The following is a 283,855-nucleotide window of genomic DNA, read 5'->3' as shown; positions in this document are numbered from 1 at the left end:
TCTGTGAGGCCTGATTGGATCAAGAAGGATCATCCACATCGTCTCCACACGAGGTTTCTTTATCAGTGACTCTTCCTGCATGGTTTTGTAAAACATTTCACACAGCAGGTCATGAAAATTAAATCAACAAGTTAGTCAAGTTCATTCAATGATAAATAAATACTCCCTAAAAGTGGCCTTTGGTTTAAATTTTCAAATATTTTTGTCCCACTCAATTAAGTTTATTGTTTGCTTCAATAAGAATTCCTTCCTTCACCCGGACTCCCTTGGTGCTATTGATGTTTATTCCATGTTAAACAGGAAATTGCATGGTATTACTCTGGGATATTTACAGATCTCATTATGCTTCACTGGTTCTGCCATATACGACAGAGCTGAGAATGAGAGGACCAATAAACTGCTTAGAACAGTAATAAAACTGAAGTAATTATCTTTGAGTCCAGAAGCCACCTCAATCCACATGTGAGGTCAAATCAGTTCTGTCGTTAAAAATAGTTACTACCAGCTAAGAGACATTTCCCAACTTAAGCAAAATCTGTCTTTCCATGATATGGAAAAAGTAAAACTTCATTACATCATAATGGGATTGTTGTAATTCCATTTAGGCCGTTCCCAGTCTTCATTAACTGCAGTTGGTCCAAAATGCAGCTGCAAGGATGATGACAGCTACCAAAAAGCGTGCGCACATCACCCCAGGCCTAGCCTCGCTTCATTGGATCCATGTTCATTTGAGGGCCTTGCTGATTACATTGAAGGCTCTAAAGGTCACATCTTATCTGACAGGCCTTATTCACTGGAACTCAGCTCATAGGTCTCTTAGCTCTGTCTACAAATCTCTCTTGTATGTCCCACAGTCTCGACTAAAACAAAAAGGTGACAGAGCCTTTGCAGTTGCTGCTCGATGATTGTGGAACCAGCTGCCATCAGACATTAGATGTGCTTCTTCCATCTCTGTTTTTAAATTTATGCTGAAGACACATTTTTATTCATTGGCTTTTTATGCCCGCTTATCTTTTAATTGGTTGTCATGTCTAAAACTCTGTATTTTGTTCCTTCTTGTTTATTGTTGTCATTTGTATATTTCCCTTTGTGTTTTTTACATTCTACTTTATATTTTAATGTTCTTTTGCACAGACCTTTTGTCAGCTTAAGCTGTGTTTAAATGGGCTCAAAAAATAAACTAGACTTGACTTGACTTTACAAGTGGAGAGAGACATGTATGTTTCATTGGTGCCTGATATTCATTTCTCACTTATAATCTCAATTTTGTCACCAACCATCAAGGGTATCTTGAGTACAACCAGTCTAATCAATGGTGAAAGCTAATGTCCCAGTACCCTGCCTACAAAGAAAGCATAAATCACATGTCAAAATTTAAGTCTGTCTCAATTACTCATGCCCCCATCCCTCTTTCTCTGCCTCTGTTTTCCAAAAAAAGTCAGAAAAGACACATTCTTCACGGACACAAAGGGGCGATTCTGTGCAGCCGCCAGGCTTGAGTCATAGATGGAGCCCTGGGGGGTCAGCTGCTGTGTGAAGCGCCAGGCCTGTTGTGATCAGAGTGGAACAAACATAGAAATGAAACCCTTAGACACTGTTGCTGTTAAAAATTGGTCAATAGTTAACACATAAAGTCGAATTTAAATTTAGATGTCTGTTAATCCTGTGCTGAAAACTTTTGCATGTAGGGAAGCCTTCAAAAACCTTTCTCCAGCACTTTGTCTAAGAAGTACGTGTAATAATCACACAGATATGAATAAAAAGAGAAACTTGCTTATTCCACATAGTGCAGCAGTGATGGTTATCAGGTCCACATCGTTCCAGTTGCCTTAAAGCGTTCCAGTTGCCTTAAAGCTGCGGGTCAAAGAAAATTGCTGCTGGACCAAGACTGTCCTCCGCTAAGTGTTACACAGTGCACTTAAGGAATTCTGCACAGCCTGTTTCTTTGTTACTGAACTGTCACTGTATCACACATTGCAGCATGAGCAAACTGTGGGGTCCGGTGCCGCTGTCAATGGCTCCTCTGTGCCACTGTCACCTCAGAGACAACAGGAATGCTCATCCACTGCAGCCCTCCCTCCCTCTTCAGACCAAGGCTTGGACAGACTGTCTGAGGAAGAGGCAAAGAGCAAATGACAACCAGTGAGGCAAAGAGAGGGAGAACAAACAAATGGAACAAAAACAGAGTGTGCAAGATGAAGAAGTAAAAGAGGGACAGACAGAAAGAGATAATAATAATAATAATCCTTATTTGTAGAGCACTTTTCAAAAACAAGTTACAAAGTGCTTTAACAAGTGTAAAGAATAATACAAAAAAAAAGATAAGAGCATGAAAATTTAATATAAAATTAGTAAAATACAATAAAATAAAAGGGATAAAATAAAGTCAAATAAGATCGGGAAAAGCTCTCCTATAAAAGTATGTTTTAAGAAGGGACTTAAAAGAGTTCACTGACTCAGCCGACCTGATTTCCTCGGGCAGGCTGTTCCAGAGCCTCGGGGCCCTGACAGCAAACGCTCTGTCCCCTTTAGTTTTCAGTCGAGACTCTGGAACAGACAACAGACCTCTGCCCGAGGATCTCAAGGTACGTGCTGGTGCGTATGGGACTAAAAGGTCAGAAATATAACAAGGCGAGAGGCCATGAAGAGCTTTAAAAGTGATCAATAGAATTTTAAAGTCAATTCTAAAACATACTGGGAGCCAGTGTAATGAAGCTAAAATAGGAGTAATGTGGTCATATTTCTTTGTTCTGGTTAAAAGCCTGGCAGCTGAGTTCTGGACAGTCTGGAGTCGATCAATAGATTTTTGGGTTAAACAGGTGAAAAGGCTGTTGCAATAATCCAGGCGTGATGAGATGAAGGCGTGTAAAATGGTCTCGGTGTCCTTAAAAGTTAACATAGATCGAATTTTAGCTATATTTCTAAGTTGATAAAAACATGATTGAACAAGCTTTGTGGTGTGCTGCTCGAAATTTAAATTACTATCAAACCAAACACCAAGGTTCTTTGCCACAGGCTTAATGTGATTTACTAGGGAACCAGCAGATGGCAGTATTTGATTTGCCATCTGCTGGGACCCGATGACCAGGATTTCTGTTTTGTCTGAGTTCAGCTGGAGGAAATTATTTGACATCCATTTTTTAACTTCACAAAGGCAGTTGTTAAGTGAACTCAGCATTCCAGGGTCTGTGGATCTGACGGGCAAGTATATTTGTGTGTCATCAGCATAAATATGAAAAGAAATGCCATGTTTATGGATAATATGTCCAAGGGGAAGCAGATACAAGGAAAACAAAATGGGTCCTAAGACCGACCCCTGAGGCACACCATATTTAACTGGACAGAATGAAGAGACATAGTTGTTTACAGACACGCAAAACTTCCTATTTGACAGGTAGGATGAAAACCATTCTAGAGCAGTACCAGAGATCCCCACCCAGTGCCTCAGTCTGTCTAACATGATGTTGTGATCAATGGTGTCAAAAGCAGCGCTAAGGTCCAGGAGTACCAGGACTGAGCACATGCCTTCATCAGCAGACATTAAAAGGTCATTGGTGACTTTAAGCAGGGCAGTCTCAGTGCTGTGGTACTTCCTGAAACCAGACTGAAACTTTTCAAATATTTTGTTATTTTCCAGCACAGTGAGCAGCTGTTTGGACACAATTCTTTCTAGAATCTTTGCAATAAAAGGCAGTTTTGAAATTGGTCTAAAATTTTGTGGGAGGGAGGGATCTAAACCAGGTTTCTTTAAAAGTGGGTTCACGCAAGCTGTTTTAAAATAATCAGGGACACAACCAGTAGATAGGGAGCTGTTGAAAACAGAGATCAAATGGGGCCCAACAGAATCTATTACTTTTAGTAAAAATTTTGTAGGTATTATATCAAGTGGGCTGGAGGACACTCTCATTTGTGATATGTTTTTAAAAGCTCAGACAAGTCGATGGGATAAAACTGGTTAAAACTCTGTTGTTGCTGGTGAGGAACCTCTGAGTAAGAGGCCGCGGGGGTAATAGAGGCTCTGATTGACACCACCTTATTGGTAAAATAAGATAAAAACAATTCACAGTCATCATTACTTCCAGCTGAGGCACAAGGAGGGGTTGGGTTTACCAGCTGATCCACAGTCTTAAACAGAAACCTGGGATTGTGTTTATGTGTAGTAATGAGTTCAGAAAAATAGTGTGTTCTCGCATCCTTAACCATGTTATTGTAGTTAATTAATAAATCCTTCAGACTGAGGTAATGGACTTGGAGACTGGATTTTTTCCATCTGCGCTCTGCTTTCCTGCATTCCCTTTTTAGGCTGCGAATGCTGTCATTTATCCAGGGTTGTTTACTAGCTTTAGACGTAGGCCTAACCTTTAGAGGAGCAGTAATATTTAGTGACGACAAGCAGATATGATTGAAGTGATCGACCAGATTGTTGGTGTTGGAATCAGACAGGTGTTGGCTTTGGCTCTGAAAGACTGCGCAAAACTTTGAAACACTTTGTTCATTAAAGATGCGACAACACACGGAGCTTGGTGAGGCGGCATGAGTAACAGGCGAATCGCAGCTAAAAACAATACATCTGTGGTCAGATATGGTCATGTCCACTAATTCCACAGAGGAAATGCTGACACCCAGGGTAAAAACCAAGTCCAGTGTATGACCACGGTTATGTGTTTGCCCTTTGACATGTTGTTTGAAGTTAAAAGAAGTGGCCATATTTAAAAAGTCAGTTGCATTAACATTGTTGGGGTCATCAACATGAATATTAAAATCACCACAAAGAACAATTCTGTCATAATTTAAAACCAGAGTAGATAAAAATTCAGGAAGTTCTGATAAAAATCCTCCAGGCGGTTTTGGGGGGCGATAAATTATAACAAATATGATAGGTTGCAGCCCTCCAACTTTAAGAGTGAGAACTTCAAAGGAGCTAAATTCATCACAGCGTACTTGATGACATTTAAAATTTTCCTATACACGCTCACTAGCCCACCACCACGACCACTGACCCTCGGTTGACTAAAGCAATCATATTGAGGCGGACACAGTTCAGCTAGCTGGCTATAGTCATTCATTTGCAACCAGGATTCAGTTAAAAACATAAAATCTAGATTTGCAGACAAGATAAAATCATTTAAGATAAAAGTCTTACTTGAAAGTGATCTCACATTGAAGAGAGCCATTTTAAATGAGTTTGTTCTGGGTGCTGGAGTTGGTGCAGTTGTCCTAATCCTTAAGAGATTACTAATATTTCTGTGTGGGATGTGCACATTTCGGTTTACTGGTCTATGCGTGATGATGACAGGAATAGAAGTCTGTGGCTGGGAGCAGACGGCTTTACATGCCAGCAGGTGGAGACAGTTGTTTGTGGCAGTGAGGCAGAGATCTGTTCAGTGAGCGGTGGTGTGTCCAGGTGTGCTGCATGAATGATGAGTCATTCACGTAAGTCACGTGTGGACCGCACCATATGCTGTATGTGCGCAGCTAACATTTCTGAGCCCCGTTTGTTTGGGTGAAGTCCGTCTGTCTTAAAAAGAGACATTCTTTGCCAGAAAATATTAAAATTATCCACATAAAACACACGGTGAGCCCTGCAGGCGGACTGGAGCCAGTCGTGGAGGCCAAGGAGTCTACTGAAGCGGCCAGCACCGCGACCGACTGTGGGAATGGGACCAGAGATAAAAACGGACTTTCCGCACTGCTTTAAAAAGTTAAGAAGACGGTTAAAATCTAATTTTGTCAGCTCAGACTGCCGAAGAGCTGTGTCATTTGTTCCGACATGGACTATCACTCTTGTGATGGAGGACGGGAGCGACGGCATCAGGTCCTGGAGTTTTTTTAAAATGTCAGCCGTGGTGGCACCGGGGAAGCAGCGAGTGGTAGCGTTAAAGAAACGGATGTTTCTGGTTATGGAGTCACCAATTATTAGTGTGGTTGGGGAGAAAAGAGGACGAGGAGATGCCGGTTGTGGGATCCAGAGCAGGACTGAGCAGAATCTGCTTCAACACTGCGTGCGGACTGAGGATGGAGTGTGTGAGCTGCCGAGTGTTGTGTTGGAGTAGCAGTAACAGACCTGAGAGAAGGGCTACCCGACGGTGCAGGGTAGAGACGGCCTCCGGAGCGTCTGAGCACAGCCTCCTTCAGGATCCTACGTCGGGAAGCGGAGGTTTTTGACCGGGATGACGGCCGCCGATCAGGCCCAGCGGCAGACCGGCGGCCCAGTGCAGGAGATGTAGCCGGTGAAGGAGATGCAACAGTGTCGGCAGGCACTGTGCGCCGAAAGAGATCCGTATCAGGGAGACTCGAAGCCGCAGGTGCATCCGCTGGATGGACCGGAGTGTCGTTAGACAAGGCTGCATAGCGGTTGGAGAGGCCGATGTCCGGAGGAGAGGCAGCCCCATCCGAGCCTCTCTTGCAGCCACGGACCACCACTTCAGCCCAGGTTGACTGATGCTTCGGAGTCGAGCAGGATGAAAGCCTGGGAAGGCTAGAGGGGTCCCAAAACACGGTGTCCTGGATGTTAGCGGTTGTGCTAAGAGAAACAATCTGTTTGGCTTGTACTGAAGCTACATCCATAAAGCCAGTCAGCAGGGAATCTTTCTCTTTGAGTTCCTCTGAAAGTCGTCGGATGTCTTCCATAAGGTCAGCAATCTTCTTGTTCGCTTTCTTAAGGAGTGTGCAGTCCTTATGGGGTAGAGTTATCTCGGCTAGCATAGTCACCGGAGCTTTGTTGCGATCAGTAGCGTTGATCGCGTTTTTACGGTCATCTATCTTAAAATCCATGTCGGATGACTAAAATCCTTAACCCACGTAAAACTTAAATAAAGTTAAGTTAAATAAAAGGATTGATTACGTCAGCAATTACGTCAGAGATCTTGTGACAAGATGAGATTACGTCAGCAATTACGTCAGAGATCTTGTGACAAGATGATGCAAGTGCAATGCAAGATTGCAAGTCATAACCAAAATTGGTGTCAAAATGAAACAAAGATGATAAAGCACAAGATAAAAACACAAGGAGGAAATAGTTACCATACTCTATTTCTTGTCTCTAAGTTTATAAAGTAATCTCCCCACACATGGTTGAGATAATGCAGTCAGCACAGCTCAACTAATTTTGCAGGCCTTTGTGATATGTACACAACTACAGATCCTTCAGTGTATAAAATGAAATTATGTCATCAATAGTATTTTTGTACAGCTTACCGCATACTAAGAGTTGCCAGGGCCTGATGCAAAGTCTATATTTTCTTTCTGCACAAGCAACTACCTTGCCAGTTTATTCAGAGGATCCTCACCTAACTACGCTTCCTGTAGTGCGTGGGGAGATGTGAGTGCATAATATCATATCTCCTTTGCATCCTCTGTCTACATTAACCGGCACCATCTCTCAGCTGCAATACAGAGACCACAAACAGGAGGCTTGTTTATTCAGGGGAGGCCCAGAGACAGAGGGCGACTTGACATTTCCTGTCCACATGCCAAGAAAAAGACACATTCTTCTGCCAGGCACCCCATATTTCCTGTCTGCCTTCAAACTGTAACTGAAAGACACATTTCACACCACACCCTCCACCCGGTCCCGTCCCACACTCAAGAGTTACCCAGCAGCCTTAGAAGAGCAGGAGGAGGTGACAAGTTACTCTCCAAAATGATAGACAGTATATATCCACTTTTATTTATCCACGTTTATTTATAAAGCAAGGGTTTTGGTTAGATTATATGCCTCTAAAATGTACATCATTTGAATTATCACACAAACACAAAGTCACTTTTTCTTTTTGTGTTTAATGCTCAGAAGGCCACACCTGCTACTAAATAATTCTTAGTAGGACCTATAATCATCACACTAATTTGCACAATACTTTTTGGCTTGACGCACGTCCCTCTACTTGTTTTTACCTTTACGTCACTTCCTGGTTTCATTTCCAAGGAAAACCCATTATTAAGTATTGATCTTGCATTGCTCTAGATCAAACAATACGAGTCAGCTTTCCCACTGATTTAATACTTGATCAAATCCAGTTAGAGTGTGGGTAGTGTGGGAGACAGCACAAACATAGGATTACAAGCAGTTAAAAAACAGCAAGGAAGAAACTCTGTGTCATTGTGTTTTGCTGTACCAGACTGGTCAGGTTTCTTTTGAAAGGCTGGTGACTAACCTGCTCTCCTCCAGGGCAGTCTTCCAACACAGTGCTGTCTCTCCTGCAGGTTTACATGGTGAGAAGCTATTTGTTGCTCTTGATTGCAGTGAAGCGCCAAAGTGACTCGCAGTGTTATTGAGTCATATTATCTTTAAGTCTCTGACATAGCTCTGGAACAATTTAACGAAGTTTGCAATATTCCTGATGGATTGCTTACAGGACACAGCTTTTGAGTGGGCAATCATCGGCTGAAAGCGCCATCTAGTGCTTAAAGATTATACTGTATAGACATTATATGCAGATCGCTGTAGACTAAAACTATACTGTGATGTGCTGATAAGTGGGACTTTTTTCGTTCTTCTTGTGCGTCGATTGGCTGGTTGTGGTTGACCGAGGGTGGAGGAGCTGAGTTACGCTAAGGTGTGCGTAGGAGGACCTTTGCGCTCCGCTGCTGTCCAGTCAGGTGGCGCCCACACACTCTGACCACATTGATCGGTTTTACTCCAGACTCGTATCTCGACCTGAATGGGATGTAAAGGACTTGATTGCAGTGCGCTTTACTCGGCCTTATTTTCAAAACAGATTCAAGCAGCTTCAAGACATGAGCGGTAAGCCAACATTTACGCTTTGCAACAGTTAGGGCGTTGCTTACTCTTTTTATTTATGTTCACATTCGTCTGAAAGTGCCAGACACCGTACAACTACGCTTTAAATATAGCCTCTTATAACCTATTACTGGTTCACCAAAGAGTACCTTATCATTGGTTATCAGGGTCTCAGGTCCGGGTTCCGGTTTGTGTCAATAAAATTAAATATAACCTACCGCTCTCTCTGCAGCACTTATAGCAAAATAGGCAAAGCCTATGGCCTATATGATTGATCAGTATTTTTTGTAAATATAAAACATTCAGTGACGATGTTTGAAAAAGTGAAAACAACTAATGATGAACGTTACCTTATTATAATTATTATTATTATTATTATTATTATTATTATAAATTCTCATTTCATTTGACACGTTTCACCAAAATCTCTTTTCTCAAATCAGTAAAAGTAACAATATAAACTTCTGGCAGTTTTGCAAAACTATTAGTGTATTTCGATCATGTCAAATGAAAAATATGCATACAAAATGTAGTAAACATGGCATTTTAGAGATAAAAGATTAACCAAAGAAGCAAGAAGTAAACAATGTGGTGATATCTCTACATCTTCTACAACAGTCTTCTTGCTGGTATATATTATCCTGTCAGTAGATAACACCTGTAGTGTTTCTTCAGTTTTCATTTTCGGAAAAAAAAAGAGCTCATGGTAACATTCCATACAAAATATTATTACCAAGTTTTGTGTTTTCTACTATACTTTGAGGATAAGGAGGTGGAGTTGTGGTAATCACATGAGGACAATGTCTCAATAGAGTGTTGATGGGTAATGACAGAGATTCCAGACCTGCCTCAGCCTGCCCCTTTGCTAAGATCAGATGCACAGAGCAGCAGGCACATCTCTCCTGTTATGAGTAAATAGCTGGGTAAATACAGATATACTTAGGGAAAGTACTTTTAGAGTTATTCTCATTGTCGATTAATCTGTAGGTTGGCTTCTAGAATTGAGATAAAAGTGTCTTTAAAAAAGACAAATGGCCGTCACAAGTTATCAGAGCCTAGAGTGGATTCTTTGTATTTCTTTCTTAGGCTCAGCAGATTTTTAAATAAAATTATAAAATGAAATGAATGCTTTACAGAATGCTGTGACATGAGAAAGAAACTGGTGACCAACGAACAGAAATGAGACATGGGATTTGGCCTTAGACCAACACAGCTTTTGGGGGCTTGTGTTACAGTGTGCCTAGTTCAGCAATTTCTCACTGGATGTGGACGGCTTGTAAAAGCTTTCTACTCACAGAATCAACCATTCTCTTATTATTACTATTACATGTGCGTACAATTTGCATTAATATGTGTCCGGTTTTTATTCACTTTCTCTCCTTGTCCCCTCTCACAGTGTGAAGTGAATGGGGCTGAGAAAGCTTTTGTCTGTAGTCCCCTGTTGTGTTTTTAAGTTTGCAATATGAGTCACACTAGTATTTTCATTCCTGTGCTCTGAGACACTGACCCAGAAAGTGCCCTTCCAACTTAAGTTTACGACCCTCATAACAGCAGGCCCTTTGCGCTACAGAAATTAGACAGTATATAAAACCACTTCTGCTGTTATCTAACATGATGTATGAAATATAAGCTCTCTGTCATTGATGCAGACATTTCAAGGTGTCCTCTTATGTGATATTTGACGGATTTGTGATATTTAATGGATTTAACACCATATCTGCTGTCCATGGGGCAACTGGCTTGAAGTAAAATGTTAATCTCTCAGACTTTCTCTTTTGTAGGGAGTAAATCCCCCTCAGCATTCCTTGGAAGATTTCCAGTAAGGAGCTCCATCTCATTCTTTCACTATGCAGCAAAATCCTTTTATTCATTCTTAAAAATGCATAAAAATGTCATGCATAATGAGGCTGATATTATAGGAATCAAAAACTATTTCACAAAGGTGGCTCACATGTTTGCTTCTGATGTCTTATCTTTGCGATGAAAAGCAGACAGACTGTGAATGTTTAGAAATCATAGTAGTAACAAACTATAATGACCCACGTTTGATGGCTGAGAGTTGCAGAGATACAGATAAGCCTAGTCAGACAAAAACAAATACCGGTGGAATTCTCAATGGGCAAAAATATTTTGTCTAGGACTGGACATTAGCAATGTCTGTAAATCTGCCCCTCAGGGTTGAAGAGTGACGGAGAAAAGACACAGTCCAAAATATCTGTTTTTATTTGTCTCTGTCAGTGCACAGTCCTTTTTACAGTACTCAAACTTCCTGAACTGCTTGTAAATGTAATTTTTGGTCTCTTGCAGGTGTCACAGTTAGGGCAGAGGAGGCAGACATAGCTCAGGAGGAGGTGCAATCTACTCCCCAGTGGTCAGAGGAGCGCTGTGAGGAGCTTTGGGATCGCGTGGAGGGGGTAAGGCACAAGCTCACACGCATCCTCCACCCGGCCAAACTCACTCCGTATCTGCGCCAGTGCAAGGTCATCGATGAACAGGATGAAGATGAGGTGCTCAACTCCACACAGTACCCACTGCGCATCAGCAAGGCCGGTGAGAGGAGGACAATTTCATTTGAAAACATCAGTAAATCAACATAGTGACATCAGCCATCTAAATAAATATTATACGCTCTTTTAAACACATTTTCAATGATGAAACTGCAGTATTAAGATTAACTTTAATAAATGGCTTGTGGTAGACTGAGCGGCATTAGTCCAGTCCATGAGGGCTTGGCTTTGGAATCGGAGGGCTGCTGGTTCGAGTCTACCACGGACCATTGCTGAATACCCTAATTGCTCTCCGGGCTGTCCTAGTTAGGATGGTTAAATACAAAGAACAACAAATTTCCCCTCTGGGATCAATAAAGGCATCAGTTAATAGCTAATTTGGCATACTTTCAATGTTGCCAACTTGCTAAAATGTAACGTGATGTGTATTATTAGAAAATCAAACTGTGAAGGCAAACCATAAACAAACATGGTACAAAAAAAGGGAAATTCTTCAATGACATATTTGTTTTCTGGCATTTTTGCCTTCATGACACAAATAATAGGAAACATGGGGGACAGACAGACATACAAGATGGTCTTTAACTGATGCAAATGCTGTATAGAAGCCATGAAAGTAATCTACAATATTATGAGATCTTTGTGAAAATGGGTAGCAGTAATGTAAAGAACAACATTATGTGTGAGGAAGTTGTAGCTTCCCTGCTGTTTCTATGCTGGATTCACTTAAATAGTAACTTGTAATAGCTGCAGGTGATCAATCAGAACCCCACAGGTATCTATATAAATTGTGAATGATTGTGCGGCAGGTTGTCAGACTGGAGCAGCAGGTAGGTAAAAATAAATGTTCCTGTGAGAAAAAATTAGGCAGGAACTCAAGAGGGAGTAAAGTGAAAGAAAACAGCAAATAAAGGGGAGTGTAAGGCAGACAGAGAGGGAAGTGTGAGGGGTGAAAAAACATAAAGATGAAGGGGAAGATGGGATGACATAAGCACCCAGTTCATATAATTTAATTACCAGTGAGTTAGCTCATCCTGGGGCCAGTTATTGATCATGGTTATCTTTGAAATACCTACAGTATGTAACTACAGGGGTAAATGACACTCACATCAAAGATGTAGCATTTTTGTCGTCACACTGTTTCAGCTGTGATAGTTTGCAGTGATCAAAATGCTGAGATGAGCTTGCTTGTTTTGTTCTAACATTGTCCATGTTAAAGACATTGTGATAAATTCCACGTTGTTGTAGTTTTTAAGACTACTTTTTCCCCCCTTTTGTTGAACAGGTCGTTTGCTGGACATCCTGCGTGGCCAGGGCCCGCGAGGACTTCAAGCCTTCATGGAATCACTGGAGTTTTACCACCCAGAGCAGTACACACAGCTGACTGGAGAACAGCCCACTCAGCGATGCTCCCTCATACTGGGTAAGCAGGGATTTCACCTCATGTCGGGGATAGCAGAAGTGTGGACTGTCTTTCTGTCGAGATTATTAACTATTTCAATGACTACGTGCATTTGATTTGATTAGAAACATTTTTAGATTTCTACTTTAAATTTTTTCACAAATATTTCAGTTTTAAGTCTTAAGACTTGAATCTGACTTAGGCAACTGGTGTTGGGCACCTACAGGGGAGGTTGTGTAAAAAGGTTGTTTTTATTGGCACATAATAAACACACTAAGAGGTAAGACATTTATAGCTCACTAAGGTTGAATGTTACATGGCAAACAAACAGGCCTGAGATACAAGCACGTAAAAAGTGTTCAATGTTATCTAGTAAATAAGTACTCTTTGCAGAACTGAGCACACACTTCTTTGTTATTATTATGCTTAGGAATATCGATAGGCAGGTTAAACAAGCAGAATAGGAGGTTTCACACTAAAGATGCGCTAAAGAAGATCAAAAGATGTAGAGTCAGTGTGGAAAGAAAGAAAGAAAGAAAGAAAGAAAGCTGTAAATCAAAAGAACAGTTGGTTTCTCTTGGTAGATGACCTCTGCTTTCAGTATACCCAGATATTTATGAATGTGACAAGTGCATGCCTCACACATTAAAATTAGTCTCTCTGACTTGCATTACAGATTACTCTCTCCAAACATTAACCAGTAGCCCCCATGACCTATAACCTCCCCCTGTCTTTACTCCCCAGATGAGGAAGGTCCAGAGGGTTTGACCCAGTTCCTGCTTCTGGAGGTGCGCAAACTGAGGGAGCAGGTTCGAAACAGCCGTTTGTGTGAGCGACGCCTGTCTCAGCGCTGCCGGATGGCGGAAGAGGAACGCAGCCGTGCTGAACGTAAAGCTCAGGAGTTATGTCACGACAGAGTGCAACTAGAGAGGTTTGTCTCACTTTGGTAATTAGCTTAGTTTGTTTCCCTAAGTTTGTATAGAGGGCTTCACTTTCTTCGGGCAAAGATCGCCTGCAATTAATAGAATTAAAACTACTATGAATCCATGATCAACAAACTTTAATGTCACAGAAAACACATTGTTTACCATGTTTTTCACAAAACTAGATCAACAAGAAAAAATAAGAGAATGTGTACACTGGATGATTTGTGATCTCAAGGCTGCGTCAGGACTGGGAGTCGGCTAGTCGAGAGCTGAGCAAGCTGAAGGATAGGCACCTGGAACAGGCTGTGAAGTACTCCAGGGCCCTGGAGGAACAACGCAAGGCCTCCATCCGTGAGAGAGAACTACTGGGGCAGGTAGGTTACTTGAGAAGAGCATAAAAACAGAGACTGTACACTTTCCATTCCATTATGTTTTTATATTAAGTTTCAACTTATTTTACATTTAGATTTAAAGTGCATGTTTGTTAACCACAACCAGGTTTTAAACTCATTGAACTTACAGATATTAATACCAAGGACTTGTCTAACCTAACCACAGTCTTTCACTGAGAAACTCAGCTGAAGCATTCAGAGGCTTCTCAGTGGTAAGAGTGAAATGAAAGGATGAGTCATTCCCTTTCTACCACCACATTCCTTAGCTGGTCATGATTCAAAAAGCAGCTGTATACTTGCTGCAGAAATGGTGAATTTGCTAATAATTGTGATCTTCTTGTCACAAGTCCCCCAACTTATTCCCACCGTTCCCTGTTGCTTTACACTAAACAAGGGTCTGTTTGCCAGAGAGACAGTTTGTTGCAAAACCATGTCATATGCAGAGACATGGAGAGATTTTTTAAAAGTTTTTGGAAGACTTAGAATTTCACCCAAGGCAGTTCAAGTAAAAGTATTTCAGCTGGCACAAATCTGCAACTGAAATGAGCGGTCCTAACCAACTGCGTAGATTAGGACGCAGTTTGTGTGCTGTCACAACATGTCGGCCATACCACTGACAAATGAACCACTTGGTTGTGAATACCTGGAAATGTTTGTGGTGATGATATCAATAACCTCTACCTCTATAGTCTTGTTACCTTATGTGCAGTGTGCCTGCTAATAGAGGAATGTAGTAGGTATTGTAAGTGTGCTTGGTTTGCCCTCAACTATATGTTTGTACCACGTATGCTACATAATAGTCCTGTACTTATAGGTTATTGTTAATTGTTAAAAGCTTATGTGTCATTAATCTTATATTAAATTGTTATCCTTAAAGCCCATTAGCCATGCCATTGCATTTTAAACAGCTGTTTTACAATAGCATGACAAAAATAAATGCTTACATTTCAAAATTTCAGGGTATGTCTGCTTTGCTTGTTCTCCATACAGGTAGAGGAACTACGGTCCAGGTTGACAGAGGAAGAGAAACAAACAATGGATACTTCAGGGCCTACTATGCCAGCCAAATGTGTGCTCTCTGATGAAATCAATGGTTCTTCACCTGCTTTACCAGAAAAGCCACTGCACAGTATTGAGGTTCGGAAACATGAGAATACAGGAACTCAGATGAGCGACACAGTTCCTGCCACTGGAGTTATAGTATGTTTTTAAACCTACAATGTTTATCATCCGAAACACCTTTATAACTGTCTCATTTTGTGTCAGAATCAGCCACTGTACTTTTTTGATTAGTTTTAAAGTGATGTCTCTAAAGGTGCAGTGTTTTATGCTCTAAAAATGTTCTTTCTGATGTTACCCGAGGCTCTGATGGATATCCTGCAGCAGGACCGCAAGGAGTCTGCAGAGCAAAGGCAGGAGCTCTGTGATATCATTACCAGAATACAGGCAGAGCTACAGAGCACTGAGGAGCACAGGGACAAGGTGAACAGTTGATGTTAAAGATTACATTTCTGACTTTAATCAGTTGTTGAATTGTTGATTCACTGCCAAAGCCAGTGTTTCATTTCTTCTCTGCCTTTGAATAGAGGTTGTAATGATAAACTGTGTTTGTAGTTGGAGTCCCAGTGCAAGCAGCTGCAGTTGAAGGTGGGAACTCTCCAGCTGGACTGGGAGACTGAGCAGAAGAGGAGTGTGTCCTATTTCAACCAGATCATGGAACTGGAAAAGGAAAGAGACCAGGTCAGTGTGAATGGAGGGTCTGAATCTGAGGATGGATTAGTACCCCCTGGGGACCACTAAAGCCTAGTTCACACTGGTTCACACTAATTCACACTAGGCTTTAGCCCGATTTGCTGCTTGTGATCCGGAGTCAATCAGCGGTTGATCGGCGATCGCCAGTCGCTATGTGTGAACTACTCAACGACGCATCACAAAGGCTTCCCGACACATTTCTGACACATCGCCGACGTCTGCCAGATATCTAGCATGCCAAATGTCTGTTGGAGTCGGCAGACTCAACATCCACATCCAGCCAATGAGAGCAGGCAGCTGGCAGAACAGGCAGCTACTTTTTCACCACAAAACACTTTTTACTCACCTCCTCCAGCTCTCTTTGTAGCTCAGACAATCCCTGCTACCTGCGTGTACTAATCCATTCTTTCACTCATATTATTTGTCTTTATAATTGCTATCTTTATAATAACAAACAACAGCTGTTTTGTCTTTAGGTGTGCGTCATTTCACGTGTGTTTTCTTGACAAAACGTGGTTTGGAGACCTGCGTCGGGTGACAGAGCCGCTGTCAGCTCGCATAGTGTGTGTCCCCCTGTCACCGATCAGTCATGTAGTGTGAACGCCACAATGACTTCAAGATTCCCGTCACAAGAGGGCAAGTTGTGTAGTGTGAACGGCACGGCCATTGTCCGACGCTGTAGTCTGCACAAGCCTTAAGTACTGAAGCTCAGTTGTAGTTGCAGTGTGTAGCCTGGTGCATGTTTAATTTCCCCCATATTTGCATTAGCATATACTATGGAAACGTCTTTCTTCATCTTTTTATCAGGCTCTACATAGTCGAGACAGCCTGCAGTTGGAGTACACTGACTGTCTGCTGGATAAGAACCGTCTGCGTAAATGCATTGCTGAGCTGCAGGCCAACATAGAGCAGCAACAGAGGGAGCTGGAGAGAGAGAGGGAGAGGAGCCGGGAGCAAATGGAGCAGAGCAGCCCGTGTCCACACTGTGTGAGTTGACACAGGAGCACAGCAAGTTAGGAGTACAGTACCCTCTTTTCAATGCAACCACAAGCCCTATTATACATATATTGTTCCCTGTGTCTGCACCCCAGTCCCACCTGTCCCTGTGCAGTGAGGACCAGTGCTACGGCCCCTGCTGTTCCATCGGCCTGGACTTGAGACCCCAGGCCAATAGCACCCGTCTGCTGCTACGAAAGGTCGGGGTTACCATTTATCTCCCTGGTTACCATACCTATTATTTTACTCATATTCAAAACAGCAGTCAAAACACCATCACCATAGTCTTGAATTAAATCAGTTTCACTGCTCCTTGTCGTGGGAATGTGTTGCTGCTGTCAGTCACATGAGTTTCTGTTCATGTGGTGTAACTACCTCCACTGCTTCTTTGTGTACTGTAAGGGATAATTTCCAAGGGACGTAACTGTGGGACTGCAACAACATGTTTCCTCCCGTTTTTTCTTGTTTTCTTGTGTTGTTATTACACTATGCCAGGAACGCACATTTCAGACTTCAAAGTAAATTTCTTCAGCTACAGTAGGGCATTATTATTGCCATGTGTATGAGATATTATAATAGATTCTTATGCAACTCTTAGCGTGTTAGAACTTGCACAATACTTCTCACTAGCTGTAAGGTCATACTCTATTTACCATTTTTTTTGTGTGCCACAGATGAGAGGCCAAACCAATGAAAACTCAGAGGGTAAGTTGTGTGCACCAACACCTGGAAGATGCTTCTCTGGTTTCGCACAGGCAAATGTAGTAGTTGTATTTAAGGACTTCATTTATTTAAATATTCTTTCTGCTCCTTCACAGATTCTCGTTCCAACTCAGAGGAGAATCTCTTTTCATCAGTGAGTATCACAACTCTGCTCATTAACAAGCACAGGAACGAAAGAAAAAAACAGAGAAAGAATGAAAGAGTCACAGAATCTTTATCTCTGTACCCTCAGACAGAAGACAATGAAAAGGAAATAAATCGGCTTTCCACGTTTCCCTTTCCTCCCTGTATGAACTCCATCAGCCGACGATTCAACACAGAGTGAGTTTATCAGCCCCACATAACCCTGCCAATTTATATTTTCAGCCTGTTGTAACTAATTTCTTCACCTCCATTCAATTAACATCCCTTTTTCCTGCTCTGAAAAGGTTCGACTTGGAATCCGGCGGCAGTGATGAGAATGATAACATTTCAGGTATATTTGAGTCTGTCAAGTTTTGCATGAACAACTGTCACAGTCTTCTTTGTTAGTGAGGACCAGCCTTGTCCTCATTATCAGTCATTCAGAATAAAAGTAAATGAACTTCTAAATGATTGTCTGTATTTTTCATTTGGCATCAAAGTACAATAAAACAAAACCAGAGAAGCTTGCTTTCCATGCAGTATATTATGAGCTTAAGTTTTGAGTCTCTCTGGTGTTTTCAGGTGAGCAGAGTGAACCTTCTTTGTGTGGTTCCTGGACCTCCCTACACTCTCATCTCTTCCCTCCTGACCTGGTCAACCTGCCTGCATGCTCTCCACACACACCCAATCCCAGTGTTCACAGGTACAGCTTCACAGTTTTCATGCAACTAAAGGTACTGCAGTATCAAACAATTTAAGGGATTTAATTTACAAAGGTATGGTTTGAATATTGCCCCCTGGACCTTTTACAGCTGTTACACAAGTGCATCATCAGTTTCAAAGCCTCCATATATAACAAATATAATTTTAAGCAATTTAATAGAAAGTGATTAACAGTTCATTAAATGTTTATAACACTTTTGAAAGGGTTATTGTATTATATACAAATTGATGTGAATATACGTTGAAAGAAATTCTTAGAGCACAGAACAAACAGAAAAGTTAAGCTTTTGATTATATAAAGTCTTGTAGTTGTACTGCTCTTTGCCAGATCTGACACATCTGCCTGATGTGTGTGTCACACCATCCTTATCTTATTGCTGCCCATCCTTTTCATCTCTCAGGACACCCCCCATCTCCCCATCTTCAAGTCCCCCCATCTCACCCAAGTACAGAAGAGCCAGTCTAGCTGACGACATTAGGATAGTCGGTGGAAACAGCACAGGGATCTTTGTCAGCTACGTGAGAGCTGGTTCCCTAGCCGAACAATGCGGACTGAAGGAGGGGAGTGAGCTGCTGGAGGTGTGTGTCTGTATGGTGAATAAATTATGTGATATCATCTATTTTTGTTTTTTCATTTTTAGACAAATACACATTACACCTTTGGCTGTAATGTGTGAAAAATGTTTTGCAAGCTCCTTTATTTGCAAAAAGTGTAAATGAAATGAAACATAAGAAATAGAAAAACAATGACCCTAAGAATGTGCGGCTGGAGCATTAACGTGCAGTTTTCTCGTCATGTTATCCAGCTTGACCGGGTTCTGTTTGGTGGGGGCAGTGTGCTGCTGGGTCAGTGCACTGCTGAGGTAGCCCACTTTTCTCTGCAGTGGTGGACTGAGCCATCAACACTCAAACACCAGAGCAACCCAGAGGGTGAGTCCATTTTCTCAGAGATTTAAAAAATATTTTTATTAAGCATTAAGTCTTGAAACTACTCCCCATCACACATGTAAACTTGTGTTCACTCGTGTCTCAGAAAGGTGAGACTGAGCTGTCCCTTCTTTTCTCCCCTGTCCTCAGCATACGCCAAGCTGTGCGCACAGATGTCATTGCCTACTTTTGTGGGTGCCGACTCCTTCTATGTGCGTGTCAATCTCAACATGGAGCCTCATGGTGACCCGCTGTCTTTGCGTGTGTCCTGCGATGACATTATACATGTCACAGACACGAGGTACAATGGAAAATACAATTGGCGCTGTTCACTGGTGGACCCACGCACAGCCAAGCCCCTGCAGGCAGGAGCCATGCCAAACTACAACAGGTACGACAATTAGACATTTGACAGCTAGGCTATGTTGTTTTAGATTGGATTCTAATTCTGGCCAATGAGGATTTTTTTTACAGTAGCTCTGAAAGACAAACATTAACCTGATTTGAACAATAGTAGCATGTTAAAAGTAAGTCCTAAGCGCCATATTTTATTTATGCAGAATTAGGAGTGTAAATAACCTGGACTGTACCATTTTCCATCTCAGGGCACAACAGTTGTTACTTGTAAGGCTACAAAAAATGGCCCTGGAGCAAAAGGACCTTAAGAAGAAAGTGGTAAGTCTGCTCATATTGAAATGAACAGCAGGCTAAATTTCAGTCACTGTGCTTAACTAAACTGTGGCAGAACTGGTAACCACAGTTACAGTTACAGCTTTTAGATTATGTAACTATTGTTTCATTCCCCCCATTTCCCTAAATGTAGTTTTTGAAAAAAGCATATGGACGTCTACGATTGGTGAAGGCAGCGGACCCCGTTTGCCGTGGGATTGGTTCCACAAAGCAGGTCCTTTACACACTGAGCAAACGTAAGATCTAGCCATAGTATTCCCTAGGAACACCAAATCTGTATAGTATCAGTTTTCTGTGTGCGTACCTTCATGTGTGCCTGTACCCTCAGGTCACGAGGAGCACTTGATCCCGTACAGTGTAGTGCAGCCGGTGCAGGTTCAGACTAAGCGGCCGGTCATCTTCTCCCCCCGTCTTCTCTCCCGTGGTCTCATAGAGAGGCTGCTGCAACCTGTGGACTCTGGGTTGAAGTTCAACACCTGCCCACCAGGTATGTCCACAGCCCACACACTTATTCACACACACGATGCTCCAAATACTGAAACTCAGCGAACAAAAGGGTGATTCTTCATTTGACCATCACATAACACACCCTCTGTTTCCTGTGGTTTGCAGAGCCCATCCAGGCCTCAGAGAGACGAGACAAGAGAGTTTTCTTGTTGGATTCCTGTAGTCCAGACCAGGCTCTGGGCATACGACTGCAGTCAATACAGGATGTCATCAGCCAGGTAATGAAAAAAAAAAAAAACAGATAACCTTATTGTTTTTCCTCTGCCAGACAAACACATAGTCACACAATTTGATTTCTGAACTGCGCCACATTTTGTTCAGTACTTGTAACCATTTCAAGGCACAAACATCCTTTAAGAAAAAGTAAGGAGGATGTTTGTGGATGAAATCAATAACCAGTCATAGTTATTAGCTATATCACCTGTTCATTTTAATGAAAGAGATGTTCACGGTAATTAGAATGAATGTATACTGTCACACATTATCTGTCTCAGGACAAGCACTGTCTGCTGGAGCTGGGGCTGCCCAGTGTTGAGGGTTTATTAAGACAGGGCATTTACCCTATCATCATCCATATCCGCCCCAAGAACAAAAAGCACAAGAAGCTGAGGTAAGTGTGCATTTGTTTGCTTTGCAAGTACAGTAAATTAAGGGCTACAGTAAGTATACATCAGATTGCAGCAGTACTTCATTCAGGCTCATCCACCATGCACTTCACACCATTCAGGTAGTAGGGTAAATAAGCATTTAACCTAATATTCAGGCAGTTTGGTATGTTAGCCTACAGATATAGCAAAAAGTCTTCTTTTGAAAGAACCCAACATTTTTTCCCTGACTTGTTGCATCTGACCTTCATACACGTGAAACAGGAAGTTCTTTCCACGGTGTGGAGAGGATAGCATAATGGAGGAGGTGTGTCAAGCCGAGGAGCTGCAGCTGGAAACACTGCCCCTGCTCTACTACACCCTGGAGCCCAGCACCTGGAGCTGCACCAATGAACTGCTGGCAGCCATACGCAATGCCATCCACAGCCAGCAGAGAGCAGTAGCATGGGTTGAACTGGACAGGCTTCAGTAGAGATGTAGAATTTGAGAATAAAGAATCCGGCAGCTGCCTGCAGGCACCAAACCACAGCCAGGTTTCTATGGTGGAGTAGCATTTAGTCTTAGGTCATCCTACTATTCTAAGTGAGTGGACCAAGATCAACTTTGGACCTACTGGGAATCACAAAGGAGGCCAAATTAGGCCTATGTAACAGGAATATTATTATTCTCATTTATATAGCCAAGCTGGACTGGCTACAATGACAGAATAGTAAAATATTGTTTAAACTAAAACAGATCAGACGCACATAAGGAAGGTACATGTCAGTATCCCTCCTATAACTGTTTTTATCAATAGGAATTATACTATGTTAGTTTTTGTTCTCATTCAGACAGCTTACTTACATTTTATTATTTAACTGTACTTTCAAAATTATGCTCAAGGCATCAGTGCCCAATTTTTAATGCATTTGAGTCAGTGGTCATTCAGTTATGTTGTGAGTGGAAAGTTGAGCTGTGAGGACACAGGACGAAAGGGTACAAATCTGCTTATCCACATTTTATATTTGCAGTAAAGACTGCATCATTTTTATTCACACTACGTTGTACAACAGAAGCTGTAGTTCACTATGACTAAATGGTGATGTTTTTTTTACTGCAAATTCTTTTTTTCTTCTGTAACCAGTTTAAAAAATAAATTCATACAAAAACAACTGATTTCTTCTTCACTTTTGTGCTCAAATACGCGAAATACTTGATATAATGGTTGTTTTATTTGTTGTTAGACATCAGTGAACTAGATTCAATAGGGAAACTGAACTAATAGCCTAACCTCAAACACAAATACAATATAGACAAAGTAATGGAAAAGAAAAACTTATTTTACATTCATTAGGTAGAACTGCTCAACTAGACTAGACTGTTTTATTAATTCCAACAAAAAAACATTCTATGTGTTTTCATTAAAGGAAGAAAAAAATCAAGTGTTTCTCTGTCAAAACTACCTGAAAGTGTTAACATTATTCCTCTTCACAGGAAGAAGATTCAGCACCCTGATAAATCTTGTAATAAATCAATCAATTAAATAAATACATCAGTTTTTGGACAATCAGAAAACATTATGCCATTGACTGATTCCTGAGCCATGTTTTTCGTGTTTACTGGTTTACACCCCGCGTGTGTGACGTCATATTTCCAGTGATAAGACGCCCTCTGGTGGACTGTGTCAGTACTCGCGCTGCTCCTCCTCCCCTCTCTGATCAACAACCAGCCTGGTGATATCATATGCTGGCTGAACCACCATACAGAAGCAAAATGGCCGATAGTAAACTAACCGATAATACAGCGTCTGACAGTCATCAAGGGGTTATGCATGTTTTGTTTACAGCTTGAGAACTACAGCCGCTCAAAAAGGATATTCGCCTTTTCTCAATTTTTTCTACGATTAACATTTCGCCTTTCGGTGATGTCATTTCTTATTCAATTTAGCCTTGAAAGCCTCGAAGAACTAGCTCGCTAGGCTAGCTACCGTGCTAGCCTGCTAGCGGTAGGTCTGCAAGAATTTTTGCACAGAAGCACTTTATGTCCTATGTGATTCCCGAGGTGAGTAACGTTATTCAACACCAACATCATGCGGTTTGGTGGTTTCATAATGTATGTGGTGGTTACCTACGTTAGTTATTTGCGCCTTTACACAGCCAACAACATTTGGGTTTCTCAGTTTTGTTTTGCGTTGCAATGGTGAAGAAACGTCAGTGAAGTTCGTCGTTTTATTTGGCCCTGTCGACCTTTAGTACTGCTGAACCAGCTCGCTCGCAGTGGTTCACTGACTTGTTTCGTAGTGTATTTGTGTCCACTGAAAAAATAAGAATTAAAAGTATATTTTGTAAATGGAATACACGGTTAAATAAGGGACACGTCGTTGGCTGATATGACGTGCCTGTTGTCTGCAGTTAACTGCGTGGAGGTTAATGTCGTCGCGCGGAGCTACAGAGGCACTTTGCTCTCGGACAGCCGACCGCCGCGAGCCCCCAGCTGCTCCGGTCACGGCGTAACGTTAGTGCTCACCAGGTGCTTGTAAGTCGACTAGCATTAGCTAGCTGCTCATCCGAGTGAAGCTTTTCTAGTGGTCCCTAGTAGCTGCACAGCTAAGTTATTTCTTACTGGCCTGATATTTACACGAACTCCAGGTTGTTTGCTGCAGACATCTGCCTTGTAGGGGTTCTCATACACTAAATAAACTGCTTGATTAAGGTAATGTCAGATGGTACATTTATAATAGAATACTGTGAAGGGTTAAAGCCATAAGTTGCCCAATTAGCTGACATTAGCGCTGTGTGACGTGCTAATTATGTGCAGCTTAGGTAACAGAAACAGTGGGACCAGTCGTATTTAACGGTGCAGCTCTCTGGTATGTGAGATCTCTTTACTTTACCACATATAACCGGTTTCCTCCAGCCCCTGTTTTGCTTTCCCCAAAATGGGGCTCACGTGACTATGGTATGAGTTGTGTATTGGCATATTGCATAGTTTTACTTTGGGTCGTGTGAGGCCAACGAGAATTTGTCGTTCCTAACAGCTGACAGATCCCTTCATTTACTCTCATAAAAGATAGTATCCTGTGGATCATGCTGCCATCACAGTGTCTACTATAATGCAAACAAACTTGACTTTTCCAGCAATGTTTTCCAGAAACTGGTTAATGAATTATGCAACGAGAAGCTAGGCTACCAAGAGCTGTTGTCAAGCTGTCTGCCCCTGGTTAACATTACAGTCCTTACAACATTGACTGTGTAGGAGAATACTTGGCAGGGAACTGATGAAATGCAATTTAATAATTTTGTGTCACAGTTTAACTTTGTGTGTGTGAAATGGGTGTAAATTATTATGTTTTTGTGAGCATTAAATAACTTTGTATGGCTTGAGGTGTAACACAAATAATTGAATGTGAACATTTCTTTTCACAGACAGGAGAATCAGGAAAGGGAACAATAGTTCATGGAAGACAAGAAAAAAAAGAAAGAAGATAAAAAGAAAAGGGAAATTTCTCAGAAGGTAAGAAGTGTCACTTAATATTCATTGCTGACTTTGCCTGCATATTATGCAGAGAATTTGTGTGATATTCCTGCTTCCATAACATTAATACTTACAGATTTTGTGGAATTGGAACTGAAACATCTCAAAATTAATTAGCAATTTAAATTTTTTTATTAGGTAACTAATAATCTGTGAATGATTTTGTCATGTTTAGAAATTGTAAAATTAATATCCAGTATCACATTTTTTTATTTTCGCTTGAACAGTGCATTGCTAGTATATTTTTACATTGTCTACATGGACATATGTAGGTATTGAAAGCAAAACAACATTTTTGTGGTTCTTTGAAAAAAACCTCTTCTGCTTTATAATTAACTTACTTATACTTTCTATTTTAGGTGCCAGAACAGAAAATCAAAGGTACATTTTCTTTACTTTTTGTCATCACACTCCTCTTCCTTTTATTAGTCACTGTCCCATATGTTAATGTCAGTGTTATGACTTCAATGTCTTGTTGTTGAATATGCTGTTATCAGCAATACCATGTTCTTATATTAACTTTAATCTATTGTGAGGGCCAAGTGAATTAATGCATAGGTTAATGCACATGAATGCTCACAGTTTAGACACTAGACAAACCTTAAGTCACGCGCAGCCAAACAACATACCCACACTGTCTTTCTCCCTTGATCATATTAAAGTCTACCAGTGATTAACAACCCTCATTAAATTTATATGTGTATTTCAGTGCCAGATTCAGCCAAGCCCTCCTGTTCCCAGCCGCTCGCCACCCCAGGCTCAGTGTCCCCCAGCCCTGGCCCTGTTGCCCCCTCATCCCCCAGTCCTGGTGCAGCCGGGGTTTCTGCACAAGTTCCTCCTGGTGGCGGGAACAATGCAAAGCAGCGGATTGCTGTGGCCAACGGACAGCCCTCCTCCTCCCCCTCTGGCAGCCAGACCTCCCAACAGCAGCGATACATGTCCAGAGAGGTTCCACCAAGATTTCGCTGCCAGCAGGACCATAAAGTGCTACTGAAGAGGGGCCAGCCACCGCTGTCCTCCATGCTGCTGGGGGGTGGAGGAGGGGAAGGGGGTGCGGGAGGTAGTGGCTGGGTAGCCACCCCATCTCCTTCCTCACAGGGTGCAGATAACCCCAATGCAAACACAGCTGGAGGCACAGGTGGGTTGATGTCTCAGAACAAAAAAGATGATCAAGTTTGATATGTAGTCCACTGAGTACCACATGTCACCAGTAGTGATCTTCTACTGGTGACTATCCAGGATTTAGCTTTTATTTATAAGCACAACTGTGCACCTTTATGGTTTATCAATTTTACATCAGCGAACAATCCATCAGTTAACATAATAATATAAAAATCATTAAAATTGTATTTGTGAAGTTGTATTATGACATGAATGATACCCATTCACTGTACTGATGACTAGTAATCTGTAGTAATGGGACGACCAATTAATACGTTCAGCAAGGCATTAGTTAGTATTTTTAATTCTTAAATTGTCAATTAAATGAATGGTCTCAATTCTGTCCACCTAGATTCCAACCTGGGTTCATCCTCTGCTTCACCCCCCAACTCCAACTCATCCTCATTATGTGTCGCTGCTCTGTCGTCTTCTACTACTACTTCAACTTATGCAAATTCCACATGGGGGGCAGGCTCTGGCAGTCCGTCCTCTTCTCAGGGCTGCGGGAAGGTGATTGTGGATGGGACTGACCTGGGTGATTGGCCTAGCATCCTAGGTGGGGCCAAATTGAGTTCTGACGGGGCTGGAGGAGGGGTGCAGGAGCAAGATTGCCCCGGTAACAACAACAACAGTAGTGCCTCATGGAGTGAGAAAAACATCCAGCAGAAGGGAGGAGCAGTAGGAGGAGGAGGAAGAGGAGGAGCAGGGAACATGGACAATCCTTCCTCACCTCGTTCTTCTCCTCTTTCCTCCTCTTCCTCGCTTAATGAATGTGTTCAGTCAAGTGGTGGCGTGTGGGGCTCTTCCACCTCCTCTCAGGTGGAGGCAGGGCTAGGATCAGCAGCATTTTACAATTCCAAAGTCTCCCAACTTCTTCCCGGGCCTCAGGAGAGCCCTGTGAGTGGCAGCAGTAGTGTCCCTGGTGCCAATTTCAACCCCAACGTGAACCCCTCTGCCTGGCCTGCCCTGGTGCAGGGTGGGACATCAACTTCGGCTAGCGACGGCCTTCCACTACACCCGTCCATTACTTCAGCTTCCTCGTTCTCTGCCAGCACCACCCTCATCACCACTCACACTCTTTCATCTGTGAATCAAACTGGTCTCCATCAGCAGCACACTGAGACAGCTGTGGGAGCCAGGAGTGGAGAACAGCAGCAGCACTTAGGAAACCAAGGGCCAGAGTTGGGTTCAAGCGGGGGAGCATGTGGACCAAATCAAGAAGGTGGCGATGAGAGGGACTGTGGGGTTGCTAGTGTTGAAGGAGAAGGGAGTGGCAATCTTTCTGGCTCTTCGTCTTCCTCCTCTGCTGCCTCGTCTTCTTGGAGATCCATGCCTCCAGTGTCCTCTGACCACAGTGCAGGTGCCTCACAGGCAGATGGATGGGGTGCAGGAGGGACTGGAGCTCAGGGGGAGGAAGGTAATGTGTGGGGCTTTGGTAGCCAGGGTGACAAGGCAGGGTGGGGCACGGGAAGTGATGGTGGCTCAAATACCCCAGTGGTATCTCAGGGAGCGTGGGATGGAGGCAGTTCAGAAGCAGAGTGGGGTGTTACAGTGGGAGGTGTAAGTTCGAGAAACTTAGCAATAGGAGGTGGACGAGGAGGCGATGGGAGCAGCAACAGCAGCAGTAGTGAAGGCAGTGTAGGTGTTGGTGTCAGTGTTTTGCAGGACTCTGCCTCACCAAAGTTTGCAACTATGACAAAAGCTTGGGACAATCAGAAAGGGATGGAAAGTGGGGACGTGGCAGTTGGGGAGTGGGGTGGAGGAGAAGGGCAGGGTGGAGGCACTGGAGGTGGAGGACCCTCATCTTCTAGCGGAGGAGGATCCATAGCAGGAAGTGGTGGAGGAGGGAGTGATAGCGGACAAAAGCAAGAGCCAGCCTCTTCTGTACAACACTCTCCCCAACAGACCTCCAATGCTGAAGTGGCCTTACTCAGCATGCTCAATCGATCTGACCTGGACCCCAGGGTTCTGTGTAATACTGGCTGGGGACAGACCCAGATTCGACAGAATGTGGCCTGGGACCTGGACACCACAACAAGAGCAGGAAACAGAAATGAAAAAAGTTCTTCATCTTCATCTGCATTCTCATCAGCAACCGTGAACACTACCACTACTCGCGGTCCTGGGTACCCGTCTAACACCAGTTCAGTAATTAATGATCCCTCGGCTGGCAGTCATACGACTAGCCTGAACTCTGGCCCTGCTACAGTGAGGGATGGCTGGGATGGTGGTGCTACACGGTCACCCTGTGGTCATCACATGCCCGGTAGCACTACAAGGAAGCCAGGAACGCCAGAAGAAAATATGGAGGGCAACCAGGGGAAGGCAGCTGGAGGCTGGGGTGATCCCCCACATGAAAACAAGGGCAAAGGATGGGGGACTGAAGAACAACAATGGGGGGATCGCAGAGGTGGAGGAGGGAAGTGGAGAGACTTTGGAGAACAGGGTAGTGGGTGGGCAGATGCTCCAGAGGATAAAGGGACAGGTGGGTGGAAGGGGACTGAAAGAGGGGAGGCAGGGAGTTGGAGAGGACAGTGTGGTGGGGGAGGAGACTGGGGACAGAGAGACTCTACACCTGGAGGTGGGTGTGGAGATGGGCGAAGCAGAGGTGGAAACAAATCTGATGAGGGATCTTCCTGGGGTAATTTGGACGAAGGGGGATGTCCGCGAGGAGGATGGGGAGATGGGGGTGGAGGCAAATCTCACCAGGACTGGGGGAGTGCTAAGCCCCACACAACAGCACAGATACCAAACAGCCAAGTGGCACCAATGAAAGCCCCAAATCAACAGCAGCACCAATCACAGGGCCAGCAGCACCAAGGAGGTCTCACGCAAGGAGGGTGGAATAGCCGTTCCAGCATTGGAGGTGGAGGTCCACCTTCTAAGAATCAGAACCAAAGTTCGGGCTGGACCTCCGGCCCGATCCCCCAAATATCTGGGGGTGGGGGTGACTCCCTGGAGTCCAGTGGCTGGGAAGAACCCTCCCCTCAGTCCATCAGTCGCAAAATGGAAATCGATGATGGCACTTCAGCCTGGGGAGACCCAAATCGCTACAGCAGCAAGAATGTGAATTTATGGGACAAAAACAGTGCTACGCCCGGCCAAAGCCATGGTCAGCAGGCCCCACCACCACCACCCCCCATGCAGCAACAACCACCTAGAAGGCAGCAGGGGATGCAGCACAGCAGAGACACAAATCCTGGCAATGCTGCAGTTGGTAAGCAGAAGCTGTACCATTAAAAATAACTATGCATTTGGAAAAGTGGATTGAGTATCAGTATTTGCATCAGCATTTGAAGTGTTCTTAAAGTATTGCAATATTTCTGTACTTTAGTAGTTTAAATGAATGGTAGCAATGTCGCAATTAGTTTTTTCCGTCCTTGTTTCCAAATATCAGGAACAGCTGCCGCAGGAGACCACAATATTTTATATGGTCAACCTCATTGACACCTCTTTGACTTTAACGACTTTTGTCATCAGAATTATACAACTTATTATTTCTCTTTGTCATATTCTAAAGGGTAGTGTTCAATTTCATCAATCTCCAGGTCCAGATATGTGGGGGGGAGGTGCACAATCTGTGGATAATGGTACGGCTGCTTGGGGTCAGGTGTCTGAGGCAGCAACAGGTTGGGGTGATTCAGATGAACCTGGCAAAACTACTGGCTGGGGAAACCCTTCACCCAACCCTGGCAAACCTGGTAAGAATAGACGTTAGGCTCAATACCAGCAACAGTACGCATCTCTGTTTGAATGGGGTTCAAACCACAAGGTTCAAACAGATGAATTATAAGGAAATTATGCCAATATTATAATAACCATCTGGTTTGATTTCGTTGCAGTCACCAAGTCCATGGAAAGCTGGGCTGGTAAGGGAGAGAGTTCTGTCGCAGCCTCCCGTAACCCCAGCTGGGACGAGGAAGATGATGGTGGCGGAGGGGTCTGGAACAGCACTGGCTCCCAGGGAAGCAGCTCCTCGTTCAACTCTGGAGGCTGGGGTCAAACTCATGGAGGAAAGAGAGGCAACATCAAGGTAGGGAAAAGGAGTTTGAAGGACACATCAACAAGTTAATGTAGCCTCTCTTGGTTCTCTGTATTAAGACAAAACAGTTCTCCTTTTATTAAGTAACTTTCCTCAATATTTACAATAGTTAGCACTACTTCGCTCCCTTTTTTTCACTGAGAGTAATGGTTGAATTTCTTTCTTAAAGAGTGGAGGAGGTGACAGCTGGATGAACCCAGTGTCACGCCAGTTTTCAAACATGGGTCTTCTGGTAAGATGTTAATCCACTAAAAAATAATCGCCTTTTCTAGCTATTGGGAACAGCAGTTGTAATGTGTTAGAGATTGCTGTTTTTTTCTAAAGATACTCAATCAAAAATATGTTAATCAAATTGTGAAGGATGGATAATCAGTGAGGCTTTTGTTACTGTCCCATTAACAAGGTTTCTAAATTACTGTGTTTTTTTGTTAGGGTGATGACCCAAGTGTTGACAAAAAGATGGAAGGAGACAAGAGAGGAATGACTGACTATAATGGAGAGATGCGGAGGGGAGGAAGAGGTGGAGGATACCGCATGCCTAGTTCCAAAGACATGGGTTCTGTTGACATGGGGCCTTACGGTGAAAAGGTGTGAGTCTGTTTATTGGGCTAACTAGCATTAAGTTACTTGACAGAGCTGGCATTTTGTAGTATTTCAACATTTATATCAACAATATCAGCTGCAGTAACTTGAGGACATAAGTAGGGATGGGGATCGAGACGGTTCCAAAATTTCTCAAAACCCAAAAATCAATAAGGTTCGAGCTTATCGATACTGCTATCAAGACTTGCAGGTCCTATGATGTAACGTTAAATCTCGAGTGTCAAATCTAAATTAATTTGAAACGCAATGGATAAGAAAATCATCAGGGTGCATTCTCTGCCTGCTGTCATCTCCTACATACACACACAGCGGCGGCAGCAGAGTGAGAGGCAGCGCCGTCGCGGAGGAATACAGTGAGGGTTAAGTTAGCTCCAAACTACTGGAACGTTAGTTGATGTAGTACGTGCGATAAAACCTTCGCAAATAAAAAGACAATACTTTATCAATACTCCTGTTTGTAAGGTAATGTTAAACATGTAGAATCGGTTAATTTTAATCATCTCTGTCCTCAGTATCTCATTCTGTGTATTTTATACAAGCACAGCTAACGCTAGCTTGACATTAGCTAAATGTCAAAAACAAGCTAAATAAAAAGCTGTCTGTCTGGAGTACAGACTGGTCTGTAGTCTTAAAAACTCAGCTGCTGGCTGAGACAAACCAGCCGCTCCTCCTTCTACCTGGTAACGTTAACTGCAGCCAGCGAGAGAAGAAGGACTGATACAGACTGATGTTGTTCTTTCTAAACGTCTCTCACTACTTGTGATGTCAGATAAAGTTATTGAGTTACTTTGCTGTTGTAAGCATTAATGTTGCTGCTCTAGAAACAACATTTAGCTGTATTTAAAATATTAAATTAAAAACAACCAGGCAGTTAATATGTACACTTCAATGTATGTTTATTTATCGCAAGTGATATGTCATCTCAATATATAACGTTATCGCACATTGAATATTTTCCTCACACCGTGCAGGCCTAACATTACCTCATGTTGGCATGTTGGGTCTGGTCTTACCAAATAACCATCACTAAATAATAGTAAAGTATAAATAGTGGTATCGATTTGGAGTCACACTCAAAATCCAGGCCGATCCAACTTTGATGTAATGTCCTTAAAACAAGTCAAAATGAGGCTCAGTAGTGTGTGTGGCCTCCACGTGCCTGTATGACCTCCCTACAACGCCTGGGCATGCTCCTGATGAGGTGGCGGATGGTCTCCTGAGGGATCTCCTCCCAGACCTGGACTAAAGCATCAGCCAACTCCTGGACAGTCTGTGGTGCATGGAGCGAGACATGATGTCCCAGATGTGCTCTATTGGATTCAGGTCTGGGGAACGAGCGGGCCAGTCCATAGCATCAATGCCTTCCTCTTGCAGGAACTGCTGACACACTCCAGCCACATGAGGTCTAGCATTGTCTTGCATTAGGAGGAACCCAGGGCCAACCGCACCAGCATATGGTTTCACGAGGGGTCTGAGGATCTCATCTCGGTACCTAATGGCAGTCAGGCTACCTCTGGCGAGCACATGGAGGGCTGTGCGGCCCCCCAAAGAAATGCCGCCCTACACCATTACTGACCCACCGCCAAACCGGTCATGCTGGAGGATGTTGCAGGCAGCAGAACGTTCTCCACGGCGTCTCCAGACTCTGTCACGTCTGTCGGGCCCTCATACCACCCTCATGAAGTCTGTTTTTGTTGTGAGCAGACACATGCACATTTGTGGCCTGCTGGAGGTCATTTTGCAGGGGCTCTGGCAGTGCTCCTCCTGCTCCTCCTTGCACAAAGGCGGGGGTAGCGGTCCTGCTGCTGGGTTGTTGCCCTCCTACAGCCTCCTCCACGTCTCCTGATGTACTGGCCTGTCTCCTGGTAGCGCCTCCATGCTCTGGACACTACGCTGACAGACACAGCAAACCTTCTTGCCACAGCTCGCATTGATGTGCCATCCTGGATGAGCTGCACTACCTGAGCCACTTGTGTGGGTTGTAGACTCCGTCTCATGCTACCACTAGAGTGAAAGCACCGCCAGCATTCAAAAGTGACCAACACATCAGCCAGGAAGCATAGGAACTGAGAAGTGGTCTGTGGTCACCACCTGCAGAACCACTCCTTTATTGGGGGTGTCTTGCTAATTGCCTATAATTTCCGCCTGTTGTCTATTCCATTTGCACAACAGCATGTGAAATTGATTGTCAATCAGTGTTGCTTCCTAAGTGGACAGTTTGATTTCAGAGGAGTGTGATTGACTTGGAGTTACATTGTGTTGTTTAAGTGTTCCCTTTATTTTTTTGAGCAATGTATTTTCATCTGTTTTACTAAAGTTTACACAAATCAGCTTTAGGATGCAGACAGCAGCTGTTGATCGCAAGTGTCTGTGCTACACTGCCTACACTACCAACGTTATCAATCACTCAGTTTATTCTCCAACTTTGTTCCCTTCTGGCCTTTTTGAAATATGTTGTATTGATACAATGGTCGAGTTATCACAAAAAGAGTTTACTTTTAAAGTCTCAAAATCTATTTATAGTAAATGTAAGTTAAAGGTGGGCTGTGTGGTTTTTAGTGGCTTCTAGTAGTAAGGTTTCAGATTGCAACCAACAGCATACGCTTTACATATTTGTGACTGAAAATAAGTTACAACTATGTCAGGTAGTTATCAGCTGGTCGGCGTTTGCAGGCAAGCTAACGTTATCTAGTTTGAACCAACTAAAACACAAAATCACACTGTTTCACATGTTTTGCAGTAATGTTGCGCACATAAACATCACAGCCTGTGTAGGACAATGGATTTTCGCAGGAAATCCGACAAGTCCTCCACATAGAAAACAGTAGGCCTAAACAGGCTGTTATAGGCAACTGAGAAAGGTGGTGAATGCCTCAATTTTTAGGTGAGGTTACAACCTGGTCACGTATAGGCAATAAAATGTTATAAATATGTTTAAATTCCTATTAAAAACTCCACAATTCCCCTTTTAAAGGTGTGAGGCTGACTTAACCGGTTACAGCTCAAAGTGGCGCAGCAGTCTTAAATTATGTTGAAAAGGTCTTGAAAAAGATCTTAAAAGGTACTGAATATCACTTCTGGATTCCTGTGTATATACCCTGTTATTGTATGGTTTTCATTGTACTCCAGATGGGGGGCCATGGAGCGTTTGTTGGCAGTGGCGGAGGAATGCCTCAGCCTCGAGGGATGCACCAGCCAGGCATGCATCCAATGAACCCCTCCCAAGGGTTACGTGCTCAAGTGCCTCATCAGTTCCTGTCTGCTCAGGTTTGTTATCTTCTGTCTCTTATATTGTATGTTACCATGGATTTTATATTTAGGAGAGACTTAGTGACTCCTGAGTCCTGACAATGTTGACACAAACAGGTTTTGGTTGGTTCTGTGATTTTAAGTACTAACTAAATAATGCCCATAATGCTGGTCGTAAATACTTGGGTGCAAAGTGATATGCGGTAAACATAGTGATTAACAAAATGTGTATGGGCCCTGCTAGTTGTTGAGCGTAATTATTCATTGCCTGATTGTCTTGTGGTCTGGCAATAAATAATACAGCAGTGGCTCTTAGGCTAGAGGGTAGCTTTTAAGAGGTGATGTGCAAGAACCTTTGAAATTGTTAACTGTGAATTTAAATTTAAAAATTTGTTTAGTCATTTATACATTTGGAATGAACAGAGCTTGATGAAAGGAGTGTCTTTGTTTCTCATATTACTCCATCAAGTGTCTGTATTAACAGCCATATATAAAGAAATTCCTGTGACATGCAGGTGCCGGGTCCTATGCTGAAGCAGATGCCCTCTCCTGGTGGCAGTGTGGGTGGAGTGGTTGGAGGAGTAGGTGGCGTAGGAGGCGTCAGTGGCGTTGGAAGTGTCGGAGGGGTTGGTGGTGTTGGTGGAGGAGTGTTCTCTCCTCAGATTTCCCCACAGCAGCTAGCAATGCTCAGCAACATTTACCCACACATGCAGCAGTTCCATCTGGTACGTGATTAAATGTTGGATTGTTGATTGATAAATTGATTTCATGGTGAAATAAATATTTCATTATCTGTTTTTAAACAGTTGTCTGTATTGGAATATCTTTAAATATATGGTGAATTGTAAGAAACCCACCCCCATAATACCGTAAACAGTGTCTAAATATGAGGACTAGCCTATGTATTCCTTATTTATCTTCATTCTCTGACCATTTCTGCACACCATCCCACAGGCTTGTCAACTCCTGCTACAACAGCAGCAGCAACAGCAGCAGCAGCTTCTCCAGAACCAGAGGAAGTTCCCTCAGCCTCAGCCTCTGAGACAGCAGCCAGACCCACAGCAAGTGAGCATGATCATTTTCTATATCATACCATGCAATGTCCTCAGCACTTCAACCATTATTATTGTATTTCTGTGCAGCAAAAACACTCTGTCACACTACTGTTTTATTGCAAAGATTCTAGAAAGAATTGTGTCCAAACAGCTGCTCACTGTACTGGAAAATAACAAAATATTTGAAAAGTTTCAGTCTGGTTTTAGGAAGTACCACAGCACTGAGACTGCCCTGCTTAAAGTCACCAATGACCTTTTAATGTCTGCTGATGAAGGCATGTGCTCAGTCCTGGTACTCCTGGACCTTAGCGCTGCTTTTGACACCATTGATCACAACATCATGTTAGACAGACTGAGACACTGGGTGGGGATCTCTGGTATTGCCCTAGAATGGTTTTTCATCCTACCTGTCAAATAGGAAGTTTTGCGTGTCTGTAAACAACTATGTCTCCTCGTTCTGTCCAGTTAAAATATGGTGTGCCTCAGGGGTCGGTCTTAGGACCCATTTTGTTTTCCTTGTATCTGCTTCCCCTTGGACATATTATCCATAAACATGGCATTTCTTTTCATATTTATGCTGATGACACACAAATATACTTGCCCGTCAGATCCACAGACCCTGGAATGCTGAGTTCACTTAACAACTGCCTTTGTGAAGTTAAAAAATGGACATCAAATAATTTCCTCCAGCTGAACTCAGACAAAACAGAAATCCTGGTCATCGGGTCCCAGCAGATGGCAGGTCCCTAGTAAATCACATTAAGTCTGTGGCAAAGAACCTTGGTGTCTGGTTTGATAGTAATTTAAACTTCGAGCAGTACACCACAAAGCTTGTTCAATCATGTTTTTATCAACTTAGAAATATAGCAAAAATTCGATCTATGTTAACTTTTAAGGACATCGAGACCATTTTACACGCCTTCATCTCATCACACCTGGATTATTGCAACAGCCTTTTCACCTGTTTAACCCAAAAATCTGTTGATCGACTCCAGACTGTCCAGAACTCAGCTGCCAGGCTTTTAACCAGAACAAAGAAATATGACCACATTACTCCTATTTTAGCTTCATTACACTGGCTCCCAGTATGTTTTAGAACTGACTTTAAAATTCTATTGATCACTTTTAAAGCTCTTCATGGCCTCTCGCCTTGTTATATTTCAGACCTTTTAGTCCCATACACACCAGCACGTACCTTGAGATCCTCGGTCAGAGGTCTGTTGTCTGTTCCAGAGTCTCGACTGAAAACTAAAGGGGACAGAGCGTTTGCTGTCAGGGCCCCGAGGCTCTGGAACAGCCTGCCCGAGGAAATCAGGTCGGCTGAGTCAGTGAACTCTTTTAAGTCCCTTCTTAAAACATACTTTTATAGGAGAGCCTTTCCCGATCTTATTTGACTTTATTTTATCCCTTTTATTTTATTGTATTTTACTAATTTTATATTTATCTGTATTTTAGTCTTTTCAATGTTTTCATGCTTTTATCTTGTATTGTTTTTGTATTATTGTCTCTTGGGTATTATTGTCTTTACACTTGTTAAAGCACTTTGTAACTTGTTTTTGAAAAGTGCTCTACAAATAAAGATTATTATTATTATTATTACTGACAATACTAAATTGAAAGAAGTCAGAACTCTTTGTTGTTGTTTTTTTAACTTGCATTAATACGTTTATTTAGTTGAGATCTACACACACCATATTAAGACGTTATGATCTGATTATTTAACCCCTCTGGTACTTCTCTAATGTGACTGCAATTTACCCGTCACTCAAGTAAACTACAACTTGTTAGACTCTAAATGTTGGTAAATGGGGGGTAATTCACAGATACAAATTGTGAATTATTCTGATAATGATTTATTTTCCTGACTCTTGTCCTTCTCAGCTGGCAAGGATTATGGCTATTCTGCAGCAGCAGAGACAGCATCAGCAGGGTGGAGTTGGAGGTGCAGCAGCAGGAGGAGGGAGTTCCAAACTGTCCCCCTCTCACCTGGGAGGAGGCCTATCCAAACAGCCCATGGTAGACTCCCTTCCACATCCTGGAATGGGGGGGGCCTTATCAGACCTTCATGCCAAAACGCAAGGGATGTACTCGGGTAAGTCCAACAGGCAAAATGTGTGTGGGTTAGAATCCCTTGGTTAGATGTGATGCAGTCAGCTGTTAAGGTATACGTTTTAAAGTTTTATGTTTACTTTTATTGGTGTTTGTTTAGATGCTAAAATAGCACTGTAGAATCTGTTCTTGGTGTTCATGAAGTCTGCAAATCAACAGAGACTGACTGTATGAAATGTGCCCTAGAGTAATACAGGGTTACTATACAGTATGGGAAAAGTAGTAAAGTAGGAACCCTGGTAAAGGCCTACTGCCCCGCCCATCGGCAATATTAAGAGTCTCAGTATATTGTTGCTAGTCTGTCTCGGTGAGCCAATAAGAATCATCCAGATATAGATAGATGGATATAGATATAATTTGTGTAAACAAGGACACATTTCCTTTGTAGACATTGTTGCTATAACAATGGTCCTCCATTTTTAACAGTCCCTAGCCTTTAGTACTTGTGCAATCTCAGTGATACTGAACGCAAACTTTGGGGAAAAAATACACTTACCAGCTAAAGGCTATGTTTAACTGAACATTAGTATAATATAATGTGCCCATGAATGTTTGTATTTTTCCGCTCGTTAGGGCTTGCCCCTGGTCTTAATTTCCAACAAATGGAAATTCACACAGCTGCTACCCCCGAATCAATATGCCTCCTTCGAATACCATGCTGTCTTTGTGTCCGCTCCGGTAAAGGTCTCTGTGATTGTCATATACCGTCCACCAGGACAAATGGGTAGCTTTTTGGAGGAGCTAGACACACTGCTGTCTTCAATCCCAGAGCATGACTGTCCCCTACTTGTCCTCGGTGACATGAACATTCACTTAGACAATTCAAACTCAGCAGACTTCCTGTCTCTGATTCAGTCCTTTGATCTAACACGGGTTCTCAGCCCCCCGACCCACAAAGCTGGCAAGGCGCTTGACCTCGTTCTTGTCCGAAACTGTGCCACAGAGTGCCTAACAGTCACACCTCTACATGTGTCTGACCACTATTTTATTCAGTTCACGGTATGCCTACAGGAAAAGCCCATTCTTCCAACACCATTGGTTTTACACCGCCCCAACCTGTCTCCCACTCACTTTGCCTCAGTGGTAGCTTCCGCTCTACCTTCCCTCAACACATTTTCCTCACTTGAGGTCAATGATGCCACACAATCTCTGTGCTCTACACTAAGCTCGTGCCTGGATAGCCTGTGTCCTCTATCCTCCAAGCCTGCTCGCCCAAACCAGCCCCACCCGTGGCTAACTGATACCATCCGTGGGCTCCATACTGATCTCAGAGCGACCGAAAGAAAATGGCGAAAAACCAAAGACCCCACCGACCTTAAGGGCTACCAATTGCTCCTATCCTCCTTCTCAACAAGCACTAGTGCTGCCAAAACTGTGTTCTATGACAAAATAAGCAGTGCCACTGACTCAAGGAAATTATTTTCCACTTTTAAAGCGCTACTAAATCCTCCTCCACCACCACCACCACCCACAAACTTGTCTGCTGATAACTTTGCTGCCTTCTTCACAGGCAAAGTGGAGGCTACAACTAGCCAATTCTCTGAAACATTCAAAACTCAACCATTGTAGCAGTCCTACTACATCTTTTTCTCTGCCCTCCAAGGGCCGGGGTTCTTCACTCTCCTCATTTACTCCTCTTACAGAGAGCGAAGTATCAGAACTCTTGACCCGTAGCCGTCCAACTACATGCCCACTGGACCTGATTTTCTACGAATCTCCTCCAAGCCATTTCTCCTACCGTGGCCCTGACAATCACTCATGTGATGAATACATCTCTGGCTTCAGGAACCTTCCCGACCACTTTCAAAAGGGCCCGGGTTACACCCTTTCTCAAAAAGCCCTCACTCAACCCATCTCAAGTTGAGAACTATCAACCAGTGTCTCTTCTACCATTTCTTGCCAAAGCTATTGAACGGGCAGTATTCAAACAGGTCTCAGAATTCCTCTCAGGGAATGACCTCCTAGATCCATACCAGTCTGGTTTTAAGAGTGCCCACTCTACTGAAACGGCTCTTCTGTCTGTAACAGAAGCCCTAAGGTCAGCTAAAGCTGCAGCCCAATCCTCTGTTCTTATCCTGCTTGACCTATCAGCTGCCTTTGACACAGTCATCCATAGGATCCTGCGATCCGCTCTCTCAGCGATGGGCATCTAGAGTAAAGCACTCCTGTGGTTCAAATCCTACCTCTCTGGGTGTTCCTACAATGTTTTGTGGCAAGGACAATTATCCTCCTCCCACTGCCTCTCCACAGGGGTGCCCCAAGGCTCAGTGCTTGGGCCCCTTCTCAATTTACACCACCTCACTGGGGCCGATCATTCGCTTGCACGGCTTCTCTTACCACTGCTACGCAGACGACACGCAACTCTACCTATCCTTCCCACCAGGCAATCCCACTGTCTCGGCGCGGATCACGGACTGTCTCTCGGACATATCTGCATGGATGAAGGCTTGCCACCTTCAACTAAACCTCTCTGAGACTGAACTCTTGGTCATTCCAGCCAAGCAATCTATCCACCATAACATCAAACAAGACTCCTCATCCTTCACTCCAGCCAAGGTGGTGAGAAACTTGGGTGTCATGACTGATGACCAGCTGTCCTTTTCAGACCATGTTGCTACTGTCTCTCGGTCATGCCGCTTTGCTCTATACAACATAAGGAAAATCAGGCCCTACCTCACTCAGTACGCCACCCAGCTTCTGGTACAGGCCATGATTATCTCTCGCATCGACTATTGCAATGCCCTCCTAGCAGGTCTCCCAGCTTGTGCGGTGAAACCCTTACAAATGGTTCAGAATGCAGCAGCGCGTCTGGTTTTTGATCAGCCTAAAAGGAACCATGTCACTCTATTACTCAGTGACCTCCACTGGCTCCCCGTGGCGTCCAGAATCAAATTCAAGTCACTAATGCTTGCATACAGAGTGATTACTGGGTCTGCACCCATCTACCTAAACTCCATAATACAAACTTACGTTCCTTCTCGGCCGCTACGCTCCTCCAACGAATGCCGCCTGGCTCTGCCATCCCTTCACACAAAGCAATCCCAGTCCCGGCTATTCTCATCTGTGACACCACGATGGTGGAACGAGCTACCACACGCCATCAGAGCAGGGGCGTCCCTCTCTAACCTCAAGAAGCTCTTGAAAACTCATCTCTTCCGAGAACACTTCCTCTTATAACACCTCTAACTCCTAACCTCTAACATGCATTTCCTGTGCTCTTCTTCTTCTATCCCCTACAATGATCTTGTATTGATTGCACTTTTTGTTAACTCTTACTTCCTTCCCTAGGTATCTACCCCATTGATGTGATATGTACTGTGATAAATACTAGTATTTATTGCTGCTCTTACTAGTATGTATTGTCAGTTGTAGATCTGTAGTTGATGCTCTGTTGATGCTTGTATGTTGTTCCTCAAATGTAAGTCGCTTTGGATAAAAGTGTCTGCCAAATGAGTAAATGTAATGGTGGTAACCTGTCAGGACTGGAGCTCAGTCCCATGATGGGAGGGATGAAGGACACAGGAGGACAGCAGTCCCGCTTCAAATGGATGATGGAGGGACACTCCCCAGCTCCATCTCCCCCTGACACAACACTTCACAAGAATGGTAGGTTAACAGATGGCTCGTAACATGATTTTTTTGCACAGGCAAAATTCAAACTTTAGGATGGCTGTTAATTGCATTGGTAATCGCCTTCATTCACAATGTATCTAAATGAACACTGCAAATCAAAGTGATTTGGAACATATTCATATAAATCTGTTTGACTTTATTTCTCTTTTGTGTGCTGTTCCCAAGGCCCTTTACCCAGTGCTATAAAAGTGAGAGGAGGATCCCCTTACTCCCAGTATGAAATGCTTGGCGGTGATGGTTTGGGGATTCCCCACCAAGGCTCTGCAGACAACTGGCACCGGACCCCTGGGAGTAAAATGGGGCACAAACCTGCCACATCCAGCTGGCCTCCAGGTGAGCGTGTCTTTTTCTGCTACAGAGACAGAGTAGTCAGTAGAAAACAGTGGACAGGTGTCAGCGTTTTTGCATGCATACTGACTGAATACTTCCATATCTCAGAAATGTGCTGTTTTCATTTAAGTACCTAACCTAAAGCTAATCCCATTAATTTGCTCCTACTTTTATAGCCATTCACTATGTACAAATGTTATGTTAAAGATAAGAGGAGCCTTAAGTTGCCTTCAGATGATAAGAAATGTGCTCTTCGCGCAGAGCACAGTGCAGACACTTGCAGAGGCAAAGTGCAGCGCAGGTATACACCAATAACTTTTATGTAAAGCCAATATTGGACTTACATAAGTTTGTAAATTATATGCCTATTCACAAACCTGGTATCCCCCACTGACTAACATTTCCCCGTGCATTACTTTTCCGGGTTGAGATCATCGTCTGAAACAGTATGAGTTTTTCTTCCATCAATGTCTATCTCTTCTGCTTGCATGTGCTGTTTTGTCTATGTACAGCTGTAATCTCATTGGTTGCACTTTGAAAAGTCAGCAGGTCAAACTGAGGTCAAAGTTGAAATAATATGAACTTTTAGCCTAGTACTCGGTGGCAGCTTCGAGTAGTGTGCAACGCCAAGAGAATTGCTTCTACCATTGGTTGCCACAGCTCTTCTCATAGGAAAATAATGGCACAGCCAGCACAGAGAGGTTTTACTGCTGATCATGTGTGGGCAACTTTTAGGTACTCCATCCCAAATCCAATAAACAAATCCACAACAACACAGCTATTTTTGCATTCTTTTGGTGTTTGACAATGAAAAGTAACAATGAGAATATAGCCTATCATTTCAGTTAATTAATTTTGTTTTCTCTGATGGCAGAGTTCCAGCCTGGTGTGCCCTGGAAGGGAATCCAGAGTAGTGGAGACCCAGATTCTGACCCCTACATGACCCCTGGTAGTGTTCTTGGCTCCCCAGGACCCCCAAGCCTCAATGACTCTGACCACCAGTTACTGCGAGACAACATAGGTATATGATTGAATGTGTCAAATATTTTGATGAGCATAGTTGTTGGTATTAGAATTGGTCAAGCACTCAAAAATCACAAGAATAATTTGGCCCCAAATAAAAGCAAAGAATCGATTACAGGGGCTTACTATTGTAATGGCATTAGTAATTTTTGACTGGAAAGAGTATGAAGCTGAGAGACTGAATGAAATATATATTTTTTTAAATATTACCATCTATAGATATTACTATCTAATCTATTGTGGCTTAAGGTTGTTAATAGAGCATGTTACTTTGAAAGCTATTTCCTTTTGAGGATTTCGGCTGAGCAATAAATCATTAACCGTTATCACTCATAACATGGTGGACATTTTAATGGTGACTAATGAGACACTGTTGTCTTAATTATTACTACTATCCAGTGTGGTGGCCATCATCATCAACTGATTTAACACAGGGAGAAATAAGGCTGAACTTTTTAATAGCATATTGTTTTCTTTTTGCTTTGTTTAGAAAAAATTTGTTTTACTCTGACTGATGGCTCCATGTTTAACACACATGCACAAAGTGAGGTGTGTAGCATTGTCAACGTTTTTTTTCTTTTCTAAATCATGTAAAATAAGTTTTGGAAGAACTTGAAAACATGCTCCAGTGCCATTTATTGATAGAAAGTCTAAGGGCGATGGTTTAACAAACAGTGTTCCTCACAGGCTGTCTGCAGTCCAGCTTGGTTATGGTTGCCTTATCTTGTTTATCACAGGATGTGTTGCTTTCAGGTAACCTTTTAATGTTTCATAGGGCCAAACCCCTCCCTCAACACCTCGCTGCCTTCACCTGGTGCCTGGCCCTATAGTGCCTCAGACAGCCCCCTCAGCAATGCACACAGTACAGGTATATGTTTTGGTTTGTTAAATTTTGATATAGTCTTTACTTCTTTTTGCGTATACATTTCTGAATCTCCATCTTATTAATAAATTTTTCTGTTCAATGTATTTGTTTCTGTTACTATAATGTGTTTGCAGTGTATTTTACTGGTGTAAAGTTATGCCTTTTCTACAAAGACGGCAAAGGAGCTAGCTGTGTGTTTCTGAGGTCTGTTTGTCAAAACTCATTTTCCCCACATTCCTATTTCCTCTACAGGAAAGTACTCTGAGTACAAGCCCAGTTGGCCCCCAGAGCCCATCGGACAAAACAAGTTGTGGAAGACCAATCGCAACAGCTCACAGCTGCCACGCCCTCCTCCTGGCTTAACTAATCAGAAGCAGGCCTCGCCCTCCCCATGGGGAAGCGGAGGCCCACGGTTGGCCCGGAGCTGGGGAGGGGGCGGGATGAATCAAGAGTCAAGATTTGGGCCAGGTGCTGTTTACAGGGAAAATACTTGTGTTTAAATGTCAAAACCATTTGTCAACCTATAATTCAACTGTATACCATATAGAGGAAGATCTTATTGTGGCTTTTTTACAGAGATACTGTCACTCAGGTCTACAGTACAGTATCATAAAACATTGCGTAAAAGTTGTCTTTATGTAAATAAGGAAATCTTCAGCATAATCTTTGTATTTGTCATCAACTATGACATCCCTTCTAATTTTATTTGTCGTCTATTCTGTCATCTCTTCTCTCTGTTTCTATTTTTATCTTTCTGGGTTTTTTTTGTTTTTTGTTTTTAATAGGTTCAGCTTGGAGCGATGGTGTTGCCTCCAGAGGAAGCTGCTGGTTGCTGCTGAGTAACCTGACCCCTCAGGTAAAGACTGGGAAAAAGGGGGAGGATCAGGTTGAGGGAGATGGAAACTCTTAAAAAGTAAAATTATAAACAAAATGGACAATTATCAGGGAGTTTGTAGAAAAAGTGAATATTAACAGTGTCACCTGTTTGTTTATAAACTGAGAGAGTGCAGAAGGGTGAAGAGAACATAACAGGAGCATGTTGTGCAAGCAGTGTAGAGTTAAATTCTTCTTGCAGCATAATTTATCATGGCTATAAAGTAATACATCTGCCCAGATAGATTGGTCAGGGTTTAAATTTGAAAGCATTAATCGCTGTGCTCATTCATGTGTATTCCCCTTTAGCGTGTCTTATGCAAATTAGACTGAATGATGCGTGACCCAGATGTAATTGGATTGTGAAGTTGGATGAGCCATTTAATCAATTAGGGTTTGCACAAATGACACTCATATGACACTGCTCAGGGATGAGCATAGGATTGGAAATGTTTAATTATGTCTAGACAAATTTTTATTATACTATAATAGTTTTTCAACAATCATTTTGGCCTTACTCAGTGCTTGTATCTTACTCAAATTGCGACATAATTACAGAATGACAATGCCACAGTGTATAGTCTCACGACATTACTTATTAATAAATAGTTATTCATACACATAACCATGTAGATTCCCTGAACCTTCTCTGTCCCTATTATTGGTGACTCAAGATTGCAGACAATTAACTGCAGCTATGTTACATAACACACAGTCTTTTACACTTAACCTTTCTTCTTCTCTCCCTGCAGATTGATGGCTCCACTCTGAGGACTATCTGCATGCAGCATGGTCCCCTGCTGACCTTCCACCTCGGCCTCACCCAGGGCAGTGCTCTGATTCGCTACAGCAGCCGGCAGGAAGCAGCCAAGGCCCAGGGTGCACTGCACATGTAGGTTAACCTGTAACTTAAAATAACTCACACAAACATTGACTGTGTTCCTGTTGATCTAAAGAGCCTTTGTCTTGTAACTCCCTGTCAGGTGTGTTCTGGGCAACACCACAATTCTGGCAGAGTTTGTGAGTGAGGAAGAAGTTGCTCGCTATTTTGCACATTCCCAGGCTGGAGGGGCAGAGGGGGTCAGCTCAGGAGGGGCATCGGCCGGTGGGACGCAGGGTTCATCTGGAACAGGCACAACTGTGGCCAGCAGTGGAGGTAGCTCCCCAGGGAATGAGCGGGCAGCAGCAGGCACAACTTCAGGTGGAAACGGAAATGGTGGCGGAGGAGGAGAAAGTGGGGCAGCGGTTCTAGGTAGTGCAAGGTCTTCTGGCTCTGCCTGGCAGAGTCTCGATGGTACAGGCAGTTCTTCAGAAACGTCTTCAGCCCAAGGACCCGGGCTGGGGATATTTTCCCAGTGGAGCACCAACGGGGCAGGGGAGGGAGGGGGTGTTGGGGGAGTAGAGTCTGGGAGGGCTGGGCTCTGGGGGGGCATGACTGCGGGATACCCCAGCAGCAGCCTGTGGGGGGCACCACAAATGGAGGAAAGGCACCAAATGGACAGCCCTGCCGCATTGTTGCCTGGTGACCTGCTGGGGGGAGGATCTGATTCCATCTGATGAGCCACCTCCAATTTGTAAGTGTAGGTTTGGACACACTGATACAGCATACACTGGGATACAAATGTACTTACTATAGCACACACACAAACACATTTACATGGTATGCATATTAATGTGCACACACATCAAGCAGAAATGTGAGACATGCTTACACACATTCTCGTGGCCAGACTTAAGCTATTATATAAACAAATGCAGGGACTGTTAGATGTGTATACAGCCTTTTTTCCCACAGATGAAGATTTCAACTGCTTAGACTTGAAACCTGAAAAAGAATGAAAAGTCATTTGGTCTGAGACTTGACTGGATTGCAATGTGCTTAGTAAATAGTGGACTTTTCAACAGATTTACATACACATGCGCACACACCAAATACAGACAAGCCTTCAGACAGATGGGCACTGTAAACAGCATTACCTTCATCGTATAAGAGAACTTAAAACTACTACATGATGTGAGGTTAAAGTGCAGTTTGTATTCATGTCCCCTTAAAAGCGGAGACCGAATCCAAACCCATGCAAACAGCTCTGATTGAAAACAGAACTGTATCTTACTGTGTATGTTAAGTTTTTGTTTTGTTTTTTCAGTTTGTATGTATGGTTTTAATTTTTGAACAGTGAAAATATTGAAAAATGTCATTGTTCTGTTTTCAAAATGCTGACCTCCTACTGTTGTATCTCACGCACTCTTTCTCTGTTATTCTCTCTTGAACATGTTTGTTACTGTTGCAGTGATAAATGTTAAATTGCTGGCAGTTTGAGGCTATGTTGCATTTTTCCACGTGTCGATACTGTGTGCAGTATCATAGACACTATATGGACATGAGTATGAGTGAGACTGAGACCAAGTAAGTGGATTAAACCACCACAGTTGTTGTGCGTGTGTGTGAATGTGAGGATAGTGTGTGTGTGTGTGCGTGTGCATGTTACTGCCTGTCATAATGTGGGCAAGGCTGCTTACTATACAGAAGGTCTATACAAAAATGTTTTGAGTGCATTCAGTATACTGCTGACTGTGTGTTAAGAAATATTGGCACTAATGCTTTTTTTTCTTTCATTTGAAGTTGTTTGTTTGTTTTTTTTTTAGCAGAATTGTCTTTTTTATTGTCCGACCTGCAATAATAAAAAAGAACATTTTATTGACACAAAGAGCTGAAGGCATATGCGTTGAGAAAATGGACATGCCAAATCTTATCAAACTGTGTGGAGTGAGTGGGTGGGAGGGGTGGGACGGGTTGTTTACAGATGCAGAGTAAGAGTTACCGTGCATTTTTAATGTTCTGTTGTTGTGTATTCGTTTTAAATTAAGACAGGCTTTAACACTCCTGTTCAGTGTTTTCGTTAAGAGATTTTACAAAGGAAAAATTTATTTAAACAAATGAGAACAAGATTAATAAAGATGAAAGTATTGGCTTCTAAATGTGTCCTTGTGGTCATTTTTTTTGTGTGTGAATTCAATGATTCTGGATGCTGAAGAGATTTTTTATGTTGTCTTCTGTTTAACAAATCCTAGTTTGAAACTGCCCCTAATGCTATAATGCATATGTGACGACTAAGAACTGCATATTATGTTGACAATGAAAACCATGCTTTGTGCATATACAAGAATGACTAAGAAATTACATGAAGGAGAAGGCAGTAGGCTGTTCACAGACAAGGCTGCAGAAAAACAAGCCAGCATGTCCATCTGTCACCCTCTCATTACATCCACAAACCAATCCTATTTAACACCCACGTCATCCTACAGTAAGCCACTGCTTACTGCATGAAGTTATTTACCTTTGTTGATGAAATCATGGGGTTTCATTGTGTTAAGTTGATATAATATTGCCAATAAAATGTTATTACAGACCATACATTTTTTCCCCATATATTCAAATGTGGTTTAGGAGGGTTTTTTTTTACATTTTGGGACATGACTACTCTCAAATGTGCTGAAAACCAGGCTGCACTCACTGTATTTAGCTACACCAGAAACTCTTTGGCCTCGAATTGTCACATGGTGCACAGATGCAGGTGTTTACAGCCATGGAAAGATTTTTTTTTCATGCTTTCCAGGAAATCTTCATCTGGGAGATGCTTAGTATGTATCAATTGATAAATAATCTTATTTATAACACCACATCTAAACTTATGATAATTGTTATGATTAATTACAGATATTATAACAGGATGTTATGCACAATGTTCTTGGTGTAGCCAATACGTGTATGTATATAAATAACTATATATTGATTTATTTTATATGTTTATATAATGATTAGCCTACACTTGAGTATGTGTTGTGTGTGTAGCATGAAGGAACTACAAATTGTGTTTCGTTATGCAGCCTTGTGCTGTATAATGACAAATAAATAACCATGTACCTTGGATATGAAACATGAGTAACAGAAAGAAACGGGATAATTAATGAATGGTCATATTTATGCGTGGAAGGAGCGTGACGTTTTCCTTTAATGACTGACAAACACACAGAATGACATCATCGACGTTGGGAACGTGAACGGGCGCGTTGTTAAGTAACGTGAGGGGGAGACAGACTGGAGCTCGTACAGCTGGAGCGTCTTAGGGACTATCAACACGGAGTGTAACCGACGACAGAGCTAAGAGCTGGGGGTATGAGATCCGCAAGAATCCGCTCCCATCCTCCTCTGCCCAGGCCCCTGTCCGACTGACAACCATCGGATCAGAATCTCCACTGAACCAGCTCTCGGACGAACCTAATATCGGGTGAGTGGTGGGTCGGGGAAACAGAGAAACCAAGGGGGAAAAGGGACCTGATTCGGCCGAATCGGAGTCTCGTATTCACGGCTTACAGGAGAGGGGGAGGGGGCGAATTGTAGGGATTGCTATCTACACAGGCTAGTCCAGTAAATAGATGGGTGCGGTTATAAGTATGATACAAAATGCGTCTAAGTGTGATTTAATTTATTTTAATGTCGAAAAGAATCATGGTGCAGAAACGCTACGTATCGCGGCTTGGTTATCGTATTTCCACTAGCTTAAGGTTACTCTAAGCAGCTAACGGCGAACTGACGCTAACGCTTCGGTTGGTGTTTAGCGACACTTAAAGCGCCTGTAAAGTATACAAACGGAGCTTTTAAAACATCATAGCTGTTAGCGGATTTTATTAAATGTAATAAGTTCTAGCAGATATTTAGACCTTGTCGCGTGAATCACAACACACTTGCTTCTCATCAAATTGCAAACAGGAAAGACCAACGTAGCCTCACACATGTCATCATTGCCGTAAAAAAAATATTAAACTGTTTTTATTTTGCAAGTTTTGGTTGTGTTGTGCAAGCATTTAGTGTCGAGTCTGTAACACAGGAGCTGATTGTGGAGTGACAGCTGAGAGGCGTAGCAGTACTCTGTTTTTCATGTGATTGTGAAATCCTCTGGCTTTGGGTCTCTGACACTTGTTTTCTCTCCCGAAGAGGACTTAATTTGTGTCGGGCACATTTTACACGAGTGGGTCTGACTGATTACTTATAAAAGAAATACAACTTGGGATTTATGTAATTTACGGTGATGTATAAATGGTTTAATCACAATATACCACCTCCTCAGGACATCCTAACACCACAACTAAGAAGACTCACCCCTAACCAGCAGATATGCACTGTAGCATTTTAACTAATCCACTGTCCTGTAGACCCTTACTACCATAATAGCACATGGTGTGATAGTCTAATTCCACTTCCTGCACATTAACCAAGGCCATGCAGGTCGTCCCATTTGTGCCATGTTTTCATTATGTATGTCTTTGCAATTCCAAGTTGCCTCTTGCAAAACCTTTCAGAATGAACACGTGAGGATATATGCAAATGAAAACCACATGGACACTGCGATTTGAAATTGCATATCACTGTTCCTGTACCAAGCAATTAATCAGTGGCACTTACTGTGTAGCCTTGTGATTGATGTTGCTCCGCTTTTTTATTAACCCAAATCCATCTGGCTTCATCACATGCTACATCTTACAGGAACAGCTGAAAACATTAACTGTTACAGTTTGTTTTCACTTGAAAAGAGGACAGTGCAAGGCAAGTTGTTTTGAATTCTTTTAACAAGGCTCAGATGATCCAAAATGAAAGTATGTCAGCCATTATCACAGTTTTGTTTTGTTTAAGAAAAGAGGTGGGGTTTACGGACCTTTTTTTTTTTTTTTGTATTTTTAAAAAATCCCACTGCTTACAATCAAGCAAAGTAACGTCTGGGATAATTTATGTTGTGATAAAGGAGGTTCTGGATCAAATGCAGAGGACCAGTCCTGAAGAATTGATGACTACCTACTTGAGTTGGCGTGCCCACAATGCTTTGTTTTGCAACTTCTCTGAGTTGTCATGAGACTATCTCATGTGGGGATGTGGATTGAAGCAGATGTTGGTAAAGACGATAGGGGCTGTTTTATATATTGCCTTTTTGAAATGTCAATAGGGAACATGACTAGAAGTGTTATCGGAAGGTGCAGCAATGCTACATTTGTAACGAGGGTCCGCTGTTGCTATAAAGGGCGCAGTTTGTTTACATGGTGTTCCCAAATTGGTGGTAAGGAAGCAAATCTCTTTGATAAATGCTCTACGCTGATATATTCTCTGCAGCACTTTGCTCTCTGAAGTTCATTGTACAGAATTGTCTGATGGCCTTGACACAGATAAAGCCAGCCAGCTCTCCCTTGGCAGTGCTAGTACAGAACAGTGGAGCGCTTAGTCTTGCTTTTGCAGTGGCTGCACAATGTGGTGTGGTAGAGAGAGAGAACTAAATAAATAAATTATGGTCCTGCTCCAGCATCACGTGCAGTTCAGTGCAGTTCCTGTTCCAAGTGGCAACTAGCATTTCTGTGTAGCCCTTATTTTGCTGTATTTCTTTCTTCTCCCGTCCCTGCTTTTGCTGATCTCACTGCAACCACTTCCCCCTCTCACCTACCCTAATCGGGTGTCTCTGGAGGTCAGACAGCTGTTTGCTGATCAGCTGGCCTTGAGCTGGCAACATTCTCACACAAACAGGTGGACAGTCCGTTGCTTTGAGGATTGATGGATCATGATGTGAGCGGCTGACTGATCTTGAAGATACCTTATCTCATTCTACCAAGTCTAGGATATAGTCCTCTGTTATATTCAGTTGAGTTGTACAGTAGCTCATCCTATAATGTTTCAGAGTTAGTGGTGAGGGAAAAGAGGTGCAGCCCAGATTGGCTAGCATGGTGTAATGTGTCCTTTGCTTTCTTATAATCTGTAATTTATAATCTCTCATCTGTTTTTTGTCTGTTGGTGATAGTAACAACTCGCAACCATGGAGCTGAGAGTGGGGAACAAGTACCGGCTCGGGCGAAAAATAGGGAGTGGTTCCTTTGGCGACATTTACCTTGGTAAGTGTAAATGCACACTTGTCTTTTTTTTAATTTTTATTTCTTTTGCATGCTGTTCCCAACTTTCCATGTGTCTCCTCTGTTGAGGTTCTTTCCACATTAGTTTCTGGACAGTCTCTCTTTTCATACCGTATCATTAATCCCCCCCCAACCAGGCACGGAACCTGATTTTCCGTCATATTCATCCATCATTGGCATGGTACTGGTGCAACTTCCATGGCCCTTACAGCTGTGGTTGTGTTTTTGTGTGTCCCCTCAGGTGCCAACATTGCCACCAGTGAGGAGGTAGCCATCAAGCTGGAATGTGTGAAGACCAAACACCCACAGTTGCACATTGAAAGCAAGTTCTACAAGATGATGCAAGGAGGAGGTAAGAACAGAATACAGCTTTTGACACGCATGGCAAGCGCTTTCAAGCATTCTTTCTAACAGTTTTTGGCAATATTACAGATGCGAATACCCTACTGAGCCTGCTGGAAAAATGTACAATTTATTTTAAACAATAAGAATCTGACTGAATGACAGTCTGTTTAATCTGTTCAAATTGTTGTGATCTAAATCCATGTTAGGTGAACCTTTCTCAAATGAGTAAAAACATTTTCAAGAAATTGTCAATTTTTCTAGCTTTAGAAAAAAATGGGGTTTGATGCAAAATGTGTTACTAAACAATATAAATTGAAGGTGTGCCACTAATAACAGGTTGAACAAACTTGTTCTGAAACAAATGCTGAATATGTATTTTTGTATTCTAGTGGGTATTCCATCAATAAAGTGGTGTGGTGCAGAGGGAGACTACAACGTGATGGTAATGGAGCTGCTTGGTCCCAGTCTGGAGGACCTTTTCAACTTTTGCTCCCGAAAGTTCAGCCTGAAGACTGTCCTGCTTTTGGCAGACCAGATGGTATGAAACAAACCCTCCCATGTTAAGTCAGAAGCATTAGAATTAGGACAGTGTCACTATCTTCTCGGTTAATATCCCACTATGTGAAACAGTTCTGTTTATGCGTAGAATACAGATGTAATATGTATGATCCCACTAGGTCACCTGCATGACCTATTTATTTTATTTGTTGTTTATTTGCTCGCACTATATGTCAACTTTGCACATGATTCCCCTAAGACAGTGTTTCTCAATGGGGGTGGTAACGCCCCTCAGGGGGCATTCAGAGGACAACAAGGGGTGCTGGAAGCAATATTTTGGAAAGGGGCCCTGAGCTGCTTTTGGGGGGCGTTTTTTGAGGTGAAAGTTTTAACAATTAGAGTTTAAACTTTACAACTACTTGCAAAAAACTGGTCTGCAACATTAAAACCGGCCAGTTTACTTGACTGCAACTGGACGAGATGGTGTGTATCGTAACTCTTCTTCTCTTCAGTGTTTGTCAGCTGCTTGAGGAGCAGCTCTGTGCTGAGAAGTTTCTGAGAGGAGCATTTACTGAATTAAATGTAATTACTATTCACATGGCTATTTTGTTTCTGGGAATGTCATAAAATTGTTTGTCATTCACTTATGTGCCTTTTTTCATGTTTTTAACAATAATCAGTATTCAGGGCAAATGGCAAACAGTAAGGGTCCTTGAGAACCACTGACCTAAGGCCTCTTTAAAGACTGTAGATGTTGTGCTCTCTACTATTGATGTGCACCCAGTATATTTTGTAAGTCCGGCCTCTTCTAGACTGCTGGCCTAGATATTTCATCGCTTTTCATGCATCGATCTATCCAGCGCAACTCAACTCACCTTTTGTTCTAACTGCAACCAAGTTGCTGTGCTAGTCCTCTATATCGGTGTTTGACTCTCCACTTATAGCCTGAGGTCATGACCTTCCTGTGTCATGTCTTCATATGTCCTGTTGTTCTCCTTTTTGCCTTAGTTTGCACAAGGTATTGATGTATTGAGTGCAGCTACTACTGCTTAGTGACTAAAATTTTATTAGAAAACTAAACAAGGAAAGTTGTGGCTATGTATTCATGTCACCACGACATGCCCCAGTTTATCCTTTCTGTGTATATTGTGGTGTTTGCTGCAGAACCTGACAATTTCACCACTCTTTGTCTCACCTATCTTTTAGATAAGTCGCATTGAGTACATCCACTCCAAGAATTTCATCCATCGGGATGTCAAGCCTGACAACTTCCTGATGGGGCTTGGGAAGAAGGGCAACCTGGTGTACATCATTGACTTTGGACTGGCCAAGAAGTACCGTGATGCCCGCACACACCAGCACATCCCTTACAGGGAGAACAAGAACCTGACTGGCACAGCGCGCTACGCCTCTATTAACACACATCTTGGTATTGGTAAGTGACACTTGGAGCATATACACAAGCCAAATATGCTTACTTTTTTATGATGGTGTATGTTGGGTGTTGTGATCTGGCGCTAGTCTAGTTGCACGTTAACCACAACATTGAATTAAATCCCCTTAAAAACAGTACTGCCGTTGGTACTTGACCTTGTTATTCACACACATAATGTCAGGCAGTTCAGTTAAAGGCCCAAGCGATGAAGCTTTCTAGAAAGCCTATGCTAGAGTTGTTTGTTTACATTCTGTGGATTACTGCCATGGCGGAGGTGTATGGATAATTCTGAGTAAAGATTTGATAACTTCCTTTTAAACACCTTGTTAAATGTGATAAATCACAGTTGGCTTGAGTTTGGATCTCCCTCACATGACATTCCTCCAGGTTAGGGATGAACAACAGTTGTCAGTGGAATCTTTATTTATTTTAATCTGTGACCTCCCTTTTTGCCATCCTTCCATGTCTTGTCAGAATGCAGTAAGGGGCTCTGAATATTTAAGTGGATTTTAAGTTTGGGGTTCTTACTGTTTGTTTTTCAGCCGGGAAGCTGCCAATTCTGGGTCTATATCCATAAACTGGTGATCCTCATTGACGTCCCCTATGCCCTCCCCTCCACCGTTTCATTTTGGACGTGGCTCCTCTTTGCATACTCTGCTGTTTATACACACCCTATCAGATCATACGGAGGATGTGGGGGGGGGGGGAAGGAAATGCCATCTGGGATGCAAAAGAACCCTGTTGTGGCGTTGTCATTTTAGTGTAATGCTCTCGAAGACATTCTGCAGATAATTTTTTTTTATGGCTAACACCTCATTTCAGTGCTGTGTACTAGCTCAACAGTTGGAGCCCTAAAGGTTGTTTTGTTTAGATATCATTGACTTTTTGTTAGATATCCACTGGAAGACTGTAGTATTTAACCTAACACTGTACTTATAGTTAAGTACATTTTTAGGAGTTGATGTTGTAACTGTTTAAGTTCCACATTCAAAGCATCCTTTATCTACCAGTAATGGCAGTAAGCATTCCACTGAATCGCGCTGACTGTCCAGGAAGTGATTTTGTTTGCTTTGAATAAACAAGAACCACACTTTCAGGAGTTTCTGATTAACAGGCTACACAAGTTTCTCAGTAAGAAGTGCCACATGATTATTTTGTTGGGGTTATCAGGTCAGGGAAATTGTTCTAGGGGTTGGCCGTAGTGCAGTGGAAACAAAAAAATGCAAAAATGACCTCACACTGTACATACAGGTATCGGTAACCCACAGAGACGGAGTAAAATAGATGAGTCATACATGACACAATGAGTTACCGCCATCTTTCTTTCTGTGTAAAATAATAATAATAATAATAGTAAAATAAAATAGTTTGGCCATGTTGTGACATAATCTCTGACACGGAGATGTTGCACTTGGCCTGGGTAAATGAGTCTTTGTCGTAGCACCAAGCGGACATCCCTCAGTTTTCTCACTCTTGTATGTGCACGCGTGCTTTCTGTCCATAGAACAGTCCAGACGTGATGACCTCGAGTCTCTTGGCTATGTCCTCATGTACTTCAACCTGGGCTCCCTCCCCTGGCAGGGCCTCAAGGCTGCTACCAAGAGACAGAAGTATGAAAGAATCAGTGAGAAGAAAATGTCGACACCCATCGAGGTTCTTTGTAAAGGATACCCTTGTAAGTGACGTTTCTGTGTTGCCTCTGTGCGTTACGTTGAAATTATCTGCCTCAGCAGTACTGGGTTTCTCAGTATAGAATTTAACACTAGTCAAGTGTTTTTTCTTTTATTTATACAGCCCAATATCACAAATTTTTCCCAAGGGGCTTTATAATATGTACAGCATATAACACTCTCTGTCCTTAGAAGCTCAATTTGGATGAGGAATAACTTTCCAAGAAAAACAATGCAGATGTTTCTAATCACTATAATCAAAGCTTCAGTGTTTTGTTTTGTTGGGTATATTCTGAGTTTCTCCTCATTTCTTTTTTGCTTGTTTTTTATTCTCCTACAGCTGAGTTCTCCACATACCTGAACTTTTGCCGTTCACTCCGTTTTGATGACAAGCCGGACTACTCTTACCTACGACAGCTCTTCAGGAATCTTTTCCACCGTCAGGGTTTCTCCTATGATTATGTCTTTGATTGGAACATGCTCAAATTTGTAAGTTTACTTAAGTTTCTTTTAACTGAAGTACTTTTTGTATGTGTTTGTTTTGGTGCCTAGCTGCTGCTTAACTATTATCGTAGTGCTCAAAAATCTGTCATCCAAACGCCTTAAAAAATGATGGAGCTAATTTAAAGCTGTATTTGTTGATAGATAAGCTTTAATGTGGCTGATCTCCTCTGTCAGGGTGCCAGTCGGACAGCCGAGGATGGGGATCGCGAGAGGAGGACGGGAGAGGAGAGGGATGAGCGGATTGGAGGAGCCCCCAGGGGGTCTGCATCGCGGGGCCTCCCCCCAGGTCCCAACCCTGTAGCTGCCAACAGAGTCAGGAACGGGCCAGAGCAGGCCATCTCTAACCCTGCCTCACGGGTCCAGCAGTCTGGTGAGTGTAACATGATACTATGCTGACACCTCAATACTTTTCTCTTAAATATCTGCATGGGGTCAGTTCTTAATTTCATACATAATTTCAGGGAACACGTCTCCTCGTGCAATTTCTCGTGCAGAGAGGGAGAGGAAGGTGAGCATGCGGCTCCACCGTGGGGCTCCTGCCAACGTATCCTCCTCTGACCTCACAGCCCGTCACGACCAGTCCAGAATTTCCACATCACAGGTGAGAAAACGTATAAATCCCACTCGCAGCTTCTTTGGTCTGCCACGCATGACACACACTGACTCAACTGTCGCTGGGGCTGTACATAACGATTATTGTTCAAATTGATTAATCTAAAGACAGTTTGTGTATTCTAAAGGAGAAAAAAAGTAGCCTATTACTCAATTGATATAGCAATTTATCCAAAATAAATCAAAAACGTCTTAATAAATCAGTATTTTTAAAAAACATTGTTGTGAGCTAGCTAAGCAATTTATCATGTAATTTACTTAGAACTTACAGTAGGTATGTCTCTCTGTGTGTGATTGTTGTTTTGTCTTTCTAGTTGTAGTTAGCTAGCATAGTTATTGCAGAAAGTTAGCTAACAGAGGGTCTTCATTTTATTTTTTAAGTTTCCTCCTCTTGGTTTAGTGTGCTGTTAACTTTCATTATGGCATTTGTGCGTGCGGTGTTGGAGGACAGATGACAGAAAACGCGTTGCACTTTCACCTGCCACCGTCTTTATATACAGTCTACAACATGCATTTTACTGCCGATTTACCAATGCATCGGCGGAGGCAATGGTATCAGAAGTCTTAACATACAGTTCAACAGAGTAATAGAACCGCTGATACACTCACATTAGTTTCTATCATGGGTAAGTAATAGCTACTCCTGCCAGACAGTGAAGTGTACTAAACTTTACAGTGTAATGATGTTAACACAGCATATTGTTAGTGAACACTCCAGCCGGTCAGTTTTTGGTTGTCATGGTAAGTGATTACGTCTATTAACCACACCCCCATTCTATGTTTGAGAAAGAACATTAACCAAAAACGGCAGTTAAAACTGGCTGGAGGGGGGCTTTAAATGACATGGATTTATTTCAGTAATGAGTAATATGTTGTACAATAATCACAAGCTGTTTTCTCTCAATACGTGGCGTTATATAAACAGAAAATATGAAACAACCGAACGTTAGATGACATCATGTAACTTTACGCTACCATGACTGTAGCGAGGTAGAACATGAAGGCGATGAAGAAATACTTGCTGATAATGTGCCATGCTTGTGTGGAGACAAAAGGCAAACACTTGCGGTGCTGCTGTCTAGACAAAGTGCTCCAGGATACTTTAGCTTCACGTGTTCATGCTGCTTCACGTATTTGTGGACAGCAGTTTTGCTCCAGTGAGGCTATTCCCAATTCCACAGAGCTCACAGCAGTCTTGTATCTTAGGCTTGTCCGGGGGAATCCCTGCTCACACCGGATGCAGTGAAGCTTCGATGCACGTTATTCGAATTGCCGTATTTTCGTAATCGATTATGTCGATGAATCGCCCCAGCCCTAGTAATGGCTAAAGTGTTCAGATCGACCAAATGTGGTGTTTAAAGATGTGAATTTTGAGCCACAATTTTATTTTTATTTTTTCCTTCAATTAAATCCAAATCGATACCACACCAAAAATGTTAGGCCTAAGAAAGGACCCTAGAATTAAGTCAGCTGTTGGTTTGACATGGTATGAAAAGTGTGTAATACAAGCTTAACACATGCAGTATATGTTGCATGGCTTTTGCATGCTATACATTGCGGTACATAGGTATCGTTAAAGAAATGTTCTTTTTGTTGTTTGAACTCTAGCACATGGCTTTTGAAAACAGAATTGACTCATCAACTTTAAACCAGGATAACATTGTTGTAAAACAATCTGTAATAGTCATGTACTAAAGGGTCATTATCATTTACTAAAGGTGAGCGAGAGCTAGGCCGCTAATTCCTCCCCTGAGTCTTTATTCTGTTTCTTTTTCAGGTCAGCGTGCCATTCGAGCATATGGGGAAGTAGAATTCTTTGGCTCTGCATGCTCATGAAACTGACAGGTGAGGTCTAATTTCACTTGTTTATTCACATGCTGACTGCAGAAATACACCACTCAACAACACACGGCCCCCTCTAATGACTTTGACTCCATTTGTTGTTGCAGGGCTGCAAAGTATATTCATCGCTCCGGTTTATTTTCCTTTTTATTTTTACCTTGTCTTATGAAAAAATGATTGCCAGTAGACACGTGGATCTTTGGAAAAGGACAGGAAATCTTTAAAGCATCCAGAGAACTACATGACCGTATCCAACATGCACTCTGAAATGAACCCTTTTTGCTGAACCGTGGACTACCACCACAATACAAAAAGCAAATGAATGACAGTCCTACACCATTGTTACTGCTACACCATTGTTAGTCCACGGCTGCTCATACCTGCTCCACTCCTCAAAACATTCCCTCAGGACCATCTGTCTGGCAAATGTGAAGAACTGTTGGCATCAACGGAGCAAAAAGGTATTGGGGACACGAGCATGTTTCTAGTCAAAGGTCAACTTTGTGATTGATATAGGCTTAATAAAGATTTGTGTTTTTTTTTTTTAACACCACAAACAACTTCCCAGTGAATGTCGCCTCTTTTGATCTTAAATTGGAGCTAGTTATGAGTTTCCTTCCTTTGCTTTTTTTGAGAGAAATAACAGCTGAAAGATGACAATGGGGAGAGGTAGGTGAGAGGGTAGCGGACAAAAGGAAAAGTGACTTTGAAAAGGACAAGTAAGTGATGTTTTTAGCTGTTGTGGAGTAATGTTTCTGGTGAAGTAGCAGTTGGTGCTTGCTTGCCCTTCATCCATGTTGTGGTGATTTGCTCTCCCTCAAAACTCGGCCACCAAAACCTTCTCCCCCCCCCCCCATTATTTTGCCTGTTTTGACTTGCGTGTTTTTGTTGTTAGTGGGTAAGGTGAAGAATGACCATAGATCTTGCAAAGATGCAGTCAAGTCTTGAGGGAAGCTCCTCAGGAAATTCTCAGTGTATTTGACCAGAGACCATAGCTGCCCGTTTTGGCTAACAAATAGTGGCTGCAATTTTTATGATAGTTCTTAATGTTACCTTTTTTTTCTTTTTCTTTTTTTTAAATTCTTTTCCTATTGGAGGTCATAGGGGAGTGGGCAGGCTCTGTAAGGGGTGACTCTTTAGGGGATGGGACATCCAACAATGTTTTTTGTTGTGTGTGTGTGGTGTTTTTTTTTTTTTTTTTTTTTTTTTTTTAAATGTTTACTTCACTGTAAATATATTTTTTTATTTCCATGTAAAGCCAAAATGTGGTTATTTGTTTTAAGATGTAAAGTAGAAAAATGCATACTAATGACATAAATTGGGGCTGGGTTCAGAATTTTAGGTATATAAAGTACTAAATTGTGGGATGGGCTACTGTTACTTTGCCAGCTGGGTCATCCGACATTTTGTGTGTGCACGAGAGTGTGTTGGAGAGATGCAGTGACTCCCTGCTAAGAAGAATTTTGTCTTTTAGATTGTTTTTGATCTGTTCTCTATATGTTAAACTATTTTTGTGTCTGAAATAACTTTGTCCTCTTTATTTTGTTTCATTTCATCTTCCTGTAATTTATTAGAAGTAGGTTGTTTTTCCTGTTTTCTTCTTGCCTGTCTTTTTATGATTCAAAGGTTGTCCACCTTTATATAATAGGGCTTTCAATATTCCTTCTGCAAAAATGATATGGTAATAGTTTGATGTCACCTTTCGATTTTAACCTCCAGCAACCTTGATGATGTCATTAAAAAGAAAACAACTGATGCAATTGCAGGGATGTGTAAATAGCAGTGTACTGTGTGTAATTACCTTTGTACAGGCCACCATGACCCAGTGGCATTGTGACTGTTGGGTTGGGGATTTCACTTTATGTATTGTGTACTGATAACTTGTACAGTTCTTTAACACACTTTATTTACAACAGTATTTGTGTATATTTTATGAAGTAATAAAAATGAATAACGTTGCTCACACGTGTTTTGGTGATCTTTCTTTCTCATCGGTGCTTTACTCGTGCGTGTAGACGTTTTTAAAGTGGTGGTTTTGTCCAGCGTAGCCTGAACAGAGATGCATTATTGTTTCCAATGGCAAAGACTCGGAGAAGTAAAAGCTTGAATGCGCATGCGCACAGAGCGGAGTTTTTTCCTGGCAGCTGTTGTCGGTACAGTGATCAGTCGATAGTGATGTGGGTGAAATAACGGTGTCTAGTTCATCAGCTTTGGACGGGAAATGGCAAGATGAACCCTGTTGTTTTTCATAGACCTATTAATATTGTAATATAGTGTGTCGCTTCTTAAAAGTGTGTTAACGTTATATTTCTTTGCTTTGTTTTGACTTTACGAGGAGAAGCAAGCTAGCTGGCTAGCTTGCTGTTAGCAGCACTAGGCGTAGTTAATCAACGACACTTGGCAGTTTTATTTTAAAAAAGAGGCACTTTTCCGGTGTTTAAACAATGATGCAGGGATTAGATACGTGGCTGGCTGTCGTTTGAATGTTAGCGCTTGACCAGTTAACTTTTTTGTACTCCAAAAGGTTTACAGTGGACTCGAGATGAGCTAAATTGATGATTCTGTTCAACCCAGCGCAGATCAAACAACTGCAGAGGGAGGTAAGTGAAGCTGTAGGATGGAGTCATTAGCACCGAACAGCTACCATGTTTTCAGTTTAGTGTCTGTATATTAACTCACAGGCGGTTAAATACACAATCAAAACCAGTAGTGCTGAGGTAAATATTGCTCCCGCTGGATCTTCATTCAGTGTGATTTCACCCTTTCTCTAAAATGCGACACGGATATGTGCAGACTGTTGGGAAGGCTGGAAGCTGGAAAACCTGCTCTCGTTCCTTGTGGGATTTGTACGCAGAACAATAAAAATGAGTTGTGGTCACTGCTAAGTAGCCCTGTGGTCTTCAGTGCCTCTGATTGAACACAGCCTCAATGGACGGGGATGCTTTATCACACAGTATGTTTCAGGCAGCTCTCCCAGCCTCAGGAGTTAAGATGAGCTGTCACAAAGACTTGATTCGATTCAGGTCAAAGTACAATGCATGTTTTGAAACCAACCAACGGGTGCAGTCAGCAGGATTGATGGGTTGCCTCTCTTTCTTGTCTATGGCCCACTGGGATACATTAGCTTTGTTGGTGGTGGTGAAAGCGTACGCTTGTGATCGTCGCCACTACTTGAACATAGAGCAGACCCTGTATCTCTATTCATTGTTCTCAGATGACGTCTAGACTTTTTAAATTATTTTTAATATGACAATCTGCTTGGACTGATGCATCCAGTCATGGGTTGTAAATTTGTATTAAACATTCTCAGACTCGTTAAGCAGTAACAGATACCGTGATAAATAAACTATCAATATTACATCACATCTGGACACTGACATTCAGTTGTTAAATTCTCTACTTGATATTGAACACATTGAAATGCAGTTTGGAACTGGAACAGTCTGCACAGTCAAAAATGATTGTGCTAGAAACAATTGCTTTGTACTAAATAAGACGAAATAATCAATGATAAAGACTGATATATTAATATTTTGTCTAGTGTTTAGTGTCTAGTTTTTTTTAGTCCAGGCTTGCAGAAAGTTGAATTTTGTGCTCTGTCCTTAATTGATTTCCTTGCAGTTCCTTTGCACGAGTAGTTAAACATTTGGTGTGTGTGACACACTGATGTGCTCCTCATTACTGCATTGCCACAAGATGATTGAGGCTTTGGCAGCATGAGTCATCCATGACTACGTTGAACACCTATATTTAGCTGGTGCACAGAGGTGGGTTTGAAAGCCATTGTGAAAGGAGTTTTCACTGTGAGTGATTAGATTATCATCTTCCTGGAATCCACACTGTGACTCTGACGTAGTTGGAGCGATGACAGCACTCGGATATCTGCAACAATTTAATAATGAGGGTGGTGACACATGGAGCATCTTTCTGGATGCTTTTGATGATGCGAGCTCTGCAAGTGCAAACTTGTCCAAATCAGTGTTGCATAATTATGTGACACACCATTTCCCAATGGATTAGATATCTGATATATTCTGCTGATGTGGCACAAATGCAGCACAAGCACCAGGGTTCATACGGTCCAAACCTTATGAAGGCAGTTCAGCGGGTTTTGGACCATGCCGTGCTGCAAGTTGGCTTTGTTTTTTGGCTGTGACTGTTCAGAAAAAGTGAAGCACAAATCTGATACTTAAAGCCACTCAACAATGGGGAGGGAAATGTATCCAACTCAGTAGCTCACATCTTTCCCAGCTACAGCTCCGGTGATATAATAGCTATATATATAAAGGTTTTATAAAACAAACATTTGTGGAGTAGAAACTGACACCTTTATCCATTTTAGGGAGAATGCATTTGGAAGAGGTTTCATTGTAAGTCTTACTGTATTTCTGTTTTATGTCAAGAATATATCTTTATTGCAGCATCTACCTGAGGTCACAAGCCTCAGTCTGTTCAATCTAAATTTTGATGCTGCATTGTGGAAAGGTGTTTCATTACTTTGAAGAAACATGTTTGTGTTTAGCGCCATTTCCACTGCACTACAGAGAAAAAGATGAGGAGAAATTGGGTCAGCGGCCCTCAGCTCACTGCTGTCACACTGATTCGCTGCGTTTGAATGATTCAGGCTCTGTCCCCCAACCCCATGTGTTGGCGTGTGTGTGTTTTTGCTCTCTTTATCAGCCTGTCCTCACCCACCTACCATATGCTCTTTTCATTCTCTCTCTTATGATCGTGCTCCTTCTGTCTATCCACACAATCTTTTTTGCACAGTAGATCTGTGGAATGTCCTACTTTGCTCTGCTCTGCACTCTCATCCGGTTTCTCATTCCAACATCAGCAGATGTTTGCTTGAGATTTAGGTCTTAGGCTGTGTGGGCCTGTTATGATGCATTTACACATTATGGTATTACGGTAAAATCTGAAACTTGAGGTCGCGCAGCCGAGTCTTGAAGAACATAATACTAAGCTACTACTTAGTTAAAATGTCTTGGCTAAATTAGTTTGTATTACCTAAAGAGTGTCTTCGTTGTCTATACCCTTTCTTCATACAGATGAGTCAACTTTGGCGACGAGACTTAACTTCGTCAGAGAGGTTGGGGAATGACTCTCCTGTCGGCTTTGCCCCAGGGCCCCCAGCCAGTGTGGCCCCACAAGGATCCAACTCCTCCTGGACACCAGAAACCCCAGTGGTCACACCAGACGAGCCAACTTTCCTCATGACCTCTACTGCCCAAACTATATCGGGTTTTTTTGTTTGGACAGCTCTTCTGATCACATGTCACCAGGTAAGGGGAGCCTAACATTTGGAGGTTTTAGGTGATCTGGTGGTCAAACTAAACTTTTAACAGTTTTTGTCTCCACACTAGTTATTTTATTTTGGGGTGGCAGTAGCTCAGTCCGTAAGGATTAGGCTGGGAACCGGAGGGTTGCCGGTTTGAATCCAGCTCAGACGCTGTGGAGCGTGGACTGGTAGCTGGAGAGGTGCCAGTTCACTTCCTGGGCACTGCCGAAGGAGGCCTTGAGCAAGCTCCTGAACCCCCAACTGCTCGGGGACTCACTCACTCTGACATCTCTCTGTGTGTTGCTATGGGTTGCATGTGTGTGTCTTTCAGACCTGTGTGTATACTAACATAATAACAGAGTGAAAACATTGAGATAAATAAAGTATATCTTAAATCTTATCCAACAACGGCTATGTGCACTAGATAAGTACCGGGATGATCTAGGAGGTTAAGTTGGAAAAATACATTTAGTTGTTTTGCTGGAGCAGCATGCAGTGGGACACACTGTTGCCAGTGCTGTGGTGTTATTATGGTCTTAAATAGACTGCACTATTAGTCTAAGCGTGGCCTATGTATTGTAAAGCAAGACACAATCTGCTTACTCAATGTATGTGGTTCTGAAAAAGCGCAGCAGCTTAATATGATACTGTAAATACTAGATGTCTGCATCTGTTTTCTTGTCGTTGCGCAAAGGGTTCACCTCTGGGAGTACTGGGTTAAATCTAAATCTCGCTCATGACCTTTTAAATCTACCGACTGCTCTCTGTCTTTTTCTCTAACCTTCAAGTATGAAAGGTAGGTTTGTTGAGCACAAATAGCTCCTTTTCAGTGCAAGCAAAAAACAAAAAACGGTAGACACATTCAAACCCAGGAGCATTTTCAATGAGCCCCTTTTAATCAAAGGCTCTATATGTGCATGTTCACACACCAAACACATGCATGCATTTAGAAAGCATCACATCCTGTGGGAAGAAGGCTTCTTCCAAATACAGGCCGATTTTTGTACGTAGGTTGTCCACCCCACTTGTTGCACATTGGCTAAACACTGAGCACATAAACATATTTATGTTTAATACACATTGATTGTTTGTGGGAATATAAAGAAAGGAAAAAAAGCAGTTTATTATGGTTTTTGGCTTTTCCGCTCTCCTGTATTGAGTTATATCTTTTTTGGGCATGTAACAGGTTTACAAAGTGAAAAAGTCCAAAGTCCACCCCAAAGGGAGTTCCCTGCCTGAAAACAGCTCGTTTATAGTCCAGCCTTTACTTCCCTTTCTTGTGACGTCACAATGAAAATACGTGTCATAATGCTCGCTGAGCGACTAGTCCGACACGCCCTCAAAAACACCAGTGGAAAAACACTGAGCTGCCGCACACACCTCTCCTCTCCCTTCCAAACACTAGCTACCCTCCAAGCAGTCAATGGACATAATAATAATAATAATAATAATAATAATAATGATGATAATGATAATAACTAGAACTGCAAGCAGTTGTAAGCGGGGTCCAAGCCTCCCGGCGCAAGCCACCCCCCTCGCCCTGCGGAGGATGCGCGAGTAGGTCCGGGCGCTCTGCCGTCGTGCCGCATAAGGTCCCCACGTTTGGTTTTGATGGGCCATTTCAAATGGAGGCAAAACGTCCTGCCTTTGAAAATGCCATAGGAATGTATGGGATTTAGTGAGAGATTTGAGCTTCGCTTTTAGCGCCACCTTTTGGCCGAATTGCACCAAAATTGTCATGTGTGATCAGGGCCCCATGGGGAAGAATTGCCCCAAATTTGGATTGAGCAGCCATCCACGTCCAGTGTCCACGTCCTTTCTGAATCAAAGTTGTTTACCGGCTTTTCGCTGACCCGCCTTTCTCTGCTTCTGATTGGCTATTACCGGCCTTACGCTGACATGCCCTTCTCTGCTTCTGATTGGCTAGTAGTCCTTAACTAGGAACTGCGCATGTGCAACTCCCAACATAGATCATTTAGAGACAAGATGTATCACTCCATTGCTAAAAAGACACACAGGGTGAAAAGAGGAGCTGCAGCAATGTGCAGTATGACAAAAAATATGGTGTTTTTTGAAAATTAAACCATGTAAACCTGTTCTGGTACAACCCCTAAATAAGATTTTAAACCTGAAAATGAGCATAATACCACCTTTTTAATCTGTTTCTTATGAATGACAAAATCTGAATTGATTACACTGTTTTTAGGGACACCTAACTCCAGAGTAAGTAGTACTTCTTACTGAAGATCTGCCTAAGCCTTCCTCCTAAGATTGCTGCAGGCATTAAGCATTAAAAACAAATTACATTCTATTTAATTCAACAGGGCTTTTTTGGCATGGGAAACAGATGTTTACATTGCAATTATACATAAACAGAACAATTGAAGGACTACCTTTTAAAGGCTTGCATAGTTTTTATGTTTTGTTTTGTTCTATCATTGCCTTTATCTGATGGCCGACTAAAAGGGATGAAAGGAAATGAGGGGAGAGAAAGATAAGGAAAGACATGCTGTCCCTCCTGGCTGGAGGCGAACCTGGGATGTTGCAATTCACGGTCAGCACCCCAACCCCAAGGCTGCCAGGGAGCTCTCATGTGCCAAGTTTGAATGACTGAGGTTGATTATTCCTCCTGAAACACACTCAACATGTGACAATTACCTCATGTAGCTGAGCCAAAGTGGAAGCATGGCGAGACCTCACTCTGTGCTGCTCTAACTGCTGCTCCGCTGTAGCCTATATTAGGATGTACATTAGGTTTATAAAGTGACACTCTTTAGGTCTGTTTTAACAGTTCAGAAAGTGTTCATAATCTCTGGAGAACAGAGGTGTTTGTTGTTAGTGGTGCAGATAAGTGCAGTTCAGTGCTGTTTGTGTCAGTTGAACAGCCCTCATGGTGCAGTGAAGTATTTAGTAAGCATCCCTTACATGTAACTGAGATCTATTGTACCTTGAGGCTTATGTTAATGGTCTGTCCTCCATTGTTTGCTGCTGCTCTTCACACACAGGGTTAAAGAAGAGCCCTCTGTCACTCTGGCAACAGGTGCTCCTGATTGACTACGACGTGCAGGGGATGGGCGCGTGCGTGCGTTTGTGTGTGTGTGTGCGCGTGCAGAGGAGGGTCATCTAGCAACAAGCCCTGTGCACGGTCTCGCTTGGTATGATGCCCCCCCCCCCCCCCCCCACTGTTTGTTATTGTACCAAAGGTGTGTTTACAGGTCATGAAAGGTGATAGGTGGAACGTTGTGTAAGTGGACAGGAGTCAGATGGAGCAGACAGAATTGGTGGTGACAAAGACCCGCCCGTTTCTTCCTGCCTTCTGCTGCTCTCAATAGGAGTGATAAAAGCCAAGTATCAGTTACCCTAAACAACCCCATGAGTCAGTGCACGCACACAACACAGACATGCAGATCTCCAGTATACGACTTACTTCTGACCTGTACAGATGGAATAGAGTCCGATGAAAACACACACACAGGTTTCACAAGGCAGCATTTATTTTCTGCTGACCCATTTATCTACCACATTCTTAGCTGTTGTGTCACAAGGGGAATCTGATGAATATATAATCTAATGAATATCCCCTCACTGTGTCTTATCTTGTTTTTTTATGTGCTGAAGATGTGTGGTTTGTCAAACATGTAAAAAGAAAAAAATGGTGTAAAGGCTTTGTATGCACAAGACCTAATTCTGGGTCATTTTGCACATTTCACATAATAAATATATATATATATATATATATATAATATCCTCACACAGTATCTCACAAAAGTGAGTACACCCCTCACATTTTTGAAAATATATGATTATATCTTTTCATGTGACAACACTGAAGAAATGACGCTTTGCTACAATGTAAAGTAGTGAGTATACAGCTTGTATAACTGCTGTCCCCTCAAAATCACACAGCCATTAATGTCTAAACTGCTGCAACAAAAGTGAGAACACCCCTAAGTGAAAATGTCCAAATTGGCCATTTTACATTGTAGCAAAGTGTCATTTCTTCAGTGTTGTCACATGAAAAGATATAATCAAATATTTTCAATAATGTGAGGGGTGTACTCACTTTTGTGAGATAATGTATACAGTATATTAACTACATGTTTTTACGCGTCTTTGTGTAAATACAAATGTTCTCATGTGTATGTGCACCTATACCAAGGTTCCAGTGTATTTTATTGTCCATTTCTCCCTTAATTGATTATTTATGCAGTATTTCTAGCATGAGCAGCTCTATTGCGAAGCCAATGATTCAATATGATGCCATCAAAAAAAAGTGTTCCAGCATCTCCCCTGGCAACTTATGGAAAGTTAAAGTTAAAACCTTTTTTTGTATTGCTGATTCCAAAAATATGGCTGTACTCCTAAAGAACATGTATTCAGTCACCATCCACATGGACATATAATTATTATCAGCTGGGACAGTGTATGATGTCTGATGACATCAGATGTCAGATGTGCCTGAGTTTCAGGCTCTGGGAGTGACTCATCTGTGCACCAAAGATAACAGGAATAATATAATTCTGCCCTAGAATAGATACTTGCTTTTGACTAGCTAAAACATACAAATCCAGGCACTTTTTTACTCACTGCAAATTCTTGGTTAGATAATGATGTATTTCATGGGGATATTGTTCAAAGTATGATCTTAAATTATCACTTTATCTATTTGACGGATCCTTTTTTCTCCAACTCTTTTCTTTCTCTTCTTTTTAGATCTACATGCACCTACGTTACTACAGCTCTCCAAATGAGCAGAGGCACATAGTTAGGATCCTCTTCATAGTCCCCATCTATGCCTTCGACTCCTGGCTCAGCCTTCTTTTCTTCACCAACGAGGAGTATTATGTGTACTTTGACACAGTCAGAGACTGCTATGAAGGTGAGTGGATGAAACACAGTGCAATGAAGTGGTATACTAGCAGTTTCTTCTACAGGCTGGATTACATGCTGCCATGCAAACGGCAGACCAATATTCCCCACAGCTGTGGGAGTGAGTGTTTTATGTTCTAATGTGTCTTTTGACTGCCAGTAGAAATAAGAGTGTGAGAATTTATGTGTGGTGATACATCAGTGGCAGATGGCCTTTGCATGTCTTCATTTACAAAGGTTGCCATCTTTGTTCTCATGTCTCCATGGCCTGTTGGGATTGCAGGGGAGGGGAAACCTGTTTCCTAGCAACTGTATGAAAACAAGCAAATCCTTAAGAAGTGTGTGAAAGGCATCTCACTTATGAGCGTAAGCCTGTTCTTTAACTTAGCAGCCTATAATGCAACTGGAATTTCTCAAAGAATTCATGCAGAATTTGAGAATTAAACAATCAATTACATAACATGCTATGGTAATGGGAATTAGCTTTTATTAAATCACATAATTAGAATACTTGCCTGAACATGCCTGTAGTGCTGAAACTACAAGTTGATCTACAGGACAGCAAAGATGCCAAATAACAGCTGGTTTCAGCTTCTCAGTTGTGAGGATTTGCTGCTTTTCTCTCTTTCTATCATTATGAATACTTTGAACTGTTGTTTGGATAATTAATTTAAAGACATCACCTTGGATTCAAAACTTGTGATGGGCATTTGTCACTATTTTGTGACATCCTATAGACTAAATTAATTGATTCATCAAAAACAGAATTGACAGTTCATTGATCCTTATAAGAATTGTTAGTTGTTATGCCTATACAGACAACAACAGGATCATGTTATGGGCACGGTTGCTGTGAAACTGTTTGGTCAGTCTGCTGTCCTCTGCAGTATCGCCCTGCCTTATGGCAGGTTGAGAGATTGCATGGTAGGGCAGCACCTGTTGAAATGTACTCTTAAATGTAGAGACCGACTGTTTATTACTGCTGCTGTTCATATAGACAAAATTAGTGACTTCTACTGCAGGTAAAATATAGACCAAGTTCAGTCAGTTGGCAGTATTTGGAGAAATGGGCATTTGAATCTTTTTCATGCCATTTGTCTGTCTCTGCATCTTGGACATGCACACAAAAGCTTGCTCAGCTAGTAGAAGATAATGTGTTCCTCTTCCAACAGAGTGCATATAGACCCTCAGTGTACCTTTAGTTTAGATGGGGCTGGGCAATATGGCCAAAAATGTTATCATGATAAAAAATTAATAAAAATAAATAAAAAATATAGCCGCAAGCGGTGATTCGCGGGTTCATACCGTTTTTCGCAGTATCGCCATTAAAATAATTTCACCACATGGTTCAACATTGTTAGAAAACATATCCTGCAAGTTTTGTAACAACTGGACAACCATTTTCTGATCCATAGCTTGATTTGTATCATTCCACGTCTAATTACGATGCATTTATAGCACCCCCTAGCGGTGGATTTTAATGAGACTTTCAGGGTATGTCTGAGGTGCTGATGTTGAGATATCCTGCAAGTTTTGTGTTGATTGGACAAACAATATGCATTTTGTAGCCTGTTTTACGTTTTGTGATGATTGGACCAATGGTTGTGGATCTTTGTCTATTTATGTCCTGCACCACGCCACTTTACACGTTTATTGGTCAATATTTTGAAAACGAAAGGAGCCATCAACAAGCTTTATACAACTTTATATATGTAAAGTCCAATGATGATACAGAGAAAATTTGGTGGCAATTGGAGCTACGGTGTAGGAGGAGATGTAAAAAATATGTTTCCATTATAGCAAGCGTCCATAAAAATCCTGTTTTAATGTGTGATGTATCTGTATGTGTTGGGCAATTTTTCTTCAAATACGCTAGTTGACCTTTTCCTTAAAACAACTACAGCTTTTATTTGTAGGAGTGCACTGACTGCAAAGAACAAAACGTTTACTGGGAATAAGCCCACTCAGGATTACAGACATCACGGAGCATAAATATTTTTCTTTCATATTAGACTATATAATAATTTAATTGAAATATACACTATGTATATACTAGTATTATTAACCATACTATTTCATTAAAATGGTTTGAAAATATAGATGCCATTAAAACTACAATACAATACTCTCTCTTGCTGCTGTGTTTCTAACATGTCAACAAACAGCATGGCTCAGAGAGAGAGAGGGAGGGAGAGAGAGAGAGATATCGAGAGAGAGAGAGATATCGAGAGAGAGAGAGATCGAGATCGATCATTTACACTCTCGGCTCCGTACCTTTCATCCAGCGCAGCCAGCCGCCATATTGACGTCATAACCGCGGATAATAAAGCAGCATGAAAGCGGCTACATGACATCAAGCGCAATCCATAGCCTGGTATCAACTGATCTAGCACAACAGTTTGTCCCATACACAGAGCAGCAGCACACAGTCACGATGATTAACGATGCTTCACTCACCAAAGCAGGCTCACTTCAGCAGAAAGGCGCAGCGGCTTTTCCTCTGGGCAAACTTCTGGAGGACTGAAGTTTTTCAGAGAGTCCGCAGACTCGTTGCGGCCCCGCAGTGCTGTTTAACATTTTCCACAGAGTTTAATAAACATTATGATCCGACCGTCACTGAGCTCGTAGCTGTTTCCTCCGCCTGTCTGTTGGGCAGCGATGTTTAACCCTTTAAAGTAAGCTCAGTTTCACAGCATCGTCCAGATAACTCCTGCTGGTGTCATGTTTTGCAATCCTCTCAGAAAGATGAAGATGAAGACAGGTACAGGATGGTCTCCCTCAAAGCCAGAGGTGCTTATCAGCTCACGCACGGTGTGTCAGCGGGAAAGTGTCTGTTTAACGTTAGCTTGCTGTTAGCGATGTTGCTAACCTGTTGCTATCTGCAGACTAGCACGGCTCTCACACAGTACAGTACACAAAAGTTTGTAGCAGATTGATAGACTTATTATAAACCAGCCAGGCTACTGACTGTCTGTATAATAATTAAATTACACCTTTCTGTCTGCTGCAGTTTGTGGCTAAGTTACCTCCAGAGAAAAATACACGCTGGAAGCAGCAGGCTGACTCGTAGCTCTGCTCCGCTCTGCCCGTTAGGCCCGCCCCTTAACCAATCACAAGTTTAGAAAGGTGAAAAGGCATCTACATGAACGAATCGGAGGCCTCCCTACATGGTACGAACCCTAATAACTAAAACACACAAACATAGAAGGGTTCTACCGCTACGCTACGCAGTATGAACCCTAATAACTAAAACACACAAACATAGAAGGGTTCTACCGCTACGCTACGCGGTATGAACCCTAATAACTAAAACACACAAACATAGAAGGGTTCTACCGCTACGCTACGTGGTATGAACCCTAAAAACAGTGGATCACTTAACAAATCTGAGGTAGAACATTCAAAAAAATTATGATAAAACCATTTTTCATCTTTTTTTCAGTGTCTTTTCCTCAACAAAATAAAAATCCTAATAGAAAAATTAAGTGCTAATTTAGTTATGATTCAAATGAATTAAACATTTAATAAACATTTATTGAACATTTCTTATATTGTTATTGAGGCAAATTATATTCCGGTAATTATCATTATTGTTTTATTGCCCAGCACTAAGTTCAGGCTAAACTGCAACACATTTGTACAAATGCTAAGTACCTTCATGGTTGATTTAAAAAGGTGCACATGTAGGACCGGTTATGTGCCTGTTATGGTACTTCCGTGAATGATGTACTTTTAACTAAATCTCCCCACACCTCTTTTTTGGAATTTGTATTGCAAATCAGTATATATTCCATGATCAATAAATGAATATCGATAATATATATAGAATAGTATATGAAAGAAGAGGTTGCTGTTTATTTTATTAGATATGATGTGACAGACAAGTTGGTTTAATAAGGCACAATATTGACCTGATGAGCTTTGTCTGCACAATTAAGGATCTACGTTAATGACTAAGACATATGTGTTGTTGCTGTTGTTATTAACACATGGATATTTATGCTCTCATCTTTCATACTGCCATTGCTTTTCAAAGTAAAGGCATGGCAAGTTTCAGAGTGAAAAAAATACTGAATGTGTAGTTGTGCAACAAGCAGCACTGTGTTGAGTTAGTTCTGCCGTTGTGCTACAATCACAGGGTTACTTTTAACCTCAGCCACATTAAACAACAGAGAGAGCTGAGGCAGTGGGGAGCTTGTATCTGTATCCCTTAAATTAGCCGGAGAACACCTGCGGCAGCAGGTGAGAAAACTTTCTACTCACTCAGGGACACCAGTTACTGGAAAGAGTATGCACTATGCAGTGTATTTAAATTGTATGTTACTTCTCAGTCAGATAAAATTAACCATAAAATTATACATGTTTGCAGAATAGTAATAATTTATGAAGTCACCCTGAGGAGGCTTGTTGTATCAAAACAATGTGTTACTGAATTACATCGACATCAACCAGGTGTATTCACAGTTGCTTTACCTGGTTCATGCTTGTAAAATATTCACCATGTCCACTCCTTCTAACATAATTTCAAAAACCCCTCTCTCTGTCTCTCTCTCTGTTTCTGTGCAGAATGTGCAATTGTCAGTAGACTGCATAGACGGGGTAGAGCGAGGGGAGATTGTCCAGTAGTTAATCAATCGCGGATGGGTCACCAAATATACTTTGTGGGCCATTCATATTCCTGGTCGGCCCTACCAAATAAAGTCAATGTGTGGGAAACACTGGTTGATTACAATTCAGATCTGACCTGTGGACAGAATAGAAAGGGATCAGAGACACAACTGTGTTCCTTCGGCTTTATGCCCATGATGCTATGGAAAATAACACAAAACATTGCATGTTACAATATGATTTTGATCTTTATTAGCAGTAGTTATGTAACTGACTATTATAGCATTCATTCATAGCCTTGAATGTATCTAGTTCACTCGGGAAAGATCTACAGTATATCGTTTCTCTGAACCATGTATATTCTGTGACACTACTGTGTGTCATTGTGACAGGGCCATGAGCTTTCATCAGTGTTTGCTTTCTACAACAAAGTCTCCACAGGCGTCCTATTATCACACCGCTCCACTCCTGCTCCTGGCTCTAGAGAACTACACCTTTCAATTATGCTTAGGCTTATACCTCACCCACAACATTACCCATCATCATTTCTAAGCCTGCTGATGGGGATGACTCACCCTTCTGCCTTGAAATAGCAAGCTCAGCAGTTCTGAAACGAAATCAGCAAAACAAAACTGTAATTATGACAGTTACACCAAGCGTTGATCCCGCTGCTATAGCTGTCATGCATCAGTTTATTTTTTGGAGGCTGTTAAAAGTTTTCCCAAACCCACATCAGCAACATTGACGTGATATTTTTGTCAGAGCTATAGGATAAATGTAAGGTAGGTTGGGGGTTTCAGCTAATTTTCTTCTGAAGCATTCTGAAAACAAATTAGCTTCAGATTTTTACCTGCTAGAGGAAGTTAGATTGGTTCATCCTTAATATAGTTTGTAATTTCTAGATACGGTGGTGCTGTGCGCCAATGCATCAAGCACTTACTCCAGTTACAAAATGTAAATTATTTATGGCTGTTTAATGGAATGATTTTCACTGACACCAATGGACACGCTCAGAAAGCGGTAACATTTTTTTCTTTACATGTGTCACTCTGCAGCCTTTGTCATCTACAACTTCCTGAGTCTGTGTTATGAGTATCTGGGAGGAGAGAGCGCCATCATGGCTGAGATCAGAGGGAAACCTATTGAGTAAGTGCCTGTCTTTATTCCATTAATGACACACATTCATTTTGTGTCCAAGTAGTGTGCGTTTTCAACACTTTTGACCTTTTATGAACCTTCACTTTAGGTCAAGCTGTATGTATGGGACCTGTTGTCTGTGGGGCAAGACGTACTCTATTGGTTTCCTCAGGTTTTGCAAACAGGTACCAATCAAAAGGGTGTTATAACTATGTTTTAGTGTTGTGCTTTATGGTTAGAGGAACTAATACTGTCCACTATGATGACCATAGCGGTGTTATTGCATGTATTATCATGTTTACTACAAATCAGTATGATATTCATATCCATGTTGATTTCCATATAGTATGAAATTGCTTGCAGAGACTACTGTCGCGTCATATAAATGAAACAAAGTGGTCTGGCATTGCTGTTTTTTATTTCTAGATAATTTCTCTCTTCTTTTTTTTCCTGCCATATTTACTTCCTCTCTCTCTCTCTCTCTCTCTCTCTCTCTCTCTCTCTCTCTCTCTCTCTCTCTCTCTCTCTCTCTCTCTCCCCCCCCCCCCCCCCTGCTTCCTCAGGCAACCCTCCAGTTCTGTGTGGTGAAACCCCTGATGGCAGTGATCACTGTCATTCTTCAGGCCTTTGGAAAATACAAAGATGGAGACTTTAAGTATGTTTCCAAGAAGTTGCCTATTGTCATTCACAACGTGGACATGAGCAGTGATTTCTTGTGGTTCTGACTTGCTGTTTTGTGTCACACTACTGTAGACATGGACTGACTTCAGCCAAACATCTTTTCAGACCATGATGGCGGATTTCCAAATTTCCAATATAAACTTGCTTTGATTAGCTTTAAGTAGATTATAAATCATTTTTACGTCTTTAATGCTTAATTCAAATGGTTCCAGTTTCTGTGTTTCCTCGCTAAGACATTTGCCCCGTGTCTCATAGCTAAACTACATTATTTTTTCTGTCTCTCTCCTCCAGTGTGGCTAGTGGCTACCTATATGTGACCATTATCTACAACATCTCCGTCAGTCTGTCGCTCTATGCTCTCTTCCTCTTCTACTTTGCCACGCGTGAACTGCTCGTCCCATACAACCCCGTGCTCAAGTTCTTCATGGTGAAGTCCGTCATCTTCCTCTCCTTCTGGCAAGGTAAGAAGACCACCCTCTGAGCTTGGTACCCAGCAGGGGTTAGGGTTCATTACTTCAACACAGGTGTTTAATTTCTTGGTCTCCAGGCAGGTTTTTTCATGCACACATTTAAAATGCACACAAAGCGTGCCGATGAAATCTGCACTGCCTATTCTCTGTTTATGATTTCTGTTTTCTCACTCCGTCTCTCTTTGACCGATCCAGGGATGCTGCTGGCCATCCTGGAGAAGTGCGGAGCCATCCCTAAGATCAGCTCAGCTGACTTCTCTGTGGGAGAGGGAACTGTTGCTGCTGGTTATCAAAACTTCATTATCTGCATCGAGATGTTCTTTGCTGCTGTTGCTTTGCGCCATGCCTTTACTTACAAGGTCTATATGGATAAAAGACTCGACTCATATGGTAAGTGTGTGTATGTGTGTGGTGGAATTCTGATGGTTTGGAAAAGTAAAGCAAAATGTGTTGACAATGAGAAAGGGAGCCGGTATGTTATTTTATGTATTATAACCTGTCTCCTCTGAAAGATCCTTTATACACAGATTCTTACAGAACTGATCAGACCTCACTCTTTGTGTCCCAGCCTTTAACTTTGATTCCTATCTTTGACACTAAAAATTTTAGACTTTCTCTTTTCTTCTGCTTCAGCACAGCTACTTGTTTTTCCTCTTTCTTCATTTTCATCTTGACTCTCTTGTGTTCCTTGTCTCTCCCCTTTTCCTTTTTTTCTCTCTTCCACTGTGCTGCACTGAAAGGCTCATTTCCTATCTATGGACAATACGGTAGGTCTGATGTTAGCTGTGTTTTTGTCAACAACAGCTGTATGTTTGCCCTCTTTACAGTGCTTTTTGTTTGCTTTTTTGTGTTTCATTGTGGTTGAATGTCCATTACATTGTTTTCAGTACAGCATGACATCAGTTTAGATTTAAAATTGTGGGTCTATGGCTGTTATGTATTGTTTCCTTATGTTCATTTTACTGTCATTGAATTCAGCCTTTGAACTTGTTGCCTTTTTCATCTCTCCTGGCACAGTTTTGTTAAATCTTATGTTCGTACCCAGGCACAGTGGCCCCCTCTTACTCTCTCCCTGTGGAAAAACCTATGTGTTGAGGAAAAAATTTAGCCGATAATAGTTGAAACAATGTAACTTATTAATGTAAACTGATGTTAAGTCATCATCTTCCTAGTGGTATTTCTTTATTGTTTGACATCCTATCTTTTGATGTCATAAAATGTTAAAATGTGACCTCCAGTAATCTCCTAATGACTGTTATGTGCTTTATTATATAATCTGCATGTCTATGGCATCCTGCTGATTAAATTTAGAAAAATTATAATTATTTATGGCAACATTTCAAATATTTATTTGGAAAATTCACATGACAGTTGGATGGAAACATGGTTTCTGTATTTTTCTCCCTCCCCGTCCAACCTGCTCTGTGGCTCTTTATTAATATTCCAAACTTTCGACCCCACCCCCAGGTCGCTGCGCCCCAATGAAGAGCATCTCCAGCAGCCTGAAGGAGACCATGAATCCAGGGGACATGGTCCAGGACGCCATCCATAACTTCTCCCCAGCTTATCAGCAGTACACTCAGCAGTCCACATTGGAGCGAGGTGGGGGGCCACCCCTCTCCCGCAGCCACAGCAACATCAGCACCCGCGGGGACAATGAAAAGACGCTGCTGCTCAGCTCTGACGACGAATTCTGAGACTCAAACACACACTCAGAAGCTCACTTTTCTGTAGGCCATGTGGGAATTTTATCAACCATGTAAGACAAATTAGATATTTTGTTGCCACCTTAACATGGAAGATCACATTGTTTACTTTTTTTTTCCTTCCACATTTGACAACAAAAGATCAGATTCATGTCAGACTTATGAAATTCTGGTTAACAGACTGAAGGAAGGGATTAAGTGTTTTTACAAGGAAAAAGAGGAAACAATAGGTACAGTAAGAAAAATGGGACCATGAAGAGGATGGAGAAGTTGTTATAAATATGGAGAAGAGAAGTCGAGTTTAGACTTTAGGTGTATTAACAGGTCAAGTTGTCATTTTTGTTGTTGTCACAGAGGCCATCACTGACAGAAATACGATATGTATATTCAACCATTGAATATAGATTGGTACAAATAACCATGCATATAGCATCCTTATGTTGCTACTTTAAACACCACAACAAAAAAGATATGATAAGCAAAGTGCCATCGTCATTTTGAACAAATGGCCTTCATCTTTTAGTTTTTATATTGATTCTCAATCCATACTCCTCCTCACCCTTGTGCCAACTCTGCCTCTTACCGAAGCATGTAGAGGGAGCAGTACTTTGTGCTCCACTTAATGAGACACTCTGTCTTAATATTTAGAATTGATTTATAGTCAAGCAAAACTGAGGAGCCTTTGAATTGCCGCGGCTTCATTTTAATATATAAGACTTTTATTCACAAATGTTTTTTTATTTAAATGTTGAAGCCTTGAAGGTATAACTCATTTAAGTTTGTTGGAAATTTGTTATTCCAGAAATGTTTTTAATATTCTGTGTTTGTTTTATATTTTGTTGTGGGTTCATTTGAACAAGTGACTAAAAGTGTAATTGTACGACTCCAGGTTTTGGCCTGACTTGGGCTCCTCCGCAAAATGTTATTGTTTGTGGAGCACGTAGGGGACAGCTGGAGGAGAGATTTCAGTGTGGGCTGGGAGACTGACGGAAGGACAACACCCACACAGATTGCAAATTACTGAAGAAGCAACACTTCCCCGCAGAGCCGGCCCAGCTGTGATGTGCGGTGGATTGTAATCCCATAATTAAGGGCATAACATGTAGTACACATGTAGCACAGCCCAGGCCTGCCTCAGCTGGTATAATGGCATCACTGCTATAGTAGTAGCGGTGAGAGAGTCCGAACGCTGGGAATTACAAACAAATTAGGCCATGCAAAGATGTGTCCGTACAAATAAGGCTTTAAATCTGACTGGACTCACATCTGGAAAAGGAATATATGGGAATTAAAAGTTGGTATGCAAGATGTTTAGGTACAGTTAGAAAAGAGACACACTACAGCAGAAGACAGTGATGTGTGGTAGGAAAAAAAAGCCTCAAGTGAGTCAAAACCTTTAGGCCTGCCTGTCAAACTGTTTGAGTAAATTCATACTTTATGTATGTATGATGTTTAATATGCGTTTTAGCAGAGGCCAGTATAGAAGTTGCTTGTGTTTGTGATTGTAAATGTTTGATGGTGGAGCAGAGCTGTAAAAAAGCCTAGTATATCTTTTTGACAGGTGACATTAGGCCCAATGCTGCCTCTTAATGTGCAATCAGTGTTTTCCTCTTTTTATTTTTACAGATTGCTTCAAGTCTGTTGACTGCAGGTAAACTCACAGTACAGTCCTTGTGAGTAAAGAATGTAGTCAGGATGAAAAATTAACAGCCAAATTGATGTGCATCCTCAAAAGAACACAATCGATATAAAGTTGGTTGGTGTCCCCACCAACCACCTGCTACACTCAATAATTAATGCATCACTTGTTTATCTGTTGCTCCACTGAACCTGTAGTGCTTCAGTTAAAGGTGAGGGTTGAGTGAATTTGTTCGATTAATTTAACATTAACTTCATATTGAAAAAGTGAAATGTACTGCCTTATACTCTGCCCCTCACACTCAAGCATCTTGATACAAAACACTATAAAATTATAGTTTTGATACGCTGTGATTTAAAAGCTGGATGTTAATGCTGAATATATTAAACCAGGAAATATTATACCAGAAAGAAAATAATTTTGTACATAAATACTAAGCACTTGCAAAACATTCATGATGATGACTGTAATGGTATTGCTTGGTATAGTACTATAGTTTAATATTTCTAATTCTCCTGCTTTATTTCTGTTGTATACTTTTTAATTTGTATATTGGTAATATTATCTCATGTTTTCATGCTATATTGGTTTCTGTTGGTGTTGAAAAGGAAATAAAAGACAAATGCAGAAAATACTTTTCTGCTGGGTTTTTGTTCAAGTCAGCGAGTTGATGTCACCAGCATCGTCACAACAATATGTATTAACATTGTACAATGATTCTGCTTTTATGAAATACATTCTCAAAATAGCACCCAAGCAACAAAACCCTGTTAGAAAGTAACTGCATTTACTCAAGTAGCGCACTTATATTTACAGCTGCCAGTTACCTAGTAGGCTAAGATTTTGTAAACCTATAATTCACTTTCACCAGCTACAACATTAAAATGCTACTTGCATGTTAATGGATCCACAATCGTAATAATCCAAATAAATATAATGGGCCATTTACCTATTTGTATTTTAAGTACATTTTTCTGTTTATAGTTATATACTTTTATTTGAGTAACAGTTTGAATGCAAGACTCTACTTGTAATGGAGAACTTTTACATTGTGGTATAGTTACAAAGGATTGCTTTCTACCCTTTCTTAATGCAGAACTTGTGGGAGCCATCATGAAACTAAAAATATATATACAGTACCCCCCAAACGTTTTGGAACAGTAAGGCAAATTCCTTTTGTTTTTGTTGTTCACTGAAGACGTGGGTTTAATATCAAAAGATGAGACAAGAGTTCAGAATTTCAGCTCTCATTTCCTGGTATTCACATCTAGATGTGTTAAACAACTTAGGACATACCACCGTTTGTATTAGACCACAGCACTCTTAGGTGAGCAAAAGTAAAGGAACAAATAATCTTAAAGTAAATAACATTTAATATTTTGTGGCGTAACCCTTGCTTGCAATAATTGGCTCAAGCCTGCAACCCATCGACATCACCAAACTGTTGCATTCTTCATTTGTGATGCTATTCCAGGCTTTTACCGCAGCTTCTTTCAGTTCTTGTTTGTTTAGGGGTGTTTCTCCCTCCAGTCTCCTCTTAAGCAGGTGAAATGCATGCTCAATTGGGTTAAGGTCATGTGATTGACTTGGCCAGTCTAAAACCTTCCACTTTTTCCCCTGATGAAGTCCTTTGTTTTGTTGGCAGTGTGCTTTGGCTCATTGTCCTGCTGCATGATAAACTTCCTCCCGATTAGTTTCAATGCATTTCTCCGTAAATTGGCAGACAAAATGTTTCTGTCCACTTCTGAATTCATTCTGCTGCTACCATCATCAGTTACATCATCAATAAATATTAATGAGCCAGTTCGAGAAGCAGCCATGCACGCCCAAGCCATGACATTACCTCCACCACGCTTCACAGATGAGCTTGTATGCTTCATAAGCAGTTCCTTTCTTTCTCCACACTCTGGCCTTTCCATCACTTTGCTAGAGATTAATCTCGGTCTCATCAGTCCATCAGATTGTGCTCCAGAACTTTTGCGGCTCATCTCTCACTTCTGTGCAAATTTTAATCCATCCTTCTGATTCTTCCTGCTGATGAGTGGTTTGCATCTTGTGGAGTGGCCTCTATGTTTCTGCTCTCTGAGTCTTCTTCCAACAGTGGATTGTGATACCTTCACCCCTGCACTGTGGAGGTTGTTGGTGATGTCACTTACTGATGTTTTGGGGGGTTTCTTCACAGCTCTCACCATATTTCTGTCATCAACTACTGTTGTTTTCCTTGGCTGACCTGTTCGACGTCTGTTGCTCAGTACACCAGTAGTTTCTTTCTTTTTCAGGACTTTCCAAATTGTTGTGCTTGCTATGCCCAATGTTTGTCCAATGGCTCTGGTTGATTTTCCTTCTTTTCTCAGCTTGACAGTGGCTTGCTTTTCTCCCATAGACAGCTCTCTGGTCTTCATGTTGGTTTATCCTCTTTAACAGGAAATGCAGTCTTTATAGGTTTGAACCAAGGATAAAAACTTAGATTAGTCATGCAGAGCTATTTAATGTTTGGACAATCAACCTAAAAGGCAACATCTGGGCAACAAGAAACATCTGTCAGTCACATGTTCCAATAGTTTTGCTCACTTGAAAAATGGGTGGGTTCAAACAAAGGGTGGTAGGTCCTGAGTTGTTTAACACATCTAGATGTGAATACCAGGAAATGAGAGCTGAAATTCTGAACTCTTGTCTCATCTTTTGATCTTAAACCCAAATGTATTCAGTGAACAACAAAACAAAGTAATTTGCCTTACCGTTCAAATACTTTTGGAGGGGACTGTATTTCTCCCTTTTCGGTTTCGGGACAGCGCAGATATTATGCTGTAGCAGACAAAAAATGCAATTTAATTTCATTTTTACTTTAAAAGAGAGAAATAGTGCAGCTCAGATACAAAAAAAGGACCGATGATGTCAATCTTCTGTGCGGGTGGGGCTTCCCATGCAACCAGCCAATCACAGTAACTTCCGCTCAACAACAACAACAATAACAACATAGCAGTACCGTTTCCTACGCGCAGTTGTATAAATTGAACTTAAGTTTAAAGTTGTTACACCAAAAACACTGCTTGTTTTGATATTTGACTATTCAATAAGCGACATTTTCTTCATCCAGTGAGCGTTAGTTAGTTATTTGGCCGAAATATAGGGCGCTTCGGATAACGTTAAATCTACGGTGGGTTTTCAAGCAAGCAAGGCCTGCACCCGTAACGATAAGCTAAAGCTAGGTAAGCTCTCCGAGAAAAACTGATCTAAAAGACACACTAAATAACTATTTCACCCCTCGTAGAAAGGCGCGTGTCCTCAAAATGAGAGGTTCGTACGGAGACAGAGATCGAGACCGAGGCCGTGACAGAGGGTAAGCAGCTAAAAGCTAACGCTGTCAAATAGCATGCGAGCTAATGCTAGAGCAAACCGTTGATGCGTTTGTTGCATTAACAGCGATAGCATTAATGTTTTAGCTCAGGAAGGTGTCGTAAAGCTACATACACAATGTACATCTCATGTCATGTTGCAGAAGCCCTCGTTTCGGGTCCAGCAGAGGCGGCCCGCCGCCGGGTAGGAAGTTTGGGAACCCTGGGGACCGTTTACGAAAAAAGAAATGGGACCTGGATGAGCTTCCCAAGTTTGAGAAGAACTTTTACAGTGAACATCCAGAAGTGCAGCGAATGAGCCAGGTATTCCTGAAATATCACAGGAAACCACCTAATTTATACCTTTGAGGCATGAAAAAAGAGTTTTAACCAGACTATGAACATCAGTGTATGCTGTGTAGTCTGTGTTGGTTTCACACAGTCGGCTGCTTTCTTGTGCTTTCAGTATGATGTTGAGGAGTATCGCAGTAAGAAAGAAATCACGGTTCGCGGTTCAGGCTGCCCAAAGCCTGTCACCAACTTCCATCAGGCCAAGTTTCCCCGTAAGCACATGGATATCTACACATGAAAAACTGTGGTACTACACAATTTGTTGTTACAGAAATAACCAGATAATTTGTTCTTCCTCTCCATCTAGAATATGTTTTGGATGTACTGATGCAGCAGAACTTTAAGGAGCCCACAGCCATTCAGGCACAAGGTTTTCCTCTGGCCCTCAGCGGAAGAGACTTGGTGGGCATTGCTCAGACTGGCTCTGGGAAGACTTTATCGGTGAGACGCACATCCCTCTACCCCTGTACTTGCAAAGACGAATACATAACACACTAGTGAATTACACAGCAGCTTAATCCACTGACTCTCCCCTCCTTTTCTTTCTTCAGTATCTCCTGCCTGCCATTGTACACATCAATCATCAGCCCTACTTGGAGCGTGGCGATGGACCCATTGTATGTGAAGGGAAAAGAATAATACTTATCACTGAGTAGTCTTTGCTTTGGGATGTCAGAGTTTACAAGAATTATATTGAAATATCTTAACACAACATTAAAGTGTCTAATAGACTAAACATTAGATAGTTATGGCATTGTATGTGTGCTCTGCAGTGCTTGGTTTTAGCCCCCACAAGAGAACTGGCGCAGCAGGTCCAGCAGGTGGCGTATGACTATGGAAAGTCATCCCGCATTAAAAGCACTTGTGTGTATGGGGGCGCTCCCAAGGGACCCCAAATCCGAGACTTGGAGAGAGGTGAGGACTATTTACTGTTTGGATTAGCACTGTTTTGTCTCAAATCTTTTTTGTAGTTGTCCAAATCAGCTGAACAATTGTTTTCATTGAAATCCACATTGGATTAGTATGTAATTATTGGTAGTATGTAATTATTGGTTAGTTATAGTTTCATTATACAACACAATGAAACATACTAAGTTTGTCTCTCCTAGGTGTTGAGATCTGCATTGCCACTCCGGGTCGTCTGATTGACTTCCTTGAGGCTGGTAAGACCAACCTGCGACGCTGCACATACTTGGTTCTGGATGAAGCTGACCGCATGCTGGATATGGGTTTTGAACCACAGATTCGCAAGATTGTGGACCAGATCAGGGTACAATATAATATATTTGTTTTTGTAGAAAGTAAATTATAATATATTAATAATTGTCTCTTAGCAGCAGAGAAAAGTCCTGCTTTGATGGCTTATGCATTATGTTTTTGTTAACTGAAGCAGTCATTTTAGTACCTGTCATTACTAGTTTTTGCTTATCTGGTGTGTTCTTTTCCCAGCCTGACAGACAGACCCTGATGTGGAGCGCTACCTGGCCTAAAGAGGTTCGCCAGTTGGCAGAGGACTTTCTGAAAGACTATGTCCAAATCAACGTTGGAGCACTGGAACTTAGTGCCAACCACAATATCCTTCAGATAGTCGATGTCTGTATGGAGAGTGAGAAGGACAACAAGTAAGAGGCTGGTCACACAGCAGATCTTTCTTTTCCCTCTTTGGTTTATTGCAGTTTGTTTGTATTGGTTAGGGCCCTTTGTAGGATTCCTTTTTACTGGATCTCTTTCCCGCACCTTTTAATCCTTAATTTATGATGATGGCCTTTATTTTGTGAAGCAATAAGTGAGATGAATATACAGCCATTTTGTTTCCTCAGGTTGCTCCAGCTGATGGAAGAGATAATGGCAGAGAAAGAGAACAAGACCATCATTTTCGTGGAGACCAAGAAACGATGTGACGATCTCACGCGCAGGATGAGACGTGATGGGTGGGTTCATGTCGCTGTTATGATTACACCCCTGCACACCCTCAAAAAGAAGACTTTCAAGCATAATGAACTTATCCCAGCAGTAGTGATTTATTAGGATTCTATACAGTTTGGTCTGTGCAAATTTTATGATGCAAGATCTCATGGCCACGTTAGTCCTGTGGCTTACCCAGAGGTCTTTAGGAATGGGAAGGAGTGCTTTTTTTCCCGGGGATTAATAGTGGATCATTAAAAAAACTTAAAGCCATAGTGATGTTAACTGGTTAAATCTACATAGTCATTTATATAACAGGTTGCTTGTCTCTCTTCTAGGTGGCCGGCGATGTGTATTCACGGCGACAAGAGCCAGCCAGAGAGAGACTGGGTGTTATCAGGTACAGTAATAAAACATAGTGACTTGTATTGTAGTATTGTTCCCTTTTCTTTGATGTTGTATCTTTTGTAGATGATGTCCAGCTCTTAATCATCTATTCTTTGTCTCGTGTTGCAGAGTTCCGTAGCGGCAAAGCTCCCATCCTCATCGCTACTGACGTGGCCTCGCGTGGTCTGGGTATGTCCTGTGTGCTCAAGTGCAAAGCAAATCATTTCTTCAGTGTAACCACACACAAGATGTCCAGTAATAATAACAATGGACATTCTATATATTGCTCAGACTGTTCACTGCATGTTTATTTACAGTAGATTTAGGATCAAAAGTCAACCGAAGACGTACAGATTTGCTTTTGTCTCAAAAACCACGTGATGCTTCTCAGATAAAATGTGTATCTAAGAAGTATATCATATTTGAAGCTGGGTTTCATGTGGAGATTTTATCCACTTTGCTCTATTAAAAACACTGAACATAAGAATGATGTTGAATAAAGTATGAAGATGTAAGGGGTGAGGCTAGTGAAGCAGCCCCTTACAGGATGGCAATCAACCTTTAACCTAATTCTATGTTCATTTGTTTTCTTTTCATTTTGTTTTTGTTTGTTGTTTCCAAGTCTCTTCTCCGGCAACTAGAAGCACACAGGCCCTCTGGAGCCTGCAGCCGGACCTAGGCATGACAAATCGAAAGCTGACTTGGGGAGAGAGACGGCCTGATTAATCAGTCCCAGACACAGCCATCACCGCTGAAAACCTAGAACAGAGCCCACAAACAAAATGCTCCCCCCTTCCAGGACACTGGCTGCCTGGACGACAGGTTGGGGGGGGGGCGAGCGCGGGGTGCTGCTGGGCTTCCAAATTTGATCGTAGGGTCGGGGGCGGCTGTCAGGTTAGAGGGCGAAGAGGGGGGTATGGACGAGGGTGGGCTCCCCTCGGCCATGCCATCATCACAGTGATGCACCACAGCATTTGCTGATCAAATTAAATCAGACAGTCAGAGACGTTTTGACAAAGTTTTCAACATCTGTGTATTTATTGTGATGGGACATGGATTAAGACAACTTTCCTGCACAGTCCTTGAGAAGATACATTTCCATTCCCAATTACAAACTTTGGAAATCAAATTTTCACCTAAATTGCTCCTGCAGATAATACACTTTGATAGATTATGCTGAGATACAGTGGTGCATTACAAGAAGACAGAGAAAGAGACAACTGCCAGGAAGTGAGGGTGGAAAGCGGCCAAAGCCGGGCATGGACGGCTATACTGGAGGCTCCCCTCTGAACTGCCCCCTGATGCCAGCCCCTGACACCCCCCACCACTGGCTGTGCCGGCCGGCCTCTCCCTCTGCGGACGTCATGTCTGGTCCTGGCTGGCAGGAGTCCTGGCCTGGAGGAGCCACCTCTCGATTTCCCCCCCTTTCACTGTCTTTTCTTTAACTCGATCTCTCTGCTGCTCTCACACATCATCTGTCACTTTCTGTCCTGGTCATCACTTCTCTCCTTCTTTTGCTCATTTCTTAAATGTTTCCTTCTTTCTCTCATTCATCTCTTTTCTCTAGCTCTTTCCACTACCCTCCTGCCTTCAACCTATTATCCCAGTCTCCTGTTATCTTCTTGGTGTTTTCTTTAAACCATTTCTGACCCCTGTCCTTTTTGTCCCTTTGCCTATCCCCAAATCTACTGTGTGTTCTGCTTTTATCCCCGCCCCTCAAATGCCATTTTGTCTTTGTGTACATCATACTTGACCACCAGTCCAGTCTGTAAATACCTCACCAGCTCCTGATGACTTGCTAAATCACTCCATAAGGACTAGTACAAACTGTCAGGACTCAAAGTCCCTGGCAGAACCCACTCTCAGATCCCTCTGACAGAAAGCATCCACGTCTTCTCTTTAGTGTCTGTTTCTTGTTACTAAACTTGAAAAGTTGGGCTCGTTGATGTCACTGTCTTTGCAAGTGACCTGGGAGGCATTTGGAACAAGCCGCGTCAATCAAAGACCATCAAAGCCCTTAAGAAAATCTACCACTTCACCACATTAAGATACTTGTCACTGCCACCCACTAATGTAAGAAATGGTAGAGTAGGGACTTAAGATCCTTGAAGTGTACATGAAAGGATCCAGTAGAGGCCTCTCCACCCATCACCTTGTTCTAGAAATCGCATAAACAAAGCAGTAATGTCTCCAGGTCAAAAAAGGCTGGATGACACGAAGAGGCGCAGATAGAACTAGAGCAGGACTGCATCCCAGCGCAGTCCAGCTGGAGCTCTGGCTCAGACTGTTTCCAGCTTTGGGAGTGTTGTGGAGGAGTGGCGAGGTGGGAGAAGGGACTGCTTTTGTCCTCTGCGCTCTCCTCCTACCCCTGCAGACCTCCCAGGACTGGTGATGGGTAGGGCAACAGAGGGGTCACTTTGTAAGCCATCACTAAATCTCTGATACAGGGTAAGTACTGTACCCCAACCACCCCCTCCCCTTTCCTCCGCTCCCCTCCCTATTTTCTTGTCCACCAGTCTTCATCATTATGCTTCCAAAACAAGACTTGTTTTCCTCTGATCAGCAGTGTTTTCTGAGCCCTTTGTCACTTGTAATGAGAAACAGACCTCTAATTTGTTTTTGAACTTAATTTTTTCCCCTGAAAGAAATTCTTAAACCATTAGTCAGCAATCCTTTTAGACCGCTGAATCTGTCTTTTACTCAGTGATCACCTGGTGGTCACTTGCCTCTTAAAAGCCCCCCCCCCCCCCCCCCTTTTTTTTTTTCTTTTTTCTTTTTTTTTAAATTTCACTTATTTTCCAGATTATTCAGCAAACCACTAACTTTTTTCATCACATAATTCTGTAGCTCTGGCTGCACGTAACTTATTTGCACGTGTGCAAGCACTTTATTGCTAAATAACTGAGGCCTGTTTTGTAATTGGCATGGTAAGTGAATTCATGTTCTAATTGTGTATTGTACAAATAGTTGATCCTAACAGGTAAGTGATTCTTTCAGAGGATGATGTCTTGCAGGTATTGTCTGTCTGAATGTTCCCAGTTCGAAAAGCACAAAACTTAAAATAGTGAATTGATTAATTCATTTCACCACGAGTGTCAGTTTTGTTCTGACTTTCGTGTTTGTCTTTTCCATCCCTGCAACTGATCCCATCGCACCACCTCCTCTCAATCCAACTGCTGCATCAAATGTCAAGATGTTGAGGATGTCAAGTTTGTCATCAATTATGACTATCCCAACTCATCGGAGGACTACATCCATCGGATCGGCCGCACAGCCCGCAGCACCAACAAAGGCACCGCCTACACCTTTTTCACTCCGGGGAACATCCGCCAGGCCCGCGAGCTCATCCGGGTGCTGGAGGAGGCCCGGCAGGCCATCAATCCCAAACTGCTCCAGCTTGTTGATAATGGACGTGGTGGTGGTGGAGGTGGTGAGGGACACTTATTGCTGTATTAGATAACTATAAACTTTATATGGTAGCTAAATAATTTCGCTGCTGAGGAATCTGTTTTGAGTTGGTAAAGAGATTTTCTAGTTTGGGGAAATATCTGCCTGCTCTGATGTCTCTAGTATTAGCGTATTGTGAAAAATGGGACAAAACAGTTTAACATGAAGTGTACATGACTATGATTAAGAAGCTTTAGTGCTTTATCCCATTAACATAGTTTCTAGTCTGATGGGCCAACATAGCAGATTGATGGCAGTTTGTCCTCTCTCCTCCTCTATCCTTTATTTCCAGGTGGCCGTCCTCGTTTCCGTGGCAGCTCCACTTCTAACAATCCAAACCTGATGTACCAGGACGAGTGTGACAGGAGAATGCGTTCTGTGGGTGGCAGCACCAAGGACAGCCGCGGCAGCAGCAGCAGCTATGGACGTGAGAGCCGTGGAGGGAGCAGCCGGGACGGGGAACGCTCCTCCTCATCTTCCTCCTCTTACAGAGATCGCAGCAGCAGGGACGGAGGACGCAGCTATGGCTCCAGCTCCAACTCATACGACCAGTACCAGAATAACAACAACAGCAGCAGCAACAATCAGTACAGCAGCTCCAGGGCCAGCTCTGGGTCGGGGGGCGTTGGAGTGGGGCAGGCCCCACCTCCTCCGTCGGGCCCCCAGCCTCTAATGGCCCAGCAGTTCAACCTTCCCCAGCCCCCTATGATGGGCCTGATGGGGCACTCGCCGTTCCAGTTTGCTCCTCCACCGCCTCCATCGGGCAGAAAGTAATGTGATCTAAGCATCAGTCTCTCACACACACTCACACACACACACACAGCACAACACACACCATGCCCTGTCACACAGACAGTCTCAACATCTGTAAGAAATCTTGATCTTTGTGAGGGTTTTCTTTTTGGCAGTCGACCACTGTAACATCAACATGCTAGTTATCAACTTGTTTGGGTTGCAACACATCAGTGCATCGTGCTTTTCAATTAATTTTTTCAACATCAAAACATTTAGACTGCTTCTCAGTTTGTTTATGAAGTAGGCAACCCTTTTTGTTTGAACTTTTTCCTAAAAAAAAAAATTATATTAATATTTAGTTTGAGTGTCTTTTGAAGTTTGTCAAAATTCTCTTTAAGTGAGCTGCTACAGAAGGTTTCCATAGTATCTGCTTTTCCCTTTAGGTGTATCAAAGGTAGGTGATTTAGTTCATTCTTGTATGAAAGATAGTTTTGTTTTAGGTTCACTATCTTTCATTTTGTGTTTTTGTACTTTGTAAGCCACAAGATCCATTTGAGTTGATTAAAGAAAAACATGGAGATCCTGGTGTATCTTGAGAATTACGTGTTTCTACAAAAGCGATTCCCCCTCTTCTTTCAAACATTCTCTGAAATCTTTTTTGATTTTATTACATAGATGTATACTGTAGATGTTAATTTAGGCCTTTCAGAGGCAACTCTGCAAGGACTTTGTCACAACAGCAAGCATGTAAAGGAGCTTTCCCCCCCACATTTACAAGTTTGTGGTCACTGACAAATCTCCTGAGACTCACCATAGATGACCTTATTCAATTGATCACGTGTGGTCAAGTCTTTGCAACAGCGAGGATTGAGATTTTCCTGTTATATAGTCTTTTTACAGTTTGTTTAATAAAGCTCTTCCATGTATCACTGTGTCCTCCTCAAATCCTTGACACTAAAATTGGAGATGGATAGTAGCTTTAGCTATTGTATTGTGCAGTGTTCATGTGGTGGGAGTAGAAAGTTATTTACATTACATTTATTCATTTAGCTAATGCTTTTATCCAAAGTGACTTACAATAACTATATATGTCAGAGGTCGCACACCAAATACAACACAAACATGCCTTATGGTCACCAAGAAGAAAAAAAAACTTTATTACCCATTTGGAATATTTTACCAGTGTTATGCTCTTGCACATTGCACAAGTGAAATGTTCATAACAGAACTGCCATCATTGGTATTTACAAAGCAATCATATTGGAGATTAGTGCAGTGGAATGTGAAAGGCTTGTGGGCAGGGGGAAGTATTGAGCGTGGCTGACATGCATTGTCTGAAGACTAGAAACAAGCTGAACATGTTTGAGACAGACACTGCTCCGAGCGCCTGAAATATAAACTTAAATCACACGTTAAAGAAAATATTTGTAAAAACTTAACTTAAACCCTATTGAAAATGCTATGAATATATTAAGAATTTAAGGTTATAATGTAGCTGATCTGGATCTCAGACAACTGCAGACAATGACTGATGTGTAACAGATGTGAAAAACAAATTCATCCAAACTCACTAAAATTTAAACGTTAGAACTGCAAAATAGGCACATATGGCAGATAATACACAACTCTGATGTTACAGTAAATGTTCTTTCCACAAGATGGGCCAAAGACAGGAAAACAGTACTATCAAAAAAAGAATTCTCTGTGCAAATCAAAAAGTGGAAAAGAAATAATAAGTGTTATTTGCTCATCACAAAATAGACACCACAAAAGTTGATTAAGTATAGCTTTGCTTTGCAAACTAAGATGAGTCTACTTAATGCTTATGGCCTTTCTCTATTGATTGGCTGGATTTTGCAAGCATTGTGTCAAATGTTGTCAGAGCATGCAGAGGTGAAGGTAAACGCAACAGATAATGGATTTAAACTGTCTTTGTGTCCTAGGGGAAAACCAAAATCAAGCACCCCAAATGAGCAAATATGCACATATTTGATGTAGTTTTCTTCCTTCATAGCAGTGTTGGTTAAAAACTTTGTGAGAAACAGTTGCGGGTTTGTTTTAAAGCAGCCACATACAGCAGACTAGACCTAAACACATGACTCAGTTAAAGCAAAGCATTACACTGACTGAGCATGAGCATAATCCAAGTAAAACAATCAATACCAATCAAAGAAAGTAAAATGTGATTACAAAAAGGAAAACAGGTTTATGCAGAGAGAGTGTCGAGTTGGTTTAGGAAGGGAGCGCAGTCTGAAAGCAGAGTCTGTCAGTTTGGGGTTTTGTTTAAATGCTATAGTTTCCCCCACGTGTCTGGAGGAGGAAACTGTTCTAGACTGCCGCTCTCACTGTGCTCCTGCTCGCCCATGGTGAAGGTTAAACTGTACTGCAGCTGTACTTTCTCCTGCAACACACACAATGAGAGATGTAGATATATAGTTGAACATCCAGAGAGCCTTGGCTGGACAGACTTCCCCGATGTATCTCACTCAGTAGGTCTTCCGACTCATGATAGTGAGATTAGTAGTAGAGAGGCTAACTAAAGCCATTACAGTCCACGTGACTTCCACATTTCACTTGACCAGCGGCAGTGAAATCACTGTGAAATAGTTTTACTTTTATAGAATGCACCTTAGTGTCAAATCTAGCTGTAGCTTGAGATACTGTCACATTTCTTGCTGTGAATGTCAGCTGATTATGCTGCTCTTAATAGACTGCCCTGCTTGAGCAATTCAAGTTAAGTGAAGAATGATTTCTTAATAGTTTATTTTAAAAATGGACCCCCAAAGTGTAGCTAGTTAAATCTTGGCTTACCTTGTTTGGGTTTGCCAGCAGCAGGATCTGTGTGACAGCAGCAGGAGGAAGGATGGGGTTGAAAGCTGGGAGCTCTGTTCCTGATGGAGGCTGCAGCTTCACTGCCATAGACTACAAATGATAAAAGAAAACAAACATCCTTTCTTTACTAAGACAATACATCGCCTGCAGTTGTTCAGTAACACTGTCTTTACAAGATGAACCTTACGTGTATGTACAGCTCTTATAGAGAGCTTTATTTATTTATTTATTTATTTTTTTTACTGCTGACCTTTGGAGCCGTAGTCTGGAAGTTTATGTTGGTGACGGGGACAGGAGCGGATGACAGCATCGAGATGATGACCACCAGCACATCGGGACGAGATGGAGGCGAGTCGCGAGCAAAGTGAAAGAGAACCCGCAGACTGTGTCCGTCAAACACAGTCACAGGTAACAGACTACCTGGAGAGGGAAAGCACAAAGGAGGAGAGCATATCATAAATTTGTCCTTTCAGGCAGGCGAAAGCATGAAGACATCAAGTTCACTTACTGGGCTTAATGGATTCTAGCGGTACAAAAACATCAGTCAGGGTGACTTCTGCAGAAGGAGTCTCAATGCGAGTTGGGGACATATCCAGCAACGTCGCGCCGAGGCTGGGCTGAGAGTTGAGGAGAGGTGCAGGGTGTTCAGTGGCGAAGGTTGGTATGGGGACTGGGGTAACGCTGGACCCAGACTTGCTCTGGAGATCTCTAAGAGTTGGTTTGGACTGCTGCTTGTCCCTTGAAGCAGAAAAACCAACAATTCTATCTTTACTGTACAAATTAAAAAAGCTTAAGAGAAATTTTAGTGCAGTTTTAACATCTGTTAGCTAGACTAGATATTCATTACCGATATCTGCAACTTTATTTCTAGATATCTATAATTACACACCTCACAGTAAGTATTAAAGTACTTTTGCCATTCATATGTATGGTGTTTCTCATTACAGATATCTACAGTTCAGTTGATATCTACAACTTCGTCAAGTGTCTGTTTTCATTGACATCACTGCGGATATCTGTAATTCAGTACTGACTAGTCAGAACGATGTTAAAAGATATCTTGAAGAACAATCCTGGAGAGTCCCAATGCAATTAAGACTGGTCAAAAATTACTTTAAAGATATCTGTAATGTTAATTCCGGAGAGTCAAACACTGCTTGGGTCCGTGTACAACAGATTTTCGTTTTGAAACGTTCCCAATTAGCATTAGTAAATAGGGAAACGAAAAACCCAAAACAAACCGTTTTTTTGTTTTGATATTAACAAATGGAAAACGAAAAAAAAAATCTCGTTATCCGATTTTCTTTGATGTGTTTATAGATAGAAATTGGAAATTCAAATACGAGTGTATACATCTTATTCCTCAATTTTGAATTGGGTTTTTTTGGTGACCCAGAAGCTATGGTAAGCAGTAAGTGGCTTGGGGTGCTATAGCCTATATGCGTGTTTGACAGACTGTTTGTTTGTGGCCATTCACTTTCCTTCAACACAGAGTGGCCGTATGAGGTCACCGAGGTCCGGACCTCAGTAATTATGTAGGCTATGTATGTATTTTCAACAATAAAAGGAATAATAGAAAGATTATATTGGGAGAAACAATTTCTGGTTAAATAAAATTATTCAAATTAAAAACATTGATACATGGTCCACTTAAATTAATGGCATGAGGGTGCAGCTGATTATTAAGCCATTGTTTTGGATGTAGAATTCTGTTTCCTCTGTCTGTCCTTAACTTAGCTCTCCTTATTAGCTAGGCTCCCTACATGCTTGCTAATAACGTCTTTAAGCTGGGTCTCCGACATTGACAGCTTTGTGTTGGGCAGATCTGTGCAGCTGTGAGGGAGAAAGAGAGAGGGACAGGTGAGGGGATGTGCTGAGCGAACACGCTACAGAGCTCTGCAATCAAATACGATTTTAAATAGCCTAGGCCTAGTAAAAAAAATAAATTAAAAAAAATCGCAAATCAATGTGTGGCAGTCAGCATTGATATTGTGGAGGGCCGCCACAAATAAATGAATGTATGGGAAACACTGCTGACAGCAGCCTCTAATCATAGTATAAGTAAACGTTAGACAAAACATTAATACATCAACACAATAATGAAATCACCTGTAAAGTTATAAGGGCCGGTAGAGGTGGGATAAATCTGAGAAAAATCATTAGTTGGGTCGAGTGCGGGTGGATGATTTATGCCTACATGATTATTCAGATAGGCTATCAAAGCTGATCCGCGCATCACACCAATGTAGCTCCTATAATCGTGACAAAACAGTGCAAACAGCTGCTGACATCAAATTAGTAGGCTGCAATATCAACCAGAGCATTCAGCACTAACCTGCTGTATTTTATGTTGCCCTTTAGTAACAATAGTGCACATTATGCAGTCTGTAGCCTACATGTCATTTGCACAGTGTTCCTACCTGTCAATAAGGGGTGCTGCAGCACCCTCCGCACCCCCCTTTACGCTTGTAATTGAGTAATAGGCTATGTTTCCACCTTGCGATGGCCTGAATTAAAACAACACGGTAAGAATGCACAAGTCAAAGATGTGCTTTTTGTAGTCCATCTTCGTAACATTAGATTTGCAACTCCAAATTCCTGACTTTGGGGGAAGGGGGGGGCATAGGCCCACAACCGCTTACCTGGCTGCTTACCATAGCTTCCGTATCTGCAAGGAAAACCAATGCAAAAATTGAGGAATAAGATTTATGCACTCGTATTTGAATTTACATCTATGAACACAAAGAAAATCGGATAACGAGATTTTTCTTCGTTTTCCATTTGTTAATATCAAAATGAAAAAACGGTTTGTTTTGGGTTTTTCGTTTCCCTATTTACTCATGGTAATTGGGAAAGAGCCAGTTTTAGTTTTTTTCCATTTCAAAACGAAAATCTGTTTGCCGCCAAGTACACAGACCTGCTTGCCATAGTTTTGCTGTATTCAAACTTTAAAAAGGTTTCTGCAGGAATTGTTTTTTTTGTTTTTGGTCAGGTTGAAGTAGCAAAGGGAGACAAAACTTCTGAGAAGCATTTTGAGGCATGCAGGCAGCCAAGAGTTAACATAAACAAGAGCCAGAAGTTAAACATGACGAGAAGCCTAGAGGCAGAAAGCTGATCAGTGCCGAGTGCAGTGGCTGTGTTGTAGGAGCGTCTAATGTTTCAAAACTAGACAGAAATCCTTTCCCGACAGTGGCTGCCTGCTACTACACTTATCTAATTTAATTACACATGGTACACCAAGCAGACAAGCATATCAAACTAAAAACTCAACAAAAAGAAAGTAAATATTAGGGCTATCTTGAGGCTGTTTCTCACAGTTTTAGCAGGAATTTGACTGTGTTAGAATAGTGTTAGTTTAATACCATTTGACCTGCAGGCCCTCTGGAGGCAGGGACTGCTGCATCAGTGTCTTTCCCAGGAAGTCCAGCTCGTCCAGGGCCGAGTTCCCAGGGGTGGAACCAGACGAAAGGGGCTGAGAATGGGAGAGGGTGTCTGGACTCAGGAGGAGACTGGGTGCTGCTGGGATGTCTGCATCTATACTGTCAGAGGACTGGAAGTAGAAAGTGAGAGCGTGTAAGGAAAATAGCGGTACAGATGTCTCGATTAAGGAGGAGCTGTTGTGTGCGTTTGACGAATGACATCAGTGTAAATCATACAAACCGCCACTGGATCATTGTAGTCATAATAAAAAATGAATCCTCCCTCTGCTCACCTGGAAGGAGTCCCAGGCTGTGGAGTCCTCAGGCTGTGACGGAGGGTTGGAGGTGTGTGTTCCTTCACTTAAACCTGTGAGATGCACAAAGAGTGGCAGTACTACTTAGAAACTGACTGACACAGCATCAGTGTTTTCTTTCCCTTCATTTTAAAATTCCTAGATAACTCCACACAATGAATATCTTGCACACAACCAGTTCCAACTTTTTGGTGTCTGCCGTGCTGTTACCAAGTGACATGAGCTCATCGTCGAGGAGACTAATTCCCATCTCTTGCGAGGGGGCGTTGAGGCTGTCTGTCGGTGTGGGAAACTCTGGGAAGGACGGAGGCGACTGTGGGGATGTGTCCAGTCCTGACAGATCAAGCAGTGCCGTCCCTCCTGTTAGAAATGGATTCAAGCCAGTTCATTTCAAACCGACCATAAACAAAAACTAGGAACTTCTGAATCTACAAATGTTTCTGCATTACACATTTTTGCAGACGCCAACTCTAAAACTATTAAGCACTCTTCATGCGTTTCTGCGCTCAGTGCTTCACCCACCTGTTTGTTTGTGTGTGTTTAATGTGTTGTTGCCGTTCACTATCTCCCCCTTCACCTGCTGTTTGTACAGGTTGATGACGTGAGTCAGGCTGTCGTTGGCCTGCAGGATCTCCGCTGTGGAAAAACATTAGAAAATGCTCCTTATTGTTTTCACAGTGTTGATATCCGTCAGAACTGGTGTTGGTGTGGAACTTTCTCCTGCTGGGCAGCAGGGTGGACTAGATGTTATAAAGTAGGAAAGTAGGCAGTACTGGATATCAAATATCTCTGCAGGACAAAGGCAGTAAAGACACCCAATTTGTTTGTGAAGAGCAGCATGCTGTGTGGTAACAATGAAACACTGGGTTATGTTTCCTACATTTATATTTTGGGCGTGTCTCTGGTGCTCTCATCAGAAATAAAGAAGGAAGCCTGAGTTCAGTATCATGTTGGAGGACTCGACTACAGAAACAGACAACAGTTGAATGATGTGGCAAATTAACATTGTGGGCTTGTCTTTTGCTCTGCCTGAGCTACAAATTTTTTTTGCCATTTTTTTCCCTTTTACATGATATTTAATGGCAGCGGAATAAAACAAAAACGCTCACCGAGAGCCTCATCGTTGTCCTCTGTATCACTTGCCAGTCTGAACAGTGTAGGTCTCATTTTCTCACAGCGCTGGTACAGGTCCTAAGCCACACAAAACATGTTAAATACCTGAAATCAATTTTCTTATTTAACGCTACATTATAGTTGTGTATGCACTGAACATTTCTTATCTGATTAAAAGCATCTGTCTTTCAGTTCACCTGCAGGAGTTCAGCGTTGCTCTGATTGCTAGCGGTGCTGTCGTAGTCCTGCAGAAGCTGGCTCAGCAGAGTGACGCTCTCCTTCACCTCCTGAATGGCGTTCACCCGCTTCGACACCTTCTCTGCTCGCTTCTGATCCTAAAAACAGACGAGACAAATACAATAACGCAACAGTAGAAAAACAAAACATAGCTAAAGGACAGAGAGAGGCTATTAGAAAAGAGCAAAGAGCAGCTCCCATTACCCCTGAAAGCAGGACACCTCATCATTCCTGCTGAATCACTGCCAGTGACACACAACCCCCCAGTCAACCAACCAATTTCCTCATTCAGTTTATGTTCCTGCCATGAGTGCGGCACTCTGGTATTTTACTCATTTTCTTTAAGTCACACACACAACTATATATGCAGCACTAGACAGTGGTGGTGCACGTTTAACAGAGAAGTGTGATTTTGAAAAAGAGAAGGAAAGAGGCTTACCTCTTGGACCATTTCTTTGATGAGCTTGTTGGCGGCTTTGAGGTCCTCAGGGTGTGAGCTATTCAACAGGCGAGACAGCATCTGACAAGCACACAGCCAGAGTTCATATGGTGGAAAATGAGCAAACTGGCTTCATAAATCCCAAAAGCGTGCACAGTGGGTGAGAAACTTGCTCAGATCACATTTGTTTTGGAAAGAATCTCACTTTTGACTTTTCCTCATCCTCAAAAATGGTGTTCTTGGGTCTGGGTGGAGGGAGGTTCAGTAATTTGTCAGGTGGAAGCTCTGGGTCTTGTTTGATAATACCTGATTTACAAACACAAAATATGAACAAGCCAAGCAAATGATTATTTATCACTGTAGTTATTAGTTTCCTCAGTCCTTATTAATTGTTATCTTAAAATGGACTTTGGCTACAACCTCAGTGCCTTCTAACAACTTCAGGAGTTCGAACTTTCTTTCACCTGATGGCAGATAGCCTCTTACCTTGTTTCTTCAGCATCTGATAGGCATCTGAGATCTTGGCCTCATCAGGTAACCCCAAAGTCCAGCTATAGATCAACTCCAAAACCTTCTTTTTGACTGGCTCTGGTGACCGCGAGCCCAGGTACTGAGTGGGGGATTAAGGACAACAACAAAGTGATTTACACACAACATGACGTGTAAAAATAAATAATAACCTGTCTGAAAAACACAGACACACTCAGAGAGACACTCAGAAAGCCTTACCTTTGGAGAAACTACTTTGATGAGTTCATTGAGAAAACGGAACTTGCCCACTTCACTGTGAAACCTTTTCCCGCAGTTTTTCATACATGTCTCCAGAACCTGGAAAAGAAATACAAATAAAACGAAATCTGAAAACAGCAACACCATGCTCCAAAACATATGCCTCTTCAAATGATAATACATATTTAGAGAAAGAGTTATGGTGAATTAAGGCTTTGAGGACTCATTACATTACATTATATTCCTCAGGAACAGGCTCATTTGAAAACCTGTCATCATCTACTAAATCGGATTTAGAGTTTGGTGCATACGGGTTTTGGGGAGCCCACGGAAAATTCTGGATGAAACCTGCCAAAAGTTGTAATCTTATAGCAGTAAAAGAGCTTTCATTTAGAAAATGTACAAGCCAAAAAGGGAACAAAAGTAAATATTCTGTAGCAGAGTCTTAATAGAGTAGAGACTCAAAAAAATGTGCACCGAGTACAGAGACAGCTACTTCAGACTAACAGATCCTGGTTCAGATCTGAACTCACCAACAGGGCCTGCATGGCCTCCCACTCCTGTGGAGACTGGATCTTGTGGGCCAGGAGCCTGGTGGCCAGCTGAGGTCTGTAACACAGGTCACAAACAATACTGAATGTCCAGAGCACTGCACGCAGCCGTTGAGGGCAAGTGAGCGAATGCAAGCGGGGTTTCTTGTTTCCTTCTTTTTACTGTATCATATAACACTGATATTAACCCCATAATGATTTCTAAAATAATTTGAGAATGACTGATGAAAAAAGACAAGTCTGTTTAATTTCCTATTTTTGTGCAGCCCAACAGACATTTTTTTAATTATCTTTACAGGCCTATTGTTCACAGAGAGAAGTTGCAAAATGATGGTTATGAATACGTATGTTAATTGACATTCACTCCCACAGCTGGGGTCTCCAGGATAATAAACTTGAACCAGCACCAACCACACCATAATTAAAAAAGGGTTGTTACGATGTCCTCCTACCCCTCCAAATCATTGTTGAGCTGGTCACAGAAGGCATGGATACTGTTCCAGTCTGTGTCTCTGTTGAGTGGGTTTGTGGCTCTGTCTGAAACGTCAGCAAAGTCAGACAACAGAGGTGACAGATGTTACTTCAACTCTTCTGCATTATAGCATATTACAATACAACAGCCTCCAAAATCACCTTCAAATTTAATTAAACCTCTCTCTTCAGCATTTTCAACAGATAAGATAGATTGGTCCCACACTTTGTATGCAACACCAACATTATAAAAATCGTTAACCTGTACTGTGCAATTATACATTTTTCCTCTAAACTACGTCTTGCTGCGACCTGTGCAATGTTCCATATCAATCGCATCTGTATGTAAAAGGTGTAGCGCATATATATATATATTTCCCTTTTTTAATCTTTTCCTGAGGGTAGTATTTATTGCAACGTTTGTTCTGTCTGCCTTTTTTTGTTTCCGTTTGTATTTATTTTAGCTAGTAGTAACGTTAGCTAATAAATTGACATGTGTGCATGTTATTAATTTACCCTATTAGATACAAAAAATTGAGTAAGCATCATTATTCATAGTCTGAATATCTTCACATTATAGGCAGAGATGCTGAGTGGGAAAAAAAGTTAATCACATACAAAACTTTAAATAAGCACGTAAGAAGGCCAAGAGGCATCCCGAGTGACTCCATGATGAAGTCCCTGCCACATAACCCCAGCATGCCACCGTGCAGGTGCTAGCACAGTGGAACCTAAGCTAGCTTGCTGTCGGCGGTCGCAGTGTGTCACTGTGTCGTCTACAACTTTCTCACGAGGCCGTAGATTTGCCCAAACCATAACCTAACCTATTTTTAACCTGTGGCTAAAAATAAGGCTCCTTTGATCTTGATCGCCTGCTACCTAGTTGAGCTACCGTGCCGTAAAGCTAAAGCTCCGCCTGGCTGTGTTGTGTGTTGACAGCTGGCTGGCACAGCAGCTCCGGAACTCGGTTAGCATCCTGGATGTGACGGCAGGGTCCCCTCTGCCGGGACACGCGCTGCTGTCAGCTCATCCACAACAACTCGCGGATAATAATGTGCGAGTGTCCGGCTCTCCAGATGACACTGGCTCGGTAGAACAAGTTTAAAATACTCAACTGATTCGAGACTCCAAACTCTCCGCATCGGGCGGCGTAGCCATCACTGCTAGATTTATCTCGTGTGTCGTTCTCGCGAGGGATGCAGACGGGCACGTAGAAGCAGGAGAGACGCAGAACTGGAGTGCATAGAAAGGACATTTAAAAATTAAAAACACAATACATTTGTATGATATTTGTATGATAATTACCGTTCTGCCTTATTGTGTGCCTAAAATGTTTTTATATGCACATATAAACTAAAATCTAGAAATTACTTCAAGGTGTACAATAAATGCTAATAATAAAATATTGTTATCTTTTCAACTAAAGTCTTCACTACAGTTGCCATAAAGTTCATCCTAATTAGTTGAGTATGAGTTTAATATGCCAAGTTAACGCCAATATCTATGAAAACATCACCAAGTATCGCATTTATAGTCACACATGAGATTTAGAAGTGTACATTTGAATGGGAATAACCCTTCTAACAATCGATTTCTATGATGAGCTGCGTAAAGGAAGAAAATCGGAGAAAACAGAACCATACCGGAAGTAGAATTTCTTTCAAATTAAAGCAGACGCACAAACATATATACAGTATATATATGAAGACATTTAAACCAGAGACAAAGGACATTCACCTTGGTTTTATCACTTCATAACATGTCGTTTAGTCCCTTATTTTTTTTGCAAGACTCGAAAGGTTAATGCCGTTATAATTTTATTTAACTTGTTTGACCGGAAGTACTTTTTAGAACAATAGCTGACTTAACCTTCCTGAAATGACAAGTGCATGTGTCCAAATGTTATAAAATAACATTGAAGGCTAAAACTGAATATTCTGAAATCTTTTAACACACTTGTGATCTGTTTCTTGATCAAAAATAGCAAGAACTGGGGGATGGATTAAAATTAGCAAATGGCCTGTTGTAATGAAGCTATAATACCTCAAAGTTTTGATTAAAAAACCCCCTACAATAATAGTTTATATTTTGCTGGAAAAAAGCATGTCAAGTCTGCATCCGAGAAATAAGCTTGTAATTAGAAACCTCGCCTTCCTAATTATAGGGAGGCAGCAGCTCTGTGTCTCCCTCCAGCGGCAACTATTGTGCATTTCACTGAAGGTGGAGGACAACAAGGAGGACGACAGCAAGTAACGGGAATTGATTTGATTTGTTTTACATGCCTTCTATCAAATCGGCCACGAGTCATCAGAGCACTGCAGATGTTTGGACGACTGTTCCCTACATTCAGAATCTCGTTGGTGGTTTGTAGTGAAAAGTGACATTGTGTTGCGTGAGGGAAACCGTTTGAGACTTTAGTTGTGGCTAGATGCACCGAAATAATGTAGCCTGCTCTCTTTACATGCGCAGACACCTTCGTTTTTATTTGACAATGCAACATAACAGTGGGGGAAATATATGACTTCCTTCCTTCCTGTCGCTTCACCAACTCGATACACACGTTTGGTCGCAGGTTTTCTGCAACAACAAAAAAAGTTGCTGCAAGGGTTAGATAGATATCGTTTCCTGTTTTCCTCCACAAGCCATACCTGCCCAGCGTTATTTGGTTTCCTCTAACTTTGAAAGGGCCATGTATACCCAGCCCACATGTCAGACCTCGCACAAGAGATGGCAACAGCGAAGGCTCTACAACAGTGGTGCCGCCTCACATGCGCCTGTTACCCCGATGTGGAAATAAAGAACATGTCAACCTCATTCAGAGACGGGCTCGCGTTTTGTGCCATCATCCACAAACACCGGCCTGACTTGATGTAAGTAGACCAGTAGCTTCAGAGAGCTGTGCAAACTCATGCTGAGCCTGATGGACAAGAACAGTGAGGTGCATTATTCCTGTAGTGGCCTTGGCTAAATCTATTGGTGCATGACGAGGATATTTCTAACATTGTAAACATATCCTCATCTGTTTTGGGGGTCTTGTCTTGAGATTTCATTGTTTTCTTGACTGGGGCTGCTCCAGAGTGACTAACGTGCTGTCTTATCTGGAGCAGAGCAAGATTTGCACACGATGTCTGTGGCTAATCTGCTCTCCTTTGCTTAATCTCTCTCTGTCTCTCTTCTTAACCTTTTCTTGTCCAGTTTAATGGGATTAGTTTTTAAATACCTTTTTTACTACATACAGTGACTGCATCTTGCTGGCACAGTGTTTTATGTGTGTGTTTAACTGCTATTCACTAACAGGCAATTGCTTTGTTTGTGATTTTGTCTTTTCATCATCATTTAATCAGTCGCTCCATTTTCCTTACATTCCTCCAGAGATTTCAGCTCCCTCTCCAAAGATAATGTTTATCAAAATAACAAACTGGTGAGTCATTTTCATCTACCTTTACACACAAGCCACATTGCAAGCATGTCCCTCCCACCTCAGTGTTTGGGGTTTATTTACCATGGCCAACAGAAATGTTGTAAAAGAAAAAAACCTCTGGGTAATTTGCATTTATGTAACTCCTTTTTTAACACTGGTCTACCTTCATTCTCTGTTAATCTTTTCTGCTCTGTAGGCATTTGAGATTGCAGAAACGAAGTTGGGTATCCCTGCTTTGCTGGATGCAAACGACATGGTTTCCACCATGGTGCCTGATTGTTTGAGCGTCATCACCTACCTTTCCCGGTACTACTACTTCTTCAACAGGAAGACTTACGGTGTGTTGTGTATAATCTCTCTTTTCTGTTTTAGACATCTATATTGATGCTTTTATTCATAGTTATTGGCAGAAAATCAGCAAGCAGAGGTTTATTGCTTGTTTAAAGGCACTTCATCAATGTAAATGATTACTGAAGAACACAAAGGTTTCTAGGATTATATCTGTGATGTTTTGGGTTCTTAAGAAGATATACAAGTTCATACCCCTCAAGCAATCAGCTGTAAGTTGCGGTGGACTGCTATATTTTACTCTTCACATCATGTGAAAGAAATCTTCAGACAGCCTCCACCTTTCCTCTACTCAAAGCAAGACACACACTTTTTCATCTTAAAGTTCTCGTTTGCCAAACTGTGCTCCATTTGCATGTCTTCTCTTGACTTTGCAGCAGGCCTTGCCAGCTTGAGGTCATCACATGTCACTGTCTTAAACAATCGCACAAAGAGTAAAACTCCTGATGGTCTGAAACCCCAGAAGGTAATTGCTCACAATCATTTTAACGCACATATACTCCCAGTGTGAACACATCTGTCGTCTCGTGCTCTTTATCACCTCAGCTGCTGGGTTAACAGTCCTGGTTGCTCGTTTCTCTCCTCTGCTCAGAGATCGACTGATCTGGAAACCAGCAGAGAACATCGTTTGTCCAACGCAAAGCCACAAACGGTGTGTAATCTGTGTTTTAAGCCTGTCCACCTCATACAGAGACATTTGATTGACGGAAAGCTCTACCATCGCAGCTGTTTCAGGTAACAGCACAGTTCACAAGGTAACAGCAGCTCAGTTTGTTTCTGCTTCTGTTAGGATCCAGATTTATCCAGACTGTGTGTAGATATGGTTGAGACACACTGCAGTTCACAAATAAGAATGCGTTTCAAATGTGTTTCAAGTGACCACTGTGGTCCTATCTGATATCACTTATGATTATAAGTAAAATAATCTATATCTGAGGTCAGCTTGAAAGGAAAAATAACTGTTTTTCTGTTATTTATCAGTGCTGGTCAGTTTTGGGATTCTCTTTTTTTTTTTTCCTGTTAATATGGGTTAAGGACACTTTTGCAGCAGATGTGTTTGTCTTTCAGGTGCAATGTGTGCCGCAATACTCTTTTACCTGGGTCTTACACACAAGGAGGTGATGCATGCTCCTTGATCTGCACTCACCACATAACAAACAGTAAAAGTTCTCATGTTGACCTCAGTCAGCAAATTGGATCGACTCAGAATCAGCCCAGATGTAAGTTTCAGGCAGGTTATTTTTCTCTTGGTGGATTGGCTGTCTCCAGTGTCCCTCATTACACTACGAACACAGAGTCACAGGACAGAATGGTTTGTAAAACAACAGAGACGGAGGGAAAAGAAAGGCAGGAGAGGAGCAGAGAGGTAAAGAAGCCAGCACCTCCTCATCTTCCCACACCCACAAGTGTTAAAGACAGGACCGTTAAAGGAGCCGGAAAAACTGGACCTGCACCCATTCTGGCGGACGGCAAGATACAACAGGAAGCGACAAAGACCCAAGAGCAGTCTGAGCACTCACCGTGTGCGCAAATGACAGAAGGAGGTAGTCGGCCAGTTCCAGCACCCAGGCGAAAGTTGGACTCTTCTATAGTCCCTGTTCCTGCACCCAGGACCAGAACCTCCCAGACTGCAGGTAAATAGGCACTGTATTATTTTACTGGAGCAGCTCAGTTTGTGTTTTAATTACTCTGTATGTACACTCACGTAAAGGATTATTAGGAACACCATACTAATACTGTGTTTGACCCCCTTTCGCCTTCAGAACTGCCTTAATTCTACGTGGCATTGATTCAACAAGGTGCTGAAAGCATTCTTTAGAAATGTTGAGAGCCCATATTGATAGGATAGCATCTTGCAGTTGATGGAGATTTGTGGGATGCACATCCAGGGCACGAAGCTCCCGTTCCACCACATCCCAAAGATGCTCTATTGGGTTGAGATCTGGTCACTGTGGGGGCCATTTTAGTACAGTGAACTACAGTGAAACCAATTTGAAATGATTGGAGCTTTGTGACATGGTGCATTATCCTGCTGGAAGTAGCCATCAGAGGATGGGTACATGGTGGCCATAAAGGGATGGACATGGTCAGAAACAATGCTCAGGTAGGCCATGGCATTTAAACCATGCCCAATTGGCACTAAGGGGCCTGAAGTGTGCCAAGAAAACATCCCCCACACCATTACACCACCACCACCAGCCTGCACAGTGGTAACAAGGCATGATGGATCCATGTTCTCATTCTGTTTACGCCAAATTCTGATTCTACCATCTGAATGTCTCAACAGAAATCGAGACTCATCAGACCAGGCAACATTTTTCCAGTCTTCAACTGTCCAATTTTGGTGAGCTCTTGCAAAAACCTTTTCCTATTTGTAGTGGAGATGAGTGGTACCCGGTGGGGTCTTCTGCTGTTGTAGCCCACCCGCCTCAAGGTTGTGCATGTTGTGGCTTCACAAATGCTTTGCTGCATACCTCGGTTGTAACGAGTGGTTATTTCAGTCAAAGTTGCTCTTCTATCAGCTTGAATCAGTCGGCCCATTCTCCTCTGACCTCTAGCATCAACAAGGCATTTTCGCCCACAGGACTGCCGCATACTGGATGTTTTTCCCTTTTCACACCATTCTTTGTAAACCCTAGAAATGGTTGTGCGTGAAAATCCCAGTAACTGAGCAGATTGTGAAATACTCAGACCGGCCCGTCTGGCACCAACAACCATGCCACGCTCAAAATTGCTTAAATCACCTTTCTTTCCCATTCTGACCTTCAGTTTGGAGTTCAGGAGATTGTCTTGACCAGGACCACACCCCTAAATGCATTGAAGCAACTGCCATGTGATTGGTTGATTAGATAATTGCATTAATGAGAAATTGAACAGGTGTTCCTAATAATCCTTTAGGTGAGTGTATGTTGATGCTAAGTCCGTGGCCATCTCTTCTCGTTTATGACCGAGTGAAAAAAGTTAGCAAATTAATTTTTGTTTTTCTCTCTGCAGACAGTTCATCCTACCAAAATAAATGTGTAGTCAATTCCTCTCACATGTAAGTGTACAGAAAGAGTCTGTTCTCTGCTTCCTTAGCCAGAAACCTCAAGCTCGCTCCTGTATTTCTCTTAAATATGTTATATTTTCAAAATTTTCTTTTTTCTCATTTTACCGCTCTTACCTTTTTACTACAACTTTATTAAATATTGAGAATAATCAGAACAATTATATAACATTTGAATACATCGTTTTCATATTTTCCAACCAAAACCAAGTCTAAATGTTGGCTAAATCCTAAACATCATATAAAAGTAGCATTATAAAATACAATGATAATAATAGGAAATAATGACCATTTTCCTCTTAAGTTCTTCTTCACTTGTGGTGTCATCTCTTATTTTCCCCCTTGTAGCACCAGCCCAACCAGTGGTAGCCCTAAAGTGAAAACCAACCATCCATGGCTGGCCATCATTCATCCCGGACCCTGGACACAGCTGCCTCCAGCTCCAGCTCCAGTACCCACTCCTCGATCCAAATCTGTCTCTAACCTGCGGATGTCATGGAACGCACCCAGAGTTCCTCCTCCCAATCCATTCGGAGAGGATGTGGATGAGGACACTCAAGAAGAGAGCACTAAACCTGAGCCTGCAGACCAAATCAAAGCCTCAGTGGCAGCTGTTCGTTCAGGGAATGGTGGCAGTCTGACAGATAAATCAAGGGACGCAGCTACTGGTATCTCAGATGTGGATGAAACGGGAAATTCAGTACTGGATGTGACTAAAGCAGCAGCAGGGCCGCATGCCACTTCAGATGAAGCACAGAGTCACACTTTACCTAGGAGTCTTTCTGTGCCAGCTTTCTGTGCCACATTTGCCAAATGTGACTTGACAGAGGCAAATAAATGTGATCAGGTCACGCCATGTCAAAGTAAGGTATGAATAAAGATAATGACTAACTAATAATGATTATATCTAATATGAATATTTTCTTCTGCAGTCACAGACTCGTAACGTAGTCACAATATGTTCTTGTCCAAAAAGTGTGTTTTTATTTTTATTTTATGGAATGCTAATGCTATGTGAACACATCGCATCAGGTTAACTGAAGTTATATTACAGTTTATTTATATGTGTGTGTGTGTGTGTGTGTGTGTGTGTGTGTAAATTATCCTACAATTTTAAATGTTCTTTTTATTTTTTAGATAACCTGCAAAGAAAATCCTTTTGATAGAAACCCTGCAATGCCCAAATCAAAAACTTTCCAGTCCCTCCCATCTAGACGGGCACCTGCTCCTGGACATGGCTTCCCACTCATCAAGAGGAAGGTAATGACTCAAAAGGAAACTAGCAATAAAATAAGTCAATAAATGTTTATACTAATGGCATATTGACACATTGCTGGCCCAAAAAAACTGGACTTTTATATTTGCCGTTATCATCTTTATCCTTAATAGAAGGATTTGATGCATTATTAACTTGATACGTTTGAAATGCAGTGATTCTTTTAGCCCTCATTACAAGGTTCAGTCATCAGGGAGTACATGTAAATTGTTCAGGTGTAGATTCATCCTTAGTTTTGCAGAAATCATGCATAGCATCTTTGTGAGTGAGATATTACTGAGTTTTATGACTTCTATGTTGCTTGACAGGTGCAGGCGGACCAGAATGTTTCTACAGAAGACCTGCAGGCGGAGATGGGAGAACTGGATAGACATTTGGAGGCACTGGAACAAAGAGGAGTCGAGTTGGAGAAGAATCTGAGAGACTGCAAGAATGGTTCCCCAAATAGTTTCTACTGGTTCTAGACCAAATCACTGTTGCACAATTCAGTGTGTGTAAATACTAACCGGGTAATAGTGTTTATATCTCTGGCCGCTCCTTTTTATTTCAGATAAAGAGGAGGAAAAAATGCTTATGGAGTGGTTCTCTCTTATCCATGAGAGACACGTTCTGGTGTGCAGAGATACAGAGCTGGTTTATCTGTAAGTAGATAAGTGAGAAGATGTTTGCTTATATGTGCCGTTCATTTTTCATTTCAGATTGCAGTTTACGCTACAGCAAAAAGGTTATGTGAGCGTTGCGATGGGTGGTTTTTTGAATTTTACACGCATTTTGTGTTGTGCCTTTGCCCCAGGACAAAGCAGCAGAGATTAGAGGAAAGACAGGCAGATGTGGAGTACGAGCTCAGATGTCTCCTTATTAAACCCGGTCAGTGTGGTACTGTGTGCATCACTTTGTCCCTTTTTGTAGCTTGCATATGTAACAATAATAACAATTATTTATCTCAAATACCAGGGGCATCACTGGGGGGAAACTCTGGAATGATTCAGCAATCAATCCTTAAACCAGAGGCCTATATAATTATATAATCAATATGCGCAACATTTTTACAATCAGTCCTAAACATACCACTTTTCTGATCTGGGTATGAAGAGCTTATCGTTTAAAATCACAAACACACTATATATGATATTCTTGTGGAAAGATACAAGTTGGTTCTTAACATAAGACACAGACACGAATAAGGATTCTTCTAAAAGCAAATTGTTCCTGGGTTTTAAATTGTTCTGTGAAGTTTTGTCTTCTGACCAGAAACTGCCTTTGTGTATAAAAGGGAGCAACAAATAAATCAGAAACCTCACAGACACAGTTTCCTGAATGTGGTGAAGGTGATGCAGTACAAAGGAGTGATTTGCAGTGCTCTGCTTTGTTTAACGTTACACACACTGTCGTCTTCACATTCAGAGAGTGACTGGAGTTCAGAGGATCGAGGTCGAGAGCAGCAGCTGATGAAAGAGCTGGTCACCATCATCGAACAAAGGAACCAGATCATCAGCAGCTTGGACCAGGACAGGCAGAGGTGCACAAAAAATAAAAACACGTGGCTTTCACATCCATAGATTTCATGTTGAAAATTACAAGTGCAACTGTGTTTCTCTGATTAGGGAAAGAGAAGAAGATATACTTTTGGAATCCATGATGAAGAACAAAGGTGAGAAAATTTCAAAATGCCCCACTTAAAATAACCTTTTACATACTGTTGTGTGCCATCTGCTGTGCACATCTTGTTCTTTTCTGTGGTTATGAAGAAAGCAGAGCAATATTAGCCTTGGATTCTCTGAAACACATTAATGCTCTAAAAAACACTAATGCTTGCTTACAAAAATGTGTATATCTACATATATCTCCTCAGAGTTCCAGAAAGAGGGACTAAAAGAGCTAAAGAAGTCAAAAGGAAAGTTCAATCCCACAAAGGTATTTAAGATGCTGAACCATAAAGCAGAGGGCACCAAAGACTCCAAGGACAAAAAGTGCTGAAGTATCATAACTGCAGAAACTCTGACAACAAATTCATGTATACTTTGACATGATAAAGATAATGAAACCGTTGTGGAAAAGTGGAAGAGGATCATAATATGAAACAATTTGTTCATTTTATTGTTATATTTATGTTTCTTTTTATTTTATTACATACTTGTATTCATTGAAGTATGCAATAAATATTTATTTGGAAATGTTTATGTCTTGTCTATGGGAAGAATTGAAATGTTATTAATACATTTTAGTTTCTTGAGAAGTTATCTTCTATGGTGGAAAAACAAGCTTTACCAGAGGAGATGTTATTTACATGATCTGTTTTATTGGTTCTCTAATTATTAGTTTTTAAAAAAACCTGGAGAGTAGGGCTTTGAAATTCTCCATGAGCTGAAAAGGTGATTCAGATTTGTGATGCAATAACTTTATCCTGGCTGTATAATCTCTCTTTATGTGGAATCGATCCAGACACGAACATTTTCAAGTTGTGGAGAAATGACACATTCCTGATAGTTTAAATCTCAGCACATTTTACAACAGTGCAAGTGTCAGGGATGTGATTTTTCCGAATTATTTTTCGGATTTTCCGACCTGAAAATGTGATGCAGGTGAATCATGCAGATCTGTAATAAAGAAATAAAAAAATAAAAAATTAAAAAAGAAGGGGGGGGGGGCTAGAGGACCTGGCCTAGTGAAATGGAAAGGATCAAGGATGTTCGTTTACGCTCAGCTGCCAATTCCACACCTGTGCAGTGTATACCACAGGCGTGCTCGCGCATCAGTGGTACGTAACGTGTTGGGCAGTAATAGGCCTACTGCAAAATTACTTTTCCCAGTAAAGAGTAATGTAACGGATTACTATTTCGAAAATAGTTGTATTATTACAGTTACTAATCCAAGTAACGGTGCGCTACTGAACGCACCATCCCTGACGTGAATGCGTGACCGCGCAGCAGCTCAGCGGCACCGGACTTTATGTTGTTGAAGTCAGCTGTTAAACAGCCAAGAAGCTAAAGGACAGCTGGAGAACAGGGAGAGAGGTATTTTCGATAGCTGTTGGCAGTTATTGCCATTACTGTGTCACAGTCTAAGATGCAAAGAACATTGTCGTCTGTTGTAAACTTTGTGTGACCAGCAAAAAGTTTTCAACCGCCAACAGTTTTACATTTATACTTAGGCTAATTGAAGCATCAGCTAAAGCAACACAGCAACGTGAAACTCAGAGAGAAACTCCTGCCGCTGCTGCCAGTGATGCTTGGACTCATCGGGAGAGAGTGGCGTTATAATAGTCTATCACCCAGCAGTGGGCCTAAGTGGAGTAGCTAATATTACTTTTTTAAGGAGTAGGTCTATAGCCTATGCTAAGTAACTAATAGGTAATATTATTTCTGAGGAACTTGCCCAACACTGAGTTGACAATAAGGATCAGATTAATTGGGAATGTTTGATTATTGCTTGTTAGAGGCTATGTCTAATCTTTACTTTGACTTGTCTATTGATCACTCATGTAGCCTAAATATACACTTTGCTGTGTGAATGGTTGCTTTTTAAGTCGTCCTTATGTTAAAGGTTTTGGTACGTTATTAAGTTCTTGTGAATGGTTGTGACAAGGTTTAGGCTATATAAGGCCTTTTCACACAGGTCGCTCCGCGCTCCTCATCAACAGACAGGCAAACAAGCGCTCTGTGGTCGTTCTCGTCTCACGCACACGCCCGCCCGCTGCCAGAGCTGACATGTCAAACTTTTTCCTACAGTTTATCAACAGATAGAGACTGATCAGCTGTTTGAGTTTCCTGAAGAATATGAGTGTTTCTTTAACAGTCAGGCCACCAGGTCTTAAACAGGCAACAACCTTTGCTGCTGTCTCTTGTTCATTAAAAATCATCTATTAACTAATTTGAAAGTTAGTAGTTACATTATTTAGTTATAGACTCAATTATTTCATGTTTCATGTTGCACATTTAGCTGTTGAAGTTTGGAAAAAATTAATACAAAATAATAATTATTATAGAGAGGTTGCGATGGAGCAGTGGATTAGACCCTTGTCTTTCCCACTGCAACACATCCATTAAATAACTTATTGTCATGGGTCCTGCTTTACCTTCCATGTTAGAGCCGCCGCCAGTTTAATCGGGGTGTCGGTTGGTCTCAGTATAGTTTCCTGCTTTTTTGCCCTTTGCCAATCAAATGCCTGAAGTGTGTTAAATATTTTTAACAAATTTGTATAGAGGCACTACGAAGGTAAAGGTGAGCCAAGAGCTAATAACTAACGTTACCCCAAATTAAACAGATACACACAATTTGACCCGTACCAAAATGGCTTTATTTCATTACATTAGATCAAAGCATACTGGGTTTAACTTTTGTAAACACGTAAGACAGCCGGAACAAACGACAAAGGTTCCTCTTGAGCACCCGGAATATTTACCAACGCACCAAGTAACCGGAAGTTGAACGTTGTGAACATTCATGTGGGTACATGTTCATGTTGACAACAAATAGAGTCTCTGAGCATTTTTAATATCCACTATTCACATAGACGCGCTTCGCAATAAAACATGTCCGACAACGAAGACAAGTAAGTAACGACACACAGCTTTAACACGCTGCGTTAAGCTGCGTATTGACGTTACTATAACAACACAACGTGGGCTACAGTTAACCTTACAGCTACTAACGTTTAGCTTGTTAGCTATCAGGACTGGCCATTATCCAAATATTCTGGGTCTGTAGTCTTTACCATAACTATATTTTTAAAATTTGTAGCTTCGACGACGGAGACTTTGATGATGCCGAGGAGGATGAGGGATTAGATGACCTGGAAAACGCGGAAGATGTAAGTTCGCCGTTTAATTGTTATATAATTGGCTTTTCTAACTGGACAGAACAGGCATTCAGACTGTGTATAATTATTAAAACCATTTACTAGCCGGCTCCACTGCTGCTCTGTGTTAATGTAAGTTTGTCTCAATGAGTCCAAACCTGTTGGTGTTGCTCTCTTGCGCAGGAGGACCAGGAGAACGTGCAGATCCTGCCTGCAGGAGAGGGGCAGCAGGCCAACCAGAAGAGGATCACAACACCGTATATGACCAAATACGAGAGAGCCAGAGTGCTTGGGACCCGAGCTCTCCAGATAGCGTGAGTGTTGTCATATGTGTGACCACAGTGTCCTGGTTTCAGATCTGACCTCTGACCTTTTGACAACACACTCTTTCACTGTATTCAGTGTGTCATGGAGGTGGAAATGCTGTGTGAGGACAGAAACCTAGGAACCACAACGCTGATAGTTTAAAAGTTAATTTGTGTTTAAAAGTGTTTGTGTTTTGTAAAAGGCTGTATATGTGTCTGTAATTTATTTGCTTCTATTTTGAATCAACTAATGTTTGGAAATTGTAAATACCAGTTTAAATACACCTGAGTGAAGTGAGTTATTGATGTGCCCTCCTTTTCATCCATCGTCAACCGCTTATCCTGGATACAGGGTCACGTGGGGCTGGAGCTGACATCGGGTGAAAGGCGGGGTACACCCTGGACAGGTCGCCAGTCCATCGTAGGGCCACACATAGACAAACAGCCACTCACGCTCACACCTAAGGGCAATTTAGGGTCACCAATTTACCTAGTCCGCATGTCTTTGGACAGTGGGAGGAAGCCGGAGCACCCGGAGAGAACCGCCCGCCCTCCTGTTCACCATATTCAATTACTACTTCTTAAAAATGTCTTCTGTGTTAATTTCTTTGCAAGGACAGAGACTGATAATTACCTCTAAAGTGTTGCCATGTTATATAGATGAATATTAATATTGAGATATTTAAATCCAGATTAAATTGGAAGGAAAGAATCTGAGCAATGAGGTTCCCCTCTGTCAGATGACTAGTATGAGCAGAAGCACCACACAAATACAACATGAATCAGTCAGACTTTGTTTGTAAAGCAGCACCTTGACAACAACTTTTGTCTGTTGTAGGGGCATGTCAGGATCGAGCACATGATTTGTCTTAAGTAGTACTAGTCAATAGAAAGTGCTTTGCAGGTCTGAAACTGCGAGGCGCAGAGCGCTGCCTTTTTTGGGTTGAATTTAGAAAAGAGCAGTCTGTTGTGTTTTTCTTATGTTGCTAGGCAACTAACAAATCAGCTGTCATGTCAGTCTATTCAAAGATTATAGCACCAGTTAACTGTAATCTTCGGTTTGCTGCTAAGTAATAACAGCAGAAACTTGATCACAACTCACAGGTCACAGATCACACGCAGGAGACAGGGAAACAGATCCATGTGGGTACATGAGACCCTCAGAAAGAGGAGACATTGCTGGTAGTACTACCAGCTGGTCCAGGAGCTTCGTCATAATGATGGTTGGTTCAAGGCTTATTTTAGGATGACTCAGGGACAGTTTGTTGCAGTCTCTGGACAATCCAAGCAGCTGTAAACTTCCGTCACCACAACTGAGGGCCCGTCTCTCCATTCATTTGATTGGACAATGGAAAAAAATGCGAAATATGTCGGGCACCTCAGAGTTGAATTTTTCTTCATTTGTGCACTCAGAGCGCTCCTTTGAAAACGCAATGCGCAGCAGGCGCCCAAAACCTGAGGTGCCCAGGGTGCATAAACAGCCCACAGAACGCTCGTTGCCAATAGAAAACAATTTAAAAAAGGCTCCTCTCACTGCAAAAACTGCATTCTGTCTTATTGGGGCCTTACCCAGCCCTAAATATATTGTAGGATGGTTTGAAGGCAGCATTATTAGTTCGACTCTGCCACTTACATATTTACTGTAATACAGCATTCACTGTACCTGTCTGTCTGCTGACTTGTTTCCAACAGGATGTGCGCTCCAGTCATGGTGGAGCTGGAGGGAGAAACAGACCCCTTGCAAATAGCTATGAAAGAGCTTAAGTAAGTAATAAGTGTATAGACTGAATAATCAGTAATGCTTTATAAAATTATATCATGTCCGCGTCTTTACTTTGTTTTCTGAGTAGGTCAAAATTCTGTTATGTAGAGTTTGTCCGTACTTCCCAGTGTCTTACCGTGTATTTTGTTTGTGCCCACCAACAGGAGCAGAAAGATCCCCATCATCATCCGCAGATACCTTCCTGACGGGAGTTATGAGGACTGGGGCTGCGATGAGCTCATCATTACTGATTAATCAGTGTATCCAGTCCGCACTGACAAAACAATATGTACTGTTTCACCCCCCCCCCCACATCGTATGAGGTCACTCAGCTACATAAACCCAGAAGATTCCTAAGACGGATCCAACTATCACCCACCTGTTCATACAACAATTTGTTCCACATATATCCATCACATCAGGTGACTTTGTGAGTAGATGAAAAATGGATACATGAAATGTACTGAACAGACACTAGAGGACTCATTCAAATGAAGACGGTGTGTTGCTTGCAGGTTTAAAATCTTGTGATCTGACTTGTTACGCGATCAGTCTTGCTGTGTGGTTGCGTGCCCTGCAGTTAAATTCAAAATTAGAATGTTTTTTTTGTTTTAACAGCTGCATTATAACTTGGAGCCACAAGGGGGAAATATAACTTCAGTCAAACATTCACTTTTTACAAAACAATCCTGTGTTGTAATTATTCTATTTGTTGTTTTGAAAGAGGGAGGTGATTAGTGTAAAAGAACTGTTTTATTGTTATGAATAAACTCTTTTGTAGAAATTACCATGTCTCATTCATACAACACTTATAATAACAGTGAATACTGATTTCTGACAGTTTGAACAAAAGCTGAACTTTATAAGCTGTGTTTAGAATTGTGTCATTTCCACCCTGTCGTTGATAACTAGTGTGGAAGCCTGACAGATTCTCATCTGGCTTAATGTTCAGGAGCTTAAAGAGATGATGCAGGTTTCTCCTGCAATTGATGGAAAAGTGTTGTAACTGTCATGATCCTCTCCGCATCTCCCCCTTTTCCCTACAAACAAACACATATGCACACGCACAAAGCAGCCAAACAGTCACTGTATTGTTAACAAAAGTGGGTTGTTGGCTGGGCAGAAAGAGGCCCAGTGCATACTGGAAGATGGAAGGGGCTGAAAGTTAATGAGAATGAGAGGATAAATGGCTTTGCTGTAGATGAAGATGTGTGATGATACTCTACCCTCTGGTAGATAGACAGGTGGCTTATATGTTCAACGGGTGTACATGTACGGAAAGACATTCCACCTGATGATAAAAATGCAACTGAGGAACAAAACAGCCAAGACACAAATACGTTTTCTCGTAGTGAAAGTAAAGCCAAGCGTGTGTACGTGTGTTTTGTAATTTCATTTATCTCTCAAACATTTAAATGTCATCAGGGAGAAGCCAGTTTTTGCTGGTCTCTATAATTGTGTGTAGCCACAGTCATGTTGTTAATTTCTCAAAAACTGCTTTCATCTGCGGGTCTGTTGATCAGACGAGACACCGCCTCGGGGTGACGCTGCAGTCCTTTCATGGGGCGGAGTGGGCTGCCCATGTGATACTCACCAGCCAAAGCCACAGTGAGGCCAACATCAGGTCATCCTGCCGTGGGTGGAACTCACATCTTCTGACTTATTCTTTTGCTCATTACACTCTTCTACTTCATTTGCTTGTCTTCTTTTCTTATCTGTTGTTATTTATTTCTCTGTTCTGTCGATCTGTCCCACACATGTCTGCCTTTGTGGTTCTCTTATCTCTTTCCTTTTTAGATTTACTGACCTCCTCTTGTTCACACAGTGATCATACAGAGTGTGATCTGTCCTTCTCCCGCTGTTTGTCTTTCATCTGTTGTGCTCTGATGACAACTCATTATATCCCTGTGACTACACGGCACCTGGTCTAAATAGTATGTCATTCCTTGCATTTGTTTACTGGGTTTAGATAATTGGAAATAAGGGATGGACGAATGATGTTAATTCAGTCAGTGTGTAACTTGAATTCTTCAGATCTTCTGTCACAGAACCAGAACAATCTCATTGTGTCTCTGATAAGTTTTACCAACTGGGTTGCATTTTAATGCATAAGTTGGGCTTTTATTCTAATCAATGTAAACCCTTTGTAAACCCTTTGTTATGGGTTATATATACCCCATGTTAATGTTTTCAGTGTTTCAGAGTTTTGTGCCACTTTCATGGACTTCTTGTGTTTACTCAGTCTCTCATCATTGAGGTCAATCGGAACCTACACTGCAAAAAGTAAAAAAAAATTAAATCACTGGCTGATCCAACTTGCGTGACTTTCTTCACGGCAACTCATAATGTTACTCAGTAATGTGTATATGCACTCCAGGCAAAGTCTGTGCATACTTCTGATGAGATGGCGGATGGTGTCCTGGGATCCCAAACCTGAGTCAGTACATCAGTGAGCTCCTGGACAGTCTATGGCGCTACTTGGCAGCGTTGAATGCATGATACATAACGTCCCAGAGGTTCTCAGTTGGATTCAGGTCTGGGGAACATGAGGGCCAGTCAATGGCATTAATGCCTTCATCATCCAGGAACTGCCTACACACTCTGGCCACATGAGGCTGGGCATTGTCCTGCACCAGGAGGAACCCAGGACCCACACCACCTGCGAAAGGTCTGACAATGGTTCTGAGGATACCTAACAGCAGTCAGGGTATCGTTGGCTTGCACCCTCCAAAGAAATGCCTACCCTGACCCACCTCCAAACCGGTCATGCTGGATGATGTTGCAGGCAGCGTAACGTTAACCCTGTGCTCAGTGTGAATCTGCTCTCATCTGTTCAGAGAAAGGGGCACCAATTGTGGACCTGCCAATTCTGGTGTTCCCTGGCGATCCACTCCCACTAGAGGACGTCAGGCCCTCATGCCACCCTCATGGAGCCTGGCAGTTTGGTCAGAGACATGTACACCAGTAGCCCACTGGAGGTCATTTTGTAGCGCTCTGGCAGTGCTCCTCCTATTCCTCCTTGCACAAAAGAGCAGCAGCACATGTCACTCCTACCTGTTCTTGGACCTTCTGCTCTTTGCTGACATCTGCTTTGACAGTTTGGTGCTAAAAAAAATCAACAGATGAATAACTCTTCCTACATCTTTCTGGTTAACCTTTGGAATGTTTTAATCCCATTACACCGTCAACCTGAAAAGAGAGGGTTTTTTTCAGTGGATGGGTTGAGTGTTAGGGATGAGAGGAGGAGGGTGGGTAGCGGAGGTTGCAGGGTCTATGTGCTGAGAGAGTATGAGAGTCCCTTTGTATCCCGGTGAAGCTACAGGCCAGGCAGTTATGGGTAAGGCTCCCTCATTGCCCTGTTTCCCTCCTCCCCTAGCTCCCCTTCAATGGCCCTCTTTGTCTTTCCTAAGTATCACACAGCCGATTAAAGAGAGGGAATTAGGAGTCAGGCTTAACCCACTACACACAGAAACACACACACATACATGTACACCATAACAAAGTTGAAATATGCATATAGGCATGCATAACCAATCATACCCCCATCTGGGACTGGATTAGTTCAAGTTCAAGGAAACGTTCAGTTGCAGTAATCGGCTACAACCTACAGCACACGAATGAGGATCTGATGGCACGTCTACAACTATCATAATGTAACACATGATCCCCACAGTCTCATATACTGCATGCACATACGAGGCACCATCACAAATATTCAGCTTACCTCTCTACCAATGGTCGGTTGTAGATAGGTTTGGCTGTGAGTCCCAGCTAGCAAAGTGAATTATCCATTAGCTGAACAGATTATGCCGAGAATGTGTGCAGTGGTTGAGTCATGATGCCGTCAAGACGTGCTTGAAAATAGGATGTTTTTTGTTTTTTTAAATATTCTGTGTTTATTGTTCAGTCTGAGATGGATTATTTATTATTTCCATTATTCCATTGAAAAAATGGTTAAAGAGGCGGACTTTTATTAAAGCAGAGATTATAGAGCTTTATTTCAAGTGAGAGTAAAAGACAGTTAGTCATCATTGCATGTTTAGGTTTTTGCTCCTGCTGTTATTTTGAAGTTGTGTCGCTGTGCTGGCAGCAGTTATGCAAGAATGGGAAATGTGAAATACTAAAATGGCAGTAACAGTCAAACATTTTCTTCATAAAGGAGAGAAACAAATAACAGCACACACAAACATAACACAAATTTAAATAAGAAATGTAAAATTCATAGCAATATTACAGATATTTCACATATAGCAAAAAGGATGTAATATGAACTCTGCATCTTGTGCTGGAGGTCAGTGTTTAAATACAAATGGGCTTTAAGCTTCAAATGAATTAAAACAAAAGCAGTGCTGCATGCATAGGGTGAGCATCTGTGTCCAGTAGTGATGAAAAACATTTGAATAATGTATTTATTTATTTTTTTAAACAAAGCAAATTAAATTATTTTTACTTTTTTGTCAATTTTCCAGATGGCAACTGTAATGGGAATTCTAAACATATTGCATGTAACCCATAAGGAACAGGCATAAGATACTCAAAATTCTGTTAAGGGATGAGGAACAGAAAATACATGTGACACCGTGAACCATAAAGTCCAAAGAGAGATGAGAAATGAGAGTGAGACTTGAAACTAATTACAGATTAACTAATAGTCAAAAAAGTGGGAAAGACACAAACAAATTAAAGAAGATTCAACATAAAATACCAGTTGTTTCATGCACGCTCCTCGTGCATGAAGGTATGATTAAGGACAAGGCATAAATATGTAATATTAGGCTGTGTTAGAACATATTATCTTCTGGAAGATTTACTTACTCAATATCAGGCAATTGTTTCTCAGCATTGGCATATCTCACCTTGAGACTGTCTGAGAAATGCTTTTTTGTAAAGCTACAATCAAAAGATCTGACATTTCACACTGAATATTGTTCTATATACACATTTTGAATGACACACAAAGGAAAAGAAAAGGCAGTGGTGCAGACTTCCAGTGGAGATAATAATGGCAAAAAGCATTTGACAACATTAATAAAGTCACTTGTTAAAACAATGAAAATGCTTCTATTATGTATACCATGACAAAATGTATTATCCATGTATCAATACAATTGTCTTTATCTGTCTATTGTCTGTATTTATAAGAGAAAACTAAGTAGCTACAAAATATAAGGTAGTTTTGAGTGTCATGTTGGGCGAAACATCTGTAAAATCAGTTTCTTCTTTATAAGTTTTGGTCTCAAAACTTTGGTTGTTCTAACAAATATCTCAAATCTGAATGCATCAATATACATACATTTGTCATTGTCAAGTACATAGTATAAACTATCCAGATAATAGTCAGTCATCATGAAAATTGCTTATCAACGAAATACACATTTAGCAAAACCTCAACATGGTTGTATGGCATTTTTCTTCCATGCAGATCTGTTGTGTGTAGAAAAGGCATTTTAAGTGAACACATAATCATTTGAATTAAATAGGGACAAATGTGCCTCAGAAACCATCAGAATATTATTAGTATTTGTTGTATTGTTTTCCAAAAGCAAAAAAAACCAACAAAATCTGTTTGATAAAAAAGGTAAGTCTTGCCTGAGAAGTGAATGGGCCACAGCCAAACAGTTTAGCACTCCATTCTTCAGGTACAAAAAAAAAAATCATTCCATTTCATATAGAATGGATTTGGCTCCCTCTCAGTCACAACCTTCAGATCTTTCAAATTCTCAGTGTGTACAATGGTCCCTGTTGCTACTGACCCATTGTGGCCAGTGGGAGAGGGGTGTGGACTTCAACGTGCGTCTTCTGTTACACATGGAGTCACCAAACTGACAGGGACTTGGTGTTTTCTCACTTATGAACACAGCCAATTGTGTGGTGTGGAGCTCCAGAGGCATCTAACCTGGAACTCTGCGGTGGTGGTGGTGGGTGGGTGTTTTACCTCTGCGCCACCAAAGTAATTCTCTGATTACTATGCTCTGTGCCCCAGATAATCACCCATGCTTCAAAAGCACCATGCTACAAGCTCATCTTTGAGCTATGTGGCATTTCTGCCTCTAGGCAAGAGCAGAATGGGGTTTCTCCCCCGCTGCCTCCCCAGCCGACTCCCCAAGTGCCTGCCCAATCCCCCCAGCCCAGACCACTTTCCCTGCCGATACCACCAATACTGCTGTTGTTGTTGCTGCTGCTCCTTGGGTCTGACATGGGGGCTGAACCTGCACCAGTGCCCTCTGGTCTCGTTGTCTGTCATGGCCGCGACAGTGTTGTGTAGACGGGCTGGTCCCAATGCGTGGGGCTGTGTGACTGCGGTACGCTGGCTGGGTCAGTGATGGCAGTGTACAGGGGCCTCTGGGAGGGCCCCATGTAAGAGAAGGCAGAGTACAACCCAGAGGCCTGGCTGGAGTGGGCGTAGTATGACCCTGAGGCCTGGTGGTCAGCATATTCAGCAAACTGGGCCCTGGAGGCCAATGAGGGGAAAGGCAGAACTGTAGTGAGGAAGGCTGAGGGAGGGTGTAGGTGACATGGGAACCTCCTGAGGCTGCCTCTGCGAAGTGAGCCCCAGCACCTCCGGCCTCGCTCTTGATCTGGGCCTTGGAGGGATCTGAGCCCAGAGGGGAGCTGTGATGCTGCTGCAGCTGCTGCTGCTGCTGCTTGGAGAGCCAGGCTGCTGAGTGTCCACTGGCCGCTGCTAGAGCTGAGGAGATGCCGTAGGTGTACGGCGAGGCTGGAGAGGCTGTTGCAGCTGCTCCTGCCCCAGCAATTTGCCCAACCCCTGGGTGTCCATTGGGGGGAAGGTACTGGTCAAACTCATTAACATCAAAAGGCTCCATGTTGGCCATCACCTCGTGGCTAATCTCACCAATGTCCACATTACCAAAGTCGATGTGAGGTTTCCCAGATCCCTGAGCACCTAAGCTTCCCTCTGCTCCCATTGCGCTACGTGAGCCACCATTTGCAGCACCCTCCCGTTTTCCGTCCCCTGCCTTCCCAGACTGAGGCTCGGTCTTGGGAGTGGTGGGAGGTGTGGGAGGACTGTTACTCTGACCTGTAAAGACACGAGAAAACATGGAGTTACAGAAGATTTCGTGACAGACTCAAACAATCTCTATAATCAACAATCCATCAATTTGTATCCAGGGTAATCTAACAGTGTGACAATGACGGCATCAGTAGGATAATGGGAAGGAGCCAACAGCCCACCTGCAGCGTGAGGGTGGTGACCATCTGCCAGAGGGGACCGAGCTCCCCCACTGTGGACCACTTCCAGGTGGAGCCCCTTGTAGTGGGATTGGCTGTGGCTGACCTCACCCTCCGAGTGGCCATCAGCCTCACTTCCTGACCCAGAACCAGGCTTTCCATTCTTGCGGCGTCGTGGCTGATATTTATAGTCTGGATAGTCCTTTTTGTGCTGCTTCCTCAGCCTCTCTGCCTCCTCAATGAAGGGTCGCTTGTCGCTCTCATTGAGAAGCCTTGGATTAAAAGAAAATATGGTGGTAGATAGGTTTGTTTAAGGTATTAAGAAGAGAAGTCTCAGCACTGATTCAGAATTAGGCCACACCGTCATTTTTTAAAATGAGGTATATATATGATGCATAAAGTGTATAGAAAGTTTAGTAGCTTTTCCTATGAAACGGAGCTCCTTATTACTACTGATGTCAGTGGAACCCCCAGACCTTTCTCAGCCTCCCTGTTCATCGTGTTTCTTACCCAATTAACCAATCATGGGTCCGAGGTCAAGTCTTCATCTAATTAATGTTCAGTCCTCACAAGGTTAATGAATTTAATTTTTCTGACCCTTTTTGTCAGCAAATAGTGAGTGTTTTGTGTGAGGCAATGGACAGTGGATGTATGGTCTCCCAGCACTGCAGTGATGTTAACATCCAGACACAGTAAAAGATTTTTGCTGATATTCACTTTACTCTGGCTGACCCAAGAATATCACCAATTTAATTAAGTAAGAGGAGCAGGGACAATTCAAAATATGAAAATCATATTTAAATAACAAAGACAATTGTGAACATGTAAATTTGATGGGGGGAGACCTGTACTTTACATAATGAGTTAAAGGTGGTGAAAACTCCCTCTGATTCCCTCCGGAGGCATTTACTCCAACTACATGGCCAGTAATTAAACAGTGTATAATGTTAGCCTGGATTCAGGAAAATGTGACCATAGCCCATTCACAGTAAATACATTCACATGCTTCTCAATTGGTAAGCTGTGTCCAAAAGTGGGCAGTGAGACACTAAGAGTATCAGAGTACCCATGTCTCCTAAAATTCTTGTTCATACACAGTACACCTCATTTACAGCCAACACGTTTTGCAGAAAACATAATACCACAGATCAGCTCATATGAGGAAATTTTGTCTAGTGGCACTTTCTCATGAACAAGGTCACAGTTTTTTCCTTGTTCATAAGAAAAAAAAATCCATAACTTAAACCAAATTGTTAGAGGGAAAGCGTAGTGCATAATTATCATAATATTATAGTAAAGAGATCCTATAAAACATAATAAAGTGGTGTCAGTGTGCGCACAATAACATATAGTGTGTTTGAACAGTTTTATCTGTAAAATCCATCTACAAGTCAACAACCTACCCCACCCTTGTTTCATAATGTCAGCTTCTAGTGGACTGGAAGAAAAAACCCAAATCAGAGTGGTGAATCAAAAAACAAGAAAATTAAGAGAGAATTATGAGGAATCTGATTTAATTTGATCTGATTTGACTTCTTTGCAAGTCAGGCCTTAGAAGATAGGATAGGCCATGACACTGACCTTTGTCCAATCTGCCCATAACCCCCCCCCCCCCCCCCCCCCCCCCGCAAAAAAAAGCAGCACTAGCAGTAGTTTCAGTAAATGTGTTTCCAGAAAGCTGATGATGATATCATGGACATTCACGCTGTCTGAAAGCGTCAGTTATGACGCATTGAGAGGAGAATGTGTTGCACAACTACAATACCCCATCACCCCTGCTGTCTACACATTGTACAGCTACTGTATACTGAGAGTCTGAGCATCATCAGAACATACAGTGATTTGACAATAGGCGGCCTATCAGCGCATAACTATCCACATGAAGTGGCCTCCTCACCTCCAGAGCTTCCCCAGGGTCTTGCTGAGCTCGGCGTTGTGCAGGTGTGGATGTTGGTCGGCGAGTTTCCTCCGCGCCGCCTGCGCCCACACCATGAAGGCGTTCATGGGTCTCTTCACGTGCGGCTTGTTCTTGCTTCCGGTGTTCACGCGCACGGGCATGGGCACGAGGGTCCAGTCGTAGCAGTTGAGGACCTGGCTCACCGCGTCACGGATCCCTGCGGGAAAGCGGTCGTCCTCGTCGTCGGATTTGACGGACGAGCAGCCCCCCGTCCTGTCGTCCAGACCCGCCAGCTGCCGCGGCTGCTGCTGCCCGTGGAGAGGTGAGTCCCCCCCGCCAGCCGCACCGGAGGAGTGACCCGGTGACTGGGAGCGGCTGTCGTCCGACATCCCGGGACTGAGCTCAACCTCCGATAAACTCTGCTCTTCTCTGGACATCTTCCTTCACACACACACAGGCCTCCAGGTGCGTAGAGGGTGCAAGGCCTGTTCCTAAATGCTCAGCTCTAGCTACCTGTCGGGTCCTTGTTCCTGTTTATCCCTACAGTGAAGCGCGTAGTGTCGGCTGACTGAGGTCTGATCTGTCCCTTTGGCCTCCTCTAAGTTATAATATAAACTGCCAGTCTGTCTCTACTCTCAGCCTCCGTTGCAAAACTCTGTGAGGGTTCCACATTAAAGTTCTTTCCATCCGTGTTGTTGGTATCATAGGCGGCTCAGTGCGCACCTTGGACCCCAGTTTACCTGCTAATACACAGCTGTCTGCGCCAAACTCACCCGGTCTTACTTCCCTCCTGACTTCCCCTTCTCTCTCTCCTCTGTGTGTCCCACGGTTGCAATCCGACAACAAGAACCTGAAACAGGAGAGCGATGAGGATCGTCAGTTCAAACAAGCCAGAAGTAGAGTGACTCTGCTTCATTAAGCAACAAAAAGTTCACTAACTCCTGAGCGCTTATTGCCTGCTCCACGGAGAAGTTGATGTTATCCGTTTTTTTATTACAACTAGGCCAAGTCAAGTCTTCATTTAAAAAACCTAAAACCTAAAGACTGACTCCATTTTTTCCTCAATCAAATAGTCCACTTGTGGGCCCTCCCTTGTCTCCACTTTTCACTCCACTAGCAGCAACACGCATATAGATATGAGGTGCCTCAGGTGATTCTTTTAAACGTCATGACTGCTGGAGACATTTTCAAGGAAGGCAAGACTCATAGTAGGCCTGTACAATAGGCCTATTCGTTAAAACCGTGAGAAATGAAGGTGGGCTGAACTAGTCTCAGTGGTTTACCTGGTGTCTATTCAGCATTTATTTACAGAGACCTAAACCGCATTACCCCGCAACCATGTGCGCAGGATAAGCGGTTGACGATGGATGGATGGATGGATGGATAAACCGCATTATCAGAAAGGTTAAGGTGTGCCATAGTAGTAGGCCTTTAGAAACTTTGTGGAAGTTTGAGAAGTGGGTCTGCATAACGTTCAGTTATTTTCATGATAGGCCTACGTGAAAACAGGCTATGTAGGCATATTTAGAGAGTTTCAGCTCCTGTATGGCGCAGTGCCTCTCTGCAAGCCTGGACCTCCCCCCTCCCCTCCCAACATGCTACTGTTTAAGGTTTTGCAGTTTTTCCAAGCTCCCCGGAGAGAAAGTGTTGGAATGATATGAGGCCGCAGCAGCACAGACCTCGGATTTATACTCTGCACTTCTTGGATAAACATGGCCTGGCGTTGGAAATATAAACCCCGTATGCGTGCGTGTCAGTACGCGTGTATGAATTAGACACAGTCTGTTTGTTAAACAGGGGCAGGTCTATCGGCGGGAGTGAAATGGGTACTTGTTTTGTGTATTAAATCAACACCCTGTCTCGAACCTTACGTCCTAAATCAGCGAACTTCCTGCGAACCAGCGACGCACAGCCCGCTGGTTTGTTTTCTACTTCGGTATCGTATTACCTGAAAACTGGTGATCTAGCTCACGTCCAGTGACATTATGAAATAGCTTTACAATGTAACAGTCAGTGTCATGTGTAGGTTTATTGGATTAATATGGGCTACACACTTAATTCAGTCCACCTCGTCTTTATATTTGAGAAAGGGGTTCACTTTTTTAACGTTTAGCCTTATATTTAAGACAGACACACACCATACCACTATATATGTCTTTCTGATCAGATATAGGCATTTCTAGCCTTCTCATTTCTCCGTTGGACTTTTGCTTTTATTTTAAAGTAACCATAAGTAGCCTACACTTTTTAATAAATCAATCATTTTAAAAATGGCATAGGCTATTTGGCTTTGTTCGCTGATTTACCGAAAAGCAGTTTTTAATTAACATGTCAGGAATCGTATTCTTTTCCAGTTGAGGGGAGTGTAAAGCTTCACCATCTGTTCGAGGCGCATTTATAGTGATATTCGCCTGCCAGCTGGTCTGCAAGGCTACTTTGCCTTTACTTTACTTTTTTGACTGTCATCATTTCTCGAAAGCGTCCCTGCTGCAGAGGCACAATGCGTAAACACCGTGCGCAAGGCACCAAATGTCTTGTTACGCACGTGTTGTTTCCCCTGTTTGCTCGACACGCTGCTTGATTTGAATTACTCTAATGAAAAAAAAAAAGGAAACAGCAATGATCGACTGAATGCTGATTATTTCCTTTCTTCACTTGCCACATTAGTTATAATCTATGTTAGTTATTTTGGAACAAACAAGCGAATAATGAACTAATGGCCTATCCACTGGGCATACCCATCAATCTGCAGCAGCAAATATAATTTGTTGTGTATATTTATTATCTGATAATGTATAAAATAACTTGTTTTTGACAAACCCCTCAAATCATGCTTGTTACATTAATGAGCACATTTACTGCGCGCAATGAATTCGGGTTATGTGAACTCATTATTGCTGTTTGACTTGCCAGGGAATTGCCCTTAATTTTCTTGTTTGGAAACTTTTTTAGCTGTTTTTTTTTTCAGTTAGTTTTCTAGTCTTCACATCTCCAAAACAACAGTGGATATAGGACAGATCAGAAGATGCAATTAAATTAAGTGCACTATAAGAGTTAACTTTTTAGAGCTACTTTTTTCCATCTGCGCCAAATTCCAGATAAGGCCACTTTGTCTCACACATCTATAATCAGTCAATAATGTTCGTTTACATCCATCCATCCATCCATCGTCAACCGCTTATCCTGCGTACTGGGTCGGGGTTCGTTTACAGTTGTTTCATAATCTCTTGCAACTTCTAAAAACGCCTCTTCGTTCGTTAAGAAACTGTTTAAGCAATTCTCCTAAATTATTTGAACAGAAAGTCGAACAGCGTGATTTTTAAATTCTGTGTTAAGAAAGACTGTCCAAACAAAAAAATGACAAGGACACAGAAAATGATTTAAAACAGGTGCACTTGTTGCACTGATAAAATAATGGCTGCAATTACAAGGTTCATGACAGAGGTTACTTTGTTTATGACCATCACACTTCACACATCACACATTGTTCTTAAGGCTCATTCAACACCGGGTCTGAAAATACATTTAGAAGCTCTATTCACAAAGTTTCAAGTTCACAAGAAACTTTCAGAGAGAACAAATCGGTCAATTTGGACCATTATAGAACCACAGTACAAAATCACGAATCTTGAAAGAGTTGTTAATAATAATCATGGAAATGTTATCGATTATCAGATTCTGAATCGGGGTTCTTCTCTATGAATCCGGCTAGACGAAATAATCAAATCACAGTCAGAGCAGCCACCAGCAGCAGAGAGGAAAGAGTTGGAAATGCTAAGCGCCTTACTTCAGTAATGAGAAAAGGAGGTCGCCGGTTTAGCACGAGAATCCGTGAGTTCCCGAGTTTCCAAAGTGACGCTCGCTCCCCAGCCCCCTCGCTCGCGTTGCCCGAGTATGAATGCCTGCTCTGTGTGTCGGTACCGGGGCTTAAAGAGCTCCTTGTATGAGGCTGAGAGAAAAAAATAAAAGATACTGGGGTGGACAAGTCTTAAAGGCACAGCGCAACTGCTCGGATGCAGGCTGGAGATCTCTGATTGGTTGAAGTCTCTCTCTCTCTCTCTCTCTCTCTCTCTCTCTCTCTATATATATATATATATATATATATATATATATATATATATATATATAGAGAGAGAGAGAGAGAGAGAGAGATAGATAGCAAAATTGCACTTTTGTTTGTTGTTTCTCTCACATGAGTTGAGATTGAATAGTCTGGTACAGGCATGCCTAAATTATGCATAAAACAGTTTTGACCATTACAAGTAGGCTACAATATTTTCATTTGTACACGAACAACCGATTTCACGTGGGGAGATCCCTATTTGCCTTATAGGTGTATACTCAAATTCCACACCTGAGAAATTATGTAGATGTATACTCAAATTCCACACCTGAGAAATTATGTAGGTGTATACTCAAATTTCACACCTGAGAAATTATGCAGGCCTTGTTGTAGTGTGAGCTTGAGAGGAAGTCCAGTTATGACAATTGCGATTTGTCAGAAACCAAAATGACCATTTCATTTACAGGCTCCCTCCAGCATCTAAATGAGAAATAGTTGGAACGAACCCCAAAGGAAAGTGTTGGATTCTAACATGAACTACAAGATAAAATAAAGGGTCTGCTGCAGGGGATTCGCGGACAACTAGTCAGCTGAGAAAAAATATTCTCACGTGTAGGGTATGATATTTGATGAATCAGACACAGTTTAATTTCAGATTTCAGAACATGGTCGGAGACAACACAGTTTTCTGTCGCTGACATAGCCACAAATAAAAAGAAATCAGAGGCCTGGCCATTTCTTGAGAGGAGAAAAGGGGGATAAATTTCTCAACACAAACAGATAAATGCTCATTTGTTTGGACCGAACATTTATAAAAGACAAGGCTAATGAATTTCCAACTGCAAAGACTCATGTGAAGGACGCCCCCCCCCCACCCCCGACACACACACGCTTTTCTATTCACCACCACATCGCAGGTGTAGACAACATTCAAAGGCCCTTGAAAAACATTGTGTGGCTTCCGACAGTGTGCCTCTTCATGTTCTGTAATTGCATCAGCGCCTCTAACTGAGAGCCGCAGAGCGCGCGTTTTAAACCGAACAGTATTGGTAGAAAATACAGAAAGGAGAGAAGAGAGGGGACATTATGGGCCGCATGGATACAAACACAAGCGCTGTTCTTCACAACAATGACCCCTTGTATCCCCGCCATGCGACACACTGGCACCCATTCCAAAAATCACCACTTTTTTTCATTATCCATTAATGTTGACTGTGATAAGGGAATCCTAACCATGAGTGCATCTCTCTGTCTGATTCTCTGCCTCTTTGATTCCTCCTCTCCCCTCCTTTCTGTGCCTCCTTTGTTTTATCTCAGGTGAATTGTAATCATGTGATCAAAACGAGCACCCCCTTCCCCCTTAAATGAAAAAAAGGGGAACAAAAAGCAGTTCTGTGCATATGAAACAAGAAAAGAAAAGAAGGAAAAGGCTTGTGTCTTCCCTTCTTCCCCCACTCTTTGTCCGCGTACCAACAAACTCTTGACATAAAATGCTCCAGGAGCGCGGTGACTCAGCCCGGGGAGCTGAGGTGGGACTGTCCGGTTCCTGGGGCTTTAAACCGGGGACCTTCAAAGAGCCACTCCGGGGATTTCTCTCCAGCTGCGTAATGGAGGATTTGCGGCCCTGCCTCGGTTTGACGTGAGTGTTTGTTTTGGCGTGTGTGTGTTTGTGCAGGGCGTGCAATGACGGGAAATTAACAGGCACCACAAAGTTACATTGCTACATGATTTGATGACGTTTAGGTGAGACCACCAATGTCAATTGATGTAACACGTTTCCAAGGCCACAAGATGTTTGACAGAAATGTGCTGGTTAATGAAAGAAGCCAGGAATTGGGTCGAATTTTATGTTTCGCCTCTATTTAGAAATTTGGCGCTGTGACAAAATGCTTCAAAATATATTTTCTGGATTTTTTTTGTTATTTGTTAGAGCTATCAGTGAGATTACTTAAATTAAAAAGGAGAAGACATACTATTTTTAATAATTTCCTAAATACATAACATTTGCTGTTGCCTTTTAATAATGACTGGTGGCTTGACAGTCTGACAGTCTTCGTTCAGACTGAGATAAATTGAACAAGCAAAGAGAGGTAGAGAAACGTTAAGTCATCTGATAGTTTAATGCTGCTGTCGAATAATACCCCAGTGCTACTAATACTGAGAAAAACTTTTTAGGTTATAAGGCGTCCAAAAGCTGCTTGTCAAATTCTCTTGAGCCAAAACTTTAAGAATCAGTCTGTAATTTAAGATCGTTATTTTTTCAGCCTATGGTTTTCATAATAGGGCTATGTAAATGGCTACATGGGAAAAAATCATTGTCTTGTCGCTGGTTATATGCTACTCATAAAATGTACAATTTTACTTAATAATTAATACATTTTACTGAAGTAGCTTTACATTTTTTCAAAGAAAAAATAAATAGGCCTATATTTGCAGCAACTCTCAAACTGCAAAAATACTAAGCTATAAAAAAAAACCAACTAAAATAAATATGTCTCAGTGGAATTTGGTAGATTTTTAAGAAATAATAATTAGTGAATTATTTACTGTGTAACCGGCTTCCTTTGAACAATAGTTAAAATGTTCCTTGCATGAATAGACTTTGATGGAAACGAGGTAATGTTTAATAAAAGTCTGCTCTGAGATATGATTGATGAAATGTCATAATAAAAATGGATTTATATTTAAAAGTAACAAAAGAACCAAAAAATGTAGAAAAGTCGTAAATATAATGGATCTTACAGAATGATTGGTTTCGCTGTACACATAATAGCCAATGCAACTTTTGAGACTCCCTCTGCAGAACAGTTTTAAATTAAAAGTAAATACTACATTTGAAGATAGCCTATTTTTAATGGACTGAACTATTTAGCAACAACATGAACACAGAGCAAACCAGAGATGAAACACACAAACAGCCATTCAAAATGATACCAACTTGTTCAGTCATATGACGGAGATGATGTAGTTTGTTGTGAAGCACACACACACACACATAGTGTGACAGTTAAAGGTCAGCAGACCATGGGTCAGCGGCCCGGGGCCAGGCCAGAATCACAGCTGTACACACACACAAACACACACACACCATAATCTCCACCTGACTTTATACAGTCCTGCTAAATATTATGTATTCTAAGTATATATTTAGTTGGATCAGGACCAAAATTTTGATCTGTGTGTTTTAGGAGGGAAACAGACTCCAAAACAAATCAATTCAAAAATAACTAAATACATATGGAGCTTGAAATTGTAACAAAACCTCAAATCCAAAACCTCAAATCCAAACCTGTGATCCTAATCATGTACTGGTGAAAATCAGGTACTGAACTCATTGACTGCTATTTGCTGATCTTTGGAGCCAGATGATGTCAGTCTCTACAAACAAGTATCCACAAATACACATTTCTAACAATGTAGCAAGAAATTGGAATTGTAGGTCAAACTGGGTATAGATGAAATAATGCCAGAGAAATTACTAAGGTCGAGCCAGATTAGAATATAAAATACATGTATGTTTAAATGTGCTGTGATTTATTAACATTAAAAAGGAATCACAACCAATTTCACAGCCAAATCAAAAAGATAAACTCTTATGAAACATCCCTTATTTCCAATTACATTACTTGCTGCATGCTTACTGTGAACTATAAAGTTGTTTTGGATATTGTATTAGTTATGTGGCTGGTGTGTATTATATTGTGTGTTGTGGTGCATTCTCCAGCAAAAGTGCCAAGATGGGAGTATTGCCCTTTCTGCCTTTTTTTCAGTTTCACACAAACAAATTCCTCCTGACTCACAAGAGGCAGGAATCTGTTCAGCTGACCTGGTAGTGGTGTTAGTGTGGTGTTGTCAAAAGTCTGAGCAGATATGTAAACAAAAGTCTCAACATATGCAATTGTGTAGGTCTAACACACATCCTGAGTCACTGAATCATTTGAACGCTACTTATATCCCTTTCGTACTCCCAGATACACTCTTCCTCTACCTCTCTGTGATGCTCTTAAGCTAATTTTCTCTCATTCACTCTTTCTCTATACCTGCATGCACCTGTGCAGGACAAAGCCGGTGTGTCGGTATTCCCCTGTTGAAGTGGATCAGTCAACCTTGCAGACGGATCTGGTGGGCCGCTTTTATTGCAGTTATTAAGTTATTGTAATCAACTCTGTCTTATATTTTGTGCTAAAAGCAGCATTCAAGCATGAGTTGCTCTGGAATAATGGCAGCAATAATGAGAGATTGATGTATTCCAATATGACTTTTCCTACCCTACAGGGAGGTCAGATGTGACGGGGGGATTCACAGTCTTGCTCAGGAACCCTGTCGGGGTGTAAAGGTCGCTTGTTCTTTCTAAGCATCAGACCATCCCTCCATTTTAAAAGTAGTTTACTGTAATCCAACATGAAGGGGCAAGTACTGAGCTTTAACAATTTATTAATTATTCCCTAATAGTGATAAATATCAGTTACATCCCCAATTAAAAGGTCAGGGAACCTTCAAACGGGTAATAAAAATAACTCAACCCTCCACAAGATCTTCCTGATCTCTTCTCCCCGTTCATCTTTCTTAATAAATTCATGCAGCTGTGTTACATTTAAATAGGTCCCCCTTTTGAATGTCTGTGAATTGTGCCTTTGTGCTTATACCACCAAAGTTCCTATTCTTTTGTGTTCGTCTTGTCTTTCTCCAAGTTACTGGTTAGGAAGGAGGGGTAAAAACCGTGTGTGTGTGTGTGTGTGTGTGTGTGTGTGTGTGTGTGTGTGTGTGTGTGTGTGAGAGAGAGAGGGGTTGGCAAGAACTTGGATGGGCTTTCACTGCAGCTGGGGAGTGAGGTGGGATGTTGTGTGAGTGTGCTTTACTTGGCTATGTATTTGCATGTGCTTCTGTGTGCCCTTGTGAGACGGTGTGTCTGTGTCTGCGTGCCTACATGCGTTTCTCTTACAGGATATAGTTGGTAAATATGTGTGTGTGTGTGTGTGTGTGTGTGTGTGTGTGTAGGCTTTAAGAGATGGACAGCGCTGCTACTGGTGCTGGTTGGGTGAGGATGAATGGGGTTGAGATGTGTGTGTGTGTGCGCTGCTACCTTAATGAATAGCCCATTGTATGTTCTGCTTCATATCTCCACTGGCCAGCCAAAGGAAAGAATCTAGTTACTTCAATTGTGTGAGGGGTAACATCTAAAGGAAATTGATATATGGGGGTTGAGGTGGGGTGTGGGGAAGGGTGGTGGTGTTGGAAGGGGTGGGGGGTATTGGGGTAAAGGTCCCAGGAGAGACACAGAGAGAGTTTAGTTACTTGTGGCTGATCTCTTCTGGTATTCTGTAATCATCATTTACTTGTTTTAGGGAACTTGGCTCATATTTCCTGTTTTCACTCTCAGAAGGCAGTTGGTTTTGATAAGTATGCGTTCATATATTGTTCATCGCTGTGTTAAGAGTCATAATATTTTCCTGTAGCACCAATATCTTCGACTTATGACCAAAAACCTACCAAACAAATGACATTCTCATCGGCCTCAGCTGTATTAAAGGCGAACACTGTGAAGATTATACCTGTGTTACATCTGCATGTTAGCGTTGTCATTCTGAGCATATTAGTATGCTGACGTTAGCGCTTAGCTCAAAGCACTGCTGTGCCTATAGGTACAGCCTCACAGAGCCGCTAGCATGTCTGTAGACTCACAGTCTTGTTAAATCTTATGCTTGTGTTTCAAACACTTTAATGCAACTTGGTTATATGTATCATCCGATTTGCACACAGTGTATCACCCCAAGCGATTAAGTGCAAGGTTGCACGCATCTTAGATACATTAAGTTGAAATACAACTAATGAACAGAATTCTGCTGTCAACTTATATCCACTTTTATAGGTATGTATACACATACGTTACGAAGAATTTGACATATATGATTATGTATTATATTAATTACTACTCTATTAAAACAACAACTATGAACAGCAAAAAGTGTTACATGACATAAAAAATTCCCATGATAAAACAGAGTGCTGTTAAAATGTGTGGATTAACATTATAGAGTATGTAAATCACCTGTATGTTAGGTGGCTTTAGCTTAATCGATTACGACATGATGACTGACAAATTAGATTATCGTGCAATAACTGCCTGGGTGTGAATACTCTGTGAGATACTCCAGCTACACATGACCTTTGACCTTCAGGGTTACACTGATCCCTCTTTTATACACATATCCATACATTTAAATTGTAGCCCCAGATGCACTGAGTTGCCAATAACACACTGACAAGCATCACACCCTTTTGAATCAAGGAAGACTGGCCCTTAGAGCTGTGGGGTTGCCAAGCCCTGCTGCAGCTGTGATGGCAACAAGAGGCAAAAGGGGAAAAAGGGGATGATTCAGGGAGAATAAGAGAAAGAGAATCCTCAATGCAGCCCTGTATCCCTCGCAACTGTCTCCCATCAGAATCAGGCACATTATTCTTTTACGTCCACCTCTTTTCATCTACCATGCAGTTCGAATGTGTGTATAGTGTGTGTGTGCGTGTGTGTGTGTGTGTGTGTGTGTGTGTTTCAGTGTGTGTGTTTTTCAGCAGCAAAACTCCTCACACATCCCTACACATACTAGAAGATTTCATGGAAAGATTTGGAAACTCCCAAAACAGCCCATCTCTGTAGGACGATGGGGACATGCTTGAAAAATGATAATTGGGCGGAATGAGAGGCGAGGGACGTGGAGATTGAGTCATTTGCAGGAAAATGCAGAAAATGATGTTCAAGAATTCAGCTGGGAACAAGGGTGTCCTTTGTTAGGATGTTTCTGCTGCATGTCAGGCTGGTTGCTGTTTGGGACATCATCCCACAGCAATGATGTGCCCCGCTAAAAATGTTCAATTTTAATTATTCTCTTACAGACTTTTTCCCCCTGGACACAAAACAAAATGCCCATTAATTATCTAATTTAGTTTGACATCCTGGTAGCTGAGGATAACAATATGCATTTCAGATACTTGCAAACAGTGGTGGAAAGTAACTGAGTACATACAAGAAGTGCTTTAAAGTTTTTTACTCTTCACTTAAGAATGTCGATTTATGCTTCTTTTTTATTTCTGCTTATTTACTATATTTAAGAGGGAAGTATTGTATTTTTAATTCCACTATTTATTTGACATCTGTTTTGTGGTGGACGATTTGTCGTATTCCCCTGTTGAAGTAGCAGTAGCAGTCAACCTTTCAGAAGGATCCGGTGGGCTGCTTTTATTGCAGTTGTTAAGTTATTGTAATCAACGGCATCTTTTATTATATTTTATTATATTTTGCGCTTAAAGCAGCATTCCAGCTTGAGTTCCTCTGCAGTAATGGTAGCAAAAATGAGACATTGATCGATTTATTTGACATCTGTTTTGTGGTGAGAGATTTTTCATACATAACATGTAATCAACTTATAAAATATGAAGCAGTGTTATATATTAATGCATGAGTAATAATATAGCTAATACCTATTTAATAAATTGTGGGTGGTGATGGAACAGTGGATAAGACACATGCCTTTGATGTGAGAGACCCGGGTTCGAATCCAGTGTGTCCCTGAGTAAGACACTTGATCCCTAGTTGTTCCAGGGGTGTGTGACCTCTGTCATATATAGCAATTGTAAGTTGCTTTAGATAAAAGCGTCAGCTAAATGAATAAATGTAATATAGATAAAGGTTTTAGAAACAAAACAAATTATCATCTCATGAACATGATGTATTCCTATAAACCAGCAGACCTAAAATTTAAATTAGAATTGACATAACTTTGATGCCAATGAAATGCTGCTTGCACATTATCACGCATCAGTATCAGTAACAGTATACAATAATTGCGAAAGGGGAACTCATGCTGGATGAATACTTTTTGATAATACTTATGTGAAATATCTTCTTGACTTGTAGTTGTGATGGAGCATATAGTGCTATCACTATGTTTACCATCACTGCTTACAACTGCATGGGCTTGAATATGTGCCTATTCCAAAAATGCACATACATACACATACCTTCTTGTATCGTTGTTTTAACTCACGTAATAACGAATGTTAGAAGGAAAAGCAAATAGCAGAAGGACTGCCAGGATCAGATCGATTTTAACTCAAGTAAGAGTCCATTGTATGAGACTGTTGTCATACAGCACACTTACAGATAGTCGAGTATAACGCAACACAGTTCAGCAGCATCACAAACTATGCCCCTCCAAAATGACTGTAAAACAGCGCCAACAAAGATTTAACATTATGACTTTCATAAAAGTAGGAATTATTGCACGACTATTAGACTGGAGTAGCTTTAGCTTGGTGTACCTAGTAAACGGCTTAAAACTGTGAAAAACAAGATTTTATTCTTGTAAGAACTTTCTCTGAAATGTGGGGGACAGCTGTGGTCTTTGGGATTCATTGTCAGCCCAAGGTTTGATAATCATTAATTGTCTGCTTGTATCTTGCTATATTGATTATGGAAATTATGGACTCAGTGGATAAAACTCTTAGATTAGCTGTCAGTTTCTGAGTGAGTATGAGTGAATGCTGGTACGTCAAAAAAGACTTTGCATTCAAAGTACTGCAATAAGTATTGTAACATAATTTTAATGCCAATAATGTAATACTGTGATATTCTGGCATCTTAATCGTATCCAATATTGAATGCTCATTGAATGTGCCTCTCTGTGTTGTCCGGTTCTGAGAGTGGATTGACCTGGGTTTTACTTCCACTGTGTTACAGGACAGAAGCTGTTTTGATGTGAGAAGTAAAAACAGAGTAGGGAGGACAGGAAGAGGGGTGATGTTTCTTAGGGGGAGATATGGAAAAGGATGTGGATAAAAAAGTCACTTTCCAATCATGGGTTTTTCTCGGAACATTGAATTAAGCAGCGTGAACGGGTGGGGGCCTCGAGGGTCTGGGGGTGGCTGGCCGCAAAGATGCCTGAATGAAAGAGTTTGTTGTTTGATGCTGGGAGAGGGAGATGAAAGGGGAGAGGGAGATGGCGAGTTTGTCGGGCATCAGTCCCCTCTCCCATCGCCTTCTCACCCTGCGGCCCTCCCTCGCTCTGCCCATGTGAGCTAGAGTTCATACACAGGGCCCACAGCTGCTCACATAGACTCAGACACACACACAAATACACAGAAGTACATGCATTGATGAAAACATGAGTATCCACACACACACACACCAAACTAAAGCATACAGGCAGACGTGCAAACTACATATAGAAATGTGAATCTGCATACTCTGTTTACTCTGTTTGAGTGTGTTTACAGGTAAACACACTCATACACAGTTACACAAACAGACAGTCAGTCACATGTGCATGCAGTCCCATAGAGGCACATTAGAAAACAACACTCGATCACACACAAAAACATCACATACACATGTATTGTGGAAAATAAATTAATAGTCAACACTCAAAGACTGAAAACTTTATTGCCCATTTAAGCTGTCAGTAGGGAGATTTATGTCTGGCTCTGGGTGCATATTTAAGGACAATTAAGACAGCAAAATACCATATCTGTTCCCCTAGGTCAGCCACACTCAAAGTACATCTAACATCTTGACAATAAATTTCATATTGTAAATTGCATAAAGTGTACACAATCTTTAGGGTTATTGACCTCTAGCAGTTAAAAGAAAGTTATTGTAATAAATATGAGAAAGTGTCTTCTGCAACACCTCAAGATAATTTACAAAGGTACTAGATTCCTGGCTTACAGCCAGTAAATGGGAAATGGTTTGATTAGACCAGTCCACTGTAGTAAAGCTGAGCTTAGTTACAATGTGAACAGATCAATCTATTTAACCAGCATCAAATGCCAAGAGAAGGACACATATCGAATGAGTTTGCATGGACGCACAGCAAATTTAAACACATATGGAAATATATACCATTATTTTCAGCATCTGTAACCCTATTCAGATGAGAAATAACATCAGTGTAATGGTTCATGTTATTAGGCCCAACCAACAAAGCCAACCTTGTGGTGAGCGAGAGAAGTTTGTTTCTGTTTAGTGTCTGTTCAATCGTAGTTCCTCTTGATGAGCTGAGATAATTCTATTTAACTCATATCAAGTTACATTAGAGCTTATCGTTTGGTTGACATACTAACCTACATGGATGCCGAAAGTGTGACTTAACATTCATCTGAATGGGATGTGGTGGATATGCAATGACATGCAGTGGTCCTCTCGCAGTGTTATTAATCTTAAAAACCTGGGGGAAAACAGAAAAAACATTATTTTGTGTCCCAAAATACAACTCAGTAATAAGATTCGGTTGAATTAGGCATCTGGATTCCTAGTCATGTAGAGCTTGTATTTCAGACAGTGTAATGATTTTGCCTCCCATGTTTTTTAAAAAGAAGTAAAGGAGTAAATGAGCCACACACAACACTAAACAAGAGATTTAAAGATCATGAGAGTGAATCTTGTTAAAGGGTTGGCAAAAAAAATTAAAGATAACAAAAATAACAGAAACACACTATTTATGCTGGACTGGATTGTAACCTATATGACAGGTTTTCATGTTGTTGTGTCCAGATCTTTAAAAGCAGACTGCCAGCCTCATTCTTCTCCCTTCACGGATGGCTCTCCTCGGCCAAAAATATTTTGGGAATCTGTAATTGTACACCCTAATCCACCAACGGGGAGACAGGTGAAAACGAAGCACAGGCTCAGGAAGAGTTTGAAGTAGAGTGGTCACTGATGAAAGAGGGACTCATCAGAAATTGGGTTTTCCATAGCTATATGTGAGGATGTCATGGCTCAGAGAGAATCTGAAGGTATGATTAAAAGCGAAAGGAGTGAAAGCAAAACTGATCCAAGCATGGCAGAATCAGAAGCAGCTGATTAATAAAAAAAATGAAAAGGGGGGGGGGGGGGGGCAAACAAGAAGGCTGGGAGCACACATATTTAGGAATAAAGACAGACGTGAAGAAAATGGAAACAACAGGAAGGAGCTTGAAAAGGGGTCATGACAGTGATACGGATATCAGTGGCATATTAGTGCCTTGGGCAAAGATAGAAAAGAAGAGACAGAGGAAGAGCAATTGGAGGAGTGTAAATCCCAGGAGAGAGGAGGGATGGAAAGGATGAGAAGATGATGGACACACACTGGCACACACAGACACACACACATCCCATAATTAGCATGCTAACAGGCATTTAAATGTCCCACACAAAGGCTCACTGTTGAGCCTTGGTTGCTCACTTCGGAGACAATACACAATAGGAGTCAGTGGGAGCCCCCAAATCACCCTAATAGCCCATGTGGCCCAGCGTGGCTTCTCCTATTTTACCATTCCACCGATCACACTCATTCACTCACTCACTGACCGGCTAATGAAAAGCTGATTGCCTCGAGGCCTGCAGTTATTGAGCAGCTTGCCCCTTCCTCCTCATTTCCCTCTTTTCATCTTTTCCTCCACAGACAGAAATGGTTCAGAGGTCCAGTGTGTGGGCTGTTTGCCACTGTCGGTACTGCATGGGAACGGTGACATGACAGACAGAGATGGAGGATATATAATTAAAGCAAGATCACGACAGGACAGCCATGAGGGGTGCAAGGGGAAGCCTCTTATTAGACTGACACAGAGAGATTTTAACTTAATTAAAATCCAGACAGAAATGATTTAATTATGGGATAGGAATTGACTGTGAAAATGGAGATACTTTGTATATTGATGTAAGGAAAGTACCCTCTAGCAAACAGCTGTGAGTTCTCTCTGTCAAAATGCAAACCTGATATCCTCACACTGTCAGAGATCAGGACATGCAGTGAGCTGTATGTTGCTGCATTCCCTCAAAGCACCTTTCATAGAACCTGGTGGGTAAACCCTGTAATGAGCCTGGGTTTGTCTGCATAAGATTCAGCTTCACTGGACCCCCCCCCCCCCCCGTCAAATGTATATAATCCCAACCCAACGAGCCACTGCACAACAAGTGTACTATAAGGACTCTTTATTTCAAGGAGCACCCCAGATTCCCGTGACAGATACACCTGCCAACAAGCCCAGTGTCTGAGGTTTGAGGGGTCTTCAGTCTCTCTCTCAGGTTCCTACTTTTCCTCTTCTTCTCCTAAAAGTTGTTTAAAAACTGAAAGAGAGAAAAACTGTTAGACAGAAAAACCTTAAGGCTGCAGACACAACCAAGATCTCAGCTGCCTATCAAAATTTAAGCCAATTAGACAGATGATACACGGACAGATGACGTTTTTTTTTATCACTTCTCAGCATGAATTAAAGTCCCCATAGTTTTCTTTAGTAAGCCCAAATCGTACCCACATGCTGTAATTTACTTGTGTCATGTTATATTTTCTGCTATTTTAAATGATCTGAAAAGCAAATTTATACAAGACTGTTGACTGCCTCTTGCTGATAATGTCTCCACATGGACACCAGGCTATGTGCTGATGCTAATGCAGTCAAAAGATTTTTGGTACTCCACAGCATTTGGCTGTCCTAAGCCAGTCAGTTTTGAAGCGAGGGCCTCTTCATCAACAGATCAAGAGGTGACTTTACTACAGCACACTCAATTTCGAGAAATTCTGACCTTATTACTAAAACCTGTTAGTGCTGTGTATTGGACAACTTGGCATCTGGAGATTGTTTGTATGTGTTGGAGCTATTCAAGAACAAATTACTGGGATAGGCCAGCAGGGGGCACCTGCTTCCAATGCATGAATAGTTTGCTACTGTTATTTTGCAGGCCTTGGTGCCCAATTCCTCATAAAGTCATCAGATCCGAACAATTTTGAAGTCTACAAGACTAGATGTGTTATATATCCCTGGCAGGGACACTTTGTTGTATGAAGTAATATGAGAGTGATGAATCCAATTAAAAATTAAGTTTGTAATCTACACTCTCTCACCACTAGTTGAGGATCACATTTGTGTCCCATTTGTAGGAAAAAAATTAATTTGTACAGGGCAAACTACTGTGTGAAGGTAGTCATAGTCCCTCGAATGTCTTCTGTCCAGATCAGATTGTTACTAAACTATCACGCAAACACTTTTTTCACTAACTCAGCTGAAATAAGCAAAGGTGTCTGTCTGAAAAAGCAGCTGAAAGTTTTCCATTAATTTTGTTTGAACAAAAAAGTGATTTGACCGCGCACCCAAACCTGTAAGGATTGGGGTGCTTAGCCAAACATTTAAATATTTACTCATTTGTCAGACGCTTTTATCCAAAGCGACTTACATTTGAGGAACAACATACAAGCATCAACAAGCATCAATACAGCACGAGATCTACAACTGACAATGCATACTAGTAAGGGCAGCAATAAGTACTAGTAAGAGCTAATAGCACGTATGGCATCAATGGGGTAAATACCTAGGGAAGGAAGTAAGAGTTAACAAAAAAGTGCAATCGATACAAGATAATTGTAGGGGATAGAAGAAGAGAACAGGAAGTGCATGTTAAAGGTTAGGAGGTGTTATGAGAGAAAGTACTCTTGGAAGAGGTGAGTTTTCAAGAGCTTCTTGAAGTTACAGAGGGACACCCCTGCTCTGATGGCATGTGGTAGCTCGTTCCACCATCGTGGTGTCACAGATGAGAACAGCCTGAGATTGCTTTGTGTGTAGGGATGGCAGAGCAAGGCGGCGTTCGTTGGAGGAGCGCAGTGGCCGAGAAGGAACTTCTCGCTTGTAGGCCTACTAGGCTTCTAGGCTTGTAGGCCTAGATGGAGTTTAGGTAGATGGGTGCAGACCCTGTAGTCACTCTGTATGCAAGCATTAGTAACTTGAATTTGATTAGTAAGAGAAGCCATGCAAGCTAATGATCAGCCCCAGTGAGGTGGTGTAAATTGATAAGAGAATGGGCCCTAGCAGCAAGCCTTGGGGCACCCCTGTGGACATTTTGATTACAAACATTACAACAGGATAAAAGACTGAAAGTAGCGGTATTAAAAGTTTATCTGTGAGCTTTTGTGTTGTTTGTTCTGTTCCTCTGTTTAAAACATAGTTATATATAAAGGTAATCATCAGGCTAGTTTGACATCCTGTATAATTAATTTCACGAACATCTCAAGTGTATTCACAGTATACCGATATTCCTCTGGCTCTGTTCTGTCTTGTACAGAAGATCCATCACAGCAACAAAGCAGAACAGACACCTGACTGAATTACTGGACACTTTAGAGCCCCTTAACCATTCATCAGTAACTGACATTATGATTGGAGGCAGTCAAAGCTTTGAAACATGTGATATGCACAGTAACCATTAGTTCTGTAATGGTTTCCCTTGCTTGTGATTGCTGTTGCTTGAATATTTACATTTTATGTCAAAATGATTTAATGCTGAAGGAAAATTATGACATTTCCTCTGTGCATAATTACCAACTAGTTTGAAGAGAGGCTAGAAAATGATCTTGTTAATTTTCTCCTTGAATATAGACTTCATTAACCAGGTTTGTGCTTCTCTGCTGCTTTTGCAGTACACCACTAGAGGGAACACATGCTTCAGTGTTTTCTGCTGAAACCTTCTATGATAGAAATGGCTGCAGATGCATCTAGTGGTTTTGGAGCTTCAATGCTAAAGCTGCCTCAAAAACTTTTTTATTTTCCTTACAGGTTCAGTCAGCGGACTGGCATTGTATGCAACTTTTACCAGGGTGATGTTTGAAAAAAGGAGAAACAACCAAAATTATATAAATATTTATTTGCAACATCAAAAGGTGTACACGGAAGAATAAAGTGCTTTGTACTTGACATTTTTTTCTTCTTCTTAACTTATTTCAATTACTTCAATAGATTGCTTAGTGCATGTTTATCTCCCAACGGGGATTTGATTCATACAAAGCATCAAGCAAAGAAACCATGATACTTTGTCTGTTACACAAAATGGCATTTACAGATGTTGTTTTCCTGTTCTCATGTTGGCTACGATTCTGCGCTCATGTTGAAATATGAACTAGCTATACACTTCAAAATACTACAGAACGACTTTTCATACACTGCCAGTCAAAACCTTTTAAGCATTGTATATTTATTTCACATTTTTGTGTTGATCTTCAGCAATTTAATAGTAATTTCACATAGTTCATAAAAGTAAGCTGTAGTGTACCTATAAATGTTGTATGACTTTTTCGTTTCATTGGAATAAATGTGTCACCCCCGTGTAATAAAGCACTAATTAGTGCCAATTAGGATCTGAGAGCCCACCAATAGGTTATGTTCATAGCAGAACACTTAGCAGAAAAAGCACAGGTGGAGCTAATGATAATGATGATGGTTCAGTTCAATTTAGGTGTCCCAAACATTTACCAGTGAGCCAGTACGCACAACCAGGGTTCAGGGCATGCAGGCATTTCAAGAAGTACTTCGAGATGTTTTCACAAGCTTTAAAAATAAACATTAATGTGTTTGGATCCCTCAAGACATTCACTAAAAAGAAAATGCCAAGAAACATAGGGTATCTTTGAACAGCTAAACATCTGGAAACTGGACAGATCTCTGATTAAAATGTTCTGGCAGTCCTGGTGTACTGTTAAAACCATAGTATCTAGACATCAAATGGAAAACATATACATAATATAGTACACATACAGTACAGCTGCCGCTTACAGAGGCCTAATTAGAGTCATTTAGGTTGCTTACAAGTTACAAGTTACATATACATACACTTATAACAGTTATGTGAAACACATTTATGAATACATTGCTTTAGAGTAAACTGGCTGGCAGTGAATGTCAATACAGCGCTTACATATGCTTGATATGTTCCTATTATCAGGTTTTGCAATGAAAATTTAAACAATATCCATTTTTAAATCTAACACTCTTGAATGCTTGTTGCTAAGATCCACACAAGCTCAGTTTCTATCTCTAGCACAGCCATGTTGATACAAAAACACAAAACTGCTGAAGCAATAAAACCAGCAAAAAACAAATTCATGAATGAAAAAAATAAACAAACAATAAAAGTCTTTCAAGAATGAGAGTTGCAGTATCATCAGATCAAAAGGTGAAAGGGAAAAATACATTCATTTCACATCCTAATCGTTGCTGTCCACATCATGGCCAAATGGTATTTAAACATTTGTTGGTTTCAATTCTCTTGAAGTACCAGATGAGAGAAACTTGACACGTGGAAATGAGATAATGAGTAAAATTAAGTTTCATCACAGGTATTTCAAAATCAGGTAGATGTACTTTATCTATGAGTGATATTCTTTTATTTGTACCATATACCACCTGCCTCTAAAAGGAGGGCAACTGTTTTTTTATGTCATGTATTTTACAACCACCATTACAACTTACTTCAGAAGCAATTTTCCTGACATACTTTATTCTCACTGCCCCAATCCAGTGATTTATTGCACATTTCCACACACTGTACTACACCTGCATCCCTTTGTTTCCTGCTGTCACAGTGGCTTTTTGCTATCAAAAACAATGAGTACACTTAGGCTGCATGCACCCCAGTTTCCAAATCATGAGTCAGAGACGCTCTAATTTCCAGCTCCAGACCTTTGGCAAACAACAGCAGCACAAAAGCTTCTCAGCATTGTTTGTTATCACTGGCTGCAGCCTCCACAAGAAACAAACCAAGAAAAAAGTTTTGTCTATAAATTGCTTTATATTTATAACACTAATAGATTAATATTACTTGACTATTTTTAGTACTTCTAATTTAAAAGAAATATTTGTTTCTATTATATATAAAGATATTAAGAAAATATATTTTGTTTTAAATAGATGCTCTTAAAATTCAACTTTGTTTTCATAAGAAAAAATATTTTTTAACATAAGATTAAAATTCAGAATAATACTCCTCCTGCTACACCAGTGATTGCACTTGGAATGGTCTTGGTAGTTGGTACACTCTTCACTAATGAATACTAAAACCCCCAAATTAAGGGAGATTTTTCTTTTGACAGGAAAATATTTAAGAAAAGTCTCACAATAGTGCAAATAGCAGACTTTGGAGGGAACTATTGCAGGCAAGGTGACCACTGAAGTCCATGAACAACATGGAGATTATCAAGCATAAATCAACTTTGATAAAAATCTTGACTGTGTAACCCTTGATTTCAATCCTCTTCAAAAAGGAAGAGAATTACACCAAAACTGCTATTGCGTTCATAAAATCTCTTGTTCACAGATAAAAAGGAAATTCTTTAATAAAGTTACATTTTTCACAATTCAAAATGCAGCCTAAAACATTTCTGGATTTGTTCTGTTATTGTGCTTTCCTTTGGTTATGAAATCATAATAAAATGTAGCCAAAACTCGTCAATGTTTTGTCAGAGATTCTTAGTCCTCCTGCAGAATCACGCTGGTTGATCATTATGGCTCTTCAAATAATGCAGTTACATGTGCCAGAAGTTATTAAAGAAAACAATGTCTTCTTTTTCTTAATCTCTGATCCCATTGGAAAGAAACAAACACATATAAATATAAAACAACACTGGCAAGGCAAAGGGGGTTCACATTTCTGTACATGCAGTCCAAAACATCACCAAGACATTTTCAGGTCCAACTGTAGATAAAGTTAAAAGGATTGCTGAATAAAGAGGAACACAGGACTATCCACACTCCCTGCACTCTTTAGATATCTTGCTCACTCTTATAGGTCACAGGATCAAGAGGTATGGCAGTCTGTAGAATGTCAAACTCCATCTGGTTATTGTCCATGTCCAGAACACACATGACGTTGTGACTGCCGGATGTCATGGTGGCAGTGTCCTGGAACATATTTTGGAAGTCTACAGCAACGGAAGTCCTCCTCTCCTCTGCCCTCTCTTTTCCTACAATCTGGGAGGAGTCGAAGATGTCATCGTCTTCCTCCCCACAGCTCAATGCTACCTCGTTCTCATAACAAAAGGCGCTCAGCGACCTGGGAATTAAGTCTTGTGTGGTTCTACATGTGGGAGAAGCGGCAGATGAAGCCCGGCTTGCAGCCTCATCAAGCTCTTTGGCGCTGAGGTGGGGAGTTGACGGCACCTCATAGGTCTTGTTGAAGCGACCATAGTCTACCTTGTAGCGGTCTCGGTCCTCATAGATCACAGGCTCAAACCTGTGACCCCAAAAGATCTCTCTGGCAAGGTAGGAGCTACGGAACTGGGTGGTCATAGCCGTGGCCTCCACCATCCCCTCCAAGATCACAACAACCTCAAAGTCATCTGTCTCCAGATCAGCTCGGCTTAAAGTATACAAGGGGCTATCTTTGTCTATCTCATGGACTATAACCAGCGGGGATACTAGAAACAGCCTGTCTGTGCCCTCATCATAGCCCACATTCAGGTCCATCTGCTCCAAGGGGAGAAACTCACCCTCAGCTGTGACATATGAACGTATCAGCTGAGCGCGCACATGAGCCTCCACAATGTGGCTCTTCCGCAGGTTTCCCACCCTCCACATGAGGCACAACTTGCCGTCACGCAGGGCAATGACAGCATTTTTGGAGAACACAAGGGTCTGGTTTCTCTTCTTAGGCCGCGCCATCTTGGCCATGATGGTGCCAATCATGAAAGAGTCAATGATGCATCCCACAATGGACTGGATAACCACTGTTATCACAGTGACAGGGCACTCCTCAGTAACGCAGCGCCAGCCATAACCAATGGTGGTCTGGGTCTCCATGGAGAACAACAGCGCCCCAACAAAACCCTGGACATGAAGAATGCAGGGCATCCTTTGCGTCTGCCCTCCACCTGTGTGTCCAGAGGTGGGTCCATACAGCCCCCCAACCACCAACCCATCACCCTTCAGCGTAGGTAGCTCCTCAAAGTCCCCATGTGCCAGGGAGACACTGTAGAAGATAATGCCAAAGAAAAGCCATGAGACCATGAAGCTGATGCAGAATATAAGCAGCAGGTATCTCCAGCGGATGTCCACACAGGTGGTGAAGATGTCAGCTAGGTACCGCTGCCTCTTTTCCTCCATGTTGGTGAATAAAACATTACATTGTCCATTTTTCTTTACAAACCGGCTCCGTACTTGGCCGGAGCCCCTTGTCAGAATCTTCCCATTGTAGTTGTTCATCCCTCCTTGTCCACTTGTGCTGTGCGCAGCAGCAGAGGATCCCGACCTCCTCCTACTGTCTTCTGTCTCTGTGTCGCAGGCCGAGTGCAGTCGGACGCTGGGGGAACCGTGGCCGTTATGGAGTCCTAAGGTAGAGATCTTCTGGCGTTCCTCCTCTGGCAAAAAGGCTGACACAATGCTGTACCTGCCACCAGAAAGGGGGAGAATAGGATTCAAACATTTGGTTAAAAAAACATGGTGACATTAGATTGACAGAAATAGATAACAGTAGGAGATTTAAAACTTTTCTTGTCAAGTTTAGAAATGAATGTGGTCATGTGAAGTTTCTACTGTGCTAAGGCATAGTACAAACTTACACAGACAATATTAGACATTTGCCAGCATTGTCTTCCACTGCCGAAATGACGGACCTGATCACAGCTTCAGAATACTTACAAACTTATTTATTTGAATGATCACTACGGTTTTGTAAATCAATTCCTCATTTTAAGGGAGAAACCTGACCACTTTCTAGGTGTTTCACTGAAATGTTCTTGAGTCAAATGACATCCCAAATGCTGTGGCTCCAAACCATTACCATTACATAGTTTTAAGAGAACTACAAAATGTATGAATAAAAATTAAGTGTGTAACAGTTTGGTGTTGGAACTGATAAAAAATCTATATCATTCAAATTGCAGTTTGCACAATATGAGAAAGAGGCAAACGAGAAGGAAGACAGCTTACAAAGCCAGTAATCTTATTGATCCCTGTGTACTTTCCAGTGACAGGGAGATAGGAAGATAATACCTGACTCATTATGAATACAAGGGATGTGAGCAGGAACAAATAAGAAACAGCCAGCCATGCAGTTTAAGGGGAAACTCGTTGGTCAATACAGTAATACAAGATGTCTGTGAAACCTCTCATTCGTCCAGGTCATAGTTGTCCAAGGAAGGTTAGAATTAAGGGCAACTGGACTGGCATTTTGCCTCAAATTCAAGAGGCTGCTTCAGTTCAATAATAAAAGTTGAATTTAACTCCCAAACAGTCCATTTGAATTGACCAAGCTTTTCACAGTCACCTGAGTGTATTAATCAACCTAACCTGTCTCTCTCCTTTGCATGGAGGATTACCGGCTGGGAAGGTTAGTTCAGTTTAGCTATGTGAGAAGGATTGCTGTCATCACAGATTAAAGGATTATATCTTCATCAGTGTCAGTCAGACAACCCATTTTGACATGGGCTGATGTATATGTTACTAATTATATGTAAATTAATGTTAATTAATTTATGATCATTCATTAGCCCACTGATAATTGAGAGATCGGATGTTTGAGATTGGAACTTTGCTCCTTTTAATGAAAAATCAATGTGTTGTTTAAAGTTTTTGTCTGGTTATGGCCAGTGCCTATGTTTTGTCACTGAAATCAATCTTTATTGTGCCATGAAGGGAAATTTATTTTATGTCAAAACAAAACAGTTGAGACAACTATGAGGTAATTAAACACTAAGAAGCAGTTAGACAAACCAAAAACACATCAGAAATGCAGTGGTATAAAACTTTAATACTATGTTAATGTACCAGGCTATTAATGTATTTATTGATAGCCATTATTACAATACAACATCCTTCAGTCAGTAACAACAAGACAAGAGCTGGTCAGGACAGTGTAGGCCTTGGCCTTTTTAAGGACCTTCTTACTGTAAATATCCCTTAGCTGGGCCTGACTCACCCCGACTAGCTCACCAAATTGACAAGCCCCATCTTACTGGCCATGTTAACATTTCCGGACAAGACAATTTTAAAAAGGATAAAATAGTTTCTGTAAGGCTGTTGAGATGCCCTTTAAAATCATAACTCCTGTACAAATTAAATAGATTAATAGATATCCTAAAATAAATAAACAATAGTCCAATGATTTCAAATCAGAACCGTTGTTTAAACCAAAAGCAGTTTCCCGGAAAATTCTTATTAATCAAATTTGTGCAGTAACACTGAAAAAAAAAGTAACATAGTGCTATGGATTGTCATTCGAGACTCAATCAGATCTTACCTTAAGTTCAGTGATACAAAATGATCTAAGTTTCAAAGGAATGATAAAGGAATGTTAAAATTCAAGAGTAGATTCAGGACTTTATAAAACTCATCATGATCATTTAATAAAAGTAAGAATTAATTGCACCATTACAATCCAGCTGTAGTCCTAGACAGGCAGCAGCTTCCAGATTAAATCTCTCACCTGCTGGACCTGCTTGTTCCCATGGCACCAGTGATCACTGATCTGGGTCCTGGCTGGTATGCCAAACTCTGTCCTTCTCCCAGAGATCAGGTCTCCACCGTGGAGGTGGTGCTTGGACCACTGAGAAGGACCCCTGCAGGAGAGAGAGAGAGAGAGAGAGAGAGAGAGTAAGAGAATCAGCCCACATCACTTCACGTAGGATCGCTATAATCAAATAACAGCAAGTACACACGTAGCCTCTGAAGTACTACTTTAACTTATTCCTGCCCTATCGTTCTTATCACTTTGTTTCCTTGTCTCATCTTCCTTATGTCCTACTGAACATTTGTTATACTTGTGATCCTTGTTCTTATATTCTGTATTTTACCCCACTGTATCTTATTACCCATGTGGTTATTTATTTTTGAATTTTATGTGTGATTTGTTGTGAAGCACTTTGTACTCTGTTTGATAAGTGTAATATAAATAAAGCTTATTATATTATTATAATTTACAAAAGTACAGATCGTTGATGATCAGATTAGGAAGGTGCACTTCAATGTATGCAAAACATGATTCTTTCTTTAACTTTTTTAAAACATTGTTTCATCACATTTCATCTCCTTATTTACTCAAACATTATACTGTGGGTCTGTATTTCTAGTCTGGCTTCTGTGTGTTGTTTTAGTGAGCAAGATGTGGATTACAACGTAATCCTGATGTAATTCTGCAAAACGTCTTGAGGAACAGTGACCCTGCTCTCAACAAAGTTGTAATGTTGTGTGTGGGTGTAAGTGGTGTAATTACAGGTAAAACAAAGTGTTATAAACCTCTCCAGCACTCACACAAACACTGTAAACAATACACTCCACTGTGACTGGATTTATTGAATTGCTATTGTTGACAGCTTTGTTTCTGTCGCTGCAAATCTAACAATTCAGAATCAAAATCAGCACCACACTCATTTATGAGTTGTTCACTTAAGCACTTTTGGTGTGACAGCAAGTTGGAGTTCTCAAAGTGCCATACAATTAGCTATCAATACATGTGACACAATTTAATCATGCGAGTTTCTTTGTGTAAATGTCTTTGCTGGAACATTGTTTGATGCAATCCACGTTGAGTTCACTTCATCCTTATTTAAAAGATATTTACTTGTGATAACAGCAACTCAGCCATCAAAACCACCAACAAAAATAAGGATTCCCAGATTTGAGCTAAATTGCTGGCTGTTAAAAGGTTCACTGGAGCTTATAGTCACAGATGGACAGATGGTTTTAATTGAACTGATCTTCCACATTGTCTTCAACATTCAAACCAGATGCAGGTTAGGTTATTTCTGGATTAAAAAGAGTAGTATAGAAATATATATATATTTCTAGTATAGAAAAAAAAGACACATCTGGCACCTTAATAGGCCTTAAAAACTAGGGGGAAAGTGTGTTCCAGCACACAACTTCCCCAATGTGTAACAGAACAAAACTGTCTTTCTAGAACACATTTTCTCCAGAGTCTCAAATGACATGAGCCAAGCTCAAGGCTTTTTATTTTCTGATTACATGATTTCCAGCCAGAAATACATATATATTTGTTTTACATTTCTGTATAAATAAATGCAGATGATTTCTGTATTACAGTTGTGCAGTCATTTGCTAAATTGTAGGAGGTTCTCTTATGAATCCACTACCATCATCAAGCAAAGCAAACCAGCTCCCAGGGACAGCCCTGGGATCATCAACATGGTTTAGACTTTCATTTTTACTCATGCTGATTGCCTTCAAACCACTGCTCAAAAACATTTCCTACAACACATCTCACAGTAACTAAACATGGCAAGTATAATATCTGACTTCTGCTAAAAGGGTCATTGAGTCACTGACATTGCATTTCATTATTTAAATGTATTAATTTAAAATAATTGCACATAATCATTATGAGAGGATCTATATATCATTGCTTCTATGCAATGACACTCATACAGACATACTTTTATCTATATCTGTACTTACTGTATGTGAGGATTTATTTTTTCTGTTTTGCATGTGGTCTGTCTCCATACAGGTGCCCTTGGCTTCCAACCAACAACACAGCTGTGAAATAAGTTCTCACACATCTGAGCTGTATCTTCAAATGAAAGATGCAACCAGCCAACATTCCATCATCAGTGGTGACACCCTTTTGGTGCAAAGTTTTTGTAACATCTAATGAACCGAGAGGCCAGGAGAGGCAGAGCACAGGTACAGACATGTTATAGCAGAGATGAGACACACACACAATACAAACCAGTTAATGGTCACCAGGTAAAGCAGGGGACATTCAATGAAGCCAGTTTCCATAGGAACACATCTCCTCTGGCATTTGGGGGATGGAGAGAAGTGGAGAGAGTCACCAGAGACACAGTGGTGTAGGGGGGCTAGTATACAGTATTAAGTGCTCTCATAACATGAGTCAGAGAGGGAGGGAGAGATGGGATGAGAGAAAGGGCGTAAGGACATCAATGGAACATCGACATTTGATTTTAAGTAGATCCTCTGTGTCAGAAGTGGCTCTTAGTGGAGACTTTTCTGATCCATATTTCTGAGTGAGAACACAAATGAGGAGAGAAATATGTTTGACTTGGGTCAAAAGCATTTTTAAAAAAGCTTTTATGGTTCGATTATTTTCCTAATGATGTACCAAAAAACACTGATCAAGAGGTTTTCCTTAATTACATATACTACATATATTACATATATTATTACATACATTACAATACATATTTAAGAAATCACACGTTTTTATACAGTTTACATTTCTGTAAGCTTTACTTTTGTTTTTTTGGGTGTTAAAGGTCCAGATAGATTTTAGATAGATTATTGTTTTTGATTTAGGTTTGGGGCTGTAGAGAGAAGTAGAAAAAAAATAGAAGAAGAAAGTACATACGTGTCTCTACAGATTAACAGTAATACCAGAATGATTAGTCAATTCATCTATGAGCATATTGACAAAAAAAGTAATCAACATAAATTTTGAGAGTCAACTGGTTACAGCTTCTCAAATGTAAGGATTTGTTTTCAGTTCCTCAGTTTTTTTAGTAAGGTAAGGTAAAATAAATATTTATGATTATGGACTGTTGGTCTGACCTTTAATATTTTTCTATCATTTTATAGACCATAAATATTTCTGTTGATTAAATGAGTAACTGATATGAAAACAATCTTTAGTTGCAGTCCTACTGTTTGTACCACATTTGCGCATGTCCTGTGTACATACTGTACACTGTACTTGTGTATGACTTTGCAGTGTTTTTGAAGTATTCTACTGTGTCTCTGCATCACTGTCTTCTCCCTTATCTCATAAATCACAGATTAATAGCCAGTCAAAATTTCTCACACTGAAATAAGAAAGGTAGAGTCGTTCTGTACTGAACAACTTCCTGGAGATTTCATGATTGTTAATCCAAAAGAAGCACAAAGAGATAGACATAAACAAGCAGGTTGGTTGGGGGGAGTGGGATTAAGATGCAGAAGTGTCCTCTTCCCCTAAAGCAGGGGTCAGCAAATAAGTCTGACATCTGGCTTTTTCATTTCCCTGAGGAAATTCAGGGGAATCCAAGTACACCTTTACTGACAGCTTTTTCAGAGGTGTGTCAAGTAAGCCAGAGACTCTTTTGAATGTCCTTCAGAACTTTTCAAAGTAAAAAGCTCTCAATGAACTCAACATGAAGCATTTCTTCAAAAACGTTCTCATGCTTTTATTTTGTGCCTCCAAAATAAAAGCATGAGAACGTCACTTAAGAGGAAGTGAGTTTGTGAGTAACTGTTGTTGTCATGACTGAGATCTATTTCTTCATCAGCTGCTATCAATTTATTAATTTTTTATTTTTCTGCTATCAAAGCAATATGGCCACGGGCCAGATATTATTGCTGGTGGGCCAGTTCTGGCCCGCGGGCCGCCTATTGCCGACCACGGCCCTAAAGTCTTTGGTAATCGCCCCTGATGAGACACACTATTGCATCTGCCCCAAAAAGATATTTTACATCCAGTGTGAATACCAGAGCTTTAAGCCCAGACATGGCCTGGCAGATATGGCATCTAGTTGAGCAATTATAGCCTACAAAGTGATCTGAGTCATTTTTGATTATATGCTGGTAGCATAAAGAGAAATTAGCCTTACTGTCTAAAAAAGGTTTAATTTCCAGATACAGTCAAAGGCAAACTAAATAGGCTGTTTTCTGCCAAAAAATGAAAATAAAAGTAAATCTGATTGTCAAGATGATTGTTAGAAAAGTACAGAATAACCTAGTTGCATAAATGTAGTCTATTAAGAGAAGCACATATTTGCCAAACATTACTGATGTTATTTATCCCAGTTAGGGACCTGCTGAGTCCATCTCACTATAGACAGATTCATGCTACATGCTGCTTGGATACTGGGACTGTAGGTGACAGGTTCACTTCACTTCCTTCTTTTGCCTTTGCCTTTGTCAAACTATCTTGTACTATGTGAAAATGAATCAATACATACCCTGGTTTCACCTCTGCTTGTCACGAGCCAACCCACAGAGAAGTCAGTGCAAAGAATTATTCCCACACTACCATCAAATCCCAGACAACCTCCGTGTTGGCTTCATTTCAGATGTTCTTTTTCCATGTTGTCCAATTTTACTCTTTGCAAAACATATTATATATGTGATAGATCAGCTGCTAATACAATGTCCAAATATGTCCAACTGTAAATGCTAAATTAGTGAACATTAACATTTAAATTTAAATTTTAAAGTGAGAGACTTTCCTCCTCAGGTCTCTATTTCTATTTGCAGGACTGAATCATCTGGACGTTTGTTTACAGACAAAGGCCGCCACCATTACAGCTTATGCTTACAGCAGCTCAGCCAACATCATTGTCAGTTTTATTTAATTTTTTTATATAGCTCAACATACCGTACCTATAACTTGTAGGTTTACGGTATAGCTACTGGTCAGCTTTTGGGGTGAAATATCTCATTGTAAACATTTATTTTATCTTTACAGTCGTGGTCTATGCTGTTTTTCTGAGTGGTCCTGAAAAGGCCATAGGACTGTCTGAAAAAGATGGCGTCACAGGGACATAATCAATATGAGATGGATAAATAACGTTCCCTTGAACAATGAAATTGTTCTTTATTCAAACATCTATTCAAAGATCACTTTACTGGCAGGTTCCTCTGTGATAGACATAGATAGTTGTATTAGACGTTTCGCTTTTGTTTGTGAGTAAAGGTTTTCTTACAAATGTGTTTGGTATCTAACTTTATTCGTTTTTGTGATGATTAAGCCACAAGTTGATGATTTATATTATCTGTCATCCTTCTGTCCTTTCATACCTCCCAGGCACCAGGTATCCCGAGGCCTTTCCTCCCTCTTCTAAAGGTGTACATGTCAAGCCTCACCAGTGCCATAGAGATTTACAGTATGTGATAGAGAAGTATGGCTGTTCACTCGATTGTACACGACACAGCAGTTCCCATGATGCCCGGGCGTCAGTCTGTCTGACGCAGTGCTTATTTTGTTATGGTAACTGTGAAAGAGCGTACCGTCTGAAGGTAAGACTGTAAGTGCTCTTAATATCTGTCATCTGGAGTGCAAAGTTGTGAAATGACTTAATTCAACAAATAAAAAACTGAATCCATCAAGTTATTGTTGTATACATCTCCTGATACTGAAATACTATTTGTAAACTGAGCATTACTGATACTCACCCTGCAAGTTAGTTGTTGTTTTCTGTCACTTGGTTGTAATGTGTATTCCTTGTGTACCACCACTTCACTTCTCAAAATCCCACTTGCACTGTCCTGGGCAAAGGTCCCACATCCTCACATTCATGTGGTCTGTGATCCTTTATTTTATTCTTCCTCTCTTTTTAGTTTCTTCTTCATCACTTATTCATTCTGTTATCCCTGTTGTTTCTCTCTTTTAATCCGTTGTTGTCCTCCGCTGCCTCCTTTGCTGACTATAATCCTGTCTGTGTGCGCTCTCCTGTGCATACTCATGCACCCTGGGCTAAAAATGCTGTGTCAATCTCCCCTCTGCAGAGCATAGGTTTGGGAGGGAGGGAGGGAGAGAGGGTTGGATGGAGGAGGAGAGGAGAAAAATAAGAGAAATGGAGTAAAGAAAGGCAAAGAGACAACAGGAGTGGAGTTAAGACTACTGTGGGGCTGCCACTTTTTCCTGTGCTCTCTAAGCATGTGTAGGTGTTGAATAATGCCTGATGTGCTCATGTAAGCCTGTGAGAACTCATTTGAGTCATGATTTTGTAGGCTAACTCTCTTCGAGGAACAACAGAGATGATACTGTAATAGGTGGGAGATGAAGAATATATGGGGGCTTGGAAATCAAGTGGTTGAGCTGCCATCATAGTTTAAAAATGTGCATCACCACAGTGATTACAATAAGATGGGATTGTTACTGTAAATTGGCCTGTAGACATAATCCCTTTACATTTACTCCCTCACAGCTGTGGATTTTTTCCAACCCCTTATCGCTGGTGCTGCAGTTAGATGACTGTCAGTGCATGTCAGCCACTCAGCACAGTCAAAACTCCATAACCCCGCTCATCTGTTAACACATGTTAAATGCCACATCCACACAGGGTTACCAAGGGAAGAGAAATGCCAGTTTGAAGGTTTCAAGCAGCGCAGTTTTTCTATCCTGCATCATTCTTTGCTGAATTGCACTTTAACTTGAAGTGCTGTGATGTTGCAGTGGGCTACCTCTCACATATTGTTCTTGTTCCATTGGATGCAAAGTGGGAAGGTCATTCTTTGGTTATCCTTTGACTGCACAGTGTCAGGCTCATGTGACCCAGGGCTGAGCAGAACTTGTGGATGGTGAGCAGCTTTGGAGGATTTGAGTTGTTGTGTTGTTGATTTTTAAACTGTAGTGATAAGACCTGTGTGAGACATGTTAAGCATATGAGTGTATACAAGAGACTTTTATACACTGTAAGCACATTGTATTACGAGTATTATGCTGAAGTACCTTTAAGCCCACCTCTTGGTTTCAGCTGATCCAGTTCATTCAGTAAAATGGTGGAGAATGACTCAGCCTGTATAGGCTACAGCTGCATTTGCTGTTGGTTTAATGATTGTTGAACATTTTATACCTTTTAGTGAGGGGAGTGTGTTAGGGGAGAAGGAGAGCGAAGGAGAGAGAGAGAGATTAGTTTTATTACCACTTAATTGAATGGTCATGATTGCATTAATTCTTGTTATGTTAAATTCAAATGTAAACTTTGTGATTTTGCTGTAAACCACTTTGGCAACATTGTTTAACTTAAACATTCATGCCATTAAAGTACATTGAACTGAACTGAACTGAGAGACAGAGAGACAGAGCAACAAAGGTAACCAGTCAGGCGCCTTCCGGGGGCCACCTGGGCATATGTTTCTCATGCACATTCAGGGCTGCTGTGTAAGGGAAGCTAGGTGCTGAGGGTCACTGGCAATTGGCAATTCTGCAGTAAAAGACTATGATCCAATAGTCTTTAATGTCACAACACCAGTGGTAAATGTAAGCAAATAAAAGTGAACAAATTTAATCTGTAAATTTTTTATGTATAAATGTGGTGGAGTTAACATCAAAACGGTCCCTTCTAAAATACAGTGGAGTTAAAGTCTCCAAAAAGGGAGTGAATGTACTTTCCAACTCTGTTCATTTCAAACTTCATACAATTCTTGACGATTCTCAGCATAACTTTGTGTGCTCCCGCGGCCATTCTGCTGCTAATGAAGATTGGCACAGTGGATTATATATCTATTATATGAGCTATGAAGTGAGCTAACCAGTTTCTATGGAAACCGCACCGCTCCCCTCCTGCCCTCGCCCACAGCTCCCCTTTAACCCCCTCATCGCACCCTCCCTCTCCCTACCTCTTACTCTTCTTCCCTCCCTCTCCCTTCTAAATTATAGAGCAAGGGGGTACCTCTTTTGAAAATCTCTTCCTCTGAATAGGGATGTGGGTGTGCATCTGCTCATATGACAAATGCAGAGAGGAGGAACGAGGGGGCGGATGGAGACACAGCGCTGTAAGTAGTGGCAACAGTGAGGTAAACAGAAAACACAAACTTAGAGGACAGACAGAGGGAGCTTCTTGGGGTAAAATGTACACATGAAATAACACTTGAAAAGGTCTGTGTAAGTTGTGATGTGAACAATGACATGACAAGAACTATTCAAGGGTCAATTAACCATGACGAGGATGTGTGAGTAGTAATAGGAAATTATAGTGTCTAATTCAGTGCAGTTTTAGTGATACACACGGACAAACACATAAAGACAGAGAATAAAGCCAGACCACCACTGAAGGGACAGCACATCAGGTCACACCACCAAAAGAGATCTAAACATAAATGGTGAGTGCATTGCAAATCAGCCAATGTAAACAGTAGACCCAGGATACAGAGATGAGGTGATGTTATTGACTGTTGATTGACCAAATGATTGCTTGAATTATTAAATGTCTTAAAGTTGGAAATAAATTGGAAATTCTATGTTAGGATTTTTTCTTTATCCTGACTTTCAAACATGGGCTTGTAAGAGACCGTTTCTGGTCTAAATCTGGTAATAATTTTGCTTGTAACCATAGCGTGCGCAGCAGAAAATGCTTCTCTGGTGCTGCATCCTGCAACCCAAAATGGAGAAAAATTAACTCTGTAAGTTAATCACAGCCTTCACCAGATATAGTGTCGGGCTCACAGCTGAGGGGAGCCTTTGTCAGACACTAAACGACTGGGTACCATTACAGTAAAAAAGATGGGCTGTGTATGGTGGAAAAGGAACAGACAGACTGATCACACAGTCCAGCATCTGAGGAGGAGATGACCAGGTCGACCAGACTGTGTGATTGTATAAATAGCCACTAATCAGGTTTGGGTGTCAGATTAGTTTCCATAACCTTTTGCTGAGCACATGCTCATTAGGCTACGGGAGCCTATGTATGGGTCAGCTCCGTCCTGTCCTCTACAGTACAAATGTCTGGAATAAATCACCCATAGGAGACTAATAAAGCATAATTGTCTCTTTCTTCATGTTCTTGCTTGCCTCTTCCTCATTTATTTATAACTCATATATGAACACTTCCTCATGAGTTATACTCAACTTGAAACAACCTAGGGGTGTATAAAGAAGCTGTGTACTATTTGCTGGTGTGCGGTGCCCCCTCACTTCTGCACCACCACAGATGCACTCGAAGTAGGCTGAAACCATTTCCTCTCGGGTTCCCTGTGCTGATTTCACTGCATCAGACATGAGAGTAGGATGTGTGTGATGCCCAAATTCAGCTGCAATTTGTGGACTTAGAGGGAGGACGAAGGAGGAGGTGGAGACGGTGGGATTTGATAGGAAGGGAAACATAGTGATGAGAAATAGGGGGCAAGTGGTTTTAGGTTTTGACAGTGATTCAGGCAGCAGGATTAGGGGGAAAGGGATGCAGGTGTAGCGGAAGTATCTGAGAACTGTGAAAACTGTGAAGAAGGGTGGAGAGTATTTTAAAACACTGAAAAGCATGTGTACAATGCTACAAAACATGTGACATTGTATGCCTGTATGTCTGTGGCATTTACCTAAAGAGATAATATTCCATTGCATTCAACAAAAAAACGTTTGTGCTCCTTCTAAAAACCTTTGTTGCATCTCTCTCTTCCTTGTTTCCTGTCATCTTTCCACTATTGTGTAATTTTCCATTATCACTATGTGATAATGGAAAATTTGTCCCCCAACATGATAATACATTTGACTAATTTTAGACCAACTGAATAACTAAAGAAATGATTCAGTATTTCTCCCACACAAAGGCTTTGGAACAGTATTTAGACCTTAATGGTGGGAAATAAAATGGTAAAGCTTCATTTTACTGGCTTGTGATTTCCTTATGACCTAGCAAGTATGGTGACCAACAGTGATTTGTTGTTGGAAAATAAAAACAAAGTTTTGAGTTGAGTAAAAAATGTAGCCCGTTTCAGTTTATTTTTATTATTATTTTTTTTTTTAAAGAATGGTGTTCTAACTCCTTATTGCTTGCAGCTTGTCGCCATCTGTTGTTATTACAGGGGCTGTACTTCTTAAGGATGGTCCACTGTATAGCTGTGCTGTAGCCCGTTCTCATATTTGCATGAAGCTGGCCAGAAACAGTCAAGCAACACATGAAAATATTAACAGACAAAACTATAAGGTAAGGTAAATCTTTTTATCCCTGACGGGCAATTTGTTGCACATGTAACCCTGATTAACTGAAAAGTGAATTAGAAGTGGTAATATGGCTTTAGGATTTTATTTCCACAAGGGGGCGCCCTTAGCGCATATGTAGAACAATTCGCCATGTTTTCTGAGAGAGGAAGGAAACAGGGTACAGAAAAAAACAGCGTGAGATCTTTTTATATACAGTCTTTGCGTGAGATGAGAGGAGAGCAGATGAACCACGGTAGAAAAGTCGAGAGCGAGAAAAGTACTATTAAGCCAATTTATTGTGCTGAGATTAACATACTTTGAGTTAGCCAATTTCTTTAAGTCACTGCATTCTTCTACAAGTCCTGGGAGGATCGTTTTTGTTGTTCTGAAGATTCTCCGGTTGGTTTTCTGTGACTTCGATTTTAAAGAGAGAAACACATGCATGCAAGCACGAGCCAGACAGACTACAGCAGGACAACGTGGAGCAGGACGTCCAGTCTCCCATCGTCCATCCTGTTCTGTCATCCAGATTTGATTCATCCATTGGATTCTCTTTCACGTGGATCTCAGATAAGCAAAACAAAACAAAAGAGGCCTCTAACATTTGAAGAAAAAAATCAAACTACCCGGGTAGATGTGGACAGTGAAATGTTTTTTTTTTCTTGAATTGAACTGAACTAAACGGGGATTTTGCATTTTTTGTCTTTTATTTTGGGAGGGGATTTTGTGATCTCATTGGAATGTGTACGATATACAGTTAAACTGAGAGACTAGGGTGTCTTATTGTGTTCCTTTATGTCTGTGAAATAAATGCCGGCCATTATTATTTTCTAAGCAAAGTCGTTGGGCATTTACTTCCAATTCCTCCTTTCCGTGCCAAGTGAGAGTAGGCCTATTCTATCAGCTATCATTCATGCCTAAACTGTTACACACAGTCAGCAGTACAATCAGCACGGTAAACAACACATAAACCATTCACACACAAAATACATAGAAATTAATCAATACTGTTCAGAAGGCTAATAGCAGCTGGGACAAAATAGTTTTTAAATGTAGGCTACTGGTTCTGCACCTTGGTAGGTCACGACCAGATGGGAACAAGCTGAACTCATTGAACAAGGGGTCAGCGAGTTACAAACTAAACTTCACTTTACAACCTGTTGTAATGACAATTAAACCCACCTACCTAAGCCTACCTTGTTTGACTGGACATTCTTTCTGGTTCTGACTTTCTGTATTTGGGAGAGGTCAGTCAGACATTAAATAACGTTGTATGAATTTAATCAGGAATGGGTCATCTTTATACAGTATATTGGTAAGGTTAACAATAAAATGTATAACCCAGCTCCCATCAAAAGACCGCTTTTTGAACACTGTCAATTAGGCTAGAGGAATCAGTAGAACATTTCTTCACCATCAAAAGTTCTCTCGAGAACGAGAAACATTAAGGTGGGAACTCATAAAGCTTGGACTGAAAGATTTGATTCTAAAAATTATATTTGACCTCGGGCTAGGGAAGCTATTCCATTATTTCAAAGAAACTGGGTTAATCAATAGAATTTAGTGAGCAGTGGGGGTTTTTTTGTTTGTTTATTTTTTTAAGGGATAGAGAATGCTGGTCCACACTAACACACAGTAGGTGATGGTAATGCACCTTAACGCTTGTTGCCACCCGCCATAAAAGGTAATAAAGAGGAAGAAGACCGCGTTTAGACATTTGTATTTGCAAATGATACAAATGTCTCTGCACTTGTAAATACTGTTTCATCCCGTGTTGGGCACAGACCTGGCACATATTTGTTGTTGATTGTTGATCTTTGTTGTTGTATATTTTTATGTTGTCAGTTTTTATATTTATATGTACACAATATTCTCTTCCATTGCGTTACTTCTGCACAGCACAGACCCAGAATAATGCGCATGTATAGATCTGCAATGTTGTTCTTATTTTCTACATTTATTTATGTTGACTGAGCTCTCATTTCAGCCTCTCTCTTAAACAAGCAGTAAAGCCCACTGTGTTCTGATTGGCCGAGATCCTGAAGCAGGATGATTATGCGGCTCAGCAGTACAGACAGTTCGAAGCATTGCCAGTTGTTACTGAGTTACATAAGACAGAAAATATAAGAAGCCTAATGAGTCTCCTTTAATGTGTGTGTGTGTGTGTGTGTGTGTGTGTGTGTTATGCATACATGTGTACTGTGTGACAGAGAGACAGGTGGACAATGAGACTGAGACGGACTGTGAGACCGAGACACAGGTGGACTATAAGACTGTGAGATTTGTCTATTTTTTGTTTGGATAAAGTTGAAAAAAGTGACCACTTTGGCGAGTTAAAAAACTGGAACCTTCTGCTCTGGTCAAGAAAATTTGAGGAGAACTTGCAATGGCAGCCAATGGAGAATTTTCTATCACTCTTGTCCTTTGGAAGGACACAGAGACAAATCTATAACTCCGAGGGATTTAAAAAGCCCATGTGAGGAACCACAATTAAATTTACTACGTTTCTGTTTTATTATTATTAAATTATGCACGAAGAGTTAAAATTGTGGTCAAACCAGCGAGTTAAAGAGAAAAATCTAAGAAGATTTTCCAAGCCTGCTACATTGTAGTGATGATGTCACCCACTCTAACTCACGCAATACACACCCATTATAAACTCAGAAAAGAGCTCAAAAAAGCATAAAACTTCGACAGCGACCGTGAACAAACCATAAAACATATCAAAAAGCGGAATCCATCATTAATAAATTAACTTCTTGTGACCAGTTTACAGTGTAAATCAAGTCTGCAGCTGATCTGGTGAGCTTTCAAAGTGGAGTAGGTATGAGAAGAATTTCGACAGTCTCTCCATTCACATACAATGAGAGAATTTTCCTGGAAAACCTTGAATAATTTGAAAAGTATTCAAGGTATTAATGACAAAAGTAATAGCACCCCATTCCTCATTGAGCCTGACAACTTGGAGTTTGAACGGAGTTTCTAGTCAAAAGCTGTAGGACTAGTTAGCGCAGGAAAAAACGTGACGGAAGAATCATAATAAAGGTTAGCAACAACATAGGGAACGCTGCCCAATAAAGCTCCTTCTGATTCTGATTCTGATTTTGACGACTAATTTGAGTTTTATTTTGAAGAACCGGAACCGGATACCGTTGTTTGACCGAGGAGAGCTTGACGCTGGTCGTTGCTGTCGGAGCCGTCAGCCACGTCACCTCCTCGGAAGCAACTTTCTTCTCAGACCACTGCAGACACAGCTAGCTTTGTAAGTGGACTCGTATCTTTGGAGTTTAAATAACGAGCCGGACAGAGTCCACTGTGCAGCTGTTGGCTTCTTTTAGAGCCTTGTAACTCGTCTTTGCACTCTGAGGGCGTGTTTGCTTTTTGTGGCTGAACAGCACTGCCCTGTCTCTTGAGGACGTGTAACATTAAAGGCCCGTGAGGACTTGTATTAAAGTTTTGTATCTAAAGCGGAACATAGACAACATGAACATCTTTCGCCTGGCGGGTGACGTGTCACATCTGGTGGCTATCATCATCCTGCTGCTGAAGATATGGAAGTCCAAATCCTGTGCTGGTAGGCTGACACTAACACTGACACCACTTTAACTTTAGCAATATGCATGCAGTCCTACGGTGTAAATACACAGATGCGATCGTTTTGTAGATATCAGTCGAGTGATTTGTGGAGGCTATTTGCATTATGCTGAGTAGTTCTACATGAGTGGAAGCGACGTGGCAATGTAAAGCAAACAACTGCCTGCTTCACCTATCATACAGCAGCCTACAGCTTTAAAGCAAAAGTTGCAAAAAAAAAAGTCAGCAGCTCTCTTCCTTTGCTGTTAAATTATAACAATGGGGGAAACACAAGATTTTCTTCTCACCATATCTGTGAGCAGCCCTGGACCTAGAAAGTGGCCAGTCTTCTGCTGGGGTCTGCTGCTTTAGACCAGACAGTGATTCACCTGGTTTTATTATTTTGCTTCTCTCCTCTGTAGGCATCTCTGGGAAGTCCCAGATGCTGTTTGCAATGGTCTTCACCACCAGGTACCTTGACTTGTTCACGGTCTTCATTTCTCCTTACAACACGGTCATGAAGGTAAGAGTGTAGGGATCACACACACAGTATCACATGTGGCTGTGACACTCGTGCAACACAAGCATCAGCTCACACAGCTCAGATCCAGGCTCACACACACATATGCAGTAGCTATGCAAAACAAACACTGACCATTTTAATTACTAACAGTGTTTTCATGGATTTTCATGGCCAATGATCAATATTCCTCTCTGCTCTCAGGTGGTGTTCTTGTCTCTGTCCTATGCTACTGTGTACCTGATCTACATGCGCTTCAGGAATACGTACGACTCTGAGAATGACACTTTCCGCGTGGAGTTCCTGTTGGTGCCAGTCATCGGGCTGTCCTTCCTGGAAAACTATTCGTTCACCCCACTGGAGGTAAACGCACCCTTTCTTCAATACATTCACAGGTGTGGAAAAGCCTTTGATCATAAGATCACTCACGGCTGTTAAACATGCAGCTTGAGGAATTTATGGTCAGTCCAAGTTCAGCTTTTATTAATGTTCCATATATAGGCCACCACAAACAATTCACCTCTCTTCATTTGTGCTTTTAACACCTCGTTTTAAAGGTTCAACTTCAGCATAACTCATGTGTCTGCCTCCCACTGATTCCATCCAGATCATGTGGACCTTCTCCATCTTCCTGGAGGCGGTGGCCATAATGCCACAGCTCTTCATGATCACCAAGACCGGCGAGGCAGAGTCCATTACCACCCACTACCTGTTCTTCCTTGGCCTCTACCGAGCCCTCTACATAGCCAACTGGGTGTGGCGTTACCACACCGAGGGCTTCTTCGACCAGATCGCTGTGGTGTCCGGCGTCGTGCAGACCATCTTCTACTGCGATTTCTTCTACCTTTACGTCACCAGGGGTGAGTAAAGAGATTTGCAAAAAACATTTGGCTGTGGAGACTTGTTTTTTTAGCTCAGTGGGAGAAGCCCATGTCAGATTTTGTATTTGTTTACATAAAGTCTTCTTCTTGGCATTGTTATTATGTTAATGTACTAATCTGCAATTCACAGGTATTTAGAATTTTTCTTGAGTAATCCACAAATCATCTCATTTATGAAACAAACAAAAGGAACAATGAGAATTGCTCATTATGATTTACAAGAACACAAATGTTTGTCTTTAGTAGCCAAAAACAGCCAAATTAACATTTTCTGTTATAAAACAGAGGAATTGCTGCCAAATCTAAATTTAGTGTATGTTACCATGCAAAATGTTGATATTTTTCTTTGATAAATGACGAAGACAGTTAGCTGTTGGTAATGAAATCTGCAGTACAACTGACTTGAGTTATTTTACAGATAACTAAGCTGTGTGCTGTGGATAATATAATTCAAGGATTCAAAGGCTTTATTGTCATACACAGAAATGCATTAATGCAATGAAATTCTTAGTTCGCTTTGTCTTTACCTGGTGCCATCAGTTATTCTATGTAAATACCAGTAACCAAATTTAATCCATACAAATACAGTTTTTAACTAAAATTAATGTAATTGTAATGTTCTGTAAAGCGGATCGTCTGCCTGTGTATAGTTTTTCATCATGGTTTTCCAGTTGAGGATGACAGCAGTTAAAGCGAAGAGTATGATTGCAAGGCTATGTGACTAGGAGAAGTGTTTGGTGTTCACTCTTCTCACGTTCTTCCATTTGCTCTCCCTCTTCTTCCTCTGCCTGTCTGCAGTGCTTCGAGGACGAGGAAAGATGACCCTGCCGATGCCGGTTTAAAACAGACGTCTGTGCCGTTCAGCCGCCCTTCGGTGCCTGCTACAGTTCAGCATCTGAACACAGTCCTTGCCCTTCAACCTTACGTGTATTTAGCAATGGGACTAATGGTCTGAGATCAGTCTGTTGACCAAAACGAGTGCACCTCCAGAAAAGTGGTTTTCTATCCGATCGGTTTACTTTGTGTGTGTGAGTCTGTATGTTTTGCGTGTGTATGTATATGTGTGCTTGGGGTTTTTATTTTTCTTCATAAGATGCGAAATGTGACACTGGAAATGTGTCCCTGATGTGCACGCGGAACTTAGATTCCAGCAAGTGAGTAACACTATGTAAATGATGTATTTGTCTTTTTATTTTCCATTGTAGGTTCTGAGACAGGCTTTGGCTCTGGAGACTGTTATTGTACGTAGCTTCAGTTTCCACACAGTGCAGATACAGACTCACTGTTTTCCTGTGTTCCTATCCAATCACCTACTTGGGTTTGACAATATCAGTCTTGCCTGTTGATTCACAGTAATATTCAGTAAATTTGTACTTCCACAAAATGTCTTCCTCTTTGGGTCTGTAATGTTAGACACTCCTTGAATATTTTACTGTATTATGTTTAAACATTTCTATCCTTATCGCCAAGTATGTTATGTTTTTGTATTTCCTCTTAAGCGCTTTGTCATTTATATTTCAATGTATTCCTTCACGGGAGAGAAAAGGGCTCAACATTTTTTGCCAGGCCTAAAATGAAAACAAAGATGGAACAGATATCTGCTGCAGTTTGTAGTTTCCTTGACTCAGCTGTCTTGTTGTGTCAGGGATAAAAATTGGGGAAATGGCATCAGAGCATGCTGAATTTCTATAAAAGGTGTTTTTTGACACTTAGTTTTGGTCAGTGAGTTGTTGTGAGTTGAATTGCACACCGTTTTTATGACATTTATTATAACGTGAATTCTCTCAAATCAAAGGTGTGGCTATGTTCTTTTGTTACCAATCCAGATGGACTGCAACACACCAGGATGTTTACCTTTCTGTAGGGAGGACAAATACATACATACATACATACATACATACATTCTTATTTAACAGTATGATCTGAAAGTGCTGGTGCGTTGTGCTGATGTTAAACAGACTGATAACATTAGATGTATGATTGACAGTGAAAACAAAGCTAAGTGACTGCTGACCACAGACGCCACAATGTCCCTGTTTCCTGGAAACACCTCATTAAATATGGTCATAGTCATCAGTGCAGGAAGGTTTTTCTGTGTTTATATAACACCTTGCTTCCCTCTCTCACAGCCCCTCCCACTGCTTTTGCAGCAGAACTGATGGACAGAGGCGATGCAGCCAGAGCTGCCGCCTTCTCCATCACCTTCACCTTCTTCACAGCTTTCCCTTTTCCTTTGTCTTTCCCCATGATCCCTGCCCCCTCTGCTGCACCTTTTCCCAGCGCCGTCACCAGCTCGCACCAGAAAAGCCTCTCCGCCCTTTTCCTGGCCTCTTCTTCCTCCCTCCTCCTCTCCACCTCTGGTCCCGGCTCTTGTTTGTCTTCAGCCTCCTTCTGAAGGGACTCCACTTTGTGTCCTCTTTCTCCCAGAATCCTCTCTTGTGCCCTTCTGATGGCCCTCTCAGCCTCCTTGAACATCTCACTGCTATAGCAACTGCCTCCATTGGTCGCCACAATGTTGTCTACCTTCTTCAGAAGCTGTCTGACCTGTTGTGAGCACTCCGTTGTCTTGTCCTGTTCACTATTATCAAAGACTTGGTACCCCCCATGGCAGCTGTTGACAAATTCCGACAGCTCATTGTTCTCTTCCAGGAAGTCCTCGATGCGTTTGCCCTGCAGCTGGTCTCCCCAGGTAAACAACGCCATGGTAAACCTGGCAGCTCCAGGTCCAAACATAGCCTTGATCCACTCTAAAGCATCCTTCTCCTCGTGGGTGAATCTGCCAGGCTGCAGGGTCACCAAGAAGGCGTGGGGTCCCGGAGAGGAAAGGACAACACACTGTCCCACCTCTGCCATGACCTGCTCAGGGGACAGGTGTGTGTGGAAGAAACCTGGAGTGTCAATCACAGAGATGCTCCGCCCGTCTACTGTCCAAGTCTGTCTGTTACACTGTGTGGTGACAGAACAGGGGGAGACCTTGACACAGAAGGCGGATTTGCCCAGGATGGTGTTGCCGGAGGAGCTTCTGCCTGTTCCTGTCCTCCCCAACAGAACAATCCTCACGGGTTCGTCAGCCTCTGCTGTAGGGGGTGAGGCTTCACAAACTGTGGCAAAATTACAGTTATATTACATAATATTATAACTGTATCATTAACACAAGTATAAGTAGCATCTAGCATATTTAAAATAGATATTCCAAAAATACTACATCATTTTCTAGGGAACATTTAAAATCATATTTTGGCAGATTTATGTATTGTGGACTATGCTGTTTGATTTTATATAGCATGTATGATATATTAAGGGATAGTAGGCTACAGTCACCAATCACCAACTTGCCGTGAGAACAATAATCGACATACCTTCATGTGACGCAGCATTTTCAGATGATGACATCCTAACAGAGAAGCTACAATCTGCCTTTGTCCTGACGGTTTTTTCGGTGACCTAAAATGCAGGAGACGGGTGTTGCCCTTGCGACTGAGATGTCCTCGTCTTTGTATTTGTGATTTTATTAACAGCAAACCGCAGAGAGCATCATTGCAGCTGCCTGCAGTCCGTGGAAGAGCAGAGAAGTGCTCCACACTGCCACCGCGACACTCCTGACATTATAACGCCGAAGTGAAGTTATCATGCAGTGAAGACCACCACACCAGGCGTCTGTTATTAAAGCGGCTCTTTACTAACATAATGACCACCAATACTGTTGTTTTTGTTCCGTGGTTAGTATTGATAATCACACAGATAACGAGTTCAACATTAGATTTAGTGTTGTAGTTCCGCACTGAGACCACTTGAGGGCAGTTCTACACAGTCTCTGGTCCAGACAATAGACTGTAGGCTAAATATAATATTTTGGCTAAATATAATATTTTGACTGAAAACCAGAGAAATAAACCATTTAAACGAGGCAGCGGTGTTTCAAATTTTCTGCCCAACGTTATAAGGGATTGGACAGGACATCCAAAGAGCATTTAGTATTTACAAAGGGTGGAACCATGGTAGAGACAGTGGTTACACCCTTGGTCTGGAGGTTGAACAGTAGGTTGTTCCATCAGAATACAACTTATCACCATTTTAACATTGCAAACCATTGAGGCATACTTATCAGTGGCGCTAATATTAATTAGTAATGGGAAAATTGCAATTGTGACAGTTAATGTCAGAGTAAATTGATAATGTTCTGCTTTGATCACCTAATCAGTGACTATTTGATGTTGGACAGAGTTGGCACTAAGTTAATTAGAAATTTAATATATCACACTTTGTAATAACATTTGTGTGATAAACGTGGACAAAGTACATCAACTCTGATTAGCATACTAATTGGTAACACAGCAGGGAGAAACTCTCAAAAGATTGTTTAACTACATTGTTTTGTTAAATCTTATATTCTCCCCCATGTTTCCGCTTATAAGACAGAGATGTGACATTTTATTTATCTCCAGTGAAACTGCTGTGTGTGTATAATTCATTACGTGTATTTGTCATATTACAACAGGGTTGAGATGTAATTTGTAGTTCCCTTTATGCTACAAAGCAAACAATATATTCAAAAACTCAGATTTTAGGAAGGATTTTATACAGAAATAAACTATTTTGCATGGTACAGTCCTGATGATGAATCAGTCCTGATGATGAATCAACTGAGTCTTACAGCCTGGGGGAAGAAGCTGCTCTGGAGTCAAGTGGGGCGACCGCAGATACTTCTGTATCTCTTGCCAGACGGTGGATGTCTTGTTGATGTTGAACAGTGAAATTACGCTGAAGTATGATGGATTAACATGGCGTTTTAAAAGTACCAATAAGAATGGGTAATGTGTGTGTTGAGAGGATGTCAATCAGGCACAGTCTGTACATGCCCACACACAGTCATGAGAAGAGGTCTACTTAGGTCACACAAGTTAACACCTAGTGAAGTGTACTCTGGGTGTGCAGGGCCTTTATTGACTGACATTGATTTGTTCCTCACTTTACACAAGAAGTAGAGAAATGTAGGAAGTGCAAACCACCTCAAAAATGAAACATGAAATACTAAAGCACTATGTGAAAGCCTCACAGGCAGTATTTAATGGGATTTTTTAACAACATTAGTTTGGGCACTTTAAACTCACTTACCAGTTTAATACACAATGACCTATGGCAATGCAAAATGTAAAACCCCAGTGAAAATAACCATATTTTGACTTTTGTTGAAAGGCACTGAGCTGCAAGGAAAAGCTTTTCCAAACTATTTTCTTCTCTTCAACTATATTCTATTCTTGTATTTTTAGTCTGCTAAGAGTACATAACTTAATTTAGCAGGTCTTTTGTAAAGAAACTACAGCAAAGAGGTTCAACTAGGAAAACCACCTAACTCTGCCACTCATCACACACACCTGAAATGTCTCTGTGGTAATTCCTTTAAGGCCAAACTTTTCATCCATTTGGCACAATACCCTTTCTCTCTTTCTCTGCAGCTCAGTTGACTGACCGGATGCTATGCAGGAGGTGGATAAGATACAGTAAATACAGATGAAAATGCTAAATCAACTCCAAAGCAAAGCTCACATGTTTCTTTACGCATTGATTTATTTATTTTTTACTGTGCATGCACAGTTTCCATTAGAGTTTCCGGATACCAGAATTGACAGAACTGGAAACTGGTAGGACCTGTAGCGGTTAATGTATAATCAACAGGATTATACATGTTGCTACTGTGTACTTGTTATGGAAGGCCATAAAGTGCACACAGGTAAATCAAAGAGAACAACAACTATTCAATAACACATACATTATTTCATAGACTGCAAAGCAAACTCTGCCATGTTACTGAATCGTATGCTTAGTTTGTTTACTAGCTCCAAAAGGCAGCAGTGTTGCTTTGTGCTGTAGTGAGTGATGGATATTCAAGTCATAAAAATTACTAGCTTAATTTTTCCACACAAGAAGCTCTGATGAACGGAACATTAGAAAAGATAAACTAAACAGAAATGTGCAAACAAGATAAATCATGTCTTTTTTTTCATTTCCCACATCCACCATTAGATCAGCTGTAACGATGTGTTAAATAAAGTTGTCTAGATATCACTTGAATTTTCCTCTACAACAGGTAATATTACCTGTGCAGGTGGCCACTGGTTGACAGTCAGAATCATGAAAATTTTAATATCCAAGCCTGTTAGAAACTTGAATTTTCTCACAGTTGGTCAACCATGTGCAGCCTACTGATTAGTTTTTAACTGATACAAGTTCAAAGCAGGCTGGTACTTGGGTCGATATCAGGATGAGCTATTAGAGGGTCTGTCCCACTCCACATGGTTTCTCGCTGGAAAGCATGCTCCCTTGCTGGAAACCTGCTCAGACTGTGAATCCTTTGGAGGAAAATCCCAGCTCAAAACGGACATGTCACCACCTGTGGCAGGAGACGCGGACATGTCTTGTCTTTGTAACACAGTAGTCTCACAAAGTGTCTCTCTCACATTGCTGCTGCTGTTATAGTGCACGCTGGCCTGTGACAGACACCCGGCTCCATTCATCAAGTTTGAATTCTCTAAGTCTAAGGCGATGTTGTTTTCACCAATCCCCAGTCCAAAGTTCTCTAGCATTTCCATCACTGATGGTGTGGACAGGCCACTGGAGGTATCCTCCTCAATAAGACTCAGCGTGGGCAAGATGTCCACTAACTCTGCCATCTCCATTGGCTGGATTACCTCAGTGATGCTGGAAGGAAAGTCCTGTTCCCCACTGTAGGCCTCCTGAGCGTCCAAAACTGTATACCCAATTTCCAACTGTGCAACAGCAGCAGGTTCCAGTCCAGAGTCGATTAAAACGCTTGCACATCCTGATTCTGACTGCCCAGCGCTTGTCAAGTCAACAGCTGATTGCGCACCAATGTCTACTGGGTATCCACCCTCCACCACGCCCTCCGTTAACACCAGTGCAGGCTCTTCAGGAACAGCCATGATTCCTGCAGGAGCGGCAATCTCAGCGGTGACAACATTTGGGGGAGTCTCGCTGACTAAACTCTCTGAAAGGTGAATGGGAAGACAAAAAGAAGTTAATCCTCAAATTATAGCAGCATTCAAACTGAAGCAATTGACAGTCACACTGAACTAAGATGGTGAACATGAGAAACATTATACCTGCTAAACATCAACATGTCATTTTGAGCGTATTAGCACACTTGTGTTACCATTTAGCTGAAAGCACAGCTGTGCCAAAGTAGTGTCTTATTATTACAACAGTCTTATCTCAAGTGGGAAATTGTATACTATGTCTTTCATACATTGTTTTATATTTAATATACAATATCTCTCTATGGTTCAGCCTGTCACACTTAATATCTATTGAAAATGAAAGTTATAATTTAAAAATTTTTATGTGTACAAAATAAAACTAAAATGTCTTATTTAACTACGATGTTAACCTTGATCCGTGCTTGTCTGCACCCAGATAATCACTGTACCTGTAATGGTTCTCTGTGCTTGTATCCGATGGGGCCACGTCAGTCTGGCAGTCAAACTCTCCTCTTCCTCACCATCAGGACGTGCAGGTGGGTCTCCTCCCATCACCAGGCCTAGAGGCACCGCCCCCACCCACTGCTTAGACCGAACGCACTGTAGACAGTCCATAATCCAGCGGGCATCCCTCCACACCACATCCAGACGCTAAGAAACAGGAAAATAATGTCATAATGTCTGCAACAAATGTCCAACTGGTGACTGGTCTTCAAGTGAAATACTCAAAATATAAAATTTCCAGGCTGCTACACACTGAATCCAAGTAAAAACCTTTATTTCTTATTCATTTCCCTTATCCCCAGAATAATTATAAAATAAGAGATGTTTAAAAAGAAAAGCAGAATAAAAGAGAATATTTTAGTCTCAAGACATCTAACATGTGGATTTTGCAACAGCAGCAGGGTCTGAGGTGGACCAGTATGTCGTACTGTCCTGTACTGTATGTTCACAAGTTCTTCTTTCAAGTATTCATCTGCTTTTATGATCTCACCTGGGAAAGCTCAGTGATGTGGTTCAAGCACTCTCGGGCTTCCTGCATCTCCCTGGTGTCCAGTGCCTCCCGCAGAGCCTGCTGGGCCAGATGAGTGTCCAGCTCTAGCCTCACCCAGGCCTGGCAGTACTGGGACAGGAAGTCCCGCTCATATGTCCAGAAGTGAACTGGTGATGAGCCACAGTTCAGAGGAAAGACAAATCGCTACATCAAAGCTGATAGAAGAAGCCTTGGAACTCATTAGCACACTATAGCATACCTTTAGCGTGGGAACTTTCAAGAACGGTCAAAAGGAAAGATGGATTTAAATTAGAGCCAATACAAATCCTAACGTGTGGATGAAAAGTAGGATCAAAGGCTAATTAGATAAGGAACAACAATAAAAGTGTCTCAATTTTCCAAAGTGTGCTTTACACACAACCAAACAGGCAATGGTTGAATTGCATTTCATGGGTTATTTTTGGGGTTATTTAAAATTCTTTCGTTTAGTCCCTATGAAGATGAGACACATTTAGTGATCTTTTCATGTAAGGCATATGAAATCACTGTTGTCACTTTGTACTTATGTGGTGATTCTGTTTTTCAAAACTTCAAAGGGACACCATGCTGTTCTCAGTAAGTACCCTGCCAGGTATTTCATCTTAACCTCAAGGTCCACTATACTCAGACGAATCAAATTTGTTGTTTGTTTTTTTTACACTTGCTGCCAGTGGCATAGCTTGGCTCCCGTTTTTGTGGGCTCTCTCTCTCAGCACTGCTTGAAAAACAGTGCAACTACATCTCGTATCTATGTTGCCTGTGCAACGTTAGTTCTCCACCTACCCAGCTCAAAGATCTGCAGGGGCATGGTGAGCCCAGGCTCCTTGGTCCCCACCACAGGCCAGTAGCTGGAGCTAAAGTCCTCACTGGGAGGCAGCAGCAGCAGCATGGACAGCTTGTCTCCAAACTGCAGCAGCTCCCGGGTGTACACACCATACTGATACGCCTGTCACAGACACAAAAATATGTCCAAATGTTATGAAAATCTGTTGTGGGCTACATGTCAAACTGAATTTCATTATGCCTGCAATGCAGTGTCATGATAAAATAGTATAAACACAGACAAACTAAACCAACTCAGAATAATATTCTCCTTTCTAAACAAATCAAAACATAACTGCTCACTAAGGAGAATTTCAAGATGGCTTTTTAAAACAAGTTTTACCCTGTAGAGGGGGATGTTGAGCTTTGTCAGAAGATGTGTGACTGCTGCTCTCAGAGACCTGATGAACTCCACCAGCCCGCTGCTCTCCATGATGCTCTCATCCTCGCCGCTCAACAGGTTCTGAACACTGCCATTGGTTGTGGTGTAAACATGACTCTGAAGCCATGCCCACTCCTCTCTGTCACACAACGATGATGCAGTTAACAAAACACTGCTAGAAAAGTCATAATGATAAAGATCTTTAGACAATAAGGGTAAAAAAAACATCTAAGGATCATATATGTAGCTTTGCATGTTGTGATCCATTAATTACTAATTGCATCGACCATTTTCCAAAGCATAACTTGCGTTTTTGGATTGATTTAAGCTTAACATAAGGTCCACTGCCTTGTTGGTGAAGGCTTGTGGGGAAAGTCCACCATCCAAAACTTGAAAGTTAGGTGCCAAACAGCATCCTTTCTAATGCCATGAACTACCACATTTGTCATCATTTTTAAAGCATAGAGGGTTTTCTTGAACACCTGAAAGCATACGACTAGTGTGGTATGGTATGATTTCTAAAATACTCAGCAACAACAAGGAATCATTGGTTTTCCAGCTACAATATGGACAACGGCCCTTTGGTCCTTGAACAAATCAGCGAAGTTTGTGATGGGCCTGGCACAGTATATCCCATATTCAAACTGTGTTACCTGGAAACGTGCGCGTTGTGTCGGATCCGTGTGTGGCAGAGTAGATTGGGCAGCCTCAGGGGTGCCAGGACCCTGATCTGTTCTACCGAGCTGCACAGTTTCAGGATTCCCACGTACAGACCCGGCTGGGCCCACTGAATGCTGTTCCTGTGGAAAGATAGTTTCTCCTGGAGAACAGAGAGAAGCAGGCAAGGGATTTTAAATGATGTTAATAGGATACAATGTTTAGATGCCTTTTATTTGCCGTGTCTCATTTTGTTTTTAATTAGCTAATTTGGTTTTGGCTTACAAAATTAATTCCATTGCATTTTTCGGGGTTATTTGAGTTGCACAGGAGAGAAAAACATGGCTCAATAATAAAGTCAATAATGAAGTCAATATACTAAATCACTGTACACTCAGTGCTCAACATGTTCTGTTGCACGTAGCTGCCGCTCGTTGTGTCTGTGATAATGGCTTTCTGTGTCTCTCTCTTTTATACAAACACAAACTCAGGTTCACCTTGAGTTGCTCATAGAGCAGGTCCATGGCAGTGGGCTCCGGCAGCAGAGGAGTTCTGCTGCGGTTCTTTTCCAGGCGGGTTAGGGGCATCCAGTGGAACGGAGGTTCAGGAGGGCTAGGAGCAGTGCAGACAAGCCAGGGTAAGAATAAAACGCAACCACATTGAGTCACCAATGAAAAACAGCTAGATTAATTAAATCAAATTAGTATAACGCAAACAACCGACCAACAGACACGCTGGATATCCTGAAAACATCAAGTTGTATTTGCGATAACTCAGCCTGATTAGGTTATTATCTCCCCCTGGGCAAGAGAGATTCTGATTTGGTTGACCGATAAACATTCAATCTGGTAGATTTTGAAAAGGTTCGTTTCATTAAAAATGTTTAGGACATGACTGTGAGCAGCTGAATGGTGAGTTGGAGACTGTCCTTCAAACAGAAGACACATGAAAGACTCTTTTGATGCTGTGTGCTTTTTGTGCGACAAAGAAGACATGGGGATTAAGAGAATGTTATAAAATACTCTCTCACCTGGGAGGGTTTGGGAACTCCTTCAGAGTCACCAGTAAGACATTGCCCTGCCGGTCTTTCAGAGGTTCATAGTACACCTGGCCCAGGTCCACTGTTGCCAAGGAAGACTGAAGGCAGGGAAAGGCAGAGAGGTAAAACAGAAACACAAGGATGAATTAATACAAGGCTATTAGGGATTAATGCAGTGAATCACAAGTTCTAGGGGTACAGGCAGGTAGCTTGAGATTGGGAAATGAGGCACATGTAAGAAGAGTAGGAGTGAGAAGAGATATTTAGGAGGTAATTAAAATAGCAATTAACCCATTTTGAAGCTTCTTATCATGCAGAGTAAGCTGCTTAACGTCCTACCTGCAACTGGGAAACAGCTCTTAAAATGTTGTGCCTGTTCTGAAGGAGGGAGGAGGGGGATGAGTGAGCAGAGGAAAGGGCCTGCTGGAGCCAGGGCACTTGTTGCCATGCACAGGACAACTAGAAGGGGGAAAAAATTACATTCAATTTTAAACTGAAATTCACACAGAATAATTACATTTGTTGAATCAACAAAGAGAACAATGGAAGACTTGTGTGTTTGATTATGAAAAAAAAATAAAAAATTCACTGACTATACATATATTTCAAATGGATTTACAAGTTACCAAAATCGTTTATTGCAGTATATGTTGAATAAACGTATACATGTGTGCTTCTGACAGCTCACCTTGGCAAACCAAGAAAAGTCGTGGGCGATGGAGGTGGGGCAGCACTGGATCTCCACGAGTGGGATTTGATCTTCAGCTGTAACCAGGATGTTTTCCTTGTGGTAGAACACAGTAGCCAGGTACGTGCCCCTAATAACATCAATATAAGATTAACAGAAAATGCATAATCTATGCAGCAACCACCTTTTTAAAGCACTGCTGTGGTTTCTATTTGTGAAATTACACCATTTCCTATCTAGGAACGGCCCTTTTTATACACTGCTAGCTACTGTGGTGAGTGTGATCCACTGAACGTTTGTGGCAGCAAGAAACTTTGATCAGTCACATGCCACATGCCTCAGTTCAATGATTTCAAACTTCACCCTGTTCAAAAGACCTCTTCTCTAATCTTGAGGCTGCAGCAGCTTTAATGTGACTACGATTCTTTTTCACTAACCGTAACAGATAAGAGTTTGGACTTGTACTTTGTAGTCTACACTGCTGTAAATGCATCTCATTTAATCCGTTACTCCCCATACCCTCAAGGCACAATGGGACAGGTAAAACAGATGATGCACTACCTCTGTAGGAGACGAACAAACTTGGTGGCGGACTGGAACAGTTGCTTGATGCCTCGAGACATAGACAGACGCTTGCTGGGACTCTGAGGCTTTGAGTTCTCTGTGGAGCAGAGGAGAGGAGGATCAGAAAGGATGAGAATCACTTGCTGTTATACTGCAGAGGAGAGTTTGTGTTTTTAAGTTAACGATGAAGTAACCACCAAATGTACAGTGCAAAAGAGCAAAAGAGGAAAATTGTGACTTTGCTTTATTGTATCTAATGGCAAATATGAATGTATTAGGACATCCAAATTGACAAACAAGGTTAATATGTATTTGTTTTCTTTTCATTGTGACTTAAACACTGTGACAGAAAATTTTGCGGTACTGTGGTGATAAATAAATACAGGTACACTCATATATGCTTGCTTCACAGCCACTGAAAACGTTATATATCCCCGGTGTCACCTATGCAGTATCCTCTGTAATGTGGTTCTCTGGCATCTTCCAGTAGTTTCCTAACAAGGCCCTCATGGTTTCTGAACTGTGACTTCACACCGATGCACTCTCTCCAACCTGCACAGGAAGAAAGAGAGAAACAAGTCTTTGCCTCCATTTTTATGCAATTATGGAAAAATCATTCAAGACATCAAGAACTCATTTGCAGGCGAGTCCTGAGTGCTGCTTTTTCCTATCTTGGTGATTAGGAGGCAAGAGCGATTGCATGAGAGACCATCTGTGTGCTCTGACTCTGAACATTTCGATGCTGATTCATTCTGAACGGCTGGAACTCCTTTTAAAAAGTTAGAAATTAAGTCAATGAAGTGAAATTGTGTTACCTAAATGACACTGCAACATGCTGAATATTATTAATGTCACTACTAATTATGATTTTTTTTTGCCTTTACATTGCATTTCAAGCACATATAGGGCTGGGCAATAAATCAATAATGATAATTATCGCAATATAATTTTCCTCAATAACAGTTAAAGTTCAATATATCGTCACTAAAGAGTTTGATTTAATTCATTTGAATCATGCACATTACAACATTAGCACTTAATTTTTCTATTAAGATATTTATTTGTTGAGGAAAAAATATTTTACTTAACTGTTTTGAATGTTCTTCCTCAGATTTGTTAAGTTATCCACTGTTTGGCAAGTTTTTGTCGTGATAAAATCTTATCGCCCAGCCCTAAGTACATAGTGTGGCAATTTTTGCATCACTGCACTGAATAGAGCAAAAAGTGGAAAGTAACAGCAAATAATGCAGCAAGAAAGAGAGAGAGGGATGGAATACAAGCAAGAGTATGAGCTGAATTCAAACCTAAAGCAGCCCAGGTACAAGGCCCATTGACTCATAGTGACATCTTTAATTCTCCACGTTTTAATAATTCATTAATCTACCCGACCATGAGTGGGTTCCACTTCTTTCACATCAAACTCAATGTCAGCCAAGAAGTTACTCAGGGACAGAGAGAAACAGAATGGAGCCCTTTGAAAGTAGTTATGTCCACATTCATCAAAGTTTGCAGTTCAGTATACTCACTGGAGGGGGCAGCGCTGACTGGAGTAGAGCACTGAGGCGGGCCCCAGCCTTTCACATTGTAGGCACTCACTCTCACAAAGTAATGGACTCCCTGCATTTGGAGAAGCACCAGACTGCCAAATTATCACCATGCATTAACCTTACAAATCATCCAATCCTGGCCAAAGAAATCACATACCACTCTCATTATTAATTCATCTGGTTAAGTAAGGCATTTGAGTGGGATAAGTGTTCTCTTCTTAGTGGTTCAGCACAATACATAACGATTGGGGAGCAATAAATATCATCTGTATGTAGGTCTAGAGCTAATGTGTGTGTGTCGTATGTTTGCGCATGATTGCATGTCCCCAAACTATTTAACTATGTGTGTGTTTGGAGTGAGAATCTGTGGATGTCCTGATGGGCGCTTGCCTGTGTGTGTGTGTCTGTATATGGTTACATGAGTGTAAGAAGGTACTGCCTGACTTACTGATGTGAGTCCCTTGATACTATGAGATGGGTTCTTGGTCTCTGTAACTTGGGCTGAGGCAAGGATGCGTTTGAAGCTGGATGAGGTGCTCCATTCCACTGTGAACACAAAACAATCTCACTGACAGATTATCCTCTGGCTTTACTCAAAGCCCCCATAGGGGAGAAGTGAGAGTTTGAGTGTTTACACTTTCAAGAACTTGTTGTACCTGGGCTTAATCTACCCTTGGCTACAAAGTATGACATTTATGCAGTGGTAAAACTAAGTAGCAAAAATAGAGAGACCAAACTAGATCCATAAATATAAGCCTGTCAGCCCAAAGAGAAATGTTGATTATATTATTCCATTATTTATCCATCATGTCTCTGTCCATGTTTTGATCATGCCTCATATTTTATTAATTTCCTTCCATCTATAATACTGTATATCATCTGTGCATCTTGTTTTCACCACCTACCTCTGTAGCGGGTGATGAGCCCCATGGTGTCACCCTCTGGCTCTTTGATTGCCACGAACAGAGAGGATGCGCTGGTCACCAGTATAGACACATGACTGGGAGGCCCAGGTAGCTCTGATTGGAGACAGACCAATGTTCAAAATAAGCACTTATTTCTGAGAGTAAATTATACTGAACAATGACTACAACAAGTATTGTACTATATATATATATATATATATATATATGTATATATATATGTCTTCTCAAGATGTTGTCTTATTGAAATTGACTTTGTTTAATATATATTTTCTCATTTTTGATTATAAGCATGATAAGCAACTCTCAATGGAACACAGATTAATAAGTTTGTTTTGAATTTTGACCTCCTTATCTTGGCCCTAAAACCAGGGTTGCTAGTAAAATTTATAGATTCTCTCCTTGGAGACACTGACTCTCCACCAGCTCTGTGGGAGTTGTTCTGTAGCTGATCCTGCACTCTGACCTGCTTGCATATGAATAGAGCCAGTGAAGTGTTTCCCCAGAGGAAATCAGCAGATGACCACAATATTACTATTAAAGTAACACTAACCTCATCACTAACCAAGTTAAAGATGAATTTCTGCGTGATCAAATGTAATTGTGACCCAAGCAATGACCCGGAGTAAATACATTAAGGCATAAGCCTCAGACAAAAAGACATTCATATTTTACATTTGAAGCACTTAGCTGACACTCTTGTTCAGAGAGATTTTCAACAAGAGTAAGCTTAATTTCACTGCACTGAGAAGAAAAGCTGGTGCCTTATTGCCCTTAAAATAACGCTTTTCACATATAACAGTCAGGGAAGAGAGCTGGAAGTGTTTATAAGAGAAATGAAATGAGAACTAAGGAGAGACATTTATACAGAGCAATTAAAGTAAGTACACTATCATATATAATTCTAAAGAAAACATGATAGCTTGAACTGATGGGGAGCCAGGAGGAGGTAAACGTAAGCAGGTTGGTGCAGGGGAAAGAAGGGTAAGAGGCACGATACAGCAGAACATAGGTTGCACCAAAGCTTTGGAGGTATTCCGGGAGTGGATTTCTGCTCATATATCAACCAGCACCTTGGCTTTGAATTTGATACAAGCAGCCACTGGCAGCCAGTGGAGGGAGCGTAGGGCATGGGAGTATTTGGAAAGGTTGATGACAAGGCAGTCTGTTGAATTTTGGATGAGTTGAAAAAGGCTGGAGGGAGACTTTCAAGAGGCCAGCTAGGAGTAACAAGAGTCCAGACAGGAAATCAGTAAAACTTGAGTTGGGCTGAATACCTGATCACTGTGGTCTGGTTAGCAGAGTTGAAGGGGTTTTGTAGAGGAGTATTGGGAAAAAAGTAGCTCTGTATTGTTGAGATTGAGTTTGGAGAAGACAAAAGCACGAATACCAGTATTTCTAGCAAGTGAGGACTGAAATGACACAAGCATGTGACCTAGTTTGTGTCTCTCAACTTGTGGAAATGCCACAACTTGACCCCAGGCCACTGACCTGTCTTTTGGAAGTTCTCTCTCATCCGGCAGTACAGTTGCAGCCTGAGGCTCCAGAGGCGGGTATGTCTCTGGACGTCAGCCTGTGCCTGAGGCCCTGCCCCGGCCTTCACCAATACCTCTTTCTTCTTCTCCTCCACTTGATTACCCGCCAGTGCCACCAGAGCATCCAGCTTAAGTGCCCACTCTTCTGGCCGGCACACTAAGAGGAAATACAGTTGAGAAAGATGGAGAGAGCAAAAGGAAGGACAGATTCTCAAGACGATTTGCATTTAATTTAAAGCCGAGCCTTACAAGAGCAATTTAAAACCATCCACTGCAGACAGAATTGCTATATTACTTATGATATTTTAAAGACTTACAAACAGGGTTATGTTTGGCTCCCGCCTTTGTCAACACATGGAGCAGAGGGGAATTGTGGGTAAGGGCAGCCACGTCCAGGGGGACCAGGCCCTGTTCGCTCACTCTGTTCACCCCCTTCTCCCCCTCTCTCTCCCAATCCTTCTCTTTTTTCTCTCCTCTCTCCCACATCGTTCCCCCTCCTCTTCCACATTTGGTGTGGTCTCTGGAAAGCAAGCTTTGTACAGCCAAAGTGTCCTCATTTTCCACAGCTTCCCAGAGGGTCTTGTACTAATGGGGAGTAGGGGAGTGGGTGCGGGGCCAATAGGGGGTGAGGGAGAAAGACAGAAGTAGAGATTTCATACCGAAGGAGAGATTTATTTCATGAGGTAAAGGGAAGGGAGTTGCTGTACAAAGAAAGAGGCAGTGGGTGAGACAGTAATACAGGACACATAAATCAAATCATAAATCAGACCAGGAGTCTCGACTGGGATAATGCGTTCATAGTGACACAGAGTCAGCTTGTAATGTCAAAATAAGATCTCATAATTTAAAAATGAAACCCAGAGGACAGCAAAGCATTTCAGCCAAAATGACTTATATCTTATATATCTTACAGCATCTGCAGACTTGCTGAGGTGTTTGGGGGCGTCCATTTCCCTGGCAACACATGACTCTCCACCCCTCAGTCTGACGGACAGGTTTCTATAGATGCGTTTGGGCGAGACAGGACCCATTGAGCGCCGTCGCTGGGGTGGGTTCCTCATAGATACAGACATGGCAGGTGACAAGAAGAGAGGAGAAGAAGGAGGATAGGAGAGGTCAAGAGAAGAAGAAAAACAGAGGAGGAGATGGAGAACGGGAAGACAGAGGATGGCTGAGGAGAATGAAGAAAAAGTGAGCGGTGTAACAGATTGGTTAGTTTGTGGAAAGAAAGATTAGGACCCCCAACCTAAGAGCCATAGAGAGGGAAGACAGGATGAGAAAAGTGCCATTTGAAACTGGGGAAAAAATGAGAACTAAAGGAGAGTATGAGGTGAAAATTAATGAGAAACCTAGAGGAGTGTTTGGGGAATGATGTGAGAAATAAAAGGCGGGGGGGGGGGGGGGGGAGACAGGATAAATGGTCAGGCTCACACAGATTCTTCTACAGTAAAGGCAATTTTCTGCCGAGGGTGAGTATAGGCTTAGCCGAGTAGTGCTGTTGTGGGGGTGGATAAATGGGTAAAAGTTGCCTGTACACAGTGGATGAAAAATGCCTTGAAGCATTTATTTTCTGCCTCTTACTATTCCCGCTTTTGTTCTTCTTTTACCCACTATTACGTGACACAGGTTTTATTCTCTCTGAATGGCATCTCTCAGTGCAAAAAGCAACTGACCCATTCTAATTAACTAAAGAAAAGCTCATATAGAGGTGCCAAAATTCTTTCCCTATAATAAATATGAATCTCCTCATATCATCAGCTTGAAGATACAAATCTGTCACCACCACTACAGTAATGATGGTTCATTATCAATTCCATTCCCTTTTCATCATTACAATCAACCACTTTTGTGCCTGGAAATCTGTCCTACAATTTTCTCCCCCAACACTTTTCAACACAGCAAAACACAGCCTGGCAGAGTTTATTCTGCCTTCCTCTTCAGTCAGCAAGTCTTCTCTTTCATTTGTCACTGTCTTTGTTCTCATTCCCTCTTTCTCTCCTCTCTTTTCATAGCCCTGCAGTTTGGAGTGATTTTCACGTCACTTCGGTTTACGTCACGCCCCGAGCATTCAGATCTGAAGAGCATCTTTAGAAAATGGGGATACTCGAACTCTATCATCTCTGCCTCTCATCACCACATTCCCATCTACAGAAAAGCCTTAAATTTCAATGTTTTTTATTTATTTATTTGATTGCTATCAAGTCAAGTCCTGGTGGGCTGAGTAGTCCACTTTTCTTGTGTGAAAGTGAATACTCCCCTGGTCGGTGCCAGCTGAGGACAGAATATGAGTGCTCTAGCCACAGTGACGCCACATCACTCAGTGACATAACCATTGTACTTGCTACCGCACAGTGTGACTCACTGGCTTGCATAGTACCTGCACTGACATATGTGGGGATGAGGGGGTACTGGATAGGGGTAAAACATTATTATTTGTACAGTTTCCCCTGTTTGTTTATCATGTCTTACATCAGTTGTGAAAAGTGCTGATGGAAAAACAGTTGAGAGAGGAGATTCGCTTTAGTGTTTGCCTTTTTTGAGGCAGCACAAAGACAAGACAAGGCAAAATACCTGGGAGGAGAAGAACAAAAGTATTTGCAAACTGTGAAAGTATTTCAGCTGAGAGAATAACAGTTATGTGAGCAGGGTAGAGTTAGGTGCTTAAAATGAACCTATGCTGACCCCTGAACTGAGATACATTGTACATTTATTGTGGTTTTGTTGCATGTCAGTACCTTAGGTTGTGGTGATGTTTTTTTTTTTTTATCTCACTACTGTGGCTCACATACTGAGCTGCATATTTGTATAGGCTATTTGCTTTGTCTATCTGTTAAATGCTGTGGCTCATAAATGCAGCTGGAAACATCTGATGACTAACACTTTCTAATCCCCCAGTAAGTAATGCAATACATACATTTTGTAAATAAACCACAGAGGACATCACCTTCAAAAGTTGTCATATAGAATCGAACCTCTTTGTCTCCAAAAATGCATTTTACCCACTGCAGTCACTGTGTTGGGCTATAGATTATTTAGGCACACAAATTGCAACAGGCAAAATAAATTCATCATAAAAATCATAATGTAGGCTACACATTATGATTCTTAAACGAACGACAGAAAAGTTGGAAATGAATGTTTCAACACGCCAAGTTAATGAAAGACTACCGCCTAACTCATCGCAAAAAGTTGGTATAAAAGGTTCCACAAGCTATAAACCATCACGAAGGATTTAATTCAGTAGCCTAAAAGGAAATGCCATACTGGCCCAGTTCGAACATTACCTAAAATGTAGTTAGCCTAAGAGTTTTTCTTTTTTTATTTCTTACCGTAAGTCGACTGTCACTTTTTGTCCAGCGCTGCACCGGTGCTTCAACATGTTTTATGTTTTTTTCCCCTAAAAGACTGTGTTGGTCAGGCAAAATCCATCGTACCGACTTTTCACCTCTGAGTGTGAAGCGCACCTGAACGTTACACCCGACTGCGAGAACTGCCGCTTCTCCTTCACACACGCACACATCTTCCTTGTTCCATCCTCTTCCGACTTCATCTAATTTAGCCTAACTTCTCAGAACCAAACTTTTTTTGAATAACTAAAAGCAGCGCTGTCTAACAATAGGCTATAGCCTACAGGAACCTGATCAGGTTCACTAAAAATAATAATCATGGTTTTAGAGTCTACAGATTTGATGTCATAAAAAAAAAAACATCATGGGATATATCGTCTGTAGTTAGTTATTGAAAAGTATATATGCTGTGTTAACAGTGAATGCAGGACTGTGTTTGTTTCTGAGCAGTGAATCATCTTGATGTTGCCAAGCAGACAACACTGTCCTGCAATATATTTTATCCACTAGGCCTACAGTTAAATGTATACAGGCTTGCCATGGTGGTAAGCATATTTGTCATCATTACCTTTGCCTAACAAGGCTGTAGCTACTGCATGACCTGTAAATGTTGTCGTCGCTGGAAACAGCATGCTACAATAGTGTGAGCAGAGTGATGTTGTAAGGGTTGGTGACTGGAAAAAGTTATAGGAGCTATATTTAGGGTATCGCCCCCTGTGATGGCTGCTGTATGTAACTGGGTGGTGGAATAAAATCAGCTCAGCATGTTTCTTAATCTCTTACTGCATGAGTCATTTCAGACTACAGACAGATCTTTATGTGTGAGCGTGTGTGTGGGGTTATACACAGGAAGTGGTTTAAGATACATCAAGCCAAATGAGAGAGAAGCAAAGGCCAGGCAATGATGTGATGTGAAAAATGTTTGCATGTTAAGTCTCCACTTGAGCTTAATCCATTTGTCTCTGTGTTTTATTGGCCCCTGAAGAATTATCTATGTGAATTAGTTGTCAAATAAAGGTGACAGATATGCATCGGCCCCCACCTGAGTAGCGAGAAGGGCTCTCTGTCTCTTTCTCTGTTGGTTTCTCTCTCCCAGGGACCAATAAAACTCTGAGGCTGACAGATGTAGCTCCTGTCCAAGCACAAATGGAGACATTAGAAACAAATATTTTCCACCTTCTTGTCAGAGGTCTGCTTCTCTTTTCAGTCAGCCAAACAAGACTTTGACCACTTCCTGCACACACAGCCCTAACACAGTAGACCTACACTGTTCCTCCAATATGTTTGCTGGAGCACAGCGGATTTGTCAAAGGCAACACGTATTGCACACTGAATGACTATGAGATATACTGCACACATAGAAACAGACACTCAAACCGAGGCAGAGCTGAGCCGGCTACACTTTCCATCCTGCACTACTTTGATGAACTCTGTTTAAGGAGAAGTTGAGAGAGATTATAAATTGACATTTTGGTAGTTGCTATTACTCGCCCCCACACTGCTATCATCCGAAAGTTGCTTAGGTGCCAAGAGGCTTTTGTTGTCATGGTGATAACCAAATTGTGGCCATCACAGCTAAATGATACTGCAAAGCAAACTCCTGCATCCTACCGTACACTCACAGCATATTATTCAGCAATGACATTCCTTGAAGGTACACTGCTGCTGAAACATCATTTTGAAAGTAGCCTATTAATGTATGCCTTTTGCTCAAAAATAATATATCAGCATATACTGTTGAACTTTAGAGACTTTTGATACACATAGACCTTTGATAGCACTACTAGTGTTGTAGTACTCAGTCTCAGACATTGAGGACTCGGGATATTATTTCAAGACCAGTCAAGACCATAACTTTGGGAATATCAATAAGTTACTTTTGCATTGTCTGATTTGTTAACATCCTAACTGTGATTGGAAGTAAAACATATTGCTTCAAATGCAACCAATAACCCTAATTAATGACAGTCACCCCTCCTTGCCATGCTTACATTGATTTCAGCTCTTAGTGTTTGTATGTTGGTGTTTTAATGGGAATGTGGATCTTTCAGATCAATTTGAGAAGTACCTAGATCTCGTTCCACATTTTATTGTGTGCTATGCAATGCGGGGAACTGGTCTTGGTCTTGACTCAGTCTCGGTCTCGACTGCTCTCAGCCCCTACAAGTCTTGGTCTTGTCTCGGTCTCGATAAACTCTGGTCTTGGTCTTGACTTTGTCTCTTTTTGGGCAGTCTTGACTACAACACTAAGCACTACTACATAAAAAACGATGGAGCAATAAACCCTTGAGAAGAAATGTGGGCAGCAGTTCAGACAATTCAGGTAAAACAAAAAAAATTGTGATAGCGCTTTGAATAGGCTATATGAAATAAATCATGTAAACTTTGTACAGCCTGTGCCCCAATCAGGCCAACAGTTGTTTAGATGGTACTTGAGAGTGTGATGTAACACATTTAACCAATAGCTCCCCACACTGATGAAACCTTAGGCCCCATCCACACTACTGCGTTTTCGAATTAAAACAGAGACCTTTTGCTACGTTTGCACCTCCCGTCCAGACTACAACGATGAAAACGAAGACATAAAACGGAGAAGTTTGGAAACGCTGCCGACCCCGTTTTGCGTTTAAAAACTCGGGAGGGCGTTTTAGCGAAGACGGGCTAAAACGGAGGACTTTAGAAACGATGCCGCAGCCGCTCACGCTGGGCTCTCTGATTGGGTCTTGCCAAGCAGAAACACAATGCTGCTGACCAGGTTTTTGACATCATATTTTTAAATAAAATATGAAAAATGTATAGTGCAAATAACACTCATCTGCCTACACTTGTACTGTGGATGTCGCAGTTTACTTTGCAACAACTCCCAGTCTGTTTTCTGACGCCACACTCTCTTGTTACATTCAGTAACAGTCCAAGCTTGTTATTGATCCATGCAACAACAACAAAAAACTGGTCTGATGCTTAGTCTGTAGGATTTATTTATTCTTTCGCCAAATCTTCTGTAACTACGGAATAGACCATCTGCTTCACGTTTACACTGGCACGCGCATGCCCAGTGCACCTGAACGGGTCCTAGTTGTGCGTTTTCAGTCTTTTAATGTAGACAGAGATCAACTCCAAAACGCAGCGGAAAGGCTGGTGTGGACAGAGGTCGTATTCCCTTTAATTCTCAGTTTGTAAACTAAAACGGGGTAGTGTGGATGGGGCATCAGTCTCTCTTTGATTTTAAAATTTAAATAGTTAACGTTACAAGCCACGTTACTCCCTTATTTTCTATTTGTTAACTTTTCTAATGTGAAATTACAATTTAGAAACTTTAGTGTGATGTCAACCCTGGTTTCAGTGCCAGTAATCGCTCACTACCCTTCAGGATGGTTATTTGGTTTGATGAATGATGAATGAATTCTTAAATAACATTAGGTTAAAATGTTATCAGTACCAGAGGCGTTTTCAGTACTTATGTATTATTTGATTCTTTGCCATTATCCTTGTTTTTGTAATGCATTGTATTATATTGTGTGAATAAAGTTTTGATAAAAAAAGGGGGGCATAAAAAAGTGCGCTTTACGTTAGTAAAACACATCCAGCACTGACGTGGAAGGGTTATTTCTCTGCTACTTATATTTTTTTGTTCATGGTTAGTTTTGTGATTTGAATTAATGTATTTTATCTGTCCGTCAATGCCTGGGTGTTTTTAGAGAATAGTTAACAAAAAGAAAACCTTTTTAAGAGCATGAAGGACAAGTTGCTAACGTTAATTTGCTAGCTAGCTTAAACTTTGCAGTCAGTCAAGCTATTTATTAACGATAGTTTGCTTTTTTACTCACTGCCTGACTTGCTAAATAATTTGATAAGTCATGGTATGCATTTGTTTATTCTAGCAGGTCGAGCGACCAAAATGACGACCGCGGATATTGTTTATGACAAGATCCACTTCAGACATGACCCAAAGTGGAGCGGCCGCCTGGGACCTGCAGAGGGGGGCGGGCTGCTGCTCTGTGTGGCCTGTGTCATTGAAATGCTTGAGAGTGATGATGTCGCGGTGAAGAATATATGATACTTACTATACTACATGAAACGTGTTTTATCTTATTTCAATATCTAGCTTTCCTCTTACAAAAATGTATCAGTCCGTCATTTGGCTGGATGGTGTTTTGTTAAATTATAGGTGTGTGTAATCTACAAGCATAACGTTAGCTGCTTTAGGCACTTTTTAGGATTGAACAGAAAGTATTTTTGGAAAATACATTAGCCTGGTAATTTCCCTTGATGCACAGCAGGCTTTATTTACCCTCTCTTGTTTCTCTCTCCCCCTCTGTCTCTGTTACACAGTCAGTGAGGAAGTCTTTTGCCTTGTCTGGTATCAGTGGTGTGTTGAGGTGTTCTCCGGGGGCCCTGAGAGAGCTTCTGCGGCAGGACCCCAAAATCTCTCTACGTTTTACATCTTCTCTGCTGGGTGAGAAATAATGGCACATGCAGTATTAGATTATGGTGTAAAGGAAGGACTCGCAAGAATTATTAGGAAGCACCGGACTCTCACCTGCTCTCTCCCGGGTGGGTTAGTTAGCTGATAAGTCATAATATAGGTATGTGTTTGAAAGGTCAAAAAACATGAGGACACAACAGTAAGTGTGACTGAACAGTGCTGCACAGACCCCCCACTCGATACTGACGATAGCTAACCAGCATTGGTTGTTCTAGACATCCTGCTGGCTTGAGTCTGATTATATGACCTTCCTTCTCATTGGTTCTAATCTCCACTGGGTCGTCGTGCTAGAGCTGCAGTCACATCACTGCTTTTCTGCAAGGTCAGAACCAAGATAATAAACGTTATCACAGCAGCAGGATATTTAATGCCGTTTTATTAAAGAATAAAAAAGATTCACAGATAAAAGAGTTGACATAGTTTCTTTCATGTTATAGGCATACAAGTTCTATCTATGGTAGGATTAAACCAATACAAAACATTTTCACTGATGAATAGTTTATAGTTTATTTTTGTTTTAACTAATTGATAATCTACAAATCATTTACACAGGTTATATTGAAGTGGACAGCTTTGTTTCTGGTTGTCTAAATATTGTTATTATATTCTGGTGCTTTTCCACCCTATCAAAAATCTTTGTGCGAAAGAGTTAGGACAGATTGGCACAAAAGATCAGCTATTGGCACCTTTTATCTTAAAAATACCATAATCAGCCTGAAAAATGTGCAAGTGCATTATCCTCACCACAAGTCCTTTATAGGAGATGTTATGAGGATTGCAGGTAGTGTGTTAGTTTATACATTTCTCATACCCACTGCCATAATTATACCGCTGTTTTTATAGTACAGTATCATCAGAGGATATTACTGATACTTTCTCCTCACTGGGTAGATTTCACTAGGTTATTGCAGCATAAAGTATTAGCCCTATACCTTTTGATCTATAATCAAATTAGTGCAATGAGAGGATGTGTGGCAAAATGGTAAGCTGGCAAAACCTCTGACCAATACGACAAGACATTAAAAGAGCCATTACAGTGCTTGTGGGATGGTCTACTGAACTGAGCTTGTGCCAAAGCGTAATCCAATAAAAAATATGCCTTTCATATCCTCCTCTACACGTTGTCCTTTTTTTACATGCTTGTAGGTTAGTATTTACAGATGCAGCCATAGAAGTGATTTGCTGCTACATGTTTATGGAAATCCAGCAAAACTGACCCAAGCTGCAGTAAATGCAATGTTTGTAACTGTCACACTGGTTCCATTTGGGTACAAACTGTGCAGTATGATCAGTTAGACCTCAACACTCAACAACATGAATCACCATTGAATGTCTTTTTACATTGTCTCGTCTAATTGTCAAGATAATATACTTCTTAACCTAGTTGGCCCTTTTTCATGTATGATTATTTTGTAGCTACCTCTGTGAGACCCTTCGTATTTTAGTAGGATTGTGAAGTGTATGTTTAAATGACAGCCTGTCACTACTGTTCTGTTCCTAGTGATGCTTCACACCGTGGAGGACCCGGCCACTGTGGAAAAGGCAGACCAAGGTGAAGATGAGCCTCTTTGTGCTTTAGAAAATGTATGCGTGTGTGTTCACACACAAGCAGACTGAGTCACTTTTTTTCTCAAAGAAACAAACTCTGTGACCGTGATGGTCACTGGTGGTTTCTAAGGCGATTTTGAATTGACTCCACATACCAATTTCTAAATTTAACATTTTTGACCTAATTTCACATTTTGATATTCTTCCACTGCTGTGCTGTGCTGTGCTGTGCAGTACCTTTTCTCTTTGTATTCAATCATCAGATTTGCTTAATGTTAGTCTCTCAGAGAACTAGCAGGTTTTATCGCACAGTCAGATTTGTCTCACTGCAGCTAAGTCTTTCAAAATGCAAAAATGTTTTGCTAAGTGCAAATGACAGAATGATTTTATGGTATCTGTCTTAAAATGCCTTAGGGACCACTTTGCTGTAATAGTAGAGTGTTGCAGCTCTGTGCTCTGCACAGAGAGTGTCTGAAGAACACATTTTACAACTCATTTGAGCCGAGGAAAGGAATGCAGTCATACTATCTGTGTGTATGAGGAGAAATAAAGGAGTAGAAAGAAAGCCAAGAAAATCTTCCAGAACTTATCAGCTAAGTTAAAATGAAAGCTTTGGTTTTAGCCGAGAGGTGTCCTTGCATATTGTCCTTTCGGCCGTGAGAGCAGATGTGATGTTAATAAACAATATGGACTGTTGGTAGTATATAATGACATCAGACATAATCCAAGAATCTCTAATGCACAACGCATATTATCACATTCACTCACAAGATAAACAGTGATTAAACAAAATGCTAAAATGAAACAAGTGATAAAAAAAAATTGTTCTGGGCAATCGTGATTAATTGCATCATTTTTTTGCGATTAAATGCATTGTTACAAATTGACAAATGAATTCTAAAGTAGTGTATTGCACACATGTAATTTAAATGTGCTGCTGTATACATAAAAGTGCAATAACGTGGTTTGCAAACACTTTAAACAAATAATGTGCTTTTTACCAGCAGTATTCCCTTTACACATTAGCAATAAAATATTTCTTGTAAATCTCAACTTAAACATTAATGTAATCGTTACCTTTTATCAAGCTTGTTACCGTCAGAGTCCAGTTTTCTTGGGGATTTTTTTCTGAACAGGTATCAGCAGAAACATTTTTCTTTTATCAGGGAGCAGCATAAACAGTCTATGTTCAGTAGCAAGTGTTAGAGTGAGGTGAAGTGCCGCAGTTGTGCTCGCCGCACGCACACGCCTGCCAGCTGCCGAAGCTGAGTTGTCTTGAACTTTTTGTACACAACACGAATTTCCAGAATCTATTACTGTTTAACTAAATAGTTATCAGGACATCAACAGGGAAAACAAACAGAGGGTATTCGCATGACAGAGCATCATCACAATATTAGATGTAAGCCTATCAGGTAATGTTATGTATAATTTTAACTTAAGTTAAATAGGCTACATCTGTGTAGTGCACAGAAGCTGTTGCCATGGTTACTATCCATAGAGCACTTGTCTCCTGTTCACCTGAGGAAGGAGCAACCCCATGGGGCCAAGCGACTATGCTGTGAATTTAATGAAAGTTCCTAAGACCGACATCTTCCCCAATACTAATCAGCATGCAGTGTGTAGCTATCCACTTCGCCATGGCATTTGATTGCTTATCTTGCTTTTGTTTATGTACTTCTCCTGAACGCTGCATCCAACGTAGTCTGCCGAAGCCTCCCTTCACTGCTTGTTTGGGTGGGTGATTTGCAGGCTGATCAACATCCCACCCATCTGTGACCCATGGTTTGACTGAATGTGTATTCAGAGCCAGTGAGCAACGGACTTTCAAAATAATAATAATAATAAAAATAAAAACTGCGTCAACTTGAGATAAAATAATTGTCGGCGTTAATTAATTAATGCATTAACGCGATAATAATGCGTTAACTTGCCCAGCCCTAAAAAAAATAGAGATATAGATATCTCAAACAAAATACTTTCCACTAATATTATGTTTTTCTCACAATTTCAGAGATTTTCATAGAAGAGTGAGAAACTGTTACTTAACCGTGGTGCTTATTTGATGCATGCTTCTCTGTGTTTTTTTGTTTGATGTGTGTGTGTGTGTTTGTGTACATGCATGCATGTGTCTGTGTGTCTGTGTTAATGTTGGTCAGTGCTGGTTCAGCTGCTTTTAGAGCTCCAGAGTGAGCTGCCATTTCGCTTCATTTTGGATGAGATACACAAACAGGTGAGACAAACATTTACAGACATACAGAGAAACGCACCTGCTCATCTACACATGCGGGCACAGAGACACACTTAGCATCTTAAAATATTTAACAGCGCTTGTGTAACCAACAACATCTCCTCCGAGGGTTGTTAAGTAAACAGACAGCGTGCGTGTCTCCCTCTTGCTGATGTTATGTCACCTCTGGGGGAGACAGTAGTGGAAAAGCCTCATTCAGCAGCAGGAGCTGCAGGTGGAGGACTGTGTAATCTGTGTAAACTGATGACGGCAGAGAGGCGAAACACCAGGTAGAGGTGCAGACAGGTCTCATTTATGTTACTAGAATAGAGCCTGATTAGAACGTTTTAAAGAAAGCGTATTTAAGGAGCACTGATTACTGGAAAAAGAAGCAGGTTTGTTTTCTGTGTTCAACATGATATATGACATAAAATCCAAATCATAAATATCAAGCAAAAGTGTTATGGTGTAAAGCTTTGGCTTTCTCTTTTGTATCACTTGCTCATTTCTGTTTACAATGTCTTTGACTTTGTGGTGTATTTGATATCTTGTTGATATTGTGCCATATAACTATAAGCTTTACATTGTGACTATGTGTGTGTTTGTGCCATGGTTATACAGACAGGTTCCTTGACATTGTTATATGACTATTGTTATTGATTTCTATTTTGTGCATTTCCTCCACAGTTGAGTAACCAGCTCAGTGTGAAGGGTTTTCTTCCCACCTTCAACTTCTTGGGGAACCTGGTGGAAGCAGTCCCCTATGTGGCCCAAAGTCTGGTGACTCAGTATGGTGAGACACTGCAACAGACACCCGGTCACATTTCACAGTTATACAGGCACTGTATGTACAAACAGCAGTGTGTTTTCATGTGTATTGCAATTTTTCAATAGTCATTACTAGGATTTAGTGTCCATATCAATAAAGATGCACCAAAAGCTGTAAGTTTGAAATTTGAGTCCACTTTGGCGTCAATATTGCTTTGTTAGAAGGCAGGTGATAAACAGCTATGGAAATGTAGTTACATTTTTTGATACTCGACAAAAATGTGTATTTACTTACTTAGTTACTTACTGAGAGAACTGTAGCTACCAAGACCCTGCTGAAGTGTCCTTAAGCAAGTACATTTTTTTTATATTGCCCATAATCATAGATCATAACAGTGTCTAAAGGGGCTTTACACTCTTGAGCTGAGTCCTTTTTGACTGTGAGCGTGCTGCTCTTATCAGACGCTGACCTCCTTACGCAGGCCGCAAAAAAAAAGATACATTTTCCTTTGGGGAGAATAGAGAGAACTTCAGGTCAGGTCAGATCTCAGATGGCTCATCATACCGCCACACCTCTCATGTCTATCTTCATTGCGCCATCTAAAAAAACAACTCACAAATAAAAAGTCAGCTTGGAAGCTGAAAAAGAGCTCATCAATAGCCAATCCCAGGCCAGCTCTTGCTGAAAAAAAACTTTAAAAAGGTAGGTAGGTAGCTTTGTCACAAAATAACAATTTATAGAGTGAAATTGTGTTTTGTAACTGTATTAATGTATATTGTCTGCTACATAGCAGATACATTAATACAGAATCAATTATAAAAAATGATGAACAGAAATAAACTATAATTAATGGACGAGTGCTGAGGATGAGAGTTTAAGTGTCTGATAACATGGGGGAAAAAGCTGCTCTGCAGTCTGGTGGTGTGGCAGCAGAAACTTCTATATCTCTTCCCAGAAGGCAGCAGGGTGAACAAGCTGGGTGGGTACTGTCCTTTAGTAGTAGGCTCTACGTGAGCACCACACCTCACCGATATCACTGATGCTTGGGAGATGAGTATCGATGATCTTCTGAGCAGTTTTAATCACCCGCTGCAGAGCCCTCCGGTCCTGGCCCGTGCACATCCCCTGCCAGTTAGTGATGTTTCCAGTGAAGATGCTTTTTGTTGCTCCTCTGTAATAGCCGACAAGAAGTTGGCACAGGAATTTGGCCTTCTTAAGCTTCCTCAAGAAATACAGTCGTTTCAGAGGTTTTTTCAAAGCTACAAAAGTTCCAAATACATGTTCATCCAACCGTTCCCCTGAATTCCCCGTACTGTATATATATATATATATATATATATATATATATATATATATATACACACACACACACACACACACACACACACACACACACACAGGGTGTTTGTTTACAATTCAGCAGTGTAGTGAGTGAGGCAGAACAATAATGCACCTCACCACCCCTCCCACTCACAACTGCGCCGATTTAATCTCTGCTACAACCACCTGCATCATGTCTATCTACTCACTCAGCCATTACGCCACTCTGTTTAATAGGCACCATTAATCAACTTTAAGCGTGTGTAGTTTGTTTTTGTCGTGTCCAAGTGCTTTTCTTTACAGGCTAGAGTGAATGTGAGCCATATGCCAAATAAGCTGGTGTCATAGTTATTTTACTATGCTATGTGTGTCCACCTCTTTTACGAGACCCCCCGAGCAGCCGTAGGCAGTGCTGGGTTGTTGCGATGCTGATGCAACATGCAAGACTGTGTGTGCCCGCCTGTGGCCGCGTCACTCAGCAGGTCTTGGTGGGGCTGTTTGGACTAACAGCAACGGCACAGCAATGACAACGTGAGCCCAGAGCGCCCAACGCGTTTTGCCCTCTCTCTGACTCGCTGTCTGCCTCTCTGGCTCGCTGATAAACCCCTTTGTTTTTCCTACCCCTTCGCTGCCTTAGTCTGTCTTTCCTTCTCTCTCTCCCTTTCGCCCTCCCTCTTTGATTTCTGCACTGCTGGTGTCCTACTCCCTCAGGTCCTAACTGAGGAGTGGATACAGACAATGAGGGAGCAGGGAGGGAAGATGAAGCTTTAATGAGAGAAGGAAAGATGAAGGCATACAAAAATAACAATGAAGATAAGGGAAGTAAAGGGCAGTGGGACAAGATGCAGCGTTTCTCGTAAATAACACCAAATGAAAAGAAAAGAAATAAAGACATATATACAATAATACAGAGGAAAATATGTTTGGAGGAGGGGGCACACAACACTTGCATTTTGTTTGTGGGGGAACACTGAATGCTCAAAGTGTAAGAAGCGAGATGTATGTTTAGTTAAGCGGGGTGAAGCAATGAGTGCAAAACAGAGAAATGTAGAAAGCAGATCACAAGCTGAGCAGAGAGCAGCAGTTGAGAGTGCACAGCGTCACAGTGGGGCAGCAGAACAGTAAACAAGGCAAATGGAAATGAACCTTTGTTTTTCTGTCAAAGAAAGCAAAAGAAAAATGTTTAATTTTTTTGTTTCGGTTCTTTGCCTGCGTCATAAAACGCGGTGTTAAACAACAGTAAGGCTTTTATTTTCCGCCCATCCTTTTAACACACTTAAATTGTGCCCTTTCCATTTCCACCCTCTGTGGAGGTCTTATCTCCCTCCTCCCCTCTTCGCTCACTCCTTCTCTCTTTATGCCTGGCTCTCGTCTTGGCCGCCTCATATATTGTGGTTTAATCAAACATGTCTGGGAGCCTCTCCTGGCTCACATGGGGTTTGATCTGCTTCACAGAGCAGCTGGGCTTGGGCTTGGCTCTCCTACTTTGTCATCTCTTTCTCTCTCTCTTCCACACTCGCTGACTCTCTGTTCCTCTGTCGCCTTCCACCTCCGGTGCTGCTCTGCACTTTACACCGTTTATTCCTCTGTGCTCAAAGTTGCTCTTTTACACTTATTTGCTTATCTTTCCTCTCTCTCTCTATCTGTGTTCCCACCTTTATTTTTCATAGCTTTTGCACTTAATTTGTTATCCACATTAATGCAGTAGTTTGGTTATTATAGCTGCCACGAAACGCTCAAGGTTATGTGCCTCGCATTAATATACCTGATTAACAGAGCTGGGTTATTAATAAACCTTTTCCTCCGCTGTGCCAACATATTTATACCTGAATAAAATTGTAGTGTGCCACTGTAGGCCTATAATTTGGCTTCTACTGCTTCTAAGCAGTTGACTTGATCTGTATTTTGTGGATGTGGTCATGGGCAGAAAGCTCACTAAGCTATGGTAGAGGGCTGGTGTATTGTCATTCTTACAGTACACTCACACACACACACAATGTTTTGCTACTCCTGCTTTTATTCAATATCTCATATATATTCTTATCATGTATATGCTTAATAATTTCGGATCTGAAAGTATTTAAAAACATTATTATTATTATTATTTTTTATCATTGTATTGCTTTAACTTTAACGCATTTTATGTTTTTATTTGGTCATTTATTTACGTTTATGCAACAATAAAAGGTCCTCTGTAAATGAATCTGTCCCCCATTTGCAATAACTTGTATGTCCCTCTGTGTGTGTCTGCATTTCCTCATTCTCTTCACGTTACTTTTTTACTCCTCTGTTTTTGTTTTTCTCAATCTGGGTATGGCTCTCACTCTCCAAATCTGTCTTATACTTTCTCACCCGCTGGCTTTGTGTCTTTTTACTAACTCAGCCTTTCTAGCTCTACGTGTCACTCCCTCCATGAGTGCCTCTGTCTTTCTCTTTTCCCCTTCTTGTGAATCTGAATCATACTCTCTCTGTCAGACAGTGTAGCTGGGAGTCTCCAGCTCCTGTCTGCTGTGCTCAGAGAAGAGACTCCGATCCTATCCCTATTTATTTTTTCAGTCTCCTTTTCTCACTCTCTCTTCCTCCTGCCAATTTACTGCGCTCTCTCCAGTCTTCAGTCTCTCCATGTTGTCATAACTAAAGATGTTATTAAGGTGGAACACACTTTGTTCCAAGTGGTTTGCTCTTCTTCCATGTTCTTGTCTCGCTGCTGTCATTGTTGTCTGTTAATCTGTGCCTTTTTCACTGTAACTTTTCTTGATTTGTTGCATTCATATGTAAAATATTTATTTGTTGTGGTTGTACCAACCCAGTTTCTCTGCCTGATCATGTATGTATCCTCTTCTTTTATTCTGTCTCTCCCATCTCTTTCCACCAGTGCCCTTACAGGAGCACCTGTGCAGGGCCTTGCTTTATCCGGATGAAGCACTGAAGGCTTCGGTCCTGCATGTGTGGCTCAAACTGTTCGGGACAGCCGGGGGTTCGGCAGCCCAGTCCTTACCCGTTGCCATCAGGGACAGAGTGTGTGTCCTGTTGCTGCAGACCTTGACAAGTGCCAGCTCCCCTCAGCTCATCAACGTCTGCGTTGGTGAGACAAAACACTCATTTTATCTGTCACTTATTTTATTTATTTACTTTTGAAGATATGAGATGAAAAAAGTTGTCTTTTAACAGATAGATATTAATAATATTAAATAATTTCAATAGTGTACTGTCTGAAGCAAAGCCAGTATATATTTTACATAAAAATATCTGGCTTGGAACTGAAAGTGTTTAGAAGGAGTTTTGTGACTTTTGAGCCTGTTTTTTTGACTTTGTAGAAACTTCCATTTTTCAGTTACTGTATAAAAGTGTAGAGCTTCAAAAGCTGCCTTAATGAAATATTGCCAAACTGATTGGCCTCATTTATATTTATTAAGTGCTAGATATAGTTATTAAGATTGAGTTGCTGTGAACTAAAGCTTTGGAGATAGTACAGTATGCTTAGCTTAGGCAGGCATAAAAAAGGCGAGATAAGGGGAGGATGTGATAAAAAATGCATGAGCACAACAGCAACTAGTTTGGTGACAGTCTGAGTGGAAGGCTATTGTTAATGTGCTGTCCTGTATAAAACGTAGCCTCACTCCCAGCTGCCTGGGAGAGAATGTTACGGTGCCGACTTAAAATAACAGTAAAAGACTTAGATATACTATAGAGTAATAGGAAATCATGTTGTTTCACATCATTTTATATGCAAATATAGTCACTTTAAGAATTTATTCAGAAGAACCAAAGTGAATTCACCTGCTACTGTCTCATCATAACAGTTCTCCAGTAGTGGTAGGGGTTATTTATGAAATATAGCTGTTTTGTTTGTTTGTTGTTTTAGAAAAGCTAACAGGCCAAAAAAGAACCCGTCCATGCTAATCTTTCTCAGTGAAGATCCAGAATCTATTTAAGGGTGAGGCTAGATGGAGAAAGAGGAGGCATTTCACTGAGATGAAAGAGTGCTGCTATCTTTTAGGTGTTTTGAGTTATAAGGATAATAAGCTTGCTAGTGTGTGGTTAGGTGATAAACAGAATGGAGGTCTATACGAGGTGCAGAGGAGTTTATGAGAAGGAAATAGAGTCATTATCTTTTTGAAATTTGAAGTTGTTTTATCACTGTATTAACTTGGGCGAGAGGTGGGATCCACTGTGGGCTTGGAATTGTGGTGCAAGGATGGTTTACTCCAGATTTTAGAGTAGCTGCAGTTTAACTTTTTCTGCTGTTGAATTGATCTTAATAAGCTCACTCTAACCAGTCCTGGTGAGAACGGCAACATGGAGGAATTAGACAGGATTTTTTTTTTTTTTTTCAGAGCTGTAAATTACACAGACTGTTAAAAAGATTTCCGTGAAAAGAAAATGTACTTTTTCTATGTTTAAAAATCATAATTTTTTGTGTTTTATTACTTTGTCTCCAGATGGCTAGAGAAGAGAATCCATGCAGCTGGGCAACATTTAATTGCTAATTACATAATTGTTTTGTGCATTGTGAGATTGAATGTCCAGAATGTGTTTTTCCTAATATCCTTCTGTGAAACTTAAATCTGTTTTCTACTATTAAAAGCGCATAATGGCTAAAAATGGCTTTAGTATATAAGTCAGTATTATCATATTTTATTCATGCTATGCTTTTGCAAGTTGCATTCTTCAATTTTATGAGATTCAATTCAATTTTCTTTGTATCGCGCCAATTCATAACGGAAGTTATGTCATTGCACTTTTAATATAGAGCAGGTCTAGACCATACTCTTCATAATCATATTGCACACACATTGTGATCCCAGTTTTTATATCATTGCTGAAGCTGTCTGATATTCATGATTGCATGTCATCATGAACATATCCATAACCCATGCCTTGTCTAAAACCTTGTTATTGATGTGTTAGGGTTTGCATATATGTTCGTTTTGTAGACTGTTAGTTTTTGTCAGCTTTGTCATCAGTATCTGTTTTCACACCTTGCCTTTCATCTGTTAGGCCTGCTCTGGCTGCTGGTGCAGCTGGAAGAGGCAGTGTCAGTTCTGATGAACTGCCCCAGCAATCAGGTCATGTGCGATGAGAACCAGAACAACCACACCAACGACAGCCAGATCCTCAGCCAAAACCAAGAGCAACAGTCCCCTGACCATTGCCCTCTGCCTCTCATACTGAAAAAGGTCCCTGTCCAAACATCCTGCTCCCATCCCCAAGACCTGCATTCTAGCACGGACGATAATCATAACAAGAAGCTCTAATCCTGGATTAATGTGCCTTTGAATAGGGATTTGGGAGGGTTTACCCTGGACAAATATTTGTGCTTCATGTCTGGGAAATCAATGTGTAGATTAAATCAAGTTAGATTTTCTCAGTTATGACTCACAATACAGCACAGCTTATGACGTTAGTAGTTTTTTTGTAGATCACCATTGACAGAGTTGTTATAAAAATATCTAACTCTAAACTAAATAATCATCCAAATTTTAATTAAATCCCAAAACATAATTATTGTGTTGTTTATAGGCTCCATCCTCCCAAATAAATTGAATGTTAAAGTTCTCATACAGCTGGGTATGAGAACTTTGTAAACATTAACAGAGCTACACAAAACAAAACAAATTAAAAAAACTGCAATCTCTAACTTTATTCTGATTCATAGTATAACAAATGTATAAATCAATATAACAACAGCTGAGTCCTGAGCCAATGAGATAATTTAGTTTTCTTAGATTTTCACATTGTTTAGTAGTTGTTACTTGTACTAAATGGCCTTAATAGACATTACACTGAGTATATCTTAGTTTTTACGGAAAATGTAACTAATTCATCCATATTCCTCTCAAGGGTCATTATGGTGTCGTCATTAACCTCACCTACAAAGACAAAACTGTTCAGTAACGTTATATAATGAATTACGATGACTTAATTGTAATGTTGTTATATATTTTTTTATAAAAGGACAATGACAGATGAATGAAGCATGAATTAATGTAACCAAACCTCCACTTGTGTAGTAGGTCCACCTAAACCATTTCTTCATGGCCTAGACATTTCTTAAATTAGTTTACAGAGGTCAGAAATCATAGAAATTTGACAAATTTACAAAAACAGGCGTATTCTGATAATAATAGCCCCTTAATTACATGTGCCGATTACTGTACATGCTCATAATGCTAGTATTTGAAAGCCTTTGACACACTAACTGTGTAGGGGTTTTTAGACCGCTTCCTGAATGAAAGAGGCAGACAGCTGGCAAAATATTGCTTGTGTCATCAGCAACCTGACAGTGTTGAATAAACTTTGTACATTATGCACATCAGACAGTCTATGAAAACTGTGGAAGCCCTGCACACAATTTTAATGTAATGTGTCTTGAGTGATTGGTGGATTTTAATAAAGTCCATAAAATGTTTTTTTTTTTTCCCAGTTGCTGCTGAGTGGTGAAGAGATGTTTCAGGCAACCAGTGCAAAGTGTATTGCATCCGTCCTTCTTCATTCTCCCAGTCCGTGCAGTGCTCCCTTTATCAAGGCTGACATACCTGGTGATATGCACACACAAACACAGAGGCTGGGATTCGCTAGCTATACAAGCTGTTGATTTGTCTGCTACAAATAATTTCCTCTGCCTTTTATGTTCCCTTTTTAACTTCCAGTCTTTGTCTACATTTTTGTTATTTCTCTTGCTGCCTCTCTGTGTATCCCTCTTTCTTCTTGCCTGTCTTTGTTGCCTTCTCCTCTGCTTTTATATCTATCTCTTCATCACTGTAGAGATTCTATTTGTGTTTCTCTCTTGCCTTTCAGAATTTCAGAATTTCAGAATAGGGCAGGGATTTCAACAAAGAGTATTGCCATCCTTTTTCATGTATCATATGCTAAATTTGCATGATAAAATTACACCATGTTTTGGATAATGTTACAGAAGAACATTACAGTGCAGCAATATTGTTACCTGATCTCTCCTTTTTTCCTTTGTAGAGTTTCTGTTTGACCGTCTGGCCAGTAGTAATAGCGAGGTGCTGCTGTGGTCTGTCTACAGTTGTTTGGTGTTACTGACTAAGGACCCACTGTTCTTCTGCCAGTGTCACTCTGTCTATGGTGAGACAGCTTACATAGATCAGAGATGTTTGTTATGGTGTCACGATAGAACTTCAATTTTGGGTTTTATGGTAAATCGGTTAATATCAGAAAATCTGCAACTGTACAGAAATACCTGGATTAAACAAAATGAAAAGACATAAGGGCTGGGCAGTTAATCAAAATATTATCCAAATCGCAGAAGCTGCAATTTTTTGATGAAGGTAAAATGTGTGACAAAACGGCATTATAGTGAAGTATGGTAGTGCTGCAGAGCTGCCCTGGCCTACACATTGTGTTATCTGTCAAAATAATCCTAATTTGTTTTTTAGCAGCCCTAATAGACGTGCAAAAAGAAGCTGTGCAGCATGTGAATGTTAATTTAGAATTTAGATATCAACATGGAATTGGAGTAGTTTTCCTCAGCCTCATACTTCATTGCAGTTTGAGTTTTTTGGCATTTGCGTCTCCTCAATACATTACAGTTACCCTACTGCACAGGGGAAAATAGAAGAACAGAGGTAGCTACTGTACACTGTGCGTACGAATGACAAATGGTGCTATTGTAATGTAATAAAAGATGACTAAATGGCCACAAAACCTGGTAGCATTTACAGAATTGCAAAAATGTGAATGGTAATGAATATTGTTCTTACACAGAGATGCGTATGTGTGTGTGTTTGTATGCCTTTGGTGTTTGCTATTACACTAGATGATTTATTTGAGGTTCCACAGCCTGTGGCTTTCTTCAGTTCTGCAGCACGTCAACTCCACTCCAAAGAAATTGTCTGACACTTGAAGTACAAACTTAATTTACCAGTACACAGGATATCTGGTGTAAATACTCATTGTACTGTTAAGTTCTTGTTATAGTTCATGTTGAACATGGCAGGGTGTTGTGGTGGTTGAGCAGGTGGGACCCGGACGCAGAGCAGAGGACGTACAGTTCAAAAAAGGTTTGATTCCAACAGAAATCCAAATCCAGGGAAACACAACTAATAAGGCAGGCTGGCAGGACAACACACAGCAACATGGGACAGAGCGTCTACACACTACAGTGACCAGACCAAGACTGAAGAGAAACACCAAACATATATACACACCAGGGACTAACGAGCAGGGCGAGAGCAACACAGGTGAAGGGGATCAGGACTAATTAGGCACAGAAGAAAGACAGGCAGAGAGACAGCAGGGGAAACAGCCAGATGCTTGACAGGCAGACATGGGGCAAAATAACCACCAACAGAAGAACACAGACCAGGAGTAAACACTTAAAAAAAGAACTAATGTACAGGACTAAGAACTAAGACACTGAACTAGGAACTAAGATACGAGACAAGACAGATATTAAGTAACTTAAGGACGCAGATGAATAATAATAATCACAGGGCTAAGAACTAACTAAACAAGACTACACAGAGAAACACAGAACCAAAAATGGACTTAAACAGGAAATATGAACACAAAAATCACATTCCTAACAGAACATGAGATCATTACAGCAGATCCTGTGTAACAGTAAATTAGAAAGATGTACCACATGCATGATTGTGGGTGTGTGTGTGTGTGCATGCCTTACTTTTTGGAGCATGTCACGCATTTTAATGCAGGAAGTCGCTGTAGCCTGCAGTGTAGACACCAGCCAAAGCACTCTCATAACTTTGGCACTTAGCAAGTATTTCTGTACAGAAATATTTCTTTGACACAATCAGTGTTTGTATTTGTTAGGTATTGAGTCCCTGGTGCGCAGTCTGAAAGAGTCTCTGCGGCTGACCAACCTGGAAGTGCCGAAACAAGGTCTGCTGCTCCTTACTGAGATACTGGAAAGGTGAGACTGCTCTGTAAGGTTTGTTCTAATGCCAACATTATTCTACTGAAGTGAATGTGTGTGTAACATTATTCTATGCATGTTAATATCACCAAAACAACACACACAGTTATAATGATTATTACACCACTGTATGTTTGTACACAAACTGAACAGTATGTACAACTTAAGTTACACTGACACGGAGAAGCGACCTTCTGTTAGACATGTTAAATATGGTGCACTGGGAAGTTTAATTATATTTGAATTAACTGCTGGCTCGCAGATGAAAATATATTACGAGCTAGGAAAACACTGTCATATTTCTGCAAGGTTGACATAATTTTAATTGAATGTTCCACCCGTCACATGGCAATGATACAGGGGATAAGAGATTTCAAATGGTGAGGGAAATTTGTCCTTTACGCTGATTGGAACAGTAAAAAAGTAGCTAGACCAGAGCTGTTAAAGTGCTGAACACGCTAAAGAGTGTGTGTGTGTGTGAGCAAGAGAAATGAAGATGAGTCTTGCCCAGTTTGACTATTAACATGTTTGTTTACAGTGCATGTGTGTGACTAAGTGCATTTTGTGTTTGTGTATGTTTCCGTGCATGTTGGCATTAATAGTTAAACACCATGCACACGTGTGTTATTTAGGATGTTCTATGTGACTGCTGTTGGGGCAACAGGGAGCCAGTACACAGCTGTTATGGTGCTGTGTCTTATACCAGAGACATACTCTGGTGATCCTCGTCATGCCATTAGATCAGCACTATTTGTTTGTTATGTGTCCCTGCCTTGAAAGAGAAAGAGAAAATAATGTATGTGTGTGTTGGTGAGTGAGACAGAGGGATCGCATTATGATTCAGCAAACAGTCACTGCTGGTGTTGGCCAAAGAATGATAGAGGGATGAGGCAAAAGAACATACTGTCTGGTTTTTGACGGGCCTTTATTTATGTCCATGTCAAAATTCCATATCGGCATAGATTTCTAAAAGGCATAATTCTCTCTGACCCAAAGTAATGTGCCATTTTTAACTGTTTTGGTATTTAATTATTTGCTCACAACAGTGGTTTCAGCAGAATGTATCATATCATGTTTCTCTGTGTAGTCTGGGATCTGTTCTGTTGCTAGGCTACAATTTAACAACGGTACATTTATTTATCTGCAAAACAATGCACTGTAATTTTGGGGGGATGTGGGGGTGGTGCTGTGTGTGTGTGTGTGTGTGTGTGTGTGTACAGGCAACCCCCAAGCGTGCGTCTGTTCCCCAGTGCTCCAGAGTTTGTGGCAGTTTCAGAGGCTGTGTTGGCTGGAGTCTCCTCCTCTTGCCTGCTGGTGGCCACACAGGCTGCCACCGCTGCCTCTGTCCTGTTCAGGTATACACAAACATGCTGCAGATACATAAAGGAGTCACATATGTCCTGAGGATTGTTTGTTATTGAAATCTATGGAAGTTATTTCTCATTAGAGTCCTTCCAGACATGTTAGTTATGAAGGAATGTATAAATTATCAAAGCTGAACTTGCAAACAGGTACATGCCTCATTTACACTCATCAGTGATTGAACACACATATATCATATATATCTCAATTTGCGCTTTTCCATACTTGCACTTGTTATTTTGTGTGCATCAATGCATTCACAGTGCATTAACTAGTACTAGGGCTGCACGATTAATCTAATTGCAATCGCAATATGCAATGTTGTCCACAATAATCGCAATATGACTTTTTCTCCAAATCGTGCAGCCCTAACTATTACCTGGAGTATACATAATGGTCAAAAAGTTTAGTGTGGAACGCTGAACACTTCACACCCTTAAAGGTCGCCATCTTGGCTCTTTAGCGAAAGGGGAGGGACCACCAACCTATTTTCAGACTTGTTAATATGGCGGCAGAGGAAAAACTGGTTTGCGATTGCACACACAAGCAAGTAAAAGTAAAAGCAGCTTCATTTAAAAAAAAAATGTAATTGAAGTCAAGTGAGCAAAACTAGTGAGACAGCAGATATTTTGGTGGTTGAAGATCTTGGTCAAATGTAGCAGATAATGATCCACTCGGTTACAGTTCGCCATTAAAAAGACGAAGAGGAAGCGGTCAAATGTTGTAATCGTCATTTCAGTAAGTGCATAATGGCTGTCTTTGATTTGAGACCACATTGCCCTGTCGAAATTCACCCACCACTCAAGGTCATCATGAACACGTGTACACTACATGTAAGCATACTAACGGAAGTATCCAAATTGGGACACAGCAATAGACAACCCACATGTGTATGCACATATATTTGCACAATGTCACAGGTAAATAGAAAACACACACACACTCACACTCACTCAGATGAATAGACTTACTCTTAGATAAATTGATGTACGTGCTTTTTTAAGGACAACTTTATACCCTCCAGCAAACCCATACCAGGCACATTATGTCCCTTTTTGCTACAGCCTGTCTCTTCCCTTCACCATGCTCCCTCCCTCCCAACCTGTTTAAAACAGTCATACAGTATTGTTTGATTTAATATCAGGTGTTTTCTTTGTTTAAACTGCTGCCACTCTCTGAATTCTCCAGATTGAACCACCAGTCCAGACCAGTCCAGTACAGGGAGATAGGGGGATTGATAGAGGCCATCACTAACAGAATTTCTGAGCTGCCCCTACCCTCTACTGCTCATCATCGAAGCTCTGTGAGTTAGTTTTGCTTTATGTTTTATCCTCAGATATAAAGTAGTTATAAGATAATGAAAAATTCAAGAACTGGTGGTGAAGAAGAACTGTCTGTGTTGTTTGTCTGAGACTTCCTCTTCTCCAGAGAGTTTTTTTTTTTTTTTGTGTAGTGCTGATGACACTGACATATCTGCCTTTAATGCTATCTAGCAACATGTCACACAGTACAGTATGTGATTGACATGTTCAATCAAAGGGAATTCATTCTTCCTGAAGGAATGAATGTCTTTTTCTTTTCCTCATAGCCGTCTACAGATACAAGATTAAAATTCATCTTTATGAAATTTCACTGAAGAAACACAGGAGGACGTCAGGGTTTTCTCAGTGCCTGTCTTAATGAGGACGTTTCATTGTTTCATATAAATCCTTAATGATTCCCTTGAGGAAATCTGTTTGGATGATTTGCTTTGATAAAATGATCATTTTAATTGTATTGTGATATTATGGGATCAGATTTACTTGTCTCTTGCTCCACTTCTACTCTTTTCTCTCATCCTGTTTCTTTAGTTTTTTTCCCCATCTCTCTCTGTTGTCCTCCAGGGGAATCTGAAGAGGTCTTCCAGGTCTGAAGAATTTCTGCTCCAGGCCCTGGTCTGTTTTCAGGCTGCCTGCAGGTCAGCACATTGTCAAGTCACATGTTCAAGGAGTTAAATGGGATCACCAGGACAGTTCACAAGTGAATAAACTAGGGCTGCAGCTAACAATGATTTTAGTATTCAAAGCTTCTATAGATTATTTCAACGATTCATCCATGTGTCGTTTAAGAAGTACTTTTACTCCATCCCCCGGTAACGGGAATGCACGTTTATAGGTGATAGATATTTATTGGTACTTTCGGAAATTTGTAGTGTGTCACACAGCAAAAATCAGAGCAACAACCAGACAGCTGCTTTACAAACACATCACCCGAGTGCTATACAAGTTATAATAAAGTAGTGTTTCTCAACGGGGGCGGTACCGCCCCCCAGGGGGGCACTGAGCTGCTTTTGGGGGGCGTTTGTTGGTTGGAAATTCTAAGTTGAGTTTACACTTAGGATTCACAACAGTACGAGAATGTGCATTTTTTTCCTCCGTCAGCTACTTGTGGTGCAGCTGCCTGAACATGAACGTGCTGCCTTCACGGGAACGGGAAGTTCCCTGAAAGCAACTTCGCTGCGACACCAGCGAGTAACGTGGACCGACTTCGCACTGTGAGTTGCAAACAGTTTGTGGCAAAGCAGACATATACAGTAGTTTCAGTAGGCTATAAAAATGTAACGTTAAAAAATGAAGCCCTGACTTGCTCTGTTGGGGATTGTAAGCGGCACTTTATCAGAGGTGCTGAAGTTAATGTGTGTGGAATTATTCGTGAGATTTCTGCCTGATCACAGGTGTTGTCGGTTAGTTGCGTTTCCCCGACATGAGCACCTCCTCGTCTCATTCAGTTCTGTGTCTGTCAGATGTTCAAGGGGATACTTCTAGCGAATCAGTAACATAATGCATATAGGGCATGTAGTAAAATGTTATGAATTCTATTTAAATAGGCTAATGACGTTAGTCTCCTATTACGTCTTTTTTTATTTACATGTCAGAGTAGGCTACAAAGATAGCGGGAGAGATTCTGAATGTGCAGAAAGTTTTGAACATGAGCAGATAAGTTACAGTGTTTCCCATACATTCATTTATTTGTGGCAGCCTACCACAATATCAATGCTGACCGCCACATATTGATTTTCAATTTTTTTTACTAGGCCTATTCCCTCTCTCTCTCACCCGTCCCTCATTCAATCGCTCTCTCTCCCTCGTGAACACAGCTGCACAACGCTGTCAATGTCGGAGACCCAGCTATTAAAAGTTATTAGCAAGCATGTAAGGAGCCTAGCTAATAAGGAGAGCTATACAGCTGGGTTTTCGAGGCTAGCATGCTGTACAGCTGCACCACGGTTACACTGTCATTCTGTGGGAGTTATGATATAATAAGTTATTAACAGATGAGCTAATGAAGTCCAATCAGTAACTGAATTAAAACTGATTAATTTATCACTGAGATGAAAAGTGGCCACAAACACATTTAACGTAAACACATCTGTACGTTAAACCTAAAAGCTTTGTTTCCTTATAACTTGTTTCTGAAAGTCTTGATTCAAGGTTTGTATTGGATCGAATGTTAATTTGTGATACATCAAATGTTAATATAGTTGAATAATTGTGAATATTAGTGGAGTCACTGAAATTAATATTTCCAGCCCACCTCCATTTTTCACATTTTTCAACTACATGTAGATGAGGGTATTTAGTGAAATCCTTTCTATACATGTGTACCTGTATTTCTTGTGTCTGTTCTTTATGTCATTTTGTATGTATGTGAGAGGGTGTGTTTGCATTGATTTATTTCTGTGTTTGTTCAAGGTTGGCTGAGAAGTGTGCGTTAGAGCCTGTTCTGAAGGAGAACACGTTCACAGCTCCATCTAAACACAGCGATGCTCCAGACTCACTGGAATCTTTGTGTCAATGTCTGCTGCGCTGCTGTGACGCCGTCTGGATACCCACCGTGATTGTGAGCGCTGGAAACAACAACACATACGCACAGATGGACACATCTGATTTATTATCTTCCAATCTTGAACTTCATCTTTCAGTCACACACATGTGAGAAAGTGATCCAGCAACTTGTCACGTCCAGTGCTTAATTTGTGCCGGAGTGCTACTCCGTTACTTCTGAGTTTAAGTTGGTTAATTTCAGCCAAATAATCAATCAGACAAGACAAAATTGTCACCAGTTTGTTTTTTGGTCATTTATCTGTGATTTCCTTTTGTGTGTGTGTAATTGTCTGTGTGTGTGTGTGTCTGTCTTGGTAGAGGATGTGTGAGCGTGCACCCAACGCTCAGATACTGCAGCACTTCTACACCATCCTATCCTCCCAGTTCACCCTGCTTCCATCTCATATGCCTGTCTTTGCAAATAAGCTTGGTGAGTTGGGTGACACTGTATAACCTCATATCAACAGCAGCAAGTGTCCCATGATTTGATTGTTATTACTGGTTCTGCATAAACTGGAGGGTCCCTAATAAGAGTGTTAATTTTACACTTAACAAACAGCTAATTGTTTAAAATCAAATCAATTTGTCAACATTTATAGTTCACAAGGGGGCATTTGCAGTGTAGATGTGAATTCTAGGAGAGAGAGATAGAGAGATAGATGGTCTTCATTCTTCAACTGGTGGCATGTGAGATCGCACCAAACAGGTCCAAAAATGCAGAACCAAACTGCACTTGCTACGACCCAGCTTTTATACCCCTTCCTCACAAATTACATTTTACGTAATCATACTTGTACTATCTTGTTCTTGAAATTTACTATTCATGTTGTAATTAGTTTCATGTATGTGCTTTTAACGACTCTGCATAAGTACTTTTCACAGCATTGTACATACCTGTTACTTGGGCCTCACACCTTCTCCTTTTTCTCCTTTGATCCTATCATCTTCTATTCTCATATTTTAATCATCCTCAGCTTAGCCATTGTTTAGTTTGAACAATTAATCATCCCTCTTTAATCACTGTGGCCACCCCGTTAACACTTCCCTGAATAATTACAGTACAGTATTTAATGTTAACGTTATCACCTCTTGTGCGCCTAGCTTTTTCTGTGCTGACCTCACTCCTCCAAAACTGCTCAGCGCCTCTCAGAGAGAGAGAGAGAGAGAGGTGTGGTGTAAGGGGAAGGGGAGGTCCCTGGGCAGTAGGCCTCAGATGATTATATGAATATAATGACTAAGTATAGCATGCAAAATATACTGATTACTTATAACGTGCAAACTATGTTGAACAACTTAATATAAAAGGCAACCTATAGGCAAATTAATATTCAATAATCATTATCTTAACTTTGAGTATTTGTTTATTATTATTATAAGTTACATTGGAAACTGATTTGTGATGCAATTTACCCTCAATTTTTGTTCCTACAAGTTACACAATGGAAACACTTGAATGTGAGAGTATGTACTGTGAATATATATGATATGCAGAGTTCAGTTCCCCAGCATATTAAGTAGTCTGAGCTTCCAGTGAGAGATGATGTGAGAATGCTCTCTGTGATGGCTTTATAGAAGTGGACTAGGGCTGAACAATTAATCGTTTTCAAATCAAAATTGCATTTTGAAAGAACAAGATTAGCTAATCGTGTTAACAACGATTAAAATGTAGGTTAATTACACAGCGCATCTGACCCGTTTTAAACAGTCATGAAGTTAAAATGAATTCCGATGTCATCAGATCTGCTCGCCAGTCACAAGCTCCATGTGCCTCCTGTTACAATCCTACTCACCAATCAGAGCGGGCATGGGCTGTGTACATTTTACAACAATAAACGGAACTGGACGAAAACAAGGGAGCGTGCACATGTTGTTAATTTTTCATTTTGTGTGCTTCTACTACGGATAACATCTCTCTGTGAGCCCGTTCTGTTCCGCTCTCTGCAGGCCAACGTTACATATCCACATGGAGCATTTCAGAATAAGAGCATTTTAGGTGTCGGATTTTGCTTATTTGTTCAGTTGTCCTTGATTTTTGTGTTTCTACCATGGTTAAGTAGGCTACATAGTTAAATTGTTTCTTTTTTTTGTCTGTTTTAACTGTGTTTATTGTTGATGTACGATCGGGAGCTTCCGTCAAAAATAGACTGGCAGTGAATATTGAACTTTAGCAAAACTTCAAAAAAAAAAATATTGCAAATTGAATCGTAAATTGCAATATCTGGCAGAAAAATCGCAATTGGATTTTTTCCCCAAATCGTTCAGCCCTAAAGTGGACCCACACATTTTTTTTGAAATGATACTTCTTCAGTTGGCTGAGGAAGTACAGTCTGTGCCGGGCCTTTTTGATGATGTGGTTGGAGTTAATATTCCATTTCAGTGCTGATGTAGGTAGTAGTAGTTGTAGTGACAGGGTTATGGGTTGCTCAGAGATATTAACCGGGACTTGGATGTGTGTACTCCTCCTGAGTTCTACAGCTATTTCCATCGTTTTTGAGGTATTGAGTAGTATTAAACCATTGAACGTCAGAAAGCAGTTTTGTTTTCTTTAGTGATTATTTTTGCTGTGTGGCAAAGACGTTTCCAGCTGAAACACTGTCGCAAATGTTCATTTGGATTGCGCTGTTGCCCCCGTGCTGCTGACCAGCCAGTCAGATGGCCGGGTGGATTTTCTGTTTGGCGGCCAAATGTTGGAATGCTACCCGCCAATGTGGTGGGTAAATATATTATATTATAATATGTCCATATAACATCTATTTGACAGTCATTAGCAGCAGACCGGGGTTCTTTTTGGTTGTGTGTCGCACTTAAATTGGTCCCCGATGTACCAAGGTATCAAAAATCGAGTACACACGGATTAGGGGCGTTCATTGGTTGTTGTTTATGTTCTTTTCATGTTACTTGTGTTTGATTGGTGTAGATCTGTAAGGGGTGGGCGTTAGTGGACAAGAGTCGGGCGGGGAGAGTGCAGCCGCTTTCATGCGGAAAGAATATTCATTATTATGTTGCATTCACTTGTTCATACTAAACAAAAGTTTGCAGCGTAATCCAGCAAACGTATGCTTTCAGATAGAGATCGTTTCGTCTTTCTGTCTCTTGTTTGTCACCAACTTTCCCTGCTTGGAGGCGGAAAAAATCTGCTCCATACTTTCAGGTGCCTAGGGGCAACATAGAAACTGGTGGGACGCTGAAATGCTAGGGGGAATGCCCCTCCCCCCCCTTTTAAATTTCTTTTTAAATAAAGCCCTTAAATGCTCATTTCAAATTACTTTTGAAAACAGAATGTACTTATTAGTGTGGCTGAAAGAGGGTATTTGCAGTGACAGAAGATGGAGAATAGACTGGAGAGGGGAGATTATGAAGACTCGGGTGCACAGAGACACAGTACAAATGTATTTAGTTATCCTAATGTTACACTTGTGAGCTGTCTGTGATATTACCTGTATCTCACTTGGCCCTGACTCTCCCTGCAACAAATGTTTGTGAACACAGAACTGTCTTCAATGCAAACTCTGACATGCCATTGGCCTAACAATATTGTAGAATATTCTACAGTATGTGTCGCAGCTCATCTCTGTGTGACAATTTTGACTACTTTTAAATTGTTTATGGACACGTAGCAGAGACACGTACACACCCCAGGACGCAAGTTTTTAAGGTGAAGGATGGCCAGGGGCAAACATATAGCCCAGGAGTTTGTCCCTGGTCAGCCCCTTGAATACAATAAATAAATAAATAAGACATATCATCATCAAGCTTTGGACTGTGCTGGCTTTGACTCTGTTGTGCAATTGCCCTCATCTCGGCTGTCCATCTCATGTTCACCATGTCAGCGCTGGTACTGGCGCCGCTGGCCAGTGGTGGGTAGGGTATTCAAAATCTTTACTCAAGAAAATGTACAATTACTCCCATAAAAACTTTATCAAGTAAAAGAAAAAAATGACAAACAACTAAAAGTATAATATTTTTAATAATATATTTCACCTGCTGTGCATCAGGTTAGAAGCAGCTGCTGTGCAGTTTGCTTTGCTTGTTGAGTATCTGTAATTTAGCTATTTCTGTTTAATACAATTATTTTCCTTTTTAAATCTCCATGAAGGTATTGATAAGATCACTTTAAAATATCAGGCTTGCTGCCTAGCCTACTATTGTTGCCTGTATCTTTTATTATGGACATGTAGCCAACCAAACCACTTGCTTTGCAATAGCAAAGGCAGTCAAAACAATCTGATTAATCCTAAGCTTCTATGAACAAAATCTTTACAAGGAAAGGAATTATTGTGGCAGAAAAGCGGGAGCACATATTTTCTCTCTCTCACTCTCTGTGTATCTCAAACGATTGTTTCCTGAATAAATAACAGCTGGTAGCTGCTAAGCCAAGATTACTTTCACTGGCAACATTCTGTTTATGGACTCACCAATGTGAAAGAAACAGGCTAATGTCCATCAAAAGAAAGTGATGCTCTTTTCCACAACAGGATACTGTTAATATATCAGAATCAATCCTGTGATCATCAGACTCAGATGTTACAGTGTGTAGTCTACAATTGCTCTGCAGAGACTGAATACGTTTTCATTACGCCGTTAATGGAAAGTGAAAGTATTTCACTTGCCGGCTTGTAGATGAATGGATGTCAGTTGTATTAGTAGATCAAGTGGTTAAGTTATGAAGTTATGAATGGAAAATGTAGCAAAATTAAAAGTAGATTACTGGCCCTAAGAAAATATTGGAGTAAAGAGTAAAAGTAGGCTACAGTTTTAAAAAGGAACGTGAAAAGGTGCCAGTGACTTAGGCTATTTTATATTATGTATTTATGTATTTATTTATTTAGAAAATTTGCATGCTTCAATACAAAATTGTTCACAGTTGTTAACTTTTTGCTGGTCACACAAAGTTTACAACAGAAGACAATGTTCTTTGCATCTCTGAGTGTGACACAGCTAGGCTTAATGGCAGTACTCACTATACCACAGTACAGCTCTGGAAAGAATGCCTCTCTCCCTCGTTCTTCCATTAGCCTTTTGGCTAGCAGCTGTGCGGTTGTGCATGTTATATTAATATTCAAAATGAAGCACAAACAGATATTATTAAGTCACCAAGAATTGACAATAAATGCATAATCTACGTTGATTGCGGTGGTTGACTACAGTCTTCTGACCAGCAAACAAAGCGTTTTTGCCCCCTGGCTGCGCGCGCATCCAGTAGTGTATATAGACTAGAAACCCTTCTATAGCAATAATTTTATTTTGCTTCAAATTTCACTCTGGTCTCTACTTTAACTTTGTATTTGACATAATATCTCATCTCAATTAAACGGAAACAAATGTATTTGTAGAACAAAAGGGAATTCATTGTTTTGGCCCGTAAAAAATACGCTTGACTATTTACCACCCCTTTCTCTCTGGAAGTTTGGGTAGCGTCTTTTTCGGTGCGCTGTGCAGATGATACAGCATCACCATATCAGCGTAATGCTGCAACCGCAGTTACAAAAGACAGAAATCCACAAAGTGCAACACTTACTAGAAAATTGTGTTTAGCTGAAAACATCCGTATTGCAGAGCATTGTTGGTGGGATGAAATTTGACAGAGGCAGCCACCTTGTAATTATCTGTGCAGGACAAACACTGGAATAAAATGCTGATAAGTTACATTGATATAAAGTATGTTAAGCACACTGTATAATCACTAAAACCTACTTGATTAACTTTCTTACTTACAGTTTTTTAATTAAGTAGGTAAACTGTTTCATGAGATGTTTTTGTTTTTATACAGTCCAGTTGAGTAATATAACAAATTTCCTTCTGCTTTCATAAAATATATATTTGTCTTAGAATTAGAATTTGGTAATTAAGCCGCTTAATGAAAGGAGACTTGGACAGATTTCCTTTTTTTATTTTGACCAAGTGTTCCTCTTAGGAGTTCTGTCAGCTGAACGTACATGTTTGTCTGATGGATGTCAGTGATGAACTGAATATTTAAGATACCGTTTAACTGTGATGCGATTTGTGAAATCAGTAACTGAGATGGCTTGAACAGGGAGAGCCCACCCACCTCATGTTTTTAAATTACCTTTTAAGTCTTGTTACCGCTGTTTGTGTATGTTATATATTCAATCCCCTGCTGCTGGTGCTGCTGGCAGGATTTAGCTCAAGCCCATACCTCTATGAAACTGGGTGTTTAGCCCACATGGGAATACAAAAAATTACCATCCTAACTAAACATATTTCTAAACAAGGCTGCTGTTTTAGTTCTGGTTTGCCAGTTGCCTACAACCGTACCTTGCTTACAGTAAATTTTGTTTAAAGCCTTAAATGTCTAAATAAATTCAATAAACAGAAACACTACTACAAAGCTGAGTTCCCATCTAATTACACTATGAGAGATAAACTTAATGTTATTTCTTCACTTAACAGATGATGCCAGAAACATCATTGCTAACAGTTGACTCTGCTCTTGTCAAAGATAGGGGTACATGCCTATATGTTGGTTTGATGAAATTTCACATCCCTGTAGGGGGAAAACTAAGCAATCTGTCCAAAGCTGGCAGTCCACATGATGAGCCTTAATTATTGACAGGAAACTTGTTGCCTTGGGCATCTAGCCACAGCCAGCGTGGTGGTATTAAAAAGAAACTTAAGCTTTATGTTTATGCTGCAAGCGGTTAACAAAGTAGAGAACACTTTTTTTTGCAGATATGGCTGAACAGTACCTTGGCATACATCCTCAAGAGTATGTGTTAGTAGCTTTATGAAATGAATACTTCCCTCTAATTAGTGAGTGGTGCTCTCTCTCACTCACTGCAGCACTGAAACAGCCAAGACATTAAGTACTGTGTTACAATATAGTTACTGCTGTCCCATTACCTCCAATGTAGCCAAATAATGGGGCTTGAAAACTAATGAGAGAGATATTGTATGAAGGTTTGGGGATCATGGACTGAGACTAAATCATGTGGCTGGTTTCTTTCATAACGACGACACACGTATCGCTCTCTCCCACTATGCATTGTGAAATGCCTCTCTACCTTTCCATCTTATTCTTTCATCTTATTCTTTCTCCTCCTTTTAATAGTAGAGAGAGTACTTCTAAACCATTATATGTAATTGTCAACACTGATCTTAAATGGCCCTTTTCATCAGCATGTTAGACATGCTCTTTTTTGTACTTAAAACGATAGCCTTGAAGATTTGTTTCCTTTTCTTAGTTTTCTGCTATTTGATTTACAATATGTATGGACTTTAATTATCATGTTTTGTTTCTTTTCTGCCTGTGATGTATTGTGTGACTTTTGTTTGGAGAGGTGTTGTATAAACAGTGTTTTTATTACCATCCCTCTCCTTTCCCCATTTTTTTACTGTCTCATCCTTCCTTTATTCTGCTCTTCACCTCCTCTTCCCTCCAGCATCCTCTGGTTTCTACAGGCTGGCTCTGGAACACAAAGGGCTCCTCTGTGCAGGAAACAGGTACTGTACAGTGTAACAGGATAATCTGAAGACACACACACATGCACACAGCAATTACCAAAGCTCTGCTGTCTACAAAGTGTAGCTGTGTGTGTGTGTGTGTGTGTGTGTGTGTGTGTGTGTGTTAAACCATGGTGGCTCTTGCTCAGAAAGTTGAGTTCTTATTATCATTCCCTGTCGGAGCACATTGAACAATGAGACAGATAACACGAACGAGGCATCTGTCATTTCTGAGCCACTCTCTCTACTTTTTTTTCCAAAAAGCCAGTCTTCTCAGCAGTGTGTGTCTCAGAGCAACGGATCTGCAGTTTGAAAGCCTACTGTGTGTGAGTGTATGTTAGTTTGTTTGTTTGTGCTTTCGTGTGTGTTAGTGTGGTCATAAAAGTGGTTGACTGTAGGTTTAACCCCCCCCCACTCTGAGCTGCAATGAAATGACGATGTTTCGTATTTAAATGGATGAAGTCAAGACCTGTGGTGTGTCTCACAGTTCATTCTTTGTATTGTAAAGGAGGTGTGCTGTCCCTCATTCATTCTATATTTTTGCTGTCTCTTTTTCAACTGTCTTTTTTCATTTGTACTCATGTTTATTTTCTCTGACTCTCTCGTGTGTGTGTGTGTGTGTGTGTGTGTGTGTGTTTCCCCCTCTTACCAATTCTTTCAGGAACCCAAATCTGAATGCATCATGCTGTGGTTTTCTACAGAAACTCAGCATGTGTCTGCTTTCCCAGTCAGAACCTGCTTCTGGAGCTTACCAGAATGGTATGCAAATACGCACAGACACTTGCAACACTCACAGTGTACATGCAGCACCAGTAAAACGCTGTTGTTCCTTGTCATGTTAACATCTGAGACTTTTGAAGAGCTGAACAGAACTGTTGATACTGTTCAAGATTTGTTTGTTTTACGTAAAGAAGGTCAGTTGTTCAAATCATTTCTTTTCCATAGCCTAAATATAACTCGGTTTGTTTTATCATGAATGTTAGTGTCCATTGAAAAGTCCCAATCTTAATCCCTGTGAACACTTTTTATAAATATTTAATATTTTGGTCTGAAGATTGTGTGAAAATGGCCTTAAATTGTACCCTTGCCAGTGTTCCTGTGGGAAAAAGCTAATGCTAAGTCTCTTAAATGTCACTGCACTCTGTAACAACACAGGTAACACTTCTAGTTACCTATCTCGTCCTACGTATGAGACGTTAAACTGAGCTCCTGACTCATTGTGGTCATTAAAGATCCCGTGGCACTTAGTGCGTCTCAAAGAGAAGGGGGTTTCCCTGTGTCATGGCAAAATTCCCTAACGTGGCCTTCTCCATCTGGCCATCTAATCATCCCCCAGAGTAAATGGATCAATGTTTCCCTCCCTCTCCGCCTCAAGCTGATGTGTGGTGAGCGTTCTGGTGCAAATGGCTGCAGTGCATCACTCAGGCTTTGAGTTTATATGATAAAGCACGACATAAATTAGGGCTGAACGATTTGGGGAAAAAAATCTAATTGCGATTTTTCTGCCAGACATATTACGATTCAGTGCAGATCTGTCACACAAGGATGACAACTGAATGAATTTTAACTGCATGGCTGTTTAAAACAGGTCAGATGCGCTGCATAATTAACCTACATTTTAATCGCTGTCTACACGATTAGCTAATCATGTTCTTTCAAATCGGAATTTCGATTTGAAAACGATTAATCGTTCAGCCTTAATATAAATGTAATGCATTATCATTATTATTATTATTATTATTAAAGGGACGTTACTTCTGAATATGGTGAGACTGAAGTAAATAAAAATAAAGAACAGTAAAACAGATGCTAAAATCCAGTTCAATTTCACTAACGGCACTTAAAATGAAATGTTAGGAACATTTTATTGGAATCTGCAGTTGTTCCCAGGAGATGTTCTGTGACACTTGAAACCACAATTGAGTAAAATATCTCTTTGAGATAATGAGATTTTGTATGAGCTAGGTTGTAGGTGTGCGTGTTGGTATGCAGACTGTGTGTGTATTTGTTTATGTGTGTCTGTGGCTGTGAATAATGAGTTCCGAGGAGCTAGACTTCTGTTTGTTCCTTTTTCTGCATGTCTACATTTCCCTCCCTTTCATCACCCCTATCTGTTGCAGTTTCATTTTCAGCGTCTTGCTTTCTCTCATGTGTCTTTGGTCTTGTCTTGAACTTTACTTTTCCATTTTATGTTAGCTGCTTTTCTTGTTCAAAGAGTTCATTTTTTGTCTTTATATTAAACTTTGTAAATCAGAATTTATCAGTTTTTAGTTTTGCTGTTTCTCCTTAACCATCTTGCTCTATACTCCTTCTCTGTGTTTTGTTGTTTGCATTGCTCTGAGATTGCAGATCATTTGAACTTTAAATATATAGCTATCTAAAAAAAATTCTTTTCTCTGTCCTCAATTATTTTCTATCGATCAAAACCCGAGCAGGAGGTGACATGTCACTGCAGCCTGCTTTGTAGGTCTGTTTGTTATCTTCCTCCCATCTTTTGTGTCCCTTCTCATCTTCTTCATCTGTATGTCCTTTGCCGTGTTCCTCTCCCTCCCTGTCCTCCCTTTGAGACCTTTTGAGACATCCTTCTATTCTTCTCGACTCTCCCCTCAGTTCCCTGGAGATGACGGCTGCCTTGGTGCCTGCTGCCTTTCTCCTCATTCTTCTCTGGTTTCTAAACAGTACCTTTTATTTCCTGCTCTTTTCCACAGTGGCCCCTCTAGACCAAGCTGCTCTCTGTCTTGCCATAGGTCCGCAGTCCTCAACAAGTTGGCCACCTTCCCCTGTTTATATTTCTTTTCCTCTTATATTACTCCCATTACCTTCACTTTGTTTTCCTCTCTGCTGATTGGTAGTCTCTCTCCCTGCAGACCCTGCTGTGGCTTTATAGCTTCTGTGTAGTCATGCATCAGTGACCCCTATCCCCGTCTGCCATCTCCCTGTGACTTATTTGTCATTCTTTTCTTTGCTCTGCTGCTGCTTTCTTGCGATACCTTTTATACCGTCTATGGTGTTGCTTCCTTTCTCACCCCCTGCGATTAAAGTAACCTCTTTTTCCTCCACACCTGCATTGCATACAATTTTCTCTATTCCGTGCCATGTTTCAATCTTCCTCTTTTCTGTTTCCCCTTCTATTTCACCATTGTTCTCTTTCATTTCTTTATAAGCTGCATCTCATTTGCTCCTCCCTCTCCCGATCTGCCCTTCTCTCTCTCCCTCTCTCTCTCTCTCTCTCTCTCTCTCTCTCTCTCTCTCTCTCTCTCTCTCTCTCTCTCTCTCTCTCTCTCTCTCTCTCTCTCTCTCTCTCTCTCTCTCTCTCTCTCTCTCTCTCTCTCTCTCTCTCTCTCTCTCTCTCTCTCTCTCTTTCACCAGTTCCCTAAAGACAAACCAGAGATGGAGGCAACGTCACGGTGCAGATAGTCTGACTCTTTTAGATGTTTCATAAAAAAAATCTGAATTCCCTGCTGTGCTTCACCCCCCCCCCCTCCCCCCGCTTGTCTCTGTTTTGTCTTTTTTTTCTCTGTTACCATTTTATGCAGTATTGTTTATTTACATATATCATTTTCTTTTGCCCGCCGTTCCAGTCTTTCTGTTCTTAAAAAGGTGGAAGCCCTCTTTAGCACTATATCACACTGGCACTCCTGTCTTTTGTTGTGATCTATCTCTCCCTTGCAGTTTCACTTTCCTTCTTACTGTTCCCTATAATTCCTTTTCATCTTGTCTTTCTATTCTTTAGGGAACTCATTTATGAAAAAAATCTTTAACTTTGCTATATTACATAATATGACTTTTGAAAGAATTCATTTAAGCACTCGTGACATCTGTAGCTTGGTTAATGATGGATATTGGATTTTGGATACAACATAGATAACTGGAAAAGTGTGAAATCAGTGTAAAACCACTCATTTTCACCCCCAGATGATTTTTTCATCATCTCAGCTTTGGCTTGGCTTTAGACGTAAACACAGAATTGATGAGGAATGCTCCTTTGTAAATGAGGCGTCAGAGCCTCTTCCTCTGTGTTGTACTTTATTCCATCATCTCTTTCCATCATCCATATCTTTCCTCTTTCTTCTCGTCTCTCTCTCTCAACTTCTCCCTATAACTTTTTCCTGTTGTAGCACTGATTATTAAACCCCCTTTTCTTCCTGTTTCTGTTTTATTTCTTTGTTCATCCCCTAGATGCTGAGGAGGCAGAGAATCTTCTGCAATACAACCTTCCCACTCTGTGTTGCCGACTGTCGGACTGGCCCTCTCTACTGTGTGAGGCCCCGGGGCTCCAGCTGTGTGAATATAAAGGACCAAGGGCCATTCAGTACTGCCTGCTGATAGTGCTACACCTTGCCCTGCAGCAAGGAGACAGGTAATACTGGCCAATACTGGTAGGACTGGCCACTGGACTACACAGGATAGTATCAAGCACCAGAAAACATTATTTTACCTATTTTACTCACTTCAAATGTGCACAAATCACTCAATCACTCGTATTCATAATGTAGCAATATCGGGTAAACGTTTTGATAATTAAAAAGGGAAATCTTTGTTCAATTTAAAATTGATTGCCACAAAAGTCCCATGTTTTAAACCGGTATTTTTGTGGAAATGGAATTAGCCAATAAATATTTCAGCATCAGTAAAACAGATTTTGCTTGTCAAGTACTTTTGCCTGGTACTCCTGCAGAGTTGTTTTGTCAGATGAGAGAGCAGATTTGATCCAGAAGCACTGACTTTGTTCTGCTATAGTACCATCCATTTGCACTGTAAAAATAGTCTTTGAGCAGGACAGTAATTTCCTGGATTGGTGGCTGCTCAGTAGCTCTTGGTAGCACTGTACTTACCTTTGCTTAGGAAATCAGTATGAAGAGGAAAATGTCACCAAAGCTCTCTGCACTCCACCCAGCTGGCTGCATCACTAGTCTGTGCTCCAGTTTTGTTTGTGTTTTTAAACTTATGATTACGGCTTGACGTTATTCACATAATCAAATATTATATCTCCTAAATATTGACAACCTGAAAATCTTTTAGAGATGTCTACATATAAAGTAACCTTGAGAAACTGGATATAGTGACAAAACAGAGACATTTATTGTTTATTTTACCCGGCTGAAGTTTAATAACTTGACAACATTTCTTCACAAACCACCACTTTGCTGTAATGTAGCCCTTGGGAACAGAAAACAACATTTGAGCTTTCACAGTATTGAAATAACCAAAATCCCTGACAATATCTAGTGTCATATCACAGAGTATCAGAGTTATATCAGTATATTACCCAGCTCTACCAAGAAACCAGCTGGTTTGCATGTCCGTGTTGCTCTCTCCCTGCTCCAGCGGCACTACTGCGGCCCATCGAGGGTGTTCTTAAGTACATATTTTATGACCACAGAGATACGTTGGCTTCTTTGGAAAGTTTAATATGTCCTTCTGTAGAACCTTGGCTATGCATTACCCCCCGGGGAAGGGGATGAAAGTGTGGTCTCATCAAGATTAATGGGAGATTTACATAGCGTGGGAGGGATGAGTGTGTGTACTCAGAGGTAGGATCTGTGAATACGTGTGTGTCCACACGTTGGTATATATTCTAACTGACTGTGTTTGTATGTGTTTATTGTATTTCATGTCCCTGGAGCACTTTGTCTGCTTTGCACACAGAGTTATTGTGTTTGTCCACTTTAACCTCACAGTGAACGTGTCTGCTGAGGTGTGTTTGACATTCAGGTGTATGTGTGTCTGTGTGTAAACGTTCAAATGTAGATGTTCAGCCACATCTACAGTATGTGTAATATTTAAAGTTAAAACTGTGTGTGTGTGTGTGTGTGTGTGTGTGTGTGTGAGATCCAGGCTTCTCCCAGACCAGACGGTGTTCTCCAGTGTGGTGTGGGTGTTGCATTCAGTGCAGGAGCAGGGCAGCTGTGCCTTGCCTCGCTTTGTGCTCCGCTCTGCCCTCTACCTGCTGGCAATGACACAGGATAAGACCCCCAACCTTGATGGGGTAAAAATTTATTTAGAAAAGTTGTACAGAAGATGTACAGCATCAGTATCAAAATATAGTTTAAAAAGTTTAAACTGGCTTTTATCCTTTTAAGTAAACCTTCAAACTCTGTAGTAAATGGACTTTTTGTAGACTTATTTTACTATTTTTAAATGTTTATTTTAGTGCTTTCCAAAATATACTTTGACAGCTGATGCAAGAAATCTGCATCACTTTTAAATATTCTTTTTTTATTTTCTTTTAAGTGAGTCAACTTAGTAATGCTAATAATGTTAAAAAAATCATATTCATTGAGATAGGTTTATCAACCAGCAATGCAGCATTAAGGTGTTTTTCCCTGTGCATAGAGAAAGAGTACAGCATGTACTGGAGCCAGTTTAATGTGTAACCGTTAATGTGGAGGCCTCAGAATCAAAGCTTGACAGCTCATATTCATCTTTTGATGCAAAATCCATATTCTGCTGTAGATGATTCAACAGCAAAGAATATTAATTATAGCTCAGCCTTTTTTCCTAAGCTACACACAACAAATTATATTTTCTCAAAAAAAGTACTTCTAGCTTAAAGTACATTACATGGCATAACTTTGTGCTGCAGCTTCTCTGAAAGTATGTTGTATATATATTACAGAAGACTCCCTGTTGTGACTGAGGGCTCTGCCTCAGTGGGGTTTAAAAGCAGTCTCACGTTTGGGTTGTGAAGAAAATAATTTTCAAAACTGCAAACCGTTCTTGTGTGTGTATGCTCAAAGAGAGTACTTTGCCTTTTTTTCTTTACCATCGTACTCAAGGCTCCTTTTAACTGCGTCATCAAGGCACTGTCCTCCTGCCAAAGCTTCTCTTCCCTCTACATTCACCATCCTGCACTCCTCCACTTCATCTGTCGCTATCCGGAGCTAGCAGAGAAATTTGGGCCCCTGGTCTTGGAACTTTGGTTGACCAAGCAAGTACAGCATGCAGATGCAGAGCAGACCATGGTAAGGGGACCTTTATCTCAAACTCACATCCATAAATAAATAATTGTATGGATTTGATTTCACTCAAATACATTTCACAAATTAATTTCACTCCATCATAGTAACTGTTAGAGATAAGATGAGTTTGTTTTTTAAATTCCCTTTGAACTCTCAAATAAAAATCAGAATTTATGAAAAGTTGTATGGGTTTCACTCCTGGGTGCAGGCAGACATACAGGAGAAGGGAGAGGAAAGGGAAAGCCGTGCAGACGAGATGCATGATCAGGAGCCAGACACAGAAACAATGGAGCTGCTTACTCTGATAGAGAAGTACCCAGCTGTCATACTGACCCTCCTGGTGAGAACCAGAGACCCCAAACAGGAGCTTGGATATAAGAAGTTGCCCACAATAAAGAGAAGATACTTTTAAATGCTGGTAGAACTGTTTGTTAAGCCTGAAACAGTATTAAGACTTGGCTCCCATAGTTTGTGGAAAACGCATATTTGTCTTAAACCTGCATTGAGTGGCTGGTTGGCTTTACTGCATTAGGACAATGCTGATACAAAAAGTCTTAAAGCATGCTTCTTTCTTTCTGTTTGACTGTCTTGTCTGTATGACTACAGGACATGGTTTGCACCAGGGAGGCCCCCCTGGCAGGGCGAGCCCTTGGGGTGCTAGAAGTTCTTTTGCGTGGTCAAAGAGAGTATGAGGCTGATTTTTGCACCAGTCTTAGGCCGGCCTTGCTACAGGAATTACAGAGGCTCAGTGTGGAGAACATGGGCCATGGGCTTGGAGAGGGACACACTGCACAGGGTAAGAGACAAAAACTCAAAAACAATTAAGAGGCAGAAATCTGTGCTGTCCAATGCAGTTATCCATGATATACTGTAATGGATGATATAGGAAACATTGATACACTGTAATGTTACTATTTAAGAATTTGTTTAAAAATCAGTCAGGTAATGTTTTTATCAGCAAAGCTTCATGGAGGGGTGATAACTAATTTATACTTCTGTCACACAGCATAAAGCCTTTATGGCGGCTTCTTGCACCTACCATGCAGTGATGAAGCAGTAATTGATTCTTTCATTGCCTCAATCAGGGAGTTGTGAATATATTATGTGTAACAAAACATGTTTTAAGTGGACTGAACCACACCTGTTTGTTGGAGCTAATCACAATTGTCTAAAATCAAATGGCACATTACCGATGCATACACTGATAAATGCATAATCACACAAGACTCACAGACTCACACCCACAGACCTAGTATGTCTTCTCATTTAAATCACACGACTATAGGGATACAACTTCCTCATGGGCCACCACGCTGTTGTCTGTGAAAGCTTCCTGGCCTCTTCTGTGCTGACACTTTACACCCTTAAAGGAGTTAACTTTCCTTATTCTACGCAAATATATTATCTCAGTCCTCAGTTAATTCAAACCTCTCAGCTTAGTTAAACACTGAAGACAAATTTAGACACAGGAATGCTCACTAATACCTTAATAACTTTCTGACTATTAGGGCTACAGAATGCACCATTCAGTTCTTCACACAAAAGAATATCACCCATTTTTGCAAAGATTTTCTATAGCAGTCAATATTCACAATGATGTATCAAGATTAATGCCAACTGATTTGGTTTGATGTCCATTTGTATCTCATTATAGCACAGATACAGTTAAATAAAGTTGACAGACTGTGGCAAATATCGCCTTTTACTCCCCTGACTTTACTTTTTATGATGGGACAAAATAATGAAAGCTTTTGATTAAATTGTCTCTTCCTTGCTCAGTACAAGCTCAAACACATAGTATACATATATACCAACACACACACGTGTGCATGCACTCACAGATACCTAGTTGGCTCCTACACTGTGAGATGTAATAGAATAAATTCACCATGACGGTCTTTCTTCTCACTACACAGCAGACACTTAAAATAGTTACTTAATAAAATTTCCTCTATATAAACAGTCAGCAGCTGCAGCAACCACACCTGGGCTTTTTGGTCCCAGATATCCACCTCTTCATACTGACCTAAAGGTTCTTCTTGATTAAGAAAAGCTATTTTTTGTTTAAATGTTTCTCCACAGAATTCCCACCATGTAGTGTACCTCACAAAATTGGATGACACCAAGACATTGCAAGAAAACAATTTACTCCTCAACTAACAACATTGCCGTGGAGACTAGACATAAGGTTCATTGTTGAAACTTTTTGATAACTAAGATACAAATTTTCTACTGAAACTTGTCAACTCCATTCATGTTTCATTTAGTCTGACCACAAATGGCTGTTTGCCTCAGTGAAATACAGTATAAACTTAATGAAAAATGATTTAAATATTAAAATTAGAGCTGGGCAAGTTGACGCGTTATTATCGCATGCATTAATTAACTCCAAGAATTATTTTATCTCACATTAACGCAGTTTTAATTTTTATTATTATTATTTTGAAAGTCTGTTGCTCTTTGGCTCTGAAAACACATTCAGTCAAACCATGGGTAACAGATGGATGGGATGTTGATCAGCTTGCAAATCACCCACCCAAACAAGCAGTGAAGGAAGGCTTCAGCAGACTATGTTGGATGCAACGTTTGGGAGAAGTAGATAAACAAAAGCAAGACAAGCGATCAAATGCCATTGCGAAGTGGATAGCTACACACCGCGTGCTGATTAGTAAAACTCACAAACAGCGAGGATCAGTCTCTCTTCCAGTGATCTGTGCTGCGCATCACGTACAAAAAGTTCAAAAACAATTCAACTTTAGCAGCAGGCGTGTGCATGAGGCAAGCACAACCGCGACAGTTTCATGGTCAACGTGCCCGCTTGTTGCTACGACTTGTGTTCGACCACTTCACGTCACTAACAGGGACACTTGCTACTGAACAGAGACTGTTTTATGCTGCTCCCTGATAAAAGAAAAATGATTCTGCTGATACCTGTTCAGAAAAAAAAACAAGAAAACAGGTATGTATATGTTAACCTGTTGCTCAGAAGTTGCCTGTTATGATTGTGGCTCTGGACTCTGATGGTAACTTGTTTTAACAGATAAAAAATGCCCTGGCAGTAGCAAATAGCTTTGGTTTTATATTTGGTTTGATTACATTAATGTTTAAGTTGAGATTTACAAGAAATATTTTATTGCTACTATGTAAAGGGTAAAAAGCACCTTATTTGTTTAAAGTCTTTGCAAACCACATGTTATTGCACATTTTGTGTATACAGCAGTACATTTAAATTAGTAGTGCGCAATACACTACTTTAGAATTCATCATTCAGTTTTGAGCATAGAAATGCAATTGATCACAGAAAATCGCAATTAAATTTTTAAATTGTTGCCCAGCACTAATTCACATATATTTAAATATTAAGTATTCGGTGCTACTTTTGGAGTGTGGACATCTGGCGTGGCTGCTGTGTTTCTTGAGCACATCCATCCTCTTCCCGGCAGTGGGAAAATGGTGGCAATAAATAAAATAAAAGTGATAATGGGATTGAAAATTAGCAAAAGAATGTAAGTAAAATTCTTAAAGCAAACTTTAAATTGGTATTTCATGTGTGTTGCGTGTGTGTTTGTATGTGTCAGGCTATATTGATATTCAGATTATAGGTATGAATTGGTTAAAATCCTCCACTTTTAAATTAATTCATCCTCAGCTCCACAAACTTGATCTGAGTAGGCCAACAAATTATATTGGGAATTTAAATAATGATGAAAGTAACAATTGCTTTACACAGCAGTAAAACATCTACAAAGTAATGTGCGTGGATTAATAGGTCCATTTAGGCACGATGTGTTTCTGCAACATAATGGAAAGCACTTAGTTTAATTATTCTCACATATTGGACCATTTGAAAAAAATACCTTTGTCGATTTATGTGTGTTGGGCCGTTCTCCCTGGCAGCTTTTTCTGTCTGATGGGGTCTAACAGCTGTTCAAATAGCACTGCACTGTATAGACAGAATTAAAGGCAGGCTGATTATGGCCACATTAAGAGACTTCTGCACATATACAGTTGAACTTGGTCACTATAAAATGTTCTGTGTGGTTTGTTTGTGTCTCTCTGTCAAATATGAAATAAAAAAGATTCTATAAATGTAACTGTCCGAAGTCTTTCTCTAAGACACATTTCACTGAGCAAACACGTGAAAGGTCATGTTGGTTTAAACTCATACTTAAGTTAAAAGACAGTACAATGGCCACCTAGAAAGAACGCTAGACACATCCTGAAATACTACTATATAATAGTTTCATCGTCTGTTTAGATGTAGTAAATGTGGCATATGGTGGTGATATTTCTTTTGGCTGCCCTGCAAGTGTAATCACAAAGTCTCCCAAAACTTGGTTGTTTTTAAATTAAATTGAAATGGCAAAACTTTTCCCCGAACGCTGTTGCGTCTGATTAATGTTGGAAGGGAAAAACCATTAATCCTCTGTTAAAACGAATCCTTCCAACATTCTTTGTCAGTACAGGCGGTAGGAAGGGAGATGCTTGTTTATGTAGACTCTCCTGAATGAACTGTAGAGTATTGATTTTTGTTTCAACAGACATTATTAGTCTGCATAAAATTGCCATCATACACAGGTCTTGTATTTTATTTATATATATATATTTATTAGAGACAGGAAAACTGTCAGCATTGTTTCAGTAGTATTAGTCCTAAATTTTAGTATTCAGATAGAATAAACCAAGCAAGTGTAACTTTTTGAGGACACTGGTAGGTTGAACCAAATGTTGACTTCCAATGCAACCTGATGTGTTTTCTTGGTAATGTACACTTTATGTTTTTGATTATTTATATATAGATACAGAACAGTGCTGCTTCCTGTTGACGGTCTGCTATAGAATCTGTCGAATCAGAGAAAACTCTTGTAAAAGAAGATTACAATTTTTCACAGTTTTCTCTGAATCATCAATTTGAAAAAAGTTTTATTAATTATTTACGATTGTTTTATTTAGTAAAATAAATAATGTATGTACAGTATAACTGTATGATCATGTCATCACAATACATGTACACTGAAATGTAATGAATGTTGTCTACTGCTAATGAAAAACAACTAGAAGGGGATGTGATTGAAACATGACATGAATTAACGAGACTATGGCGGCCCGCCACAGTCTAATTTGTTCCGCCATAGTTTCAAAATGAAACGAAAATATATTAACATGAAAGACTTCTAACATTGTGTTTCCACCGCTGCTCTCTGCTGCTGTATACTCACGCATGCTCACACACTTTGGCATTCGACTCAAGACAACCACTTTTCTTTTGAGGTAATTACGGTAACGGTAACTAAAATTTGAACAGCGTTGAGTGTTTCCACTGTCACACCTTTGTGAGAACGCCATCAAGCTAGCCTCTAAATTTGGAGTGCACAGGAGCCTTTATGGTAAATGCAGTTAAAAGGAGCAGAGCGAGCTGACAGGCAGGGTTAGTGACTTTAATTTGTAATTTTCTCACTTTAGTGTTACACCATGAGAGTCTTACTTGAATAGACACTATTAAGTCTTAATTGTATGCAATACGAGCACACCATACAATTTAATTTATGAAATTGCGTCGGACTTGGTGAATTTAGCATGAGGATGGAGGATACACATGTGATACACACATGTGAAGTCCAGTTTTCAAAATAAGATGTTAACACAACGTATACAGTATGGAAATAAGATTAATTGGATTATATTCACAGGAAGTATTAAACATGTTACATGTGTCCATTAAAAGTAAAACAAAATGTTAGGGAAATTACTTTATGGTTGCTGGAAAACATTAAATAAATTAGTTGACTTTTTTGCTGTTTCATCACCATTTATATCTTTGCAGTGTGTTTATGATCAAATTGTTTACTAGGCCACATAATTGTTAACAAGAGTGCAAATTGTTAACAAGAGTGCAAAGATCTTCATAGATCTAGCCTCTTTATTTTGCTTTTAAAGTGCACCAAATTAACGCACTTAACTTTAAAATGCACTATTTTTTCCCTACAGGGTCAATGTCCACCCAGCATAGTCTGACAGAATCCTGTGGGAAACACTGGCTGATATGGATGGATTTTTGTATTTTTCATTGTTAATGTTTTTGATGTTCTGTGTTGGTTTGATTATTGTAAAATCAAATGTTGTCTTGTCCAAATAAGGTAGGACACAAACACTTTCAGGTTTGGGTTTCAGTTGCCAGACATCCTGTGCATGTCCGGTGCTATAATGCGCTTTTGGTAGAGGTGTCTGCCAGGTGTTGTTTGTATTATGTCTGTATCCTTGACCAGGTTAATGAGCACAGCTGAAGGGCACAACACCAGTGTGCCGGCTGGGGATTCACAAACTGTTGCTGTGGTTAGCGTCTGCCCACTTTCTGCTCATCCCAGGCCCTGTGGGGATTACAGACCGTTATCAGTGCACATATTCCAGTTCAGCCCACTGTAATTTGCATTAATATATACTTTATATTAGCCTCTAATGCGGCTCCAATCTAAGGGGAGACATTTTAATGTTATGCACTACAGGGGTAAAAAAAAATAAATAAAAGGATGCTCTGGCTTCCTCCAAGTTCTTTCCTTTTAGAGTACCCCTGCTTTTTATCTCCTTTTACCTCATCTCCCTCTCTCCTTTCTCTCGTCTGTTTCTTTCACCACCAACTCTTTCTGGATTCAGACCCAGAATATTGTTATTTAAAGTCTCCTTTTGTCTTGAGATAACCGTGTGGTCTGGCCACCCTTTGCCTGAAAGCCCACGCAGTATACTCTCGCTTGTTTGAGAAATTCCTTCCTCTTTTTTGGCTTTGCTGAACACTACCCTGTAACATCAGGTTTCAGACTGACTAATGAGGCGAGCTGAAATGCTAATTTGGGCTTGTCAGGTAGTCTCTTACCGGCACCACTCCCACCACTCATCTTTCTCTCTCTCACACACGCACACGCACGCACACACACACACACACACGATGTGTCTCATTTCACGTTTTTATCTATCTCTCCTCTCTTTGTTTTACTTTTGCGTACAGCTGTATAATCTTTCTTTCTGTCTTTGTTTAGCAGTGAACTCGCTCCCTTTGGTGCTGAAGCTGCTTTGTATGATGCAGGCCAGTGACCCGCCTTCATCTTCTTACTACAGTAAGATGGACGGAGTGCACTTCAAACTGCTCTACCACGGTGAGGTGAAAAGGTGCTGCGGGCAGGTCATACTGAGCGTAACTCCCCTCTCCACAGCACTCATCTATTAGCATACACAAACATACATTGTTAAAATTGTTTGTTTACACACAAACGTCGGCTCTCACACACAGACACTCGGAAATCTTGTAACAATACAGGCACACAACACATTCAGTTCTTTGCAAACATGCATACAGACTTCTTAAACCCTCACTCAAACAGGCACTTACATGCAAAATTATAGACACAAACCTACTCAGACGAGTGCTGTTTAGAAATTTACTAGACACATCTTGCAAATTATAACTCATATAACCTATTTGCCTTGATGTCAACACACTTTATGTCTCTGTAACTTAACTCTTAGTTTTGGTCTTTTTACTGCATTAGTGGAACCTCATTCTGTGTTGGTAGTTAGATTTTCCAGCCCCTCATCTTTGACATTTTCACTGGCAGATTAATTCAGTTTTTACCGACCTGCGGGAGACGTGAGGTGACAGGCAGTAAATGGCGAAGCTCATTGTGTTACATTTTATCTGGCTGTCACAACATGTCTCAGTGTCTTTCTCCAATGAAATGTTTCTTGAATGCTTTTTGAGAGCACTGCAGATAAAATATTAGATAACTGAGCCATCAAACTTTTGTGTGTGTGTGCGCCAGTGAGCAATATAGCAGGGAGATTGAAGCCTACTAACACAGGGAGCCTGCTTCCTGCCCTCAGCTACCTATACTGCTGCCTGAGTCTGTCCCCAGCACACAGCACTGACAGAGGTTAGACACACTTTCTTATAACCTCTAGGGCAAATTCACAAAAGGATGCACAGCTTTTGCGGCCACTAAACCTGCACAATTTAGACAAAAAGGTAACTGTTATTCTCAAAGCACTGATCAGGAAAACGAGAGTCTGCAGATAGAAATGAATGAAAGAGCAGGTGGAGTTTATAAATAATTAGAATATATATAATTAGAATATGTTCTCTTTCAAATTAATAATTTTAAGATATGAGTGGAAAGCTTTTAGCTAACATTGCTTGACTCAACATGGCGATGTCCATGTAAGGGGACACGCGGTGTATGTAGATAGAAATGGCTTATTCTAATGTAATAAAAACAGTTAGATAACGGTTCATTATGTAAGGTCTTTATCCACCACTGAAAACAGCTCTGTATTAGATTGCATTTCTACTAGTAGAGCCTCCTAAATATTACACACTGGACCTTTAAAGAACAAATATTGCTGAACACTACAGAAAATGCAGATGAACATTTAACATACTCGGCTGCAAAACTTTATGGTCGTGTTTGCACTGTAATATTATTACCTCACTATCTTTTGTGAATCAGACCTTGAGACATGGCAGATAGCGGTCGCTAGTGATACCTCATGGTGCGATCAGCAGCCACAATCCATTCTTTGTGAATTTGGCCCTCTCTCCATCTCCACGTGTGTGCGTGTGTGTGTGTGTGTGTGTGTGTACTCTGTCCTTCTGCTGACGTTCTTTCACACACCCTCTTCGCCCTCTGCCTCAGTATGTTTCTGCGTCTCTCTCTCTCTACACTCTGTCCCTCCGTTTCAGCTTCCCTCTTCCTCTGCCCTGTTTTGATAGCAGCAAAGGGCTGACCTTGACAACCATGTAACATTGAGATACAGGAAATAATAAGCATACAAGCAGACACCTGCTGTAAATCTTTACATAACATGACACAGGCTGTGGCTCAGTCCTGCACATTGTCTTACAGAATTGTACACACAACAATGTATGCACAAAACTTTGAGAGCTTCTCACAGATCTGCACAAAAGCATGACAGGTGCTTGGGCATGTGTTGTCACCTTGCTAAAGCTAAATATCTGTAACGCATAGACAAAACCACACATGCAAACACAAACATGGACACACCCACAGTAACATGGTCAGTAGACCAGTAGGGTGGACACAATCAGCTTATTTTCCTTTTTGCGGGTCTCATCTCTTATTCAAGAGAAGACAAAAATAACTCATGAATCTTACAAAGCAAGTGCAAAATTAGCGGAAAGGAGACCAAATATTGAAGAAATAACTCTACTATGGAACTCAATAAATTCATTTACAGTGAGCTGCCATCTACAGGAGGGAATCAGACATGTTACCCTGACATCACTTATTTGACATGACATAATGATTGGTATTACAATGATGGTATTTTCGTACCAGCTGAGTTTACCTGAATAAGAAAAGAAAATGCAGCAGAGGTCAGCAATGAGCTGGTTTATAGTTAATAAGGTGAGGCCAGTTGCCAGAGAGCAGGAATGCCATTGGGAAACAAAGCTAATTATGCCACAGCATTACTTTGCTGCTTCTGCTGTAGCTTACCTACATTCTGCTGCTTCATCACTAGTGGTGAGTTTACTGATGCAAGTTACTTCAGCCTCAGGCTAGATGGTGTTTTGAGCTGGTGGTGAGGACGACAGGAACTTTAAATAATATGTAATGTAGTTTTTCTAGTATTTACAATTGACCTGGTTGGCTGCCTATGTACTGTATATAACCCCAATGCTATGCAAATTATTTCCCCTTTTATTCTCTTTATGTTTGCTGATGCCACTTTATATTGGCAAATCAAAATACACATGCACCATACACTTGTTTAGGGCCTGTGTGTGTGTGTGTGTGTGTGTGTGTGTGTGTGATTTTGCCTGAATGTGTTAAGTTTAACAAGTCTCTCAATTTGTAATTTCTGTAGCACTTAAGTGTGTGTTTGCATAATTGTGGGTGAGTGCCTACAGCATGTCGCATTACAGTCATCCAGACCAACTGCTATTCTCACGCACACGCACACATGCTGACATACAAGCGCAGACCCAATCAAAGTGTATTGTGTGTTCTCCTCCCCAGCTGTCTCCATGCTGCTCTCCAACACTGGACTGATGGACCTGCTGCAGACAGTCCTTTCCTCCTCCTCCTCCCTCTCCGCTCCATCCCTCTCTCCATCAGCCTGTCCTCCTTCAGCCCTGCTGTGCTGCAGCCATCTACTCCTGTCCTCCCTCATTACCTTGCAGCGCGTTCACTCTGCTCAGGTACACACTACAGCTCAGCTTTGCTCTTATCACAACTTCAGGATAGAACTTAACACAGTCAAAGCACAGTCAAGGGCAAGATACAGAACATACAGTAAAATGGTGAATAGATTCAGATGTGGGCGTAGAATACAAAACACCAATTGGATCTGTTTGATACATATCACAGTAGGGCTGTGGTATAAAACAATACCTCTTGCAATGAGGTATTTGGTCCTAATATTGTTGTTTCCTCGCTCTCTCCCTTGTTCTTTCCCCTCTCATTGTTCATTATTTAAGGTCCATAAGAGCATCAGTTGGAGTCTGGACACCGCTGTGCAGCGACTCCTTTTCCAGAAAAGAAACACAGACAATCTCTTGCTGGGTAACAAAGTCTTTTATTTAATGATTATTTTTTAAAGATTTCTGCCCTTGCAGACAGCAGATGCCAAAACAATTAATCAGTACTGCAAGTGCTATTTATAAAAGTGTGTATGACCTAAGAACACTAAAGGGATTTTACAAGGATCTTACGGTATATGGGTGTTCTCTTTTTTCCATTTTGTTTCTGTCCTCACAGTTTTGTGCATTCTATTAATCTCTTCTTACCTTTATCCTTTCTGTAATATGCTACTCTGAACTGTCTAGTGCAATAACAGACACACTAGAGGGTGTGGAATTCCAAGATACCTCAATACATACTAGTAAACATTGGTTCAGATTTGGAGAGTGTCAGGCAACTCTGATTATTTAAGCAACTGTCTATATACTGTGTAAACCTCAGGGCAGACTAATGAGGTTCACCTCCATTTAGTTTACATGTGATCCTGCACAGGTAAAAAGTGACAGTTTGTCAATGTTTTATCCTCAACAGAGGTAACCAAACCGGGCATGCATTTCACACACTTTCAGTATAAGTGCCCACATCCCGCTGCACCACTCGGGAGACAGATCATCCCTGCTGCTCCCGTGTCTCTGTCTGTCAGCTGGATAAGTGGCCTGTCAGGGATGCTGTGATGTATCGGCTCTCTCCCTCTGCCCAACTATCTGTCTTTCTTTCTCTCTCTCTCTTCACTCCTTCGCTCACTCAGCCTCCTCTGTCTTTCTGTCTCTTTTTTATCTCCCCCATGTCTCCCATTGGATCCTTCTTTTTCCATCCAACCATCCCTCTCTCTCTCTCTGTCTCTGTGCGATGTCTCTCCCCCCTCTCTTCTGCTGCCACTAATTGAGTCCTCTCCCTCAGAGAGCTGTAATCTCAGTGTACATGGCGTAAGTGCAATTCAAATGTCTGGCAGCTCTCGGTTTTGGTCCCTGTGTTTTAGCAATCATTTTGGCCTCTTTTTATTGGCCTCTCTTTTTATCTCCATCACTACTTTGGTCCCTCCATCTTGCTGACCATCCTTCAATCCTGTCTCCCACTGCCTCACACTCTCTACATTGACCTCTTGACCTCTCTTTCTGTCACACATCAATTTAAAAAGTGCCTTCAGTTCCTTTCAACTGTTACGATTCCTGTCCTCTGTGCTTCTGTTCCCTCTGCTACCTGCTTTTACCATTTCTATTTCAAACTTTCACTTCCCACTCTGTATGCTCACTCACCTGTTTCTCCCGTGGCCTTGCCCTCTGCATTTATTTGCATTTCTCCTCTTCCTCCTGCTCTCCTGTGTGTTTAGGCAGTCCATGTCCTCCTGATTCCCTTTGGTTTTCCAGCCACTTACCAGTCCTTCTTTCTTCCATCTCTCTCTCACTTTCCCTTTTTAGTCAGCTACCTGAGGTTGCTGCAGGCTCTACTTGATGTTGACCTGGCGTCAGCAGTGGTGTGTGCGAGCACTGGTCCTGGCTTGGTCGGGCCAAGACCCCTGGGGGTCGAAGATGGTGCTTTGTACCCTCTTGGCTCCAGAGGGGCCCAGTGCCTCTCAACTGCTGTCAGTGGACTTCTTTTGCAGGTTGTAATACTTGGGGGGATAGATTTGTTTGTGTGTGTGTGTGTGTGTGTCTATGTATGAACAAGCATGTGTAGGATTTAAAAAAAAGAAACTGTGAGAGATTAAGGGCAAAATAAATTAGTGGAGAGATGTTTCTGGTTGTGTTTAACCATTAAAGGCAACATATGGTTTTGTGGGATTTTCTCTCATGATGTCAGATGTCAGTTTTAAACAAAGTCAAAGTTCCAAAACTTGACAAAACATACAGTGGGTACGGAAAGTATTCAGACCCCTTTAAATTTTTCACTCTTTGTTTCATTGCAGCCATTTTCCAAAAATCAAAAAAGTTCATTTTATTTCTCAGTAATGTACACTCAGCACCCCATCTTGACAGAAAAAAACAGAAATGTAGAAATTTTTGCAAATTTATTAAAAAAGAAAAACTGAAATATCACATGGTCATAAGTATTCAGACCCTTTGCTCAGTATTTAGTAGAAGCACCCTTTTGATCTAATACAGCCATGAGTCGTTTTGGGAAAGATGCAACAAGTTGTTCACATCTGGATTTGGGTATCCTCTGCCATTCCTCCTTGCAGATCCTCTCCAGTTCTGTCAGGTTGGATGGTAAACGTTGGTGGACAGCCATTTTCAGGTCTCTCCAGAGATGCTCAATTGGGTTTAAGTCAGGGCTCTGGCTGGGCCATTCAAGAACAGCCACGGAGTTGTTGTGAAGCCACTCCTTCGTTATTTTAGCGGTGTGCTTAGGGTCATTGTCTTGTTGGAAGGTAAACCTTCGGCCCAGTCTGAGGTCCAGAGCACTCTGGAAAAGGTTTTCGTCCAGGATATCCCTGTACTTGGCTGCATTCATCTTTCCCTCGATTGCAACCAGTCGTCCTGTCCCTGCAGCTGAAAAACACCCCCACAGCATGATGCTGCCACCACCATGCTTCACTGTTGAGACTGTATTGGACAGGTGATGAGCAGTGCCTGGTTTTCTCCACACATACCGCTTAGAATTAAGGCCAAAAAGTTCTATCTTGGTCTCATCAGACCAGAGGATCTTATTTATCACCATCTTGGAGTCCTTCAGGTGTTTTTTAGCAAACTCCATGCGGGCTTTCATGTGTCTTGCACTGAGGAGAGTCTTCCGTCGGGCCACTCTGCCATAAAGCCCCGACTGGTGGATTGCTGCAGTGATGGTTGACTTACTACAACTTTCTCCCATCTCCCGACTGCATCTCTGGAGCTCAGCCACAGTGACCTTTGGGTTCTTCTTTACCTCTCTCACCAAGGCTCTTCTCCCTGATAGCTCAGTTTGGCCGGACGGCCAGCTCTAGGAAGGGTTCTGGTCGTCCCAAACGTCTTCCATTTGAGGATTATGGAGGCCACTGTGCTCTTAGGAACCTTAAGTGCAGCAGAATTTTTTTTGTAACCTTGGCCAGATCTGTGCCTTGCCACAATTCTGTCTCTGAGCTCTTCAGGCAGTTCCTTTGACCTCATGATTCTCATTTGCTCTGACATGCACTGTGAGCTGTAAGGTCTTATATAGACAGGTGTGTGGCTTTCCTAATCAAGTCCAATCAGTATAATCAAACACAGCTGGACTCAAATGAAGGTGTAGAACCATCTCAAGGATGATCAGAAGAAATAGACAGCACCTGAGTTAAATATGAGTGTCACGGCAAAGGGTCTGAATACTTATGACCATGTGATATTTCAGTTTTTCTTTTTAATAAATTTGCAAAAATTTCTACATTTCTGTTTTTTTCTGTCAAGATGGGGTGCTGGCAAGAGTGTACATTACTGAGAAATAAAATGAACTTTTTTGATTTTTGGAAAATGGCTGCAATGAAACAAAGAGTGAAAAATTTAAAGGGGTCTGAATACTTTCCGTACCCACTGTATGTTAACATGCTCCCTCTAAGACAAAAGCCCAGGTTTCAGCCTGCTCTGAACGGTTCGCTTGGAAGTTTATTTATAATTATTTACTATGATAGGGATTGCATTACTCATGAGCTAAAAGCAGGTCTATCGAATAATGCATTCACCCCGTAACACCCAGTAAAGATCAGTGATGCGCGGTTAGCAGTTATATCCGCAGGCATGGTGGATAATCTGTGGATCAGGTGGGTCGGATCATAAAAATTAACATTCTGATTAATAGAGGATAGGCTGAGGGTGGGTGAAATAGGATGAAACGTCTCCCCATTAAGAGTGATGCTGTGTGCATTTACACGAGGCACATCAGCATAACTTCATTGATTATTTAAATCTCCCAACACGCCAACTGGATCGGTCAGGCTATAATGTTAATTAATGTGTTTCTTCACATCCAAAAGGTCTCACACACAGTCCAGGTTCATATAGTGAAACTGTTTGGAGTAAAGCAGCTGTCCTGATAAATCCTGAGCTCCATCAGAGTTGTCTAAACATGTACTTCAGAAGCTAAAAGTAGAATTTTGTTTCCTCTGGAGAGTTTCCTTTGTCTGTCCTCTCAACTTTATTACTACAGTTAGTTTTGCTGCTTAAATGTCATACGATATTTGCTGGGACATTACTGCCTGCATGGAAATGTTTTAAATCACTGACAGCAGCCTCTCTAATCATTAAAGTAAATCTGTAAAGGAAACACTCATACATCAATAGAACGCATAATAATGCAATCACCTGGAAAGCTTGCACTGCTCAAGGCATTTTAAAAGGATATATAGCCAACAGGGACCAGTAGAGTTGGAATGAAATGTCCATGCAAGTTGTTATGGGGGGTGGCGGGTGGATTTATGTGTTCGGATGATGTCAGAGACAATGCGTCCATCACTAGTAAGGGCACAGCAATTTATATGATCTACTTTGACTTGACAGAGTGAATTTCACACCCAATTTTTGTTTTTCCACATTTAAAAATTTCTCGCTGAAATACAATGCTTAAAAACACATCGATAAACACTAAAAGAGTTCACCTTCCAAAATACTGAGAGATTAATGAAGGAACTCTTATTGCAGTTTTCAGTCCAGTTGAGTCTTCACATAGGATTAGACATTCTGGCTGTCAGAGGTAACAGAAAAACCTCACAAGTGGATCGTTTTAATGTGAGATTACAATCCCCTCACACACAAGCAATAAAATAGGGATTCATTTCATTAAAAAAAACAAAAAACATTTCGCCCCTTTACCACATGCAATATGAGTAACACTATGTACAGAAATGTTGATTCATATAATGAGATGTGCTCACACAGCAGTGGGCTTAAATGCTGATATAATGATGCCTGCTGTACTTTCACTCCAGCATTTATTCGGCAGCAAAGATAACAGGTAATCTTAAAAATCTTTACAGTATGATATTGAGTCTGCCTTTCGCAAACAAGGTTGTGTAGAAAATAGCATTTTAATTGATTTAGCAGTTAGCAAAATGGAATTGCACATATATCCAGTGCAATCTCGGGTGTCTACAAAATTATTACATGTAGCTGGTGTGTTGACTTCGGTTGCTTTGGTTACAGAAGAGGCAGACTACTGCCCCACCAGCATTCATCAACAATAAACAGGTGAAGAACTACCAGTGGCAGCCAGCACAGAGCAAAAAACAATGTGGTCCAAAATACGAGTAATCCAATGCACGAAATAAGGCTGTAAATAAACCCTAAAGAGATTATAACAAGTCTTATATACAAACACCTGATGTGCGCTGAAATACTACTTGATACCTACACAGGCCTTTGATTTTACAGTTGATTAAATCTGGTACAATACAGCACAATACACAGAGCACTACTGTACATAAATATGATGCACTCAAATGCTCTATCACACAGTCAAGTATATTGGCTACTACCTTTAGTACCATCAGTTAATGGCCAAGTTTTAACAGTCTCACAAAAAGTGAGCAATTTTTCTGAGATATTGTGAATCACTGAATCACAAGGCTTGCAGGACGTATCAGTAGTTTCAGTACGAGCGGTGGTAATGCGATTTGACTGTCCATAAAATGGCATTAAGATGAATACAGCACACTTCTGAGACTCATTGTACATTAAATTGACATTGGTCCTATTTATTGTTGAGATCCTATCACATGATGTGAGAACTGGGATACAAGACACACTGATGGAGAGTCAACAATAGAACTAAAGTTGAAGCAGTGAGAGTGCAAGCAGTGCAGGCAAATATCAGACATGTTTGCACATGTTATAAAAAGAGAAATGCACAGTTTACACATTCCTACACACATTGACTGCATGAACAATCTGTTGTATTTGTGTAGTGCTTTATTCTTTTGGTGCTTGCCAATTTTATTCTGACTAGAATAAGCAGCTTGAAAAAGGTTAGGAATGGTTGCTCTAAATTTACACCAGCATTCACATCAAGATATTATTTTCATAGTTTATACTGACAGCGAATTCTTGAGGTCACCTAGATACGCATGGATTATATAAATGAGTTGTTTTGCCACAGTATCGCAGTGGTAAGTCATTAAAACTTCAGAGCCAACACAGACACAAATGTGTTGAAACTAATGTCCTTAACTATCAGCATGCTGTCGCCCTTGCCAGTGGTGAGAGGTAATCAAAATGATGTTTGAACTAAAGAAAAGGTGTCAAAGTTGTCGAGGGAGGTTGTGTAGAAGCCTGCGATGTATTTCAATGGGTTAGTCATATCATTTTGATCCTCATTTGCATGCAAAACACAACCGTGATGTGAAACCCAGCTCTGCTAGTGCACTGGCCAATACTATACCTTGTTGTAATTATAATGATTTAATAAATTAGAAACATTAAGTTAGTTAATTATTAATGCTGCAATCAAAGACATTAACATATATTTGCAAAAGACAATCTAAAGATAATTTGGATGAAATATGCAAATGATGGGATAACAGGGTATCATGTCTGTTGTATTTCTTTTTTATCCAATGCCCATGCTGCAGCATGCCAGCCTCTGGTTCCACACCAGTGGCGTTTCTTTTTTCTGTGTAAAAGACTGTAGTGCTGAGCTGAGCTTCAGCTCTATGGTTCAGTGCTCTGTAGGCTGCTGTTCAGCAGCTGATATGAGTAACAGTTTGCTACTCCCCTCCTCTCCCCTCTGTTTTGCTCTCTTTTTCTCTCAGTGCTCTGGTTTGGTGGTAGTGTGAGACACCCAGAGTTCCTCTCCTCTGCCTGCTTGCCTCTCTTTGCTTCCACTACACTCTCCCCTCTACTTTCTTGACTCGGTTCTCCTTTTTCCTCCTCACTGTTCTTTACTCTTATTTTAACCTCCCCTTTTATTTCATCTCCTCAGCTGCCCTCTTCTCATCTTTCCGTTCTTGATTTCACCCCTACCTTCTTCACCTTCCTCAATCTCTCAACCCCTCCGACTCACCCTCTTGACTCCTTTCTTCTCCTATAGCCTCCTCTCTGCCTCAGGATTAGGGTGTGACTCTCTACTGTCATCTATATACCCGCCTGGCCTACTTCAGTATTTTTGGACACTATATAGTGTTCTCTGCCAGCACCGCCACTGTGGGAGAGACTTGCATTAAGAAAACCTCACTCAGTCGCCCTCTAGGGTGTTCCCTTGTTCTCTCATTTGTTTCTGGTTTCAGGTTGTTCATTAGGGCTGGGTGATATGTTAAAATTTTCCAACCGACCACCATCAGCCCAGCAACTGGCAATTGCCAATATATCCAGACACACAAACACACAGTTTCAGCTGGAAGATAAGTGCTACGTTCCACAAGCTCTATTAGCTTTTTTAGTCTAATAATTAAACAACTGACAAAGTGTCAATCAAAAAATATACCTATTTTCCTCATCAAACAGACAAATACACCAATCAAAATCAAGTTCTTATCTGTCACCAAACAAATTGCCTTTTAATCATAAAACACACTTCAATCAAACAGAAGCAAAGTATAACTTTCCACTGTTTGAACCATCACTAGCTCAGGAGGGGGTCTGCGACACCTCTTATCCCCCACTTATAATGCTTTCCTTTCATCACTTCACAGGAAACTAAACAAATGTTCACTTTTGGCCTCAGTTGAGGATTCCAACAATGGTCATTAGCACTTGGCCTCGTGTGGCTCCAACGACCATAGTGACTGTTGTTACAACATCCAAGAGCACTAACGAACAAGCGGTATTGATCATCTTGACAACGACTACATAGAGTTTAAAAAGCTGAGTTTCCCTACCAGTCAGTCAGAACTGAAAAAGTCTCTCGGATGAGAAACTAAATGTCTGAGTATCTTCAGCCAACTGGCGATGGACTCAATCAATCGTTGATAGCCAATATATTCATCCAATTGCCCAACCCAGTTGTCCATGAGTGTTTCCTGTGCATCTGTTGCTTTGTTTGTGTCCATTTCTGCCAAGTCAGAGCACATACATATGCACCGATCAGCCATAATATGATGACCACCTGCCTTAGTACTGTGTAGGTCCCCCTTTTGACCTGTCGAGGCATGGACTCCACTAGACCTCTGAAAGTGAGCTGTGGTATCTGGCACCAAGCTGTTAGCAGCAGATCTTTTAAGTCCTGTAAGCTGCGAGGTGGGGACTTTATGGATCTGACTTGTTTGTCCAGCCATTCACAATTCACTCGATTGGATTGAGATTTGGGGATTTTGGATCCTTGAACTCGTTGTTGTGTTCCCCAAACCCTTCCTGAACCTTTTTTGCTTTTTGGCAGGGCGCATTATCCTGCTAAAAGAGGCCACTGCCATCAGGAATACCATTTCCATGAAATGGTGTACATGGTCTGTAACAATGCTTAGGTAGGTGGTGTGTGTCAAAGTAACATCCACATGAAGGCAGGAGACTGTCCAAAGCATCACACTGCCTCCACCGGCTTGTCTCCTTCCCTTAGTGCATCTTGGTGCCATGTGTTTCTCAGGTAAGTGACGCGGACACACCTGGCTACGTGCATCAGTGAGCCCTGGCCGCCCATGACCCTGCCACCATTTCACTACTTTTCCCTACTTGGATCACTTCTGATAGCTACTGACCACTGAAGAACAGGAGCACCACACAAGAGCTGCAGTTTTGGAGGCGCTCTGACCCAGTCATCTAGCCATCACAATTTAGCCATTGTCAAAGTCACTTAAATCCTTCCGCTTACCCATTTTTCCTGCTTCTGAAACATTAACTTTAAGGACAAAATGTTCTCTTGCTGCCTAATATATCCAACCCGCTGACAGGTGCCATGGTAATGAGATAATCAGTGTAATTCACGGCAACTGTCAGTGGTCAAAATGTCATGGTTGATCAATGTATGTCACATTCTTGTGGTTCCCATGATGTGCAACATAACACGCTGGGAGATATTCTTTTCATCTCCCCTTATTGTATACTAGACCTCTCTCTCACATTTCACCCTGTTGTGTCTCTCCCTTCAGAAGCACGAGCTGTTGCTGAGAGCCTCAGTTAACTGTCTAAGCTCCCTGCTGGGCTTCCTTCAGAGAAAGTGTCCCACTACAGGTACCAGACAAGACACTCTGGGAGTGAGTGAGTGTAGGTTATCTGTACATGTGCACATGTGACCACAGAGACAGAGAGACAAAACATTTAGAAATGTGATAGAGAGGTGGAAGACGTGCGTGTGCTAGTAATGTATATGTTTGAGAGAGAGTACAAAATAATCAGTATGCTCAACAGTGCATGTGGAGTGTTTAAGTGCATGTGTGAGAGGGAGAAAGAGTATTTGACTGTTAGTGTCTGTGCATGTGTGTCATCATTCTTTATCATATGATCTCTGTCTTTAACGCTGCAGAAGGCATGTTTGTTTTGTTCTTTCACATACATGCTGGATCTCTTGATGTTGTGGCTTTTGGCAAGTTTTCTGACACAAACCATTTACAGCAATTGCACCAGGAGGAATAGAGCAAAATTAAAACGGGATTGATCTGATTTAGCCATCCTGAATTGTAATTTTTCTCCCACTGGGTTTGTTTTCTGTGTGCGTCTGTGTGTTAGCAAAGTACGTGGTGTGTCAGCCATGGAGTCGATTCCTCCTCTACTGCCTGCTCAGCTCAGGAGAGAGCTGCCTTCTTCACCCTGCCATTCTGAGACTCATCACACTGGTGAGAGTACACACACACACACACACACACACACACACACACACACACACACACACACACACACACACACTTACACACATACATACACACACACACACACACACACACACCATCAAATCAAGTATTGTGTCATGGACATGGTTCTGAGCAGTAATTAATATTTGATATGAAAAGCATTAAAAGTTAATGAAGGTAATAAACAGAAGTGGTAGACGTATTTGGATCACATGAGTAATGAGTGAATATAGTACAGTGTTATTTAGGCTGACACCACACAACACATGGGAATTAAAGAAACGTTACCATATTTTATGTTGTGAAACTAAGGCTCTAAACACTTCTGTTTCATGTATTATTCAATGAAATCAGGGGAGGAACCACTGGTCAGCTGTAACCCACTGAGCAGACACCACTAAAGGGATTTTGTCTAAAATTTGGGATTAATTTCTTTTGCACCTTTACAAAATTGTAGCCGAAATCACTTTAAGAGGATAACATGTGTATTGTTGCCTTAATTCTTATTTCTACCTCCCTCTTCTTTTTTAAAAACTTTTCTCACTGTAATGCTACTGCGTTTGTTAATAACTACACCTGTGCATGATTGTGCATTTGTGAATGTGTATGCAGCTCCTGCAGCACGGCAGTACGGCCGTGCTCTGGGAGCCTGACCTGCGCCAGGTGATGGAGGCGGTGGAGAGGAGAGGGGTGAAGGAGCTCAGCGAGGAAGCAACACAGGCCCTCAGGCTGCTCCTCACACAGGTGCACCCAAATTTTTACATTCCTTGAATTTAAGAATAAGTAAAGAAATCAAGTTCATACAAGTCGGGTTCATGCAGGGTTTATATTATTTACAGTGTGCAAAATACAGAGAGAGCAGGGGAATGTAGACGAGTAACACCCGGTCAAATAAAATACCAGCATTTTGAATAGCAGCACTTTAGCCTTAGTGTGGGACTTCACCATACCTTACAAAGTGTATGGTCAGAGGTCACCAATTAGGTTTGAGAGTTGCAGTAGCCCCGGGAGCGCCGCGTGGAGCTGATGCCTCTGTCTGCAAAACACACATTGACTATTTTGACTATTTACGAGCAGCCTTGCACTTTGCCCACTCCACAACCCAGACTTGTAATTGTATCATTAATGGTCAGGCAGCCTAATCTACACAAAGCTGTCTAGTGGTGCTTGTCATTGTCATTACCTCAGTAACTGTTAGTCATAAATAACCTTCAGTGTCTAGAATCATTGGTCAGCACTAATGATGATTTAATATCTTCATTTACACCCCTATTGACGAAGACATGCATTTTAATTGTCTGGACTAATCATTGGACCCTGATTTGGGCCCATTGTCTTCAGTTGCATTCATCAATTGCTTGTCAGGCAGAAGTTATGTTATATGGATACCAAATACAGACAATAGAGGGGCAAATTTTAAAGATTAGCTTCTGGTATATTTGATTCTGGGAGCTTTAGTCATTGAGTAATAGTTTGCTTTGGAATACAAAATTGAATAAATGACAACTCGTAAAAGCTCCTGACTTGGCAGTTTGAGGCGAGGCATACTACCTGGATAACAATCAAGACACAACCGGTTGGTTGACATTTAGGCATTCAGGCATTCAAGCTATAAGTGCGTAGCTGCAGTCGGAGCTAGGGATGCAATGATTACAGATTTTATTGGTACGATTGTCAAAGAAATAATCACGGTTTCTTATTACTAGTAATGACCCAAGTTGATTTTTAATATTTAATGACATTAACAATTATATTTCTATAATATATAGTATTATTAATATAAGAGGAATATTAACTTTTATCCCTCAGGGGAAATTGCTATTAAGGAGGGGAATAAACTGAACTCTTACTGTCATCAACTCTCATCTACATAAGTATTAGTGAAGGTTATCTGAAATGCAGTTAAGTGGTAGCCTATAGTCCTGAAAGTCTAGCTCCTGATGTATGTTAGTGTTTTACAACTGGCAACATTTTCTCACCACAGACAGGAGGAGGCAACAGGATGTAACGTTAAATGTTCAGTGACTGAAGGTCTTGAGAGGACTACGTTCTGTCTTCCATAAAGGCCCTTTCAGAAAATAAGCGATTTGCACTGCGAAGGTGCTCGGTGCTAAAGTTCAACTACTTTGACTGCGGCATGCGCACGAGCTGGCCGTGCGGTGCGCATTGCTTGACACAGCAACAAACCAAGACATTGAAAATAATGGGCCTCAAAGCGCAGCGGTGGGTCTGAAAGTTTACACCTGCTTGGTTTGTTTACGTTGCACTGAAAGCTCAAGTCTCACCGCTACGGCATCGATCGTAAGTGACACGTTTATATTTATTTAATTCCCTACCAACTTGCCATGTTATTTAATATAATGTATTAGGCTTACCTTTATTTGGGCGTTCAAAGCTATGGTGATCCCACAGGTGCTGCATCAAGTTTAATGTAGTTATTCGTTTTTGAACAGGTGATCCGTCATCTTCAGTGATGCCCTGGTCAGTCTTAGTGTAGAAATACCTGCGGCAGTGCATTTCATTGTGGAGCTTTGCGAGCATATAATACATGTTAGTTTCCACCTGTAACGGTGAAAGATTGTTGTATCGTTAATGTAGAAATACTGAATTTAGAAATGAAGGACACCTTACCAAAACTGCAAACAGAAACGATGCTGGTGAGATATTTAAAACATATAAATTAATTTTGTTCTACCAAGCATGAAGGTAAATTTAGCAGAATAACTGACGAAAACAATTTTGCTCTACAGTGATTCTTGCTCTGCTCAGTTGTTATCACAGCTTCTTAAACAGTTAGTAGCATTTCTCAAATCACACAGATTCTCCCTAGAAGAAATGTGGCATTGTATGAACTGGCTTCAAAGGCATGTATTCTCTGTGAACATTTTGTTTCAGCACAAGTTGAACATGACAAACTATGTTCATGACGTTACCCTCGTTAGCTTTGCTGCAAATGCATAAAGCCATCTGCGTTTGCTAAAACACAGAAGGAATAGCGGCCACATCAGATTGCTTAGCTCTGAATTTGGCATCATATATAAATCTGAAAGTGGCTCAGAATCAGGGGAGTGACAGAATAATGGCGCACACTGCAGCTCTCAGTGCAGCGTGTGCCAGGGAATCATGAACTGTGAATGCACGCGCATGTGTCTGTCTGTTTGCTTGTGTAGTTGTGTGCATGTGGTTCGTGTATGAATGCGCTGACATACTGTGTATTTGTCTGTGTGTTCATGGAGACATCGTGGCAGTTTAGGGGAAGGCAGGGTTCAATGTGACAGACACGTTTCTCTTAACAGTCTCAAGACAGGGCGAGTTTTCTCCCCTGTCGTCTCCTCTGCTCCAACCTGTCACACATACACACATTCACATTTGCTCACATTGAACTTCACATTGACCTGCGTGTGGGCCAAAGTGAAATCTCAGTTTGTGAGGATGTTCCCTGTGCGCATTTGTCAGTATTCTTTTTATCATATCACTGTCTTGCTTCCTCAAGCATCAATCAACTGAGTGTGTGTCTGTGTGTGTGTGTGTGTGTGTACTGTGAGCATGCATGCATCATTTGCTTTTGCAGCTTTGGCCGTGGCTATTTCCAGTCTTCCAGTCAGACTCTTTACACATTTGCTTGTGCATGTCTTCCTGTCTATAACTGTATGTATCTGTATGATCACTGCTGTGGCCAGTGTTGAAGAGGTGGTATTATGGTTTTTAGATTTTTTTCCCTTTCCTTTATTGAGTTACATATCTTTTTTGTGCATGTAACAGGTTTGCAAAGTGAAAAAGCCCAAAGTCCAGCCCAAAGGGAGTTCCCATCTCCCACAGAAAACTCTGCTCTGAACTGCCTGAAAACAGCTTGTTTTTTAGTCCAGCCTTTACTTCCCTTTCTTGTGACGTCACAATGAAAATACGTGTCAAAATGCTCGCTGAGCGACTAGTCCGACACGCCCTCAAAAACACCGGTGGAAAAACACTGCGCTGCAGCACACAAGCCTTTAACACACACGATGAAAAGAGGAGCTGCAGCAATGTGCAGTATGACAAAAAATATGGTGTTTTTTGAAAATTAAACCATGTAAACCTGTTCTGGTACAACCCCTAAATAGGATTTTGAACCTGAAAACGAGCATAATACCACCTCTTTAAGGGTTAGCAGGGGTGAAGATACTTAGTTAGCTTGTAAGCTGCTCTTATAAGAGAGTCCCTTTTTATAATATCTAATGCTTGCACACTTTTAATAACTTCCACCCAGACTGGAGGGACTGTGTCACTCATCACTCTTTCTCTCTCTCTCTTTCTTGCCTACATAGCCAAACCTTTCACTTGCTATACTTTTCAGTTTCTCCCCCTTTAAGCTTTCTCTCTCCTTTTCTTTTGCTCTCCAAATGGTTCTCACCTCAGTAACTCCACTTCATTCACATCTGTTTCGCCTTTTGCTCTTTTCAATTACTGAACAGTGTTGGAACACTTTTATTTTTTTTATTCTGCCCTTCACCCACCTGTTCCTCAAAATACCATCCTCTAGAGTCACTTGATAGAAACTGTTGCCAAATAAAAAAAGCTTTAACACACCACTTTTTTAGTATGAAGCTATTCTGCCTCTCTCTCTCTGGATAAAGAGAAAGTTACCTTGTTGGTGTCAAATCAAAAAGAAATACAGCATGCTGAGCTGAGTACTCTGACTGATCTTCACAACCATCAAGTATTGAAGCGACATTATCCATTCTGTCTGAACCCACTGTCTTCGCCATCAGTTCTAATGCCTACATATTCACTCAAATCAAACTTCAAATCCACACCAGTCCAGACAAAGAGTTGCAAGAAGTCTTTCATCCCTGCAGCCTTCAACTTAGTTACTGCAGTGGTGTTGTGGTATATGATGATTTTGGCAATCATAAAGAAGATGGTGATAATTTGGTGACATATAAGGAATCTTGGTGCTTTGACAACAATACTTGTGCTGCTGCAGCTCATAACAATATACTGTTCATATGGTTGTAATTCTCTGGATGGTTTGAAAGGGTTACACAATAATTCTTTTGCCCTTTCAGCATTACTGATGCTGATTCAGTTTACCAGTTTATGCAATGTTCTACACCAACTTGAACCATCACTCACAGCTCCGATCTTAACACAGGATGCAAAGTGAGAGATGTGATTAAGTAACTCTGGATTCACTTGCGTACACTGAAATTGATCGTTAGTCGGTGTATGAACCTCTGACGCCTGCAGGAGAGCAGATCAGCGGCCGCTCTCAGTTGGGACTGCTGGAAATGCACTGTGACCTTTTAACATATGTGAAGGTTTTCCCTTGGTTGTGAACACTTTCTACAAAGTTTTCATTTTCCTGCAGGTGTTTACGGTGAGCGTTAACTGTTCATTATTGCCTAAAGTATACTGTTACATCTACAGTATTGCTCTATATACTGCTCCACAGCCTTTGTACACGTTTGTGTCTAATGTGCGTGCCTGTGACAGCTAAATAAAATTGTTTTGTTTTTGCAGTAGGAGAGTCTGTCTTACTTATCTGCAAATCTGTGTGTGTGTGTGTGTGTGTGTGCTCCCTCCTGTATGCTGTAACAATAAACAAGAATTTGCATTTTGTCAGCTTGCCTGGGTATTTGTGCATTAAGTGGTTTAAAATGTATTTTCTATAGTTTTCATCTCGTTTTCCATCTTCCTCTTCACTGCCTATCCTTTAGTCCTCATATTGGCATTACGTCCTGTGCTCTGTCTCTTCATGTTTCCATCACTTCCTCATTATGCTGCTTCTCTCTCCTGCTCTGTCTTTCAGTTTAACAAAATAAAACTCTTGCTCTTCTTTTGTTCATTCAGATCCAGAGCAGTGTCCTGCAGCCGCCGCCCACAGAGGAGCACAAGCAGAGGGTGAGGAGCATGACGGAGTCCCTCGGCCCACAGAGCCCAGCCGAGAGCTGCAGCCCCAGCCTGCCAAGCAACGTCTTGTATCCGTCACCTGAAGTGAAACACACTCAAACGCCTCACATCTGTACAAAACACACACAGGCCAACACACCGTATACATCATGCAGGCACATTTATACCTGCAAAACCTTAGACACCGTGGCGATCTGACAAGTGTTGTAAAAACTCATACAAATGCACATACTTTCTCAGCACACCAAGAAAAATACCCATAATGTCAGCAGAGCACCTTCATCGACTTTCTCTGGCTATTTATTGAATGTCTTTGTTATGCTTTTCACTTAATCTCTTTGAAAGTGTGTTTTACAACACAGGGCTGTTACTGTATTTCAGTCAGTCAGTACTTTAAGGCTCAGTACAGTACATTCATTCTCTCTCTCTCTCACTCACACACACACACACACACACATGTGTACACATTGATTCTTTCTTTTACCCACCCACACACACTCATGAACTCACTCTGTCTGTTCAGTTTGATATTAGCTTTATTGGTTACTGTTATATAAAAACAATGCTGTGCTATCACACAGACAGAACTCAGTAAACACGTGGAACACCTTCAACTGTGATTGAAAAAGTAATTTGAAACAGACACTCTCATTAAAGATATGAATGCACTTATGTTAAAACTTAATTATAGTGTCTGTTAAGGCTTTCTCTCACACACACACACACACACACACACACACACACACACACCTACTTTCTCACTTTGCTTCATCGCTCCTTAACTGTCCTCCTCAGGCGTGTTGGAGATGTGTCCATCTGTCTGTCTGACTTTACTGTGAAAGCAGGCCGATGTTCTGGCAAACTGATATAATGGTTGACGGTGTTGCACATTTTGCCCATTTGTTTCATCATTCATTTCTTGTTACATTTCTTGAATTGCTGTATAATTAGTGTGTTTTTTGTTCTGATGTTAAAGCAGCAATCAGGGTGTCTCAGTATTTTCTAGACCGCCTGAAGGACACAATCAGACCAGACAACCTCACTTGGAAATTTTTTTTGCGATTAAAAAATATTACTCACTATTTGAATTTTACAACTATGGAGTGAAGTGAAGTGGTCAAGGTGAAACCTTGCGCATTAATGTATTTGTCTTTTCCATGGATTCTGTAACAGGTCACAAGCAAATTAAAACCACTGTTAAATTAAAATATTGTTTGTCTTTCTGGAAACACAGTGGGTTGTGAACAAAGTGACAAAAGGACATGTTTGACTTTATAGAAGCACAAATCACTGTGATTAATGCTACACATGAAAATGAAAGAGGACCCAAAGAAGTAACTGATCTGGCCATAGCAGCGATTATCTTCATCCCACACCTCAAGCATCAGCTCTTTTTTCTTGAGTATGCCCAGGGACAAGGTTTTGTCCCAGTTGTCAATGACTCATAAGCGCCTTCACAAAACTGCGTGGCACCCTACCCTAAGACAATGGTGTGTCGAACAAGGCCTGCTTTGGGCTAAAGAGAGCAGAAAATCTTTATTTGATTAACTTTTTCTGTAGATGATCATTATCTATATCTACTGATTCAAGTATATCCAGAAGGAAAATAAATGTAGATATTTAGTATTAAATTAAAACTCCTATTTATTTCTCAGCAGGTGATTCAAGACAACTCATTTTATGTTCATTTAATTCAAAGACAAAGTAAACTAGAACTGCAAACAGTTATAAGCGGGGTCCAAGCCTACTGGCGCAAGCCGCCCTCCCTGGCCCCGAGTCGGCCCGGGCGCCCGGCCATCGTGCCGCATAGGGTCCCCACGTTTGGTGTTGATGGGCCATTCCAAACAGAGGCCTTTGCCTTTGAAAATGCCATAGGAATGAATGGGATTTAGTGAGAGATTTCAGCTTTGCTTTTAGCGCAACCTCTTGGCCAAATTGCACCAAAATTGTCATGTGTGATCACGGCCCTAGGGGGAACAATTGCCCCAAATTTAGTATCAGTGGGAGTTGTGGTTGTGGAGATCTAAAATGCATGTAAGTCAACTATAGCCCCTAGTTGGCACTATTCAAAAAAATCCCAAAATTTGCACAACCCCTCAGGGGGGCATGCCACATAAGGTCCTCAAGTTTTGTGTTGATCGGCCTTTCCAAGCCTGAGATATGTTAAACTTCCTGTTTTTAGCGTCTTCGCTAATATTTGTTAGCTTGCAATTGGGATATTTTTTTGTCGGATCAAAATTCCCTCTTTTATCGGCTCGGTCCAGAGATTGTCCGTGCCAAGTTTGGTGTCGATCGGACTTGCGGCTTCGGAGGAGTTAATTAAAATAGGTTTTTCAGTTTTCGCAATGTAGCGAAAAAAAAGTTTAGGCGGAAATAGGCGTGGCCTATACCACGATATTCAACTGGATTAATTAGGGTCTCTTATAAATATAATTATAAAATATATCTGAACGTCGCCAAAACAGTAAAAAATTATCATTAAAACCAGCCAGTCCACTTCTGCACATGTTCTTTTTTTAATGTTCCTGTCATTTTACCCCCAAAAAATGTAAATGTGGCTGTCAAAATGTCAGCACTGAAGCGTCATTATCTCAGAAGAGCCACATTAGAGAAACGGAACGCACCCCACGCTCTTGCGGTGTCTCTGTTTAAATCCTCCGTGCGGAAACAAACATCCTCCTCTGTGTTAAGCGCCCGCCGGCTGTCATTCGTCCAAAGCGAGCCAGCCGGTGCGATCGTGGCGCTGACGGAGTGGAGCAGCGAGATCCGCATGTAAATGAACACCTCCACCTCCGTGTTCCTGTCACCTGATGATCTAGCGGGGCAAATTGACTACCCCGACCCCCCTCATCGGCGAGTTGACCTCAAACGTCTTGTGTGGAGATAAAAGAAAAGGTTAAACTGCACTTACTTTGGAGCAAACGCCGTCCGCTAATCGCTGCCGTGTGGCGCCGCCGTTTCTCGCTACAACACGGTGAGTGATCCGAGAGTTTGTGGCTGTAATGTCCATCGCTTTATCGGTTGGATCTCGTGTGCTGGCCGCTGGCTGATGGATCCCGGCAGGGCATACAGCTGCGATGACAGCGGAGTCGATTTGTCGAGTGGCGACTTAAAGTACTTGGTTAAATCCCAAGAGCGCACCGCTTAAGGAAATCTTATATTAAAAATGTTATGCATCAGCTCAACATTAATACATATCAGCCGTAGATGTTGGCTTGTATCACAGCTTAATAATAAAAGCGTAATTATCATGTTCAAATTAAGTAAATTCACTCATTATTGCGCGTGCACAGTCGCACTGCTAGGGGGAACGCGGGTCAGGTAGGGGACATGCAATCAATTAAATAGTCTGTAATTGATGATCCATATGACAGTCTTTATCCAGACTCTGCCATCATCATCACCATTACGCATGTCCATGGCTCTGCCTCTGCATGAATGATAACGGAGAGAGAGAGAGAGAGAGATGATGTGTCCATCCATGAACCTCAAACCTCCCACAGTAGGCTGGCAGCCTGAGGGGACTATGGATCTACTCCTGCTGCACATCCAGCTGTCTGATAGGCATCTGGCTCGCTCCATCCTCTGAAGAGTTGCATTCACCTCAAGAGTCAGTTTTGGCTCTTGAAATTATTGTCACAGAGTTGGTTGGTAAACAGTTCGTACTGATTTTCAAGAAACGCCTTGCTTTTCTTCTTCTCGTCTTTTGGGATTAAAGACATTTCAGATTGGCATTGCATCATAGAATAGCGGATCCATGTTTTCACACAGCAGGGGATACAAGCGCAGAGGAGCTATCTTTGCGGGTCTGTTATGATTAGATATACTGTGCATACTTATCTGACAAAGCTGGAACCTGGATCTCCCACACAGGAAATCAAACTTCAGCCTCTCTGCCACAGGAGATTGTTGTTGGCTGGGAAGAAAATCTCCTCCGGCCAAGAGATTTACGTGGGTTTACACATCTTCTCAAGAAGTACTCTGCCTTCAGACCGCCCTGTGGTGAGATCCCCTCCTCCAAATTTAGTGCCACGGTGACCAACCGAATCTGATCTGAGCCAGGCCCTGCCACCTTGGATACTGAACATGAGTGGGTCGACTGGGGAGAAATCCACCCAGTCCAGGATTCAGTAGGGGAGAATGTGAAAGCACACTTCCTGCAGCTGTGTTGTATTAATGTTCCTACAATATGTGTGCGGGGATGATGTGTGTGCAGTATGTCCTGCTGTACACCTGTAGAAAGAAAGGCATAGGGGACGTGGGGATGATCTCCTTTGCGGCTGGTATGACCACAGGCAGAAATCACCCAGGTGGATGTTATGCTGGTGGTTTATCTGTCAAAGGTCTCATTTCTCCCTAAGCAGCTCAGCATATGCTGCAATAGCCACTTGCAATTAACATTAGGAGTGTGTGACAGTCACTCTCACTTGGTCAGGCTATAGCCAAGTGTAATTTCATCTCAAAACGTGTAGATTTTCCTGTGACTTCGGTTTTCTAAGATGATCGTCCTGTGTTGTTAGGGTTGCCTGCTTACAGTAAATAGATGCATTTAGACTCTCATTTCTGTGCTGCACTTGCCACATTAGAGATGATTGATCCGCTCATAATGTCCTTCTTATGCTACTTAAAGTCTGAGCACATTGCCCCGTTGCACAGAAACGTTAACAGCCGCTGGATGTATGTGTTGACCGCATTAAATTGTGCCAGTGGCGATAACCTTTTTGCTCATAAATCTGTCAGAGCTACATGGCTGACTGCTTGGAAGCACACAGGAGCATCAAGTAACCCCACAAGCTGGTGCCACAGGAGAGACAATGCCCCCTTCCTTTGGCTGTTATCTAGAAATATTGAGGCTTTTGACCAGCACTTAAGGATATTTAGTGCAGCGTTTCTCAGAAAGCCGGGAAGCTATCCAAAAGATGTTCTCAGAAGGCCCAAACTGGCCTTAATCGAACATTGTCTTCACTCAGCTGTCTTCGGGAACACTTGTAGTTTCTGCTGACTCTGTAAGAAAAAAGTTGTTTTATTTTTAAATGAGAGACTTCTGTGGCCACAGAGACCACCACTTAAACCCAAAGTAGCTGCAACAAAAGGGAATTTGTCGGCTTTCATTTTCAGCAAGGTCTTTCCGTGTCAGGAATAATATCTTGAGGTCTGCTTTAAGATTCGTGCATTTGTCTCGCTGTTGTCAGGATGTGCTCTAAGAGAAAAGCTGCTGTAAGACGGGAGGAAGTTTTAGTATGAATTGATCACTGTTGGTCCATGTTATCAGTACTCTGAAGAGGGATAGTGTACACCTAGGAGCATGCTTTTCCTCTCTGATTTGAGTGAGATTCTTAAGGGGGCTCATTCAGTCTAAATTAACATCCACACCCGAGATGTTTGCTCACTTCCTAGTCCTTTCAGATTCAAGAATCGACAGCCAGGCTTGTAAAGATTAATTCTTCAATGCAGAATCAAGTCCCTGCTGCTCATTATCCTCTCGCACATGCATTGTACTCCTCCTTTATCTTCCGCTTGCTCTCCTATCTGTGCTCCGTTTCAGTTTTACTGCTGTCTCTTAGCTGAGGTAGATGAAATATTCACCAGGAACGCTGTTTGTTTCCCGCAGGGTCTCGCCTTCACACTCTTGTTCCTCTGCTACCCTCACCACCCAACCCCCCTGCATAAAAAGCCTGTACGACCCTCCCCACATCTCTTGCCTCCCGTCCTCCTCCAATCTGACTCTCCCTGCATGCCCTGCAACCTCATCCAACCCCTATACATACCCCTCTGCATACCTCTGATAGCATCAGAGCACTTGCTTAATTATGCATGAATTATGTGAATTATGTCTTATAGCTTTTCATCAACATTGTCTTCTCCCTCCAGGTACTTCTGTTTTCTGCTAAAGTTTTCTTAAAAATTTGGCTTTCATCATCATCTTTTCATTTGATGAGGCCCTATTTTTAGCTGTTGTATTTATTTTCTCACTTTCATCCCCCCCCCCCCCCTTTCAAATGTGTAAAAAGCCTCTGGATGAAAACATTGATGAAGACCAATGCTTTAGATAGAGGGGGGTGGGGTGTAGAGGTGAAGCGAGATCAGAGAGGGATTCTGGGAAAGACATTGTAAAAGTTCCTCTGGGGATCATGCAAGTGCCTGACATCAGATGTGTCTTTAAAAAGGAGCATAAGGAGCCCCTCTTCAAATGCCGGCTACCTACTTGTGTCACTGACCACTTATCCCTAGCGTGTCTCTCTGTTTCACATATACCTTCATATCACTGGAGAGAGAGAGCCGTTTGAGCAGCTTCGGAAGAAGGAAAAATAGCTTCATGAACTATTTCAGTAAAAGCTCCCTGTTTTCAGATGAAAGTGAAAACTCTGTATCAAAAGAAATTGTGTTCAGCATGACAGTCATAGTCAGAGAATTCTGTTTTGAGATGTGCGGTCTTCCTCCTGTAGCCTTAAACGAGTTGAAATCACACAGCTCTGCCAATATTTCGATGTTTCAATGTGATGTACTGTGTTCAGAAGAATGCCTCTCTGCCGACCCCTGCTGACCATGCGGAGTGTGTGTGCGGTGGTCCTGGCCCTCGCCGCTGCCGCCCTCAGCTTGGCGGACTCAGACATGCACAGACCGAGACATGACTCCAACTTGGAGATCTGTATCCTTCTGCTGTTGGTGTGTGTGTGTTTGTATATGCGTGTGAACTTGTGCATAGTCATAACTACGTTCCTGTGTCTTTCAAATGTAACAGATGGGTGCATGAGGGAGCATTTATGTGAGCTATGCCCATGTGGAGACTGTGCGTCCTCCTAAACCCTTCTTTTATCAGACAAGCGGCTGTTTGAGACCAAGAGGAAAGATCAGCTGAATGCTCTCAAGAATCTGGTAGAGCTGAACGACATCAATCAGCAGTACAAGATCATAGACATCATGCTCAAAGGACTCTTCAAGGTAGGGTGTGTGTATGTGTGCACTCACATTAAATTCTAACAAAGTCTGTGGGCAGCAGCAAAGTCGAGCACAGACAAGGCCACTAGTATTAAAAAAAAAAAACATAACGGTTATTTCGAAGCGCTGAACCATCGTCTGCTGTGCTCCAAGCAGATTGAAGGATAAGAGGGTTCGCAGCCCAACAGAGAACCATAAGCTTCAAATCCAATGATTACAGTCATCAGCATGTCAGTCTCAGCTACTCTGAGCTTTGCTTTACAGCGTGCATCAGTTTCACAGAGGACAGGTATCTATGCATCTGCATGCCTCCCAAGGACAACTAGCATAGTCAACGTACATTGGCTGAAATACATTGTCAGCATTTCCATACCGCTATATGTGTGAGAGAGAGAGTGCTTAACGGTGTTCCTGCTGTCTCCATGTACAATCCCCATAGACGGTGCACTGACTCAAACCTCAAAAGACGTGTGTGTGTGTGGATACAGTGATTCTTCTTGACACAACTTCCTGTATGTGTATCTAGATATATATATATATATATATATACACACATATGTATGTGTGTGTGTGTGTGTGTGTGTGTGTGTGTGTGTGTGTATAAAAAATGTTTTCCCAATGGAATCCACTATTAAGTTGTATTTAGCAGATTCACTGCAGTGAAAGTGGTCTGTAAAATAAAATGGGAATACATTTCCCTTTTAAAAGCTTAACTGTATTTTCATCTGCATTACAACAGCAGCTGTAATCCACAGCACATAGTGTAAAGTAAATAAAGCTGTCTGTCTCATTCATAAGGTGTTGGAGGACTCGAGACAAATCCTGGTTGCAGCCAACATGCAGCCTGATGACCCTTTCCCAATGGACGATAAGATCAAAGAAGGTCTGATTTACTTTTACACCTCAGCTGTTTCATTTTTACAGTGTCTCTCTGTCTTGCTCTACTTATATAAACCTCTTTATATAGCAGCATTTCTAGCATGTCTTTCACACTCTTTTGTCTCCACCACCTCTAACTGGTTTGTCTTTCGCTCTGTTACCCGTTTCTAAAAGCTCCACATCTGTCAGCCTTTCTTTCTCTCATCCTTATCCTCTAACCTGCCTGTTTCTCTCTTCCCCCCTCTCCATAAATACCTGCAGCTTATTCCCATGTGGTGGAGAATACTGCATTTTTTGGCGACGTGGCGCTGCGTTTCCCCCGTATTGTCCACCACTACTACGATCGGAACCCTGACTGGGGCGGTCTGCTGCGCTGGGGACTGAAATTCTGTAACCAGACAGGGGTTTTCACAGGAGGAGCCCACCAACACGTCCTCACACTCGTAAGACCAGACAACCACCTATCCTGTCCTTATTGCAACTAATGTTACCTGTCGATAACAGTATCGTCACAATCTTCTGATATCCTCTGCAGTATGGCTGTAAAATATGGATTCTAGCTTTGAATGCCACATGTTCAAACCCTAAATTTGATTGCCGCAATTTATAATATATCTGTGAGATCACCTTTCTGCAGAGCTAAATTGAAAGAGAGAGTGTTATCCAACGAAGGTTAAAATCAAGGGCAATCAAGTTGCCCTTGATTGCCCTTGATTTTAACGTTACATTCGTTGGATAACTATTACCTGGATGACTGAGAATCTTCATAGACAAGAGAGAGTGTTGTTGCTTAGATAAAGCTGTAAAATGTGCACTCTGACCACATCCAAGAGGTAATGTGGTTTTAGGCTGAAGGCCTTGAAAATATGAAAATTAGTAATTCTTTCAACTTGTGCCTGCATGTAAGGTTTCCATGGGTTTTAATATTGATGACTGATAAGTGATTAGTGACTCAAGTATTCAGAGCAATTTTAGCAATTTTCTGTTCATTTTGATGCTGAGAAAAGTGAAATGAAAGAAATGAATCTAACCAATTTCTAGATGGATTAAACACTTCTCCACAGCTCTATTGTGACATTTAGAATGTAAGTGCATGATGAACTGAAATCTTTCCTCTGCAGGACATCATAGTGAACAACAACATTGCAACAGTTCAATGCAGGGCAACGCGCAGTGACAGAACCATCATGGCTCAGGTTATACAGTACATATGGAGCTTTTAGTGCAATCTGCTGGCTTACAATACATCCTCAGTACCAGTTTAGTACCTCTCTGTCATCGCTGCTAAATGTGTCATTTGTCATCAGATTTGTCCATGATGTATTGTGGCCTTTCTAACTTAAAAGAGCAAAGCAGATAAAATGGTATTTACTGTTTTAACATGTGGGTTAATGATCTAAACTCTTGCAGGATTAATCTGTGACTTTAGCAATGTGCCAAGAGGATTATATAGTGGATTAATTCTGAGACTGGAAGCAGCAGCAGTTAGCGCCCTCAAAGTGTGCATCCAGCCCTGTCTCAGTGACCCTCTGCTCTCTATTTCATGTAGCTCTTTGTGTCTAAAGCTGAAATGAGAAAATAAGACATAATGCTCAGAAAGAAATGTCGATTTTTGTCTGCAACTGCTTGCCAAATTGCATCATAACGCTCTTTAGCTGTAGAATAAGCGATGTGACAGAGTTTCATTTTCATTCCTTATCTCTTTTGAAGAAGTGATGATGTGTGCCCTCTTCCTCTTTTCCTCTGTCATCCGTCTATTCCGCTCATCTCTCAGATGTCACAGGAGCTGGGGATAACAGAGAAAACCCCAGACTTTACAAACCCGTACCGCACGGAGAGAGATGATGTGAGTAAGATGTATACATGTTGGTTCACAGTTGGCCTCTCCTATTCACTTCACCCTTTAACACCCTAAGGACCCCCTAGTTACACCTCCGCAGTTAACACAGGCAGATTTTCTACTTCATGCTATTTTCAGAAAAGGTCCCTGCAATAACACTGTCTTCCACGTAGTCTTGATAAAAATCTTGCTCTCTCGCCCTTTCTCATCTGCTTCAGGTGCTTCACACTGCAGAGGCTTTCCAGAAGATCCTGAGGGAGGAGGAGAAGAGGAGGAGGAAAGAAGAGAAGAGGAAAGAAATCAGGAAGGGCCCTCGCATCTCCCGCTCCCGTACGGAGCTATAGCGCTGCACCTCCAGCGCTTGTGGAGAGCAGAGAAGAGGGGACGAAGGAGCATACGCACAGTCCACAAGGGGTGGCTTGACTTGTAGACTCCGATGACAGTGAAGGAAATAAAAGCGGTCATCACTTGTGCAAAAGCCAGGTGCTCTATTGAAAATAAGAGAGGAACCTTCAAAGAGGTACAAAAAAGTAAAGTGTAAGTGGAGGTTGGTCAGTTTCTGACAAAGGCCTGAATTGCTATACAACTACGGTGATGTACAATTGAAAAATCTAACGTTGTAGAAGAGGTAAAAGACGTCTCTGGAACAGGAGTTGATAAGGGAAACCCATTTTTGATAACTTGAGGACAACATAACCGTACTTTGGAATATAATTAATTTTAGTATAACAAATTTGCTTCAAACTTTGCAAAACCCCAATGTGTTGTGTCTCATCTAGATTTAATGTGTCATATGCGACGTGTGGTTACCAAATATAAATTTGAATTTCTCACCTCATTAAATTCGGCTTCTCTGTTTCTTTTCCTTGAACTAAGATTTGTATGCAAGATTGGTAGAGGGATGTTTATGAATAAGCAGATTTGTGTTCTCATTGCTGCTCAATGTTTTAAGGACGCATTTTATGTTTTGTTTGCCTCAACAACAGTATAATGGTATATATTCTTTTTTCACCACGAGAGGTGATCATCAGTGTATTTTCCTTTTAGATGTTTTGCAATCTCTTTGAAACCCTTTAGTCATTCTTGTTACATCAATCTCTGTAGTTGTTTCACTTTAATTGACCCTTGATTAAAAATAATTATTTTATTCTGTTGGAAAAATCCATCAATCAGAACTCTTCATGTTGTAGCCCTGCACCTGTTTCTGTCTTTTTCTCTTTATATTTGCTGGAAATTGACATATTTTAATGGTTTAGATCTAAGGAATTGAGATTGATGTAATTTTGAAATAGTATTAAGACTGTTATAATACTGTATGTATATTCAGAGGAAGAATACCATTGCTGCAGAATGAACAAGCCATTTTGTTGAAATAATAAATTTAATGAAATAAAGTGACTCTGATATGTACAAAAACGGTCCCAGTGTGTTTGTGTGCCACAGCTGTAGTGTATGAGATCTGCCAACAGAGGGCTAGCATCCACCAGACTTCCTGCAACTAAATGTTTCAGTTTAGTCTCAACAGAGTTTGAGTTGAACCCATAACATGGAGCTTTAGCTGCATTCAGACGAAACCTTGAATGCAGAGAATAAACGACCTTTTAGTAAAACTGGGCGATGTCGTATAACATGGAGTCGGGTAAAACAATCTCTACATGTTGTGACTTTTGCTGTTTTCGTCATAAATTAGCAACTTGCTAAGGCTAGCTTACAAATGCCGAATTAACGTTAGCCATGAACAGTCAGTATTTGTCAAAATTAGCTAGCGTCAGGTATTTACGTTAAAACATGGCATTTGGGATGACAATCCCCATATCTGCATTGTGTCTGGTGTTTAATTTGAGAGGCGGTATTAGTGTGTAGTATTTGAGTTATAAACATCAAGCCTAACCATCTAGCTAACAGTTACTGCTTTACGCTAGCTATAACGTTATCCTCAGCTCACTTGTATGTAATGTTAGCTAAACTATTCTGTTGTGATGTGTCTCCGTCCAGAACCTTCCTGATAAACACTGACTTTTCTAGGCTTGTTTCATGGCACTTAAAACAAGCAACATCATTCGCAACACCCAGTGACCGCAGCATTGATCGCTGTCTTTAAGTAAATGAGGGTTTCCATAGTTTATATTAACCTGTGTAATTGCAGTGAACCTATAAAAATGAAATATCAATTGTCTCAGACCATTTCTGTTGTGCAGTTTTCCCGCCAGGTGATGAGGAACAGAAAGGGGAGCCAGTTAACATGGATTGTGAGGAGGAAGGAGACGACGCTGATACCAGATGGAGTGAAGAACTCAGGCTTGTCCTCATCGGAAAGACCGGATCTGGCAAGAGTGCGTCTGGAAACACCATCTTGGGCCGAAGGCAGTTCCTTTCACAGATCAGTGCCAGCTCTGTCACCCAGATTTGCCAGCTTGGGAGCACTGAGCTCGCTGAGGAAGAGGAGGATGGCAAAACTGAAGCACAGAGGAGGATAAGGAGGGTGGCGGTGGTTGACATGCCAGGTTTTGGGGACACTCATCTCAGCGTGGAGCAGATTCATGCAGAGATAGCTAAATGTGTGTCTCTCTCTGCCCCTGGTCCTCATGCTTTCCTCCTGGTGGTGCCAATAGGTCGATATACGGACAATGAAAACCAGGCAGCCTGCGAGTTGACCAAGATATTTGGGGAGGATGCACTCCGTCACCACACAGTGGTTCTTTTTACCAGGGGTGATGACCTGGAGGGCTTAGCTATTGAAGAGTACCTGAGGGACACTGCGCCTGCTGGGCTTAAGGCTCTGATTGACAGGTGTGGGGACAGGTATCATGTACTCAACAACAAAGACCCCAGAAACTTGGCACAGGTTAAAGAACTCTTAATGAAGGTGGACAAGATGGTGAAGCAAACTAACGGAGGGTTTTATACCAATACCATGTTTGTCGAAGCAGAGGCTGCCATCAGGGAGGAGCAGAAAAGGATGTTGAGGGAACGAGGGCAAGCAGAGGGGGAAGAACAAGGGGGAAACAATAGTAGCATGGAAGAACAGGCTAAGGTTGCAAAACTAAGGAAGTGTGACTTGGAGTCTAACGGAACAGAGAGCACCGATAGAGAAATACAAGGGGTCAGGAGGATGGAGTTAGAGAGAGGAAATGAAGAGGATTTTAGGGTGGAGAGATGGACCGAGGAGAGCAGAGGCAGCCCCTTCAGCCTCCTGAGGGACAGAGTTGAAAGATGTAGGGACCGGTTCAGAGGCAGGCGCAGAGACTGCAGCGGGGCCTTGAACAGGCGACAGTCTCTCCGTTCGTCTTTGATTCACATGAGGAGGGAGGCTGCGCTCTCTGCTAAGGTGCTGGAGAGAATTAAAATCCTGGTGGCTGCTGGAGCCACAGGCATGGCCATGGGGGCAGTGTTTGGGGCTGCTGCCCCTTTAGCAGCTGCAGCCGGGGCATCTCTTATGGGGAACTCAGTTGGTTTTGCTGCAGGTCAGTTAGCTGGGATGTCTGTAGCGGGAGGCACTGGTGTTGGGAAAGCTGTGGGGGCCATAGTGGCAGCAGCCTCAGGGAAAACTGCAGTGGCCCTGGGGGCAGCAACAGGTGGAGTTTTGGGTGGTTCTGTTGGAGCCATTGCTGGTGCTGAGGCTGCCAGTCCTGGGGAGGGTGCTCTGGATGCCCTGGGGCAGGTTAGCATTATAGGGGCCTCCATTGTCGGGGTGGCAGCAGGTGTGGGAGGCACCATGGGAGCTGGAGCTGCTGTCAGCGCAGCTCTGGAGGGAGCAGCTTTCAGCACAGCAGCCCTCAGCGGAGCTGAAACTGCATCAGTAGGGGCAGCAGGTGTAGCTTCTGTGGCTCAGAGTAGTTTAGTTTCAACAGCAGGACAGCAAGCTCTGGCCACTGTAGGAAGTGTAACTGCAGGTACTGGGATTCCTCAGTGTGCTGCAGTGGCTGCTGGTTCTCCCAGTGTTGTGTGTGGGTTAACAGGGCCCAGTGTGTCGTCAGACCCCTGGGGAACTGCGGCGGCAACTACACGCATCCTGAGTGCGGTGGCTGAGATAGGCAAGGCTGCAGCAGGCATTGTCCTGGCTGGTGGTCTCGTAGTGAAGGTGGTAAAGGAAAAAGCCAGATGTGGTACAGCAACAACAGAAACCAATTACTCAGAAAAGAAGTCTTATGAGATCTATTGGAATAAATAAATACAGATCATAATCTTATTTTTCTAGCCTTGTGATGAAGTACTAGACTCCACAGTAGCTTCCCTCAGTGAGACATATTGCTATTACCATAGAAATGCAAACCACTTCAAAGATGCACAGCTACCAGCCAGAGTAATGTCACATAAAACAATATCGGATGAACAATTATTATAGAAAGCCAATGTTGGTTGGAACTGTTTGAGGTGCGCGAAAGAGTTGTGGCATTTGTATTGCTGTGTGGGATGATTAATAAAGGAAGAACAAGGTCTTGTAATACCTTTTGTTAAAGACAGATTTTTATGTTAAGTAATTTATTTTTATAAAATAAACAAAAAGTAATTTAATTCTGGAAACTGGGCTGCTGAAATTTTGGGTGTCACAGTTGAGCCGTGTATGCTCAGTTGAATGAAAGCCATGAATTTCATCAGGGTTTACAATATGACTTCTTTTTCTTTTGCCCTTTCTAAAGAAGAATCAAAGAAATTCTCTTAATGCTGTGTTTGCAGGGGGAGATTAATGTGTTAATGTAATAAATCCTACTTAAAACATGGTCGAATGAACAAAATGACTGAAGCATTGAAAAGCATTTCAAATCTAAAGTGTGTGTACTTAAAGATGACAGTGTGTGGTTGTACTGCAATGTTTCACATCCTGTCTCATTTTGTGTTTAACATCCTGTAATCCTGTAAACATAAGACATGTTTTGCAGTGCTGTAGCTATTAACACAGGTTTTGACCAACCAGTACCACCTGTTTTCAACTGCTGTAGGTGCTGTGTGTTCACTTTGTTGCAGTGAAATAAACAAATACAGTATTCTTAAATTATTTAATATTTTGGCTTCATTTCTTTTGTTGAGTTGTTAATTGACTTTTCTACCAGTACCTCAACTGTGGAACATTTTATTAGATATTGAACACAAAACATTTAATCTGCAAGTAGGGAAACATACTTATCACAATGTCAAGGGTATTGCATAATAAGAGGAACATGCATACCATTTATTTTTATCTATTCTCATAATTTGCCCAATGAGTTTCACTTCTATTCATGAAGGTAGGGGGCGCGGTTTATTCAAATAATACAGAAGCTTCTGATGGTTGACGTACTATCAGACCACGGCAAATACGACCGTGTCATTGGACGATGATGACTGGTCTCATGACAACAACAGATACGTGCGGGCCAATCACAATCCGCATTGAGTCACAGAGTCTGTTTGTGAATGACGTAATGAGCGTAAAACAAGATGGCGTCGTCTTAAACAAAAATTGGTGTGAATTAATTTATCGACGTAGACAACTGCCTCTCTTGAGGCTCCAGGGTTGTTTTACGGTTGTTCCGTTAAATAATAACCTTCACGAGCAAAACAGCGTGCTGTGGGCGTTTCTGAACGCCACAAAATAGCCTTCGGAACTTGTGTCTTTTCTCCTGCGACCCTCCGGTGACAGCCGGGGAGGCGAGCTGCTGACAGACAGGATGGACAGCGGAGAGTACATCCCCACCATGGAGAACATGGACACGACTTTAGCGGAATTAGGGGACGAATTCACCCTGGGAGACATCGACGGTGAGTAGTTGTGTTAGCGCCAAAGGTGCTCGGTGTTGTTGTTTCTTCAGCTAGATTTGGCCTGTTTCCTGCTCAGTCTGGCATTTCTATGAGATGCTCATCCTGCTGAGCGGAAGGAGCTCGGGAGGTCTGGCTATGACAAGTTTAGGATTCAGTGTATTCACGATACAGCTGGTGTGAAAAGTATTTCTCAGCCCTACAGTTTCTAATATTTTAGCAAAAGTTCACTAATGTCTGTTATTTAGTTAATTTACATCACTTTTGGAAGCTGTCACCTCGCATAGGCCTTTCAACCCATAATGTGTACTTTGGGATAACATTTCAGGCTTTAAGTTTTGTTATGCTCTCTGTAGTTATTTCAGTGCTGCGTGTCTCAATCAAGAGCCAGGCTTCAATGGAAAAGTCGCTCAGTGAAGTGTTATTTTTGCACGAAGCAGATTTGGGTGTCATTTGGCAGGAAGCTGTGGATGTGGGCAGTGAAGGGAGACCCACGGGTGTAACGTTACTTACTCATCAAGCTTGACTGTGTTATTACTGTAAGCCGAGGGCCACAACATGAACCATTTTTATTAATATCTTAGGATGCCTAACAACATCAAGCAAAGGAACTGCCCTAACTTTGGTACATTTACGTATGTTTGAATGTTGATTAATGTACATCGCCCCCTCTCAAATAAACAATAAATTACAAATACATTTAGAAACATTTATTTAGACCTAATGACTTCCATGTAGGGTTGCAACTTTTTGCTAACCGTTTCAGAAAGTATCACGGTTTCACGGTATACAGTATGATACAAATATTATTATTATCAGTTACAGTGACCATTAAAGGAATAAAAACAAACGCTTTTTTTTATAATTTCACAAAATATTATGTCCTGATCAAACTTGAAACCGAAGTATGTGTAAAAGTCTCCCTATTGAAATTTCAAAAAAATAAATAAATAATATATACCTGCAGCTGAGATTATCTGTCTGGTTGGATTTTTTCCATAACCGGCAATTTTCATTCCATGGTATACTGTGAAGTGAGGAAATTTTTTTGGGATAACATATGTGTGAAGATCCAATTATGTGCTCTGCAGGCAGGCACTCGGTGAACAAACCGTATCCCTCATCCAATCTCGCTCTTATCAAAACAAGTTTCACCCCTTGGCACACAGTGAAAGGACAGGGCTTTTGGTGTAATGCTGGCCAGCATAGAGTCACCAGATTTCCGTTAGGGTGGAATTTTACTGAATGCTAAGTCACCAGACCGGACTGATGCACCGTTGTGTGTGTGTGTGTGGTGTAGCCATGGTGGGCAGTGGGTTTATAATACTCACTGACATACAACAGTACTGGACTTAACAAGACAATGTAACAAACAACAATAAGCAACATTGATGATACTGCACACAGGCTTATGAAACATTTCTAAAACTCTACCTGCCTTTGATGTTAAATCTCTTTTCAAAGGGGGGGCTTGGACCGAATGAGCAGACAGCACACCCCCGGCTGCAGTTATGTAATCCCACTTAATCATTGTGTCAAAAGAGAGGAATGTACAGATTGTGAGAGAGAGAAATGATAACTGAGGGTTGACTGATGGATTCACTGGCGAGCTGCAACCGAGTCGGCCCACACTTTGAGTTTTGCTTCACTCGGTCTCTGTTTGGCCTGCAACTAAAGGATGAATAACATTTTCCCATCAGGAAGAGCAGCCAGCTGCAGAAACATTGACCCCTGTTATAGAAATCATAGGCATTATCTCCCTAATGATGTGCTTGAGAATATTTGCTTTTATTATATGTATTTAAAATCACCGCAGCCTCTTTCAAATCTTAAAATAGACAGTGATAGGTCTCTGTACTTTCTGTAGACCTCCAAAGATATTTAACCTTTGTTCTTCAGACGAGCCATTGAGTGTAAGGTCTAGAGGCCACTGTAAGAGCTCATGCACTTGACCCTATATTCATCTAGAACATTCTTCCTCTCCCAATTATTCTCTTAGCAACTGCAGATCTGGTTATATAACCTGTTTTCTTTGCCCTGAGCAGCCTAGGAAACTGTCCCCCTTTTGATGGACCCTTTGTGTCAGCTTGTCTGAAGCTCTGGGGGCTCAGAGCTGCTTTGTCTTGCCTGTCATAAACAGTCTTCCCCCCCATGGAGGTGTACTAGTGCGTGGTCCAGTGTGTCTGCCTACATAATGTGTGCATGTAAATGTGACATGTGAAGGACAGGCTGGTAAAAGCTCCTGAGCAGAAAGGCTAATTAATGCTACTATGACATTATGTATCTGAAACGGTCCAATATATGGTTTTAATCAGGTATGTTGCTTAAAGGATGATTCTTCACATTTTACCCTGAACCTCTTATTGTTCTAGTTTTTGCCATGAATATCAGTTATGTTGAGGTTTTAGGAAGTGTTGTCTAGTACTGCTAACCTCTCAGTGTCAGCAGACGTCAGATACACAGTAAGTGCCAACCACAGGAATTACTGTCCTTGGTTTGCCCATTGCTATTTTGTGACCTTTCATCAAATCACTTTTTATACTCACGAGATTGTCTGACAACAGAAAAAGACAGCTGTATTTGCAGCCAACAACACCTTTTTTTAAAAATTGTTTTATAAACTGTATAAAAATGCAACAAGTGATGACAGGCCGGTGACTGGAAGTTGGGCGCTGCTGCTGGCAAAGATGAGAACCCTTGGTGTTGTAACGTTTGAGAGTAGGTTTTCTTTCTGTATTGTCTCAACCTCTCAGCTTCATCATGCATTTATTCTTGAAAACGTGATATCAAAAAGGCATCAAATGTAATATATGCTGCAGCTCAAAACTATGGCAGAAACAGAGCAAAAGTAGGAGAGCCATTCATTACATTTCACTATAGTATGAAATGTCACACATTTGAATGTATTTCAGATTTCTTATCTATATTAGGCAAAGATAACAGATGACAATATTATTTTTTAATTCTCAGCTTTTTGAAAGCATGTGTCACTGCACTGTGATTAATATTGTGTGAGAACAAGTTCTTATATTACTATATTGCAGAGAGGCACTCCTTGCCTCTAATGAATTCACACATGAGTTGCAAAGTAGTGACTGGAATTAACTTCTACATCTAAAGCAAGGCAATCTTGTGTTAACTTGCACCATTAGGTCATTAAACAGGGCTGTTAAGATCTGTTGGCTGTGTGAAATATATGTCGATGAATGTGCTCTGCGGTCTGTTGGGTTGTCTGGCCTCACACTGGTGTGCAGCAAGACTCAAGTTCAAGGTTGCAGGCTTTGTTCATTGACCCTGACAGCTAAACCCATATTCACTATCAGTGATACAGATGTAAGGCATTTGTCAGTCTTGAAGTTCCAAAGTCCTGTGGGACCATGAAAGACACAGTGTTTTTCGCAGTAATGGACCACAGTCTTTTGTCCTTTGGCAAACTTCTTCCCTCTCATTTCTGTCAAGGTGAACAAGAGATGTTGACACACCAAACATGGATGGGCTGGCAACTGAGTGTATATTCACACACACACACACACACACACACACACACACACACACACACACATATATATGTACTCATATGTATGTATGTGTGTGTATGTATGTATGACTTTGGCATCAAGGCAAAGTCTATAATAATAACACCACTTTTGCATCTTTGCTGTATGTAATTTATTGAATGCTATTAGGTGGTGTTTAACAACACAAGCACAGTGCACATTCATCATCATTATAGTGCCATCCATCAGGTCTCTCAATGCTGCGGTATTCTTTATCTAAGTGCTTTTTTACCTCTCTCCCCTTGTCTTTGTAGGCCATCACCACAATTACTAAACACCTCTTCAAGGCTATCTGATTGAAAGGCATTTAGATTTCTGGACAATCTGCCATTGATTTATAAGCAGAACAGTAGCTGTTTCTTTGTGTGCATGTGTCAATTCAAGGCCAGTCCGTGAAATTCAGGTCTTATCTTTTAGCAGTAAACAGCCAGTTGTACAGTGGACCAACTGTACCACCTTGTGTTTAGTTTCAGTGGAAGAGTTCTACACATATACACATCACCTGATATACCTAAATAAAGTGTTCAACCTTATACAGCTTGGAGTTGGAAAATGTGCATACAAATTATTATATGTAATACTTACTTGCATAATAATTGTGCACACAGTGTAGATAGAAAGTGTTATATTACCTACTTGTATTATAAAATTGGGTGTAGCCAAAGCCTTGAGCAGTCAAGTAATTGTCAGTCAGTCATGGCATTTAGATTACCTTTGCTTTTAGTCTCACAGTGTTCCTGCTAATTGATGCTGTAAATTTGTAAAAAAAACATTTCTTTGTAGTGATATATACTACCATAAGCTATATTAAATCTATTTGTTTCATATAATTGAATCCATAGCAGAGCTGTCCAAGATGCTTATTTGGATTTATTAATCAAATCCAGACTTGTTGTAATGTCCATTCTGTCTCCTCTTCTCCTCAGAGATGCTGCAGTTTGTCAGCAACCAGGTGGGGGACTTCCCAGACTTGTTTGAGGACCAGATGGCCTCAGCAGGCTCTGTACATAGTGGCGGTGCCAGTGCCGCCCTGCGACCTGCCGCTCAAACGCCTCGCACCCCCCAAACTCCACAGACACCAACCCCTGCTGCCTACCAGAGCTCCAGCGTCGGCCTCGTCGCCTCCCAGACACTGTCTCCCCAGTCTCTACCCCTCACACCTCCCCTCACTCCTGCCCAGACCCCCTCCCCCACCACTGCCTCCTCGGGGCAGCAGCAGGTGACCCGCAGCCCTCCGCTCCTTCAGCCACGGCCTCAGATGGTCCAGCCCATCCAGCCTCAGCCCCAACAGACGGCCCAGCCTGCCATCCAGGTATCACCTATCTGGGACCACATTCACACACAAAACCAGTGTTTGAAATTGGTAATAACTCACGATTTACTCATTCTACTACTAGTTCTGCTAGTTAGTTGTATGACTGTTTTGTAATGTTATTGAAAGGTATTATAGTTTAAGCTTTTAAAGTTTTGGGTCACTGCGGGTCTGAAAGGGCTATATAGACGCTTTCAGCGGTAACAACATAAACAAACAATACTGCGCATGTGTATTACTCTGGCCCAAACCTAACTTCCGGCAGACTTCCTCAAACAATCCATAACAAGTAAATGACGTTAACTAGTATGGGCCTCCGCAAAACTGCTTTCTCCTCCCTCTCCCTACCTACTTCCACTCCACATTGAGTGCCATCTGAAACCAATGAGGGCGGAGTGGGTTGTTAAACCCTCAAATGCTGGGTAAACACCGATGCCGGCTTGTTGAAGGTGTGTAACACCTTTTGCTGCACGATGGGCGACCTTTCTTTCAAATGTGAGTTTTGTGTGACTTCGCTGGTTAACATGTAGGATTTTTAATTTCCAAAACTATGCTAACATTTCATTTATACACTAACAACGTAGCTCAGAGGTTATTCTGTGTTTTAAAAAAACAATACAACTGTTGTTTATTTGATACACATATTATAGCAGTGAGTGCAGTGGTAACGTCAGATTCTATTTATGGTGGGGAGAGGGAAGTTGGTCCGAAAGTTGGCCGCTGTATTTTTACCCTACGCGGGTTAGTTGGATCAAATACCCCTTTAGGGAGCTCAATTTCGCTGTGAGGGTGACTCCGAGCAGAGTTCACTTCGTGTCGGAGTGGAAGTGGCGAGGGTCTAGTTTCGGAAAGGCTCCCAGTAATAAACAAACAGAACGGAAGTTAACTTTGGGCCAGGTGATTTTGTTGTTGTTGTGCCATCGATACTAAAAAAGCTTCTGCTGACAGGAGAAATTCCGAGTACTGACTGACTGTAAAATATAATATCCAGCTCAGCATCCCTACAAACAGCAATGCACATCTCAGCAAAACTGTAGTCAGCCTGACGGATATAGTTTATTGTTTTGAGTGAAATACCTTTTTCCTAAAACAGTACATCAAAACACAGATAAAATATCTTATGTTTCACTGAACTTTAAATAATCTCAGAGGGAAAAATACATGTTGAGAAGAAGCTATATTTATTTTTCTGCTTAAATGCAGATGCACACCCAGGGGATCCCCATGCAGACCCAGACCTTCCCGGTCCACACCCTGGTTCAGACCCACAGCCAGACGCCCATGCCCATCCAGACCCAAGCGGCCCAAACTGTGATGATTACCTCCAACGGTGGACGTTTCATCCAGAACCCAGTCATCTGCCACCAGAGCCCCCCTCCTGGTTTCCAAGGTGACCAAGAGAGAAATAATATTATATTTTTTTAATGAAGTGGTCATATGTGTGACTGGCAAATCATCCATCGTCTTGTTTTCCATTCCCAGTCCTCCAGCCACAGATGCAGAGCATTATGACATCACCACAGCTCCAACCAGTGACCATTCAGCACCAGCGTGTACTGACCCCAACCGGTCAGACCATCCAGACTCTCTCCACAGCGCCCACCACAGTCCACACCATGCAACAGCAGGTGCAACAAGTACCTGTAAGTGATCTCTCTGTTATTAGCAGGGTTGGATGAGAATCACAGTTTTTACTATCAGAAAAAGAGACACATATCCTTTTTTAAATTAAAGGCCCTGCAGAGCAACTGAGTCCCAATGCCAATCTTTTAAACTGCTTGCAATCAAACATAAAAGCCTCACATTTACCTTTGTCTCTCCAACAGGTTCTGGTCCAGCAGCCTCAGATACTGAAGACAGATTCACTGGTTCTGACAACACTCAAACCAGATGGCACACAGGTGCTGTCTACCATGCAGAGCCCCGCAGGGATCACCACCTTGACCACACCCATCCAGAACACAGCTCTGCAAGTCCCGGTATACAGCTAGTTAAAAAGATTTTATATTTCTATTTGGGTTTTTTATAATGGTCACAATTTTGGTCCCTAAAAAAGGCAGCATCTGCAATCTCACTGCCACGTTTACCATCAGTGATTCATATTGAAACTAACACACTGCTACTGATTGCTGTCCCCAGACACTGATGAGCAGCAACATCCTGACCACCGTCCCTGTTATGATGGGAGGAGGAGACAAGCTGCCAATCAAGCAGCTACAGCCAGGCTCCACCCACTGCACAAACGGCGCCAGATCCAGCATGGATCAAGGCCAGCTAATGGGAGGAGTAGTAGGCCCGGGAGGAGTGGTGAAGGAGGGCGAAAGGAGGACAACCCATAATATCATCGAGAAGAGGTACCGGTCCTCCATCAACGACAAGATCATCGAGCTTAGAGACCTGGTCATGGGAAATGACGCGAAGGTAAGTGATTTATACACTGGGATAGGGAAACGGTAAGACTATTTTAAAGAGGTCATATCATGCTTTTTGGCATACTAAAAAAGCCCAAAGTTGCATGTGCAACTGCCAACAAAGATCATGTGTAAGATGCATCACTCCATAGCTAAAACAAAGTGTTTAACACACAGGGTGAAAAGAGGAGCTGCAGCAATCAGAATCAGAATCAGAAATACTTTATTGATCCCCGAGGGGAAATTATTTTGTCAAAATTGCACACTAGTCAAGGTAGATAGAAAAGGAGTATATAAATATAAGAGTATAAACATAGAATATAAAGACAAATATAAAGGAGTGTGGGTATGTACGATATTTACATTATTAAGAATTATTATGGTGAACCAAAAAGTACTAGTGAATAAATAGCAGCAGAGAATATTACACATTCATTATTAAACAGGTAATATTGCACAGAAAGTTTTTGGAAAATGAAACCATGTAAACCTGTTCTGGTACAACCCCTAAATAGGATTTTGAACCTGAAAATGAGCTTAATATGACCTCTTTAATGTCGAAAATGGTTTCAGTGTTTATATTGAAATCATTTATTTAGATATTGGATCCTCACATGTCCTCCTTCATGTCTTTCTTCCCAGATGCATAAGTCAGGAGTGCTGAGGAAGGCCATTGACTACATCAAGTACCTGCAACAGGTCAACCACAAACTACGCCAGGAGAACTTGGCCCTTAAAATGTCCAAACAGAAGAACAGTAAGTGTTTTACATTCAATTCAATGTGCTTTATTGGCATGGGCGTGAGATTAAACAACGTTGCAGCAAAATCCCAAAGTTTACATTTTGAAAATGACATAAAAGGAATTTATGCAATCATTTTAGCAGTTATAAGTTATGGCAACAAAAAATACAGATAAAATGTAAACTACAAAAAGGAATGAACCAAAATTAACCTGCCATGCAGCGAACAATGAGAGTTATTATATTGGCTGCAAGGTTTGTCGTATGTCCTTCTCCTAGGATTATTCTTAATTTCTTGTCATCTGCAAGTTCTTTGAAATCAAGTATTAATAGATGGGATTTCTCAAAATATTGCTCCCTTGTGCTTCTCTCTTTACCAAATTTCAGGAGAAAAAGTGTCTCTTTCTCCACCTCACCTGTCGTACAGTGCTCCCAGACTCTATATGTCACATAATGTATGTGACATATAGAGCACTTGTTTTTGAAAAGTGCTCTACAAATAAGGATTATTATTATTATTATTATTATTATTATTATTGACGGTTATAAGCAGAGGATGATCTGTAGCAGCTTGAGATTTTAATGCGTTTCTGTCTCTCTATCACAGAGACAGTGATACTGTCTGAAGATGTGGAGCTTAAACAGGAAATAGTGATGATGTCACCACCAGCCTCGGACTCTGGTTCTGGTTCCCCGCCCCAGTTCTCTCCTTACTGTGTGGACTCAGAGCCAGGCAGCCCCTTACTGGATCACGAGCAGGTAAAGCACAAAGACAAGGCCGTCGGCTTAGCATAAGACACATTAGCTGCTGTGTGGAATAACTACAAGGCTTTTGTTGTGTTAATTTAGTAAATGCTAATTCTGATCTTATTTATTTTGAATATTACAAGGGAGGAAGTCTTTAAAAGATGCAGATGTTCTGGTTTGTGAATAATAGTTTTCTCACAAACCAGTAGCCATGCATATTCTCTGGTAATTCTACTAGATCATTGTATCTCTAATATGCTCAAATAGCATGCCCAAAGTTATGTGACCATCATTAATTGTGTTGCCAAAGCATGCGGGCTTGTGATGCAAGTTTAAAAAGTGACATAGTAGTGAATTATTCTACAGACATTGTAATTTTGAAATTATTCATTATTGTGACCCTCTTCTTTATCTCTCTTAACGCCTCAGATGAAGAGTGAGCCAGATTCTCCCTCCTCGGTTGGAGTGATGGATCGTTCTCGACTGCTTCTCTGCGCCCTCACTTTCTTCTGCCTGTCCCTAAACCCCTTGCCATCTTTGTTGGGCTCTGAGGCCTCTGAGAGCACCAGCCTATCTGCGGGCCATGTGCCGTCTAGAGCTCTTTTCTGGTTCCCGAGTCACACCCAGGACTTTGGTGAGCAAGGCTGACCCCCCCCCCCCATTTATAACACAAGTCGAGAGTCTGGACATCATGATTGAATTTCTGAAGTATTCCAACATGTGTAATGACCTTACCTCATGTTTAATTTCCTCTCACCCTCCAGCATCCTGGCTGCGGTGCCTGTTGCCGTGGGTGATGGTGTGGGTGCTGAGCGGGGTGGGAGCGGTGTGGGGCTGTGTCAGGGTGCTCTACCTGTGGGAGCCTGTCACACCACTTCACTCGCCAAAATCTGTGTCATTCTGGAGGCATCGCAAACAAGCCGACCTGCATCTCTACAGGGTGAGTACGCATCAGCTGTATGTTTCTAAGAAGTCTTAGGAGACCTATTATGCTTTTCCATATTTTATGACTTATCTACAATGTTGGATGTTTATGTTAAACATGGACAAAGCTTCAAATAATGAGGTAAAAGTATTTTTGAAAAATTTCTGTGAGCAAAAACCTCAGATTTCCTCCTGTTCTGAACACTTTGTTTTGAACAGCTTTTTCCACCAAGGGGCTCCCTTTGATGAAACAAGGAGCCTAGACGGAGCTGGTGTTCCGTATATGGTCTTTTGCTCCGCACAGCTGCAGTCTGTCTGTACCTCTCAGCACCAACAGCAGCCTGGGCTGAGTTCAGCGCAGACAAAACGTAGCAAAACATTTTTTTTGTACAGAAACGGTGTTTCCCTGAACACCCTGCTGTGTACACAAGTACACTGAATTTTCCTGCCTTTTTAACACTGTTGTGTTTACAAATTTGTCGCAGCTGATTGGGTAACATCTGAGACACGGCCACCAAACGGGTGAAAACATTCCTCGAAGCCCGTTGCGCAACATTGCAAGGAAACATGTCGTTCAATCCGAAACTGTTGCAAACCGGTGCAAAACGTTTTGAGATTGAACTCACCGCTGGTAACATGCTTCAGGTCTTGGCCAGTCGGAAGACAGTGGGTTTTGAGAGGGGGGGGCCTTAAAGAGACAGCAGCATCTAGTTTCAGACAAGCTGAAATGAACCCCTACATGAAGGACCAGTATAATATAGAAAATTACTTTTTTGAACTTTGAATCATGCAAAGCCTGCGATGGACTGGCGTCCTGTCCAGGGTGTACCCCGCCTTTCGCCCGATGTAAACTGGGATTAGCTCCAGCCCCCCCGCGACCCTGTAAGAGGATAAGCGGTTGCCAATGGATGGATGGATCATGCAAAGCTGCCATACAGGAGTCACAGAACTACAATATAGGACTGGAAATGTAGTATAATAAGTCTCCTTTAAACAGACCAAGAAAACTATTTGGAATGCTGTTTATATGTATTTTCTCTTGTGTACGATGTTTTGTTTTTGTGTTAATAAAACTTCCTACAAAAGAGTGACGTAGAATTTCCGAATGTAGGAAAAAAGGGTCACACTACTCTTATTCCAGGTGACAGTTTGAATATTGGATCTTACTCTCTTTTTTTTTTCTTTTGGATGGCATCTCACTTATTGAAGAGTACTTCACACAGTTTTGCTTTGATTCTCACCTTTTTGATGTCTAAGTTTAGCCTGCCTGTTCCATCCATGGATTTATTTTTAGCGTTTCTTCAAATCGTGTTCAGATCCAAGTCGTGACCTTCATCACATGCTTTCCTGTCAGTCTATGCTGAATACTGATTAGCTTACTATTTTCCCTGTCTCCTCTCTCTTGCAGGGAGATTACACAGCAGCCATGGCCAGTTTAGAGACCTGCCTTTCTGTCTTGACCAGAGCTCTTCCTTCAACCAACCTGGACCTGGTCTGCTCACTGTCCTGGAATCTGATTCGCTACTGCTTGCATCGTCCAACCCCCCTGGGCTGGCTGGTTCATCAGGTTAGAGGAAAGCATGAGGGGGAGGAGGCTAGGACTAGTGCGAAGGACGCAGCACTGGTTTACCACCGGCTGAGCCAGCTGCAACTCACAGGTGAGCGTTAAGAAGTGGCTGATGCTGTACGCAGGCAGGACCAGTACACAAGGGTTAAATAAGTGACTCTACAAGCAGATTAATCACAACAAATGCACCTTACTTTCACTTTGACATGCTATGAAGACCAGAACACAGTGATACAGCTTCTGTTCTGTCTCTCTCTCTGTAGGAAAACTGCCTCAGCGTAGCAGCTTGTGGGCTTTGTCTCTGTCTCTGAGCGCTGTCAACCTCAGCGAGAGCGCCCAAGGCAAGATGGCCCCCGCCCAGCTCACCCAGATCTATGTCACTGCAGCGACAGCCCTGCGCACCATGCTGGGCCACCACCTGTCCTGTCTACCTGTAAGTCTCTTAAGTGGTCCATCTTCTCTCAGCCGTCACCCTGCGAATATTTATCCAGTTGATCTCATAAGCCATCGCAAACATGCAGAGGAGATAATAACTTTATTTCACTGATATCTTTACCTTGGATGAGTTTTCTTTCCATCATCAGCATCTTTTCTTCTGTCCCAGGGTTATCTATTGAGTTGTGCAGAGAGTGTGGCCAACCAATCAGAGACCAAGCCGATCCCTGACTGCCTACGCTGGCTCTTCACCCCATTGGGTAGGCAGTTCTTCCTGAGTTGCGATTGGTCGGTGAAGTCTGAGAGCACCGACGGGGTATACACTTCTCAGAGAGACCCAGGTATGCAATAAATACAGGACCCAGGCCCATACTCTGTTTTACTCTTCATGTCTTTCTTGTTTTCTTGTTATTTTTTCTGTCCTTTTTTCTTTGAAATTTCAACTCCAAAAAAAACTGTCCAAAAGGTTTTAGGTGGTTTTTAATATCATAAACTCAAAACATCATGCTTTTGAGGCACATCTACTTTATTTACAGTACAGCTGTGGTTAAGAAGGAGTTGATCCTGAAAGCAAAGCTCTTGATTTACCAGTCGATTCCAACCCTCCACATTCCAACCCTCAGCCATGGTCATGAGCTTCAGGTAGTAACATAAAGTGTGAAATCGCGGATTCAAGAGGCCAAAATTTGTCTCTCCGTGGGGTGGCTGGGGTGACCCTTTATAGATACGGTAAGGAGCTCTGATATCGATAAGAAGCATGGAGTAGAGCCCCTGCTCTTTCTCATCTGGGAGGTACGGTGGCCCAGTTGATAGCACCTCACAGCAAGAAGGTCGCAGGACTGTGTGGAGTTTGCATGTTCTCCCCATGTCTGCGTGGGTTTCCTCCGGGTGCTCCGGTTTCCCCTACCCTCAAAAACATGTTGGGTTTTCCAGTCAGTGCCATTGAGCGCTGCACAGTGGCTGCCCACTGCTCCCTTTTTGCTACACGTACATGTATGCGACAATAAACCTTATCTAAAGGAGCTAGTTGATTCCTCCTTGGTACCTTCCTTTGCATGGTTTTCTGGTAGGAACCCCTGGGGTAGACCCAGAACACGCTGGAAAGATTGTTAATCTCATCTGCATTGGGATCCCTCTGGAGGAACTGGAAAACGTTGCTGGGAAGAGGGTGATCTGGACTACCTTGCTTAGTCTGCTCTCACTTTGACCCGGCCCCAGATAAGCACCTAGAATAAGAATAGTACCTAGAATAAATATTAGGATTCTTTGGTTGTGCTAGGAAATTTAAATGCTTAAAAACTGATTAACTTGTAAACGTTTAATAGCTATTTATGGGACGCATTAATTGATTATTGATCATCATTGCATATTCTTTGTCTTTCCCTCAACTATGAAACATACAAACACGTAGTTTACTGGGTATTAAAGCATGTGTAAAAATGCTGTGTGCTGTGATTTAACTGTTCCTCTCTGTTTCCCTCTTGATCTTCTTCCAGCTGACCCCATTGCTCAGCTGCACCGCTGTTTCTGCAGGAAACTTTTGGAGAGAGCTGTTCACACCCTGATCCAGCCGCAGAGCGACCATGAAGCAGGCAAGCGCAAGACCGAGTCTGGGTAAGGCACCGGTGCCAGCAATGTTTTTGACAGTTTAGTGTGAATTAATGATTTACCCTGGATCTGTAATCCTCTTCTTTCTTTTTTCCCCAAACTTCCAGGGAGTTTTCCAGTGCCCTGGAGTTCCTCCAGTTATTGAACAGCTGTACAGAGGACTCTCCTTCTCCTCCTCCTCCCTTCTCAACTCCTCCCAATCACACCACCACTCCAGGTTTGAATGGCATGAATAGACCAACCCTGCCCAGTCACAAAGCATGAATCACATCGGATGTTTGTGTAGGAAGAGATTTAAACTCTCTCTTATTGAAGATTAACCAGATAGCCATCTGAGTTGTGGCTGTCAACATAAAGGGATTTCATTTGCTCCATTTGCCGTACACTGACATCCAATTTAGATTTTGGGATTAAGTTTTTATTGGATTATCACAGATAACACATTCATTGATTTGTGGTAATAAATGACTTGCAATGGATATGAACACATTGACGATGTGCTCAGGCGATGTTAATTAGCCACAGTCTTTGATACATCAGTAGTCGCAGAGCAGGGACAGAAACACAGGGGTCTTAACCATCACATCATCTCTCATTTGACAGTTAAAGCTTGTCGAGGAAAAACATTTTCACAGCCACAGTAAACCCCCAAAAGTCCACCCAGACTCTTAGACTAATGCTATGTCCTTGTCCTTTTTGTTGATTTGCCTTTTTTTGTTTTAATTTTTCTTTCTCATAATTTCCCTTTCTCCCTCTTGCCAGTGGGAGACCCAGTCAGTCGTTGGTGGGCTTTGGTCCTGAAGGCTGCCGTGCATTGGCTGCAGGGTGACGATGTTGCAGTGAGGTCACTGTTGGCGGAAGCAGAGCGGATGCCGAGGGCTCTACACACGCTTGAGTAAGTGAAGGAAAACTTGTTTCAGTATGTGTAAACATGCCGAAACACACTATTCCATACTACAATACAGAAACTATAACTGGTCAGTACGGTGGATCAGTGGTTAGTACTGTCACCTCATAGCAAGAAGGTCCGGAGGTCGATTCCCGGCTGGAGGAGGACTTTCTGTGTCGAGTTAGCTTTTTTGTGGCTGTTCCATGCCCCCTCCCCCAATAAAAACATGCATATTTAGGTAATTTCTTCCCTTGACAGAGTCCCAGGGGGCTGCACAGTGGCTGCCCACTAACAAAAAAAAAGATTGAATTTTGCATGCATTGTACTGTATATAACTGTATGTGACAATTTAATTTGACCTAGAATAAATGTGGCGAAGCATTTATTTTCTATTCGAGTTTTAATTGCTCGCACTACAGGAATCCTAAATTTAAGCTCTCCAAATCTCCAACTGGATAGAGATATATGAAAGTCATAACTTCAGCCAGGATCATCTGTAAATTTTGTCAAACATCTAAGATACTGAAAGTGAAGGATGGTAAAGACAATTAAATGTTCATCTCTTTTAGAAGAAACCAAAGTAACTATCGTCACTGTCCCTCTTTCATCACTCTGTTTCAGCCACCCTCTGCCTAAGGCTGTGCTGCCGCTTTGCAAGGCAGTTCAGATGAGTCTGACCCCTCTGAAGGGAGAAGGGGCGGTAGCCTGTCTCTCCTACTGCGACAGAGCCAGCAGCTACCTGCGCGCCAGCGTATCAGTGCCCGTAGCCCAATCTGGAAACTGGCTGAACAAGGTAGTGTACAAAGAATCCCTCACACACTCCAAACACTGGCACTATTACCTCATTTAGATCAGAGTGTTTGTTACGTAATATCGTCTGCGGTCTTACGCATGCTCATATACAGATGCCAAAAACCTGCCTTATGCTGTGTGTTTCATTTTTAATTATTTGGACTCCGTAAAGCTGATGTATCCAGGGGTTCATCGCGCATATACACACCCACACACTGCATGCTCAGTCGGGGTCAGGGCGGGCTGACGTGGGGCTTGTGTGTGTGCGCAGTGTGGGTGGCAGGAGGTGGCTGTGGTGCATTGTAGTTGCATTGCATGATCCTGAAGCCGAGTGCAATGTATCTGCAGTGCATTACAGAGGCCTCCCCAATCTGCACGCACCCGCTACACACCCCACCAATTTACATTAGACAGCACTGAATGTCATGTTGTTTCTATTTCATTTTTGGCATGCATATTAGGCAGGATGCACTGTTAACGATGATGGTGGCTGGTTGTCTTTGGTGGGATATGGTTGTAATGGAATATTTGCATCACACCTTGGGTCTCAAATATAAATCTACCATAGTATACAGGTTTTGGTCATATACTTAGAATATCATCAAAAAGTTGATTTATTTCAGTAATTCCATTCAAAAAGTGAAACTTGGATATTATATTAATTCATTACACACAGACTGATATATTTCAAATGTTTATTTCCTGTTGGAAAATGAAATCTGCATCTCCATAAAGTTGTTCAGCAGCAGGAAGCACGACATGCTCTAAAACTTCCTGGTAGACGTCTGCGTTGACCTTGGACCTCAGAAAACACAGTGGACCAACACCAGCAGATGACAAGGCACCCCAAACCATCACTGATGTGGAAACTTTACACTGGACCTCAAGCAACGTGGATGCCTCTCCTCTCTTCCTCCAGACTCTGGGACCTTGATTTCCAAAGGAAATGCAAAATTTACTTTCATCAGAGAACATAACTTTGGACCACTCAGCAGCAGTCCAGTCCTTTTTGTCTTTAGCCCAGGCGAGACGCTTCTGACGCTGTGTCTTGTTCAAGAGTGGCTTGACACAAGGAATGCGACAGCTGAAACCCATGTCTTGCATACGTCTGTGCGTGGTGGTTCTTGAAGCACTGACTCCAGCTGCAGTCCACTCTTTGTGAATCTCCCCCACATTTTTGAATGGGTTTTGTTTCACAATCCTCTCCAGGGTGCGGTTATCCCTATTGCTTGTACACTTCTTTTCTACCACATCTTTTCCTTTCCTTCGCCTCTCTATTAATGTGCTTGGACACAGAGCTCTGAGAACAGCCAGCCTCTTTAGCAATGACCTTTTGTGTCTTGCACTCCTTGAGCAAGGTGTCAATGGTCGTCTTTTGGACAGCTGTCAAGTCAGCAGTCTTCCCCATGATTGTGTAGCCTACAGAACTAGAGTGAGAGAGACCATTTAAAGGCCTTTGCAGGTGTTTGGAGTTAATTAGCTGATTAGAGTGTGGCACCAGGTGTCCTCAATATTGAACCTTTTCACAATATTCTAATTTTCTGAGATACTGATTTGGGGGTTTTCATTAGTTGTCAGTTATAATCATCAAAATTAAAATGAATGAACACTTGAAATATATCAGTCTGTGTGGAATGAATGTATACATTATACAAGTTTCACTTTTTGAATGGAATTACTGAAATAAATCAACTTTTTGATGATATTCTAATTATATGACCAACACCTGTATAATAAAGAACAAATATTAAACCTATGTTTCTATTTAAATTATTCATTTTATGCAAATGCACCAAACAGCACTTTGATCTTTGTCTTTTTTTCTCTTCCAAGGGAGTGGAGCTCCTGGTCTGTGACCTTCTGCTGACCTTGAGGACCAGTTTATGGCAGAGGGGAGGCAGTAGTAATGGAGATCCTGGCCCAGCCCCTGGATCCCAGTTGGCTGGTTTCCAGAGGGACCTCAGCACGCTCCGAAAGCTCACACAGTGTTACAGACAGGCGCAGCACAAGGTACATCCGTGGCTAGATTTAAGTCCGATATGTTAAGGAATCAGCAAAAGGACAGTGGAGTTCAGAACCGTGTATATTATATTTTATATGTTATGTAAGGTGCCAAAAGCTGCAAGAAACAAGTGTAGTATGAGAAACAATATTGAAGCTTACGTAAGTGTCAGACTCATTTTAAAGAGCAGCATGAGTAGAAAATCCTTTTGACTGACAAAGGTAGGTCAAGTAACATTGCATGTTTTATTTTATCCTACGTACATCCCCCCAGTAGTAGACTACATGACAAGAGCCAGGGGTTTCTATATGACTGCCAGGGATTCATCATTCTGACCTTGGCCGTACTGTATTCCCTTCCAACTTTGGCAAGATTATTCAGTAGATTCATGTTTTTGGTTAATTTATTGCTCATTTAGCTCTTCGAATCTCATAAATATGGACAAATGCCAGTAACAAATTATCAGAGCCCAAAGCAGTGACTTAAAATGAGATTTCACTGTCGAGCTTTAAGCCAAAGAAAACAAATAATCACTTTATAATGATATATAATATTCCAGCAGGCAACTCACCAGATTTTAAAGCTGTATACTAAAAGTAATAATACCCTCATGTCATATCCCTAAATGTTTGTCTTGTTTGTCTGTTTAGAAAAACCACACTGATAATCAGCCCATAAATCAGCTGGGTCCCACTAATCTTGTTCATCATAATACTAAATTTACTGTATCAGTTCTCTCCCACTCTCTTCCCAGCTGCAGAAATCTCACCGCTGTTTAACATATCATCAATCATACTTGTAAGACTTACTGGAGTAGTCATTACTGCTGCCAGGGGGTCTGCTTTCAGAGTGGTTGGTGATCATTTGTAATGTTTTGACTTGTGCAAGACTACAGGAACCACATGAACTCATTTTATGAGGTTCTGTTTTGAGACCACTGACTGAGAAATATTCACTCATGGTGCTGTGAGGCACTCTGCATGAAAGGCTCCACTGAAGACAAAGTATTTCTTGTATATACATCCCTAGCAGTATTACTGTATGTGGGGTGAAATGATGTGTGGCAACAATGTTTTTCTGCTTTAACATCACTAAGACGAACACCTGGAAATACTTGATGATGACTATCATTGTGGCTCTGACGTGCGTTTTTTTTTTTATTCCCTGCAGGTGTTTCTTCATGAGACCACAGTGAGGCTGATGGCTGGGGCCAGTCCCACAAGGACACACCAGCTGCTGGAACACAACCTCCGACGCAGGACACACAGCTCCTACACAGCCGGTAAGGGCGACTCACTTATTTTTAGTGTGTGCGTGTTTAGGTTGATAGAGGAAGAGAGAGGGAGAAAAGACACAATCGATCTAAACTGGATTTCAAAATGCGTTGTAAACTCAAAAACAGCCTGTCGTCCAGTGAGTTAAGACATTGACCTAGGGAAAAATAAAGATTAAAGCAGGTCACCTCCTGTAGCAACTGGAGTTGCAGTGGAAAGGCAAAGCCAGAAACAAATGCTCTTATGGGTTTGGTGACGTCATGGCGGTGCCAAAGGAGGCTCCCTTGTTGCTCTTTCAGTAGGAATCCAGGATTTGGATTCAGCTTAAATCTCACGCTCAAGTGTGATTTAACAGACAAGAGGGATTTTGCCGTGGTGTCTTTGTTCAACTTCTTCTTTCCCAACACGGCAAAATAGATAAACTGACTTGAAACAGTCCTAGAGCGTAACATCACCCTGTACTCTCACACACGCACGCTATAAGGCAGTGTACACTAATCTGCACTTTTCTTCTTCTTTTCCTCCTCCCCCGTGCTGCTGTCAGAAGGTGAGTGCGTCCTGGGTGAGAGGGAAAGGGCTCATGCCATCTTGCTGGCGTGCCGCCACCTGCCCATGCCGCTGTTAACCCCACCCGGACACCGTGCCCGCCTGCTGGCCGAGGCCAAGCGCACCTTGGAGCGGGTGGGAGACCGTCGCTCTCTGCAAGACTGTCAGCAGATCCTGCTGCGCCTCAGCGGTGGCACGACCATCGCTGCCTCCTGAACCACCGCTGCCACACACACTGGTAGATCAAACACGGACAGACTGGGGCTACTCACGTTATAATAAAAAAGTTAACTCTGTATTTTGCCATCATACATACAAAGATGTAAACCAGGCTACTCATCCACAAACAACATTTAATTTCATAATAACTCCCTCATACTCAAGGTCCATGAATATAAAGACTTTTCTTCAAACTGCCACACTTATCTCACACACAGACAGATGATTTTTACTGTCATGCCCTGTATCCACACTGCAGCTGAAACACTGGAAGGCTAGATATTAACTCCTATCATGCTCAGTTTCACAGCACAATCATGCCACCTCCTGGTCATTAATGGTACAACGCTGGCTAACTGCCTCATTTTAAACAATGCTACTCAACAAGGAAAATCAGGTTAAATAGGCCCCAAAGGGAAAAGGGACCATTATCTAATAGCTGTTTTAAATTAATGCAATGCTGCAGTGCATTGATTAGCTGTAGGATACCAAGCTGTACAATCATTATTGAAACACGGCAATGTGAGTGCTACAATAACTGTAATGTCTCATTAAACTTGCAAGCTTCAATTAAGGGCTTCAGAGTACTCGAGTAGACAGCTGCGGTCTGTTAAGCATGGCTGGGCTGTAGGACGCAGACAAACAGGCTAGCTTGCTTCTAACCATACAGTGCTGAGTAGTGTCTCTCCTTATCTACCTCATACACTGTACAATGCCAGCATTGTACTGTGGAGCAAAATATGATACTCAAGCACCACATCAGTTTAAAATAAGTGACCGTTTGATGCAGTGCTTCAATCTAGTGCAGTGTCATTCTAATGAACCCTGGCTTAATTTAGACTGCATCGGTACATTATTTTAGCAATTTGACTTTCTGGTGCAGAAACTGCAAGAATGACAGACAGCTAGCCACTGCTGACGAAACAGGGGAAATAATTGGATTTGGGGAATATCTAAATAACAGAGGGAAGCAGCCAATCATACGTTTTGAAAATGCCTACCTAGACACACACTCACACAGATGCATAAACATAGAACATGTTAAAGTAATTGCATACAAACTCACAATGTGATTGTATATAGGTTGTACATAGGCAGATAAACAAAAGTAGATTAATCAGGAAGTCCTTACCCACTGCTTGAGAGGAGACGCATCGAAGAAAGCACTGTTAACATGTCATAGTTGGCTCGTAATGGTTTCCTGTCAAGAGTCTGGATCTGATGGTCAGAAGCTCCTACTGGGAGAACAAGGTCACCTTTAAGGTCACCCTTAATATCAAACACTCTCCTGCTGCTGCTTGCATGGTGGCTTTAAGACAAAAGTCACTTATGCAGAACAACAACTGTGGTCAGTTTGAATTCATGATGATTTTCACAGCAGAAAATAAGTATCAAAACATCCAGAAAAGTTCCTGCTGTAAGCTTCCTTTTGAGCCTGCAGGCACAGAATGTCAGTTACTAACACTTGAAAGTGAAAATGGTCTGAAAACAGTGAGGTTTATCTTGGAAGTGATGTCCACCAATGATGTAAAGCTCTCAAGCAAAAAGCCCTCAATGTTATATAAAACATTATTTTATTATTTTTCATCATATTTGAAATGATGGAGGCGTTGTATCTTTGTGAAATTTTTGTCCAATTTGCTTTTTATTTTGTAATGGTTGACTTATTCATCATGCAACACTTATGTCATACCTATTTCTGTGCTCTGATTATCTTATTTAATGGTTATGCAATGTAATATTAATATAAATGCTTTTGGGGGCGAAAGTGAGAGCAGTTTTGCAGTTATGTCATTGTTATTGTTTTATATGGATAAAAGCAGCCTAGGGTCAGAAACTGTCTCTTAAGAGGAAAATGTTGTGTATTTTATTGAGGAAGTAAAGCCGGCATTTAAATAATTTGCCTGATATTTTGGAATCACTAATGCTGTGATTTCTTTGCTCTTTTTTAAAATAGAAGCAAGCACACAAGTGTGCCATTAGAAATGTCCAGAAGTCTTCCAGGTCAACCCAACATTTAAGTTAGGAAGTCTTGAAAAAAGTTATCAGTTTGGATGTTTCCTGGCTAGTCAAATGTGTAAAGAGGAAAACAATGCTCAACCAGCCATCGGCAGGCTGGAGTTTTAGCTATTATTATTATTATTATTATGTTACAATTGTTTTTTCCCCCCCTTTCCCCTTGATGTGTTTTATTGTCTGAATGTTCATTTTGATGTTTGTTTTTATAATAAAACAACACATGACAGCCCTTGGTGTATATAATCTTTCAGTGGTAAAAGTTTCATACAGGTTGTGGATGTACAAATAGAAACACAGAAACAGAAGATAACATTTCATGTTTCCTCTGAACGTTAGTATAAATCTGATACAGACGGCAGTGTGAAGTGTACAGGTTTCATCTTTCACACGCTCAGTGATGAACACTGGACACCTCAGAAATAACACACTCACAGCATTTCGCAGAGTGAGGGGACATCTCTTGAT

General features: G+C 41.4%; 17 protein-coding genes and 1 long non-coding RNA gene across 40 annotated transcripts; 13 read left to right on the top strand and 5 right to left on the bottom strand.

Moving 5' to 3' along the window:
* The first annotated feature begins 8,470 nt into the window (after positions 1-8,470).
* Positions 8,471-22,164, top strand: zmp:0000000896 (caspase recruitment domain-containing protein 11). The gene is made up of 24 exons (XM_038695013.1): positions 8,471-8,743; positions 11,048-11,290; positions 12,533-12,670; positions 13,394-13,580; positions 13,811-13,949; positions 14,958-15,167; positions 15,330-15,449; positions 15,582-15,707; positions 16,527-16,706; positions 16,811-16,915; positions 17,390-17,420; positions 17,534-17,571; positions 17,671-17,759; positions 17,867-17,913; positions 18,144-18,264; positions 18,686-18,863; positions 19,091-19,214; positions 19,362-19,602; positions 19,817-19,886; positions 20,035-20,137; positions 20,230-20,388; positions 20,514-20,626; positions 20,903-21,018; positions 21,278-22,164. The coding sequence occupies exons 1-24, from the start codon at positions 8,737-8,739 to the stop codon at positions 21,483-21,485; spliced, it is 3,093 nt and encodes a 1,030-aa protein (XP_038550941.1). The 5' UTR covers positions 8,471-8,736; the 3' UTR covers positions 21,486-22,164.
* A 559-nt stretch (positions 22,165-22,723) lies between these two features.
* On the top strand, positions 22,724-46,448 carry LOC119884622 (trinucleotide repeat-containing gene 6B protein-like). Its single transcript, XM_038695007.1, has 21 exons — positions 22,724-23,053; positions 24,418-24,505; positions 24,886-24,907; positions 25,236-25,664; positions 26,040-28,904; positions 29,236-29,388; positions 29,530-29,720; positions 29,899-29,961; positions 30,162-30,317; positions 33,462-33,599; positions 34,097-34,306; positions 34,536-34,646; positions 36,518-36,728; positions 40,226-40,351; positions 40,544-40,711; positions 41,583-41,729; positions 42,507-42,599; positions 42,849-43,064; positions 43,382-43,452; positions 44,222-44,361; positions 44,453-46,448. Exons 2-21 carry the CDS (start codon positions 24,449-24,451, stop codon positions 45,024-45,026), a joined length of 6,141 nt encoding a protein of 2,046 aa, XP_038550935.1. The 5' UTR covers positions 22,724-23,053; positions 24,418-24,448; the 3' UTR covers positions 45,027-46,448.
* A 1,109-nt stretch (positions 46,449-47,557) lies between these two features.
* On the top strand, positions 47,558-59,286 carry LOC119884611 (casein kinase I-like). The gene is made up of 11 exons (XM_038694994.1): positions 47,558-47,758; positions 50,309-50,399; positions 50,659-50,769; positions 51,152-51,300; positions 52,467-52,695; positions 54,200-54,370; positions 54,706-54,854; positions 55,044-55,239; positions 55,331-55,470; positions 57,259-57,326; positions 57,431-59,286. Exons 2-10 carry the CDS (start codon positions 50,324-50,326, stop codon positions 57,289-57,291), a joined length of 1,254 nt encoding a protein of 417 aa, XP_038550922.1. The 5' UTR covers positions 47,558-47,758; positions 50,309-50,323; the 3' UTR covers positions 57,292-57,326; positions 57,431-59,286.
* Positions 59,287-59,434: 148 nt separating this feature from the next.
* Positions 59,435-78,348, top strand: LOC119884594 (transmembrane protein 184B-like). Of its 2 annotated transcripts, XM_038694982.1 has the most exons (10): positions 59,435-59,547; positions 59,848-59,923; positions 62,375-62,608; positions 67,318-67,483; positions 73,137-73,227; positions 73,328-73,403; positions 73,782-73,873; positions 74,191-74,360; positions 74,565-74,759; positions 75,837-78,348. In XM_038694982.1, the coding sequence occupies exons 2-10, from the start codon at positions 59,879-59,881 to the stop codon at positions 76,064-76,066; spliced, it is 1,299 nt and encodes a 432-aa protein (XP_038550910.1). In that variant the 5' UTR covers positions 59,435-59,547; positions 59,848-59,878; the 3' UTR covers positions 76,067-78,348. The 2 variants fall into 2 exon arrangements, with proteins under 2 accessions (XP_038550910.1, XP_038550918.1); XM_038694990.1 differs by lacking the exon at positions 59,435-59,547 and having other exon boundaries at positions 59,555-59,923.
* A 2,306-nt stretch (positions 78,349-80,654) lies between these two features.
* On the top strand, positions 80,655-88,797 carry LOC119884578 (probable ATP-dependent RNA helicase DDX17). Of its 2 annotated transcripts, XM_038694973.1 has the most exons (14): positions 80,655-80,871; positions 80,986-81,054; positions 81,214-81,373; positions 81,516-81,612; positions 81,708-81,841; positions 81,952-82,017; positions 82,174-82,315; positions 82,510-82,670; positions 82,850-83,022; positions 83,221-83,331; positions 83,644-83,705; positions 83,822-83,881; positions 86,886-87,122; positions 87,432-88,797. In XM_038694973.1, exons 2-14 carry the CDS (start codon positions 81,005-81,007, stop codon positions 87,911-87,913), a joined length of 1,935 nt encoding a protein of 644 aa, XP_038550901.1. In that variant the 5' UTR covers positions 80,655-80,871; positions 80,986-81,004; the 3' UTR covers positions 87,914-88,797. The 2 variants fall into 2 exon arrangements, with proteins under 2 accessions (XP_038550901.1, XP_038550894.1); XM_038694966.1 differs by having other exon boundaries at positions 80,655-81,054.
* Positions 88,798-88,999: 202 nt separating this feature from the next.
* On the bottom strand, positions 89,000-99,170 carry LOC119884562 (ADP-ribosylation factor-binding protein GGA1-like). Of its 2 annotated transcripts, none has more exons than XM_038694950.1 (17): positions 99,095-99,170; positions 97,961-98,045; positions 97,491-97,566; positions 96,958-97,056; positions 96,715-96,838; positions 96,434-96,534; positions 96,229-96,309; positions 95,750-95,887; positions 95,549-95,630; positions 94,962-95,075; positions 94,650-94,799; positions 94,419-94,492; positions 94,069-94,256; positions 91,215-91,444; positions 90,957-91,126; positions 90,686-90,796; positions 89,000-90,275 (listed from the first exon to the last, which is right to left on the bottom strand). In XM_038694950.1, the coding sequence occupies exons 1-17, from the start codon at positions 99,135-99,137 to the stop codon at positions 90,165-90,167; spliced, it is 1,977 nt and encodes a 658-aa protein (XP_038550878.1). In that variant the 5' UTR covers positions 99,138-99,170; the 3' UTR covers positions 89,000-90,164. The 2 variants fall into 2 exon arrangements, with proteins under 2 accessions (XP_038550878.1, XP_038550886.1); XM_038694958.1 differs by lacking the exon at positions 99,095-99,170 and adding an exon at positions 98,598-98,616.
* A 1,020-nt stretch (positions 99,171-100,190) lies between these two features.
* On the top strand, positions 100,191-108,248 carry LOC119884533 (MICAL-like protein 1). 4 transcript variants are annotated; one of them, XM_038694928.1, is made up of 16 exons: positions 100,191-100,849; positions 101,352-101,400; positions 101,597-101,738; positions 102,129-102,214; positions 102,341-102,483; positions 102,817-103,382; positions 104,036-104,092; positions 104,743-104,788; positions 105,143-105,662; positions 105,932-106,054; positions 106,379-106,505; positions 106,621-106,711; positions 106,864-106,937; positions 107,475-107,589; positions 107,675-107,721; positions 107,923-108,248. In XM_038694928.1, exons 1-16 carry the CDS (start codon positions 100,686-100,688, stop codon positions 108,045-108,047), a joined length of 2,475 nt encoding a protein of 824 aa, XP_038550856.1. In that variant the 5' UTR covers positions 100,191-100,685; the 3' UTR covers positions 108,048-108,248. The 4 variants fall into 4 exon arrangements, with proteins under 4 accessions (XP_038550856.1, XP_038550847.1, XP_038550862.1 ...); XM_038694919.1 differs by having other exon boundaries at positions 100,192-100,849; positions 102,126-102,214; XM_038694934.1 differs by lacking the exon at positions 104,036-104,092 and having other exon boundaries at positions 100,193-100,849; positions 102,126-102,214.
* Positions 108,249-110,462: 2,214 nt separating this feature from the next.
* On the top strand, positions 110,463-113,722 carry polr2f (RNA polymerase II, I and III subunit F). Its single transcript, XM_038694907.1, has 5 exons — positions 110,463-110,622; positions 110,811-110,880; positions 111,052-111,182; positions 112,866-112,937; positions 113,100-113,722. The coding sequence occupies exons 1-5, from the start codon at positions 110,603-110,605 to the stop codon at positions 113,188-113,190; spliced, it is 384 nt and encodes a 127-aa protein (XP_038550835.1). The 5' UTR covers positions 110,463-110,602; the 3' UTR covers positions 113,191-113,722.
* Positions 113,723-119,034: 5,312 nt separating this feature from the next.
* LOC119884507 (transcription factor Sox-10-like) lies at positions 119,035-125,882 on the bottom strand. Its single transcript, XM_038694904.1, is given in 6 exon segments — positions 119,035-119,394; positions 119,396-119,437; positions 119,439-119,974; positions 120,130-120,398; positions 122,024-122,873; positions 125,811-125,882. Coding segments are annotated over 5 exon segments (1,503 nt in total). The 5' UTR covers positions 122,461-122,873; positions 125,811-125,882; the 3' UTR covers positions 119,035-119,175.
* A 1,531-nt stretch (positions 125,883-127,413) lies between these two features.
* On the top strand, positions 127,414-153,304 carry LOC119884503. The gene is made up of 3 exons (XR_005441027.1): positions 127,414-127,725; positions 149,341-149,516; positions 152,632-153,304. It is a non-coding gene; the product is annotated as an uncharacterized LOC119884503 (long non-coding RNA).
* LOC119884492 (ATP-sensitive inward rectifier potassium channel 12) lies at positions 142,875-147,432 on the bottom strand. The gene is made up of 2 exons (XM_038694895.1): positions 147,301-147,432; positions 142,875-145,263 (listed from the first exon to the last, which is right to left on the bottom strand). Exons 1-2 carry the CDS (start codon positions 147,321-147,323, stop codon positions 143,643-143,645), a joined length of 1,644 nt encoding a protein of 547 aa, XP_038550823.1. The 5' UTR covers positions 147,324-147,432; the 3' UTR covers positions 142,875-143,642.
* A 7,325-nt stretch (positions 153,305-160,629) lies between the features above and the next one.
* On the top strand, positions 160,630-164,035 carry kdelr3 (KDEL endoplasmic reticulum protein retention receptor 3). Its single transcript, XM_038694888.1, has 5 exons — positions 160,630-161,038; positions 161,460-161,560; positions 161,762-161,920; positions 162,165-162,417; positions 163,237-164,035. Exons 1-5 carry the CDS (start codon positions 160,948-160,950, stop codon positions 163,278-163,280), a joined length of 648 nt encoding a protein of 215 aa, XP_038550816.1. The 5' UTR covers positions 160,630-160,947; the 3' UTR covers positions 163,281-164,035.
* Positions 163,725-165,996, bottom strand: LOC119884472 (GTPase IMAP family member 7-like). Its single transcript, XM_038694879.1, has 2 exons — positions 165,798-165,996; positions 163,725-165,539 (listed from the first exon to the last, which is right to left on the bottom strand). The coding sequence occupies exons 1-2, from the start codon at positions 165,829-165,831 to the stop codon at positions 164,512-164,514; spliced, it is 1,062 nt and encodes a 353-aa protein (XP_038550807.1). The 5' UTR covers positions 165,832-165,996; the 3' UTR covers positions 163,725-164,511.
* A 1,479-nt stretch (positions 165,997-167,475) lies between these two features.
* On the bottom strand, positions 167,476-182,527 carry LOC119884462 (ankyrin repeat and fibronectin type-III domain-containing protein 1-like). Its single transcript, XM_038694872.1, has 19 exons — positions 181,953-182,527; positions 179,535-179,972; positions 178,941-179,208; positions 178,580-178,780; positions 177,071-177,184; positions 176,614-176,711; positions 176,145-176,235; positions 175,063-175,170; positions 174,616-174,715; positions 174,055-174,184; positions 173,706-173,825; positions 173,358-173,464; positions 172,825-172,939; positions 172,324-172,490; positions 171,632-171,809; positions 171,250-171,412; positions 170,428-170,594; positions 169,883-170,084; positions 167,476-169,444 (listed from the first exon to the last, which is right to left on the bottom strand). The coding sequence occupies exons 2-19, from the start codon at positions 179,694-179,696 to the stop codon at positions 168,696-168,698; spliced, it is 3,240 nt and encodes a 1,079-aa protein (XP_038550800.1). The 5' UTR covers positions 179,697-179,972; positions 181,953-182,527; the 3' UTR covers positions 167,476-168,695.
* A 3,308-nt stretch (positions 182,528-185,835) lies between these two features.
* On the top strand, positions 185,836-248,160 carry LOC119884380 (meiosis inhibitor protein 1). Of its 13 annotated transcripts, none has more exons than XM_038694860.1 (32): positions 185,837-186,012; positions 186,303-186,426; positions 187,958-188,008; positions 190,164-190,237; positions 190,922-191,027; positions 195,199-195,408; positions 197,325-197,503; positions 198,751-198,865; positions 199,299-199,418; positions 201,126-201,225; positions 202,449-202,583; positions 203,779-203,893; positions 204,441-204,547; positions 206,322-206,469; positions 206,772-206,883; positions 213,854-213,914; positions 214,576-214,673; positions 218,094-218,274; positions 219,753-219,903; positions 220,694-220,879; positions 221,085-221,216; positions 221,483-221,672; positions 227,908-228,024; positions 228,688-228,798; positions 230,902-231,083; positions 231,363-231,447; positions 232,824-233,008; positions 240,365-240,446; positions 240,942-241,048; positions 241,676-241,807; positions 246,893-247,020; positions 247,748-248,160. In XM_038694860.1, exons 1-32 carry the CDS (start codon positions 185,869-185,871, stop codon positions 247,821-247,823), a joined length of 4,044 nt encoding a protein of 1,347 aa, XP_038550788.1. In that variant the 5' UTR covers positions 185,837-185,868; the 3' UTR covers positions 247,824-248,160. The 13 variants fall into 13 exon arrangements, 12 of the variants coding, with proteins under 12 accessions (XP_038550735.1, XP_038550774.1, XP_038550780.1 ...); XM_038694817.1 differs by having other exon boundaries at positions 219,747-219,903; XM_038694807.1 differs by having other exon boundaries at positions 185,836-186,012; positions 219,747-219,903; positions 227,911-228,024; positions 246,893-248,160.
* A 1,485-nt stretch (positions 248,161-249,645) lies between these two features.
* Positions 249,646-258,026, top strand: LOC119884357 (coiled-coil domain-containing protein 134-like). 3 transcript variants are annotated; one of them, XM_038694791.1, is made up of 7 exons: positions 249,651-249,926; positions 253,471-253,601; positions 253,773-253,894; positions 254,690-254,774; positions 255,032-255,213; positions 256,545-256,616; positions 256,829-258,026. In XM_038694791.1, the coding sequence occupies exons 2-7, from the start codon at positions 253,472-253,474 to the stop codon at positions 256,952-256,954; spliced, it is 717 nt and encodes a 238-aa protein (XP_038550719.1). In that variant the 5' UTR covers positions 249,651-249,926; position 253,471; the 3' UTR covers positions 256,955-258,026. The 3 variants fall into 3 exon arrangements, with proteins under 3 accessions (XP_038550726.1, XP_038550719.1, XP_038550714.1); XM_038694786.1 differs by having other exon boundaries at positions 249,652-249,926; positions 253,468-253,601; XM_038694798.1 differs by lacking the exons at positions 256,545-256,616; positions 256,829-258,026 and adding an exon at positions 255,892-256,537 and having other exon boundaries at positions 249,646-249,926; positions 253,468-253,601.
* A 58-nt stretch (positions 258,027-258,084) lies between these two features.
* On the top strand, positions 258,085-261,611 carry LOC119884339. Of its 2 annotated transcripts, XM_038694780.1 has the most exons (3): positions 258,108-258,249; positions 258,606-258,711; positions 258,809-261,611. In XM_038694780.1, the coding sequence occupies exon 3, from the start codon at positions 258,853-258,855 to the stop codon at positions 260,779-260,781; it is 1,929 nt and encodes a 642-aa protein (XP_038550708.1). In that variant the 5' UTR covers positions 258,108-258,249; positions 258,606-258,711; positions 258,809-258,852; the 3' UTR covers positions 260,782-261,611. The 2 variants fall into 2 exon arrangements, with proteins under 2 accessions (XP_038550703.1, XP_038550708.1); XM_038694775.1 differs by lacking the exon at positions 258,606-258,711 and having other exon boundaries at positions 258,085-258,249.
* Positions 261,612-261,998: 387 nt separating this feature from the next.
* On the top strand, positions 261,999-283,619 carry srebf2 (sterol regulatory element binding transcription factor 2). Of its 2 annotated transcripts, none has more exons than XM_038694760.1 (20): positions 261,999-262,349; positions 266,830-267,266; positions 268,419-268,605; positions 268,698-268,858; positions 269,042-269,194; positions 269,355-269,636; positions 270,269-270,383; positions 270,976-271,127; positions 271,545-271,749; positions 271,880-272,055; positions 273,448-273,697; positions 273,870-274,039; positions 274,211-274,382; positions 275,538-275,655; positions 275,757-275,866; positions 276,412-276,544; positions 277,160-277,331; positions 279,164-279,340; positions 280,503-280,614; positions 281,151-283,619. In XM_038694760.1, exons 1-20 carry the CDS (start codon positions 262,259-262,261, stop codon positions 281,366-281,368), a joined length of 3,591 nt encoding a protein of 1,196 aa, XP_038550688.1. In that variant the 5' UTR covers positions 261,999-262,258; the 3' UTR covers positions 281,369-283,619. The 2 variants fall into 2 exon arrangements, with proteins under 2 accessions (XP_038550688.1, XP_038550692.1); XM_038694764.1 differs by having other exon boundaries at positions 266,830-267,215; positions 281,151-281,368.
* The last annotated feature ends 236 nt before the right edge of the window (positions 283,620-283,855 follow it).

Source organism: Micropterus salmoides, unplaced genomic scaffold (assembly GCF_014851395.1).
Source record: "Micropterus salmoides isolate LMB-PRFRI ecotype aquatic unplaced genomic scaffold, ASM1485139v1 Ms_hic_scaffold_10, whole genome shotgun sequence".
In the NCBI taxonomy this organism is placed as follows: domain Eukaryota; kingdom Metazoa; phylum Chordata; class Actinopteri; order Centrarchiformes; family Centrarchidae; genus Micropterus; species Micropterus salmoides.
Note: the sequence above shows the minus strand (reverse complement) of the source record. Positions and strands in the feature narration are given on the sequence as shown.

Excerpts from the sequence above, each read along its gene's own strand:
- LOC119884611 (XM_038694994.1), top strand. The coding sequence starts at position 50,324 with ATGGAGCTGAGAGTGGGGAACAAGTACCGGCTCGGGCGAAAAATAGGG. Across the intron at positions 50,400-50,658 it reads CTTTGGCGACATTTACCTTG|GTGCCAACATTGCCACCAGT; the intron begins GTAAGTGTAAAT and ends GTGTCCCCTCAG. Across the intron at positions 54,371-54,705 it reads TCTTTGTAAAGGATACCCTT|CTGAGTTCTCCACATACCTG; the intron begins GTAAGTGACGTT and ends ATTCTCCTACAG.
- polr2f (XM_038694907.1), top strand. The coding sequence starts at position 110,603 with ATGTCCGACAACGAAGACAA. Across the intron at positions 110,881-111,051 it reads ACCTGGAAAACGCGGAAGAT|GAGGACCAGGAGAACGTGCA; the intron begins GTAAGTTCGCCG and ends TCTCTTGCGCAG. Across the intron at positions 111,183-112,865 it reads ACCCGAGCTCTCCAGATAGC|GATGTGCGCTCCAGTCATGG; the intron begins GTGAGTGTTGTC and ends TGTTTCCAACAG.
- LOC119884357 (XM_038694791.1), top strand. The coding sequence starts at position 253,472 with ATGCCTCTCTGCCGACCCCTGCTGACCATGCGGAGTGTGTGTGCGGTG. Across the intron at positions 253,895-254,689 it reads TGCTCAAAGGACTCTTCAAG|GTGTTGGAGGACTCGAGACA; the intron begins GTAGGGTGTGTG and ends CTCATTCATAAG. Across the intron at positions 256,617-256,828 it reads ACCGCACGGAGAGAGATGAT|GTGCTTCACACTGCAGAGGC; the intron begins GTGAGTAAGATG and ends CATCTGCTTCAG.
- LOC119884533 (XM_038694919.1), top strand. The coding sequence starts at position 100,686 with ATGTCAGACCTCGCACAAGAGATGGCAACAGCGAAGGCTCTACAACAG. Across the intron at positions 102,215-102,340 it reads ATGGTCTGAAACCCCAGAAG|AGATCGACTGATCTGGAAAC; the intron begins GTAATTGCTCAC and ends TCCTCTGCTCAG. Across the intron at positions 105,663-105,931 it reads TCACGCCATGTCAAAGTAAG|ATAACCTGCAAAGAAAATCC; the intron begins GTATGAATAAAG and ends TTTATTTTTTAG.
- LOC119884339 (XM_038694775.1), top strand. The coding sequence starts at position 258,228 with ATGTCGTATAACATGGAGTCGG. Across the intron at positions 258,250-258,808 it reads GTCGTATAACATGGAGTCGG|TTTTCCCGCCAGGTGATGAG; the intron begins GTAAAACAATCT and ends TCTGTTGTGCAG.
- LOC119884562 (XM_038694950.1), bottom strand. The coding sequence starts at position 99,137 with ATGGCTACGCCGCCCGATGCGGAGAGTTTGGAGTCTCGAATCA. Across the intron at positions 95,888-96,228 it reads TCAAAGAAATGGTCCAAGAG|GATCAGAAGCGAGCAGAGAA; the intron begins GTAAGCCTCTTT and ends GTCTGTTTTTAG. Across the intron at positions 94,257-94,418 it reads CAGCCTGGGACTCCTTCCAG|TCCTCTGACAGTATAGATGC; the intron begins GTGAGCAGAGGG and ends TTCTACTTCCAG.
- LOC119884578 (XM_038694973.1), top strand. The coding sequence starts at position 81,005 with ATGAGAGGTTCGTACGGAGACAGAGATCGAGACCGAGGCCGTGACAGA. Across the intron at positions 82,316-82,509 it reads AATCCGAGACTTGGAGAGAG|GTGTTGAGATCTGCATTGCC; the intron begins GTGAGGACTATT and ends TGTCTCTCCTAG. Across the intron at positions 83,332-83,643 it reads CGCAGGATGAGACGTGATGG|GTGGCCGGCGATGTGTATTC; the intron begins GTGGGTTCATGT and ends TCTCTCTTCTAG.
- LOC119884462 (XM_038694872.1), bottom strand. The coding sequence starts at position 179,696 with ATGTCTGTATCTATGAGGAACCCACCCCAGCGACGGCGCTCAATGGGT. Across the intron at positions 178,781-178,940 it reads AGCCAAACATAACCCTGTTT|TGTGCCGGCCAGAAGAGTGG; the intron begins GTAAGTCTTTAA and ends ATTTCCTCTTAG. Across the intron at positions 172,940-173,357 it reads GAGTTCCCAAACCCTCCCAG|CCCTCCTGAACCTCCGTTCC; the intron begins GTGAGAGAGTAT and ends CACTGCTCCTAG.
- LOC119884622 (XM_038695007.1), top strand. The coding sequence starts at position 24,449 with ATGGAAGACAAGAAAAAAAAGAAAGAAGATAAAAAGAAAAGGGAAATT. Across the intron at positions 28,905-29,235 it reads TCCTGGCAATGCTGCAGTTG|GTCCAGATATGTGGGGGGGA; the intron begins GTAAGCAGAAGC and ends ATCAATCTCCAG. Across the intron at positions 41,730-42,506 it reads GTTACTGCGAGACAACATAG|GGCCAAACCCCTCCCTCAAC; the intron begins GTATATGATTGA and ends AATGTTTCATAG.
- srebf2 (XM_038694760.1), top strand. The coding sequence starts at position 262,259 with ATGGACAGCGGAGAGTACATCCCCACCATGGAGAACATGGACACGACT. Across the intron at positions 269,637-270,268 it reads TCATGGGAAATGACGCGAAG|ATGCATAAGTCAGGAGTGCT; the intron begins GTAAGTGATTTA and ends CTTTCTTCCCAG. Across the intron at positions 272,056-273,447 it reads CCGACCTGCATCTCTACAGG|GGAGATTACACAGCAGCCAT; the intron begins GTGAGTACGCAT and ends TCTCTCTTGCAG.
- kdelr3 (XM_038694888.1), top strand. The coding sequence starts at position 160,948 with ATGAACATCTTTCGCCTGGCGGGTGACGTGTCACATCTGGTGGCTATC. Across the intron at positions 161,561-161,761 it reads CTTACAACACGGTCATGAAG|GTGGTGTTCTTGTCTCTGTC; the intron begins GTAAGAGTGTAG and ends CTCTGCTCTCAG. Across the intron at positions 161,921-162,164 it reads ATTCGTTCACCCCACTGGAG|ATCATGTGGACCTTCTCCAT; the intron begins GTAAACGCACCC and ends GATTCCATCCAG.
- LOC119884594 (XM_038694982.1), top strand. The coding sequence starts at position 59,879 with ATGATTCTGTTCAACCCAGCGCAGATCAAACAACTGCAGAGGGAG. Across the intron at positions 62,609-67,317 it reads TTCTGATCACATGTCACCAG|ATCTACATGCACCTACGTTA; the intron begins GTAAGGGGAGCC and ends TCTTCTTTTTAG. Across the intron at positions 73,404-73,781 it reads TCCTCAGGTTTTGCAAACAG|GCAACCCTCCAGTTCTGTGT; the intron begins GTACCAATCAAA and ends CTGCTTCCTCAG.
- LOC119884472 (XM_038694879.1), bottom strand. The coding sequence starts at position 165,831 with ATGTCATCATCTGAAAATGCTGCGTCACATGAAG. Across the intron at positions 165,540-165,797 it reads AAATGCTGCGTCACATGAAG|TTTGTGAAGCCTCACCCCCT; the intron begins GTATGTCGATTA and ends ATTTTGCCACAG.
- LOC119884380 (XM_038694804.1), top strand. The coding sequence starts at position 185,869 with ATGACGACCGCGGATATTGTTTATGACAAGATCCACTTCAGACATGAC. Across the intron at positions 186,013-186,302 it reads TTGAGAGTGATGATGTCGCG|TCAGTGAGGAAGTCTTTTGC; the intron begins GTGAAGAATATA and ends TCTGTTACACAG. Across the intron at positions 241,808-246,892 it reads TCAGGCTGCTCCTCACACAG|ATCCAGAGCAGTGTCCTGCA; the intron begins GTGCACCCAAAT and ends TTGTTCATTCAG.
- zmp:0000000896 (XM_038695013.1), top strand. Across the intron at positions 17,914-18,143 it reads TGAGAATGATAACATTTCAG|GTGAGCAGAGTGAACCTTCT; the intron begins GTATATTTGAGT and ends TGGTGTTTTCAG. Across the intron at positions 19,603-19,816 it reads GCCATGCCAAACTACAACAG|GGCACAACAGTTGTTACTTG; the intron begins GTACGACAATTA and ends TTTCCATCTCAG.
- LOC119884492 (XM_038694895.1), bottom strand. The coding sequence starts at position 147,323 with ATGGGAACAAGCAGGTCCAGCAG. Across the intron at positions 145,264-147,300 it reads GGAACAAGCAGGTCCAGCAG|GTACAGCATTGTGTCAGCCT; the intron begins GTGAGAGATTTA and ends TTCTGGTGGCAG.